The sequence below is a fragment of the Delphinapterus leucas genome, chromosome 2, assembly GCF_059928025.1.
Source record: "Delphinapterus leucas isolate spDelLeu-1000000601 "Yukka" chromosome 2, BTC_Dleu_Yukka2, whole genome shotgun sequence".
Taxonomy (NCBI): domain Eukaryota; kingdom Metazoa; phylum Chordata; class Mammalia; order Artiodactyla; family Monodontidae; genus Delphinapterus; species Delphinapterus leucas.
The window spans coordinates 25623077-25910175 of NC_143130.1; the positions used below are offsets into that span (position 1 = coordinate 25623077).

The window sequence follows — 287099 nt, forward strand, 5'->3', positions numbered from 1 at the left end:
CCAGGTGGAGAGGAGATTTTCCATGATGATTCTTCTCTTTGGTGTTGTTAAGGTGACCAGGATAAAGACCCTGGTCACCTGGGGGCTCCTGCGTAGTGAGCAGACCCGAAGAATATGTAAGTCCACAAACATTTCAATTAATGGGATGCTGGCGAGACTGCAAACAAAGCCTGAGGACGTAGAGACTCCAGTGGATCTGCTTGGCAGTCACATAGGTTATACCTGTTAAAAATCACCAGTCACTCACGGAGGAAATGATCAGTGAGCTCTCACCACTCTGCACCAGGCCCTGGGCCAGAGTACAGAGTACCAGAGTACGCGGGTACAGCAGGGAGCAGGCAGGCATGGTGCCTGCCCTCAGGATGTGAGCTTCCTCCCATGCCCACATCAGTACCCCAGCATTTCCCCAAAGCTTGTCCATTTTGAGTTTTCCCACAAATAATGTTTCTATGTCCCCAAACCAAAAGGCCCCAGGGAGGAGAGCAAGGGTGCTGCAGAGTAAATGTTTGTCCTCCACCAAATTCATACACTGAAGCACTAACCCAAGGGGATGGTGTCAGGAGGTGGGGATTTGGGAGGTGATGAGGTCATGAGGGTGGAGGCCCCCATGATGGGATTAGTGTCATGATGGGATTAGGGAGCCCAGAGAGCTCCTTCGCCCCTTCCTCCAGCTGAGGACACAGCTGTCTGTGAAACAGGAAACGGGTCCTCAGCAGACACAAACCCTGGCCACACCTTGATCTCGGACTTCCAGCCTCCAAAACTGTGAGAAATAAACGTTTGCTATTTATAAGCTGCCCAGTTTGTGGTGTTGTGTTACAGCAGCCGAGCTCACTAAGACAAAGGGGTGACATTAAAATTCCCCCAGCCCTGCTACCTACATTAGAGCCATTGGAGGCAGATGGCTTCTTGGAGGTCACAGGGAGATGCCTCTTTAGGTCTAAGAGGGTGTAGTGTCTGTACAGTGAACGGTGGAGCATCACTGCTGTTCCAAGTCCCTGCGTTCAAATCTTACCTCTGCCTCTGCCTAACTGTGTGACCTGGGCCAAAAGAACTAACATCTCTGGGCCTCCATTTCCTCAGCTGTACATTGGGAGTAAAATCAGAATTGATCAGTGGCTGGAACGGGGCCTGACACCCAGCTTTCATGGTAGCTTCTGATAACTCCCACGCATGTTAGCAGGAAGCACCGTCAGATTGTTGATTGTCCATTTTCTGTTAGACCCCTCAGTCTGCACTGGCTGGGGTCACAGGCACAGGGGTACGTGTGGAGAACTCAGGTTCCGAATGCAGACCCGGGCCCCATCCTGCTGTCGGGAGGCTGCCTGGGACGGCACATGGCATGGACGCCGAGATTAGTGTCATTCAGATGGTGAGAAGAGGGACAGACTGTAGCAAGGTCTTGCTGCCTCTTCAGAGACAGGCAGTGGAGGAGGTCCTGGTACAGAACGTCGAGCTTGACCTTCAGCTCTGGGCCTGATGGACCATTTGGGGAGGAATCGCTGGCTTTCTGCTCTTTGGAAAGGATGCACCTGCCTTGCTACATGCCCTTCTCTCACCAGTCCGCGGGGAAGTGAGGACAGGTGAGCAGACCGCACAGCGGCCCGGAAGAACAGCGAGGCCTCAACGGGACTCTGTCCCCTGTCTGTGGCCGCATCCCTGTGACTGTCAACCACACCAACCTTCTAGCGCCTCTTCCCTCCTCCTCGGCCATGCGTCCCGAGGCGCAGACAGCAGTGACCACGAGCAGACACCCCTGGCCCAGGCCAGTTCCCCGAAACTCTTGAGGACTCGGGAGATTGCGGCCGCTGAACTTGTGCTGTGAGAGCTCAGAACACAAACGAGCGGCGTGTGGACCGTGCAGAGGGACGCAGACACCCTCGGCGGGCCGTGGTCCCCGCAGCGACAGCGCCTCGGTGGCCAGATCGCTCAGAAGTGAACCAGGAGGTTGGCCGGAGGAGAGAGCTGGATGGGCAGGCATTCAGGCGACTCACCGACTACAGATTCAAAGAGAGAAGTTCGTACTGCACATCCCGAAGAGGAGGGACCCGTTTTCCAGCCCCCATGCAGAGCCCACCAGGCAGCAGGCAGAAAACTCAGGTTCTCAAACCCAGAGTCACCTCTACTCAATCCTAGTCTCCCTCCAGGCTCTCACGGCGACCAAGAAAAGGACTTGGTGACTCTGCATCCAGACTCTTCCACCCCATAGGTAGTGGACCAGATAATGGATGGTCCAAATTAGGCCCTTTTCAGAGTGAAAGGGGGAACGCGGTAATGATGCAGGACTTGGATGGACCCCAGACTCTTGTGCAGGGACCAGGAGGCCTGATTGCAGTCCAGCACCACCGCTCATCTGTCTGGGCTGTTTCCTCATTGTAAAATGTTGTTGTTTTCATGGGATACTTTCTGACTCGAGATACCCAGCAAACGTCCGCCGATTTACAGGAGTTTATCTCATTGTGTGTGTGTGAGGGAATCTACTCCACTTATTCTAAGATATCTCCTAGAAGGAAGGACCTTCTCAGCCGAACTTACCTTTTAAGGAACCAAGCAGAATTTCCTGCATGTCAGCCTTGGTGATGTTCGCCCCACAGCCAATGAGGCTTTAACAGTGAAATACAAGCATTGTTTCCCTTCATCCCTGTCTTTACTTCTCTTAGCAGAGCAGTGATTTCTCATGCTCTCTTTCCCATAAACCTCTCACTCACCACTCGAACTCCCACATACCCCGCCAAGCAAAACAGAAACAAAATTGTAAATGATCTAAGACCAGAATAGGTGCTTCCTGATACCACTCCTGCAGACATCGCAGTTCATGTCGCCAAATCGCTAAGCTCATCTTCCCAGACCCCACCCCCACCACATCCTCCTCTGCTGGGCACTGCACAGCTGCAGGTCCCTGCTGGTCCCTGGTCCCTCTGGTGCATCGGCCCTTCCTCCTTGGACGTGTCTCTCAAACTTCTCCCTTCCCCGCCCCCATCACTGCTGCTGCCTCCCGCTGGCTCTTCTGCTTCTCCACGTCACCAGACAATCCTCCTAGAATCTCTCGCTCATCACGTTGCCCGTTCTGCTCAAGGATCTATAACCTCAGCATGTTGTAGGGACAAGTCGGGATGTCACAGTGGGACGTCTGAGGGGTTCCTGCTCCATGGCTCCTGAATGCCTGGACAGCGGGACTTGGTGGGGCAACTGGCTGGAAGGGAGGGATTAGAATTTGCCTTGGAGTGACCTCTATAGCAAGCATGACGTGTTTACTTCCTGTGTAATAACAGATGCATGCAAATAGCAAAGGTTTCTAAAGATGGTTTTACCAGAGTGCTTCATGGGTCAAGAAAATCCACATCATGGGAATTCCCTGGCGGCCCAGTGGTTAGGACTCAGCGCTTTCACAGTGGTGGCCCGGGTTCAATCCCTGGCCGGGGAACTAAGATCCCACAAGCCATGCGGCGTGGCCAAAATAAATAAAGAAAATAAGTAAAGAAAATACATATCCACCTGATGTTAACAGCAGAGCACCTGTCAGCTTACATGACGAAAACGTCCAGAGGTAGGGCCAGATCCTGGGGGATTCGCTCTGGGAATTCTGTCTCATCAGGACTAGAGGTCGATTTGTCTGTGCTTCTCTGAGTCCCGCCTCCTCCGTGGGGCAGGTTTGTCCTCAGGCTGGCTTCCCTCACGGTGATGGCCTGGCTGCCACACCTCTCCGGGCATGTGCTCTCCTGTTCGCCTCCAGGAGGAGGGAGGGAGCGCCTCTTCCCCCAAAGAGAGAACAAACCCTGCATTTCACCCTGAATGCGCGGACTGAGTTTTTGCATCCTTCCCTGAACCACACCTGTGATGAGAAAAATCACCTGGAGCTTGGGCTGTGTCAGTTCTCTGCAAACAATGGATGTGGGGTGGGGGGGAGGGCGGCCCCTGGTGTCCACAGCAGCATAAGGCTGAGAAAACGCATCAAGAATAACGTCCAGTGAACACTGTGGTCCATGACTCTTTGTGAATTATGGTTTTCTCAGGGTATATGCCCAGTAGTGGGATTGCTGGGCCATATGGTAGTTCTCTTTGTAGTTTTATAAGGAACTTCCATACTGTTCCCCATTGTGGCTGTATCAATTTACATTCCCACCAACAGTGCGAGAGGGTTCCCTTTTCTCCACACCCTCTCCAGAATTTATTGTTTCTAGATTTTTTGATGATGGCCATTCTGACCGGTGTGAGATGATATCTCACTGTAGTTTTGATTTGCATTTCTCTAATGATTAATGATGTTGAGCATTCTTTCATGTGTTTGTTGGCAACCTGTATATCTCCTTTGGAGAATGTTCATTGCAGCTCTATTTACAATAGCCAGGACATGGAAGCAACCTAAGTGTCCATCAACAGATGAATGGATAAAGAAGATGTGGCACATATATACCATGGAATATTACTCAGCCGTAAAAAGAAATGAAATTGAGTTATCTGTAGTGAGGTGGATGGACCTAGAGTCTGTCATACAGAGTGAAGTAAGTCAGAAAGAGAAAAACAAATACCTTATGCTAACACATATATATGGAATCTAAGAAAAAAAAAAGGTCATGAAGAACCTAGGGGTAAGACGGGAATAAAGACACAGACCTACTAGAGAATGGACTTGAGGATATGGGGAAGGGGAAGGGTAAGCTGTGACAAAGTGAGAGAGTGGCATGGACATATATACACTACCAAACGTAAAATAGATAGCTAGTGGGAAGCAGCTGCATAGCACAGGGAGATCAGCTCGGTGGTCTGGGACCACCTAGAGGGGTGGGATAGGGAGGGTGGGAGGGAGGGAGACGCAAACAAGCGGGAAGAGATATGGGAACATATGTATATGTATAACTGATTCACTTTGTTATAAAGCAGAAACTAACACACCATTGTAAAGCAATTATACTCCAATAAAGATGTTAAAAAAAAAAAAAAGAAAGAAAAGAATAACGTCCAGGACTTCCCTGGTGGTGCAGTGGTTAAGAATCCGCCTGCCAATGCAGGGCACATGGGTTTGAAACCTGGTCCGGGAAGATCCCACATTGCCGTGGAGCACCTAAGCCCGTGTGCCACAACTACCGAGCCTTTGCACTAGAGTCTGCAAGTCACAGCTACTGAGCCCGCATGCCACAACTACTGAAGCCCACGCGCCTAGAGCCCATGCTCCACACCAAGAGAAGCCACTGCAATAAGAAGCCCGCGCACCGCAACGAGCCCACATGCAGCGATGAAGACTCAACACAGCCAAAAATAAATAAGTAAATAAATAAATTTATAAAAAAAAAAAAGAATAACGTCCAGGGGCAGCTTGGGTGAGGGCAGCTGATGGGATCTTGTGTGCGTGTGGGGCGTTAAAGCCCCGTCTCCTTCTGGGCATGAGACTGCTGCTCCTGGCAGGAGGGATGTGCCTGAGAACTAATTGGGGATGGGGAGGGGGCTTCTCTGAAAGAACCGCTTCTTCTTTGAAAAAGGAGAAACAGTGCTTCTAGAAGGCTCTCCTCTTGGACTCAGGCTTGCATCCACGCACGGTTGCTGAGAACACATCTAGTCTATGGAAGGGAAGGAGCGGGGTCCAGGGTGAGGGGCACCTCTGCACGTCGGTCCTGGGCCTGCTGGGCTGGAGCCATCAGCGAGTCTGCCCTTTGGGATGGAATCACTCACCCGGGCACACCTCTCTCTCTTGCTTTCTCACTTTGAAACCAGCATTTTGTGTGACACTGTAGCCCCACTTGGTGTGGTCACGGAAGAGGTGAAAACCACCTACAGGCCTCAGTCTCCCCAGGGAAGATGCGGAAATGAGTCAGCGGAAACCGTGAGCCGGGCTTCCAGGTACCAGCCTGAACCTCAATGGCCAAACCGGAATTGGGTATTGGTGTTTAAGTCCGGGAAGGGCCCTGCCTGCCTGTTTGTGGTGACCTGTGACCTCTCCACTGTGCTCCCTTTAGGCAGGAAATGGCCGGCGCACCTCACTTCGCTCGTGTCCAGGCAACAGCATTTCTAGGCTTGAGAGTGTGTGATGCTCTTGGTGAGGGAGCTGCCTTGGCTCCGGGGCACCTGTGTTCTATGTCCAGGCCACCCCGGCACCTGCCCATACTCTGTGCCTGTCCGTTTAGGTAGATGGCGGTGCATGCACAGCTGCTGAGTTGGGGTCACACAACAACCATTCGGGGGCATTCGGTTTGGTGGACCCCGGGTTTTAGAACAGTGAGACCCACTGGTTGGACCTGCTAGACCCCGTGGGCCTGACTGTTGGACACCAGGAGACGCCATGGCTGCGGGAGGCCCAACGCTGATGTGGGAAACCCAGGAGGAATTGAATCAGACCCTGGAGACCCAGAAGGGACTTAGTGACCATCTGATGCCCTCCTTTGAGCTTATATAGGGGATGGAGGCCCAGGGAGGGGGCAAGATCTACCCCCAAATTAAACCCTGGAAAGTGATGGAATAAGAACTCTTGGGCCTGTTGCCTCCTGATCTCCACTTCTGGGCTTGTTACTACAAATACATCATGTAACTGGATCCACTTAACCTTTTAAAGAATTTATGGCTTGAACAATGTGCGCTCTTAGCTCTTTTAAGAGGTAAAAGCAAAAGTAAAAGCCGCCTGGGCAGTCTTATCACTTCCAGTTCCTGGCCTTCCAATCACCTTGAGATGCACTCTCACCTGTCCATGGCCGAGGGGCAGGCAGGCAGGGGGAGGGTCTGTCCAGATTTCAGGATTCTGAGACCTGACTCATTGGACTCTCTGGTAAAGAGCTCAGAGCTCGAGTGCTGGTGGACAGGAGGTAATTGTCACAGGAGGGGACATCATGGTCCCTTTCCACTGTGGCCCTAGGGGAATCTGGCCTTAAGATGCTTTAAGGTGACAGAGTGTGAGAGAAGCAGCTAAGTGAAGGTTTTATCTAGAGTCAGTGAGGCGTGTTCTGATGAAGCCGTCAGGGCTGACGCTGGGGAAATCAGGGCACACGAGAAGACCTCTGCCCATAAGGTCTGCACCTGCTCGTGGGCACGATTTTTGTTTTCGTTTTTGAGAGTGAGAGCTCAGCCTCGCTGTTTCCCTGCTCCCCGCGCCTTATATAACCCTGTGGGCTGGATTTAAAGCCAGATTATATTTTTAGGTGGAGAGAGAGATTACTTATTAGGTCTTAGGAGGAGTGGAACTCAGCTTGGCCGATGCCTGTTCTATGAATTAATGTGCTGTTTTCACCTGGGCTCTGGGAATGAAGCTGCCTCAGGAACAGAGCGTGGATCCCACAGCAGCCCTGCCCCCCACCCCCAAGGCCTCAGTTTCCACCTCACCTTCAGGTCTTCCCCAGAGGAATCCTGGCTGAAGCAGGTGGAGACCACTGAAGACAGAGCCAGTGGGAGGGAGCCTAATTCTGAGACAGGTGGGGAGGGCGTCCCTGTGTCCATGCAGCCCCTGGGGCGGCTGCCTGCCCCCAGGTCCTGCATCAGTAATTACATCACATCTGCCTGATGTCCTGGAGCCCAAGCATCATGTTCTTCACGGGGCCATTTCCTGTAGGGAGCAGGAAAGTGGACCAACTTCTCCCTTCTGAGGCTGGAGAACAGGCTCTTTCTGATTTGGAACATTAGACAGTATCACTTTTAGGAGAGGGCGAGAAGGAGTTCATCCCATGTAGAAGAAGACAAGAGAGCTTGAAATCTGCAGAAACCCCAACATTTGGAGGGTACTTTGGCTGTGCTGGTGCCCTCTCTCCTCTCTGTCTCTCTTTGTGTCTCTCTGTCTCTGTCTCTCTGTCTGTCACTGTCTCTCTGTCTCTATGTCTCTCGGTCTCTTTGTCTCTCTCTGTCTCACTTTTCACTGAAGGTACTGACAGAAAAATGCACAAGCTGTATGCGTTCAGCTAGCTGACATTTTATAAACTGAGCCCACCTGTGAAGTCAGCCCCAGCTGGAGACACAAAGCAGAGTCGGCCGCCAGGGGCCCTGTCGCTGTCCCTTCCACTGATCCCCAAGCCCAGGGCAGGGGCACACGGATGCCAGCAGCTTGGCAGTTCTGCCTCTTCTGGGGCCCCACGTGGAGGGTCCTGCAACCTGCACTCTCTGTGTCTGGCTCCCTCTGATCCATGTTTTTGTTCCACGTCCCTCGAGGGGCCCCAGACGAAGTTGTGTCATCTGGACATTGGAGCCAGCTGGTAGCTTCCCAACAGGACCACGTGGGGAAGGCAGGGTGGGTCCAACGAGACCTCCGTGCAAAGTGCTGCCTCCCAACGGCCACCATGTCACACTGGGCGTGCTGACCAGCTGCCCCAGTGCCCAGGAGCCCCGACACCCAGGGAAGGATGCCCTGTCCTCGCCACCCAGAAAACCACTGAAGAGCAATGCTTTTCAGGGCCGAAACCATGCATCACACACATGCACGCTGTCCTAGGAAGCCCGCTGCTGCTGCTTTTTAATTTTAAAGTTTAACCAAAGTCTTGACCCAGTGATTTAGAGAAGAGACAAATGTCTCCTGAGGGGAACGACGTGGTCTCACTGTTTACCATTTCTAAAGCAACTTCTATATCACGAAAGCCTTGGACTAATTTCCCTTTGTCACTCCTCACGCCCCCAGTGCAGGAGGGGGTTTTCCATTGCACGAGGGAGAAACGGAACAGGAAACGAGGTCACGCTGGGCAGAAGACTCAGTCTCCCTTGGAGGTGAGAGCACGGGCCATACTGACGGGTGGCATCAGCCCCAGGGTGACCGAGCCAGATGTGGGTCACGTCTCTCCCACCGGCCCCAGACACCTCACCACACAGAGACACCCTGAGGAGCCCCTTCAGCCTCCAGCCACCCCACGAAGAGCTGTGACCTGTGTGTTGACGCAGGAAGTGTTTCTCCTCGACCAACCTGACGGCAGCCTCACCCCCCTGCAACCCCCAATCCTCTCCCTGAACAGGAGCTGGACCAGATTCCACCGCTCTCTGCACACTCTTGATATTAAAATTTAGTCTGTCCAGTTTGAAACCATGACTCATGAGCCAGTTCAAAGCTCTGCACCTCCTTTTCATACCCTCTCCTAGGCTGTGGAAGGACTGTGTTCGTTTTCTAGGGCCGTTGTTACGAAGCACCACACACTGGGCAGCAGAAACTACAGAAATGGGTCATCTCCCAGTCCCGGGGGCCGGAAGTCTAAGATCAAGGTGTCAGCAGGGTTGGTTCCTTCTGAGGCTCTGAGGGAGGATCCGTTCAGGCCTCTCTCCCCGCTTCTTGGTGGTTTGTTGGAAAACTTTGGTGTCCCCTGGCTTGTAGAAGCATCACCCTGATCTCTGCCTTCATGTTCAATGGTGTTTTCCCCTATTGGTAAGGACACCGTCATGTTGGATTAGGGCCCACCCAGCTCTAGGATGACCCCATTACATCTGCAATGACCCTATTTCTAAATAAGGTTACATTCTGAGGGACTGGGGGTGAGGACTTCAACATATGGATTTTGGGGAGACATATTTCAACCCATGATGCAACTCTAGGTGAAGGTGGGGAAGAGAAGGGAAAATTAAGAAATGGTTTCAGTTAAAGCCAGGCCAAGCTACAGGGCAGAGTTGGAAGTCAGGTAGCAGGGAGGGTTGGGAGAGGGGAAGGTGGAGATTGGGATGGACCTGCAGGAGGATTCTGGGGGCCTGGCCATGTTCTGCTTTCTGCCTGCTTGTGTTATAGACTAGATGCTTGTGTCCTCCCAAAACTCACATGTTGAAACCCTACCCCTCCACCCCATGTGATGGTGTTAGGAGGTGGAGCCTTGGGATGAGATGAGGCCATGAGGGTGGAGCCTCAGGGATGGGTTTGTGCCCCCGTAAGAGTCATGAGAGAGCCGGCGTCCTCTCTGCTCCCAGACATGTGGGGACACAACGGAAGGCAGTCTGCAGCGGGCTTTCCCCAGAACCCCGACCACGCTGGACCCCTGCTCGTGGACTCCCAGCCTCCGGCACTGTGAGGAATAAGTTTCTGTTGTTTAAGCCCCAGCCTGCTGTTCTGTTCCAGCAGCTGAACAGACACGTGCTTACACAGTTGTTTCATGATAATTCACAAACATTTCTGTTTTACACACTTTTCTCTATGTGTGTTATATGCCACAATTTTTTCAAGGTTAAAAAAAGGGGGGCATAGAAGTCAAAACTAGAATGAGGTATCACCTCACACTGGTCAGAATGGCCATCATTAAAAAGTCTACAAACAATAAATGCTGGAGAGGGTGTGGAGAAAAGGGAACCCTCCTACACTGTTGGTGGGAATGTAAACTGGTGCAGTCACTCTGGAGAACAGTATGGAGGTTCCTTAAAAACCTAAAAATAGAGCTACCATATGATCCAGCAATCCAACTCCTGGGTATATATCTGGAGAAAACCATAATTCAAAAAGATACATGCACCCCAATGTTCACTGCAGCACTATTTACAATAGCCAAGACATGGAAGCAACCTAAACGTCCAACAGCAGAGGAATGGATAAAGAAGATGTGGTACATATATACAATGGAGTATTACTCAGCCATAAAAAAGAATGAAATAATGCCATTTGCAGGAACATGGGTGGACCCAGAGATTATCATACTAAGTGAAGTAAGTCAGAAAGAGAAAGACAAATATTACACGATATCACTTATATGTGGAATCTAAAATATGATACAAATGAACTTATTTACAAAACAGAAACACTCACAGACATAGAAAGCAAATTTAGGGTTACAAAGGGGAAGGGGAGAGGGATACATTAGGAGTTTGGGATTAGCCGATATTCGCTACTATATATAAAATAATGGAAAAGAATATGAAAAAGAGTATATATATATAAAACTGAATCACTTTGCTGTACACCAGAAGCTAACACAACGTTGTAAATCAACTACACTTCAATTAAAACGGGGTGGGGGGGAGGTGTGGCATAGGAAGAAGTTTGCTTACCTGAGTGAGGCTGTGCTTGGTGGTGGAGGGTCCCGACGTCAGTCTGGTTCCGTGGGCACTGGGGCCTCTCATGACATGGCAGGTCCTGTGTAGATGGTGGGTCTGCTGTGTGCATGCGTGTGTGTGCACGTGTGTGCCTGTATGTGGGTGTGTGTGCACTGTGCGCGCCCACGTGTGTGTGTGTGTGTGGTGGTCCCAGGCTCCTTTTGCGACTGGAGGCTCCCCGAGGAAGGAGTTGCTGTGTCACCCAGCCCCACCTCAGGCAGACACTCCCCATCTGCTTCCTGAGCGGGGGGCCCCTGCTCCGGGTTCCCCTCTTTCCCCTCTGCTCAGGGGGAGCCGTGGGAGGTTCTGAGTGCCTTTCTGACCTTCCAGAGCCTTACTGAACTGGGAGGATGTCCTCTCCTTCCTTCCAGGGCCCTGGCCTCTTAAAGCCCCTGCTGATTTGGCTACCCCAGAGACCTTGGCCCTCACGCATACCCCACACCTGGGGGACCGTGTCATGTACTCCTAGGTACTTCCACATGCTCCACCCCTGCTCAGCAGGTACCGGCTGGGAGGGGAAGCCGGCGCCCTGCCTGGAGGAAGGACACCTGAATGAGCCTCACTTGAGCCTCACCTGGCCTCAGAGAGGAGCACACTCTCCCGTGGGCTGGGGAAGAAAAGCCCCTGGCCATAGCCCCCCAACACAGGGCCGTACCGTGACCTCCTTCTCCCCCGGGGTCGGGGTGGTCGTAGGCAAGTTGTGCCACCTCTGCCCTTTGGGGCGGCCCCCCTGCTGGGCCCTTCAGCCCCCTGACAACGTGAGGACACGGGCTCCTCTTGTTTCCAGCACCGCATCATAGTTGCCAAGTGCAGCGCTTGGCTGGGATCTGCTGTCGTGCTGGTGCCTCAGTGTCAGCGCCGTGCGGGGGCTGGAGCTGCAAGGCTGACCGCCACCTGGTCCCCTCCTCACGGGGTTCTCTGCCGCCCAGTGGGGACAGACGGGAAAGGCAGACGACTGAGGTGTGGCAGTGAGCGGACAAGCCGAGGGCTCCGTACACCAGCCAGACCACTGAGAACTCAGAGATGAGTCCACCTCTTTGAGCCATTACCTCATCTGTACACGAGAAAAGGCTTTTTGGTGATTAAATGAGACAACGCATGTCACATGACAGGTAGATCACAGGTGCTTAATAAATACTAGTTATTTTATATTACTTACATTCAAACTCCTTTTCTAATGCCTCAAGTCACCCCAGTCTTTATCGTGGCCTTTCTCTTTTTCCCAGATTTCTCTCTTTTCTTCTGATTCTTTTGGGATCTGGAAGCTGATAACATCCTTCTATGGCTCACCCGCCATCTTGGGTCTTTATCATTCATGTCTACCAGGGTGAAGGAAGCGTGAAAACCTAGACTATGTTGTTTTTCTGAATGTTATCAAAAGAGTTGGAAGAGAAGAGTAGAATCTTCCTTCCCACTTCTGTTTATTTCCTTCTCATTGTCTCCCTTTCTCTCCTTCTTCTCTCTTGCTGCAAGCTACAAAAAAGCATGGAAACAGAAACTTAAAATTAGCATATATGCACAATGCTGCTGCTTTGGGCAATGGAAAAATAAACCATGCCTACATTTCTATTTTTCCCAGAATCTGAAGAACAACATTGGTTATTTGGGCAGTTGGCTATTCCTGGGTACATTTCAGAAATGACTTGTGTTTATTTATTAGTGGGTATTTTTAACAGTGTTTCAGAGCATTTCTCCAATAACCCCGCAAAGGAGTGTGGGCTCCAGCCCTGGCGAGGGACGGGGTAGAAAGGAAAAGATGTCATGGCTGCTGGAATCACCACCCGCTCTCTCCTTAGCACTTCTGCTCACTGGGGCCCCAGCATGGGGGCAGTCATGGCCGTCTGAAAAGCAAGGCTCTGAGCTTTGTTCCTCCACCGGGGCTTCCGTGAAAGGACGTTGTTAGAGCCTGAATCGGATTACTTCACACACACACACACACACACACACACACACACACACACACACACACACACGGCTCAGGCGGAGATTCTGGAGACACAAAAGGATGGTGGATTCCTGAGCAGTCGCCCACAGACCTGAGCGGCCAGGAATGCTGCTGGCTCCTGGGCACTGACATCATCCCCCCTTCTGGCTCTGGGAGGAGCCCTCTGACCCCCAGGTCTTGGGGCAATTATTTTTAGCCTCGAACCCACCCTGTGGCATTTCCATGGTGCACTTGAGGGAGACAGAATTTTGGGGAGGGCCCCATTGGCTTTTTTGAGCTTCCATCTCTGCCTCTGCCTGTGAAATTAGAGACTGTTAAGGATGGAGCCTATGGGTCCAGCATCTTCATTTGGTGGATGAGCCTGGAGAGGTCGACAGTCAGCTGCAAATCTGCCTTCCTGTTCCCCAGCTCTGCCCCGACCTCATCCCTCCTGCTCTGTTCTGTTAAAGCAGTTCCCAAAGAACCTGCTCTTGGGACCACCCTCACTCTCAAAAATTAATGAGGGGCTTCTCTGGTGGCGCAGTGGTTAAGAATCTGCCTGCCAATGCAGGGGACACGGGTTCGAGCTCTGCTCTGGGAAGATCCCACATGCCGCGGAGCAACTAAGCCCGTGAGCCACAACTACTGAGCCTGCGCATCTAGAGTCCGTGTTCCACAACAAGAGAAGCCACGACAATGAGAAGCCTGTGCACCGCGATGAAGAGTAGCCCCCGCTCGACGCAACTAGAGAAAGCCTGCGCACAGAAACGAAGACCCAACACAGCCAAAAATAAATAAATTAATTAATTAAAAAAAAATTAATGAGGACCCCAAGAGCTTTTGCTTATTTGGGTTATAGCTATCGATGGATGTCTATGTTAAAAGTTAAAGCTGAGAAATTAAAAATATATATTATGTATTAATTCATTAAAATACATTAATAAACTCATTGCACATTAACACAACATATGAGTAATAGCTGTTTTCCAAAACAAAAAAAATCAGTGAAAAGAGTGGTATCATTCTCCATTTTGCAAATGGTTTTCATGCCTGGCTTCATAGAAGACCATGGAATTGTTATATCTGCTTCTACACTCAATTGTTTGCAATATCACATGTCATGTAGCCTGTGGAAACTCCACAGTGAGAGACTGAGAGGGAAACTAGCAACTAATGTCTTTGGATTGTTACAAAAAGAGCCTGGACACCCTCAGGGTTCCCTGTATCACACTTTGAGAACCATTGGTCTGTGATCTATCCATCTTTAACCCTCTTTTTAACTCTGGCTCATACAGTCATTTAATAAACATTCATTGAAGAATTGCTGAGTGTTGAGCTGGGAATTTAAAGACAAGGTAGCATATGTGACTCTGAGTGCAAAAAGAAACAGCCGACTTTATCTTTCTATTGACGATGTAATTATCTGATCTCACGCCCATCTTTCTCCAGGATGCTGGGAAAATTAACCTCTATCCTTCCCGGGCTTCCCCACCCAAAGATTGTGGCATATTCCAGGGTCTTGAGTAGAGCAAAAGCTCTGGGGGACGGTCCTGTGGCCTGACGCCCAGTCTACACGGGAGCCGTTGAAATATTCACTGCTTAGCAGTCGGCCCCGCACCTCCACGTCAGGCTTGAGGCTGGAGGAGGGTCTTGCTCTTGTTCCCACCTGCCCCTCTCCAGGAGTGTGGGTACAGGGCCCCACTGGCTCCCCCCTGGGAACCGCAGTCCTCTCTCTCATTCCTTCTTCCTCCCCCCTGGTTCCTTCCTTGCAGGCCAGATTCTTCTCCCTGTAAGTTTCTTCGAGACACTGACTCTCTCCCAACCACCACAAAAAGCCAGGGAAATGTGCAGGCTGTTTCTGCTTCCTGCCCGCCTCCTGCTTCCCTTGGGATTAAGAGAGTTAATAATAAATGTGCCTGGTCCACACGGAGCAGCCAATAGATGTTCCTATTCTCATTCTTGCTGCCTTTACTCAGGGGACATTGAGGCACAAAGTTTGAATTCGAAAGGGGAAAATTCACGAAGAGAAACCCTCCAGGGTTCACATTTCCACGTGTCCCGTGAGGGTGACACTGTGCCCTCCCCTTCGCCAGCTGCCCTTAATGCCCAGTAGAGGATGAGGGCTGTCCCCCAGCCCCCTTCGCCTCCATAGCCACTCTCCTGTCTCGGATCACACCATGTATTTTGTTCATGGAGAAGCCTGCTCCTGGATCATCCACAGATTGTGAGAATCAGCGGGGTCTGTGGAAGCTTCTGCAGAGCCCCTGCGTCACCCATCCTGCCTGTGCTCAGGCCCCCCAGGAACGGGCAAATCTGCAGAGACATCTGCTGCTCTCCAGCATGTCTGTCCTCCTTCAGGTGACCACCTGCCACCCCACCTGTTTTCAGTGGCGTCAGCTGTGAGCCTGGGAAGCCCCCCACCATGGTCTGACGGAGACGGTGGTCAGCCCCAGGCCGTTGCCATGGTGCAGGTCAACCATGTGGGTCCATCTTGTAGAGTCAGTGATTATTGGTGGAATGGCAGGTGTGAATGGGCAGAGGAAGGTCACCTCCGTGTAGGCTGAGAGCGTCCTCTACGGGATGCAGGTGGAGTTGCCACTTCCTCTCTCACCAGCTGGAGCCCATGGGGCAGCTCTATCTTGGCCAAAACCATTCTGGTCATTGATGCCTTTGCCCATCCTGATGGGGCTGCTAAGGCATGGTCCCTACTAGTTGTACATGTACATGTGTGTGTGTCCCCGGGCACACAACACTCAGAAAAATGGCACAGTATGGAGTCTTCTTGTTTTCTCCTAGGCTGTCAGCTGCAGGTCCCTCCACCAAGCCTTGGGAGTAAGTCTGGAAGAAATGTGGTTGGTGGACAATTAAGACTTTTTAAGTGGAAAATACCCTCTGCTTTTTTCTTAGGATGTGAACTCCGTGGATGTCAAGCCTGGTGAGAGCTGCTGTCGGACTCCTTTGTAAGACCAGGCTGGTGACTGCCAAGTGCCCCTGGTCTCCTGTGTGCTCAGGACAAGTGGGACCTGGTCCCGACTGTGGCTGGGCCCCAAGCCCCTGTGAATCTGGCAGCCTTATCCTGCTGTTCCCCTGGCCCAGAAGCTGGAGATGAGCAGGACGCCTTCTGAACCATACCAAGTTCAGAGCAGAGAAACAGGGTTAGGACTCAGCCCCACAGGCCCCAGCCCCCAGCTTCCTGCACAAGCGACATGACGTGGGGTGATGGGGGCCTCGAGTCAAGAACTACAACAGATCAGGGCTCAGGAAAATTGCCCGCGTTGTCTGGTTCTGAGCAGACTCACTCGAGGTGAATCAGAGGTGAGTCAAGCGCCTTTGAGAAGGAAATGACTTCCCCGGCGGCCCTTCCTGGCCAGGGCACCATCAGTCACTCTCAGGAAACAGAAGGAGCAAGAGAGGAGACAGTCTACAAACTCTTGGTTGCAAACGTCCCTTTTCTCCCAGGATTTGGTGGAATTGTCGTGGCTGATGATCCTCCTGTGGGGCTGGGTTGTTTTTTGGCCAAGTCAGGCCTGTTCAGTGAGGTGTGGGAGTTCCCTGAAGACTGTTCTCCATATACTTTCCAGGATACCTGTCCCAGGGCATAACCTTGGCTCTTCTCCTGGGGGAGGGGTGTTCCCTGGAAGGCAGGACATGGTTGCCAAGAGGCTGGAGAGCCTGCAGTCTCATAGCTCTTTAGTGGCCTCCAGGGTGGAGGGCTTTGTGGTGTGGACCCAAATTCCCGTGGCTGCGATCATGGCTGTTTTAGACTGTGGACTCTGGGAAGGCACTGGCCTTTCTGTCTAAGAGGCTCTGGTGTCTTTCAGCCCAGCAGCGCCCGCGGCTAAGGTACGATGATTTCTCAGGTCAGGCATGACTTTTTCTGCTGACAATTTATTTCCATACCTCCTAAAGGTGCTTAGAATCCAAGTCCTAGTTAGGGATGGAGGGAAATTTGGATCATCTAAACCCTTCATCTGACAGAAGAGGAAACTGAGGCTCCATGCCTGTGACATACTCAAGGTCACCGAGAAATTCATGGAAGACCCAGGACAAACCCCAGGTTTCTTCTCTGGCTGGTCCACTGTGTGCTTTATAGTTTCCATAAGGCTAGTTAATAACAACTCAATTTTCATATGCTGTAATTAATACTAATACAACTAATAATAATGGCAGGTTGTTTCTGTAACTCTGGAAGTTACTCCTTAAATTTGGGTCCTAAGTCTCTGTTGCCCGACCCTCATAAAGTTAGGTTTGAATGCAGCCTAAACTCCGCAATGCAATGATTTGCTGATCGTGAGTAGGCATCATATTTTGGGGGTTGATTTGCCTAGAATCTCGATTTTTTCCCCTCCTCTGTTCTCACCATGAACGCAGGATTCATCTCTGCACAATCTGTGAACTGTTCCCAATAAGACTGTCCTCATTTCATCTCACACCACCCCCACTGGCAACACCAAGGGCTGTAACTGATGTGGTTCGGAGACCTGAGTCCAAGACGTAAAAATGAATCCCCTGTGACGGTCTGGACGACGCAAACAGATCCAGCGTCTGGCTTTAATGGGAGCGAGAAATTGCTAACAGATGACGGTGGGGCTCACGGGCTCCGGTCTCTGGCCTCCAACGAGAACCCTTCCTGATGGCAGCTCCTCCCCCACACGTGCCCCAGACGTGGGTTATTTACAGGACGCCACCCAGACCCCGCGATGCTAAATGTATAGCAGCAGAGGCTGCATGTGTGATGGCTGAGGTCATGGCTATTCATTTTAGCTGTAAAGACATTTGGTTTATAAAACCCCAGTGACTCCACTGGGAGGGGCTTTCGGAGAAGAACAGCCCCCGAGTTCTCTTCCTGTCCCAGCACCGGTGGGATCAGCACTTACGTCACTGGCCCCCGTTCAACGCTCTGGGGCCAAGGAAGGCCCTGGACTTGCTCTGGGCTATTTTGCCTTTTGGAGGAAGATGGTGTGAGTCACAGTGATTTACTACAAACTCAGCAAAAATGTGTCTGATGTGTTTGTGTCCCAAACAGAAGGCACAGAAACTGCTAAGAAATTACATGAGGGCTCAGAAACAGACATTTTGGGGCTCTGCAAGAGGCATTTGGACAAGTCCATTTCTGGAACCAGTTTTCTCATCTGTAATGTCAAAGTTGGGGTGGGGGGACCAGGCTATTTCTCAGTCCCTCTCCAGCCCTTACAGTGTGCAAGCCTGTGAGCGTGTTCAATTGTGTATTACCAGGGTGTTTTTAATCCGCATGCCGCCTCTCCCAAGGTGGCTGCTTCCTGGAGGTCAGGGGCCATGTCTGGGTGTACATGGCTATTTCTCTACCTCTTCTTGCCCCTGTGGGTTCAATACTCTTGAACTAAAGAGGTTAAGTGAGAGGCAGAGACGTTATTTAGAAGAATTTGAAATAAACCGCACGCCCCACACCGTGTCACAGGCACGCACCATGGAAAACGAAGGTGAAATGGGCAGTAACAGGCCATCCTACCTGGCAAGTAGAGGGCTTGCCTTTATGTATCCAAAGACGTCCAGGTCGATGGGTGACAAATAACGGCCATTATTCCCAAAAGGGAACTCTTTTCAACCCTCTGCACACGAAAGAAGAATCACTGTCAGTGGGTGCCTTTTGAACACATCCAACAATAGCACAGACTAAGATAAACGTGCCCCAAATCTACGCTCTTTTTGGCAAGTTGCGATTTAGCAAAACTGTGCTCATGTAGAGAAAGATGCGTGGGACAAAGTGGTACCGTGGGTGAGGATACACGTGATTCATATTTTCTTCTGCTTGTTCATTTGTATTTTCTATATTTTTAACCACAAACACAGATAAAGCATTTCAAGAAAAAAATCTCAATCCCATTTAATCAGTAATTTAAGAATGATGGGGAGGTCCTGCCCCCCCACCCCCAGAGCAATGCGCTTCCTGCCGCCCCCAGGGACAGAACCACTTCACTCTTCCTCTTTCTTGGTTGGGGTTTGGGCAAGTCTACACACTCCCCTTATATCAGCAACTCACATAGGGTCACAGGACTCCATCCTCTGTAACAGCCAGTCTTGTGGGACACCCACGGCCTGGGTGGATTCTCTCTCCTTTCATAGCATTTCACTTCTGAATCAGTCTGTGGGCCCTGATGTCTTCTTTCTCATGCCGTCCTTGCAGTATTTCAGGTCCATTTGTGAGCTCACCTCTCCAAATCTTCGAGCAGGTCCCTTAAGAGTGGTAATTGTGTCACCTTCCTCTTAAGTTTTCTTTCTTCTTCCCTCCCTCCCTCTGTCCCTCCCTCCCTCCCTTCCTTCCTCTTTTATTCTTCCTTCCTTCCTTTCTCTTTATTTCCTCCCTCTCTCCTTTCCTTCCTTCCTTCCTTTTCTTTCTTTCGTGTTTACTTGCTTGCTTTCTTTTGTTTTCTGGCTTTGTTGAGCTAAAATGGACGTATAACATTTTGTAAGTTTATGGTGTACAAAGTAGTGATTTTTATGCATATATAACAAAATCACTACCACAATAAGGTCAGTTACATCCAAAAACATGGAATGCCTCACAAATTTGTGTGTCATCTTTGCTCAGGGGCCATGTTAATTGCCTCTGGATTGTTCCAATTTTAACACTTACATTATTTCTAGTGACCTAGCTTGGTGCTTCATATCTATTAAGCATCGAGAAATAAATGCAAAATGCAATTGTGTTTGAACCACACTGACAGCATCCTGTTTGAATTCTGAGAATCTGTAAGTCAAGGACTTCAAGGCCTCCCGATGAAGTTTGCCGAATGCAACAGAGAAAGAGGATGAGTTCTGAACATCAGGGCTTGACACCGTGAGCAGGCGAAACATGCAAGGAAAGGCCGTGAAACCTCCGTGGTCACGGGTCACTGCATTTGCCTTCTGGGTGGCTGAGGAGCAGTTGTGGCAGGTGTGGCCTGGAGGGGCTCCCAGAGCAGACCCTGGTGGAAAGCACAGCCATGGTCCTGCTGCCTCTGCCGTGTGTCTTTCTCGAGGTTCACCCAGCGGAAACTTGGCCCAAGATCCTGTGACAAGCTCAGCTTCGGGCCGTGGTGACATCGGGCCTTGGAGGCTGTGAGTCCTGCACTGAGAGGATGCAGTCTGAGTCTCGGGCTCATTCCAGAGGCTACGTTTGCAGTGCTCTGTGCGTGCACAGGGCGCACAGGGGCCGAACGGCCTCCCCATCGCCGCTGGCCCATCTCCGGCTCATTCATCTCCTGCAGCTGTCGGCTGGGAACAACAGGTGAAAGCAGGCCCGGCCTATTGTCCTGGGAAGACTTTAGCTACGCCTGTCACCCCCTCGCCTGGTGCAGACCTCCAGCTTAGAGTGGCTCAAGCTGGGAGGCCAGCTCTCTGCACGATTGTGACCCGGAAAGACCTCGTTCCAGACCCAGCCTCGAAAGTTCCCCACGTCTGGGCCTGGGAAGTTGTCCCGGGGCCTCTTGAGGGGTGGGGTGAAAGGCAGGGACAGGTGCAGGCCCTGATGGCTGCAGGTCCGAGAGTGCATTCCGCCTCCAGGCTGGGCCCCTGTCACCAGCGGGGTGGCCCAGGGCACCTGGTGTTTCAGGTCCCCTCTGTCTGCCCATCTCCCCAAATCTTCAAGCGGGCCACTTGCGGGTGGTCATTGTGTGTCTTCCTTTTAAGTTCTTCCTAATGGTATAGTTGGGTACTTTATTGTATATATTAAACCTCAAGACAGAAAAGCAAAATGCAATTGTATTTGAACCACACCGCTAGCATCCTGTCTGAATTCTGAGAGACTATAAGATGAAGACTTCAGGGCATCAGGATAACTTTGCCAAATATGACAGAGGACCAACAAGGAAGACTGAAGGTCAGGACCCTAATGAGGGAGGTGGAGGGGCGGTGACAGATGGGAGGGGCCCTCAAGCCTGGGGGCGGGGTGGGCTGGGAGGAGTTTGATCTGATCCCAGCCCCAGTTACAGTTCTGTCCTCCTGCAGCCATGGCTCCCACCCGCCTCCTTGAGAGGGAAGGCCTCCTTGCCCTGCTCTGATGGCTCAGACACGCGTCACCTCTTTGTTACCTCATTACTGTTTTTCCTTCTCTTTTTTTGTGGCGGGGAGCTGTGAGTATGAGGAGAAACAGAGTCACAGTAGGTGGGAGACTTGGGAACAAGTTCTGGGGAAGGGGGGGCCCCCAGATCATGAGCACAATGATGGAAAGCACAGAAGGGTGGTAAGTCTCCATATAGCGCCAGTCAAACTTGAAGTGAAACGTGTGCTTCCCAGCAAACTGGGGTTGTCTGCCTCAGAGGGTCAGCAGGCCCCTTCCATGGACGCACACGGTGGGGGGGCCCAAAAGCTGGGCATGGGAGGGTGGATTCGGGGCTGGGGTCTGCCCGCTGGGTGGGGGGCTTTCTCCTTCCATCCGGAGGGCTCCTTCTGGCTTCATCCTTGGTCTCTGCAGCCCAGCAGGCAGCGCCCCAGTCAGTCACAAATGAGGGTGGCGAGCTGGACAATTTCCCCGCAAACGCTACTCCTCCTGTGTTTGGAATTCTGGGCACCAGCCTCACTCCTCATGGAACCGCTTACAGAGATGCCACTTAATTAGGCTGCTAAGTCATCAAGAGGGCAGTTAGCAAGCGCCCCTTTATTGGATTTTCTAGTCTGGAGACTGTGGAGTCATCATTTTCCCCTCCTGCCTCTCTCTCCCACCTCCCCTGGTCCCTGCCTCTCTGCCTCATGGCCTGCACTCTGCTCAGGACCCTCGAGGCTGTTTCTTCCCTGCAGTCCAGCCAGACCACACCCAGACTGATCACCTGAGGACCCCACTTGGGCCCCCACCTTTTAAACCTTTGACGGTCGCCCACCGGCCATGGGACTAGGACTAAGCCCCTTACCCTCAGCTTTCAGACAGGTTCCTTCATCTGCCCGATCCTCCAAAGACCCCTGGGAGGAGACCTCGACCCCCCACAAGGTGTGTTCCTCCCTTCCCGCCTGGCCTGCTGCCCACACCCCCGTGCCGAGACGGGGGTCTGAGTTCAGTTCAACCTCAAATCCCCCTCAAGCCTGGCCAACCTTGGGCACTGTGGTGTCCCTGTCTGGAACTCTTATTGTAGAGAGGCTTTTTTGGTTCTTACCACTGGTTGTGTTGTAATGTCATTCACCTTTTTACTTACATATTCTATCCAACTAGATGATAACCCCATTTGGTCAAGGACTGTGTCTCATACGATTGAACTTCGGGACATCTGTGTAACCGTTTCTCAATCGAGTCAGTAGACTCTGGATTATTAGCACAAAGCATCTCAGGGTGGGGGACTGGGTGCTGGGGCAGCAGGAGTTGTCGCGGGTAGGGGGCTGCAGCACAAGACCCTCTACACCTGGACTGTTCTCTGTGGCTACTGTGTCTAGGGACCTCCATGAACCCAGAGCAGGGCTGCATGTGTGGTCGGCCACAGGCTTCAGCCAGTGGATGGGAACCACCCGCAGCTCTGGTGACGGCCCTCCAGGACAGACTTGTGGTGGCCACTCACTTGGGACATCTGGGACTTGCCTGCAGTCTGGAGTCCCGTGGATGCCCCCTTCCCTCCCAGTGCCCCTCCCCCTTCCTTCTGCTCCCATGCCAGCTGACCCAGCTTCCCTGAGCCATCATCGCCATCACTTCCCAGCACCAGTGCCGCTGGGTCAGCACGCCATCTTGGGGGAGCCCTCCCAGCAGCCCAATAAACCGGCTTCAAAATAGCTTCACTAAGCCCCCTGGGGACACCCAGTCTCCCTGGCTCCCAGTCCCCCAGTCCTCCATCACCCGGTCCCAGTTGTGCTCGTGGAGGGGCTGTCACTCAACATCCTGGAGTGCAGGTCTATTATTAGGCAGCTCCCAGTGCATGCTAGCACCCACACTCCCAGGTCCCTCAGGTCCACCATCTGGCTGCCAGTGGCTGCATGTCCCTGGGTTTTGTTTGTTTGTTTGTTTGCGGTACGCGGGCCTCTCACCGTTGTGGCCTCTCCCGTTGCGGAGCACAGGCTCCGGACACGCAGGCTCAGCGGCCATGGCTCACGGGCCCAGCCACTCCGCGGTATGTGGGATCTTCCCGGACCGGGGCACAAACCCGTGTCGCCTGCATCGGCAGGCGGACTCTCAACCACTGCACCACCAGGGAAGCCCATCCCTGGGTTTTCTTAAGGAAAGGCGGCTCTGGCCAGGGGCGTCCTGGGGGTGACCAGGTGACGGTGTCCGGAAAGAGGAAATGCTTGCTAAGTCTGGGTGGGCTCTCCTTGGAGAGGGTAAGGGGAAAATGGGGGCTGGTGATCACTGGGTCCTGGCCGCAACACCTGCCTTTACTTCCAGGACACAGGGTTCTTTCTGCAGGGCTGGGACTCGGGGGAGGCAGGCAGGGCATCCTGCCCCTAATTCAAGGAGGAGCTCAGTCTCAAGTCTGTGCAATCCCTCACCTCATTTCCCTCCCCCCTGCCTGGTACCATGCTCCACAGCAGAGGGGTAAAGGGAAGAGTACGGGCTGGGGGTGCCATTCCACGGATCACTTCTCTGGCCCTGAGTTTTCTCATGTGTAGAATGGACGTAATAAAGCCCCAGCCCATCTGCTTTGCGGGGTTGCTGGGATCACATATCCTCACGTGTGATGGGGTGATACTCGGAACGCCCTGCAGCCTGCTAGCCGATCGACTGGATGGCAAATGTCCCTTCCTGCCTTGCCCTTGGGTCACACATCTGTCCTCACCTGCCACCTTGCTGGCACATGGGAAGAGACCTCGCACCCACAGTAGGAGTGGGCTCCGATCTGTGTGCTCTTCAGTGCAGACCTCGTGCTGTAAACCCCAGGCTTCCCAGAGCAAAACTCCCCATGTGCTCAGAGACTCCCAGCAGTGGGGAGGGGAGTAAACCTCACCAGGGCTGGGGAGAGGCATGCCCCCTGCCCCATGTGACACGGGTGAGAGCCATCATTCTTCTACAGACCTGCGGGCAGGTACGGGTGTGGCGCCTGCTCACACCAGGTGGGTGCCACTCGTGAGAGTTCTCCCCCAGCATGGCAGCGGCAGCCGCCCAGCCCCAGGGCTCAGGCCATGCGAGCTGCTGGGGTTGTGGCTGGGAGCCAGCCTTGTCCCTCCCAGCTCAGCCTCCAGCTCCAAAGAGAGAGACCGGGCCCTCCCTGAGCTGCAGCTCCGGCGGGGACTCCAGGGGCATCTGGGGGCTCTTGCCCGGTGAGGCTCCAACAAGCCTGCCCGGGGGCCTGGAAGGAAGGCTGTCTGTGCCCGCTGCAAGACTTCCTCCAAGAACAATGGAAGAGAAGATGCCGTCTTCCGCTGGGGAAGCTGGACGGAGTGTGGTGGCTACAGGTCTCCGAGGGGTCAAGTGAGTGCTGCTGGGAAGCCGCCTCCCTTGGAGGAGCGGGCATCACGAGACTGCCCTCCCCGGGCCGGACCCTCGCCCCTTAGGGCATTTGGGCAGTGGCTCCCGCAGGGAGGAGCTGCTTCTCCTGCTTCCTGGGGCCGCGGTTGCTCAACGGTGGATGGGTGGCAGGGTGGGTAAATGGCACTTCTGGGTCAACAGCTTTCAGCATTATCACAAGTCATCTCTGACCACCTTCACTATAAGATCTTTTTATGAAGACACTGTCTCCGCCTTCTAGAAGATCCCAGGCTACTTACAGACAACGCAGAAAGCATGGCAGGACGGGAGGCAGCACAGGACCAGGGACCCTGGAGCTCGCTGCCCCAGTTTGAATCCTAACTCAGCTACTCACTGTCTGTACGCCTGAGGCACGTATGGAACTGCTCCAGGCCAAGGTTCCCCCCAGCCCTGCCCCCAGCACATGGGGATGAAGACAAAGCATCTACTTTACGGAGCTGTTATGAGGGTTAAAGGAGTCACTGCTTGCAAAGCCCTTAAAAGAGCACCCGCATCACACACTCACAGTGTTGGCAAAATAAATAACCTACAACTATGTAAAGGGCCATAGGTGGCCACGACGAACGGGTTTGTAGAACGGGTTTGTAGTGGGGGAGACGGTATTCCAGTTTTAAGACGCAGCTTAGTTTCAGTTGCTTCGCATCTGGTTTGGGTTTGGGGAAAGGCACATAGGCAGGAAGGCGGTTCCCAAACAGAGAATTTGACAAGCAGTTAAAGACACGGCCTGCTTGCCGGGGAGCCAGTCTCCGGGCCAGAGGCCTGCACTGTTGAAAGGCACTGTGTAAATAAATCACTTACTTCTCTCACCAGTGCGGGTGACAGCTCCCGAAATCAACATCGATGAGACAGGAGGGAAGGGGGCAGGGCACGACCTTCAAAAGAATGACACAGCCGGTGAGGTTATGACATAAACTGGTCAGAACCCATTAGGCCCAAGACGGCAGAAGATTTGACTTCCAGTGGACCTTGAACCTCGATATATGATTATTGTAATGGTATCAGGGCGACCAGGAGTTTGGAAGTTGAGTTGTCCAAACACGTTGAGGCTGGCCAGCCATTCAGAGTCTAGGGCCCTCCAGGCAAAAACAACTCATCAACCTTTTAAAAGCACACAGCTGAGTCACTAACACCAGTAGCAACCACTTAGAAACATTTACTAGGTGCTTTATCAGGAGTGATGGGCTCAAACCACCATGAAATCCTAGGAACGTTATCTCCATCCTATAGATGAGGCAACTGACACACAGAGAGATGAATAACTTTTTCAAGGACACACAGCTTATAAATACTAGAGTTAAGGTCCAAACCCAGTGAGTTTAACCACACCATTAAACAGCTCCTCGGTTACACAATTACTTACATTCTAAATGCAATACTGGAGCCTGCATTCAAACGGCATCGGTCACCTTAACTTGCAAGATCCACACACCTTCCCTGAGGGATTCCCAGCTTCTAGGCAGTGGAGGGGAGCAGGCGATGGGCCAGCACACAGGTGTGTTCCGGTCACATCTGCTTTCCAAGATGTCTTGTTCCTACCTGCTCACACGGGGTTTGTGAGTGACTAGAACCCTCCAGACAATTTCTGGGCAGTCAAACTTCCCCCATAAGGTATTGCTTAAAGTGATTGGTTTGGGCCCATGATTCTAATGTAATGAAGTCTCCTTTACCAGTTCAGTCGTCTGAAGCCCACTAGCTCTGCCTTGTAGCTTGGTGTCCTCTGTGGATCTGAACAGCATGATTTCATTCTGGTCTCTGATTAAACAGCAAAGGAACAGGCTAAGGACAAGACACTTTATTCAGCTGCTATTACTTCATCAACTACAGAGCGGCCCCTGTGGACCCTCCTGCTCACTGATCCAAAGGGTGCTCTCAGAAAGGTCCTCACCCCGCCACCCCACCCCGCGGTCTTCTCCCCCAGCTGCACTGCTTTGTGGCCCTCTCTTTACCTTTCCTCCCAGATCCTGTTCCTGCACTTGGGGGGTGTCCTCGGGGACAGGTTCTGAAACCAGAGCTGCTGCATTCCCTCCCGTATTGTCTTCAAAGCCAGGGGAGCAAACAAGCCTGCCTGAGATTCACATTACAGCTGGGGCTTTGGAAGGCCAGGGGCCAGCGGCAGCCGTTGCCAAAGCAACCAGGGGTGCAGAAAAGAGCAGAGGCTCTGGCCTGGCCTCCAGGGGTCAAGGAGGGGAGGGGAGGGCCAAGGGTCGGGCCCAGGTTCACTGTTTAGGAGCAAGTGTCCCAAATGTCAACCGAGGGTCCCTCTGCCTGCTAAGGACGGCCAGCGCCCCCCACAGCGAGCGCCCTGCTGCATCCCACCGACAGGTGTTCCTGAGTATCTGCCACATCAGGGGTCCACCTGGCCCTGCGGAGCCCTTCCTTTTGTACACATCCTCCCTCCCACCCGCCTGTCTTCAGTCCCATCCTCTCCTTCTCTCTTCCTCTGTTGGGACTCCTTTTTCCCTCCTTTCCCAGGTATGAGAACATGAGCATCGAAAGACTGAAACAGTAAGACATAAATTTAAATTCAGATGAAAACAAGGCCTGGGGAGGGATGGATGGCGGCCACCTGGGCAGGTTCACTCTGTAGCCTTAGCACCTCGACCTCCGAAGGGCCAGTTCCACCAACGTTGGAACCAGCGATCGGTGGGATCACCCCCATGAGGACCCCTCGATAGTGTCCTCCCTGGGGAATCAGAGGGGCTTTGCCCTTTGAAGACCTTGAGAGACGTGGCCCTCCTTTGCTCCCTGGGCCCCTCCGGCCCATCCCGAGCAGCCGTATCTCGGGAGGCAGCCTTCATGCGTGTCCAGCTCCAGCTCTTTTACCTTCTGGAAGAGGAAAACCCTGTAGGTCCAGGTCTTATGGAGCCCCTTCGCCTGAGCCCTGGTTTAAGCCAGGGCTCACTTCTTTAGATGCTCTCTGCTTCATTCCCACCACCCTGCAGGCTCGTTTCTAATCCCTTGATTTTGTAATAGTTCTTTGGGTTAACTTTGTCTTTCTCAAAATATCCTGATCAGAGGAATCACGCAGAAGTGGAAATGGAGGGTCAGAGAAGGCTTTTCAAGAGGCAGAGTCATCCCAGTGAGGCCGCGGTGGCAGGTGTCGTGCAGAAGGCAGGCGTGGGAAGGGGATGCCCGTGGTGTCTGTCTTGATGGCGGGCCGGACTCCTGCCGCCAGGGGAGTGTGGAGGGACGCCTGGCATCAGGAGGAAGTGTCTAAGCGTCCACCTGGTTGGCTGTGTGTCTGGACGTGCCTTGAGTGTCTACAAACCATTGTTTTTATGGTCACAGGACGTTTACGACCATCCACAGAACAGCAGGTGCTGGTGAGCTAGTGGCTGGGCACACTGCCCTTACACTTTGGACCTGAGACCATGTCGGTCATTAACCAGGCGGCCCTCCTAGTGGGAGGCACAGGGGATGTGACAGCAAGAGCCTAACCAGGCCGGTGTGACCTGGGGCCAGCCTCCCGTCCCTTGCCTCCGTTTCCTCGCGTGTGACGCGGACGGCAGCAGGCCTGGCCTTGCAGGGCCACTGAGGGGAGTGGGTGAGTGAACAGCTGGGCCCGCCAGCCCCTGGTTGTTCTTAGTTCCCTGGAACACTCTAAGTGCTGGGCACTCTTATCATTACAAAGGTCAGAATCCTGGACTCCAGCTTGTTTCTGACTCTCGCCCGGCTGGATGGCACCCCCGACAACCTCTGAGCACCCCAGTCTTCTCCAAAGTCCCCGTGGTCCTTTATGCTGAGCTGGGACTGCTCCAGAGCAGCCTTCCCTGGCGGCCTCAACCGGGCATCCGCTCAAGCGGGCGGGCCCAGCCTCCTGCCCGCTGCCCCCTCCTCTGCAGCAGGCGTGGGCAGCCAGGAGTTTTGCGCGTTAGTGTCAGATCATGAAGTCCCAGTACATTTGTCAGGCCCAGGAACGCTGTGTGCGGCCTGCTCCAGAAGGAGCAGCTGCGTTTTGTCCCCAGCCTCCTGCGGGCTGGCCTCGGCTCTGGGAGGAGGAGCCGCCTGGGCAGAGTGGGGCAGGTTGGGCGTTGCAGTAAGTCTGCAGGCAGGATGTTGTTCTGGAAGAGATGGGCACGGTGTTGGGGGCCTCTGAGGCCTGGCGGAGGCTGGATGTGCTGCTGGGAGCGATGGAATGGCCCAGATGTACCACCCAAAGCCAGTCACCAGGAGCCCGTAGTCCTCAACCACCCCCGTCTCCCAGGGCTCTTGTGAGCATTTTCTGCACAGAAAACCCTTAGCACAGGTCCTGACAGGTCGAATGAACACTCATTAATTTCCCATCTTTCCAACAGAAGACCCAACCACGCTGACTTAAACATATACCAACGTAGTCCACCGGCCTCCAAGCCCTTTCCCTCCCCGGCTGGCCTCTGTAAAGTACCCATCACGTGTTGAACCGTCTCAGATGGAGTGTGTTCCTCATCAGGGAGGGGCCCAGGGCAGTGCTGTGCATCTCAGCTTATTCTTTGGCTTTTAACCTAGCCACTTGCCCGGCGCAGGGTTTCTCTCTCCCTGCGTCTCATTTCTGTTGGGGGGTGCCTGGCCTCAGGCTCTGTCCTTGTTGAAACCATGTTTGTAAGGCCTCAGACGCCAGTCATCCGCTTGCCCTCGGCGATGTGTTTAATCTCCCTGAATTTTGGGTTTCTCATGCTGTAATGCAGGCAGTGTGGTCAAGGTGACCGGGTCCGGGGTTTGTGGGTGTGAAAGCCACGTGAATAAGGGCTCCGAGAGCATGTACCCAGGGGGAGGCCCGGGGAACCTGTGAGTGCCTGAGGAGAAGGAACCAACCCCGCAGGGAGGCCCAGAGCCACCCTCTTCAGTGTCAGGGCTGCAAAGAGCTTGTGGCTTTGGGATCCTGGTCCTTCTGAGGCCCAGCTCTCCCAGGGAGGTGTGATTATTGGTTCAGAGGCCTGCAAAGTGCAAAGGTGGCCGTGACAGGGCAGGGAGAGGGCTAACAAGGCCCCTCAAGCCTGGGAGCCCTGGAGGCAACGCACACACTCGGAGCTCCCGCCAGCTCAAGGCCAAGGCCACCAGGCAGCAATTCAGCAGGCGTGAGTCCTGCATCCAGGGAGGCCACCGCGAAGCTCTGTCCTTACTAAGTCCACGGCCCGAGGCCCGAGGCCCAAGGTCCGAGGCCCGAGGCAGGAGAAAGAGGACACACAGATGGGACTGCTTTCAGCTCTGTGGTCACTCCCCTGTCCCTGTCCGCCACCCAGAATCTACTGTCCAGGCTACGTTTCTCCAACTGCAGAGTTTCCAAACCCCACTCCTGGGCCCCAGGTGTGGAGGAGGTATGAGCAGGTGTGCCCACCTCCACGGGTGTGCAGGCAGGAGCAGCCCTTCTCCTTTGCTCCTGGATCCCACAGGGCTGGTGGAAACTTGGCCCCAATCATGGTCACGGCTAGATTTCCTCTTCCTCTGCTTTCAAAATCCCAGACACAGTAAGCATTCCATATGTTGTGTGAATAGATATCAAATTTATAAAAAAATAAACTTGTGTCAATAACTTTGGCTCCCTGACCTTGTCCCCATCCACCTAAAGAGGATTCTAACCCCCGTGCATGGTACACATTAGATGCTTACTAGATACTTGTTGAACAACTCCTGCTGCAAGAATTCTCCCCTCCAGCCCTGCCACTTGAGGAGTGGCAGCTACACGACCCACGTCCCCCGAGGTCCTGAGAACAGAGGCTGTGACTCAGGAGCACAGAGCCCTCACGACAAGGCCCTGGGCCGTTGTACTGGAGGGACCTGGGCCTGGCAGTGTCCACGTGGGAGGGTGCACATTCCCACCTGGCACGCACCCCACCCACAAGCACAAACACGTGTTTGCATAAACGTGTGAGGTGTGAGCCACGTCCTTATTGGTCAATAGAACTTTATCCACAGAGTGACGGGCTCCGTGCAAGCCCTTCACTTGCTGAACCTCTGCCCTACTGTCCAGACCACTGGTAGAACTGCGATGCCCCACGGCCCCTCCCCAGGTCAGACAGAGGCAAGAATGTCCAGGCTCTGCTCCCCTGTTCACATGGAGAGGAGGGGTTGCAGAACAGGGTTGTCCCCTAGTGATAACGGCAAATAATTCCACAGACACACGGAACCGATCTAACCCCAGACTAAAGGGGAGGGGCTTGCAGATACTCATTTCCACTCCAGAAGTCCAGCTCACACTGAGGACTTCCCATCTTTTGGGAAGATTTGTGATCGTGGTAACACATTAAAGATTGGATGTCCCTTTACAGCAGATAACCATCCTTTAAAGATGAATAAGCAAGCTCATTTGAGGGGCAGATGGCCTCACAACAGTTTTTCTAGAGCTAATTCGGAGGCTCTGCTCCAGACCTTTTCTGACTTCTTCCCTCTTTTCCATCAAAGCACACCCACCATGTGCCTGTGCTTGGTATGGGTGCCATGGATGAAAGGGAAGATGGACTGGAGAAATGAGTACTGGGTAACCATTAGCTTAACAGGTTCTATCTTCCCTGGCAAAATTATTTGTGATCCCATTAAAATACTTATTTTGCCATCAAGCTTCTGAACTGGTGATCTTCACGTTGGAAATGTCAGGTCTTAAGGCTGCTGGAGAAGGGACTTTGGGAAGGAGGGCTTCTGAGATTACAATATTCGTTATTTCATCCAACCAACCAACTGATCAACAGCAACCCAACATTGATTGAGTACCCACTGTGTGCACAGACATCTGCAAGGCAAAGCTCAACATCACACCTGGGCAGGTGAGACCCCAGGTGGGACTGGATAGGAATCAGGGCTATTGTTAGGGTGTGGAGCTCAGGATGGGGTGTCTGTGCTCAAGCACTACTTGAAGTCGGTTCAGATTGGTTGAGATTCTTTGAAGATTCCATTTTAAGGCACCTTAAGTGGGCCTTTCTAAAGGGGCCCCTGACAATGTAATTGTCACAGACTTGGAGTCCCACTGTCACGCCTGACTCTGGGGTCCACGTTTAGGTGCACAAGATGGTTGTTCACTTTCTGTGCCTCAGTTTCCTCACCTGTCAGTAGGATTGTTCTGTGGATTGAATGAGATAGTGAATACAAAATGCTTAGAAAAAGACCTGGTATATGATAACTGTTAGCTCTTATTACCACCAGATTGTTGCCAACTGAGTGTAGAACTTACAAGGAGGTGGGCACCGTCTGTGCCAGTGGTCAGGCTACAAAGCACATCTCTGGACGACAGGGCTCCGCAGAGAAAAGCACAGCTGCTCTTGGGGTCACATGCTGGGACTTGAGGACAGTTACCAGCTGTGTGACCTTGAGCAAATCACCTCCCCTCTTGGGGTTTTCATTTCTCGGCAGAAGGCAGAGTCAAAGGCCTTCCTTGCTTACCTCACGCTCAGTAGCAAAATGAAATGAGGGGCTACACAGCTGTGAATCGTCCTCAACACCCTGCTTTTTTTAAAAAAAATTAATTATTTATTTATTTTTGGCTGCGTTGGGTCTTCTTTGCTGCTCACGGGCTTTCTCTAGTTGTGGCGAGTGGGGGCTACTCTTCATTGTGGTGCACAGGCGTCTCATTGCGGTGGCTTCTCTTGTTGTGGAGCACGGGCTCGAGGTGTGCGGGCTTCAGTAGTTGCGGCTCACGGGCTCTAGAGCACAGGCTCCGTAGCTGTGGTGCACGGGCTTAGTTGCTCTGCGGTACGTGAGATCTTCCCGGACCAGGGCTTGAATCCGTGTCCCCTGCACTGGCAGGCGGATTCTTAACCACTGCGCCACCGGGGAAGTCCCGCTCATCACCCTGCTTCTAGGAGCCAGGAGCGACTCACCCAGGCAGGTGGGGGCCACGTTCTCTCCTGCTCAGGCCCCGAAACTTCCGCAGTGGGTGTCCTTCCTGGGCAAGCCGAGCTCTAAGCTGCTAGCTGGCAGGTGTTGATCTGACTCAGCCAGAGAAAAGGGAAAGAGAGGAGAGAAAGGCGGGAACAGTGCAGGCAGGTATCTCTCTCTCCCTCCTTCCTCTCCCTCCTTTCTTCCTGGCGTTCTCTCTTCATCTCTCTTTCTTTCTTCTTTCTTTCTCACTTTTCCTCTTTCCTTTTTAATCACTTCCTTTCTGATTAAAGGAATTGTATCAGACGCCACCTGGGCACATCTTCTCACTCTGGGTAACAAACACCTGACCTTCTGTTTTGGAGCTGAAAGGCATTCTGAGCTGTTCAGAAAGGGACACAGGCAGGGCTTTCGATGGGTCCCTGGGAAAGCGAGGCAGCGGCTGTGTCCCTTCTGGGGGAAACCCACGGGGCGGTGCAGCGTGCACCACAGGGACAATGCGTGTCCCTCTCGGTGGGGATCAAGCAGGCTCGCCAGCATGAACAGACTGGGACACGTGGGCATCAGCCTGGTGCCCTGATGAGGCTTCCTGGCCTCTGACCATCGCCTGGCGGAAACCGATGTGATTCTCCAGATCTGATGCCTTATCTCAGGTCCCTCGGATGTGCCCACCCCACTCCCCATCCTTCAGACCATGACTGTCATCCAGTCCTCCCGGGAGGTGAGTGGCCCCGGCTTTCCTCTAGAGTCTCCCCAGCCTGTCGTGAGGGGTGAGCTCTACCCACTTCCTCGTGTGCCACCCCCTCCGATCATCAAAGAGCCTCTTCTGGAGGCAAGCCTCCTCTTGGAATCCAACGTTCCGGCTCTCCTAGCTGAAGATTCCGGGATGGGCACTGGTGGCTTATCAGGAAGTGAGAGATGGATCCGGGGCCCTTCTTCCTTTTTGCTTTCTTGTATGAAACTTGAACACGCTTTGAGGCAAAGTGGGCAACTCTGACTCGGTGGAGAATCTTGTGCAAAGGGACTCAGGGGAAACAGAAGAAAGACAGACATTTCAGGACAGTATCTCATGATGGGGAGCAAAGTCGCCATCCTGGTGATGTCATCACACACACCCATAATCTTACTACAGCAGGAGAGAGGCGTGTATGTGTTCCCCCGTCATCTGCATAGGAAACGTGCTCACTTGGGCACCTGAGGGCTTTCAGGATTTGGTGGCCATGCCCCACTCTTTTGTGACTTCGTCTCGGCATTTCCCTGTGGACCCTTGGAAGTTCTCAGCAGTGGAGGGGTGGGGTGGGTGGCATTTCTCACAGGCTGAGGGCCTGACTGAGCAGACAGAGGCAGAGTAAATACATTTGGTTCTTACTTAGGATCCTACCTGAACCCAAAGACCCATGAGGAAGGTCAAAGTTAACATCAAAAGCCAAGCTCCTGGGCACCCCCTGCAGTCCTGACCCTCCCTCACACCGGTGTTTCCCATCCCAGTAACCGACAGCTCCAACTTTCAGTTGTTCTGGTCAGAAAACTTAGAGACCCTGATCCCTTGCTCTTCCTCTCCCTACGTTCAGTCCTCCAGCACATTCGGCCAGCTCTCCCTTCCAAATATGTCATGAATATGACCACCTATTGCAATCTCCACTGTCGATCATTAGTAGCCTCCCAGAGGGCCTCTCTGCTTCCAGAACAGAAGGTCAAGTCCTTGTTACCCAGAGTGAGATGTGCCCAGGTGTTTGATACAATTACTTTAATCAGGAAAGACGTAATTAAAAAGGAAAGAGGAAGGGACTTCCCTGGTGGTCCAGTGGCTAAGACTCCTTGCTCCCAATGCAGGGAATGCAATCCCGGGTTCGATCCCTGGTCAGGGAACTAGATCCCACATGCCGCAACAAGAGCTCGCATGCCGTAACTAAAGATCCTGCACGCTGCAACTAAGACCCGGCGCAGCCAAACAAATAAATAAACGGAAAGAGGAAGAGTGAGAAAGAAAAACGAAAGGGAGAGAGGAAGAGAGAATGCCAGGAAGAAAGGAGGGAGGAGGAAGGAGGGAGAAAGATACCTGCCCGCACTGTTGCCACCTTTCTGCCCTAACGATACCCACTAAGTAAGGTGTCTTTACACAGAAACGCACAAAACAAGGTTGCGTGTTAACCAGCAGCTGTAGGAGCCTAATTCTGTCTCTCCCCACCGCCCAGGAGCGATGGTTTAGTGTCTGCTAATTCAGTGTTCGTGGCTATTTTAACGAACATCACTACTGTGAATAACAATAAGCAACCGTACTTTGTCTAATACTAAGTGAGAAATAAAGGAAATAAATGGAGAGAATCCAAAACACATAAAACAAATTAGCTAACAAAGTCCGAGAGAAGAGAAACTAGCATATCGTACTGCTTCCTTAGATAGGCCTCTCCCAGCCCTCACAGGTTGCAACACTTTACAGGTGTGTTGCCTGGGCCCCATTCTCCTCCCTTCCAGCCTCTCTCTTCAGTTTGGGGGGTATTTTGACGCCTCTATAGTCAAAGCCAAGAGAACTGAGATGCTCTCTGAAGTTCGCCTTCGGCACGCCCTCTGATCACTTATTCCATTTTTCTACGGGATGTGAGGTGACACAGTTCCGTGTACACAGCTGCACAGGTTGATGAATTTTTACACGTGGATACACTTGTGAAATCAGCACTGGATCAAGGTTTAATGATCTCTGATCCTTCTATCATTTTCGATCTGAGCCACCTACCTCCTCTTACCTGGTGAGTGATATTATGAATGACCTCACCTGTCGGGAAGACCGCACCTACTACACCCATATCCAGGTGTGGCTTTTCTATTTAGGCTCAGTAACATGGCCATAAATTAATAAAATACATTTGATATCATTCCTATCACAAAACAAAACAAAATGCACACAGGTATCGGAAAAGGAGAGTTATTCCCTTCAACCACAATGAAAAATACTGGTATTATTTAATTAGCTGATTCTCTTAAAATGATTCCTTAAGGAATACAAGTTTTGAGCAAGGGAGTATTCCCCCTTCGCACTGGGCAAATATTTATAGATGGTTACTTTAACAAAATTTATTTAAATCTACACCTGAGTATTTTTGCCCCACAAATATCTTCATAATATCTTGAGAAGTCAAATGTGTGCAGTATGTTTGCTTCCCACAAGATACAGCAAGGTTTGTGAGATGACTTCCATTCATGCCCATCTTTTGTGCATTTACGGCTAGCTTAATTTTTGAGCCAAATCACCTGTCAGAGTAGTTTCTGATCATGTGTGTGAGAAAAATCTTCAAAAGTTATTGTTATATATATAGTGTGTATGTATATGTGTATATATATATATTTATATTTAAATATATTTAAAATATATATCTATTTGTTTAGACATATTTTTAAAATATGTATTTGTTTTAAATATATATATATTTTAAGATGCTTTATGATCTTGCATTGTGGGATTTGTGCTGTGCAGGGACCCAGAGCAGCCCCATTTTATCACTGGATGAGCCAACGCCAAAGGAAGATAACCTATTTCCTGCTCCCAGGGAAGGATTTTCTTGCCCTACCCAAAGCTCATCAGTGCTGGAGTCATCCTAGCTACGAGGAAACAAATGGGAGGTGCACTCAGCTCGGATCCTGGTGGAAGCTGAGCTGTGACTCACTTTGACTAACACAGGACAAGGACAAGCCCCTGCCTGTGGGCCCATTCCTAAGAGGAGGCTGGAGGGGTGGGAGGGTTGTCATGGTGATGGCCAGTCATCATGATTATGGAGAAAAGAGAAATCTGGCTTAAGATGAAATATGAGTCTTAAAAGGAGGGAGCGAGCGGATCTGGGAGACAGTGGGAAAGGAAGGCTGGGGGAGCATCTGAAGGCCTAGAGGAGGACCTATCACACGGTTATGGAAGGGACACGTAACAGCTGCTGTTGGGTGCTGCTGCAGCCAATAGCAACGGGATGTCCCAAACCAAGATGAGAAAGTACTGGGGCTCCTCCCGGAAGCCGGTAACCTGTGAATCTCACAGAAAGCTCCCTCAGCCTGGCAGGAAGACTCTCAGAGACAACGAACCATGGGCCACGGTGGGGATGGGCTCCCCCACAAGCTGTGTTGAGTTGCTTCTCTTCCTTTTCTGTGCAGCCGATTGTCTGCCGATACTGAGCTCCGTTTGCTCCCTGGAGGTGGTCTGAAGCCCTGTAGGCCACCCATCCTCACCAGCACCTTGTCTCTGCCCCCAAGACACCAGGTCCTTGGCCAACAGCCCCCTCCATCCCCTCCCCTACTACATCAACAAGCCTCAGGTGAGGGCAGGAAGGGATTAAAGGGGAGGTGAGGGAAGAGTCTGAGCCTCTGCCTCTCGCCTCCCCTGTGTCTCGTCCCACCAGCCTCCCAGCGTCGGCAGGGAACAGCTGACTCTACCCTGAGTCACACCTTCTCAGCCAGAGACAGCTCATTCCCTGGGCCCGTCCGCACAGACAGACTCCTCGAGCCTCTTTAATCTGCACTGAGGAAATTCGGAATCCAGTCACCTGAGCCTCCGTCTCCTTCCGGAGCAGGACAGACGTGTGTTTGTGGCTGACGGGGTGGATGGAGGTGTGGGAGCACATGTCATCGTGGTCCGCAGCGCACAGCTTTCCAAATGTTCCGGAAAATCAGGGTGACCCCCCGCCCCGGACACCCCTGGGCCTCTGATGAGTGGCTAGTGCAGCAAAAAGCCTCATTAGCAGGTCCTTAGAAAAAGAAAAAAGACCTAGGGCTCATCTACACACAGGCATCATTCTAGAAACCGTCCAGCCCCAATCAACCACCAAAGGCAAAGAAAGAAGGAAATGTATTATTTTGGCATCTACCATGGGCCAGGACCCTGTTCATCGCCTCTTTGTGTTGTTCTGATAAACACAGTTCTGTCAGGTAGACGAGACAGAAGCAGTCAGTGCAGGCGTTCTCCAAGTCATTTCGTTTTCCATGTTTCCTGCCCCTCCTCCCCCTACTTCCAGATGGGGGACGTGGCTGAAGCGACGTACGCCTCTTCCAGGCTGGCCCCAGGCCCCCTCCTCTCTAGCTTCCCCTCTCCCCCAGTCAGCTGGTTAAGGCAGCAGGTCTGGTGGAGGAGCATGTGCCGCAGGGCAGAGCAGAGCCACCTGGAGAACCGCACGATCGCTCTGCTTTGCCTGAGACAGAAGTTAGTCGCCAAGGCTTGCGGATACTTGTTACAGCAGCTGGTACTTCCTTGGACGAATACAGCAGGAATTATACACGCTTTATGTATGACACAAATGGCACAAAAAAATACGTAGTAAAAACACAGATCTCCCCAGCTTCAAAGCTCCTTCCCTTTGGGGAACTCTGGGCTATCGCCTTTAGTGTTCATTTCATTGAGATTTCAGTTGTGTTATTTGAAATGTCCATGTCCTCTCTTCCCAGGGGTCAGCCTTGGTCTGTGGGGTCATGAAGCCTCAGTGGCTGGGGTCACGAAGGTGGCCTTTCTGCTGCTGGGGGGCTGTCCCTTCAGGGCCTCCTCATTCCTTTATGGAGACATACCAGGTGGGGAGGAAGTGTGAGGACACGACTCTGGGGACAGAGGTACAGGAAGAGTAGAGGAATCTAGCTGCTGTCACTCGAGGGTTTCAAAGAAGAAAATGTCCACATCCCTGAGAAAGGGAAACCATTTTGGGGCTGGCACACTGCACTGGCACGGGCTCTATACGAGGACTCATCAGGGCCTGTGCTGAGCCCCGCTATGTCCAGGCTACACAATGTGAAGTAAACACAGCCCGGGGCCTCCGAGTTTACTCTGGGGGACCAAGGAGGCGGCAGGCGCTGCCGCTGACGGGAGCAGATGAATAGTTAAAGAGCATACAAGATGCCTCTAAGGGATGTTCCACCTTTTGTGACAGGGGTGGGGCTGTCAGACTGCTTTCCAGCCCTGAGAGCGGCTATGGGGAAGACGGGCTGGGTGTAGAGATAAACTTGGGTGGAGGGTTAGGACCAGAGCACGGGGCAGTGGTCGCGATCGGGAGCAAGGAGGGGGCCGAGGAGGTGATGTGAACGTGGGAGGGGAGTGTTAGGAGAGGCAGAGTCAGGAGCCTCGCTCTGCCACTCGGAGCTTTTGCCTCTGGGAAGCGTCATTAACCTTCCTGCACCTCGGTTTCCTCATCTGTAAAATGGAAGACTCTCCCCATAGAGTGTACTGAAGACTGAAGGATTAATTCATGCAAAATCTTCAAACAACTCCTCATGCTAAGCTTGCAGGCAATGCTAGGTATTGCTGTTGTTATTTGCATTACTATTATCACTGATGGGATGCTGACGGTGGTAAGAAGCCAGAAGGGACATTGTCCACCGAGTAAAGTCCAGCATCCTGGGCACCTGTTCGAGCCCCCATGTGCTCTGACTCACCTTTCCCATCATCTCCTAACAGAACTGGATGACCTGTCAGCAGATGCTCAACCAGCAGGTTGCACAAAGAAGGGAATGAATCCAACACAGACTCTCCCAGACCCTCCCCAAATGGCTGTGCACCACGACCCTCAGCCAGCCCTTCATCCGGGATTCATACGACATGCAGGGTCCACTTGGGTCCTTTCCCAGGCTGGTCAAAGGGTGGGGATGCATGGGTCAAATGGATTCTAACTGCAGGTGTGGAAGGATCTCCCCACTCTGCCCGCCCATCCTTCTGGGTCCTCCTCACGGGCGGGAAAGGAAGCTGGTGGTCATCTCACAGTAAGGCCACTGAAGACATTCTGCAGCCCCGCTCTGGGGGCAGCCTGAGGACCGCCCCCCTTCCATCTCGAGTCGCTCACTGGGATGTGGTGTCCAGGGTGGGAGGGGAGGCCAGCAGAACAGAAGCAGACGGGCCCAAATCCCACCCTTTACAAGACAGCCATCCCGTCTGGCCAAGAATAGAATAAACCAAGCCTAAGGAGGAGCGAGGGTCATGGTTGGGATGTTTAGTGACCAGATCTCTGAAATTGTAGTCACGGCTCAACGTTTTCTCTGTGGACACCTTCCTCCCTCTCTGTGCCACCCCGATCTCTCCACCACTGAGCTTCCATGAATTTAATGACGGTGCCACTTACTTGCTATGTCACCTGGTACCTCGGAGCATTATTTATGGGTGATAGTAATAACCCACCTTTATAGGGAACTGGTACGTGCCAGGCCCCTGGGTACCTCTGCGCTTAACCTTCCCAACAAAGCTCATCCCCATTTTACAGATGAGGAACCTGACCTTCAATAACGTGTCCAGCAAGGCACAAACTCTAGTACATAGCAGGGCTGGACCTTGACCTCTCCCCAGCCTCGGACCAGTAAACTCAGCTCTTCACCTCCGGAAACTGTATCACCGGCTCTTTGAGAGGCACTGTTGGGTGGTCATGTTCCTGCTAATCTCAACAACCAGCCATGGATGGATTGCTTGACTCGCAAGACTGTTTTAAATAAAATAGAATGTGTTTCTCTTAAGGTGTCCAAATCCTTAAGAAGATCATTTCCAACTTGTTTCCAAAGAATTTTTGGATGGAATCAGTCCATTACCCCCAGCTTTATGGTCAAGACCCGTCCCCCTGCACCCACGCCGCCCTTTTGCCATCTGTGCAAGCTGTCTGGAGACAAAGCCAAGAGCGAGAGGCAAAGACTCAAATCTATTTCGGGGAAGAATCTGAAGGGACTTGAGTAAAGATTCTGCAAACAACACTACATTTAATTTTAGATGAGAACCCGACTGGCCCTTGCCCGTTAGTTTTGGTGATGTGACATTGTTTAAAGTTTAAATATTCTTTGCATTTTCCTCCCAACGCTGCAGTTACATTAGAGGCTGGCTTGAAGGACCAGATATTTATGGATGTGCATGTCTACTGATTAGCCCTGGCTGCCTGTGAGTTTTCCGAGCCACCGGGGAAGGTGTGCTTTGTACAGAGCGAGAGAGTATGTGTGAAATATTCTTTGAATAATGAACGCGAGGTGCTCTGAGAAGACTTGACTTTATTTAGACATTCCGTTTCTTCGCAGTTTCCTCCCCGGAGGTCCCTTGGCTCTCTCTCCAGACAGTGTGTGTGTGGTAAGAAAAAGGCAGTGTGCGAGGGGTGGGGGCGGGTCTGCAGGGGTGGTGGGTTGTGACTGCAAATCAGGGGAACATAGATTTTCTTACGAGGGAGATTGCATCATTCATACTTGAAAATCCCACGTGGAACAACTTGGTTAAATATTTATATATATATGGTTCAGGTTACCCAGAGGTATTGTGGATCTTGGGGAAGAGTTTAAAAAAAAAAAAAGCCCACTTGATCAAAGATCAAAGGTTCACCCATGGCTATGGTCAGTGCAAAACTGCACCAAGGGTCTACACTCTAAAATATGTGCTGGCACGGTTCTCTCAATTTATTAAGCCCTTTGCTGAGGCATTCTCTGTGGAGGGGAAGACCCATAAAAAGGTTCGTGCACTTACCAAAAAAAGTGCATCTATGTAAAACTGAGTTATGGCTGTAGAATGAATCTCTCATATAAGGACGCTTGGGAGAGAATTTCAGATTGTATCAACTGTGATTTATCTGGGCCCCAATACACTGAAGTATGTAACGATCTTGACTTGGAACTACACTTCCTTCCTCCAAAGTCTCTCCCGCCTCCAAGACAGTGATTTCAGGCAGGATGCCCTCGTCACTTGTAAAGGGTGATAGAACCAGACCGCTGGCTGATTCTGTGATACTGAAAACAGCAGAGCTGTCCCCAGACACTGGGCTCCTTGTTAAACTCAATCCAGTAAATATCTTGGAAGCACTTTCTTTGTGCCAGACATTCCAGGGCATTTGGGAATCAAAGGTGAGATCAATACCACACACAGTGAGTTTCAAGTCCCCTGGGAGGAGCCCAGGGGAAACCTTCCCTAACAGGTGGTGTCCTTGATGGGTGGTTAGGATGGTGCCTCCTTCCTGCGTCCAGATGGAGACCATCACCTTGCCCCTTGTTTCTGCCCAGGACCCCGCTTCTGAAGTAGGCAGCTGGAGGGCACAGTGTCCTTCCCCACGCCAGGAGGGGGCCCGGGGCTCCTGTCAGCGTCGGGGCATGTGTGCCCAGAAGTGTAGGAGCGAGGTCCAGCCCTGTCCAGCGTTGGCCACTGCCCTCCCAGGTTCGGGCTGGAGCCTCCTGCCTCGGTTCCGGGCTCCTCGGGGTTGGGATGAAGAGGAGAGATGCAGGGGGCAGTGGTGCTGTGGTCCAGAGTGGTCTCTTCATGCCAGGCACCATTGCTGGCCTTCTCCAGGGGTGAGTCCCTAGCACAACAGCTTTCCCCGATGTGGGGGACACCCTCGGTAGCCGGGCTCCTGTCTCCTTCCCTTAGCTCTGCTCCGGCTGTGCACCCCTGCACCCCAGGAACTGCCTTCCTTCCGGGTTAGCCTGTCCCTTCTGCCGCGTCCGCTCAGCTAATGGGAAGGCTCGTGCCACCCTCCCACGCCACGATGCAGAAGTGCCATCCGAACGTGCTAGCTGGCTCCCCTTGTCCTGCGGGGAGACCCCCCACCCCAGGCAGGCGCTGAGTTCAGTCTTCTTCCAGGCCACACCCCCCAGCGCTGTGGTGCAGCAGTGGCACCACGAGGGTCTCTGGGGTGTGATCCCTCAGCCAGAAAACTCAGTGAGTTCTCTGCGGCCCCACACTTTGCTTGTGATCAGAATGTGGGGCTGGGGAAGGAGAAATGCTCTGTCTACTCAGACTCTCTCCAGGACAAAAGACGCCTGGAAAGAGCACGTGATGAACTGTCTGATGGACGGTGCGGGCAGTAAGTTAAGCTCCGGAGGACCTTGAGGAGGGAGAGGTCAGCTGGGATTTCCTCCTGGAATGCCAGGTGGAATTTGTCGCTGGATTGTAACAGGGCAGTCGCTACTTTCAAAAGGAGCTGCCTTTGATGTATTGTTTGCTCCCAGCTCTAAGATCAGATGTACCCACGACTTCCCCTGGTGCTCAAACAGGACACGCATGGAGATGAAACATTTGGCCTGGCTGAGCTCAGGGAAGGTCTGGTTATTAGGGGAGAAAATGTCCAGCCTGAAAGATGCCGGGTGACTCATAATGCAGAGAAGTTTCTTTGATGTGAGATGGGCATTTTTTATCTTGTGAGGTGTCAGCGTACTGCGTGGGGAGCTCCTATACGTGCGGGGCCCGGCAGATGCCCCAGGGGGTGTGCACAACCTGGGAAGAGGGTCTGGGCTCCCTGTGAGGGAGGGCTTCCTGATTATCAGGACCTTCTCCCAACGCAAGGTGGAGAGCTCCCCGTCACCAGAAGTGTTCAAGTAGAGTCTGCACAAGACAACGTGTCGTGCTGGACTCGATGCTTCTTGCCAGTCCTGATAAATTCAAAGCTCCTGGAAGCATAGGTCTGTAGAGACCTCAGACCCCTGGTGGTTTGGAAGCGCTGGTGATTATTCAGCCCCGATTGTCTGGGCTTCATGAGACTGATGCTTTTATGGTTTGGTTTTCTCCCTGCGGGGTCAGATAAAGGTTAACCCTTTATCTCAGGAAGGCAGCAGGAGCAAGTGACAGGCTCAGAGTTGCACTTGTTTAGGGAGTGAGGGCTGAAATTCATACAACCCTATGTTTTATGAGCCTCCAGGAAAGGCTGTCACGGCAGCACCTGTAAGACAGGCTGGGGTCTGGGACCCTTTCCTGCAGTGCTGCAATGCTTGCCTCTGGACACACCTCTCCTCGTCTCCTCGAGCAACAAAATACAAAGACGCTATAAGGGACTAAAAATAACTGCGTGCCTGCCTGCTCGCGAATTTGGGCAAATTCTGGACAAGATACAAAGAGACCAAAAAAACCCAACTGCCACCCCCGAAGAGCCAGGGAGCAAAACAGGGTGTCGGGAGCAAAAGCAGGGTCCTGTGCGTGCCGCCTGCACCCAACGCCACCAAAGGGGTGGGCAGAACACCTAAGCCCCCCCTCCAGCCGGACCCATGGACACACCCCTACCCTCACCTATATAAGGAACAGGTTCGCGCCCCACCTTGGGAAGCAAGCAAGGGAACTTGTTTGTTCTCGCTCCTCCCTGCTGCAGCAGGGGCCCCAATAAAGCCTTGCCTGAATGTCTTGTGTGGCCTCTGATCAATTTCTATTGATCAAGGGGACCAAGAACCCTGGTCAGCAGCACGTGCACAGGCCAGAGCCCCAGGAGGGTGGAGGTACCCAGCTCTCCTGGCATGAATCGCCAGGGCTGCCAAGATGCTCATCACTTAAGTACTGCTTTATCCCAGGCCTTGGATTTGGAGGGAGAGGAGAGGGCGAGTTTTCACCTCTCTTGCAATGTATTTCTATGGTATAGCAGTTGCTTATAACATTAAAAAAAATGCAAAAAATATATTTTAACATTTCTCACTTAGAGCAAAGTGATTCCCATTACTATGCAGCTCCCTTAGGGGCTGGACTGGGTCATTAACATAATAACACCCTCTGAACCCTGAAGCATGGCTAGTTCATCAGTTCACTACAATGGAATGATCTGGAAAGAAGGAATGCATAACTAGTCAAGCGAGTGTTGGTTTTATGGGTGACTGGTCGTGGGATGGTAGGGAGGGGGGTGTTTTAGATCCAGGGTCTCTGATCATAACATTCCTGGGCTGCAGGGCACTTAGGAATCTGCTAGTCCAGCATTTTCTAACTGTGCTTCCCAGAGACCTAGGAGTCAGTGGGGGGTCTTCTCCCACCCCCCTCTTCAACCGGAGCACCTCTGCTTTACAGGCCTGGTTCAAGAGAGGAAAAAGTTCACGGGCATCACTCCTTCCGTGCAGCCAGGCCTGGCAGGTCTTCATGGGGATGGGGCAGTGAGAAGCTCCGCTTTTTCTGAGAAAAGCCAGGGGTCCCAAGTGTAAAGGGTGGCTCAGGTTTGTGGGGACATGGCAATGGGAGGCTCCGGAGAGCTGAGCGCTTCCAGTCAGGGTCTTGGGGGGGCAGAAAGAGGACAAACCATTTCCCATTCAGGGACCAACCGCTCCGGCACTGGGATTCTGGACCTGCCATCAGTGGTTTGCTCTTGGCCGGCCTCAGGGTCCTGCACTTCCTGACCTTGTGCGGAAACGTGATGTGTGTGGACATTTCTCTGGGATGCAGGGGCTGTCAGGTGAGGGGAGGTGGGGGGTGACTGTGATAATTACACTCCCAGAGGGGTTCAAAACCCCTACTGACGTTGGCTACATGGAGACCTTGAACCTCATCTCCTAGTTTCTTTCTCCAAGTAACTTCTTGAGCTGCCCTCGCGCTTCCTTCAGGGGGGAAACAAAATGCCCTCAAGCCTCGGAATTTGGAATCATTATTGTGCCCTAGATTGTTTATTTGTGTGTGTGTGTGTGTGTGTGTGTGTGTGAATGAGCTGGGATTTGTAAGCTGGTTGTGGCTCAGGGCTGGAGCATCCGTGCTTCCTCCCTCGCCCTTCTTTCTGTTTGGACTCAGACTCCTCTGCTCTGAAGACACGTCTTTTCTGTTGCCCCCAGAGCTCTGGCTGTCCCCTGATCTGTGCCGTTCCTCAGGGCACAGGTCCAATGGCGTGCCAGCAACTGGGGCCAACGGCGGTAGCGGAAACCGAGACTGGTCTGGAAAAATATTTGTTTCATTAGCAGAAATGATCTGTGTGAGCCTCTGAGGGACCAGCATCCACTTTTAACTGGCTGGCCTGGAGCCGAGCCTGATGAGTTTTCCTGCAGGACTGTTTTTGGTTTTGAGCTGAGCGATGGGTGTTGGGCTCCAGCCTGAATGCCAGCCCAGAGAAGGCTGAAACGTGGCCCTGTGCTTGCCCTCAACTGGTAGTGCCGAGTGCACTTGAGGAGCCTTGAGGGACATGCAAAGGGGCGCTGGGTAATGTCGGCCCCGGGGGGCAGTGCCACACAGACTCATCCCTCCTGGGTGAGGGGTGCTGCTCTCTGGGTGTGGACTGCTAGCTGGGGAGGAAGGTGACTCCAGGAGAATGACCTGCGGGGAGCTGACCCCCATCAATTACGGGACCCGTGTTCCCTACGGCAGCTCTTGATGTGGGGGAGGGCAGGAGTCTCAGGTCCTCAGAGGGAAATCCATGGGGGTCACCGAGCCACACAGAGCGAGGTAGGTGGATGGTGCCACCAGGTCATCTCAGATTTGGCTTTAAATCAAAGCAGCCTATGGAAATCCCAACGTTCCACAGAGAATGTGCTGGAAAGAGAGGGGATAACGCCAGGGAAACCCACTCGTTCTCAAGCTCAAGGTCTGGATCGCTAGGGACCCACAGAATGGTCCACATCATTCTCAGACCCTAAAACCACCCTTGTCTCCCTAGGACTCCACTTGGGACTCTGGGCTGTCCTGTGTCCATCAGGGCTTTTTGGGTGAGAGCCCTTGGGGTCACCTTGGAGCAGCAACGCCATTTTCCAAGAGGTATAGTTTACAGAAAGGTAGATTTTCTCCAGGGACCTACCCTCTAACCCTTCATAACCAGTCCCTTTATCATGCCCTCCTCAAATTATCCTAATAGGAAAACCATCCTCTCTGGACTTTCCTATAAGTGAGGTTTGACAGTGTCTTGCTCTAAGAACAAAGCTCCTCAAACACATGTGCTGGAGAGCAAACAAGTGATGAAAAGTTAAAAAAAATCCTGGGGCTCAGGGCCACAGTATTATATGGAATTACGGCCCACACTCTGGACTGGTGCTGGGTAGGACACGTGGGCACATGACTGGGTTCACAGGGGCGTGGATGAGAACAGGATTGCCAGCCTATCTCCTGGGATCCCTCACCGAGTGCAGGCGACTAACTGGAAATCATTTGTCCTAGGGACCCAGCCCGGATAATTACACTGAAAACCTCCCATGGTCCTATGTGTACCCAGCCTCCCAGCCACAGGTAGGGGGATGCCAGACCAGAGAGACCCTGCTGCATGACACAATACTATATATAGAAAACCCCAAAGTCTCCAAAAAAACCCTATTAGAACTAGTAAATGAATTCAGTAAAGTTGTAGGACACAAGATTAATATACAGAAATCTGTTGCTTTTCTATACACTAATAATGAACTATAAGAAAGAAAAGCAAGAAAATAATCCCATTTACAATCACATTAAAAAAATACCTAGGAATAAACTTAACCAAGGAGGTGAAAGACCCACACTCTGAAAACTGTAAAACAATAATGAAGGAAATTGAAGATGATGCAAAGAAATAGAAAGATATCCTGTGTTTATGGGTTGGAAGAATTTAATATTGTTAAAATGCCCGTATTACCCAAAGAAATCTACGGACTTAATGCAATCCCTATCAAAATACCCATGACATTTTTCACAGAACTAGAACAAATCATCCTAAAATTTATATGGAACCAAAAAGACCCCAAATTGCCAAAACAACATTGATAAGAAAAACAGAGGTGGAGGCGTCACAGGCCCTGAATTCAGATTATACTACAAAGCTACAGTAAGCAAAACAGCATGGTACTGGCACAAAAACAGACACATAGATCAATGGAACAGAATAGAGAGCCCAGAAATAAACCCACACTTATATGGTCAATTAATCTATGACAAAGGAGGCAAGAATAATCAATGGAGGAAACACAGTCTCTTCAATAAGTGGTGCTGGCAAAACTGGACAGCTACATGTAAAAGAATGAAATTAGAACATTTCCTCACATCATATACAAAAATAAACTCAAAATGGATTACAGACCTAACTGTAAGACCTGAAACCATAAACTCCTAGAAGAAAACATAGGCAGAACACTCTTTGACATAAATCAAAGCAACATTTAAAAAAAATCTGTCATCTAAGGCAAAAGAAATGAAAGCAAAAATAAACAAAATGGGACCTAATTAAAATTAAAAGCTTTTGTACAGCAAAGGAAACCAAGCAAAGCAAAAAAGACAATCTACTGAATGGGAGAAAATATTTGCAAATGATATGACCGATAAGAGGTTAATACTCAAAGTACATAAACAGTTCATACAACTCAACACACACACACACACACACACACACACACACACAACCAAACAATCTGATTAAAAATGGGCAGAAGACCTAAATAGACATTTTCCCAAACAAGACATACAGATGGCCAACAGGCACATAAAAAAATGCTCAACATCATTAGTCATCAGAGAAATGCAAATCAAAACCACAATGATATACCACCTCACACCTTTCAAAATGGCTATCATCAAAAAGTCTACAAACAACAAATATTGGTGAGGATGTGGAGAAAAGGGAACCCTCTTACACTGTTGGTGGGAATGTAAATTGGTGCAGCCACTATGGAGAACAGTATGGAGGTTCCTCAAAAACCTAAAAATAGAACTACCATATGACCCAGCAATTCCACTCCTGGGTATATATCCAAAAATAAAAACCAAACCAAAACCACTAATTTGAAAAGAGACATGCACCCCAATGTTCATAGCAGCATTATTTACAATAGCCAAGAAATGGAAGCAACCCAAGTGTCCAACAGCAGATGAATGGATAAAGAAAGTGTGCTATATATACACAATGGAATACTACTCAGCCATAAAAAAGAATGAAGTGTTGCCATTTGCAACAACATGGATGGACCTAGAGGGTATTATGCTTAGTGAAATAAGTCAGAAAGACAAATACTCTGTTACCACTTATATGTGGAATGTAAAAAACAACGAATGTACATAACAAAACAGAAATAGACTCACTGATATAGAGAACACACTAGTGGTTACCATTGGGGAGAAGAAAGCAGGGAGGGGTGAGATGGGGTAGGTGGTTAAGAGATACAAACTATTAATGTCTAAAATAAATAAGCTACAAGGATATATTGCATAGCACAGGGAATATAGCCATTATTTTATGACTATAAATGGAGTATAATCTATAAACATATTGACTCACTGTGTTGTATACCTGAAACTAATATAATATTGTAAATCAACTCTACTTCAATAAAAAATAAAGTGAACGTCTTCAAGGCAAAGAGAGACACTGCTGGCGTATTAGCCAGGGTTCTCCAACAGGGTATATAGAAATATAGGAGATTCATGCTAGGAATTGACTCACGTGATTATGGAGGCTGAGAAGTCAGAAGTCCCACCATCTGAGAGGCCCAGGAGAGCTGGGGTGTGATTCAATCCAAGTCCAAAGGCCTGAAAACCACAAGCACCAACGTCTGAGGGCAGGAGAAGCTGGACGTCCCAGCTCAACAGAGAGAGTGGATCCCCCTTCCTCCACCTTTGGTTCCACGGTGGCCCTCAAAGAATTAAACGTGGTCCATCACCTTGGGGAGGGGGGTCAGCTTTCCTCACCCACCGATTCAAATGTGAATCTCTTCTAGAAACGCCCTCGTAGCCACAGGCAGAAATCATATTTTACCAGCTACCTGGGCATCAGTCAGCCCCATGAGGTTGACACCTAAAATCAACCATCACACAAGCCGAAGTAGCAAGAGAGAAAAAGGGTCAGGGTTGGGTTCAACGGTCACCCTATTAGATTCCAAGACTTTTCACCCTTGGCTGAGACAGGCCGGTGGTGATGCAGGAGGAAAGAGTTCGGGAAGGATGTGATTCTCTCCGTGTGGATGTGAGTTGTGTTTTTATGAAGAAGCTGTAGAAACACTCAGCGTCTCAGAGGCAGAGGGTCGGGGTGGGGAGCTGAATCCCTTTGTAGCTTTTCCAACGCTTGTAAAAACAACATCATGGCACCTCAGACACGCCAGCATCCCCCAGACCCCCTCCCTCCGAGGTTGGGGTCCCAGGCCCATGTTTCCGCGTTTTAATAATCCCAGCTGTTCCCTTTGCTGCCTCAGCCTCGGGGGTGATACTGTCAAGTTCTCTTTACCTTTTGAGTCACCAGCGTAGCAATTTTATACCTTATGTAACTATATGTATCGAATCTTCTCCATTCGCGTACCTGGCGTGGGCTGTCTTCTGTCTGAAACACGCCCTGCGCCTTTGCAGTTTGTGGGTGTGAGCGAGTCCATCCCGGCCTGGAGGAGGGGGGAGGGCAGCCCAGTGGTGGCTGGAGGATACAGGTCAGCGAGGAGGAAGTCTGGAAGGCAGTCTGCGTCACTCCTGCTGCCTGAGGCTCTGGGGCCACGTGTGGTCAGGGGCCTGGGTGGTGTCAGGAGAGGGAAGAATCAGGAGACCTCTCCTCTCTCAGTCCTGGGCTGCACTGGGGGCTGCGTGTTGCATGCTTCGCTGCCTCTTCTGGCCCTTCCGTGTCAATGTCCCTGCAAAGAGCCAAGTCACCAGAGCAGGTCTAACTCCCGACCCCGCTGCCTGCCACCCGCCACTGCCGCTTGTTCCCCAGTGCCTTCAGCAGCCCTTGTTAGGACTGGGAGAGTGGCTCTGGGGTCTGGCCTGGGAGAGACTGAGTTCCTCCATGCCCGGTGCCTGGGTCCTGTCCTGACCACCAGTCCTCAGGGAACTCCAGGTCCCTTCTGCAAACCCACCCCCTCCTGGACTGCCCCGACCTGTTCTCTTGGCAGCTCTAACTGGTACTACAGGCTGAGGCTGCCTGGGCTCAAGCTGGGCCCTAAGGAGGCCTGGAAGCTGCCAGAAAAGTGAGGGCCTTGTGGGAATGAGGCAGGCTTGGAGGCTCCCTGTTACGTGCCCCCGAATTCCCATGTTGAAGCCCTAACCCCTCCCCCAGCACCTCAGAACGTGACTATTTGGAAACAGGGTCTTTACGGAGGTGATTTGTTAAAATGAGGCCCAAAATCTGGCTGGTGTCCCTATAAGAAAAGATTAGGACACAGGGAGAAGCCAGGAGTGCGTGTGCCCAGAGGGATGGCCACGTGAAGAGGGTGGCCGCCTACACAGCAAGGAGAGAGGCCTCCGAGGAGACCAGCTGTGCTGACACCTTGATCTCGGACTCCCAGACTCCAGACTGAGACAGTGACTGTCTGTTGTTTAAGCCCCCGTGTGGTGCTCTGGTATGGCAGCCGGAGTGGACTAAACCGGTCCCCAGCATCTTCTCCAGCTGATTTGAATCCTCCTTGCGCTGGTTTCCCTCTGTATTAGTTTCCTGCGTGTGACAAATTACCACAAACTCAGTGGCTTCAAACAACATAGATGCATTCTCCGACGGTCCGGGAGGTCAGAAGTCTAGAACCAAGGTTTTGAGGGGCTGGTTCTTTCTGGAGGTGTCGAGGAGAATCCGTTTCCTTGGCTTTTTCTAGAGGCTGTGCAGTCCCTGGCTCGTGGCCCCTTCCTCACCTACTCCACCATCCGTGAGCTCCTGCTGCTGACCTGACCCTCCTGCCTGCCCCTTGGAAGGAAAAGCTGGTGGTGTAGTTTCAGTCCAAACCCGAAGCAGGGGAGCTGCTGTCCAAGGGCAGGGAGGACAGAGGCCCATGTGCGATGACCCTGTGGTCACACTGGCTATAATCCAACCGCATAACCCAGGGATTCTCCCAGCTCAAGACTTTTAGTTTCGTCATATCTGCAAAGTCCCTTTTGCCTTGTGAGTCCCAGGTCCTGGGGATTAGCATGACATCTTTGGGGAGGTATGGTGTGGTTCAGCCCCACTCCCCTCTCCATTCCGGCTCCCTAACTCATGCCTCCTTACAAATCATCAGAGGCTGCTGGGGAAGCAAAAGATAGCAGGAGTCCTGGCCCCCCACCCAGCCACTGCTTCCACATCGTCCCCACTAGGCCTCCACAGTGGGGGGCCAGTGAGAAGAAAGGCCTCGTCCTGCTCTGCAAGTCCATCCACTGTGACACAGAAATGCTGGGCTAAAAGCAGTGACTTAAAGTCAGGCTCTGGGCGCTGGGCATTGCCCTCTGAGTGCGGGTGCTCAGCCGGCAGGGGCTTTCACGGTGCCCGAGAGGCCCCGCAGGGGAGGGACGAGTGAGCTGGTTACCAGGTGGCTCTCTGGCCCCTTATTAGCGGTGGGAGCTTGGAGAAGTCACCAGAGCCCTAAGCCTCAGTGGCCTCATCTGGAAAATGGGGACAACGGTGCCTACCTTACTGGGTTGTCATGCAAATTAATTGGAAATTTCTTTTTTGCATGGAAAGAGCAGCAGAAAGCCGAGCACTTACTGAGGGTTCAGTGAATGCTGGTCATAATGAGGATATTCAGAAACTCTGCTCTTTTGTCTGTTCAGCCCTGCAGCATTCGGGGAGCTGACCAGGCCGTGCGGCTGCTGTGTGAGTGTGCATGTGTGTGTGAACATGTGTGCGTGTGTACAGGGATGGGCGCTATGAGGCCGCTGAATCTCCCAGTGCGGTCCTGATTTCCCGCAAGGGCCCCTCACAGACCTCTGCCCCAAATGTGGGCTCCTGACAGACCTTCCTTCCCTCCCCCTTAGTTCAGGCACTCCACTCCGATGAGAGGATACTGCGTGAAACTGACTTCATCCCTCCACCCCCAGGCCCCTGTGTATCCTCCAGGTTGACCCAGCATTAGTCACCCTGCGTGACTGCTGAGCTGTGCACCGGCCGCGACGCACCCCACGTGCAGACAGAGGCTCCGCGCTCCTGGAAGGTGCCTGGGTGTTAGCGCCCCGTGGTGCACTGGGAGGGGTGTCTGTGTGTGATTGTGGGTGAGCGGCTGTGTGCGAGTGCACATAAGTGTGAATATATGACTGTGAGTGAGCGTAAGAGTGTGAGCGTGCAACGGGCAGGCCGCGCGGGGCCAACCCCCCTCCGGCACCGAGTGGAAGCAGCCCCGGGGCGGGGGCGTGAGCAGAGTGCACCGGGCTCACAGCACCTGGAATCTGAGCGTGAACCTGCTCTCCTCCCCAATGCTGGGGAACTGACCCCAGTCTCAAGTCACTGAGACGTGATTTTAGGCTCTGCTATCCCGCTGCCTCCGTGAGGCCCCGGTTCTGGGTTTGCGAAGGATGAGGGAGGCCAGGACTTTCTGGGGAGCGGACGGCGCCCATGAAGGAGCAAAGGCCACGGGGTGAGGCTCACCTGGTCCGTGTGGCCTCCAGCAAAGACAGGCCGCCCTGCGAGCTTCAGTTCCTGATGTGGAACCAGGCCGTGGTTCCCGCCTCCCTGGGCGCAGGAGAGGATTCAGTGAGGGGATGTCGGTGGGTTCCCATCACACAAGAAAGGGCCCAGCGCCCTGCTTGCTCAGCACTCAGGTCCCTCGCCTGGCACAGCACCTGCAGCCCTGCTCTCCCCCACGCCCATCCCGTGCTCCCCTTCCCCTCCCCCTCTGCAATCTCTGCACGAGGAGGCCGGGAGAAAGTCCTGCCAAAAAGCTCCCTCACCAGGGCGGAGGCGGCCCGGCCAGGTTCCTGTTTGCCTGAACCAAAGCCGCAAGCCCTTCAAAGGAACCTAGCAAACCCGGATGGAACGGCTTGTTTTTTCCCACACAGAAGGAGAAGGAGACAGAAAAGTGTGCGAAGCCAGGCTCCACTAAGTTCACAAAAGGCTTTTTGTTCCAGCTGAGACGGGTGAAAAAAATCACAGAATTGGGAGAGGGTGTGTGCTTGTTTCTCTGCTTTTAGTGTTTAGGTAAAACCACCTGGCTTCCCTCCCCATCTCCCACCCCGAGTCCTCTACCAATTAACCCTCTTCGTCTGTGCGTAGAGAACTCTAGAGCCACCCAGCCAGCAGGGATTTCTGAGGTCTTTAGTCCAGCTGAATTTTAATTTTCCAAACAATGATACGTGATACTTATTAAATTATATAGCTCTGCAGTACTTGTGCATGTTTTGTATTGTTGGGAGTGATGCAACTGAGGCTCCTGCCTAAGGTTAACCAGCTGGTCCCTGGCTGAGCTGGGGCTGGAAGCAGGTCACTTGGGACTCAGCTCGGGCTTAGCCTGGGATCCTCCACTGTCATTTCTGAACTGATGTGGACAGTCTGCTTGTTCCCGACCCTTTTGTCTACAGTAAAGAGAGATCTATATTAAGGTTTGTTTGTTCCCATGAAGTCATAAACCCCTCTAGGCAGGTCACTGTATGCCCGGCACCCCTGAAGCTGTGCAGCGCACAACCTGTGAGAGGGAACAGGGCGGGCCTGCTTCCAGGGTTAATCCAATAGTGTCAAGTCATCCCTCTGGCATGCGTGGAACAATGCCCTTGGGGGGAAATTATGCCTTTGCTCCTGAGACTGGGGCTCCTAATGCACATAATCTAGTATAACTGGGCCCAGCCGTGTGGAAAGAAACGAGGAAGTAAGGGCTTCTCAGTCCCAGACACCCTGGCTGGGGAGGCCCTTGTGCTCTTAGCCAGGCTGGGCTTAGGGGGAGGTGGGTGTGTGGACAGGGGAACCATCCTTAGGGGGCAGACAGGAGAGTGTTTCTGGGGGGCTCTGATGGGGCAGAGCTCTCAGGCCCAAGGCAGCTAGAGAAGGAAGAATTCAGTAGTTTCTGTCTTGACTCAGAGGCAACCCTGTGAGTTTATGAGCTCTCCTCCCTCTCCATTATAAGCTCCATTTCTTCATCTGTTAAAATGAACAGAGCTCTCCTCGGGCTCATGTGCAGGCCCACTGTCTACTGGGCCACAGAGGAAGGCCCTGGCCTTGTGGGAAGAGTCTCAGAAAGGCAACCTTGCCATGGCCACAGGAGCGAGGGCAGAGTAAGGACTAATGGTGAGAATTTCTGGAGGGCACATTTTATCCCAATGGTGGGAAGAAGTTTCTATCAATAATAAGAAAACCCTACAATCGAGGTACGGACTCCCTGGCAGCTCGGCCCTCTCTGTCCCTCACTAACTGAGCTACTGCTGGGATGTGTGTGTGTGTGTATAGCTTAATGACACATCAAAAGTGTGCTGTGCAATCACATTCACGGTAAAAAAAAAAAAAAAGGAAGCTTTTTTTGTCCTCAGGCTCTGTTAAAGTAGATATATCTTGAGCCAACCAAACACTGACCCCTGACTACCAAGTTCCACCCCCAAATCAAGGCTCAGTGGACAACCCAGTTAAGCAGCGCTTCTCAAAAAGTGATCCCTTGGCCAGACTCACTCGTGTCTGGGTATGTCCACATTGGAAAAGCATTCCTACACCGAGTTGCTACGTTGATCTGCCGACATTGAGTGGGGTAGGCAGACGAGCGTTAACTTCCTTTTGCAAAAGAGGAAATAAATACCTTGCCGGAGGTTGCATGGCCAGCAAGCAGCAGGCCTGGGAGAGGAAGGCGGGTCTTCTGGTTCCTTCTACTAAGCCTTGTCCCGGAAAGGGGTGGGCTGCCTCGGCAGTTGTTGCAGCTCCAAGCAGATAACTGTGGGACCAATCCCGGAAGAACCTCTGGAGCCCAGATTTGTACTGTCGAAGTGTCCTCCTGCTGTGGTCGGGGCAGGATTTTTGGGAGCATGATTTGGCACTGTGCATCAGAAACTTTAAAGGTGCTATGATTTGACCAGTTATTTTCATGGCTAAGAATGTACCTTAAAGCAATAATCAGAAATGGACACTAGGTTAAAAAGTTAGACATAGGATTACCATATGACACAGCAATTCCCCTCCTAGGAAATAAAAACATACGTCCATAAAAAAAATGTTATATGGGAATGTTTATGGCAGCACTGTTTATATTTGCCACTCAAATGAAAACAAGCCAATGTTCGTCAGCTGTTGAGTGGATAAAATGTGACATATTCATACAAGGGAATATTATTCAGCAATAAAGGGAATGAAGCCCTGACACTGCCCACAACACGGATGACCCTTGAAAACATTAAATGAAAGAAGCCTCTCACAAAAGACCATATACTGTACGATTCCATCTATATGAAATGTCCAGAACTTGTCTCTATAGGGAAATTGATAGAGACAGAAAGTAGATTAGTGGTTGATTAGGGCTGGGGCAGGTGAGCGGGGAGGAACAGAGATTGGCTGCTATGGGTATAGGGCTTATTTTAGGGGGAACAAAAACATTCTAAAATTAGATTGTGGTGATGGTTGTACAACACTGAAAATACTAAAAAACATTAAACTGTACACTCTAAACAGGTGACTTGTATGGTATGTTATTTGTATCTCATTAGAGCCGTTTTTACAAAAATGGACACCAGGATGCTGTCCTCAGCATTTTAAAATAATAGCAAAATATTTAAAAATAATCCAGATCCCTAGGAAAAAGAAATAGTTAACAAAGTACAGTATATCCATAGATGAGATATGAGCAGTCAACAAACATAAGACTACTTTAGACCAAGAGAAAATGCTCATGATATATTATAAGAAATAAAATATAAAACATATGTAAAGCATGATCCCAGGTTTCTCTAATTTAAAATAATTAAATGTTTTATTTTGAGATAATTGTAGGTTCACACTCAGCTTTAAGAAATAATACAGAGAGGTCCTGTGTACCCTTCACCAATTTTCCCCAATGGTAATGTTTTGCAAAACTATAAATAGTACAACACCACAACGGATACTGATATTAATACATAAGGCACAGAACGTTCCCATCACTGCTAGGATCCCTCAGGATGCCCTCTAAGGGCTATGCCCGCTTTCTGTCCCCATTCCCATCTTAACTCCTGGCAATCACTAATCTGTTCTCCATATCTATAATTTTGTCATTTCAAAAATGTTATATAAATGGAATCGGACAGTATACAACCTTTAGGGATTCAATTTTTTTCACTCAGCATAATTCTCTGGAGATTCATCTAGGTTGTTACATGTATCAATCATTCATTCCTGTTTAGTGCCACGTAATAGCCCATGGTGTGAATGGACCACATTCACCCAGTGAAGGACATCAGGCTGTTTACAGTATTAGAGCATAACAAAGCTACTATAAACATTTGTGTACTTAAAATTTAAATATAAGTTTTTATTTCTCTGGGATAATGCCCAAGTGTGCAACTACTTGGGTTGTATGGTAGTTGCATGTTTAGGTTTTCAGTTTTTTTTTATTTTTTGCGGTACGCGGACCTCTCACTGTTGTGGCCTCTCCCATTGCGGAGCACAGGCTCCGGACGCGCAGGCTCAGCAGCCATGGCTCACGGGCCCAGCCGCTCCGCAGCATGCGGGATCTTCCCGGACCGGGGCACGAACCCGTGTCCCCTGCATCGGCAGGCGGACTCTCAACCACTGCGCCACCAGGGAAGCCCGGTTTTTAGTTTTTTTCTTAAGAAACTGCCAACCTGTTCTCCAGAGTGGCTGTACCATTTTACATCCCTGCCTACAATGCATATATGATCTAGTTTCTCTGCATCATTGCCAATGTGGTGTTGTCACTCTTTTTTATTTCAATCATGAAGATACATAATGATGTCTCATTGTGGTTTTAATTTGCATTTCCCTAATAAATAATATGAAGCATCTTTTCATGTGCTTATTTGCCACCTGTGCATCCTCTTTGATGAAATGTCTCCTCATGTTTTTTGCCCGTTATTTGCTGATTGGATTTTATTTACTGTTGACTTTTGAGGGTTCTTTACAAATTCTAGATACTCGTCCTCTGTCAAATATGTGGTTTGCAAATATTTTCTCCCAGTCTGGAGTGGACATTCCTGACCTTAGGGAAAAGCACTCAGTCTTTCACTGTTAGGTATGATGTTAGCTGTAGGCTTTTGTAGATGCTGTTTATCAAGTTGAAGAAGTTCCTCTCTACTCCTTTTTTTCTGATAGTTTTAAAATTATAAATGAGTGTTGAATTTTGTCAATTTTCTTTCTGTATCAATTAATATGATCATGTGAATTTTCTTCTTTTGCCTATTAATATGGTGAATTACACCAATGAATTTTTTTAAAAAATTAATTTAATTAATTAATTTTTTTATATGCACCAATGGATTTTGAACATTGAACCAGTCTTGTATTTCTGGAATAAACCCCACTTGGTAACAGTGTATAATTCTTTTTATATATTGTTGAATTCTATTTGCTACTATTTTAAAATGGATTTTGCATCTGTAGTCATTGAGGATATTGGTCTATAGTTTCCTCATTTTTTGTACACTGCTTTTGGTGTTAGGGTAATGTTGGTTCCATAAAATGAATTGGGAAATGTTCCTTCTCTTCTCTGTAAGAGATTGTATAGATCTTGTATAGTTCCTTCTCTTCTCTGTAAGAGATTGTATAGATCTGGAGATTTATTTTGGGGGGAGTTTCAAAATTACAAATTCAATTTCTTTGATAGTTACAGGGCTATTCAAATTATCTATTTCATTTTGGGTAAGTTGTTGTAGTTTGTGTTTTTCAAGGAATTGGTCCATTTCGTCCAGTTGTCAAATTTATGTGGGAGAATTGTTTGTAGCATTCCATCAATATCTTGTTGATGTCTCTAGGGTCTGTGGTGGTATTTTATTTTATTTTGTTCCTATTTGTAATTTGTGTCTTCTCTTTTTATCTTTGTTAGTCTTGCTAGAGGTTTGTCAATTTTATTGATCTTACCAAAAAACTAGCCCTTTGTTTTGTTGATTTTCTCTATTTTTCTGTTTTTAATTTAATTGATTTTGGCTTTTCTCTTTGTTATTTCCTTATTTCTGCTTTCCTTGGATTTATGTTGCTCTTCTCTTTCTAGGTTCTTGAGGTGGGAGCTTAGGTTATTAATTTGAGGTTTTTCCTCTTTTCTAATATATTCATTTAGTCCTATAAATTTTCCTTGCAGTGCTGCTTTAGCAGTGTCCCACAAGTTTCAAAGTATTGTGTTTTCATTTTCATCCAGTTCAATGCATTTCTTTAAAATTGACTTTGAGACTTCCTCTTTGACCCATGGATTGTTTAGATGTGTATTTAGTGATTTGAGGTTTTCCTATTATCTTTTTGTTATTGATTTCTTTTTGTTATTTGATTCCATATGGTTGGATAACATATTCTGTTAAGATTTTTCTGAATATGTTGAGATTTGTCTTCTGGCACAGAATATGATCTATCTTGGTATCTATATCTTGAAAGAAAATGCTCATGGATGTACTGTTACATAAAAAATATAAATTAGAAAATGTATGCACAGTGTGATCCCAGTTTTATTTTTTAAATATACACATATCTACATGAGAAAAATCCTGGAAGGCTATACACCAAATGTTGACTGCTCTTTATTTTCTTCCTTATGTTTTTCTGAATTAAAGTTTAAAAAAATCTCGCTTTTATGATCAGAAACTTATTATTTTTTTTTAATAAAAAGAGCAGTGGCTTATGTGTAGGATATAGGTTCAAAAAACTGGGCTATCATTTACTTAACACAGCAATCCAGCCATCTCAGTTATTCTTACTGAGCTTCATTTTCAGCATCTATAAAATGGGAATAATAATATCCAAGTTGTATTAAATAAGCCAGAGCCAGCATTTGTTAAAGCCCTTGGCAAATGCTAAGAACTGTGTACATGTTACAGTGATGTTCTCCTCATGAGGGAGCTGGGCTTTTTAATCTCTTGGGTCACTACAATGATTTGCTTTTAAGCGTCCATGATTCTCTCACTGAAGAGCAAATAGAAGGACAATGGCATTAAAAGGCGTTTGAAGTGTGCTGTGCCCATGGGTAAGGTTCTGCAAAAACTGCTCTTCTTCAGGTATTTCTGGAAGCCTTTGCATATAATTGGGATTATTAGGTAACTAATTTGGATTTTTTTGGAAAGTTCCAATTTGTTCTTTTAGTGTAAGAGTACTTACCGCACCATGTAATTTCATTTCCGGTGAGGAAAATATGGATATTAAATCCAAAGATTCACCCGAAAGGGGAAGACAAATCCCCGGATGTCTGCCATACACCTTCCTCCGGGCTCTTCCCCTCCCTTCTAGGTCCGTAATCCCCAAAGCAGGTGGTTGTAATCAAGAAGTTCCCAAGAATCAGGATATCAGTTGGATTTTATAACCCAATTTCCTAGTGGCCGGAAGGGAGTGGAACCTGCAGGTGTGTCAGGGAGGGACCGAGAGCTCTGGGGGTGAATGGGTTCCCTCCACTATCACTTAATTTAAAGGTCCTTCTCCTCGCCTCTCTGTGACTCCCAATCCCCCCCCCCCCACACACACACTGAGCTGGCTCCCAGGGGACCTGCTGCCCTGTCTCTCACTGTCTCCTTGGGAACCTCCAGTCCTGAGGCTCAGGCTGGGTTCTCCCCTCCCTGACCTGCACCCGTATGGCCAACATTGTACATTTTATTACTTAGGTGACTATTTATAGGTGATAGTTTCGTGTCCATAGACCCTGGACTGTACATTTCTTGAGGACAGGGACTTTGTTTTGCTCTTTATGGCTCATAGAGGGTGTTCTAGTAGAACCTGTTAGTGGAGTGATGAACATGTAGGTATAGGTTTCCGTAGAAAGTCAGACAAAAACAGAATTAGAGGGAATTAGAGAAAAAACAGAGTTAAGAGGGATTTCCAACTAACCGACATGTTCTTCTCCATCATGTCTGAGACAGAGGACATCCCAAGAAACCCCTCCCTCTAGGGCAGTGCCTGCAAACACAGGGGCGAGGGGCCCCAGACCAGCTCCTGCTGTTCCTGGCCTTGCTCCCCTCCTGCAGCCTGAAGGGAAAGGCTGCTCAGGGCTTTCAGTCCACAGGAAGGAAAAACAGACTGCAATAAGGCTGTGTCCCGAGAGCAAGTTCTTAAACAACTACTGAATAGAGGGGAAAAATATGTCAGGATGAAGTGGAGGTTGGTTGTATTTGGAAAGAAGTGGAAGCTCCAGGGAAAGATGGGGGCGGGCAGGAGAGTCCAGAGTGGGATGTGAAGACCAGAGACATAAGTAATTGAGGGAAAGCTTAGAGTAAAAGGAAGGAGGGATGGAGGGGGCAGATCTTAAAGTAGAGAGATGCTGGTGACAGCAGGGGAGAGGAGGAGAGAGAAAGAGACGGAGGAGAGAAGACGGGGCAATACAGGTCTAAACGAGGGAAGAATGGAAAGAAAACGATGAGAAGGCTTCGAAAGAGAGTTAAACACATCGAGAATCAGAAACAGAAAACCGACAGCACTAGAGGTCTGGCAGAGAGAAGCCCACACATCACGGGATGGGGGGGCATGGAGGGAGAGAGGAAGTTAGATCTAAAAACAGGGCACAGGATTGGCATCACCACATCTTTTCTTGGCATTTAGGAAGAGCCTGATTTAAATGTTTGCGACTCTTGGACACAGACCCGAGGTGACCTGCGGGGCCGAGAATCTCGACCACCGAGATGACGTCTCGGAACATGTAGACCTTCCCCCAGACCTGCACTGACCTTGGGGAAAAGTAGACTCAAGCTTCTGCTTCCGGACCCTCGTAGGGCGACTCCCTCCACAGCCCGGGAGTGTCCCTGCAAGGTGCTCCCGTGGTGTGTTTGCAGACAATTTGTAGGTGCGGTCGGTCACGGCTGCCCTCAATTTCCTCCCTGATTTAGGCAGGCTGCAGTGACTCCGTGTACAGTCACGTTACCCGCACACATTCTGGTAGAGAAACGGCCTCCGGGATGCTTCTCCCACCACCGCTCTGTGGTCTCAGTGCCACATGAAGACATCCGATGATTCCAGGGCACAGGAGGACGGGGTGGCGAAGAGAAATGAGACTCGACATTTATGGAGCTTGAGGCTGGGCTGGGGAAAAATCTTGCAACCATCAGATGTAACACAGTAAGGGATGGACTTGGTTCCTCTCAAAGCCTAATCAACACTGAGGTTTTCATGTGTTGGGAATACACACGATGATGTAGCTTGGGCAGTTGTGATGCACCCCACATCTCTTGGGTGACTCGGGATATCCGGTCCTGGAGATGTTTCAGTTCTGCAGCCCACCTGTTGGTGCTTTCACTGAACAGTAGCTACCTGAAGGCAGGTGTTTCTCATCTCCAGTAAACAGCCTAGTGCCTGGCAGGGAGCAGACAGTCAACAGATAATTGTAAGATTTATAAATGAATGAATGAAACTCACGTTGGAATCAGTATCTGATAGTTCCTTCTCCAAGCACCATGAATGGAGCTTTGTCCGCACAACAGTAGAGACCAGTCCTGATGAAGATGCCATCCCAGATGAAGGAAATGCCCTTTTCCTCACCTACCACCTCCCTTCCAGCAGGTCGACGAAGGTTAGAATTGAGAATGTTGGTGGGGCCGGATTCCAGCATCCAATTTCCTACGCCTTGTTGAAGTCCCCATGTTCTAGGTTAAAGAAATCTTGTTTTTAGCCAGTTCTTTGGAGTTTCCTGACGTCCCTGCATTTTTTTTAAACAGGGCGCTTGCCTGTTGCAAAACCTCTTTGCCTGTTTTTGTTCCCTTTCAGTGGAAACCTCTCTTTGGCGCCAGAACTAAGTTTCCTCACAGGTTTTGGGTTACAAAGAGTCCTCCTCCAGTCCCGGAGCGTCTCCGCTGGGAACACTGTATTATTTTTTGAAATTGTGACTGTGCAGAATCTGAGACTTAGATGAGGCCACAAAGCCTCCGGATCCAAGAACTGAAAATTTACTTTCAAAATTACGTAGAGGACTTTGGACCCAGATTTTTGTTTGGAGAGCCTGGTTCTTGGAAATGCAGCTGGTATCTCTTGGGATATCTTAAAAAAGCTTTCATGCATAACTTCAGGCGTTTACTTACCAACCACCTATGCACAGCCTGCGAAAGGGGCTTCGTGGAATACACAGACTCCCCCCATGTAGCTGATGCTCCTGCACAGGTCAATTTTCTCATTTGGTGTTCTCTGTAGGCCTCTCAAGGTCTGTGCTATTGTGAAACTCTTTTTCACCCCTGATCAAAATCTTCCCTGTGGATGTTTAAGACCATTTCCTGTGGCTCAGTTCTTCCTGGAAAGGAAGACTATCTTTTTTTTGGCCATGCTGCATGGCTTGTGGGATATTACTTCCCCTACCAGAGATCAAACCCAGGCCTGCAGTGGAAGTGCAGAGTCCTAACCACTGGACCACCAGGGAATTCCCAGAAGACCATCTCTTTACCAGCTTCTGCCTAATCCCCCTCTTTCTGAGCTGAAAGACCTTAATCCAGTCCCTCTGGAGTATTTTCTTTCCCTCCTTTGGTGGTGCCGATGGTGATGGGGGAGGGGTCCGTGGGGAGAAGTTACAATCTCAGCCCAGGCTGATGACACATTCTGGGCTGTTAGCACCTGTTTTCCAACCAGGTGTGTCGCCTTGGCTGCGATGGCTCAGGGAGAAGTTCTGGGGCTTCCAGCCCGCTACGGAAGGGGTACTCAGGATGGGGCCTGAGCTGGCCCGGCTGGAGACCTCCCCTGCAGGGGCGAGGAAGTCCACGGGGATTGATATCTTTAGGGTGGTCATTTCCCCCGGCCAGGGTGTAGTCAGTGCCAGCAGCGCTTTCTGGAGAAAGAAGCTCCCCAAAGAAAAATCCGAAGTTGTGTCAACGGGCTGGGTGGAAACAAACATCAGCCCCTCATCAGAGACCCTGCTTTGTCTTCAGTGTGGGAGGATGGAGGGGTCTGAGTGGAAAAAGAGTCTGAGAATAAGAGCCACTCCACTCGCTGGTGGGCATCGGCCTCAACTGGCAGGACCACACGCTTGGGGGCAAATGCTCTGCCATCCTCACTGTGGTCCAGGGCAAAGAACCCAGAGACGCACCTCCCCTCTGAAACCCTCTCCTCTGCTTCCGCCACTCTGCTGGCTCCTGGCGCCTCTTTCATCCGACCACATGCTTCCGTCTCCGTGGGCACCTGGTGCCCACCATGTTGCAGCCCTGCCCTAGGAGTGAAGGACAGCGTGGGGGGCAGGACTGGGCACGTGGTTCAGGGGGCCCAGTGCAAAATGAAAATGTGGCCCCTGATTCTTAATAATTGAAAAATCGGTAGGAATTTCTGAGAAGGGTGGCGACAGCATAGCATCAAACTAAGCTCTGGGCTCTTCTGAGCGTGGGCTCTGAGTGATGCCTTGAGACCTTGGATTCTGTCTCCAGCCTGTTTCTCCCCACACGACATCCTCTCCCAGCTGCCTCATTGATTCCTGCGGCTTCCTAGGGGCACCGATGACCCCCAGATCTTCCACCCAGCCTAGCCCCAAACTCATGCTTCTGGAATGAGTTTGGAAGGCCCATTACCTGAAAAATCAACAAGACCGAAAAAAAAAAAAAAAGAGTTTATTACCTTGTCCCTTCTCCCGTGTCCTCCAGCCATCAAAATAAAATGGAAATCCTTCTCTCTCTCAATTCTCACTTTCAGACAAGGATTATGCCATCAGCCCAGGTGTCCGAGTCCTTCTGGCCTCTTCCTTTCCTGAATCCCACCAAGCTCTGTCTAGTTATCTTCTTAACCCATTTCCCTCTTTCTGCCATTCACTCCCTGTGGCCACTGCCTTGTGTCACACCCTGTCCTCTCTCGCTTGGGCTGTCACCCAGGTTTCATGACTTGCTTCTGTTTACCCCACCTCTAATCTTCATCTTCGAATGGCCGCCAGCATGTTTTCTCCCCCAAATCAATCCCCTGCGTAAAAGTAACCCTTGCCTCCCCACTGCCTGCGGTGTGAAGACCAGACCTCTGAGAAGGGTGGGCAGGTCTTCATTGCCTCACCATCCTGCCTCCCCACAATGAGCTCCAGTGTCTCTGGTTGGGACACACTTGGTGTCCCCATCCATCCATCCATCCATCCATTCATCCATCCATCCTTCCTTCCTTCCATCCAACCTTGCATGCATCCATCCATCCATCCATCCTTGCATCCATCATTCCATCCATCCATCCATCCATCCATCCTTGCATCCATCCTTCCATCCATCCATCCATCCTTCCACCCATCCATCCATCCATCTATCCATCCATCCATCCTTGCATCCATCCATCCATCCTTCCATCCATCCTTCCATCCTTCCATCCTTCCATCCTTCCATCCATCCTTCCATCCATCCATCCTTCCACCCATCCATCCATCCATCTATCCATCCATTCATCCTTGCATCCATCCTTCTATCCATCCATCCATCCTTCCATCCATCCATCCATCCATCCTTCCATCCTTCCATCCATCCATCCATCTATCCTTCCTTCCATCCATCCATCCATCCACATACTTGCTTTGAACAATGACCCTCTGCCAGTTCTCTGTGAGGCATTCGGAGATGAAGTTGATGAACTCAAAGAGGTGACAGCCCCGTGGGGAGATCACAGATCATGACAATATCACAAGGTAAGTGCAGAGGTCACAGGTCTGCAGCAAGTGTCACAGAGGACAGAGCGAAGGGATCTGACCCAAACTGGAGAGATTGGAAAGTCAGCCTTCCTGGAGGATTGAACAGGATTAGAAGGAAGGACAGGAGGTGATCGCGCCTTTGTGCCTCTGTGCCTTCTCCCATGCTGTACACTCAGCCTGGGAAGAGCAAATCCAGGCCTGCTTACCCCCCCACCCCATCACACTGCCTGGCTGCTATCAGGACTCAGCTGGTGAGTCACCTGTGTGTAGTCCTTCCCTGCCCTCCCCTGCCCCTCCACTGGCTGGACACCCGAGGCGTTTCCTCCTCCACACATCCACTTCCTCCTCCACCCCCCGGCACTGTCTTGTAACCACTTCTTTACTGATCTTCCCTCCATTTGTGGTGAGGTCCTGAGTCTTAATCATCTTTGTGTCCCTTGAAGTCCAGCATGTACACACACGCACACACACGCTCAACAATATTTGTCAGATGAGCAGCATATCACTTGCGCGCAAGTCTGGTTTGACCACGAGCTTCATTCTTAGAGGTGCCGTATTCAGCATAGGGAGATGTGGCCCCACCGCCACTGGCGTTGATCACACCTGGCTAGGGCCCGGTGACACATCGACAAGAGAGACTTTGAAACGCTAAAGCATGTCAAGAGGTGAGGCGGCCTGAATGTGTGTCACATAAGAAACTCTGGAGGGAATTAGAGCTACTTTGCAGAGGAGAGAGTGTAGGGCAGGACCTGATGGTCTCTATAGCTGTTTGAAGAACTGACAGAGAGAAGGCGTTCGTCATATTTTCTGGGGCTGTGGAATCTACCCAGGATGTAGGTAGAAGGAAGAAAGACACATTTCAGACCCACATAAGGAAACACTTTCTAAGGATAAGAATTATCCAACTGTTGGCCAATTGACCTTGAACTCTCTAATGGACACTTTCAAGGAGATGAAAACCAGCCGTCTCTCCGGGGCGCTGTCATATTTAGGCCTTTCATCCTGGGTGGGAAATCAGGCCAGATAACTCCTAAGGCGGTGTACAGACCCAAGATTCTTCAAGTCTAAAATTTTATCTCTACCTCAGGCTCCGTGGTAAGAATGTCACGTTGCATTCAGTCGGGGGGATGGAGAGAACGCACCCTCAGGTTTTGAAGCACTGTGCATTGTCACGCCGACTCCAGTGACTGTTTTACTTCTCAGAGGCGCTGAAGTTGGGAGAGGTGAGTCTGCAGTACCAGAGTCTGGGAAGCGGCAACAGAGTGCATCAGAAGGTGTTTTTCCATGTGGCAAGATCTCCGTTCTCCTTGGATTCTCTCAGAGTCTAGTATGTATGACTCATGAAATCAGAGCTAGACCAGGAGAAAACCAGCTCGGGGACTCAGTCTAAGACAAGAATCTGTGATACCCCTAACCCTGCCTTATACAAGGAGTATTATGCACTTGCTGGGCAGCTATAACCAAGAGCCACAAGTTGTGGGGCTTAAACAACAGAAATTATTCTCTCCCAGTCCTGGAGGCTGGAGGTCCAACATCAAGGAGTCAGCAGGGCTGGCTCCTCCTGAGGCTGCTCTCCTGGGTACTAGACGGCCGTCTTCTCCCTGTGTCCTCACGTGATCGTCCAACTGTGTCCAAATTTACCCATCTTGGGAATTCCCTGGCAGTCCAGGGGTTAGGACTCTGCACTCTTGCTGCCCTGGTTCGGGTTCAGTCCCTGGTCAGGGAACTGAGATCCCACAAGCCATGTGGCATGGTTAAAAAAATAATAACGAGGGGCTTCCCTGGTGGCGCAGTGGTTGAGAGTCCGCCTGCTAATGCAGGGGACACAGGTTCGTGTCCTGGTCTGGGAGGACCCCACATGCCGCGGAGCGACTAGGCCCGTAAGCCACAACTACTGAGCCTGCGCGTCTGGAGCCTGTGCTCCGCAACAAGAGAGGCCGCCATAGTGAGAGGCCCGTGCACCGCGATGAAGAGTGGCCCCCGCTTGCCACAACTAGAGAAAGCCCTCACACAGAAATGAAGACCCAACACAGCCTTAAATAAATAAGTAAATAAATAAAATAATAACGAAATAAATAAAAACTGAAAAAACCCTCCACAAATTTCCCCTTCTTAGGAGGACGTCAGTGTTGGGGCCCAGCCTAACGGCCTCACTCTAACTTGACTGCCTCCATAATGGCTCTGTCCCCAAATAAGGTCACACCCTGAGGTTCTGGGGTCAAGACTCCAACATGTGAATTTTGGGGGACATAATTCAACCCACGGGGACATGAGTCTCTTATGATTGCCCTTCATCACCCCACGATGTGAGTCTGGGGGGAGGCAGCATTCTCCCACAACAGAAGCTTGGAGGCCCAGACATTCCCGAGCTCCTCTCTCCAGTGACAAAGGCCTGGGCCCAGCTTTGGCCAGAGGGATGCCTGCTCAGCACTGCGAACTGATTGGCATCTACTGTCACGAAGACGTGGGCCAGGGCAGAGCTCTCTCCTGGTGATGGCGGCCTCCTCCAGTTCCTCGGGGCAGCAGGTGCCCCACACTGCATTGCCCTCCAGTGCCCGGGCAAGGGTGGGGGGCCACGTGGTGAGGACCCCACGCAGGGCCCAGGGCTGTGGGAGGCTTGACAACACTCCCTCTGCAGCCATCCAGGCGCTGGCACAGCGGCTCTCATGGCTCCCTCAACACCAGCTGATGTCTGTCGTCTCTCTGCGTCCTGGCTGCCCACACCCTGCCCAGCAGCTGTTCCCACTTGCAGGCCTTTCCCATCGACGTGCCTTTTGCAGCTCTGCTGGAGCCTCAAGACTTCTGCAAGGTCAGGCTGCCGTCAGTCTCAGGCTGCTTGCTCCGAGAAGCTTCTCTGTGATGGTGGGAAGGATGCTGGCTCTGGAGCTGGTCAGACCCAGGTTCAAACTCTGATTTACTAGATGCGTGATTTGGGGGAAGCTATTTAGACTCTCGAGGCCTCAATCTTCTCTAAAATGGGCTCATTAAAGCAGCTGCCACACTTGCTTGTTTTGAGGATTTAAGGAGCTGAAAATGCAATGCCTGGTGAGCAGTTCACACGGTCCGGTCCCGGCATGGAAGCCTGCCCTCAGTGAGTCCTGAACATCTATCCTGGGCGCCCTCCAAACCAGCCTGCAGGGCACGTGATGGACGAGAGATGGGCCAGCTCGGTGTCCAGGGAGATGAGCTTTACCCATGGGCTGGCAGTGTTGAACGAGGTCCATTTCCCCGTGGCGGGTGGGGGAGGGTGGGGGAGGGTGGGGGAGGGTGGGGGAGGGTGGGGGAGGGTGGGGGAGGGCGGGGTTCCTCCACCAATGCTCAGCTATCCCAGGCCTGCAGGGCAGCACCAGGTGAAAAGCCAGGACATCCTGGGCCCACCTGATGCTAGACTCCAGATGCCACCCCTCCTTCTGTACTGAGGGCCTGGCTCCTTCCCCTCCCTGGAGATTCTGAGGCCATTAGAAAGGTGGGAAGAGTGGAGGAGGTGCTTAAGGGACAGTGTGAGATTCCTTCACTGACTGTCTCCACGGGTACTGTCTCGCCGGGCATGGAAACCCGCCATCCTTTCTAGGTCAATTCAAGCGCGTCTTCCAGGACTAGCCCCATGACGTTTCCGTTCCCCACGCTTGGCGGAAGGTGCCCCAGCCCCCCGGACCCTGGCACCTGATCAGAGGGCCAGGGGAGGCCTTTAACCGGTTGCTTCCCCTCTGGGTGGGGGGACGGGGTGTCCAGGCACCTGTCTGAGAACCCGGTTGCTATAGAAACAACCACCCAAAAGGCAGGATGGTGGGGAGGTTGGCAGGTGAGTTGGGCCCAGACCTTTTTCAGAGACAGGTTTTTTTTGCTTTGTTTTTTGGTGGAGAAACACATCTTGTATTTCTCATTCATATTCATCGTGGGCAGTCTCCACCCCACACGTGAGTTTTAATTTTAAATTTCTCCAGGGGAACAACGGAGTCATTTTTAGCTGGCTGGTTTGGGGAGACTTTGAGCGGCCCCTGGAATCCGCAGGAGCCTGCGGGGCTGAGCTGTGTTTGATTTAAAATTGGAAACAGGAGGCAGAAGAGTGGCTTTATATAGCCTGGGAGGTCCAGGAGCCCTGCACTGATTTATGACAGGCCTGCCGAAAGCACATGGAAGCCGAGGTAATATTTATAAATTCCTTCCCCAAGGATGGATGGAATGTTCTGAGCTGCAGTCAGAAAGCACCTTTTTGGGGGATGAAGGGAGGTTAAGTCCAGTTATTCGTGGACTGAAAGGAAAAGGGAACTTGAGCATGGAGGGGCTGCTCCAAGTCTGTTCCGGAAACGCGGGCTGCTCTGCAGGCCTGGACTCCTCGCTCAGGTCCTCAGGGCCCCACTCCCAACCTCCTCCCTCCCCCCACCCCCCGCCCCGTCCTACTCAACGAGGCCAAGCACCTACACCTGGCAATTGCAGTGACTGCACTTTACCAACAAAACGTCTATCTAGGTGTCTGGGGACAGCACAAGTCCTGGCACTGTGGGGAGGGAGAAGGAAAAGAAGATGGAGCGGCGGAGGGGGGGCGGGGGGGGGAGGAGGCTGAAGACAGACGCAGGTGTGGCCCAGGAGCCCGAGTCCCTGGCCGAGGCCCAGATGTGACAACGGGACACCCGGAGTGGGAGTGGCTGGTGCCCGGCATGGAGGTGGGCACTGTGAAGGGTTCGCCTGGCTGTCAGCAACCGTGAAGGACGTGCACCCACTGCAGTTTGGACACACCGACCAAGGCAGGGGACCCCCAGATTCAGAGAGCGCCACCCTCTGTGTGTCCCTTGGGCTGGCATCCCTGTCCCTAACCTAGCAGCTTGGGAGAGCGGCCAGCCATGTGGCCGAGCTGGCTGATGGCCTTGCTTGAATGAGAAAGGACAACAGAAAACATTAAAAAAAATTGTGTCAGGAAAGTAAAACCCAGGGGGGCACATTCAGCTCTGTGGTCCCCTCAGCCTTGATGCCTGATTCCCATCTGCACGCAGAAGGGAGGCCCGTGTATCACTAACCTGCGTGTGCCGGTCCCCCATGGGATGCACTCCCCCCAGTGCTCCGGGTCACGAGAGCCAAGCTGGAAACTGGAAACAGCAGGCGGTGGTCTGAGGGGCTCTGCTGTCTCTGGGGACGGGGGAGAAACTGTCATCTTGGTTCCAGTCTGCCCAGACCCCTCATCCGCAGCCTGGTTTCTGGGTGTCACCGGCACACCCACGGGAGGGACAGGAGGTCTTTCCAACACCAGCTGCGTTCCTGCCCTGGCCCCAGGGGTTCTCACGACAGGTTCTAAAGCCGGTTAAATGCAGGCAGGGTGTGATGCCAGGAGGCCGACAGAGATGCAGAAAGACACCTCACCCCTTCCAGCTTAAGTGCTGGCAGGCACACAGGTCCCCATACTTCAGGGCACCCACCAGGACAGAGGGGATTGAATGCCAGCTCCCCAGCCAGGCCCACACTGGCAACTGTAGACCCGTGGACACTGTGCAGGGAGACCTGGAACCTCCCCTTCCTTACCTCTGCTTCTTTCCCTCCCGCAGCACTGAGCACACGTTCCATGAAAGGTCCCTGGGGATGACGTCAGTGCTTCTTTTGGCAGATGGGACCATGATGCACATCTGAGCCTCTGAGGTGACAACGGGCTTGGCTCTCTGCTCATGGCGCCGGGGCAGCCACGTCCATGGCACCTAGATGTTCCGTCCACTCTTACGGGCTTGCTCCCAAGCCTGCACCTGCAGGAGTTCAGCCACCCCCGACTGTTGCGGCTGCGAGAGGATGAGCCCAAAGAGGCCGAGCCTGCAAGGCCCCGCGGTCAGAGCACTGGTTTCTTTTCCTGCACGAAGGGGGCTCTGCAGCTGCCCCGCCGGGGCCAGTTCCCAAACCAGACCCCGGCTTTTCCCTTGGACTGTTCCGACGGGTGGAAATACAGAGTGTTGGTGCTGGAAGGATGATAGCAAGGCTAGCTGTCATTTATTAAGCACCTACTGCATACCAGGCATGTTAAGATGATTTCTGATCCTCACAAGTGCTGGAGGAGGCGCGATTCCCATCGTCAGGTCACGGTGGAGGCCACGGAGCTCTAGGGAGGCTGTGGGTGAGATCAGGGGCACAGACCTGCATCCAACTCCAGCTCTGCCCCTTACCAGCTGTGGGACAGGCTGCTTTCTGAAGCTCTCGGTGTCTTGGCTTCCTCATCTGTAGACGGGGAAGCTGCAATGGGTGGCCCCCCATAGGGTGGTAGTGAGTCACTGCACAGGCAGTGTGCTCACAGCAGGGCCTGGCGCCCAGGAAGGGCTGCCAGAGTGTCAGCTGTCACCATGGGGAGGACGAGTGATTTGGGCCCAGTCGGCAGGGCAGCAATAACTACATTCCCAGTCTGTCCGGCCCCAGAGCCCATGCTCTTCCCTTTACATATGAGGAAACGTGCATGGTGGGGAGGGTGTCAGGAAAGAGGACTTGTCAAGATGGGCCAGCTGCTCTGTGACTGTCCCAGGGCTGGTAGCCCTCTCTGATGACCCCAGGTGTAGTGTCCACCCCACGAAAACACTGAAATAATCTCTGTCAAGCCCCTTCGGCCTTGGGGTTATCTGATGCCACCTCTGGGAGCCAGGGTTTAACGCGGGAAGCACTGTCTCTTGCTTTTGCACCACATGGGCCCTCTCCAGCCCTGACTTTCCTCAAACCGCACTTCCCAACAACTCGATCAAGAATGTAAGAAATCCATGAACACAGACCACTGTTCCTTCCCCACCATAATCGACTCAGATCTTAGAAGCTCTACATGGATTTTTAACCACCCTTTGCTGCCAAGTTCTCCATTTTATTTGAAATAAATATTCAAGATTTACCTTGCCTAGACTCCTCTCTGTTCGCTACGCCCATCAATACAAGATTTCACCGCACTTCCAAAAAGCACAAAAAGAGAGATTCCTGCCTCTTTTAAACCCTGGACTTAACAAGGATCATTTCCATTGGAACCAGAGAAAAACAGACGTTTTCTTTATTCCCCGGTGGCCTCTTTCTCCCTTTCAAATTTCCCTCCAAGAAGGTGAATACAAACGTGTTACAACCGACTCCCAGCTTTAAGAGATGAATCACCTCACCGCGGTTTGGCACAGAGACAGAAGGGAACAAGAGAGCGCAGCAGAGTGGGGGGGCTGGGGAAAGGAGGTGGTGTTTCTCAGGAGGCCAGACCCTGGTTGTCAGCCTCCAAGAGTGCCCCTCGCCCCAGGGCCCTGGTCCACAGCAGATGGAGGTGCCGGGTGCGCTTTAGGGATCCCACGTGGAGGGCTCCCAGAGGGCACACCGCACCCTCCCTGGGGCATGAGCGGCCAGTGAGGCTGTGACCGTCCTCCTGCCCTGGTCGGTGCACAGGGACGTCCCTGAGCTTCTGCTCCCGAGGGATGGAACATTTGGGGTTTGCTGGGCTTGGGAGCGGCCTGTGCCATCCTTCAAGGAGAAGGTGGAGAGGTAGGCAGGAACGAGGAGAGGAGATGAAAGGGGGACAGACAGCTGGATCAGGTCAACCAGCGGAGGAGCAGTGCCCGGAGGGGCCGGGGGAACGGAGGCAGGTCCTCCGGCGCCACGCGCGGAGCCCGGACACCCAGGGTGGGGGTGGAGGTGGGTCTGCAGCCGCCCTTGGAAACCAGCAAGCGCACGAACACCTCGTAGCGCACCAGCTCGTCCCCGTCCACGTCCGCCGCCCGGATCATCTCGTCCATTTCCTGGTCGCTCGGCTTCTTGCCCAGCCGGGTCATCACGTGCCGCAGCTCGGCCGTGCCCATCAGGCCGTAGCCGTCCTTGTCGAAGACGCAGAAGGCCTCCCGGATCTGGTCCTTGGCGTCCCTGCCCTTCACCTTCCGGGCCATTAGGCCCAGGAGCTCGGGGAAGCCCACGGTGCTGCTGCCGTCGCGGTCCAGCTTGCCCACCAGGTCCCGGAGTTCAGCCTCAGTGGGGTTCTGGCCCAGCGACCAAAGGACGGTGCCCAGCTCCCGCGTGCTGATGGCGCTGTCTCCGTCCTCATCGAACGGGGAGAGGGCCTCCTTGAACTCGGCCACCTGCACCTCGGTCAGCTGCTCGGCCCTGACCATTGCGGGGAGGCAGTCCAGCACACGGACGTGGCCAGGCGCCGGGAGGTGGCCAGGTGCGGGGCCGGCGGCTGGCGTTCTGGCCCCGGCTTGACTTGCTGGCGCTGAAGGAGGAGCCGGGGTGTCCCTCACCGTGCACGCTACCCGCCCTGCGGTTGCCTGAAGTCCGGGTCCTATTGAAACAGGAGTCCAGGCCCAGGCAATGGGCCGGCCGGCTAGCTGCACTGACGCCAGCAGCTCTGGGAAAGGCCGGGCTCTCCTCCCCACCGCCCAGAGCCCCCGGGACTAGTGGGGACACCTCCAGAGAGGCTGGTAGACAGCCTCTAGAGAGATGAGTTCTGGGTTTGCCTACCGGAATCCCACCCCTCCAGTCTTCACACCCTCCACTCAGTAAAACCACTGGCTCTGAGCTCTTTCCTGCCTGCAGCTGAGGGTTTTGGCAGGAGGAAGAACAGACGTTGTCTTTGCCTGAAAAGAACTCCCTTTCCTTTTCTTTGGTTTCCAAAGTCTGAAAACCTTAGGGTTCCCAAGAGGGTTTTCAGAGGAGGAGAAAAGAAAAATATTTTTTTTTCAGATAGAAGCAGGCTGTCCCCAGATCCTCCAGAGGCTCATATGTATTCCAACCACAACACAGCTAGTTAGCGAGGAAACTAACAGAAACAAGCAAGATAATGAGATACTTTCAATAAATGCTATCAAGAAAATAAAGGGTGGTGATGGACAGCAGGTGGGGAGGTTACTTCTGCAGCGATGGTTTTGGAAGTCTTCTCTGCAGAAGTGGCACACAAGGGTGACCTGAGGGGGAGAAGGGGCCTTCCAGGCGGAGGCCAACAGGTTCCAGGTCCAAAGGTGGGAGAGGCTCAGTGTGGCCAAGGGACAGAAAAGAGGCTGGTGCAGCTGCAGCCCAGGGTGAAGGGGAGAAAGCAGGAGATGAAGAAAGGAAGACAAGCGAGATTTGTCAGAGGCGAGAGGAATTCACGTTTATCCTCCAATGCATGGGAACCCCTGCACATTTTAGCAAGGCCATGTCTGAAAGTCTGAGCTTCTGGTTTCGGGAATGGGAATGGACAGAGCTGAAGAAAGGGGTGTTTTTAAGAGGAGGTTCTCGAGAAGGTGAAGTGGGATACCCATCAGGCACACACGCTCCAAGCTCGACTCCCAGGAAGCCCGGGGAAGGACCAGCCATGGAGTGAGAAGAGGTGCCTTTGCCTGTGGGAATCCATGCAGATCCAAAGTGGTGAGACCCAGAGGAGCCAACGAAGGACTGAAGGAGAGGAACGAGGCCGGATGCTGCCCGACTTCGAAACTTACTGTCAAGTGGCAGTGATCCAGACAGTGTGGTGCTGGCTGGAGAGCAGACAAGTAGATCAGTGTAACAGAATAGGGAACCTAGAGAGGGACCCCTATCAAAAGAGTCACCTGAGCTTTGACAATGGAGCAAAGACGGTCTCTTCAACAAATGGTGCTGGAACAACTGGACGTCCACCTGCAAAAAAAAAAAAAAAAAAAAAATCTGGGCACAGACTTTATACCCATCACAAGTAACTAAATGGACCATAGACCTAAATGTAAACACAAAACTAGAAAATTCCTAAAAGATAACGTAGGGGAAAATCTGGATGACCTTGAGTTTGGTGATGATACAAACCCATGGTCTGTAGTTTGAGTTTGGGTTGGGTTTAGATGATGATCTGTGAAAGAAAGAAATGAGAAACTGAATGCTTTAGTCTGAACGTGTCTCCCCTCAAATTCATATGCTGGGGGGACATATTCATGAAATGCTGCAAGGGCAGGAGCAGGAGAACCACTGGACAACGGCGTGTAGCTAACAGCACCCTGGGGAACCAAGGGCCAGCATCATGATGAAACTTGTGCCTGACACTGTCCTGCTGATGGACTGCATCCTGCCTCACCTACGAAGGGTAAGTGGACAACAGGTATCTGCAGGTTTCTGGGTCATGGCCTGTGTTCTTCAAAAAGACACGTTGAAAGGGAGCTCAGTAAGGGTTTTAAACAGAGTTGCTCATGACTCACAAGGCACAGGGCTGTGACAACTAAATTGTTGCAACTCGCTGGTTAGGAAACTATGACAGAGGGAATGTTTTTAATTTGCTAGGCTTCTGTATTCTCCCCCTGCGGCCTCTCAGTGCACTGATTCCTTTCCCTATAGCATATACTTGTGGTCTTAGGACCCATTTAAACATTTCAAAATTACTGGGGACTCTAAAGAACTTTTTAAAATGTCTGTCAATATTTACTGGGTTTGAAATTAAAACTAATAAAATTTTAAAATATTTAAATATATTTTTATGTATTTATAACTTAAAAAACAAATTTAAAAAACCCATTACATGTCAACACAAATAACATAGTTTTATAAAAGAATTAATTATACTGTATAAAAAATAAGAGTGGTACCTAAAAACATAATTTTGCAAATCTCTTTAATGCCTGGGTTTATGAAAGCATGTCTGCTTCTGCACTTGATCTGTGGGAAGATGTTTTGATGTGGAGTGCATGATAATCCAGCTTCACACAGCTATGCACAGCTGGCAAAGGAGAGAGCATTTAATGACCCTTTCAGGTAACTGTGGTTATTATTCTTTGATACCATATCAAAATTTGACAGGCGGTAGCGTCTTAATGGATCTTTTACTCATGCATGATTCTGTGATGCTATGCATTGGTCATTTGGAAAATCCTGATTTACTGAGTTCTGCAGATCTTCTGAATGTTGAATCATTGTATGTATAATTTTTAAAAATCACATTCATTAATATTACCACCAATCCCATTAGAAAAGTCTTTAAGTATTGGGAAGTCTCAAGCTCACAGTGGCAAATACAGAATCTAGAAAGTTCTAATTTTCATTTGGATGCTGAAATTTTATTATTGCAACAAATACTGTCAGTTATTTTCCTTGAAGTGCCAGGCTCACTTCATCACTTTTTGAGAAAATGTCAAATACCAAGCCTGAGTAACCACAGTTTGTCTATCAGCTGTTTTTTCCCAAAAACTGGTGTTCCATGAAAAAAGCTTACCTTGTGACTTATGTACGCACACAAGTGCTTTTCTTACAAGTCACTAGGCTACCCAGCAGAGTATTAAGGATGTGCATGCAAGGGTTGAAATAATAATTTTACTACTTCTGCAAGAGCGTTCTTAAAGGAAGCTGCCTTTTTAAAAACTTGAGACCATGTGGTGGTGAAGGCTATAAGGACTGCTGGTACAGGAGCCTTGATTCTTGCTAAGGGGCTGGTGATTTCACCCACCAGTGCTCTGAGCTCAGTGCGAAAAGCTGACACGGTGAAAGTGGCAAACCGTGTCTGGTATTACGAGAATAGTTGTGACCACCCAGGCTTCCTGAAAGGTTATTGGGGACACCCTCCCCTCAAATGGATCCATGGAACACACTTGGAGGACCACAGTGGTAGAGTTGAGAATCAGGAGTGAACCCGGTGTAGAATTGCCTGGGCTGGAGGTGAGAGGCACCGAGGATGCTGGGATCCAGGTGGGAACAGCGGGGTTGGCCTTACACGGTATAGTGTTAATAAGGACCTCAACAGACCCACAACAGGGGAGGGCCTGCTGCAGCTACTTCCTTAGAAGAGCAGATGACCCAAGGTGTTGCCTTCCCCCCTGAAATGGTGCTACTATAGCTTTTGTTAAACAGAATTTGTGCCTCTCCTGCTGGGCGCTATAGAGAAAGGTATAGATTGGGATGCTTAGTTTTTCCAACCAGCTCCATTCCTGTGCCCTCCTAGAATGCGTGTGGCCACGGGCCTCTCTCTCTCCTTCTCTCTCTCCCTCTTTTTCTCCCACCCCCCCATTTCCATACAGCCACTCACCAGCCCTAACATTTACTTATCTACTTCCTTTCCCCCCAGCAAAATGCAAACACCTTGTCTTAGTGTTATCATGTTGCTATAACAACATGCCACCCCCTGGGGGGCTTGTTAACAGCAGAAACTTATTGCTCACAGTCCTGGAGTGAGGAAGTCTGAGGCGCCGGGAGGCCTGGTGGGGGGAGGGCCCTCTTCCAGGTTGCAGACTTCTTGTGTCCTCCACCACTGGATGGAAAGGACCTGGGCTGTCTCTGGACTCTCTTTAAGGTCACTAATCCCATTGATGGAGGATCCTCCCTCCGGGACTCATCACCTCCCAAAAGCCCTGCGGACTAATACCATCAGCTGGGGGTTAGGATTTCCACATATGAATTTGGCAGGGGCACAAACACTCAGAGCATAATACACCTTTCCAGTGGAATATTTATGGGTCAACTGCCTGTTCATTGGGCAGTTACTCTGTGGCAAGCGTGTATCAGGCACTTTCATTCCTATTGTCTCGTGTCTCCACGTTACAGATGAAGGATGTGAGAACTAGCAAACGCATGAAGGTCAGATGACCAGCAGGCTGAAAACTCAGGACCTAGACCTTCCAATTCCTACAGCTCCCCGCCTGTGGCTGTTTTCTTTGCGGTTCCCCCCAACTCAGTCTTAGACCTTCTTACTCGGCACCTGGAAAACCCACTCGGGAGGCGGGGGACTCACACGCAGTAGGTATCCTCCATTGTGGGAAATGTTGGGACACACCTGCTGGTGCAGAGCCCTCCTGCCAAGCTCCTTGGGGATCCACCTGCCAACTGAGCCCCTGCATTTGATGTTTGGAAAGACCCTCAAAGTTAGCATGACAAAGTGTTGGTCCTCATCTGAACCTGCTTCCCCTCAATCTCCCCATCTCTTAAAAAAAAACCCGTCCGGTTGTTCAGAACCAAACCCAGAGCCACATCTAATTCCTCCCTTTCTCTCACACCTCATACCCCATCTTTCAGCTTCACCTCGACACATCCTCTGCGCCAGGCCGCGTCATCTCCAGGCAGGACCACGGCCCCAGCCTCGTAATGGGTCTCCCCTTTTGTGGTATTCTTCAGTGATGTCATTTTCTGCTGAAACGCTATAATGGGCTTTCTTTGGGTTTCAGTAGAATCCAAACTCCCTATGGTGGCCCTCTTGGCCACATCACCACAACACTCTGCTCCAAGCACACTGGCCTACTTTCTGCTCCTTGAACGCTCCCATCCTGATTTCCACCTTGGTATCTTTGCACGAGCTGCTCCATCTGCCTGGACTCTCTGTCCCCGACCTTCAAGCAGCTGCTCTCTCTTGTCACTTTAGTCAAAAGTCAAATATCGCTTCATTGCCAAGCCTTCCCCAACCGCCCACTTCTAATTAACCACCCTCCTCCACCTCATCCCTCTCCTGTCTTATTCTTCTCCTTTATTTTCTTCATAACTTTTACTTCTACATTGATCTTGCCTGTGGACCTGCTTCCTTTCTGTTTCTTCCCATGTAATTTTCACAAGAGGCAAGGCTGCTTCTGATTTCTTCCCCTGCCAAGCCCTCTGTGGTAGGATGGCCCCCGCGCCCAGGAGATATTTGCTGAATGAACAGAGTACAGGAGGGTCCGCCTTGCCTCCACCTGCAGGAGGATTGGACCCGTGTCTCTCTTCAAGCCCTTCCCTGTGGTTCAAACCCCATGGGGTGCCTCAGATGCTCTTGCCCGGGTGCCCACTTTGTCCACTGCGTGGTCTGTCATCTCCCCTTGCTGTTCGCAGGTTTGCCGAGTGGCTCTGTGGGGATGGGTGACCTCTGTGTTGACCCCTGGTAGCTGCTGCTGCTTTACCCTCTGTACCTCCACCTGTGGCTTCTCCCCAGTTTCACAGCCCTGCACTGATGCTAGAAAGGTGCACCCCACCCCCAAGCACACAGTCGTGCTGTCTGGGCCTCAGGAGGATGGACTTACCTCCCAACTCCCTGCAAGCCGTCTGCTACCTGGCACTTTTGTCCGACTTGCTCTTTATTATGGGATGCTGGCCCGGCTCCTTAGAGAGGCCCGAGCACAGTCAGGGTGATGAGGCCTGGCAGACCCAGCGGAGAGCGGACTTCTCCCCTCAAAGCCGAATGTCCGACTGGCGTGAATCTAGAGGGACCAGGCGGAGGAAGGGCTCAGGACGGAGGTGGGAGAGGGTCCTGGGAAGTGGAGCGTGGCCCAAGGACCTGGGGTAGGGCCTCCATCTTCTCCTCTGTGGCTTTAGGGACAATCTGGAAGCTCCCAATAGCTCCTTGAGGTCTCCCCGATTCCAACCCACTCTCCCCAGGGTGAGTGCAGGGCTATCCCTCGTCTCAGGCTGTCTTTGGAGTGTTTGGTCTCAGCAGCTAAAGTTCCTACCTCTGACTTTCCATCCCTAAATCTCCCAGAAATGATGAGACACGCCTGGGTTTGCGGGGGGCATGCAGCTTGCATTGCTGTTCCGGGATCTTTGCAGTTCACAGTCTAAGAAGCAACAAGACTGACAAAGACAAACACGGGACGTGGTGATGAGACACCGACAGTGGAGTTCAGGCTCACCTGGGGACAGCGGTGGCCTCTGTACCGCGCACGTATTCTTGACCAGCTCCTCTACTGCTTCTTACTTTTCAAGGCTGGGAGGGGATGGTGACGCTTTGCTCTACTTTCCGACTTACACTGACCACGGGAAAAGCAATACTTTCTTAGTCACACTTGTTGCCAGGAGAGGGTCTTCTCAGCTGGGGGGATGAGGGGGCTCCTTGTGTGGGAACCAGGGGTTCTGGCCCGTTCTCACCTCCCACCGAAGGCCGTTCCAGCCTCAGAGCCTGAGCCAGCTCTGAGAATGACGTTTGCTCAGTCTTGGTCTTGTGTGAATCATCAAGATTCCTCCAGGCCTGTCCCGGGCTGGGCTGCAGTTTCAGTTCAGGGAGGAGACCATTGATCTGGGATCGGAGCTGTGCATCGTTGAACTGAAGTCTGACAAATAACCAGATACGTCATCTTCCAGGACACAGGCACTGCCTTGTGCCTCCTACTCAGGAATCATACGCTGCTGGGTGGTTTGCGTTTATGATTCGAGGCCTCACCTGCGGAATGAAGTCCACCAAGTGCGGAGGCAGCCAAGGGCCTAGATGGTTCTGAGCGTTTCCTGGGTCTTCCTGGGTTGGTGGGTCCTCCTGGCAGGTCCTGCTGCTTTCTCCAGGCGTCTGGTCTTCAAGTCAGCCCCCAGGGTACACCCCGGGGCCCCCCCTGCCTTTAATCCTTCCACCTGCACCCTCAGTCTCTGGGGGCCTCATTGTGCTTTCATGCCCAAGGCGACACAGGGACATAAAGTGGCCTGTGTTTAACTGCTGAGAGCCACTTTGATTAATTCAGGATTAAACCATCACCCAAAACCAAAGCACATCGGTGCTAAATCTCACAATAAAAGTAGTTGAACAAGTCAAAATCTGCTTTCCTGGGAAAAGGATGATGTTTTGTGATTCCTGAGGGCTCAGTTATTTTTCCCAAGTAGCTCGTCCTGCATTCACTCACTGCCTGCCCTGTCCGTGGGCAGGGGAAGGGGTTCCGGGCTGACCTTGGGGCAGAGGCCAGAGGAGAGCAGGCTGGAGGGGCCAGGGCTCACGTGTATGACCCGCCCGCCTTTCAAACTTGTATCTGATGTTTTGCAAAAAACTGACAAACTGAAACTATTACAGGGACTGATATTGCGGAGAAGCTAGAACTCCGTGCTACAAATCTTTTGATATCAAGACGCACTTGGTAAGTGGTTAAGGAGGCCCGTCAGTTCCTCTAAGTCCCCATCGCCAGGGGGTGGGGGGCTGGGTGGTGGTGGTGCTAATTACATTGAGGAGAACAAGCTGCTCTTCCCCGAGGGGTCTGGGACTCACTAAGAGGCTGGAAAGGTGTTGGTTCCAAGTTCCAAGCCTTTGAAGTTTACGATGGTGATGAAAACCTTTGTGTTTAATACAGGAAGATGCGTGTGCATGCGCGCGTGTGCGCGAGGACACGCACGAGGCTCAAGCCTTCAGGTGTGAATGCGTGTACCTAATGGTGAGCCCGTGAGGTGTGGAGGAAGCAGGAGGCTTGGGGCGTGAGCTGGGCACCTGGACAAGCCATCAGAAGGAGCAAAAGTGGCTTGGAAAATCACAGTTCCAGCTCCCTTTGAGGTCATTCATCCAGTGGACTTGAACTTGGTCTCGGAGACCCTTGGACTCTGCAGAGGTCCTTCCAGAGACGCCAAGGAAGCAGGAGAAGGTGAAGCGGAGCAACTCGATTTCCTTCCTTTCCCCACCACCAAGCAGGAAAGTCTGCTTTTAACCGCTTCATCTGTGTTGGGCAAATTGCGGCTCTCTGGTTCATGGTTCTCACCTGTAAACTGGGCGCAGCGTGGCCCATGGCACTGTGCGTCAATGCATGGAAGGTTCAGGAGGGTAGCTGGAACAGTAAGAGCCCAATGAATATTAACGATTATCTGTCATACGAATAAGATTTCATTTGCAACGTGGCTCAACCGCTAATGAAATTCTGAAAGCTACCATCCAGTGCAACACCCTCATTTTCCAGACACGGTAACCCATCAAGTGTGAGCAGTTACCCAGGTCTGTACTACTGCTTAGAGAGGGACAAAAATGGGCCTCGCAGTAGGATCTCCTGGCTCCAAGGCAGGTCGTCTTGGTGCTGCCCAGGACGGCTGTCCTTGGGGAATGGACCCGAGGGCATTTGCAGCTGCAGAGGGAATCTCTCTCCAGCCCCGGTCTCCCTGGAGGAAGGGAGAGTGTCTGGTCACTGCAGGCTCTCGAGGTCCAGCTTGGCTCCGGCACATCTGTTGAATGGATGACAAAGGCTCTGACCAAGGTCACATGGCTGTGCTGGGATAGAACTCAGGTCTCCCGCGACGAGTGACCGACCGGAATTGGGTGAAGGCGGGGATGGGGGGTGGGCTTGGTGCCACACGTGGCCTGTGTGATGGGGAGGATGGGGCGAGAGGGCTTATGATGTTGTGTCATCAACTGTGTGGTCCCAGCATCCCAGGGAGAACCAAGGTCCAGTCCTGGCTCTGAGAGCCACCAACAGAAAGCCCTCCGTGTGCCCGCCTGGGGACGTTGAGACAGGAGGGGTGAGCTCAGTGCAGGGTCTGTCTGGGGACCTGGCATCCCACCTCCAATACCCCTTCCATCCTCCATTTCCTCACCCAGACCACAGGCTTCGTGTCTGATCTGAGTTCTTGGGAGAGAAGGGACTAAAAGCTCGAATCGCTATTTTCGCTAGTGGGGCGCTAGCAGTACCAACATTTGTGCGGTCTCTGTAACCAATTGGATGGAGGAGAGACGGGCCTCCTGGCACCTGGGAAATCTGGCTGCTCTGTGGTCAGCTCTGGAGAGCATCCCCGGGCCTGGGCAGCCCCTGACCCCTAGACATGAGGGTGTGAAGGCCAAGGCAACCTTTCGGAGGGAAGCCTCGGGAGAAAAGACCCTGGGCGGGCACTGTTTTCATTCCAGAAAGGACATGGATGATGCATGACACGTGAAGTGCTGGGGAAGGGGAGGGTGCTCTGGGTTGGGGGGGAGCTCTTCATGGTGGCCAGTAAGAGAAAGGGCCCTCCAGGCTGTGCCCCAATCCACCCAACACCTTACTAAAAATGAAACAGGGTATTCCAAAACTGTGGCTTCTAGATACAAATAAAGTCCACTTGGAGGAAGGAATTGCAAATGCATCTCAGGGGAAAGTGGTGTAGCTTGAGGAAACAAACAAAAAACTGTGAACCCAATATTTAGAACTGGTTTAGAGCACTTTTCACTGTAAATGATAACAGCTTAGAATATACTCCAAGGGAAATGCGCCAGTATAAATGACAGGCTCTACGAACAAGAAAAAAAGAGAGAATCACATAACAGCAAACACCTGCCTTTTCTGATCCTGCGCGCTGTGGAATCAAGCAGGAAAGTCAAGCCAGGATCTGGGGGAGGGCGTGGAGAGCAGGACAAGGAGAACTCCGGCCAGAACAGAACAGAAGGATGTTAAAATTATAATAAAATGGAGGACCAAGGAAGGAGAAAAAGCTCCACTCTCTTTTCAAGATGCCAGAAAGTGGTCAGGCATGCTTTTAAAAAGTGAAGAAAGCTATGAAAGGAGAGTTAAAGGCTAGAGATCTTCAAAACACCTGCATTGTTTCCACCTGTTCAGCAAGCACAGCCATTACTAACACGGGTGAAGAAATTGGAATAAAATTAGGGGAGAAACCTCAAGTTCAAAGGAATCTGCGGAGCCAGAGACGAGGGTCTCAAGATAGAGAGGAGGTCAAGCTAGAATCAGAGGGCAGCTTGTCACACAATGTTCCGGAAGATAGAAGAACGATGGTAGACTTAATGAATACTGACGGCTGCAGGTGATGCTGAAAGGATACTGCAAAATGATGGCGTTCTCGGTAAAATTGTTTCCAAGGGCTTCATAGAGAAGTCCTGAGAACCGCCTGTGTACCAAATCCACTGACCCAGTTAGCTAATTTAAAATGTAAAACTGACTCGAATCGGGTAACCAGGATCATCTGGGCTGTGCCGCCCAGCCAGGTACTTGGTGAGAGGCAGAGAGCGGGGATTGAAACACATCTCCTTCAGGCTCGTCTGTGGTCTTACCATCAATGCACAGCCCCCGCCCTTCTGCCACAGCAAAGCCAGGTCCCCGAGCAGAGCTGTGCCCGTGCTTTGCCACAGTTCATGCAGTCAGGTGTTGATGGAGTGGTCGAGCCTGGCTGCCAGCTCTCACCAGGGCTCCAAAGGCTGCAGGGGCAGGGCCTGGCTGTCCTCAGCGGCTGGCATGTGAAGGTCGGTTATCAGAAGCTGAGCTGTGCCGTGATGCGTGATGCGGGACAGAAGAGGTTGGGCTCTGCAGTCAGGCAAACCCAGATGCAAATTCCCGGCTCTTCCATGAACCTGTTTTGTGACTTCTCTGAGCCTCAGTTGCTTCATCTGGAACATAAGAATAAACAGTGAGGACAAGATGAGATCACCCTTTAGGGCCCTTTGCATGGCACCTAGCACACAGGAGCTCAGGTGTGAATATGAACGTCACCCTCTCCCCCAGATAAATGGGGCAGAGGCATAGGCGTGGCTCTACCAGGTTAGGCAATGAGGTGTTGACAGGCGGGGATGGATGTCCAAGGAAAGGGTAAAGCTAGTGACAACTGACATCACTGAACACAGATGCAAAAGGTCCTCATCAACCCATCACTGAGGGTGGCAGGAGTACCAGGGGCCGTGTTGTATCGTGTACAGAGCTCTTCCTCACTGTCGACCAGTTAAAGCTGCTACGAGGCTCCAGAGCAGGAAAGAGCAATTTCCCTAAAGAAAGAAGCAGTATGAGAAACACATTCTGTTTCTAGGAAACTTGGTTGGCTGGACAGGATTGTGGCAGAGAGACCACAGCTATGGTGGCATAGAAAGGGCTCCTAGGGTCTTATGAGGGGGGACAGAAAGGAGACACACCAGCTGTGTAGATAAGACAAAAGCCTCAGGGCCACTTCTTAGAATGTAAAAGAGTTAAAAGAGTTACGAGAGGAGGTGGGTGTAGAAGTGAATCCCATCAGAGGAAAGAGAAGGCTCAGATTCGAGTTAGGGGTGAGAGGTAAAGGGCGTCTGGATTGGTGAGACCGTGAACCACGGCAGCTGGGAAAATTGCAGTGATGGATAATCACTGCAAATATGTAGATGGTTTTAATAATTAAACGTCTGTCCAAGAAGAGACCTGGAAACGTATCTGTGGCTTATGTACAGGCTTTGGAAGCAAGATGCTCAAGGGACCCAGGGCGGTGGTGCTCAGACGCAGGATAACAATAAGTGTGGGTGAGCTTGGGAACCATGAGATGGCTGGTGGGAAACAGGACCCGACATCTACCACAGGGGAAGCGAAGTTACCTGCCCCAGGCTTGTGGGGAGCCAGCCCCGTACCCACAGCTTCCTGGGTCCAAAGGCAGTGATCAACCACCTGCTTTGTGGCCTCGGTGGGAGCCCTGTGTTCAGGGTGCGGGCCCAGCAGGGCTCCTGGGAGGGCAGCCCGATCACCCACCATCTCTACTGCCCCTGAAGAAGGGCGCAGAGCCACGGTTAGTCTCTCGGGATGACAGTGACTCCCACACAGTGTCCCCTCTCGCTTCCCGGGGTGGATCTCCCTGGGCAAGGGCAGGGCAGGGCCGTCCCCGGGGAGACTGGCACAGGGGGAGGGACGGGCAGGTCCCTGCAAGTCGGGGGAGGCAGAGGAGCCTCCAAGACCTGTCCTGCAGGTTCCTCGGTGTTTCACCCACAAAACCCAAACAGCAGTGGACGCGCTGGCGTGTATTCCCGGGTCAGGGCCCTGGAAAGCTGAAGCCACCTGCCCTTGCGCTGGCTCTGGAGGCCTACACACCTCCCACCAACACACACTCTTGCACACACATCACTCTCACACAGACACACGGCTACTACACGTGAAGGCTCTTCCGCCCCAAGGGCTCACCCAGCCACCCTGGAGGGGGTCACCCGTCCTGTCACAGCTGCAGGGGACTCAACATCCTCCAGGAAGGGGATGCCCCTCCTCCTGCAGGGTCCCCACGGCCCAAGCTCTTGATCTAAACTCTGCTACGCAGAGCAGTGGGCAGAGATGAAACAGGTAAGACCATGGGTCCAGGGAGTTTCCTAAATGGGTTTCTGTGCTTGGGGCTGACTTAGTAAACCCAGGAGCCAGGCCAAGTTCACAGCTTCAGCCACCCGATTCTACATCCTCCTACCCCCTTGCATCTTCAGGGGCTGCCTACTCCAGCCCAGTGCTTTCCAGTCTTCCCGCAGCTCCCAGGCAGGACCCCTCTGAGATCGTAAATGAAGGGTCCCCTCCTTCCTGGTGTCTCTGTAGAGAACCCTGGTCTTAATAGAACCGAATCAGAGAAACTGGGGAGCTAGAGGAGGAGTATTCTGCAGGGACAGGAAGCCTTCTCCTCAGCTCTGAAATCACACTTTGAACATTCAATTAATAAACAAGTCTCAGCACCACCTGTGCACCAGGCTCTGAGTGCAACTGGCTCCCCGCTTTCCCGAAGCAAAAAGGCAGGCAGCCGCATCCCCGCCTAAGGATCTGCCAGCCACGCTGGGCTGGAGAGTGATGACGCCCGCAGTGCCATTCTGGGAGAATCCCACTCAATTCTACCACCATCTGCCCTCCACCAGCCCCGCCCCATGGGATGAGAGCTGGCCAGCAGCCCCGAGAGAGCACAGGAATGCTGGACACAGCCCTTCCACTCCTCCAGTGTCTGCCATGTCCACTGAGGGAGGCTCCTCTCCCCTTCCCACCCATCTCTAAAATTGGGAAAGCCCTCTTGAGCCCCCCTCCCCAGCTTGGCCAAGGTCCCTGTGAGAGTCACATGGGCAAAAGCCTCTGGGGTGCCGTGGTTGGCCATCGGGAGTAGGTGAGGCCCGGGGTGCCTGCCACCTCTCCTGGGCAGACCGGCCGCTCCAGTTCCTGCATTTCTCAGCTGTCCCTCCCTAGGAGGAGGATTTCACCGTAGGACGTGGGGTGGGGAGGGAGTTTTCTTGTTCCCTTTGCTTGGATTTTCAGAAAAGGAGGGGTTCCCATCCTGTGGCAAGACTGCCGCTGGAGCTCTGTCCTCACGCCGACACAGCCTCGGTCCCGCCGCTTGTCCCAGCTCTGACGTGAGCCCCTTGGGCGTGTTGGCAGCAAGCTCCGTAGAAGGTGCGAGAGACATGGCTGAGCAGCTGTCCAAAGAGCAGGTGGCCGAGTTCATGGAGGCCTTCCATAGATTCGACAAGGACAAAGACAATGCCATCAACACCCAGGAGCTGGGCGCCGTGATGCAGGAGCTGGGCCTGAACCCGTCGGAGGCCGCGCTGAAGGGATTCATCGCCAGGGACGATGCGGACGGGGATGGCGTCATCAGCCCCCAGGAGTTCCTGGCAGTGATAGCCAAGGGGGTTCAGGCCCGGGCCAGAGCGGATGACCTGAGGACAGCCTTCCACGCCTTCGACCTGGATGGCGACGGCCACATCAGCGTGGATGAGCTCAAGCAGGCCATGGCCCAGCTGGAGGTGTCCCAGGAGGAGTTGGACATCATGATCCGGGAAGCTGACGTGGACCGGGACGGGCAGGTGAGCTACGAGGAGTTCGTGCACGTCCTCATGCTGAAGTGAAGCCTCCCGACCGCCGCCCCCTCCTGCCTGACGCCGGGCCTGCTACGGGGTCCGGCCCGGCTTCTGAGCCGGGGACCCCAAGGGACAGTCTAGGTGGTGGGTGGGAGGGGCCTCCCCGTGGGGACCCCTGGCCTCTCCTCGGCCCGGGGTCTGCTCTCTGTCCAGCGAGACCTCGTGTGCTCGTGCGATGGGGGTGCTCCCTACCTCGCAGGGCTGTTGTGAGGACCCCAAAGTGACGTGGTGATCGGAATAAAAGGGATCTGAGCTTCGAGGTGGTGACACTGCGCTTGAATGGGGGGGTGTCCAAGGGCCCCAGACGATGGGGTTCTGTTGAGCCTCTCCCTCTTTCACTTGGCCCTAGTGGGGGACACGGCCAGTAGACCCCCGTCTGATGCCCGTGGATGAGGAGGCTGGTGAGCGCCACGGGGTGGGAGGGGGATGGAGGGGGATGGAGGGGGATGGAGGGGGATGGAGGGGGATGGAGGGGACCCGAGGGTCTGCCTGAGCTTCTGGTCAGGACCTGAGGCCGGAGGAGCCTGGACCAAGGGCTGGGACATACCTGCACCACAAACGAAGTTTATCATCCTTTGCATGTAGCCAACTGTTCTTCAGGCTCGAGCTGAAAGAAAAAGATGCGTGTGTGCATGCGTGCATGTGTGAGTGCATGCACGCACGCGTGTGCTTGTCCTGCCTTTGAGACATGGGATCTTCTACAGTGAAGGTGGTGGCCCCGGAGGACCGGCCCTGCCCCACCTGAAGGAGGGCAGGACAGGTGGGAACGGGAAGGACGAGAGGTGCTGTGATGGGTAAAGGGCAGGGGGCTGCACTTGGGGGGGCGTTTCCCAATCAGATCTGAGGAGGACACGGCTCAGGGAGGAAGGGGCCCCCTCAGACCCCTTGGCTGCAGCCTCTCAGGGCCTTTCTGTGGTGGGGGGCTCTGAAGTGGCTCCCAGGCTGGGGAGCGCCCATGGAGGAGTGGGGGGAGTCCAGAACATGGAGATGGGAGACGAGGGTCTGCCTGCAGCACTGCCCCCCATGTCAAGCTGACGTGCCATTTGAACTTGGGTTTCTGTGCTGTTGCTGTGTGTTTTTAAAAAACTATCTTAGCCGGGGAATTCCCTGGCAGGCCAGTGGTTAGGACTCTGCGCTTTCATTGCCCAGGGTGTGGGTTTGATACTTGGTCGGGGAACTAAGATCCTTCAAGCCGTGCAGCACGGCTAAAAGAAAAAAAGAAAACAAAACACAAACCAAAAAAAAAAACAGCAACGAAAATTATCCTAGCCAGAGCCAAGGCAAAGGTTCTCAGCGCAGGGTGGGGAGAGGCAGAGCCCGCTTACCTGAGGAGTTATTGCAAAATACCTGCCCGGTCCTTTACCATCCCCCTCATTCCGGTACGTGGGCGGGTGAGTGACAGCTCTGTCCCAGTGCAGTGGGAGCGGTATCACGCTACCCAGGTGCAGCTATGGTATCGATGAAGTTGTTCCATTTGGGGACATTTTCAGTGGGTCACTCAGCCTCCCGTGCCCTCACAGAGGGCTGCCCCGTCCATCCTAGCCCTGACTCAGGGTCTGGTCGAAGTCCTTTCCTTGGGCCTGGGTTGGAGGGTGGGGAGACAGAGAAGAAAGGCAGGAGGCTCCTGTCCCTGAGGGTTCCGGGGGGAGAGGGGCTGGAGCATCTGGAGGAGATAAGACGGGAGACAAGAAGTGGGGCACAATCAGAGGAGGGGACGGTGGCAGCAGCAGGCACCCATCCTGGATGGGGGTGGTTTCCCCGGGTGGTCCCCCCGCCCCCAAGAAAGTCCCCATCCTCTTAGGGACGCAGGTCATAGAAGTTAGTTTCTAAATGAGAGGTTCCTAAATGCCAGGCCGGTCCAGGAGGAAGTGTTCCAGGCTCTGTGTGGAAACAAGAAAAATAAAGACGTTTTGACGAACCTAATGTATTCAGTTTCTTAAATTCTGAGAATATGCTTTTTCTATAGTTTGTGTTAAATGTCCTTTCTTTCATGAAGTGACTATGATGGTAAGTGATAGTTTTGTGAGTTTTTTTTTCTTTCACGTACTTCCTCTGAAGTGTGGGGAATTCCACAAGTGCCCAACATTAATTTTGACATCTTACTGTCCCGTGAGGCCCAAAGCTCTGAGGACAGTGGCTCAAGTCTATGGAATATAAAACTGGTTTTCTTTCCTTAAAAACACTATTCAGTAAACTCCAAGTTCAGGACTGGTGCTTCCTCTGGAGGAGGAGGAGGAGGGATCCGGGAGGCTCTTGATCAATGCCTCCAGGTTTTGCTTCTTAGGCTGCCTGGTTCTAGGATGCTAATACAGGGATGTTACTTTATTCTCCATATTCTCGTGTGTGTAAAATATGTTCTACTGAGAACAATGCAAGGAGTTCATGGATGGTTAGAACTTACAGAGGGAAGGAGAGAGGTAAAGCCACCAGCAGTCCAGGGAGGTGGGGGTCAGGCTGGGGTGAGAGGTGGGACCCCTGAGGCTCATCCCTGCCGAGCTGTTGCCGAAAAGTGTTCGATAGGGCCACAAGGCAGGAAGAAAGCAGAAATATCTCTTCATCTATTGCCTGGGGAACAGAACAGGAATCTGGGGGTCTGGGATAGGAAGTGACTTACTTCAGGCCTCGGATGAGAGAAGGACCTGGATGGACCGCCAGGGCTCCACCTGCATAGCTGCTTTCCAGGGGGCGTCCCGGTGGGCCCACCCTTGGAGGAAGGAGCCCTGGGGAGGGGTCTGGTGGGGACCAGGGCTTCACCATCTTCTTAAATCTGCCGGCCTGTGTTTTAGTGACTTTCTCTTTACACCGGACACTGCAGGGGACAGGAAAAGAGCTTCACATTGGCTCCAGGTGGCCTGGATGACCTTGGTGGTGGTGGTGGGTGTGGCCCAGGTTACCCAGCCCCTAGTCCTGAAGCTTCCCTGCCCCATCTAGACCCCGAGAGGATAAGGAGAGCGAGCTAGAAGCCTCCCAGGAGCCAAGGCGGCTCGAGGTCACATCAGGAAACCGGCGGCTCCGAAAGCCACCTCTGAAAATCCATTTGCTGAGACTAGTTCTGCAAGTGGTCTGCTTGCTGGTATTTCCCAATTTGCCAAAAAATTATTTCTAAAGACACTTCACAGGATTACAGGGATTCACATTGGATAAGATGTTCTTAGTCGTTGTTGAATATTTCTCTGAAGTTTTGTTTAGTTTGATATTTCAGTTTTTAGTTTGACTGTGGCTTGGAAATTGTTTGAGTTGCTGTCAGTTCACCTAAACATCGAACGATAACCTGACAGAGATGAACAGTCGCATTTCATCGCCAGGGTGGATGCAGAGCGGAGCTGACCTGTTCGCTGTTGTCCTGCAAACAGGAGCCGACACCCCGAGTGCCTGGAATGTGAATCACACACAAAACTGACATTTGGCTGAGCAGAACTGAACTGATACATTTACAGGAACTGGTTGGGGTGAAACCACTTTGGTGAAAACAAAACTAATCTCAACTAAAGCAAAAATTCCTCCAAATCCTTCCAGGCATTAATTTTAATGAATTATGCTACCTCTGGTCAAAACAGATGTTTCAAATTCCATATACTAAGTAATACATTTTCTTCACTGAATTGTCCCTGTATCTTTTAAATCTTAATTTATATCTATTCCTGACAGGCCTTCTAAGGTCCATATCAAATGCCTCCTCCTCCAGGAAGCCCTCCCAAACAGGACCTAGCATGTTGTGGATCCTTAACACATGCCCTTGGAGTGAATGACTAAACATCTCCCTCTTAGTATGAGTCTCTCAAAGTGCATCTTGTATTGTAATTCCTTGTGAAAAGGCCAAGTCTCCTTCCTCAGGACCCCACATAACAAAATAAAACTCATCAACATTTACCCTAGATTGTAAACCCATTGAGCTCAGGGCGTGTGGATTTCTGGATTGGGGTTGGTTTAGTACAAACCCTCCCACCATCTGCACTAGATGCCAGGAGACCTGGCAGGCTCCCTCCCACATGAGGCATGACCTCTGCAGGGAGGAGGTGGTTCCCGTGCTGCCGATGGGGTGAAAAGGAATCTCTACAACTTCACACTCGACGGGAAGATGTGTGACTGGAGAGAGAGGGCACCTTATGCTCCGGCTTCTAAGAACCATGAAGACAGTCCGCATATGATCATAACATCCCAGCTGTTCTGTATTCGGGTTCTCCAGAGAAACAGAGCCACAGAACCAGTAGGGTCTGTAGAGACACAAGGAGATTTGTTATAGGAATCAGCTCATGCATTACGGAGGAGGCAGAGAAGCCCCAGGACCTGCCTGCTGTGGGTGGAGACCCAGGAGACCTGGGGACGTAGTTCAGTCCAAACCAAAGCCTGAGCCTCGGGAGCTGACAGGGTAAGTCCTGATCTTAGTCTGAAGGCTCAAACCAGACCCATGTCCGAGGGCAGGAGAAGGTGGATGTCTCAGCTCAAACCAAGGAGTGAACTTGCCCTTCCTCTCCCTTTTTGTTCTGTTTGGGACCCTCAGTGGATTGGGTGATGCCTACCCACAATGGGGAGAGAAATCTGCTGAACCCGGTCACATGCTCATGGCTGCTGGACACACCCTCACACACGCACCCATTAACACTGTTTCCCCAGCTCCTTTTAGCCTAGCCAAGATGCCACATTAAAGTTAACCATTACAAAGTTCTTTCCCTCTCGGTGTAGGAGGGAAATAGATTCCAGGGCAGGTAACTGGTAGGACAGACAACAATTTAGATGTCAGGCCACTTGTACCAGTTGATAAGATTTCAGATCAATGCTTCTCTCTTCACAGTACCCGCCCCCCCCCCCAAAAAAAAAGTTGTTAAAAGTATGTTCTCAATAGATACAGGCTATGCCTTAGATTCTCAGGAACAATCTAGATAAATTATCCAGCCCCATTTTCTGTCAACCTGTTCGGGTTCTGAGTTTTGGGGTCATGAATATGGCTGCCCTACCCCTCCCCTTCACCAGGACTCTGCTGGGTGGTCACGCTCCAGAGGGAGCAGCCCACTCCTGGGAAACCAGGGCCCTCCTCCCCACCTCCCCTGGCACACTGGGAGGCTGCTGTCACCCAAGTCCAGTCTGAGTCACTTTGGGAACAGACGGTGCTCTGCTGGGTGACCCACGGCCCCCCACCTGCTCTGTCCCCCCGAGAGCCAACATGGAGCCCCCGCCTTTCTGATCTTTGGCCCAGATGGAAGTCAGTTCTCGGGGAGGGGATGCCAGTGCTCTCAAGGAGTCTAGTTTTCCTGCATCCAGACCCATGTGGTCACGACAGCGAGGTGGTGATGGCGGTGACATTCACTCACTCACTCATTCATTCCTCCCACAGTGTTTCCTTGAGCCCCACGCCTCCCCGTGGGCCTGTGAGGATGGGGGGAAGGTCACAGCAGGCTCAGGGGGAGATGGGAGCCGCCTGAGTGTGCAAACAGGAGCCGACACTCACCCCGAGAGCCGGGCTCCTGCTGGAGCTCAGGGACTCCTTTGTCCTTGCATCTTCCCCTCCTTCCCTCTTTTCTTCCTTCACCATTATTTCCTGACACAGTGTTAGGCGCTGGTGATGCAAGAAAGCCTCCACTTTGAAAGCTCCCTGTATGGGGGACCAACGTGGGCACAGACGATTGCTGTTGGAGAGGGGGTGCCCACTGGAGAGCTGGTACCCCCTGGGATGGGGACTCGCCCTGCCGGGGGCAGAGGCAGCTGGACATGACGTTTCAGCCGGGTCTCTCAGTGTCCAGGGCTTCAAAGATCAAGTGGGTAGTGGGCATTTCAGGCCCGGGGAGAGTTCGGGGTTCACTGGAGCCAGGGCTGCAGAGCCTGCCTTTTAGGCACCCTCTGTGCCCATCTTTGGGCTCGTGGTTCGTCCTGGTTAGAAGCAGCCTCATACCTTTGGGGAGGGCACCAAACACCCGGACCCCGTGCTTGTCCAGAGAAGTGTGGGCTGCCTAAACTGCTACATAATCCTCTCTCCTCAAAGCCACTGAAATTCTGGAATCTCTGTCTTTAAGGACGAGCCTCCTTCCCAGGGCGATGACCTTGGGTGGCCCTGCACTGGCTGAGCTGCCCCTGGGCTGGCCCTGCTTCAGAGGCACCTGAGGTCTGGAGAGAGAAAGGAGCCGGTGGGGCCTTTGGGAAGGGGGTGCGCAGGAGGGGGGCTCTGCTACCTTAGGGACCTTGCCTGAGCTGCTATCCTTGTCATTGGATCTCAGCCCAGTGTGTCTGCCTCACTATTGCTGGTCGTGCTTCCACTCCAGGGAGCATGGCTCTGCTCTGTCCCTTGCTTGTTCCTCTGCATCCACCATTCCTCCCCCCGCCCTGCCCCCGCCAGAACATGAGTGTCAGGACCGCTGGACTCCATGCGTCCTGTGCATTGCTGTTACCCCAGCGGCGGGGCTGATTTCATAGGATGGATGAACAGCATGGACACGGCCATTGCTTTCATTTCCGGGCGCCTCACTTCTTGGTGAAGGGTAGAGACGGACTGGAACCTGCCCAGAGAAGAGTGACCAGGAAGACACTGCAGGGGGGGCGTTCAGCCCGGAGCAGGAAGACCCGAACAGCGGCTGCTGCACAGCTGAAGAGCCGCCCCTGGAAAGGGATTCGGACCTGCTCCAAGCGGCCCCAGGGCCAGCATGTGTGCTGGGGGCAGGGGGTGAGGTGGGGTGGGGAGCCCGACGGCAGCTCAGCAGGATGACGCTCCCGGACCGCAGGGCCACCCGAGGGGTCTGGGGCTGCCTCGGGAGACGGGGGACAGAGGCGTTCCCTAAGATGCTCGGGAGACATTTGGGAAGGACCGTGGAGGAGTCTCACCCATCCCGCGGGTCCTGGGCTGGATGGACGTTGATGTTCCTCCCGTTTCTGAAGTTCAACGGTTCTGTAGTTTGGGAATCGTTTATGAAGGTGGGTCTAAAGATCTTCGTTTTATTGGAAATACTGAGCGTTACGGGCTGCATTTTGTGTCCCCCCAAATTTATGTGTGAAGTTTTCTCTGGGAAACAGATCCTGGACAGAGTGGGGAAGGCCAGGGATGGAAGGGTTGCTGCTACAAGCCAGGTGTGCCGAGGATGCAGACAGCCACCAGCACCCCAAGAGGCGAGGAGGAGACTCTCCCCGGAGCCTCCCGTTGGGAACCAGCCCCGCCTGCCCACAGACACCTGGCCTCCAGATCTGTGAGGACAGAGCCACCAGGTTTGCGGTCACTCATTCCAGCAGCCACAAGAGACAAGTATAAGTGGGTAAAAAGTGTCCAGCACTTGCTCACAAATGCATGTCGAGGAAGGAGCTCCCTGGCTCTCCAGGGCATCGCCCAGCAGAGCCAGCGAGTTTCTCCTGATGCTCAGGGACGTCTGAGCAGCTCCGCCCATCTTTGATCACATCTGGAAAACAAATGATGCAGCAACTGTGGTTTGTTGGGTGAAAACACAGTTTGGGGAATAACAGGGGTCCGGGGTGGGAGAAAAGTTGGGAGGCATCGGATGCGAGATTCTTGAAGACCCTCCACTGCGAGGCCAGAGCAGGCGGGGGGACAGAGGCCTCCTAGGCTGTGGGGCAGCCACACGCCAGGCCCTGAAAGTGAGAGCCAGGGGTTTGAGAAGGGCTGGGGGGGCACCCACTCCCCATCTCCCGAGGCCGAGCCCCGTTCACCCTGGGCAGAGGGGTTGGGTGGCAGGTGGTCTTTGACGTGAGGATGCAACCCTGTAACTGGGGCCCAGCTGTTCCCTGGGGCTATGGCCCAGGCAAGGATGGGCGTCATGGTCCCTGAGGGGAGAGAAGGCAGGACAGGGCGCCCTATCACCAGGAGAGGAGGCCCAGGGAAGTCTGTGGGCATGGCGGGGTGGGCTGGGGGCACCAGGGCAGAGGCCGACCCAGGCTCTCCCCCTACAGCTGCTCAGAACACACAAGTGGCCTCGGGGTTCGGGAAGGAAGGGCAATACATTTGGTGAGGACTTACTCATGCCCACTGTGGGTGCAGGAGCGAAGCTGACCTTGTTAGATCTTTTACCAGCTCAGATCTGGTAAAACACGGTGCAGAGGCAACCGCACGGGGCCTCGGTGGTGTGTGTGTCTTGTCGCAGGCTCCCGGGTCCCTGCAAGCGTGTGCAGAGCCCGTGGGCTTCCGAGCCCGAGAAGATGGGCTGGTTTCACTCCAACATCTTGGGGTGGAGCCTGAACAGTCCTCGCGACTCCACTTCCTCCTCTGGGTTTTCCATGAGGCAGAGGGGATTTCCTGGCAGGAACCACCACGGTATCTGTCAGGGCCAGTGGGCAGAGATAATGGAAACACAGCCTGTTATCGCTCCCCGGACAATGCTGGTGTCTTGCTCCGTGGCTGGTGCTAGCAAAAGAAGAACAAAAACAAAAATGCTGTTTTGGCTTATGCACTTCTAGACCAGAGGATTGTGTTTGCATGTATGTTATGATTATTACGGGGTGGGGGCAGAAGAGAGGGGAGAAAGAAACAGAAAAGTAACTTGTAGACTTTTTTTCTTTTAATTTTTTGGCCACGCTGCGTGGCACGTGGAATCTTACTTCCCTGACCAGGGATCGAACCCATGCCCCCTGCAGTGGAAGCGTGGAGTCTTAACCACGGGACTACCAGGGAAGTCCTAAACTGGTAGATCTGAAAGGGAGTTCATTGTTGACTAAAGTTTGGGGCCTGATGGTACCTGAGATGATTTTAGGACTTAACCTGGCAAAGGTAACAAAGGAGAGAGGTGACCTCCCTTTCAAGGCAAGAGTGTCTCGGGCAGGACTTACCGTGTTGCTTTCAGGATGGTGATTGTTATTGTTTCCTTCTGGTTATAGCGAGGGAAGCTGGTTTTCCACTTATAATCACCATCTTTTAAATACATTTACTAAACGCAGAATGTGTCGATTAAAGAATAGCAGGTAGAGAATGGTTAAAAAATGCAGAATTGTGACTGTGGCTCTAAATGACTGGGCCTGGATGTGCTCCAAACCTTCCATTATACTGAAGATGGGCTGAGGCCACGGAAGGGGTGGGCTTGAGCCGAGTCCCAAGAGGGAAAGATGGGTGGTGGGGATGGTGTGTGAGTGCCTTGGAGAATGAGAAAGACAGAGGATAAGTGACAGTGAGGGATGCAGGAGAGAACTTCACCTACATAGACTCTTCCAGGGGGAGCCGGGGGCAGGGCAGGCGCAGGTGGGGGCAGAGGAGCCCTGGGCCTCGAGCTCCTGCAGGTGCAGCCAGCCTGCCTACCTTGGCTCTCCCTCTGGGGAGGGGGCACAGCACAGGCACTTCCTGACCCTTTCTCAAGACCAGAGGGAGCTCAGGACTCAAGCCAGGGGCCAAAATCTGGCTGCAGCCACGGGGGGACCTTTTTAAAGATTCAGCTTTCAAAACTTCTGATTCATTTCCAAAGGTTTGCAAAAACTTCCCGAGGTCTCAGAACTTGTTTTTGCTCATCAAGAAGAGCACCAGGGACCACTTCCTGCCTCGTGACCTGTAGGTTTCCATCCAACCCAAAGGGAGGCGGAGAAACAGGGGGTGGGAGGGGGATGGGCACTGTTTGGCCTGAAGTGAGGAGAGAAGAGAGAGGGCTTGTTCTTCGGGTCCAGGGGAGACAGAGAACGAAGGGCCAGTTCAGTAACTCCAGGAGGGAGTTCGGAAGGCATCCAGAAAATATTCTCAATACAAATGAATAGGTGACAGTCGGCAGGTCATCTGGTAAACCTGCCTAAGCTCTGAAGCCAGGGGCTCAGCCAAGTCACTGCTGGAAGCTTCTAGTGTACACAGAAGTCTGGATGGAAGGGTAGTGAGGAGGTGCAGAGAGAAGAGAGCCTTCCTGAGACTGCCCTGCAGGCTCTCCTCTGCATCTCATTCTCCTGCTGGGCCTCCCAGCACATTGGGGACATGGCTGCAGAGGCTGGGAGACAGCCCTGCTTCTGAGGAAAGGGTCTCTCCGGAGACTGAAGAAAGGACGTCTCCAGGGACTGGGTGGCGAGAGTCCTGCCCGGGCCTGGGGGTGGGTGGGAAGCTGTGTAGCTGAATTTAAGGGGTCCCCTGGGGAACACCAGGTAGAACCTGGGGGAGATTGCAGACACCGCCCAGGCTGGATGTTGAGTTACCTCCGCAATTAGTGCAAGAGCCACCAGAAGCGTGAAGGACAAGCCGTTGGGGGAGTGACTACCGTCCTGGCCAGTAGGCGGGGGCAGGTGATGCGTGGGTGAGGGAGGCGATCAGCCTTGAAGCCAGTCCGTGGGGCAGTGCAGCCCGGAGCAGCTCGGCTGGAGTCAGAGGAACGGGGCGCAGCTCTCAACCCAGCGGACAAGTCAGTCCTCCGCTGTAAAGTCAAGAGATTGAGTAAGACCAGGGCTTTCAAGGTCAGCTTGTTTGCCTTGTCCAGTGGGATGCAGGATTCAGGGACAGAGGGCAGCAGGCCTTAGGCCACAGCTGCGTCTGGTTGATGTTTATGACCTACTCCCCTGTTTGGGGCCCCGGGAGACGAGCCTTGGTTTCTCTTCCTGAGGTTTGCACTAACTTGCTCTCTCTGGTTTGGTCCAAACCCCAGGGCCTATGAGCCCCCTCGGACCAGGCTCTCCCCAGGTCTCCCCACGACAGCTCCAACCCAGCTCACCTATCAGGGTCTGTACTTACCTATGACTACGATAGGAAATTCCGTAAAAACTGTTACTAAACCTGGCTCAGTTTGCGTAGCAGCCAGACACCGAGTCACTGAGGTTTGCAGCCGAGAAAGAGCAGAGGCAGCCGGACGACGAGACTGGAGAACAAACCGCAAATCTACAGCCCCGAAGGCGGGGGCCTGGGGTATTTATGGGGTAAGGAAGCAGCGTAGTCTGAGGCGTGGGGCGTGGCGGAAAGGTGATTGGAAATAAGAAAAAGGTGAGTTTCATTGTTGTTCTGAGCAGGTGTTAAGCTGTAGGCTTTTCCACGGGAGCTTGTTCAGAAGACGGAGGAGTTAGCAGTTCTGAAGGTGGCGTTTGGGGCTCCTGATGACAAAAGGTCACTAAGCAGATACTTGTGCATGCCCAGTTGGAGGGTCAGTGGTCCTAAGCAGCCTTAAGTGGCTGGGGCTTGAACTAGACACAGCTGACTCCAAGTTCCTGGAAAACAGCTAGGGCAAACATCTTATTGTTTGGGCTCTGTGACACGTGGAGGACGTTCAAGTCTTTCGTGGCAGCAATGAAAGCGAGCTTCATAGGTGAGGGCAGGTACAGGTGCAATGGACTTAACTGGACGTCACCCTCGGCTTCAAAACCTTCATCAACACACACAATCTCACAATTTCTCCAGGAGCAAATTAAAGAGTGGTTCTGGCCCAGCATCTTTGATGAGGTTGCATCATCCAAAGGCTTGGCTTGGGGCGTGAGGTCTGCCCCCCACCCCGTGTCTCCCTCACGCGGTGGGCAAGCTGGTATTGGCTGTGGGCACGAGGCGTCAGTTTCTCCGCCCGGGGGCCTCTCCACAGGCCAGCGTGAGTGTCCTCACAGCATAGTGTCTGGCTTCCTCCAGGACCGAGTAAGGCGGAAGTGGCTTCAAAGTCACATGCTGTCATGTCCATCTTATTCTGTTGGTCATGCAGACCAGCCCGGATGCATTGCGGGAAGGGGCTGGAGAAGGTCTGAATTCCAGGATGGGGGCTCATCGGAGGCCTGGCTGCCGCAGGGCCCTCGCGGGGCTGGAAGTCTTCAACCAGATCGTTTCCTGTAACACTGACTCTTGCTGAGGCAGAGTTGAGATAATTTAGCCTTCCTGGCTCATTTAGCAAACACGTCCGAGCACTTTCTCTACGTCAGGAGAACTGGTGGGTAGGACACAAAGACCAGTAATCTTACAGACGAGTAGAGAAGGTGATGCTCACACTGGAAAGTGTTAAATGTCACAGGGGTAGCCACAGACCCCCGGTGCGGTGGGGATGCAGCGGGGGGATGGGTCTACGGGGGTGTCAGAGGCCTGCAACAGGGGAGGCCTAGCTGGGTCTGAAGGATCAAAACCGAGGGTGATCATTAACTAACTCCATCGCACCTGCCTTTACTAATCAAGGTTTTAATTGTTGCTACAAAAAACTTGCTTCTTCTCCAGGCCGCATGGAGCCTAAACAATAAGATGTTTGCTCCAGTTTTTTTCCGGAAAGTTGGAGTCAGCTGCGTCTAGTTCAGCTGGGCGAGAGTCAGCTGTGTCCAGTTCGAACTGAGCTGGTTAAGACTGGGTGGGACCGCTGACCCTTCAACTGGGCAGGCGTGCATGTCCACGTGGTGGGTGACCTTTTGAACGTGCAGAGGCCTGTAGCTTAGTTACGCCTGCGCAGAACGACCATCACCACACCTTTTCCCAATCAGCTCTCCCCACACTCCCCATGTCTCAGATCACCCTGCTTCTTTAGTCCTCATCCCTTAAGTGCCCTGGCCGCTTGCCTTCGGGGAGCCGGATTGGAGATTTGTTTTCCTATCTCCTCGCCTTGCGAATAATCCCTCTCTTTGCTGCAAACCTTGGCGTCTCAGCATTTTGGGTTGCTGTACACGGGGCAAAACAAGCCTGATTCAGGATGAGTAGGAGGTCACTAGACAGAGGGAAGGAGAGAGAGGGGGAAAGAGGGGGGAACAGCTTCCCAGGTTGGGGAGCCAGCCTGGCTGCTGCAGGGGAGGGAGGCTCAAGGTGCCGGCATTGCCGGGTTAGGGTGTCACTTTTCACTGCTCTGATTTCGGCACCTTATTTCGCATCCCTTGGACCCATGCTGTTCAGCAGGCACATGCCAACAGCTGCACTTGTTACTGCAACAAAGAAACTCACTGCAAAGTTCTCAGAGACCCAGCCCCGGAGGACCTAGCTGTAAGTTAGAGCAGCGGAGAACGACTGCAGAAATAGTTTCCTCTTGTGGAAAAGATTCACGCCCCTGCCGTGCAGGCAAACATCGTTTTGTGCCACAGGGACTCTGCCCAGTTGCTCTCAGATGGGAGGTGCGGGAGTGTGTATTTACTTGCCTGTGTGTCATTTTCCTTTGTTTTGGGCAAGTGCGCTGCCCGCTGGGATCAGGCACGCGTAGGTCTGAGGGAACACACCTGACTCAGGCCTGCCGGTCCCCGGGCCGCGTGAAGGCGGTGCTGGGTTTCCAGCTACTTCTGCTGCCCTGTAAGAGGCATGTACCTTTGACGCTACGGAAACATCACCTGCTGGCTATTTGTCTGTCCCTGTGGTTTGTGACATTTGTCCCGTGTGGGTTTCACTGCTGGCTGTCTTGGGCCACATGTTCCTTTGGGGCAGAGACTCTGTGCGAAGGTGCCCCCCGCCCCCGTCCCTTGCCTGGAAGGCACTGAGTACAGGCCCTGGAAACGGGAGAAGAGCAGGAAGAAAGTGGGGGCGAGGGCTCCACCCTACACCTCATTCGCCTGTATCTGCAGCGTCGACCTCGGGGAACTGCCTGCCCTTCCCCCTCCCTCTCTTCCCCGTCATCACAGCTTCCACGTGTTTTCTCTGACAATTGGGTGAAGAGCCGAGCGCTGAGCATCACACTTGGAGATGGTCCGAGATGAACATCCAGGTGGGCCCGCGGGGGTGCCTGGTAGGGAGAAGGTGGACCAGCTTGAACTCGATGCTCGGCGGTTGGCGAAGGTGCGCGATGTCAGCTAACAGCCTTTTTCCAGTCCTGGGGCAGTTTCTAGGAGCGGAGGGGGGCCTGGTGTCAGCCTCTCAAGTCACGTTCAACGGGCAGCTATAGCCCGAGCCGCTGGAGGGGAGAGAATTACTTCAACCAGAGGGCTGCAGCCTGCTCCTTCCTCATCCCGTCCCCCAGCGCTGCCGGGGAGGGGTTATTGGCAGCCCTGGGCCTCTGCCCACGGGGCACGGAGGAGAGGCCCCGCTCGGACTCCAGGCAGAGACACAGAAGAGGCAAGGGCCTCTGCCCGGGGCTGGTCCACCCCTGCTCAGCTGGGACAGAGGCAGCTCCAGCCCAGACTCAACAGGGGTGGACAAACGGCAGTTCAGAGCCCCTCTCACCCAGACTGCGGGCACCTCGGGCACATGCCTGCCTTAGATCCTGAGCCTTCAGGAGCTGGAGGTGCGGCTGCCCTGGGTGGGCGGGGCCTGCGATTAGAGCCTGAGACCTGGCCTCTGGGTGCACAATGTCCCCGAGCAGCCGTGGGCTGAGAGCGAGGGCTCCTGGCCCGGTCGTTCAGGCAGACAGGCCTGAATCACTGCGCTAGGTGCTCGCCGGCAATGTGTGTAGAACGTGTGCTCTGTCACCCCAGTTTTGATCTCTGTAGACAGTCTTTGGAGGATGTGTGCTCCTAGTGGCACATTGGGACTGGGTAATTATTTTCTTTCTCTTAAAAAAAAAAAAAGACTTAATTTTCTTAGAGCAGCTTTAGGCTCACAGCCAAATGAGGTGGAAAGTGTAGAGTTCCTGCATCCCTCGCCCCTCATACCCACGGCCTCCCCCACCATCACCACCCCCACCAGACAGCACATTTGTTATAACTGATGAACCTGCATGGACACGTCATCCTCACCCAGAGTCTATTGTTGACATTAGGGTTCACTCTTGTGTTGTATATTCTGTGGGTTTGGACAAATGTATAATGACGTGTATCCATCGTTACAGTAGCATTCAGGGTAGTTTCACTGCCCTAAAAACCCTCTGTGCCTCACCTATTTATCCCTCCCTCACCACTAACCCCTCAAAATCAATGATCTTTTTACTGTTTACATAGTTTTGCCTTTCCCATAACATCAGTATATTTGGAATCATACAGCATGTAGCCTTTAAGTTTCCTCCATGTCTTTTTCATGGCTTGACAGCTCATTTATTTTTGGCGTTGAATAATATTCCACTGTCTGGATTCACTGTAGTTTATTTATCCATTCATCTACTGCAGCACATCTTGGTTGTTCCCAAGTTTTGGCAATCATGAATAAAGATGCTGTAAAAGCATCCATGTGCAAGTTTTTGTGTAGATGTAAGTTTTCAACTTCTTTGGGTGAATGCTGAAAAGCATGATTGCTAGATCACGTGGTAGGTTTTGTAGTTTGGTTAGACTGCCAAAACTGTCTTCCAAAGTGGCTGCACAGTTTTGCCTTCCTGCCAGCAATGAATGAAGGGTTCCTGTTGCTCCACAGCCTCGTCAGCATTTGGTGTTGTCAGTGTTTTGAATTTGGGCCATTATGATGTTGAATATCTTTTCATATGTTTGCCACCCGTGTATGTTCTTTGGTGAGCTGTCTACTCGTCTTTTTAAACTGGTTTGTTCATTTTCTTATTGCTGAGTTTTAAGAGGTTCTTTTTAAGAGGTTTTTTGTTTTTTTGGTATATTTTTGGGTAATAGTCCTTTATCAGATATGTCTTTTACAAATACTTTCTTCCAGTCTGTGGAGCCTGTGGGGTCTGAGATGAGGGTATTCTCATTCTCTAGAGGCAATTTCTTTTTTATACTTTCCTGAGTTATCGAAATTTTCCATGATGAAAATGTATGATTTTATTTATTTATTTATTTTAGTTTGGGCTATGCTGCTGCGCTCGGGCTTTCTCTAGTTGCGGCGAGCGGGGGCTGCTCTTCGTTGCAGTGTGCGGGCTTCTCATTGCGGTGGCTTCTTTTGTTGCGGAGCACGGGCTCTAGGCACATGGGCTTCAGTAGTTGTGGCTCATGGGCTCCAGAGTGCAGGGTCAGTAGTTGTGGCGCACAGGCTTAGTTGCTCCATGGCATGTGGTATCTTCCCGGACCAGGGCTCGAACCCGTGTCCCCTGCACTGGCAGGCGGATTCTTAACCACTGCACCACCAGGGAAGTCTGAAACTGTATGATTTTTAACAACAGAAAAAATTATTTTTAGAGCTCTTTTTGCTTTGATATATATATATATATCTTGAAGAGCAAATATCAATTCTCAGAGGAAATAGTTAAATCTTCTGGATTGAAATGAGGACTACGCCACTTGAAACTAAATGTGAAAACAAGAGCAAGGAGTTAAAAGAAAGAGGATGTTTGTGCCTTACAAATAAAAACCACCCAGAGGAAGACCAGGAACGAACAGGAGAGCAAATATAAGGACTAGGATATACAGCTGGCACAGACTATCACTGACCTACTTAAGGAAGACTATTATTGTTATCTAGGGTAGAAACATGACCTTTACATTATTATTATAAGACTTAGAAGAGAGCCTTATGTAGGAAATTTACAGTTCAGCCCATCTCCAATTTTCCTTTCTTCAGGTACCATGCTAGCAAGTTGCTAAGATGTTTTGAAGGTGCGTTTTAAAGGTTTCCCTTAAAGACTCAGTGTTTAGGATAATGGCCTTGTTGTTTTCATGAAGTGGAGTACACAAAACCAAGAGATTTGATAACTTATCATGATCTAATTCTTTAGAAAGATCATTCTGGTTGCTGTATGGAGGGTGGATTGAGAGTGGCGAGGAGTGGAATGTAGGGACCAGAGTTTACTGCAGCTCATCCTGGGTGGGATTCTGAATGTGAAGTCAAGGTGATGCGGCTCAGAGAGTGAGTGGTCATGGCATGTGAGTGAATTAGAGGAATCAAGGGTGGATGGACGGTGGTGTCATCTACTGAGATGGGGGAAGGTTCAGGGTGGCGGGGGAGAGGATTAGGGGTGGACAAGCAGTGGTCCTCTTGGGTCACATCGAATGTGAGATCTTAGATTTCCAAGTGGGCACATGGGAGAGGCTGCCATGCCAGGTGGTGAGTCTGGAGCTCACGGGAGGGGTGAGGGCTGGAGGTGTCCTTTGGGAATTGTCAGGCACTGGTGACAGTAAAGTCATGGGAATGGATCAGGTTTCCCAGGAGCATAGAAAAAGAGGTCTGGGGACCGAGCCATGTGGCTCTCTGCCATTTCAGGTCTGGAACAGAAGGGCCCAGAGGAGAGAAGATGTGAGGGAGGGAGGACTAGGGGAATGTGCTGGCATGGCAGCTGGAGGACGAGGGCCTTCAGGAAGGAAGGTGGTGTCTGCTCCCAGGGACCGAATCTGGAGAATTAACCCAGAGGGCGAGGCCTACCGGGGACGGGAGGGATGGTGGGTTTAAGTTGGCTCTTCTTAGAGGAAGCTGAGGGGTAAGGCACATGCTGCTCGGGGCCACATGGGCCGCAGTGCGAGCTCCAGGTGCTCAGGGCCAGCGTGAAGGGCGGACGAAGGCTGCCGGGAGGGGACCCCGGACAGCGGGAGCCGTGGGGACGGACGCATATGGTCCTCGAGCTGTGCCCGCTGGTCTGCCGGGGGCGTGGGGCTGATTTTGCAGAGTGCTCGGAGCACAGCAAGAACGAAGACTCTCAGGTCCCGTGTTTGGGATTTGGCAGAGTGGGGTTGGGGAGGCACTGGAGACACCCTCTACCGGGAGCGGCTTGTGTCCTGGAGGGAGCAGGCTGGGGGGAAGGCAGGCTGGGTGGGCACCAGGCAGCAAGTTGGGCCTGTATTCAGAGGGACGAGGGAGCCACCTGATCACATAGGTTGTGGGTAACACAGCGGATGACACCAGGCGCTGGTCAAACCTGAGGGTGCGGGTCTCTAAATGCGCAGAGAAGCCGGTGTTTAAGGGGAAAGAAAGGGAGACGGAATGTCCACTTAAGCCTCTGCTTCCTAGTTTAGGGGGGGCAGCACCCTGGTTGGAAGGCTGGGACCAACAGGCCTTGAGGCCTCGGCACAAACAGAGAGCTCAGAGGCCAGGGCCGTGGAGCCCAGGTCAACCCACCCATTTTCTAAACCAGGGAAACGGGGTCATGTCTTTTCTTCCCCTTCACTCCCAACACTTCTGCCAGCCCTGTACCACCCTCTTCCCTTTCAAACTGAAAGAGCACCTGTGGCCACCTGGGTGGGGGGACACCGACAGGCCACCCTCTGCCACCCCTTCCCTGCACCCCAGCTTTAATATCCTCCCACCCCCAGACCTTCTGGGACGGGAAGTTGTGAACACAGTGAGTGGAGTAAACAGCACCAGCAGCCCGAGCCCAGTTTCCAGCTCCATCTTTGTCACCTGCCAGCTATGAGGCCCTGGGTGATGCTTTGACTCTGAGCCTGCACCTGCATAACAAAGAAGATGGCACTCAGTCTGAGAAGTATGAGGCCTCAAGGCTGGAGAGAGCTCTGGTTTTTGGTTTCCGATTTGAGAACAGTGTCAGCTCCTGGGAACAGAATGAAACCAGTTTCTGCAGAGCTGTGTGAAGAGGTGAACTGACCAGGGTCGTACCTGCTGCCTATTCGAACCAGACACGAACCTCTGCTGTGGTCACTACTCATAACACACTCGTTTCCAAGGTCTGCGGGAGTCCTCCAAGGCGGGTCCTCTGAACCTCCGTGGGCTGTTAGCAGAGGCGGCATCTTCAGGGGACACACACAGGCCGGCACAGGCCTTTAACCTCAGCTCTGCTACACACCCGCCGGCTTATCCTGGGCGAGTCATGTGATGTTTCCAGATCTCAGATGCCTCAGCCGGTGAAGAGGGGATCAGACTAAACTCTGTGTGAGGTTCCAGGCCTGACTTTATTGATTTGTCTCTCCTGGCCCTGCCCAGAGAGGGAGGGAAACAAGACCCCCACCCCTGCCCCCAGCAGCAGCTACAGAGGAATCTGAATTCCTCGAAGGGAGCTGACTTTGTCTCAGCAGCTACTCAGCAGCACAAACATTACCAGAGACCGTAATGCTGTCTCCTCTCTTAAGGGGCAGAGATGTAGTTAACCAACCGGCCCTTGCTGGAAGTTCTCAGGGTCAGGCCGCATGGAGTCGCTTCACTGAGGACCTGGGAACATCTTTCTCACTGCCTCAGCTCAGGGTGGAAAACACGTTCGTGTGCCTGGGAAAGAGGGCAGGTGAAGGGAGCAGATGATGGTACAGGGGGACACACAGGGAAAGGAAAGTAGAGGGAGGAGAAGGCTGTGTGGGTTAAACCGGAATCCAGATTAGTCTGATCCTGTCGCCAAACTGTAACAGAGGACACAAATGTTGAATTTAGGCAAAAGGTTTGTGTATCTGTGAGAGGGTAGAGAGCAAATCATCTATATGTGATAAACATTCTGCCTTTATTTTGAAAAGTGAAGACTGGGGGTTCAGAGTGGGTTAAGAGATTGAGAAGTTGGAAACATTAGGATCCCGGAATTTCATTAAGTTCTTTTTTAACTTCTGCTTTTTTAGTGAAAAATTTCACTTATCTTCAAAAAGATACGCAAAGAATATAATGAATTTTCATGACATCTCATCCTGTTTAAGCAATCCTGAACTGCTGGCCAATCTGGTTTCATTTTTATCCCTAACCATGCTCCTGCCCTGCAATTTTGAAGGAAATCTCAGACCTCATACAATTTTATCGGCACAGTGGCTAAGAATCCTCCTGCCCATGCAGGAGACACGGGTTTGAGCCCTGGTCCAGAAGATCCCACATGCCGCAGAGCAACTAAGCCTGTGTGCCACAACTACTGAGCCTGCACTCTAGAGCCCACGAGCCACAACTACTGAGCCCACGCGCCTACAGCCTGTGCTCTGCGATAAGAGAAGCCCCCGCTTGCCGCAACTAGAGAAAGCCTGTGTGCAGCAATGAAGATCCAACACAGCCAAATATAAATAAATTTATATAAAAAAAACCCCCATTATCTAGGGGACTTTAAATATCCAGTCTATCCTGGATATTTCAGATTGTCTTATTTAAAAACAATTTGATTTAGGATCCAAGTAAGTCCATACATTGCAATGGTTTGACATGTCTCTTAAGTCATAGATACCTCCATCTTTCTCTTTCAATTTTATTTTGTTGAAGAAGCTGTCATTTGTCTTAATTTCCTGCAGATGCAACTCAGGCTGATTTTCTTGGGAAGACTGCTTAGGTGGTGGGGGGCACCACTGTCAGGAGGTACGCCGTGACTGGTGGTCTTTATTAATGGCTGAAATCTAGATCCATCAATCCACCAGGGCTTACAAAATGGTGATATTCTATCATGCCTTCTTCATTGATTAGCTGGGCTACTGCTATAAAGAAAATCTTCCCTTTCTCAGCTGTTCAGTTACCCTGAGATACAGTTTGTATAGGAAAAGGCAGAATAAATGCTTGATTTTTTTAAAATCAGTTCTCAAAGGAGTAAGTTGGTTTCATGAGATACTCCAAAGGCGATTTAAAAGGTTGTGCTTTTTCTTACAGAATCATTTTGAAGCTATGGATTTAAACATTTATTTGTTACCCTAGTGGATGCTCCCATTGTCTCAAAGCGCGCATGCTAAATAAGATTATGTACCACCAGACCTGAGGAAACCACCATATCTGGTAAGTTCCTCAGACTTGCAGTTGGTTCTGGAGTTGCTCAAATATGCAAGCAAAACCCCAAACTCCTCTGATCTAGGAAGTTCTAGACTCTAGGACTGAGGGAGATTTACTTTGCTAGGATATTCCTCTCATGGGTATTAGCTTCAATGGACAAAGGAATGTGATTCTTTCAAGGGTGTTCGCTAATGCTGATTAAGAAAAGCCCAAGTTTGCAGGTTGAGGTATCACCTACTTTGAATCCCAGGACTTCTAACCCTAACAGACAATACTACCCACCAGTTTCCCCTTTAGGGACAGGCAGGAGTTCTAATAAGGAAGAGAACTGGAGAGATGCCCCCTTTGGTCTGTATCTCAGTCATCAAGACTGACAGATGGGAGCCTTAGCCAGGCACTTGCAGATGGCTGTAAAATGAATTCAGTAACATTAGCGTTAGCCATACATATACTGTAGAAAACCAAGTACTGTGCTGGGTCTGCACATTTACTCAAGCACTAAACATAAAGTAGAGCTAAGCCAGCACAAGAGTGGCGAGTCGCCTCCCGGATCAGCTGAGGAAATGCCAGTCTTAATAGATTAAAGGGTGATTTAGTGACACTGGTGTCCCACTGGCTGACAGTTAATCCAGATACCTGAGTTTCCCCTCCCACCTGTGTGCACACATCCTAGGTTGAGCCCTCAGTTCAGAGAGACTACCCTTTGCTCAAAATATACAAACATGCTCATGGAAAGAAGTTAAAAGAAAAACTGTACTTACTTCAACTCAGACTCTGAAGAGTTTAAAGGCAAACTGAGAAGCTAATAGATATATGTCAGTACTTACTATATAGCATTTACATAATGGCTACTGGCTAGATCAGTGATTACTAAGTGCTGACCCAAGGAATGCACTGTATCAGAATCACTAGGGGGGAGTGTTTACAAATATAAATTATCAGCCCTCTACTCCCACCCCCCAGATACTGACTCAGTGAAACAGGTGTAGGAATTGGGGGAGGGGAGCTAGGGGGTGAGGCCCAGTTACCTTTATATTTTTCAAAGTACCCCTCGTGACTCTGATGCCCAAACAGGCTTGAGAACTACTAGGGTAAATCGTCAGATGTTCTCAAATATAGATGCAATTTATGAAGAGTGTCCATTCTACACAATTATTCAGTTTCTGGGTCTTATTTTTTCCCTTGAGTGAACCCAAGGAAGCTAGAGTTTTCAGTAAAACATCATTTCATTAACAATATTAGAACTACTATTGTTTCTACAACTTGAGGTTGATCAAGGTAATTCTGGAAGAGACTGTATCTTACAACATCTCTACAAATGATTAGAAATCTTGCTGATTTTTCAGATCACAACCACTGGTATAATCTACACTACTGACTTTGAATTTCCACAGTTAGAAACCTGAGATACCTAAGTTAAAATCTGAAATTAATCAAATTAATGAGGATGCTTTGCTAATAGCTCTACTATTGTATCCAGAAAGTGGCCAGATGTTCAGCTGTCTTCAATTCAACTGCTATTTCTGATTATAATGTGTTCTAAATGGTTTAATAAGATTCAAAAAACTTGACCTAATTGAATCTTTTTCTCGTACTTTTCAATGAATTTCAAAGGTGTAAGTATTTATGACTTTTTAAAAAACTTTGTGAGGCTTGCCATCACCCCCTTTGCTATACCAACGCATTCTGGCAAACGTCCCCCAAACATCCACCAGCCAAGAAACCTTTAAGGGTGATTATGTGTGTGACTTTCTTTTTTTAATTGTATAATTCATTTATACAGAGAAATCATTTGGATGTAACTATTTACAGTCTTTTTCAATTTTCATTTCCACTGGCCAAATATAGTTCACATAATAGTCAACATTTACTTGAGCTGATCACCATTACAAATCTGCCATGACATAGGGCTTTTAGCACCCCCGCCTTAAAGACTACGATCTCATTTGAACAGAAACATTTCATAGTAAAAGATTCACCGGTCTCTTATGAATACATCTGCCAAAACTGATCTCATATGGTCAAATTTTCAACACATTTTCTTTTCAAACCCATTATTTGCAAGTATTGTAAACCAAGGCAAATACAGTTCACTTCCCTCAAGCCTTCTACAACTTACTACACACTCTCAAGTTTAGCTTTTACTATCTTTCATAAATGTCTGACACAACCAGACATTTTTTACTTTAAGACAAAACTACACTCTTTTTCCCTCTTTTTTTTTTTTTAATACTTATTACCAGCCAACTTCCTTCCCTCTTGCTTTTCAGACAATATTAACTTTCCATGAAATCCTTAAGGTGGTTTTCTTTCAGTAGTCCAGAATATACTGAGTCATTTCATGTATGTTCTAACCCTGAAATACTACACTTTAAAAATTGCAATTTTCTTAACTGGCTCAAAAACAGTATGGCTTGATTTCACTTGGTAAAGTTAATATGATTTAAAAAAATACACACACACACACACACACACACACATTTTTAATCAAGGAAGAAAAACACTTTAAAGACATGCCAATTTGAAAAGGCATCAAAGTAAAAAAATAAAAGCAAATACTAAAAACTACTTTACGATGAAAAAATTAAATAATTGGCAGGTTAAATCAATGAAAAATGAGGAATGTGCAGTGAAAAACAAACTAATAAAAAGCATTCCAGTTGGTAAAATGGAAAACCTATTAAGTTTTGTTTTTCCAAGGAACTTATGTTTCAACATAAATTGTGAAATATTGCAAACATATATTCCAAGTAGATCTTAGATGCCGATGTTAAAATTTCAAATTCTGCATGCAAAGTTTATCAAATAAACACTGGTAAAATCCTTGTATTTGCAAAATTTTAAGCTTTGGCCAATATTATAAATATCACAATTGGTATTAAAAAGTCATGGGGCTTCCCTGGTGGCGCAGTGGTTGAGAGTCTGCCTGCCGATGCAGGGGACACGGGTTCGTGCCCAGGTCCGGGAAGATCCCACATGCCCCGGAGCGGCTGGGCCTGTGAGCCATGGCTGCTGAGCCTGTGCGTCCGGAGCCTGTGCTCCGCAACGGGAGAGGCCACAACAGTGAGAGGCCCGCATAACGCAAAAAAGAAAAAGAAAAAAAAAGTCACAATGAATGCAGAATGAAGAGAAAACCCATTTCATAAGTATTTCATTTGATTAAAAATACCAGACTTACATGTTCTAGATGATCTGAGGAAAAAAAAAAAGACTGCAGTTTAACAGTAATCTGCATATATATCTTTAGCTGCCATTAAAAAAAATTAAAAAATAAAAAACCACCACCAAAACCCAACCAAAAACACAGAAAATGTGAAGACTGGTATTAAGTAACCCTGCAACGCTCCCATACTCACATTACAAGAAAGAACAACTGTACACAGTTATAAATAAAGTCTCTCCCCCGGTTACCACAGAGCTTCCTTTACACCAGTGTCTCTTTCCGCTTGCCACCGACCTGGGCTTTGTCCCTGGCTTTTCGGAGGCCAGCCTGGGCTCGGGGCGCTTTTGTGCCCTTAGCATCGTCTGCTGTGTGCACCGGGGTGCCACTTTCGGAAGTGTCTCCATCAACTTCCACCTGAGTCACGCTGGATGCTGTGGACGCCCGTCTCTGGGCCCTGCCATTGCTGGCAGGGGGGCAGTTCTCTCCGTACTCCTCGTGGGGCTCTGGCAAGCCCTGCAGCTCGGAGAGGCTGGTGGCCTGTCGGGAAGGGGCCATGGCAGCTCGGATACAATTGAACCACTGCTGCTTGTGGAACACGTCATTGGCTTGTAGAGTGTGGGACTGGCCTGGAGAGGGGTCTTGGAAGCGAACTCGAAAGATATTTTTAGCTAGAAAAAGAAAAATTAAAAAATGGAAATCAGACTTAAAAAGTTTATTCTAGATAAAGTGAATATGGGTGCTGGTATTTATACAGCATGCACATGTTAGGCAGATACATTACATAGTGCCTAGATGTTACTTATTAGGTACATGTGCTGGTGTCAGAGCAGCACAGCACCTGCCAACTCAAGGAGTGTAATAGGTATAGGATGATGGAACCCATTTCATTTTTAGTTTTTTGTGTGGGGACAGAATTCTTATAGATTAAAACTGAGTTTATGATTATTGAAACTATTTTAAAGCGTGTATTTTTACCTTTATCTGAATTGCTGAAAGCCCCTCGAAAGGACCCTCCCATCCTCACATCTCCATCCTGCAGGTCTTCCAAGACCAGCTCCTGGATTGGGATTGGCTGCCGGTAAACCTGGTAGGAGTGACGCTCGTTTCGTGTAACAGGCCGAGTCAAAACCAAGATGTCTTGAAACAGGAAAATGTAGAGTTTCTGGAGAAATGAGAGAAAAAAAAATGGTTCCTAGATATGGAACTTTGTGACTTTAAGTGACTGAAATCCATTGTAAAAACAACTTGATTTGATCTTACTAATTTCATCAAATTGATTTACTAAGATCCCCCTTACAAATGACTTCATAACGATGGTGATTTTAAAGTTATGCATGTTCTCCTCGGAGAGCTTTTGTCATCACAGACTATATGCAACTTTTTTATCCGTGTGTAACATTAGATTCAGCAGCAGCTGAGCAAACGCTATGCACCACAAAGACCTGACTGTCGGTGGTAACGTGACTGGAAACACCAGGACTATACACCACAGTCTTCTAACAGGGTGAGAACGTAAAAATGTAAGCTGGTAAAAATGTTAATTGTTCTGTTTTGTCCCACATAAATTTAAGCTTTTATAGAACAATGAGGCCTCACGATAGAAATCAGAGATGAAAGATTAACTCTTTTCCAAAAAAGAACCTCAACTTACAAATCGGGCTTCTGAAAAGCACGTAATGAAATAAAAATACGATCCCATGCTTATACTTAGTTCTAGCAGGTACCTTTGTAATTAAGATTTAAAAAATAAGTTTGCTCTCATTCAATCTGCTGCAAAAATTTGTTTAGTAGTGCTAAAAACTACTTTTATTACTATAAACTCTTCAAAAAAATTTTTTGAAGGATATGCTTTTTTATTAAACATCATAAAACTAATAATTTATTTAGAAAGGAACCCCTAGCCAAACAAGTTGATTTATGCTTCAAAACTAAAAAATAAATGATTACTGATTCTCCACCAAGACATTTAACTTATTCGGTAATGACAGAAACCAAATGTTTGCTTTACCAAAGCTGGTAACATAAAATCCAGTTACCTTCTTTCAGTATGTGATGAGTTTATTTTATAAACCTGCTTCATAATCAATGTGGAAAAAAATTAAACAGTGAGAAAAGGGCAGTAACTGCTCACTTCATATGTTAGTGTCCAAATGCACTTACATGTCCATTTTTATTTTTCAGTTCCCCATGGCAAAGCAATACTTTGCTAGCTTCAATTCTAGGGTCCTTCTGCTTTTCATCCAGATACTCCAGCTTGTCAATATAATACTGGCATTCCGATTCACCTTTCTTCAAGTTGATATCAGAGAGAACTCCTTGTATTATCAATATCTAAAAATAATTTTAAAAAATCAATGTAGCATTTTCAGCATATTAGTTTATCCTGTTTCCCTACAGGACTAAAATGTCACATTAAAATGATAAAATGTTAAAGCTTGAAGGGACTCTAGAAATCGGGTAATTCAGCCGTCCCTTCATTTTACAGCCTCAGCCAAATGGGTGATTTGCCCAAAGTCACACAGCTAGCTGATGGAAGAGATCAGATTAGAATCCGGTCTTCTAACTGAAATATAAATATAAAATGTGTTATGTATTACACATCTCTTTATTAGTGCACAGTGCAGTAACATACGAGAACTTAAAACGACTACAGAAAACTTCACTGTGCTGATTCAACATGCAGACAGTGTGAGAGTATCATTGTATATCTTTCTCAGGCAAGCTAATATGTAAACTTGAAAAATGTGAGAATCATTTATTGGACTACTTACAGCTTCCTCCAGAAGCTGAACGTCAGAGTGGTCTTTTGGAGTGTGTCTAAGAATTTCTTTCAACAGTAAAGGGTATTTAACGAGGCGGCTTCGAGGAATATCTAGGAAGCTCCAAAGATCTAGTTTTCGACTGAAGGGAGACTCAAGACATCGCTGGAGGAAGTCTTGGACTCTTGGATCCTGTTTCTTTTGATCAAGAAGAGCTTTGGCTGCCAGCTGGTTACTGCAGTAGCCTTTGTAGGCATTCAAGCCTGGCAACTGAAGAGTAATAAGAGAAAACAAAGTATAATGAGTTCCTGTTACAATTTAGTCCATTAGTAAGACTGTGGACACAAAACAGAAAACTTATAGCTATTCTTTTTTTTAATCAAAAGCTTATTATATGATCCTTTGAGGTTTATCACAGTAGTTCAGAATCAGTTTAACATTTGAAAAACCAACATAATTTACCATAGAATACTTACAGCTATTCTTGAAAGTGTTAACAAGCTGTGAAAATTCTCCTGCAGGTGATAATGGGGGTTGGATAGTATTTCGGGCCAATCTGAGAATGCCCTTTTTCAATTTCCCTAATATGGCTAAATCCAAACAAAGACTCATGCCTCCTACTTCCCCAGCCTCAGTTACATGCTGGTCTCCTGTATTCCCAGGACACCTGAGCCCTCCTCTCTCACATTCTTCAACAGCCTTGAGACTGGTTATTTACTGCCTGTTCTCTCAGTTGACTATAAATGCAGAGACCATCTTTTATCACTGAATCTCTAGTCACCCCTCCTAGAACAGTGGCTGGCATCTGGCAGGCACTCAAATGTTAACTGAGAGAATAAAACAGATAACTGATGGTATATAATGTGGGAATTCTGTCTAAGGAGGAACATATTCTTAAAACAAATGAAACTGCATCATTCATGAAATATTTTTTAAACAGAGACTATAACTTCTACAGCTATGTAAATTTGTTCAGTTTTAACGCCTTATTTATCTGATTTTAGAATCCAGTAACTGGATCAATGTGATATTGATCATAAATGACAAGTTTGGCACATCTGTATAAACCTATCTGAAGGCAACAACTTGCTACATACCCAGTTCACAAGAATGTGACCAATCTGCTCTACTGTTCCACCAGGCTTGGTTGCTTCTCCTATTCTTGCCAACAAATCTGAAGTGTAAAGAAGCAGAAATGCCAATAATAGGTTTATTTAAAAAATAATTCAGGGAGGAGCAAGATAGGGGCAGGGGATTAAGAGGTACAAACTACTGTGTATAATATAAATAAGCTACAAGGATATATTGTACAGCACAGGGTATATAGTCAATATTTTATAGTAACTTTAAATGGAGTATAATCTATAAAAAATCTTAATCACTATGCTGTACACCTGAAACTAATATAATATTTAAATTAACTATACTTCAATAAAAATTTAAAAAATATTCAGCACTAAGTTAGAAGTTTAGACTTAAAATTACTTGTTACTGCTGTTCAGAATCCTATGAAAATTAGGTAGCATATCTTACCTTCATGCAGGGGTATGTAAGCGTCCAAATCACCAAATATCTGTGTGAGTTCCTCTTCTGACATAATAGACAATTTTAACATGGGGTCATGATAGGCCTGTCAGAGGGCAGAAATGTGTCACACAAAGCGATCAAGCAAATAAAACATGATGAGAGATCTGTACTTGAATGCAAGCATGACTAACTATGTAAAACTAGTGTGGATTCTATTTTATACATAAAAGAAATTAAAGTATATGTTAAGCCCAAAATAGACTTACTGATATTCATATTTGAAGAGATGCATCTAATAAACCTCATCTAAAAGAAGTATTCACCAGTAGATATTCTCTACTTTTCAACTTCTAAAGGTAAGAAAATCATCCTTTAGAATTTGTGAAATGTAATTTTTAAAAACTATGGCACATGATAGAAAGTTATTTACTGACCTTTCTTGCAAGCTTGAGATCCTCAATTAAATCCTGTTCACCTCGGGACATTTCATATATTGCCTAAAAAAAAAATCCAGCAAACATCATAGATCACTCCTCCCTTTGAGAAACAAAAATTATATACAACTGATATTTACCATTTAACTGACGTTTTGAACAGCGCTTTTTAAAGTGATTCCATCTGCAAACTAATTCAGAATGGAATCTCAAATTAGAGGATGCCGTAGGTTTCATAATTCTACCCCATCCGAGTTGTTAAACTGGATGACCATCCCCCATCTCAGGTGCTGCTCAGCATGTGTTATGAATGGCATTCAAGTATAAAAATGCAAGTTTATCTTGCCATAGGCATTAGTTTGCTATTCTTCTGGCAAAACATATGTTTAAGAATCAGGGTCGGGGCTTCCCTGGTGGCGCAGTGGTTGAGAGTCCACCTGCCGATGCAGGGGACACGGGTTCGTGCCCCGGTACGGGAGGATCCCACATGCCGCGGAGCGGCTGGGCCCGTGAGCCATGGCCGCTAAGCCTGTGCTCCGCAATGGGAGCAGCCACAACAGTGAGAGGCCCGCGTACCGAAAAAAAAAAAAAAAAAAAAAAAAACAGAATCAGGGTCTATGTTTTTTTAGTTTAAGCCAGTACACATGGCCTTGCTACTGAGCATGGCACACCTCCTGACGTTTGATCTCTCTGGAGGTTAAAGACTGCTTCATGTTGACGTCTAACATCTCCGACCACAGGGCACTGCTTCTCCTTTTGGCGGGCGCTGGGACTGTAGATCTGTTGGATAACTTCTGGGCAGAAGCGGGGGATCTGTTGTCACCACGAAGGGTAAATGACTGAAAAGAAAAGAGGTGAATGAGAAGAAGGTTTGGAGGATACAGGAATTATTACTTTTTTTCTTAAAAAAAAATAGAAAGACAAATTAAAAGCAAGGTTCTGAGAATTTCTCTATGCATAAAACAATCATTTATCCAAGCTTCTATCTAGCAGTATTCTAAATATTTATCAGTCAAAATTCTCTCTGGGAATAAAAACTATCAAAGATCTTGCTTTGATATAAGATACAAACTAATATAATGAGGTTATATAAATATTGTTCTGGCAACAATATGCCTTACCAGCACATTCCAAAAACGGAAAGTTATGTTTAAGTATAATAGTAAAAACATGTTAGTATGACTCAAAGAAAATGCAAATTTTAGGCTTCTATAAAAAGTCCCCTCACTACATTACTTGTCCCTACCTGTATGGTTTGACCAAATCGTCTGACGGCTCCATTTCTTACAGGAGAAATTAAATTTGCCAAGGATGTGACCCGAGCTAGAGGCCGAACTCTTTTATTGCTTGGCTCCTGTGAAAACAAAAACAAGTTATACTAAATGTGTGTTTAGGTGTAATGATTTCAAACAAGTTTGGAAAAGTTAAGCCCTCTCAAAAACCAGATATTTGTACAGTATAAAATGCAGAAACATGGAACTCTGAAAATGAATGTTGTTTTTCATTGTTGAAATACAAAGAACACTAATGAATAACAGTAATTTATTAAATAATAAATGGTATAAGAAAGGCCAGTCAAATATCTGAACATCACTCTGAGAATATAACATACTGTCATTAAACAGAAAAAAACCCAAAATTAAAACAAACAATTAGATTCTAAAAACCTTTAGAAGCTTTTAGCTTAATATAGAGAGTAACTTTTAAAAAACACCTCCTTATTTAGAAAAATTTCAAACGTACACAAAAGGGGAGAATAGCATAATGGACCTCATGTACTTATCACTCAGCTTCAGCGGTTTTTAGTATAACAATTTGTTTCATCTCTGCCTCTACTGAAATATTTTAAAGCAAATGCCAGACATTCTATCATTTTACTCCTGAATACTTCAGTTAGAGAATAGCTTTTAAATGAACACATCTGACATTGGAATGGCTCAGCTCTAAAGGCAGTGAGGTAGGTCCCTGTTGTGGAGGTATTCTAGCACAGTTAGGACAGTGGTTAAGAGGACACTCCGCCTCTGGAATCAGACTGACTGGGCCCAAATCCTGGTTTGGACACTTGATATGAAACATCCTCGGTCCCAGTTTTCTCATCTGTAAAATGGGGTTAATATTAGAACTTCTCTTATAAAGGTGTTATGAAGATTAAGGTATGTTTAAAGGGCTCAGAACAGTTCTTGGAGCACACTAAGTTTTACCCATTACTAACATTCTTTCTTAGGAATATTTCCACTTACTATGTAAATGTTGGTATTTATAAATAATTAGATCCTCTTTCATACATTTAATTAACTTCAAGGAAAAATATATACAAATTCAGAGGACATATTATTTTGCATGTATTGTTTTTAAAATAATAATAGTATAGCAAACATCATTTATCATTCAAAGACCTCAAAATTTTACAAATTTTTTTATTACTCTAATTTTACTGTTAGGAAAATGGAGGCATACCATTAGGTGACTCACACAGCTATTGAGATAAAGAAGGCCAGATCACAAAACAGGCCTATCCTTTATGATGTCTATGGAGCCTAATTATTTGTTTATATTTGGTGCCTTTGACAATTGTGGCATGCTTGACAAAATAATTTTAATGAGACTTCAGAAGGATATACGATAAAAAATTATATAAAAATTACCACTTAAAAATGACAGATAAAAAAATTTTTTTCCTAAGAATTATTTGATATGACCAATCAAAGAATTGATTGGTCATAAAAAAGAGATGAGGAAAGTGAGTAAAAATAATCCCCTAAGAATAATTTAAAAGTAAAGTGGCAGAAAGGGTTAAAATCCTCTGGAAAGAAACTTAAATGATTTGAATATTCAAAGAAGCAGTTAGACTTATTAAAGCTCCTAAAGGTATATACACATATGAGGAGGGAATATGACCCACTAAGGTAAGGAGACTTTGTGGACAACCAACAGAGTTCAGGCCCCTGAGTCCTTAAGAGGTGGGGCTGTAGACCAACCCTCCCCCGCCAAAATAATTAACTCCAAAGTAAAACTATGACTATAAAGCCACTAATGTGCCAATGTTAAATGAACCGAAAAAGAAGGCTCCAGGATATGTAGTAAAATGACACACTGTGTGGCCAAGGCCATGTGTGGATGCCTTTACCAGACCCATCTGTGCGAGACTGAAGCGACACATGCATGGGCAGAAGGCGGCAGAAGGCATTCCTTTCTCTTGAGTAAAGACAGGACAAAGACACTTCTGTTTGAATGGGGATATAATTACCTCACAAAGTAAGATATGCCAACGCCAACTAGAAACAAAGCAGTTGTCAGAAAGTTCTGTTCCATAGTTTGGAAAGAGGTTAATTCCTCTTCCTTGTTTAGATCATAACCCATTTGACTTCCTAGTAAATCATAAAATATTTAATTTCAATTTAAAAGTCTTTGGAAAGGTGCTCTTCCCAGTGAATTTGAAAGGAAATGTTAGTTTAGCTGGAAGGAAAAGAATTTTTGATATCTAATTTAATACATAAAATCAAAAAATTCTTATCTTTGGATCAGTACAAGTATTAATTTCCTGGTAATTTAAAACTGTGATATTTAAAATAAAAACTACAGAATTTAGATTTAGATAATTAAGTGTAAACATATCTAAAGCACCTTTCTGAAACTAAAACTCTGAAATGTGGATTTTGTCTCTTTAGTGTGTCAGGATATAATGCTAATAAGCAGTATTTTGTTATTAAATATGTTCCACAGTCCTTTAGAAACCCACCTATAATCTCACTTCTTCACAAAGAGATGTTAGTCTCAGGGCTGTATCTAATCTAAAACGTCTGGTAAGAGCGCCTGGCTAGCTCAGTCAGTACAGCATGATACTCTTAAATCTCTCTGTACCAAAGTAGTGCTGAATCAGGAAGTACATGGGGGAGGGGGTGGGGTGGGAGGACACCTTGTACTTTTCACACAGGCTTTTAAGATCCAAAAGTAACTTTCCTGCCTTACTAAAAGTTCATATGTGATGAATGTTTGGCAGACACAACACAAACTTTTAGCATATATATTTACTTCAAAAGTATGAAGAATTTTAATGAATAAAATAACTCAAAAAGTGTGACTGAAATGTAAAGGCATAATACTGAATATGGCTCACGAATTTCAGGATAAATACATTATTTGAAAAAAATCACACAGACAACTTTTGTGGAAAAGTGTTATGAACTACGCATTCACAGGTCACCTATAGGGTAGGGACAAAAAATTGTCTCTTTATAGATTAGAACTTGGTTCATGTGAGCTACAACCAAAAGCAGTTTTTCTTTAGAGGTCTAGACGAGCCACTTTATCTTGGTTTGGTGTTTTGAGAGCTGGGATTCCGCCCACCTTTGCAGACACAATGCAGGTACAGGGTTTGGAGGTAAAGAAGGAAGAGAGGAGTAGGACTCTACCTATCTTACCATCACCCAGAATAAGGTTTTCATAATGGTTTTGCTGCCGTGGTTGTTTATTTTTGTTTTGGAGCATTGTTAACAGCATTATGGTAAATACAAGAAGCTTAAAGAATGAGTACAGATACTGAAACTACACACCCTCCTCAAAAGACAATCTGAAAACTTATGGGAATAGATAAAGAACACCAACAAGTTTTACATACTCAAGGAACTTTTTCTACTGTAGGCAACCTTTCACCAGGGCTAGAGTTCACTTTACGAACTGTAATATTCATTTATGTTGTTTACTTAGGTTACCTTTTAACCACACTATCTAGTTTAGCCAGGCAATCACATGCGTTGTTATAGGGAATCTGACTTGAGACGAGTTTTTAATCAATCTATTTATTTTACTAATCCAGTTGTAGTCAGATTTTATGCCTTAAAATATTTTCTGGATATCTATAAACAGAAAATTGTTAACATCAATTTCAAGTCTTTTACTGGAAGGTACCTTGCACATAAAAGCAACAACATGGAAAAATTCTGTTGTGAACCCGGTTTTTTTGTAAAACTTTTTTTTCTCCTAATGATGTCACATAAGAGAATACATTCCAGGAGGGTCTCTTCTAGAGTCAACCAAATCAAGACACACAAAAAAACATGTGTCTGGGTTTACTCATTTGGGTTACTAGATAAATAATTTTCTCCTCTACCTGGCAAGAACTTTAAGAAGAATGAAAAGAAAAAGTTATTTATAAAAAGATAAAAATGAGTTATCTCACAGGATGTCTTCCCTTTCCTCTTAGTAATAGAAATAGTCAAATTTAGTTATTTATTTAAGGCTGTGTTGCTAAAAACCTGACAACATTCCTGGTGTTTTTAATCTTTGGAATAAAGGTATGCCAGAACATGGCCGGTGTCTGATACGAAACAAAAAGACTAGTTCAAAAGACTAGTTCAGTTTTAGTATTTACACTGATGACCACTTTTGAGAAAATAGAAACATATAAACAAAAGCCAAAACCAAACAAATAAACAAAGCCAAATCACACCAAATAAAAGCATACCTTTGAAAGACGGCAGCTATTCTAACTACCAAAAGGTGTGCGTACGTATGATACACAGCTATACTGAGATATACAACACATTGCACATATTTAAAATGTATAATTAGATAATTTTGATATATGTATACAACCACAAAACCATCACCCCAATGAAGATAAGAAGTATAATAATATAGTATAACCATGGAGTGTATATATATTGTGGTGTGCTATATAAATAGAATGCCCACACAGTATTAAGTCAACTATCAAAATTAAATAAAATGGCATAAAAATCACTTATTTTGATAAATGTTCATAAAGACTTTAAAAAAGTACGACTTAACGTAATTAAAGCAAGGAGGGCAGAAGCACCTAAATAATGGTTTGTTGGCTTAAGTATTTTAACGCATTTTGCTTTCTTAAGAACAAAAGTCACACACAATGAACTTATTAGACGTGGAAAGAAAAATGAACACTAGGTCAGATGGCATTTTGTTCACTAGCACTAACTTGCAAGGAAGGGATTCTTATTTTCCTCTTACTCCACAAAGCAGTTCTTAAGACTTACTAGGTAATATAAATAAATGCAGGTCAAAACCCCCCCAAAACCAAAAAACCCCAACCAAACAGAAAACTGTATTAAGCATCAGAAACGTGACCAATTTAACCAAACTGAACAGCACATACATTTAAAATGTTTTTCTTTTGTATAAAAGTTTGTGTACACTCCAGCTACGCTATGCATAAATGTTCCTAAACACATTTCAAATCTGCATGTAAATCAAAGTCATACATTTTAATACTCAGTGAGATCAAAAGTTAAGTTTAACAATATACTGTTAATAAACTGTTAAACATCGTAAAAGTTCCGTGGAGTTAGAAACCTTCCTTTGGCTTTTCAAGTCTCACCTCCTGCTCTCTGAAGGACTGGTTGTTCACATCGAGGACTCGTATAGTCCTTTTAATAGGTAGGAGACCTCCGACCTCATCGTGCGCCACCATGCTTTCCGAGTACCCTCACGCCCCCAGCCCGAGTCCTCCCGGAGTCGGCAGCCTGCAGGGAAGTTCCCGGCTCGGCCCGGCTCGGCTCAGCTCGGCTGGGCGCTCAGCTGCCCCGCGCAGCCATCCCCCAGCGTCTCCGGCGTAGCGGCTTCTGCGGGCGCTCGAGACGCCAGCAGCACTCCAGGCTCTGTGGGCGGGGCCGGCTGGGCCGGGTCTAGTGGGCGGGCACCCGAGGGACACGTGACAGCCCTTAACTGACAGCGGGGCACACCTAGGCCTCTCCGCTTTCTCTGCCAGAGAAAGCTCTTTATCAAGAGGTTTGGAATTTCTATAGTGAGACCAGAGGGGAAAAGGAAACTGGGTTACTGTAAGGCTTTTCCTGATTTAAAAAGCATTCCCAAAGACAAATGAATTGCGTATCTAGGTTACCTTTCTTAGTACTTAGCTGCACACAGGGATACTTTTTCTATAAAACCCTATTTCCTAGAAAATAATTTAGAACGGACAACTTGACAACTTTAAGAAAACTGTAATTCAGAGTTAAAAAATGTATATACTAAAGAAAAGCCTAATTATCCAGGGGCCTTGCTTTTATATTACGTAAGTGCAATTTCTAGTCCAAAGCCTTGCATCTATGAAGCAACCCTACTTCTGTTGGTTTGGTAGGCCTGCAACAAAGCAGAGTTTCTTCTTTAACAGTAAGTACTGTATTCTATTTCGAAAAGTAGGATTTCCTCTTAACCATATGCTACTATGAATGATATGATGCTGATAATTTGCAAAAACATTTCTATTAGGATTTATTAGGGTCAGAGAAATCTGAGAAATCTATGTAAAAGGCACTATTCTAGACGCTATGGGTGATAGAAAAAAATAGGTTTCATATATGCTCCTAAAGCGCTAACAGACCATTGTGTAAAGCTAGGCCACACGAAGAGATAAGTAATGCAAGACAGCTTTTGACAAGTCCAAAATAAGCTGTACAGCTAGCAAGGAGTTCAGGAGAAGAAACCAATTCTGGCAGATGAGATGAGGGTGGCAAAGACACTAGGGGAGAGGCTGTAACATGTTGTTTCAGTACCTTGAAGGCCATGTTATTTTTTTCAAAGGTCTGAGCAAGGGAAAAGTGCAAGGCTTTCCCAAAGGAGCATGAAAAGCAAACTCACAGCCTGACGTCTCAGGCTGTGGGTAAAGACAGACGAGCAGAGGGTTTTACTGAGCACGTGAGAGAGATAATGAGAGGTATGTTGTAAGGTGGTGTTTAAGATGGCTTGAAAGATGGCTGGAACCATAATGCAAAAATCACAGTCAGGGACCAAGAACTTTGCCTAAGGTAGGACCAGTGGGAAAGGAAAAGGATATATGCAAGAAGTCAAAGATGCCAACAACTGTAAAGTTAGGAAGGGTAACTGTTAATGCAAATAAAGAAATACGGAGGAATAAGCTTTGAAAGAAAATTCTGGGTTTCATTTTAGATATACTGAGTCTTGGGTGGTGGCAAAACATGCAAATAAAACTATTGAGCTAGAACCTGGAAATGTTGGACAAGGACTTGAAGAGGTCAGAGGGTGGATTTAGACTGGGGAGTCGGAGACACAGGGATCAGAGTTGAAGCTCTGAAGTGAACGAGATGCCTGGGGGAGAAAATCTGGACAAAAAGAAAAGAGGCCCAAGGATCTAACTTTGGAGAGATGCCAAGGGAAGAAAAGGTGTTAGTTACGGCAAAAAGATTAAGATGGGTAAGAAAAGATTCATGGATTTAGTGATTACAAGTTTAATGAAGACCTCAAGTGTGCTAGTTCAGCAGAATAAAGACAAAAGACAAACCACAAAGGTTTGAAGAGTGAATAGAGCAGAGTAATAGTGGACATAGACTATAATGACAAATAATCTATGAAAAACAATTTACTAAGGTTCGCAGGACAGTGTTACTTCTTGCAGGGAGAAAGAACGCTGCCCTTACATAAACACCAATGTGTTTTGCATTTGGGATGATGTTCTTGTCTTTCTGCTTTTAGACTTTTGAAAAAAGTAATGGTGATTGGTTATATTTCGTCAACTATTCTTTATTACCAGGTCACACCTGGGCAACATGTGTGATGCAGTTGGCCTTGAGAGGCTGTTTGTGGTAGGTAGTTCTATGCTATACAGCATTAAAGTGGAAGCACCTTAGAGATCATGGAATCCAGTTCCGTAATTTTACAGGTAAGAACACTGATCTGCTTAAGCCCTCAGAGTTAATAAGAACCCAGTAGTCTGGTTCAGTTAGTTTCATCAGTTAAAAGATGGTTGCAAGTAAGGCCAATACTTTATGGCTACTTAGTTTCATAAGGGAATAAAGGACTTAATGCAGAGTGGGAGTGAGGAAAGAAGTTGCTAGGGCATTCTCATGGTCTCTTACCTGATGTCTTTCTCCAAACTATGTTTTTCTATTTAGTTCTGATAGAGGTAAGGCCAAGGTAACGAGGGGAAAGGACATCTCTCATTTCTCTCCTTCAGTAAGGATCCGAAGGGTAAAGGTAGAAGTCTTAAATGCAGAAATAGCCTGCAAAAACCAAGTAGGGTCTAATAGTGAATAGTCCCAGTAGAAAAATCCCAGCTCACCAAACCTAAAATCTTAGTTTCATTTTGGATGTTCAGGTTTGTGGTCTAAATATAATTCAGACAACTGTAGACAGCATCTATAAAAGCAACAATGGACAAGGGATGTTCAGTTAGCACTCTGAGCCATGAGCCTGAGAGAATCTTGACTCTAACAATGCTCTATAAAATACGAGGGCTGAAAAGGTCCTTTGTGATCATTAATTCATCCTCCTCAGTTTTCTTAGGAGGAAACTGGATAGTGAGGAAAAAGAAAAAGGAAATGTGAGTCCTTACTCTGTGCCAGGAGCTTTATGCATATTATCTTATTCAACCAACTTTATGAAGTATGTATTATTACCTTCATTTTACAGATGGAGGAAACTCAGAAAGTTTAAGAAACTTGTCCCAAGTTGCATAGGTCATCAGTGGCTAGACAGGTTTGAATCTGGTCTGCTCAACTGTGGCTGCAACGTCTCTTCCCCGTGAGACAATCCGTGTACCACCTTCAGCACCGGTCTGTACAGCTCAGTGCTCAGGCACTGCTAGTTGTCATTCTACGAGTTAGGAGCAGAGCTGGGTTTAAAACCCAATCTCCTAGTCCCAGGCTAGTTTTGCTAAATAACTGCCAACATTTTATAGAGAAGGAAAGCATAAAACCACAGTAGAGAGGTTACTTGTATTATAGGCAGGTAAATAAAAAAATAGTAACAAAATAGTTCCAGCTGCTTAAGTTTTAGAAGAGATCCTATTTCAATCAATGGTTTACTTTACTGATCATGTTATTAATAGCAATTATTTATGTGACTTTCTACAACTGAAACACAGATTGGTTGAGTGTCTTTTCTTTGTGTAGAAAATCTAGAGTTTATAAACTTAAAAACATAACTGTGTTATCTAAAAATAATAATGCAGCTTTGTTTAAGAAATCAAGTTTTTGATAAAATTACTGTTTTCCAAAAACCAGGTTTAGTTATAGCCTCTGTTCTTCTGTTTGTATGGAGCCTTCAGTGCTTCCTTTCCTAAAATTTGAATAAGGTAAACAGAAAGATGTTTCCCTTCTCTACAGAAAAAGGACTATTACCCTACTTACCGTTTTTCTCCTTTTAATGTGAAATTAGAATTCTGGAATTTAGAAATAAATTAAAGCTGAAGAATAATCATTACTTTTTTTGGTATAGATATTTGTTTTTATTTACTTTTGTCTGGAACAATAACAAGCAATTGGAACTTAGGCTAGGAAAGCCTTATTATGGGTAAGGAAAAAACAAAAATCTAAGCTCTCTGCTGCCCTCTACAAGGGATATTGTGAAATGCAATTTCCAACCTACTTTTTTCCACTTTATGTTTGTAAGGGCTTATATTGATAGTAAAATTTTTATCTTTAGCCCTGTGTAGCTCTCATGTTTTATATTGATAAATTAAACATATATTTTAAAATTGTACAAGTGTATAAAAAGATTCCACAGTTCACAAGAAATATTTTAAGGACTTTTTCTAAATATAAAAAAACGATGTTCCACTTTAAAACTCTAGAGTTCAAGATTACAAATAACTACTATGTATCTCACTAAAAATAGGTTAGTTAAAAACAGAGTTTCAAATCTTACTAAAAAAGGAAACACTGATTGAAATATTAACAAGATGGAACTTCTGAGGAATCAGAGTTCTAAAATATCTAGTAATGAGTTTAAAAACAACACCAAAACAGGCAGTTACATTTGGATGAGATGAGTATAAAAGAAGTTAGTAATGAAGTTGTACGTGGATTTGAGTTCTTAAAAGTCATTTGGATTAAAATTTCAGTATGTCCAAGCTTTACTAAGAATTTACTTTGGGAAAAGATCAACTCAGATCAGTTAATACTATTAGAAAGACTAAGAAGCTTGATGTTATCAAAACCATGGTTCTTTTTGCAATGATAATACAAGCAGCAAATAAAATTGGGTATTGGTGCTGTTAGTGGTGACTTTTTATTTCAAGTACACAGGGATCTTCCAGTATCATGTAAAGATCGCTTATACTTATATAACAAAATGTTGAGTGGGATTTTCTGCCTTTTTTCCCTGAAACTCAGCTAAGGTCAAAACCTGACGACCAACAACACTGTCTCGCGCCGGCCTCCTGTTTTCTCAGCTCATTTCTTACTCCAGTTGTTGCTGCAGCAACCAGCCCCGCCTCCAACAGGTCCTGGCCTCAGCTGCGCCCCTGTTGCTTTCCACCCTCGGCTTCTCGGATGCCGAGTGTGGCATTTACACGTGTAGCCTGGAAGTGTGAGGGATTAACACCCCATAGGACAGCCATTGACTAATGGAGCACAGGAGCTAATGGATAAAAGCCCCTCTTCAGACCCTTGAGAAGACAACTGTGTGGTGTACTTTACATGGCTCTTTAGAAGGTCCCATAATTAGATGCGTGCATGAGCTGCCCCCTTGTTCCCTGGCACCACACCTGAAAAGAGACTACCTGTCAATTATCTCGCGTCTCAGGCTCTGATTTCTGGAGGGAACACCTGCTAAGACACTGACACTGAGACTGGCCCTAGAGATTAGACACACTGGATGGGATTCTGGAACTGGTCACTCATTGATAAAATGGTGATAAGGACCAAGATATGAACTGGGTACAGATGGAGCAGTGAAGCAATAACATATGTATAGCAGTGGTGACAAATGAACAACATGGGGGCAATAGTAATTGTAAGGATTGCAGAGTTGATTGGCTTTTATTAATTGCTTTAAAAGCCTGAAAAAGCAGGTGGTAACCTTCAAGTTCTCAGAGTCATTACAGAGGGAAAGGCCAAGTGGGAGCCCCTGAAATTTCACCCCCTACACCTGGGCCAAGGTAATAAACCGAAGCAATATTGCACACCGAGAGATAACGCAGAGACGGCCATCAGAATTACAGCAGGTAGGAGTGGTAGTCTCTACAGTATCTCCATTCAGTTGATCTGTGTGCCTCCTGCAGTGAGATGGCCTGTGATGGCTAACAGTGGACCACTGAAAACTTAAGTGGTAGCTTTAATCTCAACTGTTGTGCAAGATGTAGAACCTTTACTGGGACAGATCAACACATCTCTAGTATTTGGTATACAGCTATTAATCTAGCCTGTGTGTTCTTTTCAATAACCATTAGTAAGGAGCAAACGTAGTTATCTTTTATGTGGTAAAGACAGCACTCTACATTTCATGTCCTGAGGCTGTTAACATTTATGTTCTCTGTCACAGAGTCCACAAGGACCTTGACATCCCATAGAGCATCATGTTAGTCTAGAATACTGATGACACCATACTAACAGGATGTGGTGAATGGGAAATGACAAGTATTCTGGACAGTCTAGGAAGTCAAATGCATGCCAAGAAAATTCAAGGGCTGCCATATTAGAAAATTTTTAATAGGTCCAATGGCCTGAGGCTTTCTGGGATCTCCCCTCCTAGGTAAAGGTCAAATTGTTGCACCTTGCATCCCAGCACTAAGAAAGAGGCATGGCACTAGGTTGAAGAGAGCAGATACTGCACTTGGAAATTCTGCTCTGACCCATTAATGAGGTAATCTGAAACGCTCACAGTTTTGAGTAGGATCCAGAGCAAGAGAGGCCACTGTAGCAGGTCCAGGCTGGGTGTCAGGTGCCCTGCAGGCCATGTGAGCCAGTGTATCTGATCAAGCTTGAGATGTCTATGGTAGACAAAGATGCTGTGTGACGTCTTTGGCAAGGCCAGGAAGAGAAATTCAATGCAGATTCCTAGGGTTCTGAAGCTAGGTATGCTTTCCATGGCAGGAAACCACTTGCTGTTTGAACAGCAGCTCCTGGTGTGCTAGCAGCCATAGTAAAGACCGAGGACCTGCCCACATTACATCATGTGACTAATGCAATTAGAGCCGCCCCAAATGAACAAGGCCAAGTATACCAACTGAGTCACAGGATTGGCCAGGTACCATAGAAATGGTCTATTTGGAATCAGGCCTGAGCCAGTCCAAAGGGCATAAGTAAATTACTGAACAGATTGCCATGTTACCCGGTACATTACACTGAAATTTCCCCTTCAACTCCTCATCTGTTGGTGGGGGTGGGGTGGGGTTCTCAATAATCAACTAACATAGGAGAAAAACTTGGCCCTAGTTCACGGGTGGATTAGCTTCATCTGTTGTTTTGAGCACGATTACGGACCCATTTAGGGATGGTAAAGGGAAATACCTCCAGTGGGTAGAGCTGTAGGCAGCACATGTGGCTGTTCACTTTATACAGAGGGAGAAAGGGCATGAAGTACTGATCCATACAGGCCCCTGAGAAGTGGTGAATGGTCTGGCTGATTGGTCAGGGACTTGGAAGGAGCAAAATCAGAAAGATTGAGACAAAATATTTTGGAGAAGAGGCATGCAGATGGACCTTCGGAGTGTGCACAAAGTGGGAGAATCCCTGTCTCATGTTAATGCTTATCAAGAGTACAGAGGTGCTAGTATCCTGGAGGCATTAGTTAAACAGGATGATTTATCTCGTGCATATCAGCAGGTCTCTCCCTGGGACTATCCCAGCAAAATAAGAAAAGGCCTGAGAAATAAAGCTGTTGGTCTTTGGGGGCCTGCACTTTTCATGGAAAGAGATTATTCTCTCTTCTCCTCAAGCCCCCCATCCTTTAGGGACTCTCAATAGCAGAGAGGGCCAATATGGCACTGACTCCACATGAGTTTCCGGTTCTACCAGTATGAGGAACAGAGAAGAGACTGGGGAGATGGTCTTACTGGCATGGTTGCATCACGGTAGGCAGACCCTACCCTGGGATGGTAGCATGCACTGGAAGGGCTGTTGGTATAATGCTTGCTAAGGTCATCAAAAAGATGTGGCTAAATCTTGCAAGAGACTACCAATACCTAGGGGAGTTTCACAGAATGGATTCCTTATTAGCCGTCACTCATTCTCATTGATCCCATAGAGGGAAATTTAGAACAGAAGTTACAGCCAACAATGAAAAGGATTGTAATCTCATCCAGTAAGGTGACTATCTTATTTCCAGTCCTTTCTCCCTGCCTAACATCCTGGAGGAGACTGGGTCTTAAGGAGGTGAAGAGAGGTATTCAAAGACTAGAATACATGTCTCCCCCACAAATTTCTAGAGTCACAGACAGCTATAATCTATGCCCCCAATAGGATGTAAGCTTCATGAGGGCAAAGACTGTTTTTTGCTCTCTGTGTCTGGCACATAGTAGGAGCTCCAAAATATATTGATAGAAATGAGTGAGTGAATGAATGAATGAAGACCGAATATGCTGGGGAGTGGAGAAGAGCTACGAATGAAGTTTGAGATTAAAATTTTATCTTTAAGTACAGGTAACAGAGGCTTAGAACGGCTATTTAAGTTATACAGTCAAACAACTAGTAACACACAACTGGTAAGTCCAAAAGTTAGAGTTCATAACTTCTAAACAAGCTTCACTGGCCGTAGCATAATTTCATTTGATTTATGGCTTATTTTATATTAGTTAGTAGAGCAAATAGATGTTAAAAGAAATATAATTAATATCCCCAGAAACCTAATAGAGAAAATATATTAATAAAAAAAGACTATTATGAGAAAACAAAACAAAGAACTAGAGATTGTGGAAATTAAAAAGAAATTGTCAAAATAAAAATGTCAATAGTTAGGCTAAATAGCAGAACAGACACTAATGAGAAATTAGCACATTAAGGAATTCTCCCAGAAAATAGTGCAAAAGACTAAGAGATGGAAGAATTTAAAAAAAAAAAAAGAAAGAAAAAATGGAAGAATAAAAGAGAGTAATAAACATATAAAGTAATTCAAGATGTTCCAGATATTCCAAAATCTTCTGAATAGGAGTTTTAGAAGCAGAGACCAGAGAATAAAAGGATGAAAATAAACTAAAAAACAAGAAAATTTCACAATGCTGAATTAAATATTAATCTTTAGATTAGGTAGGTTGGTAGGTTGTGTGTTTCTAGAAATTTGTCCACTTCATCTAGGTTATCCATTCTATTAGTGTACAATTGTTCACAGTACTCTTGTAATCCTTTTTAATCCTGTAAATTGGTAGTAATATCTCCATTTTCATTTCTAGATTTTAGTAATTTGAGCCTTGTCTTTTTTTTCCTTAGTCATTTTACCTAAAGGTTTGTCAATTCTGATCTTTTCAAAGAAACACATTTTAGTTTCATCGATTTTTCTCAATTTCTCTCTTGACTGTTCTATTCCCTATTTTATTTAAGTCTACTCTAATCTTTATTATTTCCTTCCTTCTGCTAGCTTTGAGTCTAGCTTGTTTGTCTTTTTCTGGTTCCTTAAAGTGTGAGGTTAGGTTGTTGATTTGAGATCTTTCTTTTTTTTTTTTGCGATACACGGGCCTCTCACTGTTGTGGCCTCTCCCGTTGCGAAGCACAGGCTCCGGATGCGCAGGCTCAGCAGCCATGGCTCACGGGCCCAGCCACTCCGCGGCATGTGGTATCTTCCCGGACTGGGGCACAAACCCGTGTCCCCTGCATCGGCAGGCGGGCTCCCAACCACTGCGCCACCAGAGAAGCCCCTCTTTCTTTCTTTTTAACGTGAGCATTCATAGCTATATATTTCTCTCTTAGCACTGCTTTTGCTACATCCCATTAGTTTTGGTATATTTTGCTTTCATTTTCATTTGTCTCAAGGTCTTTTCTAATTTCCCCTGTGATTTCATCTCTGACCCATCAGCTGTTTACTAGTATGTTGTTTAATTTTTACTTACTTGTGATTTTTCCAGTTTTCCTTCTGTTACTGATTTCTAGTTTCATTCCACTGTGATTGGAATAGTACTTTGTATAATTTCTATCTTTTCAAATTTATTAAGACTTGTTTTGTGGCCTAAAATATGGTCTATCCTGGAGAATGCTCTATGTGCACCTGAGAAAAATATATATTCCGCTGTTTTGAGGTAAGATGTTCTGTATTTGTCTGTTAGGTCCAATTGGTTTATGGTGGTGTTCAAGTTCTCTATTTCCTTATTAATTTTCTGTCTGGTTGTCTATCACAACAATTGGAAAAAGGTTTTAAATATTAATAAAATCCAGGGCTAACAAGAGTATAGGGATATGTTTATTATCATAGACTGATGGAGAAGTGAAAATCTATCAAATTTTTCTGGAAGGCAAATGAACAGTATTATCAAAACTGAAATTTGCAACCTAGCAATTCCACTTCTGGGTAACTGTATTAGAGACATAAGCATGGTCCCTCCTTTGTGCACAAGGAAGAGGTACATTAAGCATTATTTTTAATGTGGAAAGAAAAGAAAAATATACTAAAGGGCCATTCTTAAAGGACTGGTTAAGTAGACTATGGTACTTTAATACTATGGAATACTATTAAAAAAAAAAAAGCACAAGGTAGCCCTATATGTATTGATAAGATATAAATAGCAAAAGCAAGCTATAGCATAAGTACAGGATAATCATATATATGTCACCATTATACACACTGTGTGAAAGTAGGTAAATAAACAGAAGAGGACCTGGAACACATAAAATAATAACTGGTTGCCTCAGAGGATGGAGGTGATAAGAGGGGACTTGAAAAAGTTGTTTTACTTTTGTACAAGGACAATGCATTTGTGTGTTACTTTTACAATTAAAAAGCACACAAAAGTATTTAGATGCATATAGTAGTCTAGGAATGATTCATAGCTATCTAGGAATGATTAAGTTTAAGGATAAATAGCTCTGGATTAATGGATTTTTAGAGCATTATCAGGAATAATTGTTTTATATTTAATTTTTATATTTTAAGTTAAGAGGAACCATTTTGATATACCTTTGGTTTCTCTTAACTTTTATCACCTGTACCAGCAGTTGGCTTTATTTTCTGGACTTCTGTCACAGAGAAACAATGTTTTATTATTTTACAGGGCAACCAGTAGAGATCACAAGTTATATCAAAATGCAAAATGAAGGGCGGTAAGGTAGCCTTGTTCAACAAGTTATATCAAAATGCAAAGTGAAGGGTGGTAAGGTAGCCTTATTCATAAGTTAAGTCACCAGCTTTTGTGTGTCAGCTAGCTTCAAACTTTTCAAATCTGTGCCCCAGGAAAATAACCAATTACCTGTCATAGTTATTAAGGAATAAAATACATAATTTAGTATTAGGCTTAATCTAAAATTGCACAGTACAGCAATACTCAAAATATAACACTTCAATAGGCTATTTAACTTTTAAGAAAATGAGATCCCCAAATCTGAACGTTGAGAAAAAGAACGAACCGTTCATATATTTTAAAAGATTTCTTCTGAAGTGTTTTGGTTTGTTTTTTGATCACTGACTATCAGAGTTAAAGAACTTCAGTCATAAAAATGACTCAGTATTACTCATCCCAGTATTATTTCACATTAACAAAGTAAACAGTCACTTTTGACTCTTCCTATCAGAAGAAAAAGGCAAGGTTATGGCTGCTAAGAAACAGAGCTGAGAAACACCTTTGGAAAACAAATACTGTGTTCTTTTTAAAATGAATAAACTTATACATACCACAGTAGTAAGACAACCTGATAAAAGATAGTGCTGAAATTTTACTTAGAGACAAATCTGATAAGCAATCACAGCTTCATAGCCAATGATGCATCACATGATAATTCAATTAATACTAAATTCTTCATATAAGATATCCTAAGTCAAAATACATAACACAATGCTCATGTTACATCCTTACCCAAATCCAAGGTCTTATTTCATTTATTTGACCAATATTACTTATCTGTTTACTCATCAAACAGATGGCTATGAAATATAGAGGTAAATAAAGTGAATGATTTTCAGCAACAGGCATTAAATGATCATACGAACTGATTACATTTAGCTTATTACATACTATTGTACTTAGATGAAAGCCCACGCAAAAAACAGGGGTTGGGGAGTCGACACAGTATCTATTTTGGGGGGAAGGATAAGTTTAAGAATGCCATACTCTAACTCAGTAGTTTTCAACCCTGGCTATAAGCAAGAATCACCTGGACATCTTAAAAACAAACAAAAAAACCAAACAAATTCCCTCCTCCCCAGATGTTCCTAGGTCCCAATGTCATCCACCCTCATTCCTTACACCATCACCCCACTTTCACATAGTCTGGGATAAGGCCTAGCAGCACATTTCTTCCCCTAAAAGCTCCCAGGTGACTCTGACCTGACGCCAGGGTCGAGCACCTCTGTTTTGGCCGGTCATTATTTTCAAGGTATAAATACAGCTTAATGCTACTGTGAACTTCATTGCTAACTTCTTTCCTCCTCATGGAATCCTAACTTGCTCCTTCCCCATTCAATTCTCCCTACCAAGGGGCATATAGGAGAAGTAGCCACCCTAGGCGGGTGGGGGCATGAAATACACAAAGAGAGGTAAGACTCTGGGAAGGGCTCCTGGAGATAATGCCTGAATAGTGGATAAAGAGGCATAAGCCAGGTAAAGAAAGGGAATGAGGATGTGCAAAGGAAAGGGAATAGGAAGTATGATACGAAAAATTCTGGAGCAATGGAGTAGGGAAACTCATCATAAAGGGGTTTATATGTTAAGTGAAAGATTTGATTTTTATCTTTAAAGCAATAAACTGCTTCTGAAAGAACTCAAGCAAGGTACTAAAAAGACCAAGTTGTGGAGAAAGATCAATATGGCACCATAAAGAGGCTATAGGCAGGGAGGCCAGTTACAAACCCCTAGAAGCAATTGGATAAAAAGTTCTGAACATTAGGACTGTGATCTGGCTTAAGGATTCAGACTAGGAGTCATCAGTTTTAGACAGCAGCATCTATTGACTGAATGAGTTCTCCGACAAGGATTAACTAAGAAGAAAAGATTGATAAAGATGGAACCTTAGGAATGCTGTTTTCATTTCCACAGCCATTACTCCAATTCAAGGCCTCTAGACTATACCAGACCATTACTAACCTATACCAGACCATTACTAACCCATACTTTCTATACAGATGGAAAGACTATACTTCAGAAAATCATTTCAAGAATCCAGAATGTTGTTTCTGTTGATTTTCATGTGAGATCAATAAATTCTTCAGCCTATCATTTATAGCCTTCAACTAAGTGGCCAATTAACCTTCTGTACTTCATTTCTTCGTTCTCCTATATTTCTTTGACTCTTTCCAAATCATTTGTTCATCATTATATTAATATAACTGATTTTAATTCCTGGTATTTGTAGATGCCCCTTCTCTATCTGGGTTGGTCTTCCTAAGTTCACATTTGCTTTCATAAAAACCCAACTCCAAACCAAGACCTCCAAAATATCTTCTATTACTCTCATTCCTCCTTCTAATACCAACTGGTACTTCTGCACAGTCTATTGTAATCTATGCAGGCATGATTTTTGTCAGAGGTTCTTGTTTCCTGTTTGTATATAATCTTCTCTCTAAGGTCCAGTATGGTGCTTGGAACATTGTGGGTGCTCCATGAATGTTTGTGGAATATAAAAAAAAGAAAAAGAGGGCTTCCCTGGAGGTGCAGTGGTTAAGAATCCGCCTGCCAATGCAGGGGACACGGGTTCGAGCCCTGGTCTGGGAAGATCCCACATGCTGCAGAGCAACTAAGCCAGTGCGCCACAACTACTGAGCCTGTGCTCTAGAGCCCGTGAGCCACAACTACTGAAGCCTGTGCGCCTAGAGCCTGTGCTCCGCAACAAGAGAAGCCACCGCAGTGAGAAGCCTATGTGTTGCAACGAGCAGTGGCCCCTGCTCACTGCAACTAGAGAAAGCCCACGCACAGCAACGAAGACACAACGCAGCCAAAAAAAAAATAAATAAATAAATAAAAAATAAAGGCATGGTAGAAAAACATACTCACAAAAACTATAATATTCCAAAATTAGCTATGAAGGAACATAAATCAGAATTAGAAAGGCAATAAAATTAAGGAAAGAATGAGGCAGAAAATACCAAAACTTGAAACCAGACAAAAAGGATGCCCAAATGCTTTTTCATTAGATTATCTCATTTTCTAGGGCTGTGTACCTTTTGCTTGATTCACTATTTGCTATTAAGGTTTTTTTGTTACAACTCTGTAAGGGTAGATGTTAACTCTGTAGGGACTGATAGCAATGTAAATATATTTGGTAGGCAGACATGCAGATGAGGCTATTAATCTATTTTGTATCAAATTTAGCAATTGTACTCCACCATTCCTTCTTTCAGTGATTAGAATACTTCAGTGTTTCCTATAGCTCTTTGACCAGCTTTACCATTCTGTTGGCTTACTCATCAATACATTAATACACTAATCTTTGACAGGTCTTCACTCTTTAAAGAAAAAGAAAAGGCAGATAGAGCGACTACCATAGCAAAACAGAAAACCCAATAAACACCAAAAATGAGAGTGCTTCCCCCCACACCTTTTGTTGGTCAGGTGGAGGCAAACTGAACAGCTATGAGACCCACATGGTTTCAGCATTTGTGCACAGAGAAGCAAAGGGAAGGCAACTGGGCTTGTCTGATGGCCCCAAGAATAGGGGAACCCCAACAGTGGTGCACTGCGAACAGTGGTCTAAACTGGGAAGGATTCCAAGGACCAAAGCCTCACGCCATGGGCAAGAGCACTTCCAAGTAACAAGGTTTATTGGTGCTGGAGCAGTCTGGGCCACAGAAACTCTTGAAACTAACACTGCACTGAGAAAAATTTCTAGGAGTAGGATCCAAATTGAGCAGAACAGGGTAACAGAAGCAAAGACAAGAAACAGTCCAGAGAAAAGAGAAAGGGAGCAGAAACGAAAGATTTCAGAAAACATGAGGCCATACTTTTTTTTTTTGTTGTTACGCGGGCCTCTCACTGTTGTGGCCTCTCCTGTTGCAGAGCATAGGCTTCGGACGCGCTGGCTCAGCAGCCATGGCTCACGGGCCTAGCCGCTCCGCGGCATGTGGGATCTTCCCGGACTGAGGCACGAACCTGTGTCCCCTGCATCGGCAGGTGGACTCTCAACCACTGCACCACCAGGGAAAAGCCCCATACTTTTTTTTTTAATAGATCTTTATGGGAGTATAGTTGCTTCACAATACTGTGTTAGTTTCTGTTGCACAACAAAGCAAATCAGCCATATGCATATACATGTCCCCATATCCCCTCCCTCTTGAGCCTCCCTCCCATCCTCCCTATCCCACCCCTCTACGTCATCGCAAAGCACGGAGCCGATCTCCCTGTGCTAATGCTGCTGCTTCCCACCAGCCAACTATTTTACATCCGGTAGTGTATATATGTCCATGCTACCCTCATTTCATCCCAGCTTTGCCCCCGCCCACCCCATGTCCTCAAGTCCATTCTCTATGTCTACCTCTTTATTCCTGCCCTGCAACTAGGTTCATCAGTACCATTTTTTTTTTTTTTAGATTCCATATATATGCGATAGCATACGGTATTTGTTTTTCTCTTTCTGACTTACTTCACTCTGTATGACAGACTCTAGTCCATCCACCTCACTACAAATAACTCAATTTCGTTTCTTTTTATGGCCGAGTAATATTCCACTGTATATATGTGCCACATCTTCTTTATCCATTTATCTGTCGATGGACATTTAAGTTGGTTCCATGTCCTGGCTATTGTAAACAGTGCTGCAATGAACATTGTGGTACATGTCTCTTTTTGAATTATGGTTTTCTCAGGGTATATGCTCAGTAGTGGGATTGCTGGTCATATGGTAGTTCTATTTTTAGTCTTCTAAGGACAAAGGAGGCAAGAACATACAATGGAGAAAAGACAGCCTCTTCAATAAGTGGTGCTGGGAAAACTGGACAGCTACACGTACAAGAATGAAATTAGAACACTACCTAACACCATACTCAAAAATAAACTCCAAATGGATTAAAGACTTAACTGTAAGACCAGAAACTGTAAAACTCTTAGAGGAAAAACAGTCTTTGACATAAACCACAGCAAGATCTTTTTTGACCCACCTCCTACAGTAACAGAAATAAAAACAAACAAATGGGACTTAATTAAACTTAAAAGCTTTTGCACAGCAAAGGAAACCATAAACAAGACAAAGAGGCCATACTTTTAAAAATCACTTTGTGAAAACAACACAAGAGGGGCTCTAGAGTCATGAAGCTGAAAACAGGCTACCATGGCCCACTCCTCTCACCTAAAAATACAGGAAAGGAAAACTTAATGTACTTCATAAAAGAATCATGAAACCCATTTAAAACTACTATAAGAAAACAAAATGTGGAGTAGAATAATGTCTTTATAGCCTAAAATAAATGAAAATTATAGAAGCTATGAAAGAACATAAAGTTCAGAAATTAGGTAAGTGGAGAAAGGAGGATTTGAAATGATAGAAGGAAAGAATTAAAAATAAAATTATTTCAGAATGAAAAAAACAATGACTAATGCATTGAGAGAAAAAGAAGGTAAAAAAGGAAGATGAACTTAAAAATAAAAAAGACAAAAAAATGTTTTGAAAGAAAGTGATAAAAAGAAGACCCAACCTAAGTATAAAGGGCAGGGAGGAGAGGCAAAAACAATAGAAAAAATACCAAAAACTATAATTCAAGAAAAAATGCTCCTAAAACAAAAGATGACTTGAAACTATACACTTATTGTAACTTTTCAACAGTGGCACTTTATACCAGAAAACAATGGAGTAAAATATTTAATATATTCAAGGAAAGAAAATATGAGCCTTAGATTTCATATTCATCCAAACTAACCTTCAAGTATAAAGGCTGCAAACAAACTGATATGAACATTCAATAACTCAGGGAATACTGCTCCCATGAACACTTCCTCTGAATTTACTCAACTCTAGAGCAGGGGTCAGCAAACTTTTTCTGTAAAAAAAAAAACAGTAAATATTTTAGCCTTTGCAGGTCACATGGTCTCTGTCACAACTATTCAACCTCTGCCACTGTAGTGTTTTTAAAAGCAGCCATAAACAATATGTAAATAAATGGGCAGGTCAGATATGGCTTGTGGGCCACAGTTTGCTGACCCTTGTGCTAAAGAATGAGCTTCAGAAAACCAAAAACCTAAAAAGGTATAGATATAAGGACTGGTGCTGATCATTAAATATATACTTACCTGTAGAACTAAGTCTAAATGGTGGTTATCAGGGTACACAGCATAGTTTATAATGGCTGAATGTGCTGACCCTGGAGATACAGCAAAACTATTTTTTAAAAAATGGAGAATGATGAGTATACATGAAAAGTAAAATAAGCACTTATTACTTTAAATATATTAACTTAGAATAAAGAGAGATTACTTCAGTCAGAGGAGAGGAGAGGAGAGGAGGGAGAAGAGGTGCTAGTTAATTAAAACAATGCTCACAGGAATGAACAAATCTACAATAGACAAAAAGAGAGAAGTGAAGGCATCATAGAAAGATAACCAACAGAACAAATACATGAATCTTCCTAAACACTGAAAGATATAACAAAGCTAAAACATACAAGTAAAACAAAAAGGAGAGAATAAAACAGAACACATAAGGAAAGATAACATGCTATTGTTTATCCAAGAAAGTGGGATATACAAACATATGCAATTACTTATAATTTTAAAAAGTGGAAGGATAAACCATGAAATTAATAAAAGGAAAAAAAGAAACATTTTGTATAGAAGAAAGAAGTAGGGTAGAAGAGCCAGGGATAGAAACAAGAATCTTGTAGAACTGACTTTGAAATTCTACACAATTTTGTTACATGGTTATAAGAAAAATTAAATTTAAAAAGCAGTAATTCTTAAAAATTGCAAATAAAGTGAGTTGGCATAATTACACATAGAAGAGAACTAGTTCAATAATTTTAAAACATAAAATTTATATATCCTCACTATAACCTATATATAAAAAACAAAAAATGTGAAACATAAAATTTTTTCAGTAATTTTATCATTTGTAGTAATGTGGTAGTAATTTGTAATAATGTAGATTTGTCTTTGAACCAAGGGTAAATCAAGTGAGTAATTATGTCAGTGTCCCACAGAAACCAGATTTTCGGTACAGGTGAAAGAGATCTAGACAGTAAGATTAATGAGATTAAGTAAAAGATCCTTTAGCGTTGAATTTAAAATATCAGTATAAACTCATAATTTATTTTATCTTAAAAATTATATATATATTTTTAGCTCTGTCCATTAAAAAGGCCTAAAAACAATGATCAACTGGTAGCAACAAGTGTTCAAAATGCCCAGATTTTAGCCTCTAAAATCAGGGCTTTTAGAAATGACCGATTCCAGGTATGGAGCAGGAAAAAAAGAAGTGTACCAGTTGGCTTGGAATAACCTGTCATCCAGGAAGAAAAGGAGGCCATTTAGCCTCTAGATATAAGGTGAGGGTCATGTCAAAAGGACACAGGGAATCAAAACGTTGTACACCTTAAATTTATACAATGTTATATGTCAATTATATCTTAATAAAGCTGGGGGAAAAGGACATAGGAGCCCTCCTGAGGCAGCACCCAGAGACCGAAGATGGGAAAATTTGAGCATAGTAAGAGTAATAACTAAAATGGATCAAAACACAAAAAATGTGTTCATATCCATGAGTTCATAATAATATTAAAAAGAAAAATCATTCGTTACTTTTAGAGCATTTTAATGAATAAAACTCATTATTTTTGAAAACTGATAAAGGAAAGGAATCAAACACTTCTCCTACCTTTATTATAAATCAGTACCTTTGAGTAACCAAGGCTGATGAGGGGAATTTTCTCTTTACAGAAGTATTCCAGTTAATAAACAAAGGACTGATAAAGGCACAATATAACCACTTTGCAACCTCCAATGAATAAATGGATCTAGGCAATGATAATTAATGTTGGGAACATCACAAAAAGACATTACATACCTTCTGAGGGAAGTACATAATAGCCCCAAACACTCTCTAGATCTAACTACCAATTTATCAGAAATACAGAGAAAAGAGGAACACAGGAAATGATAACCATGGGGATGCAGTCACAACTTTTCAGGCTGTGGAAAGCTCCCCAGGAAAAAAGACATGGTTCCCTCAACAACAACAAAAACTTGCAAGAAAACAAAGAGCTAGAGAGGAAACCTATATATTAAAAGATACTAAAGAGATGTAATCAATCTCACTGTATGGACCTTGTATGAATTACAATTCAAACAGATAAAATGAACAAAAACAAAACAAAACATGTTTAAGACAATCAAGGAAAGTGAGAACACTGAATCTGATGATACAGATGAAATGATACAATGTCTAGGATTTGCTTCAAAATAATCCAGGGGAGGCAGGGTAGGTGAATGGATAGATGATATGAGACTGATCTGATGGTATATTAATTATTGCTGAAGCTGGGGTGAAAAAAAGGAGGATTGTCTTTAAGTAGATCTGACCATGGATTTTATTGTGGCAAACTCTTATTTCTGCATATGATTTCATTTGAAGCATACCTAAGAATACTCAGGGTTGCCATTCACACCTTTTTCTTTCTTTGAAAACAAGATTTAAAAAATGTAACTAAAACTGTTTTGCAAAAAGCCTAACACTTAAAACACATAATTCTTCTATAAAGACATGTACACATACCCACAAAATCTGGATTGCCAGATTTGCTAAAATGTTGATGGGCAGACCTATAAAAATTTAATTTTTAGAAAATACCCTGTCTTTAAAAAGAAGCAGGGACTTCCCTGGTGGTGCAGTGGATAAGAATCTGCCTGCCAATGCAGGGGACCCAGGTTCGATCCGTGGTATGGGAAGATCCCACATGCCATGGAGCAACTAAGCCTGTGCGCCACAACTACTGAGCCTGTGTGCCATGACTACTGAAGCCTGTTCGCCTAGAACCTGTGCTCTGCAACAAGAGAAGCCACCGCAAGGAGAAGCCTGTGCACCACAATGAAGAGTAGCCCCCCGCTCACCGCAACTAGAGAAAGCCCATGTGCAGCAATGAAAACCCAACACAGCCAAAAATAAATAAAAAATTAAATCTTAAAAATAAAAATTTTTTTCCAACCCTTTAAAAAAGAAAATAAAAAGCAGCAGCTGCCATCATTAAACGTGATGTCAAACATTTTTTAAAAATCTTACTTAAAAAATGTATAACTTTTCCATAACAATCTTTTTAAAAAGGTTCCTTAAAACCAAGATGGTTCTGTAAAACTTGCCAACTGACAAAAATGAAATAAGTAATTTCAAAGATGCCAGAGTTTTGGACTTAACTACAATTTTACAGAAGAGGATTATTTGAGGGGGGCAGTTTTTTAAAATTATTATTACATTTTTCTTATTCTTTTTAAAAATTTTTATTTGAGTATAACTGATTTACAATACATTATTAAATATAATTATTTACATAATTAAATAATTAAAAATAATTATTAAAAATAATTATTTTTAAGTTTGCACTGGGTTTTAGTTTATCATAGATCACACATTGGAAACCCCTGGGCTACATCTGGCTTGTAGACAAGTTGTTTGGCTTGCATGGCTTTTTAGATTTGGGGGCTAGAGCAAAGGAGCAGCTACCTCTCTTGAGGAGAGGCATGGTGCCCTTCTAGTTCACCACAGTCCCCCACCTACTCCTTTCTCTGCATAGACTACAGGCCTGGTCTCCTTAGGCATGTGAGTTTGTGTTCACCATTATTCTGAGGGAGGTTTTCTACTTGTTCTTAACAAAGAAGTAGAACAGAAAACGGAGGAGATCTGTGACAGCCAATATATTTCAGTTTTGCACTTAAAAAATGCAAAATGCAAAAACCCCAGCATTCATTATTTTTACAGCACAGAAGTAAAATGCTATCTGCATACTCTTAAATGCTTTTCCTTGCCAGAGCAGTAAGGCTTACCTTCAGATCAAGGCTGCTAAGGCTTATGACATCATCATCTTTTGCTCTTCGTTTTCTTTTCTATAAAAAAGAAAAAATTTTATTCTTATATAGAAGGCATGCATGTTAGTCCATTAAACAAAGACCACATACAACTAGAAAAATCAGTTTTAAAAAGTGAAGTCTTAGGCTGTATTCGTAAGAAAATTATTTTTGTGAGGGATGCCCATAAATTATCGCCAGCACATACTATATACTTTCTAAAAAGTCCCCTCTGACTAAATCATCCCTTGTTGTGAAGTGATTCCACCCTATTAAAAAACTTACTTATCTAAAGTTTTTCAGAACAGAACTCTTATGTAAGTCAAGTCTATACTTGTTAGAGAAAAAGTAAAATATGTTTTATATATAAAGATAATAAATTTCTTAAAAAAGGAACACATATTATTTATCCTATGGGGGGGGTTGATTTCACTAGGAAAAAAATATCCTTTCCTCACGGCCCAAGTAATTAAGATTTGTTGCCTGAAGCAGGATTTATCAGGTGGAAAATGAACATGCATGTACCGGGAGTACCTTCCAGTTATCATTCATCACCTTCATTCAGCCCTACTGGTGCCAGTAGTGACAAAACTGTGTATATATAGCTTTAAGTTCTGGTCCTTAATACTGAAAAAGAATCCTTAAGTAACGTTTCTTCCCTTAAACCTCAAAATAACTTTTCAGGTTACTTGTGATACAGCTTAGCTCTTGTGAACTCTCAAAACTGACAAGCCAGGGCTCCCTTCCAGGACCTGGCCCCACCCTGAGGAGAAACTGTTGAGAGCAGAATCAACATAGAGCAGGATGGGGGCAACTGAGAAAAGGAAAGATAAAGTCCAGATAGAAGTGGGGGAAATATACGGAGCCTGGAAGTCTCAGAAGCAAGCCCCATGAAAACAACAAAAGAGGGAACTCTATGAAGTTAGAAGAACTATCTGCACCAAGCCTCTTGGTAAAAGTTCAGGAAAACTAAATTCATATTAAAATGAACAGAAAATCCCCCAAGTCAAATTCTACACAAAATAACTGTAAGAAAAAAGAGAGAGAATAAGGGGCAGAATAACATCCCTACAGGGAATGAAGTCACCTCAAAAGGAAATGCTCACAGATGCAGAGCAAACCTATAAAATACTATTTCGAACTTAGCTAAAAAGACATTAAGAAAATGATACAAGACACGAAAGAACAATATAAATCAGAACTGGGAAAAGCTAAAAAATGAGGTGACAGAACTCAAGAAATCTCTATTGATTCTAAGGTTATATCCAGAAGATGCAGCAAAGTATGAATAATATGATCCTAATTTTGAAAAGCAAACTAAACAAAAATCCTGCTTATGTGTATCTTATCTGTGAGGCTGTGTATTTGTAAATAATTATATGAGCAAAATATAGAGGGATACATACAGTGTTGGTGACATGGGTTAGCGTGGAACTGGGGGAATGGAAGGACTTACATGGGGAGAAGAGAGGAAAGGGGGAGGAAACTGCCAAGCAAAAAGAAGATTGTACTGAGGGAAAAAAAGCATGTACAGGATCATACTTATGTATTTATATAAAATCTATACATGTGTGGGCATATGTATAAAGAAATTTAACAGATTTTAAAACATTCTACTGTATTTTCTTTTAACTATTTTAAAGTTTCATCTTTCATATTTGTATATTCAACCCATCTAGAATTTATTTTTGTATGTATGTGGTATAAGGTAATTTGGCCAACTGTCCCCACCCCTAACATCATTTGCTGAGAGCACCATTCTTTCATAACGCCTATGATACAATAAGTTCTCATAAGTCGGTTTCTGGGTTCTCTATTTCATTCCAACAGTCTATTTATCTACACTTGCATCCATATAATGCTGTGTAATTTCTGTAGCTTTGGAGTGAGTCTTAATAGCTTATACGCTCAGTCATAATGCTCCCTGATGGGTACACTACTTTCCCTGTCCTGGGCCTTCTATTTCTCTGCATGAATTGGGATCTATTACATTCTAATGAGATTTCTATCAGAACAGCATTGGCTTTATGAATTAATTTGGGAAGAATGGACATTTTTATGCTATTGAGCCTTTCCTTGCATGAAATGGTGTATCTGTCCATTTCATTAGGTGTCCTATGTTCTTTACTAATGCTTTCCAGTTTTTCCCATAAAAGTCTCACCCATCTTTTCATAGATTTATTCCTAGTTTAAAATTTTTTTATTTCAATAAAAGCATCTTTAAAAATACATTTGTTGGGCTTCCCTGGTGGTGCAGTGGTTGAGAATCTGCCTGCCAATGCAGGGGACACGGGTTTGAGCCCTGGTATGGGAAGATCCCACATGTCGTGGAGCAACTAGGCCCGTGAGCCACAACTATTGAGCCTGCGCGTCTGGAGCCTGTACTCCGCAACAAGAGAGGCCGCGATAGTGAGAGGCCCACGCACCGTGATGAAGAGTGGCCCCCGCTTGCCGCAACTAGAGAAAGCCCTCGCACAGAAACGAAGACCCAACACAGCCAAAAATAAATAAATAAATAAATTTTTAAAAATTACATTTGTTTGTTACTAATATACATACATGCTATTGATTTCTTTTTATAACTTTTATGGCCTTGCTCAAACTCTTATTAGTCCTAATAGTTGCTATTAATATTCTCTTGGATATTCTATGTAGACAATCATATTGTCTCTAAGTAATGAAATCAGACTGTCTCTTCCTTTCTAATTTGTGTACCACTTGTTTTCCTGTCCTACTGTGTTGGCTAAGAGCGCTAGTACAATGCTGAATAAATATGATGACAGCATGCTTTTTTCTAAATTTAAAGGGACTGTCACTATCATTTTATCATTATGTATGTTGTTTGTGGTAGGTGTCAGGCTAAGGAAGTTCTATTCTATCCCTGGTTTGCCAAGAATTTTATCATGATTGGGTGTTGATTTTATTTTTTCCACTCTTACTTCTCCTCCTCTTTTCTTTGATTTACTCTATTGTTCTTTTTTTCACCTCTTGAGTGCTTAATTTTTGTTCTTTTCCCTTCTTAAACTATGTATTTAAAAAGTTATAAATCTCCCTCTTAGTATTCCTTAATCAATCACATTCCAAAAGTTTTAATACATGAACCATTAGATATTTCTTTTGTCACAGAGACCTCTACACAAGTGTTTTCCCAAGTGAGATGCATCTATCCCAGACGATATGCAAGGTAACTTTCCTGGAATACAGGAGGAAAATGTTAGAACTTCATTTTTATGTATTTCTTAATCCTTAAAAAATAAGCTTTACTAAAATTTAATACACAGATGATGAGCTCATCATCAACCACATTTTAAAATGTGAGTTAAAGATAACGGCAATCTTATCAAATCCATTTTAGAAGTCAGCCCCAAACTGAAATTATCCCGACTATTTGAAATATACATTTATGTCCACTATCATTAATCTCACCCTAAGTGAGTACTGAGCTTTGAAATATTAGCTAATAAAGTTGCTACATACCTAAAAATTATAAATAAATATATCAGGGGTAATGCTCCAAATATTTTTGCTGATAGTCTTGCAAAATCAAATTTGGAGACACTTCTCTACTAGTTTTTCTGTTTAAGTTTAGGTTCTTCAACTAGTAAGGGAAAGGGACCAAGATGAAAAAAGTTTGAAAGGAAAATGTGGAACTGCATTAAAATCAGGAGACTCTTACCATGAATGCTTTACTGACCACTTAATGTATGTAAATGCTATTATTCACAGAAATCTCGAACAGGAGTCCCCAACAGAAAAACAAATTAAATACAATAGAACAGAATACAAATGAAATGGCACATCCTCAATACATGCACATATGTAAAGTTTGGCAAACTAGAGGCAGAATCGTTTTTGCTATTTCCCCCAAATACGAAGAGCATAAGAATCATGTTCTATTTGTACATACTTTATTTATATGAGTATTGTGAAGTAATGAGTATTTAATTATAAAATCCCCCAATTTTCTGGTGTCACTTTGCACAAGATTAGATGCCTCTGTAAAGTCTCATTCTAAAAATAATGGAGTCCCTCTATACTAAGATGACTAATAAAAGATTCATTCATTATATATATTATCTACAAGCATTTTTATATTTTTCAACCAAGAAAAAAGCTGTTAGGGTGTGTGCATAAAAATAGCCTCACGTTTCATTAATATAGTCTCTTAATTTTAACACGGGTAGGGATGAGAGAAAGAATTGCATAGAGTTAAAGATGAATAGATCTGATACTTTTCAAAATATATTTTATATTTAATTGAAATAAAAATTTCTTTCAGTTTGTTAGCAGAAAAGAATGAAATTAGGCTGCCAAAGATGGTGATAGAAACTCTGTACTTCAAGGTTTTCAGAGAGGTACAGACAACTGAGCTGTACACCAGACTGAAACACAACCCAGGAATTAACTAATGTCTTGAAATAAAAAACCTAGGTGTCTACTCACCAAAGTGAAGTCCCAGTGGGGGCCAGGTGTTAAAAATGTGAAGGAGCTACCTCTCTGAAGGGAATATCTGTTAACAGAAAATTCAAACAATAAATACACTGAGAGTAACTTCAGTAAAATAAAGCACTAGACAGATAAAAAGCTATCTTTTTCATAGTTTCAAAACTGTTCAAAGTAGCCTTATTAGTCATTCAATTGTAGAAATAAGAGGAAGGGTATGTAAAAAAGAAACCACAAAAAGTAAAAAATCAGGGTATAGGTTCTGGTCATTTTCAGAAACTTTACAAAAATGAAAGGAGCTTTATAAAATTAGTGAACAGATTAAGAGTATTTAAAGAAAATAATTCAAAACAAGCAGAGTTTATTCTAGGAACATACACATGGCTCAATAATATGAAATATATTTATACAATATACTGCACTAATAGGTTAAATAAAAACCAGTAAATGATGCAAAAATTACTTGATAAAATTCAGCATTCATACTTAATATTTTAAAAATAAGAATAAAAGAATACTCTTAACATAATAAAACCTAAATGCATTTATTTTGTATTTCATGTTTAAATCTCTTCCATGTACTGATTTTTTAAAAAAAATTATGATTTAATAAACCAAATAAAAAGCTTTGAATAACTATATAGGAGACAAAGGTCTCAAGTAAGATTAAAATTTGACTAGGATTTTGTTCTTTACTGCTAAGTGACACATTTTTATTCTGTGTCATCTTGTCATTCAATGTAAAGAAACAAAATAATCCTTATAACAAAAATCTGTCTTCACCTTTATAAAATATAAACCTCTATGTTTATAAAACATGTAGAAAATCACAAAGCATAGCTAGCACATGAAATAAATTTTATAAACTATACTTATGAGAAAAGCAAAGGCCATTTATTCAGAGCTTGCTACGGCAAGGGAGATGGCCACCATCACTTGCGTTTAGGCAGACTCAAAGGCAGGCTGAGTAATGAGAAAGCTTTACAGTGGAAAAAAGGGAAGGCTTCAGGTGTACCCTGACTGGCAGGGGGAAGCTGTAGGCAGGCTAACTAGGACTAGGGCATCCTATGTGATTTACTGGGTGCAGATTTGATTTGCTCTAGTTGGTTTTAAGTTGGAAGCAAGGACAAAAATTAGGGAAGCTGGCAGCTACTGATCAACTCCTGGCCATCTGGGGCTGATTATTACAGAAATTACTGCGCTTAGCTTCCTGCACTGTCAGGCCATTGTCCACTTGTATATTCTCTCACCCTTGACCCTCATAAGGGGTCTATAAGTTACAGAAAACCAAAGACGGCCGTTATTTCTACAAATATTTAGAAGCTTAAATCAAACACAAAAACTTTTATAGTTTTCTAAGCTAAATATAAAGCAGAAGTTTATTTGACAAGGAACACAAGTGAAAATGGCTACAAGGAGAAAGAGGATAGCAAAATGGCTTCACAGAACAATTAATACTTAAGTAATACTAAAGCTGAATCAAAGAGAAATAGCAATTAGCAAAGCATACAAGAGCCAGGAAGGCTCTGTGGGGAAAGGGAATAGTACATGTTAAGGGGGAGTGAACTGAATTATATTCAGGAAACTGCAAGTAGTTCCTTATGTTTGAGTATCAAAAGAAATAAAAAAGGGCTAGATCATGATAAAAGGCCTCACATACAATCCTTAAAGAGTATGGACTCGATCTTGAATATGTACGGCAACTGTCAGCAATTGAGTTCTAAGAAACAAGAAGGCTGGATTGGAAGAAGGCCACACTGGTCAGGAAGACAAGTTAAGAGGCAGTTCCAATATTGCTTACAACAGATGGTAAGGGGCAGAGGGACAGCAGCAAGGTTAGAGAGGAAAAGCAGACCAGAGAGGGCTCAATGGCATAACTGGATGGAGAATTCTTTTCCTCCCTAGGCCTGTTCAGTTACTATTAAGGTTCCTGACATAGCGAAGTAGGATGACACTAATAATAATTAGAAACAGTTGCACAAAGATCTTAAGTTTTTTTTTTTTTTTGCGGTACGCGGGCCTCTCACTGTTGTGACCTCTCCCGTTGCGGAGCACAGGCTCCGGACACGCAGGCTCAGCAGCCATGGCTCACGGGCCCAGCCGCTCCGCGGCATGTGGGATCTTCCCAGACCGGGGCACGAACCCGTGTCCCCTGCATCGGCAGGTGGACTCTCAACCCCTGCACCACCAGGGAAGCCCCCAGATCTTAAGATATTTAAAGCAAACATTTCCTAAATAATTATTTGGAGCTCAAAAAAATTTTTGAGGGCCTCTTTAGTGGAGCAGAATAACCTAAGGAACTGATGATTTCTTGCCACTGCAGAAAAGTCAAGCAACAATGAAGAAAATAGCATGATTTTTGATAAAATACTAAGACATCAGCAATAAATTATAATTCACATGACTAAAGAATACATGGGGGGCTTCCCTGGTGGCGCAGTGGTTGAGAATCTGCCTGCCAATGCAGAGGACACGGATTCGAGCCCTGGTCTGGGAAGATACCACATGCCGCGGAGCAACTAAGCCTATGTGCCACAACTACTGAGCCTGCGCTCTAGAGCCCGCGTGCCACAACTACTGAAGCCTGCGTGCCTAGAGCCCGTGCTCCGCAACGAAAAGCCACCGCAATGAGAAGCCCGCGCACTACAATGAAGAGTAGCCCCCGCCCGCTGCAACTAGAGAAGAGCCCGCAAACAGCAACGAAGACCCAACGCAGCCAAAAATAAAAATAAATCAAAAAAAATAAAGAATACATGGATATAGTATTATAGTATACATAGATAATATCAATAATATTATAAGCAAATGCCAAAAGATTACAGGGAAAACAGGACCTTCATACCTTATGAGTCCACAGAGCACACTTTTTAAAAACACTCCTCTAGGTAAGTGCTTTCATATACCACACAGTTAAAAAGAGCCCCAGTAGGGACTGGGTTGAGAAGCAACAATTATGATTTCTCAGATTATCTTTAATGTAATACAAATATTCATTACAAAGTAGTAATCATAGTGGCACTTAAAACAGTCAATAAACACTTCCTTTTGGGTATAAGACAAGTATTAAGGAGAACACAAAACCAAAGCTATTCATTTCTTTATTCCCTAGAATTGTCCATACTGACCTCAGAATGAATCTGATGTTTGAAAGCTGGAAAGAATTAGCTGTTCGGAATTTTAAACAGGTCAACAAACTGGAAAAATATTTCCAATTGGATGGCAAGATTCTTTCCAGCACCAGTTGTAATCAGCTTTACAGTAATGCTATTTTTTCCTATTTCAATAACAAGTACCTATTTATTTTGAAAACTCATGTAAAACAGGAACCCAAAAAACAAATTGTGCCCTGAAAGCATGTGAGTCAGTGCCGGCTTTCAAAAATCTTGGAAAGATATATAATCATTTTTTCACAGGGGTCAGACTCAAAATGTAATACAGCTATTTTAAATCCTTGTGGGAAAAATTTTTGATTTCATAAAACATTAAAAATGGCCTTTCTAGAAGATACCCAGTACAGTCCATTTAAAACGGAGCTCAAAGGCTGAAATAAGAAGTGACAGTTCTTCATCTTTTCAAGAATTTTTGTCCAATCCCCTTTTCTCATATATCCAAATAATTATAACATTTAAAGCATAAAATAAACTAATACCTAAAGGAACTAGCTTGGTATATTAATTGTGTTTCCTACTAACCCCATTGTGATTATTCCTTGGCCTCTAACACGTTTCCTTTTGTATCACTTGGTGTGTTTTCAAACTATTATTTTTACACTAAACTAAATTTAGTCTAAACAAAGCGTAATTAAAATGGCAAAGTTGATGTTCAAAAGAAAATCATCCTGTTATTTCATTCTTAAACCGAATTGTATTTTCAGAGATTATGACTTGTATCACTGTCCTCCTCTATCATGGCAGGTAATTAAGAGCTGAATTGGATTTATAATGGCAGATTTATAAATGGCAACATTTTCATAAAGTGTACCAGACAATATAAGTGACTATTCTAATTAAAAAGGAAAATAAACCACAAAAATATAAAGATACTGGCTTATAATAAGATAGGTATTTAAGGTTTTACAATGAAAATATCCAAAATGAGTTAGCAAAGTAATGTCTTTTAAAAAGCAAGCTAAATAGAAGGGCTAATGATAGGAGTATAGCAGAGTAGGTCATTGAAATTAGCAAAAAAGAAGACTTGAGGCATAGGGGCATTTGAAATATGACAAAGTATAATTGAAAAGTTTTTGGGATGCCTCCAGATCTGTTAAGAAAAATTACTTCCTATGTGAAAACAAGAACACAGTATTACTGATATGCAGCTGTTGGGTGCCACTCAAACACATTTCTCAGCCTGATTACAAACAACTATACGTAACTCACAGATAGCTAAATTAAAAATGTAATCTGTAAATGCCAAAGGTACCATGAATGTATCAATCTTATAGAATGAATGGTGTAAACTATTCTTTATAGATAACATTTGTTGGTATTTGGGGTGTTGAACTACTCAGTGTCTCAAGTGCTTTGCAAATTAGACAAACAATGACAAAATTCACTTATTTGGGTTTAATATCTGAGGAAGCAGACATCTCCTACTGCTTTGACTGCTTAGCATCTTAAGGGATTGTCTTCTCTCCACTTCGGAAAGAGCCTGGTGGAGCTGATAATCACGTAGACTATCTCCTCTACCACACTGGGGTTTTCTCACCTGTATCTGAAAGTCCCAAGTAACAGATACATCTTGGAACATCTCTAGTCCAGAACACAGCTGAGCATCTAGAAACCAGCATGCACACACACATTCCAGACATCACAACATCCTACACTAATACTCAAGACTATCATTCAATGCCTTTGCGTTACAAATTTCTAATATACTTATCAGGTTGCCTTGCCCACAGCATCAGATTCAGGAGACAGGGTACAGGGGATAATGCCAGCAGCAAGTAATAGTGAGGGAAGAGAAAAATATCTAAAAGCTACTTCGTTAAAAATCTAGTAGCCTTTGGAAAACAGTTTGGCAATTCCTTGAAAGGTTAAACATAAGCTTACCATAGGACTCAGCAATTCCAGTTCTAGGAATTTACCCAAGAGAAATGAAAACATATGTCCACACAAAGACCTGTATGTAAATGTTCACAGCAGCATTATCCATAATAGCGAAAACTGGAAACAATTCAAATCTCCAGCAACTGGTAAATGGAGTAACAAAATGTGGAATATTCATTTCATATAATGGAATACTATTTAGCAGTAAAATGGAATGAAATACTGATACATGTCATAATATGGACAAACTGCAAAACATGCAAATGCAAAAGATTATATATTGTATAATTCTATTTATATGAGATGTCCAGAAATAGACATTTATAGACATGGAAAGCAGATTAGTGGCTGCCTAGGTCTGGGGGTAGGAGAAAGGACAAACTGCAAACAAACTTGAGGGAGTATTTGGGATGATGAATGTTCTAACAGCGAACTGTGTCTATAAATTTACTAATAATCACTGAATTGCACACTTACAATGGGTGAATGTTATGACATGCAAATTATATCTCAATAAAACTGTTAAAAAGTACAGTCATTTCAATGTGGGAGGAAACAGCCTTAGGAGCTAGGTGGGGGCATCCTTTTATTTTCAGCAACTATTAATATAAATAGTAATAATAATGACAATTCGGGATTATCAAGGATTGGCTCAATTTGTGTTTATATGCCCTAATTTAGTTTTTTAAATGTTTTGAAAAATAGTCCATCCAAGAAGTTAAATTCCCTTAAAGGCAACAGGAATCCTCAGCTCTAAGTTAACAGAACAGCTAGCTTGGCTTAAGAATATACCTTTAACCCTGGATGTCCATTCTACAAATTCATCAGTTTCACTAGGAAAACAAAAGTCAAAGATCTAGCATTGTGCTGTTACCAACTATACTGTACCACCTCCACAAAAACTGACAACAGGGGTAATTGCTAAACATTCCTTGACAGAGGGTAAGTAAGTTATAGCTCTAGTGCTTCCTGCAGAAAACAAAAATAATGACACTTAAGATTTCTGGAGTATTTGCTGTGTCTAGGTACTATTCTAATGTTTTACTTGAATTACCTACCATAATTTTCACAACCTTATGAGACAGATACTATATGAAGTGAGATTTAAAGAGATTAATCACAGCCTTATGAGATAGATACTAATAATGAGCTAGACACTATGAAGTGAGACTTAAAAGAGATTAAGTCCTCAAGAGCAAGAGTTTGAACCCAAGGAGCCTGACTGTAAAGCCTAAACTCTTTAAACACTAATGTTTTATTTGGCTGTGGGTCACAGTCTCAAAGAGTGTACATTCCCAGAGAAAATAATTAGCTGAGTCAAAGCTGGGGCTAGAACAAACAGTGTTAGGAAAACTGGGCCATAAAAGCAAGCCGCCTCCTGAGCTATGGGCTGCGTGGTGGGGCCCAGGGCTGCCTGAGGACAAGACCCTGGCCTATTACTACCCAGAACAAAAAGAGAGGGACGGTGGCGCAGGGGTTAAGACTCCACGCTCCCAATGCAGGGGGCCTGGGTTAGATCCCTGGTCAGGGAACTAGATCCCACATGAATGCCACAACCAAGGAGCCCACCTGCCGCAACAAAGACCCTGTGCTAATTAATTAATTAAATGAAATAAAATAATAAATAAATAAAATTTTTAAAAAACAAAAAAAATCAAAAAGAGAGGGACGGAAGAGGAAAAAGGAGCGAGAGGCCTGCCACATAAGAGGCAGCTGCACAGAAGGCTTACACCCCAGTGGATTCCAGATGTCTCCACTCTTTTCTCCCTAATTATCTTGCCCCTGCCATATCTTATAGTAGTCATCACACACATTATGTTCAAAAAAATTTACTTACACGCAAATGTGTGTACACATGTACGTGTATACACACACACACACACGGTGCCTAGTTTCACTATGAATTCCTGACCACAAATTTCAAGTGATCCTCAGTTCTGCTCAGCAACGCTATTAGATTTCCCTTGTCATTTCCTCGCCTACCCTCTGAAATAACTATTTCAAACCTTTCTCTTTACTCTTCCAATACTCCTTCCCCACTCCCACCTCACTAACAGCTTTGACTCTGCACCTTATTATATCCCACATATTTACACTGTCCAGTCTAACAACCATAGACCTTTTCTTCTCTCTTGTTACAGTGGATAAGCTCTATTATTTAAGGCCAAGCCTTCCACTTGTACACTGGGTCATATCCTTGGTTCTCTACTCTTAAAAGCAGTCAGAGACAAAGAATAAGAATTAGATATTAAATATAAATGAATCAAGTGTAACGATACAAATTCCAGGAGAATATCCCTTCTGAATAAGGGAAAATGGCCAGTGTAATAAGGTTGTCTTGAGGAAAAGCAATTGTGTGATCAATCAGGTTGTGAACCAAATTAGCTTTGCAGAGAACAATATTTTTACTTGAGAGAATGACTAACAGATAAACTGTCATTTGGACTTGAGTATTTTGCGGACATTTATCTATAATGAAGTATTGCTGCTGCCAATGATAAAAATTTGAGCTTTCAAATGAAAATTAGAATTTTTTGAAAACTGTACCCATCACTATGAGCATGGCATCCTCCCAATACTTAAAAGCTTTCACATGAGATTGGTGGTACTATTAATAACTGTGGTTTTCTGATAGCATGTAACAGTATGTATCAACCTTTAGAAGCTATGCTTAACTCCCTGTGCCAATATTTTCCAAATGACAAATGCATAATGTCACAAAATCAAGGATGGGTAAAATAGATCTATTCAAAGTTTTAACAGACCAATGGATTTTAATGTAACAGAGAATGAAAAGTTCATTGCTATGGTTTCAGATTCTAAATTCCAGCCACCTGTTAAGAAACTACCACTTGTCAAGCTCTGGTATATTATCAAAGAATATCCTCAATTATCTGAAAAGCCTATTAAAGTACCCATGCCTTACTGAACTGAAAATCTATGTCAGGGCAGATTTTCTTTATCTACTAATATACTTCATTCTTTATATACTTCAACTTTATACATTGCAACACATTATATACAAGGCGATATAAGAATCCAGCCCTCCTCTGTTAAGCTAGATTATCAGTGATGTCAAACTTATAGAACTGCTGCCCTAGAGAAAACCTGCACAGATACACAGAGGAAATGTACCAAAAACAACAACAAAAAAGAAACTAAAAACCAAATATACTGTATACAATATACCAAATAAACTCCATCTGAATTATGAAAAGAGATTTTAAAAACTATTATAGCTAATGATATTTCATTGTATAAAAGTATAATGTATTTAATTTTCTCGTTTTTTCTAAACTTATTATAAAAATGTGCTGTGATATACTTCCTTATACATACATCTACATATGCTATGCAACTGCTTTCTTAAGATAAATCCCTCTAATTGCTTGGTTTAAATATACACCTTATTAAAATGTTGTTTTATCTACCAGATTTCACACCAATATACATGCAGTGAGAGTACCAGAAGGAAAGGAGAGAAAGGAGCAGAAAAAAATATTTGAAGAAATAATGGAGCAGCAGAGCGGTGACAGGAGGAGGCAGAGGAGGTAGACCTCTAGGGAGGGTCTGCCCGGCACCGTCCCCCTCGCCACAATGCCCGAGCTGCCGCCATGGCTGCCGCTGGAGGAGGAGCAGAACATGGCTCTACATTCAATATTTTGCAATAAACAATAATGGAAAAGAATCTGAAAAAGAATATATATGTATAACTGAATCACTTTGCTGTACACCAGAAACTAACACAACTTGTAAATCAACTATACTTCAATTAAAAAAAAAAAGACAACCCACAGAATAGGAGAACATATCTACCTGCAAACAATGTATCTGGTAAGGGACGTGTATCCAGAATAAAGAGTTCTTATATCTTAATAATAAAAAATATAAATAACCCAATTTTAAAAATGGGCAAAGGATGGCTCACTAAAATTGGCCACATGATTCTATTCATGTGAAATGTCCAGAAGAGGGAAATTCATAGAGACAGAAAGTAGATTAGAGGTTGGGGTAAAGCAAGAAAGGAGTGTTGGGGAGGGGGATGAATAACTAAAGGGTATGGGTTTTCATTCTGAGGTGAAGAAAATGTTCTAAGATTGCCTGGTGATGGTTGCACAAGTCTGTGAATCTATAGGACAACAATGAATTATACACCTCAAATGGGTGAAACTATAGTATGTGAACAATGTTTTTTAAAAAGGTGATATTTTCCTTTACCTGTATGTTTTTTTTTTTTGCGGTACGCGGGCCTCTCACTGTTGTGGCCTCTCCCCTTGCGGAGCACAGGCTCCAGACGCTCAGCGGCCATGGCTCACGGGCCCGGCCGCTCCACAGCATGTGGGATCTTCCCGGACTGGGGCACGAACCTGTGTCCCCTGCATGGGCAGGCAGACTCTCAACCACTGCGTCACCAGGGAAGCCCATCCTGTATGTTTTTTGTCTTTCAAATCAGTGTATAGTGAGTTTGTCTAGAAAAAGTTATATTTACATTGTCATATACATCAATCTTTTTCATTATGATTTCTGGATCTGATGTTATGCTTAAACAGTTGTCTTGCCCCACTATTAATTGACACTATCTTGTCAAACTTCACATGTTCTTGTAGATGATCTTACATCCTCTCCTTCCAAGGTTCTTCTAACTTCATTACTCTCCTCATGCTGCCTTTGCCTCCACCCTTTTCTCAGCTGACACCATTTCCAACCTCACACAAAAAATAGAACCCTGGTGGGAAAGCCCTCAAATTCCTGCTTACAACATACCCCATCCCCCAAACTTACCTAGCTCTTAGCCAGGCTAGATTCTCTACCCTTAATTTGGATTCCATCCTTTTCTGCCTTGCTGGTCACTTATTTCATCATCTTTTCTCTCTTGTCTCTTCAACCTCTCCCTGTACTTGCTTATTCCCCACCGCCCCCACCCCATATCAAGTTTACCCCTTCTTAAGATTCTACCCCACAAGCTTGTGTTGCCTCCATTATTCTTTCTTGCTCTCCAGTTGCAGCGAGAGTTCTTCAAAGTGGAACCCACACTTAGCGTGTCAAGTCCTCCTATCTCACTGCCAGCCATCAGATTCAAACACTCATCTAGGCTACTGCAGATAGAGTTCCCACCAATTCATCATCTTCACTTGGGGACTTTTAACTTGGTATCCATAGTTAGGCTGCAAGGGTCCACAAATCTGAAATTTTATGTATACGAGCACTTTTTAGGGAATAGTTTTCCTAAGATTTACTGTCATGGCATACAAGGTCCCTTCATGATGCGACTCTTACTTCTTCAGTATAATCCCTCATCACTACCTCCTCTGGGTCTGAGTCCTCTCTCCTACACAACTAGCGTCAAGCCACAGTGAACTAGTTATGATACCTAGAACTCATCATGCTCATTTGCTTAAGGGCTTTTTAACATTTAACATCCTTCCCCCATATGATGTCACCCATTTACACCTATGGTCTAAACTGGTCCTCCAAGACTCAGGGATTACTACAAGGAATCATTTCCTGTCCTCTCCAGTCAGGGTAAGTTCTCCTTTTATTTGCATCTATGGCATCATATATACACAGCTATAGTAACTGTTGTCATACACTATTATAATTATTAACTTTCTTCCCTATATCATTATAAGTTCTTCCAGAATAAGGACAGTTTTTTCCATCTCCATACTCCTAGTGTCTAACGCTCACATATTTCCGGAACAAATCACACCGCATTCTCTTCTCAACCCACTACAAACATTCTAAATTCAATATTTTAACTGTTTCATGGAAACTATCCGAGGTCAATATGCTCTTCTCATTAGCAGATTTAATGGTGTTTTCATTCCTTATCTAACTAAACTTTCCAGTCCTTCTTTATAAGTCACATTTGACATAGTTTCCCATGTCCTTTCTCAAAATCCTTTCTTACATTTGGTGTCCTGGATCCTGAGCTCACTTGGCTCTTTCTTACCTCACCAGCTGTTCCTCTGAGCATCCTCATTACCCCGACCTTTAAATGTGGGGAGTGCCTCAGGGTTAAGTCCCCAATCTCTTCATTTTTAAAAAATAAATTTATTTATTTATTTTTGGCTGTGTTGGGTCTTTGTTGCTGCGCACAGGCTTTCTCTAGTTGCGGTGAGCGGGGGCTGCTCTTCGTTGTGGTGCACGGGCTTCTCATTGCGGTGGCTTCTCTTGTTGCAGAGCATGGGCTCTAGGCGCACGGGCTTCAGTAGTTGTGGCACGCTGGCTCTAGAGCGCAGGCTTAGTAATTGTGGTGCACGGACTTAGTTGCTCCGCGGCATGCGGGATCTTCCCGGACCAGGGCTCGAACCCGTGTCCCCTGCACTGGCAGGTGGATTCTTAACCACTGTGCCACCAGGGAAGCCCCCCAATCTCTTCTTTATTCAGACTCACTATCTAGATGACTTCGCAATGCTGTGATTTCAAGTCTGCTTGCTGACAACTCCCCGATTTATACCTGGTTACACAGATGCATTCACTTTATGAAATTTCACTGAGCCAAAAACACTTATGATTCATGCCCTCTTTCATTCAACTGTTACACTTCAATAAAGCATTTTTTTTAAAAAGAGAAAAAAGCAGAAAAAGAGAAAAGAAAAAGGAAAAAAGAAACTGGTGTGATGAACTCCTTAATAAGAGTCTTATAACATATCCCAAGGCAAACTCCCCAGGTCTTTCCTTTGTAGGAACATGGAAACCCATTCTTCTGGTGCTCAGACCAAAAACCTTGGAATCATTCTTCATTCCTCTATTTCTCTTAACTCCACATTTAATCCATCTGCAAATCCCGTCAGCTCTACTTTCAAAACACATCCCAAATATGAATATTTTCCACCACATCTACCACTCGGATGTTTCAACTGCAATGGCCTCTTAGTTGGTCTCTCGGATTCTATCCTTGCCACGTAACAAAGTGATCCTTTTAAAAGACAGATCACATAATTTCCTACTGCTTCCCAACCACGGATTCAAATTTAAAGTCCTTTTGGCAGTCAACCATATACTACCGATCTGGCCCCAGCCATCTCTCTGACCTCATCATCTACCTTTCTGCCCTTTGTTTCACTCCACTCTAATGGCCCTGGCTTCTCTGCAGTCCTTGAACATACCATATAGATTCTACTTGCACTTACTGCCTTTCTCCCCAAATATTCACATGGCTTTGCTCCTTAATTTCTTCAGATCTCTGCTTAAACATCATCGCTATCATCAGAGAGGCTTTTCCTTGTGATGTTTTAAAAACAGCAACATGACCCTCTCCTTATCTCTATCCCCCTTAGTATGCCTCTTCACAGCAATGACCACCTGATATTTTATTATTTATTTCATTATTGTCTTTCCTCCCCAAGCAGACTTTAAGCTTCAGGAGAGCAGGGAGTTCATCTGTTCACCAGAATTCCCAGTATCTACAACAATGTCTGGCACTAGGCAGGTGCAATGAATTTAACACTGCCCCACTTGATGTTTTTGAAATTCTATGTTCATTTTCCCTTAACTAGGTTTTCCTGATTCTTTCCCGATTCTCCTATTTCTCAGTCTCAGAGATGATATCTCTCTCTCTGCTCTTTCACTTCTTCTTAAACTAGGCTGTGATCAGTATAAAAGTTTCAGGCAAGGGTTATCGTAAACTTCAAAATAAAAATCAGTATCTAATGAAAGATACTTTTCTCTCTGCATGATAACTTACAATGAGTTTATAAATGCCTTATCCATGAAAGTAAGGTGTTTTCCTTTCTCTCAAAAAGGGATTGGCGGACCTCCTTGGTGGTGCAGTGGCTAGGAATCTGCCTGGACACAGGTTCGATCCCTGGTCCGGGAAGATCCCACATGCCGCGGAGCAACTAAGCCTGTGTGCCACAACTACTGAGCCTGTGCTCTAGAGCCTCTGAGCCACAACTACTGAGCCCATGCACCGCAACTAGTGAAGGCTACGCGCTCTAGGGCCCATGCTCCGCAAGAAGAGAAGCCACCGCAGTGAGAGGTCCGTGCACCTCAATGAAGAGTAACCCCTGCTCGCTGCAACTAGAGAAAGCCTGCATGCAGCAACCAAGACCCAATGCAGCCAAAAATAAATTAATTAAATAAAATTTTTAAAAAAAGGGATTGGCACATGCAGGCATGACTGGAATGTAAATTATGTAAGGAACTGTAGTTTATCTCAAGTAATAATGTGAAGTGGACCACAGTGCTTCTGAAAAGATGGAGCAGAGGTGGAATTATAGATAAAAATCAACAAATAACAGTTAACATTTGTTGAGAGCTCTCTGTGTACAGGGTTACACACATGACCTCACTGAATTTCACAACTTACAGGAAGTGGGTACTATTATAATCCCAGTTGACAGATAAGGACACAACTTCAGGGATGTAAGGTCCAACCACCAGTCACTGGAAACCCACCCCCTGCAAAACCGTGAGGGGAAAGCCACGCCTTTAGCACTTTTTCACCCTCTCCTCTTGCAGACACAGCCTCTGAAACCCTCGGCTAGTGTCCTTCCTTTGTAGACACATGGGACAGAATGTGAAATGTGTCAACAGTTAAAAATTCGTCGACCATCCTCTTTGCTCTCTTTACCCAGGAGGCTGGGGCCGTGAGCTGCGCTGAGCACCGACTTGGCCAAGGCTCCAAAGGAGGGACTCTGACCTCGGCAAAACTTTTCATATTAATGCTCGTTTTTAGGCTAAAAGTTTGCTGTCTGGTAGAAGTCCTCTGGCTCCAGGGACGAATCCCGTCCCCCGACCCAGCAGTCTCCCGTGGGCATTTAGGAACCTTCCCAATTCCGGCCCGAAACCTGATGGATGTTTAGAGGATCTCCAAGGCCCCCTGAGGGAGGTGGGGGAGGAGACTGGAGGGAAGGGAAAGGGGAGAGGTAGGAAGGAGTGGGAAAAGGAAATAAAGGACGAGGGAGAAGATGATAGGAGGGTGAGAGGAGGGGGAAGAGGAGGAGGAAGGAAAAGAAGGGGGAGGAGAAAAAAAGGGGGGGAGAAGGGGGAGGAGAGTAGGCAGCCCGGCCCTCCCCTGCCCCTCCCCTCCTCCCACCCCCTCCCCAACCTCGGACCCAACGCTAGGGGTCCCCAGGCGCCGCCGCCCCCAGCGCTCACCTGCCATCTGGCCCCGGCCCGGGGGTGTCGGCCGAAAGCTCTGCGGCGCCGCCCGCGCTGAGTCCCGAGGCCCGGCGGCTTCGCCTCCGCGGCCGGCTCTGCTCCTGGGCCGCCAGCTCGGGCTCCATGGCGTGAAGGGGGCGGCGCGGTGGCCGGGTGCCCGGGAGGCCCGCTGGGAGCCGCACGGCGCCCGGCCGCTTCGGCCCGGAGAAGGGTTCCTGTCAGGAGGGCGCCGCCACCGCCGCCGCCGCCGCCATCGCCATCTTCCGGGGTTTGAAAATGGCGGCCGCGCGGGGACCAGCCAATCAGGGGACGGCGTGCGGTTGCAAGGAAACGTGGAGTCCCGCCCCTCTCCTCCTACCTCCAGACGCTTAACTTCATAGAAGCTAGAAGGGGAGGGTAGCCGAGGGGGTCACCCTGCTGAAAACGTGTAACCTGGGATTTAGTTCTGACTCCATTCCTAAATCCCCAAGATCCGATTAGTAGTTCACAGTTCATTAGGACTTTCACCACAAGCCAAGGCAAATTGGAAGCATTTTAGATCTTTCTTAGCATGTGGGGAGAGGTTGAAAGTAAAATGAGGTTTGCACACGCTGAATTATTCATGTGAGATAAATCCCCGGTCACCAAAGGTATTGGAAAAATGTGTTCTCAGGGCTCTCTCTAGGAAACCAGTAAATCTGATTATGAGACCTCTTGTCTCCAGAGCAGAAGAGTCCAAGTGCCTTCATCCTCTAATTATAAGAAGGCACTACAGCACGTAAAGGACCTTCTCAAATAAAAAAGAAAATTGTTAAATAGCACATTCTTTGGTTTAAAATACTGCTTTCTTTATGTCAAAGGCTTTAAAAATCACCTCCCCTTTCACACTCTGATTCCCTTTCTGGGAATCTATCCTAAGAAATAAAATTGTATATACATTGAAGGGTAGCAATATATGCCACCTTAAACATGCCGCTTTGGAAGGAGGATTATTTTTAGCTGCAGGCACTTGAAGAACACCAGGTGCAAGAAGGGCCTTCTGACCTCCCCCTTTCTTCATGAAAGCAGGAGATAAATCTCCCCTGTGATAGCGGCCCTCCCCATATCAGGAGGATGGGGGGAGTCAGGGACAGAGAATTCTCTACAAACAGAAATTGTTTAAATAACTCTTATCTTCCTTTGGTCTCCCCGTGTATTTTACTTACTCTTCCACAATTCCCTCTCATTGTCCAACCTCGTACATAAGCACTAAGGTTTTGCTCCTTCTTTGGGTTTTTATTTTCCTATGGAGGCTCCCCTGTACATGTAAAAATCTGTTTGCTTTTCTCCTGTTAATTCAAATTCAAATTCTGTCTTTTTTTTTCTTTTTTTTTTTTTTTTGCAGTACGAGGGCCTCTCACTGTTGTGGCCTCTCCCGTTGCGGAGCACAGGCTCCGGACGCGCAGGCTCAGCGGCCATGTCTCACGGACCCAGCCGCTCGGCGGCATGTGGGATCTTCCCGGACCGGGGCACGAACCCGTGTCCCCTGAATCGGCAGGCGGACTCTCAACCACTGCGCCACCAGGGAAGCCCCTCATACATTCTTAATACAAGAGGAGGATTCTTTCTTAAAGACATTTGTTATTTTCAACCTAGGTATACGTCGCAAGCAGATTTGGCTAAGCTTTAGAGAATTCATCGGTAGTTGTGCACAGACTTTATCACAGGGTGTTCAGGTAGGCCCATCACAGCTCCTCTGACACCAGAGAAGTGAAAAACTGAAAAGAGGCTGTGCTGCTTTAAGTGTCTCAGCCCTCAGGTACAGTCACTTCCTGCCCTTTGATAAAGCTTACCTGGGCGGCTCCTCCTGTCAGTACCACTGGGCAGTGGGGCACCTGCAGATCAGCATGGTAAGTGGCTTCTATGTTGCTGACAGTGTTGCTGTCAACAGTTGTAGCAAATTTTTTTCATCATGTGTGTCTCTCTTTTCCCCCACCAAACAATTCTTCATAGATTCCTGACACAAGAGAAGAAATTTTTAAAGAGGCATTTGTTTCTTTAAATATCTGTGTTTGGATCAGATTTGAATCTGCTCTGAATCTCATCTATTCATCTATAATTCTGCTGCTTTTAGGACAAGCTTTGTTGATTTGTAGTGGTTCACTGCCTTTAACGGAAGCACTGAGGCAAGATCCTCTCCTTCCTTTAGTTTTTACATTTGCTTTAGACTGAGTGTGCTGGTTTTTCTGTAGAAACCAGTGGCTTTGTTTTTAGTAATGCATTCAGAGTTTCTGGGAACTTCAGAGCCAGGTCACCGTTGCTGAGCTCATAAGTGTGAGGCTGGGTGAAGGGCAGGGACCTCTATGTTGTCCTCTCTTGAGTCTAGTTCTTTGAGGACAATAATTAATACAGTTACTTACAATAATTCTGTTTGGGGACCACCTCTTATGATCCACTTTCCTTTCACTCTCTTGGTTTTTTATTTCTTTTTTTAATTGATGTAGAGTCGCTATACAATATTATATGTTACAGGTGTGCTATATAGTGATTCACAATTTTCAAAGGTCATACTCCATTTGTAATTACTATAAAATATTGGCTCTATTCCCCATGTTGTACAATGTATCCTTGTCACTTATTCTATACCTAATAGTTTGTACCATTTAGTCCCCTACCCCTAAATTGCCCTCCCCCCTTCACTCTCCCCTCCGCTAACCACTAGTTTTTCTCTATATCTGTGAGTCTGCTTCTTTTTGTTATATTCACTAGTTTCTTGTATTTTTTAGATTCCACATATAAGTGATATCATACATGTTTGTCTCTGTCTGACTTATTTCAATTTTTCAAGTCCATCCATGTTGCTGCAAATGGCAAAAATTTGTTCTGTTTTAATGGCTGAGTAATATTCCATTGTGTGTGTGTGTATATATGTGTGTGTGTGTGTGTGTGTGTATATATATATATATATATATATATATATATATATATACCACTTCTTTATCCATTCATCTGTTGATGGACACTCAGGTGGCTTCCATGTCTTGACAATTGTAAATAATGCTGTTATGAACACTGGGGTTCATGTATCTTTTCGAATTAGTGTTTTTGTTTTTCTCAAATATATACCCAGGAGTGGAATTGCTGTTTCATATGACAGTTCTCTTTTTAGTTTTTTGAGAAACCTTCAAACTGTTTTCCACAGTTGCTGCACCAATTTATGTTTCCACCAACAGTGTTATTATCTCTTATGTTCCAGTCACAGTAATTTTTAGTCTTAGAATTTTTAATTCTTAAATGGAAGCAAGAATTCGAATTGCTTTTCATCTTTGATCTTCTCACCCCATTGGACTCTGTCTCCAACATTTTAAGGATGTTTATTTTATATTGTTTTGCTCTTAAAAATTATGCCTTCCTACATCAGGGATCCTTGCAGTAATGGAAATGCTCTGTCTTGAGTGTATCAGTTTTGATATTCTGGGTGTGATCTTGCAAGATATTTCCACTGGAGGAAAACAGGTAAGGGATCCATGAGCTCTTTCTGCATTATTTCTTATAACCACACATGAATCTACAATTCATATTTATCTCAAAATAAAAAGGTAATTTAAAAACTGTGCTGTCCTAGTAATTCCCAATAAGCTTTAAAGCAGCATTTATTAATGTGCTGTGACATCACTACTGATATTCAGTGGGCATTTTACAGTCTTTATTTTATATAGTGTGACTAATATTTTAACAGATAGTTTGGAAAGGAGGAAAAGGCTAAGAATAAGGTGGAGATAGCCTTCTGTCCCTGGGACACAGTTATGAGATAAACTCAGCTGCTTCTCAAACCAGGATGGGCAAGATTGGTGCTTCCTGGGCCAAGTATTCCTGCCAAGTTCAAAAAGCTCAGTTTCCCTCCTATGTCTGTATCACTTGGGAGAACAGTCCCCATGAAGATCAGCAATTGTTTTTCATGTTGGCGATTATTTTTACCGTGAATATTAAGAGCAAGTACCCTGTGTGCATGACCTGTTGGACTGGGTGGAAAACAGCCATGGAAGGATGTTGTGAGAGAAATCTACATGCAATTGGTTTTAATGACACAGAAACAAGGAATTCGCCGCCCCCCTTCACCCCCTCCACCCCCACCCCTCCGCCACTTTTAAGTTTGTACCTAAATCTAGGAATTGGGGTAAGTTTTGATCTGATTACAGTAGCTAATGTACTGAGATCCTCTTAAGTCCTTTGGGAGGAGAGAGGATTGAAGCTGTGCTTTACAGACTCGGGTGTTAGAAGGCTGTTGATGATGGAATATGTTGTTTTGATTTTTCTGTGCCAGATAGAGGTTGGAAAAATTGGTTGGTATTAAGTGAAGTGCTTTGTAAATTGAGTTCACTTCCTTTGTCATGAGAGACATGGTTGCATACAAAAGAAATCAAAGGGAAGTTCTACTCAGGTAATGAACTTGAATTCCTCATAAAGCACAGAGCTCTGTGTTATGCCCGTGACTCAAGGAGACAAAGTACAGGGTTTTTATGGCTGAGCACAAGCAGAGTGAGCAGAGTCTGGGTCAGATGGCAGGGCTGTGACTGGCCACAGAGACCTCCCTCCCCTCCTCCAATCGGTGGTCTTTTTGTGGTTGAATCTCAGACCTTGGGAAAGTGCAGCCACGGACAGACAGAGGAGGGCAGGGTTGCCTATCAGCATATCAGGCAGACAGCCTGAAGGGTCCTGATGATGCAGTAAACAGACTTCTCACCCTGTAAGACCCTCTGCACAGACTTGTTCCATGACCATTGGCAATCAAAACACAACGATATTAAAGCCAGCAATTGCTGTCCCTTTAGATTTTTAGGATTTAACTTTTTCTCCCCTCTCTTAGATGAGTAGATATTTAAATTACAAAAAAAAAGTTGTTTGCCTTAAAAAAAAATAAAAGTGAATGGTAATTTAAAAGTGGGAGAGGAGGGCTTCCCTGGTGGCGCAGTGGTTGAGAGTCCGCCTGCCGATGCAGGGGACGCGGGTTCGTGCCCCGGTCCGGGAGGATCCCGCATGCCGCGGAGCGGCGGGGCCTGTGAGCCATGGCCGCTGAGTCTGTGCGTCCGGAGCCTGTGCTCCGCAACGGGAGAGGCCACAACAGTGAGAGGCCTGCGTACCGCAAAAAAAAAAAAAAAAAAAAGAAAAAAGAAAAAAAAGTGAGAGAGGAGAGGGGAGGCGAATGAGGGTGAAGAAAATAGGTAAGTTTAAACAGGTAAAAAAATTCTACCCAGATGTAACTAGAGTTAATATTTTGATGCATTTTAAAGACTTTTTTTCTGTGCTTATTTTTACTTTTATTTTATTTTATTTGTTTATTTTTATTGATGTATAGTTGATTTACAAAGTTGAGTTAGTTTCTTGTGTACAGCAAAGTGATTCAGTTATACATATATATATTCTTTTTCATATTCTTTTCTATTATGGTTTATTACAGAATGTTGAATACAATTCCCTGTGTCATTCAGTAGGACCTCGTTGTTTATCTATGTTATATGTATTTATATTTATTTCTCCCCTCTTCCCCTTTGGTAACTATAAGTTTGTTTTTTATGTCTGTGGGTCTGTTTCTGTTTTGTAAAGAAGTTCGTTTGTATCATTTTTTAGATTCCACATATAAGTGATATCATATGATATTTGTCCTTCTCTGATTTACTTCACTTAGTATGATAATCTCTAGGCCCATCCATGTTGCTGCAAATGGCATTACTTCATTCTTTTTTATGGCTGAGTAAGCTTATTTTTAAATGTATTTGACATCATACTTTATATACAATTATATAACATACACTTTCACGTAACATTTTAACATAAGTATTTCCCATGTCATACAATTTTTTGGTAACTGTTGAAGGTTTGCATAGCATGCCATTGTATCGATGTACTTTCCTTTAAATGCCCAACAATAGGTAAATGGCTAAGTAGATTGGTTCTTGGTTTTTACTCTTATAAATAATGATACTGTGAATGCCATTGTGCCTAAATCTTTGCATTTTAGATCATTTCTTTCTTTTGTAATTCATTTGTTTATGTCATTTTCCTATTTATCTAATAGATGTCTCAAGTATTTTTTAATTGATGTATATAAAATTGCCTTATGTATAGCTCATATATGAAGGGCTGTACATAAATCCTTTTTTATATACATCAGTATTTTTGTTTGTTTATTATAGTATGGAGTTTTTACATTTTGGGGTTATTAAATCTATAGCATGTTTCCTTGGTAAATTTTGCACTACTTTTAAGCTTAGAACATCCTTCCTTATTTAGAGCACATATGAACAGTAAATGTAAAATCTCAAGATATGAGATTTACTGCAGTGGGTTTTAACATATATCAGGCTGTACATTGATTTTGGTTTTATTCCTTTCCAATAACTAATTTTTTTTCTGGGTGAGAAAGCTTGATTTTATTCATATATGATATGTCTTAACTCATCCTTAGCCCATTACACAATAGATGCTTAATTTATGTTGTGTGAACTGGAGTCCTTGGTTTAATTGTTCCTGAAGCTTACCTGTACCTTGGTTTTTGGTTTCCATGAAACAGTTTTCATTAGCTTTATCACAAAGTTCTCTTGCTGGCATACGCTAGCCTGCTTTCTCTCAGCCCTGAGCGGAACTGCTGAGTGATGTAGCTCGTATTATCATGTTAGGAAGATGCACAGCTGTAACTTAAATACTACGGCTCATTTCAGAGGGAGTGCCTGTCTGTCCACATTGGCCAAGCTGGCGTCCAGATTGGGGATGCCTGTTGGGAGCTCTACTGGCTGGAACACGGAATCCAGCCAGATGGCGTTGTTCTCGACGGCAGGCAGGATCCGCAGGCACGTGCCAGAACGGAGCCTATGGGTGCATCTTTTGATTCCTTCTTTTGTGAGACCAGAGCTGGGAAGCACGTGCCCAGAGCACTCTTCATGGACCTGGAGCCAACTGTTGTAGGTAATGTACATTTTACGTTCTAGTGTGCTTAACCGGGTCCACAACCCAAACAAGCAAGTATCAGTGGGTGGGATCATCAGATTACATGAATCTATCTGAATAGGATCATATGGCCCTTTTCCAAATTTAGAGCATCTCTCAGTGGACACTTAGGGTGATCAGCATGACAAACAAACCCAAAGGGAAGACTAACTTAGCCTTCTTTTTCTGTGTGACGAAAAGAACGAAAACCTTGTTAGTTTCTCCACACAATCTACTGTAACAGAACACTAAATCTTTTCCTGGGTTTGAAAGCCAGTTGCTAGAAGCTTCTGACAAAGAATCTGAAATTTGGCATTACCTGCTTTTAGAGAATAGACTAGTTGAACATGATTCCGAAGAAGGAAGGAGCTAAATAACTCTTCTAATTGTGGGGAAATGATGATTAATGATTATAAAATGATTACTTACAATTATTAACAGCAGACGTTGTAGTATCTCGTGCAAAAACACTTGAAGTGGAGCTGGCGAAATGCTGGGGAGAGAAAGGGTCTTGCTGACTTCAGAGAAAACTACAGAGGAGGGTGGGTTTGGGTTTGGTACTCTGTATCAATTATTTCCCGCTGTGTAATAAATCGCCTCCAAACGTAGCAGTTTAAAACACCAACAAACATTACTTTCTCCATGAATCTGCAGTTTGGACAGGGCTCAGAGGACAGCTCCTCTGGTCCATATGGTGTCAGGAAGGTAGACTCAAGTGGGAGCCGGAAGATTCACTTTGAAATTGGCTCACTCGCTTGGCTGGCGAGTTGGTGCTGGCTGTTGGCTGAGAGCTAAGCAAGGGCTGTGGGGTCTCTGTGGGCTGCTCGTGCATCCTTGTGGCATGGTAGCTGGGTTCCAAGAACAAGCATCGCACGAGAACAAGGCAGAAGTCCATGGCATTTTTATAACCTGGCCTCAGAAGTCACATTGTGTCACTTCAGCTGTCCTCCATGGGTTGAAGCGGTTACAAAGATCCATCCTGGGAAGGGATATAGACCTCACCTCTTGATACAGAAATAGTGAGGTTCTAGAAGCACAAGTGAGATAGGAAATATCATTACAGTCTTCTTTGGAAAATACAATCTGGATTGGAGTTCATTTCCTCATCAGAACGAAGTCTGAATCAAGTAACAAACTGATGGAGAAAGTACGGTGATGTCAACGTGAGGGAAATGATAGAAAGGTTTTTTAAATTAATAGGTGGAAGTTAAGAAATGTCAAGGCCAAGATTTATATTGATTCAGTATTACTCTGCTAAATGTTGTGAAAGAATTAAAAATAAGGAGCTGCTGATGGCTTCAAGAACAGGCAAGACTAGTATGGAACCTGAGAGAGGCAATCACGTCATATTCTGACTTGAGTTATAAGTGCCCTAAGAGAATATCTGAATTTTCGTTTCAAGCAAATGGGAGTTTGCAACTGTGAGCTTTAGCTGGAGTCTGGTGTGCCATGATCCTGGGCAGGGTAGAATACGTCCCCAGAGGACCTTGGTAAATGTGGCTGAAGGAGCAATGTGAGAGGCCACACCCCAGCATTATGAATATTGTAGCAGATATTTTAACCTGTGCTAATCCAAAGAGCTAGGCAAATAGGAGGACCCAGGATCAGAAGCTAAGCAAGCTGGAGGAGAGACAGTCGGCAGGCAAAGACCAGAAGAAATTCCCCAATCCTCTAGAACTCAGCCTGGAGGGAGGGCAATTTTGAGGATCTTGAGCTGGTCCAAACAAAACAACATAAGCTCCAGGGTTTAGAGAGGAGGCACTGATTTTCCTTGTTTTATTCAACAAATAAAAATGCCTCATATGGCCAGACACTATCTTGACATTGGAGAGATATATAGTATCAGTCTTCCTGGAGCTTACATTCTAGTGGGGTGCAGACCTATAAAAGCCAAATAGTGTGTCTGGTGGCGATCGGAGCATGGGGAAAAACAAAGCAGGGCCATAGGGGAAGGGAATATTGCGTGTGGGCTGAGGGGGCTGTTTTTCAAAAGGAACATCAAGGAAAGCTTTACTGAGGAGGTGGTGCGTAGGAATCTGAAGGAAGTGAGGCCTGAGCTTTACCTCTATGGAAATGATCAGAAAAGACCTTATGGACCAAGTGATAGTTCCTCTGAGTCTGGGCAGGGGGATTTTAATAGTTCACAGGTGAGAGAGATGGAAACCATGAGCAAAGACACATCCAGACACCTGTGAGTGTTGTTTCAGCTTGAAAATGAGGAGGACATTGATATAGGGGAGTCCTAGAAGGCTTAACCTGGAATGGAGGTAAGGAAGCCAAGGAACCATCAAATAATAATCATGTTTAAAAACCACCAAAGTCCCTGTGGATGCTGGTTAAGGATGCTGGGCCAGGTACATGGTCTCTGAGCAGGGTGGAAACATGGCAGAAATTTGTATACTTGTGTATGGTGGTGCTATATCACTGATCTCCCAGAAAGTGGATTTTACTGAAGGAATTTATGGAACTAACCACCCTCAAGAACTCAATTGGACATTGTCTTGAAGAAGCAGGCTTCCATAGATTCCCTACTTAAACTGAACTCAGCCTTATAGCTTCAGGTGAGAAGCAGGTAGTCTACCTGGAATTATATGCCCACTTGTTTGTAAATATATCTTTAAAACATCCCAACTTTGGTGTTTGTTTTTTGGTGTGCATATGTTAGTTAAAAGTAATTTCAACTCAGTTTTATTAAATTTAAACATTTAGGGGTGTACCAAATTGTGGTCATATACATGGTCATACACAGGAGAGCAAGGTGTACTGAGGGGACCACCTTGCTCTTAGAAAATGAATGCTTTTCCTCTTAGGCAGGAGCTTCTAGGTATCTGATGCCAAGGCCATTGAGGTACATCTGCATAAATGCATGACATGAAGCCATTATCATTATTATTTATAATTGTTATATGGGCCATGCATCATGCTCTGTGGTCTTTAATCCTCATGATAACTCACTGGGGTAGGTCTTGCTATCATCCTTATTTGTGAGAGGATATAACTGGGGCTTAGAGACACTAAGTAACTGCTCTATAGCTAAATGAGGAAGGCCAGCCATGCACCCAGGAAATTGATTCTTGAGCACATGCTCTGAACTGCTATGCAATGCGTATCCTACCCGCTATAACCAGGACAACATTCCCAGAACCTCCCTAGCCCTCAAATGCTGCTGCGTCGATCTTCAGGAATCACGCTGTTTGGATAATTCTAAGGTAGGTGAGTGTGATCCGGCCCTTGGGCATGCTGTGTCTTGATGTTTTCTTGTTTTAAAAGGGAATGAAACCAGCAAGGGTTATGCTTGGTTGTATGGAATACTGACATCTTCACGCTATTTCCCTGCTTCAGGCATTTGTGTTAACTGCACCAAGTGGTGTGGGCATTTGAGTTTGCATGCTTCTCTCTTTTTTTTTTTTAACATCTTTATTGGAGTATAATTGCTTTACAACGGTGTGTTAGTTTCTGCTTTATAAAAAAGTGAATCAGCTATACATATATCCCCATATCTCCTCCCTCTTGCATCTCCCTCCTACCCTCCCTATCCCACCCCTCTAGGTGGTCACAAAGCACCGAGCTGATCTCCCTGTACTATGAGTCTGCTTCTCACTAGCTATCTATTTTACATTTGGTAGTGTATATGTGTCCATGCCACTCTCTCACTTTGTCCCAGCTTACACTTCCCCCTCCCCATGTCAAGTCCATTCTCTACATCTGCATCTTTATTCCTATCCTGCTCCTAGGTTCTTCAGAACCATGGTTTTTTTCTGTTTTTTGTTTTGTTTTTTTTAGATTCCATGTATATGTGTTAGTGTATGGTATTTGTTTTTCTCTTACTGACTTACTTCACTCTGTATGACAGACTCTAGGTCCATCCACCTCACTACAAATAACTCAGTTTTGTTCCTTTTTATGGCTGAGTAATATTCCGTTGTATATATGTGCCACATCTTCTTTATCTATTCATCTGTCGATGCACACTTAGGTTGTTTCCATGTCCTGGCTATTGTAAATAGAGCTGCAATGAACATTGTGGTACATGACTCTTTTTGAATTATGGTTTCCTCAGGGTATATGACCAGCAGTGGGATTGCTGGGTCGTATGGTAGTTCTATTTTAGTTTTTTAAGGAACCTCCATACCGTTCTCCATAGTGGCTGTATCAATTTACATTCCCACCAACAGTGCAAGAGTGTTCCCTTTTCTCCACACCCTCTCCACCATTTATTGTTTGTAGATTTTTTGATGATGGCCATTCTGACTGGTGTGAGGTGATACTTCATTGTAGTTTTGATTTGCATTTCTCTAATGATTAGTGATGTTGAGCATCCTTTCATGTGTTTGTTGGCAATCTGTATATCTTCTTTGGAGAAATGTCTATTTAGGTCTTCTGCCCATTTTTGGATTGGGTTGTTTGTTTTTTGATATTGAGCTGCATGAGCTGCTTGTAAATTTTGGAGATTAATCCTTTGTCAGTTTCTTCATTTGTAAATATTTTCTCCCATTCTGAGGGTTGTCTTTTCATCTTGTTTATGTTTTCCTTTGCTGTGCAAAAGCTTTCAAGTTCCATTAGGTCCCATTTGTTTATTGTTGTTTTTATTTCCATTTCTCTAGGAGGTGGGTCAGAAAGGATCTTGCTGTGATTTATGTTGTAGAGTGTTCTTCCTGTTTTCCTCTAAGAGTTTTATAGTGTATGACCTTACATTTAGGTCTTTAATCCATTTTGAGTTTATTTTTGTGTATGGTGTTAGGGAGTGTTCTAATTTCATTCTTTTACATGTAGCAGTCCAGTTTTCCCAGCACCACTTATTGAAGAGGCTGTCTTTTCTCCATTGTATATTCTTGCCTCCTTTATCAAAAATAAGGTGACCATATGTGTGTGGGTTTACCTCGGGCTTTCTATCCTGTTCCATTGATCTATATTTCTGTTTTTGTGCCAGTACCATACCATCTTGATTACTGTAGCTTTGTAGTATAGTCTGAAGCCCAGGAACCTGATTCCTCCAGCTCCATTTTTCTTGTGAAAGCCTCTTTTTAAGCATATAACTAATCATTTAGATTGGTATGCTTTTCCAGCACACAGCTGGCTCTTTATCTTAAAATGCAAAAGTACCACGCATGTGTGGTGGGTTGAATGTTGTCCCCCCAAAACTCTGCACCCACCTAGCACCCTAGAATATGAGTTTATTTGGAACTGGGGTCTTTGCAGATGTACATAGTTAAGATGAGGTCATACCAGATTAGGGAGGCCCTATGTCCAATGATCTGGTTGGATATATGGATGATATATGGCCCATATAACAATTATAAATAATAATGATAAAATTGGCTTGATGACATGTATTTATGCAGATGTACCCCAATGGACTTGGCATCAGATACCTAGAAGCTCCTGCCTAAGAGGAAAGACACTCATTTTCTAAGAGCAGGGTGGTCCCCTCAGTACACCTTATGAGAAGAGAGAACACACGGACAGGAAAAGGGGGCATTGTGATGGGAGCAGAGATGATGTGATGTAGCTGCCGGCCAAGAACTCCAAGAAATGTATGCAGTCACCAGAAGCTGGGAGAGAGGCATGCGGCCATTTCTCCACCAGAGCCTCCAGAAGGAACCAACCCTGCCGACATCTGGACATTGAACTTACAGCCTCCTGAACTATGAGGCAATAAATCTCCCTTGTTTTAAGCCACCAAGTTTGTTGTACTTTGTTACAGTAGCCCTGAGAAACTAATAAAGGGTGTATGACGGAAAAATGTGCTTTCAATTTATATGGGGATAATTATACCTTTTCCTCGATTAAGAAGGGCCAGTTGGGCAGTTTAAATCCATTTCTTTATAGGACATTAGAAGAGAGAAAGCGAGTCAGGGTACAGGGCTGTGCAAGAGTTAGGGCTGGGATGGAGTGGACTGCACTGACCTCCTTTCCTCTTGGCAGATGAGATCCGTGCAGGCAGGTACCGCTCACTCTTCCACCCGGAGCAGCTCGTCAGCGGAAAGGAGGATGCTGCAAATAACTATGCCCGTGGTCGCTACTCTGTGGGGCCAGAGATCCTTGATCTGGTGCTGGAGAGGCTCCGAAAGCTGGCAAGTTGCTCCTCTCTCCTTCCACAGGCAGTGCCTGTGTGCCTGTGATCTTGCGGGACCCGCCCAAGCAGCACTTTCTACCTACGCCTCCATCACCACCCAACCTCTCCCCTGGGAGCCTCCTGCGCATGCTCAAAGCTGGGCTGGTCCTGATGTGGGCACTGACTACCTTCCTTACTAGGCAGGGGAAAGAAGCCTTTGCACTTACTGTACAGCCCCCATCGACTATTTTGTTTTTCCTTTTATATTTATGAGGAAATATTTTATTTTATCTCCCCCCGTTTTATTGAGGTATAATTGACCTATAACATTGTGTAAAGTTAAGGTGTACATCATGGTGATGTGACACAGGAATATATTGCCAAATGATCACCACAATCAGGCTAGTTAATACATCCATCCCTCACATAATTACATTTTTGTGTGTGTGGAGACGACAACATTTAAGATCTGTTCTCTTAGCAGCTTTCAAGTTTACAACACAGTGCTGTTAACTACAGTCACCATGCTGTACATTAGATCCCAATAACTTAATCATCTTATAACTGGAAGTTTATACGCTTTGAGCAGCATCTCCCACCCCCCGACCCCAGCTCCTCACAACTACTATTCTACTCTGTTTCTATGAGTTTGGCTTTTTCGATTCCACATATAAGTGAGATGATGCAGTACTTTTCTTTCTCTGTCTGACTTATTTCACTTTGCTTAACTGCCCACAAGGTCCATCCACGTTGTCACAAACAGCAGGGTTTCCTTCTTTTTAGTGACTAGCCCCCATCTACTCCTGCTTCTGCTGACTCATGGCATATCTTTTTATCAGAGACTTCCAAAGAACTCTAAAACTTGTCATTTTCCAATAGTTACTAAGATCTGTAAAGTTAACAGGAGGCACATCCTACCTGGAGATCAGTTACTCTTTACTGACAGTTAATTCTTCCCTAAGGACCTGTGTCTGGAGAATCCTTTGTCTAGTAAAAATTTTGATGTTTGGCATAATCGTTAGGGAATACAGTATCTTTTACACCAGCACAGTAGATTGGGTGTGAAAATGAAAGGTACTTCATCTACTGGGGGGGGGGGATTATATTACTTCAATATTTTGCTTGTCATTTTCTTTGTTATTGATAAAGACCTTACTTTAGATCACATACAGATAAATTCATCAGGGGTAGCAAAAGACAGTTGAATATTTATGCTTTGCTTACAGTAAAACTCGAAGCACTTCCCCCACTCCAGAAGTAACTTCTCAAGTATGTTTCAAAGTAAATATGTTTGTGATGAGTTAGTGATGGTAAACCAGTTCTTTCTGAAAGTTTCTGTTTGTTTTGGGGTACTAGTTGTGTCCCACGGTTACCACTGCTTCTGGGTTTATTTGGCTGAATTCTTACGTCCCTTTTACTTTCCCTAGGCGGAACAGTGCAGTGGTCTTCAGGGATTTTTGATTTTCCGAAGCTTTGGAGGAGGCACTGGATCAGGATTTACGTCTCTCTTAATGGAGCAGCTCTCCATAGACTACAGCACGAAGGCTAAACTGGAGTTCTCTGTCTACCCAGCCCCTCGGATCTCCACGGCTATAGTGGAGCCTTACAACACCATCCTCACCACCCATCCCACCATAGAACATGCGGACTGTACCTTCCTGGTGGATAACGAGGCCATCTATGACATATGCCATCGCAAACTTGACGTTGAACACCCGTCTTATGCCAGCATCAACAGACTGCTGAGTCAGGCAGTATCTTCCATCACCACTTCCCTTCGGTTTGAGGGGGCCCTGAACGTGGACCTGATTGAATTCCAGACCAACCTCGTACCTTACCCTAGAATACACTTCCTCATGACCAGCTTCGCCCCCATCATCTCTGCGGACAACGCCCACCACGAGGAGCCCTCTGTGTCAGACATCACAGCTGCTTGCTTCGAGTCCTCCAACCAGCTGGTCAAGTGTGACTCTCGCCTGGGGAAGTACGTGGCCTGCTGCCTGCTCTACAGAGGGGATGTGGTCCCCAAGGATGTGAACACGGCAATTGCAGCCATGAAGACAAGGAACTCTGTCCAGTTTGTAGATTGGTGTCCAACTGGATTCAAGGTGGGCATCAATGGTCATCCCCCCCGGGCAGTGCCGGGAGGGGACCTGGCCGAGGTCCAGCGGGCTGTCTGTATGCTGAGCAACAGCACGGCGGTCGTGGAGGCCTGGGCCCGCCTGGGACACAAGTTCGACCTCATGTACGCCAAGAAGGCGTTTCTGCACTGGTATATTAGGGAAGGCATGGAGGAAGGCGAGTTTGTAGAAGCCAGGGAAGACTTGGCAGTCTTGGAGAAGGATTACGAGGAAGTGGGGCGAAGTTTCTGATGCAGATCTGACTGGTGACAATGAATGCTAAGCTTAAGTGTCATGCTTTACACTTAAAGGCTAGAGTTCCCTTGATGAGGAAATTAAGGAAATTAAGTCAAGCGAGATCCCGAGTTCCAATCAAATGGGTCCATATTAACAATGAGCCCACATTTCCTTGTCTGTTAGTGTCACTCAGCACTGCACCCTGTGAACCTTCTAAGATTTGGAGTCCTTTGAATTTCTGGGGCTCATCTTTTTTTTTTTTTGTCAGAATGGAAACCTGGTTTTATTCTTTGCTTTTTCAACCAAGTGACTGTGAAACCCTAAAGTGAATGCTCTTCCTTTCCTGTTCCTGAGGTGGAAAATAGCATGTAATGATTATTAATGTTATTTTCCCATATATATATATTTTGTACATTGATTAAATAATGAATATTTTCAATATGAGTCTTTTCCTTCTTCCAAGGCCTTAAGGTCTCAGTTTGCTTTTTATACAGACAAACAAATAAACAAACAACAAGAATATTCTTGGGCTTTTCAGAAGTTTGAATCTGTGTGTCCTGCGGGTCAGAAGGTGAAAGTGATTTCTTTCCGCTCCTCTGTCCTTGAGTACGTGTTCTGGAAGCATGGCCAGCAGAACCCTGCATGGGAGCCATTTAAGATGTTGAGAAAAATTGCAGATTCTTGAGCTTCGTTATGGACTTGCTAAATGAGAAGCCCCGGGAATTGGAGGGAGGGTCATCTGAGGATTTAAGTTCAAAAACCACTTCACGGAATTAACTTTGGGTATTAAACTGACTCATGTTCAAACAGGTGATAATTTAAAATGGACAAAACAGCTATAAATGCATTAAAACGACTAGCTGGATTTTAAAGATCCACGATGTTTAGTCTACTAGTTGGAAGTAAGATAAGACACCGCAAAGGTGCTCGCTTGGGCTGAGGTGTTGCTCTCGAGCTGATTGTAGGTAGGTTTCAGGTGCCTCATTCATCTACAGGGCTGACCTTTCAGCCTGGGCCCTCCAGTTACGCTCTCTTGGTCTCCACGCGGTCAGTGCTTTTGGTCCGGCTGGACAACTGAAGGTAACAGGCTCTAAAGCCTTGGCTGGAGGCCTAACGTTGTGGTTCTTGGTGTGAGATTTATCAAAGTGCAATGCTACCACCTTCTTTTTGCGTGTGCCACCTGGACCTGAGAACTGCCGCTCCATCTTTAACACTTTCCTGGTAGATGCTTTTACGAACCAAAATCACTGCACTGAGATGTGGCCTTTAAGAGCTTCATTCCAACAATGTACCACTTTGCTTATTTTCAGCTCACACTGCTGTCACCACGGAGGCTAATGACTGCAGTTTGGTGGAAGTATTGCTTAGACACTCTTCACCGTGTTTGCACGCATTCCGTTCAAGCTAGACGGCTCACCCCTTCCCAGCACGTTGTTTTTCTTTTCTTCCTCTCTCCTCTGCCTCTGCTCCTTCTCACTACTTTCTCTCTTCTTTCCTTCTGTGACCGTGGGGTGAATTCCGACTTCAAACCCAGATCAGACGTCACCTGTTGCCTGTGGCCTCTTGGGAATATAGAGAGAGTGGAGATACACTATGAGGTTTCTCACTATATTGAAAATACTGTAGTAAATTCTCATTGATGAAATATATTTTTTCATGTGAATATCCTACATAGTTGTCTGAACGTTTAGTAGGCTTTTACTAAGAAAAAATGTTTTTATGTACATGTGTTATTCCCCGCTTTGGACACTGGAGGGCGCTAGTGAAATGCTTAAATAATTGCTGTTAGCTTTTTTTTAGTGTTACATTTGAATGTGTGTGTGTGTGTGTGTGTGTGGGCGTGCGCACATGTGTGAAAAGACATTTAGAAAACTCAGAAAAGAACATCTAGAAGTTTCCTTTTGTTTTTAACAACTAATAAACTACTAAAATTAAGATTATAATCCTAAACATTTCTTAAATTTTTAAGTTCAGCTTGTAAATCTTATTATTTCTAAGTTTAGCAAAGTTAAATAATCACTTTTAAAGGAATATGTTTGAATTTTTGGTGCCCTTTGCAATCTTAGATAAATCCTCAAATATTTTAGGTTGTATTTATAAATTTATTTTATTTTAAGAATTTTAATTGTCTGACAAACTTTCCCAAGTACTCTAATTCTTTTAGAATTTGAAAAAGATTAGATACATGTATATGTATAACTGAATCACTTTGCGGTACACCTGAAACTATCATAATATTGTTAATCAACTATACTCCAGTATAAAATAAAAAGTTAAAAAAAAATCTAATTCTTTTAAAATTGAACGAAGTAAACTATAAATATGGTGATTAGTGTTCCTATATGTTCCAGACTGTCTATAAACTAGTAAGATTTTTAAGATCACAGGTGTAAATTATTTACTCAATTTACATATTTAAAATCGGAATTATAAGGCTGACTATGATTCTTTTAGGCCAAATACTCTTAAATATTATACATACTGCACTTTAAATGCTAATTATGCACAGATTCCTTGTCACAAGAAGTTTAATAATCCTTACTTAATTAACTCATTCACCAGTTATTTACTGAGTGCCTGTCATGTGTTCCTCATTATTCTGACCACCGGGGATAAACATTAAGCCCTCCCGCCCCACCCCCCCAAAAACCCCTGCCCTCATGGTTTATATGGTAGTGAAGGTGGGGTGAAAGACAATAAACATGTTAAATAAGTAAGTTATATTGCATGTTAAAGGTGATGGGTACAATAGTGCACAAAGGAAATAATAGAGCCTGGTAAGGGGAAAGGAGGTTGCAATTTGAAATAGGGTGGTTACTAAAGGCCTCAGTGAGAAAGAGGCATTTGACAAGGAGTTGGAGGAAGTGACACAGGGAGAATGCAGATGCCTGGAGGAAGAACATACCTGGCAAACGGAACCTGCAAAGGAGACTCAGAAGGAGGGGCTATTGAGGAACGAGGGAAACAGAGTATGATGTCCTGAAAGCCAGACTGGAAAAAAAAGTGTGTGCGGGGGACAGGTGGTGGTTCACTGGGTCGAGTGATTCTTACAGATCAAGAGGCGTGAGGGCGGAGGCTTGACCACTGAATTCAGCAACGTAGGGGTTCTGGCTGACCTTCGTGAGCAGTTTCAGTGGAAGGGTAGGGATGGACATCTGACTTCGAGAATGAGAGGTAAGTAGAGGGAACTTCCAAGGGAGCTCTGTCAAAGGGAGCAGAGGGATGGCCACCGCCCAGAAGGGGTCAAGGGCTTGTAGGCTGTCGTGTAGGTTTCTGTGCCAATGTGAACCAGGCAGCGGGTGGGGTGACACTGACTACGTGGGAGGAAGAAGGGCCAGTTGTTGGCTCAATGTTGTAAGCAGTCGAGAGGGGATGGGAAGCTGATGCAGAGCACAGTGTGGCCCTCCACCAGGCGCGGCTGGGCGTGTGGGTTTCTAGCGTAGAAACGAGGGCAGAGTGCATGAGTCCACTGGATAGGGAGGATCTATGAGAGGTTTGAGGAAAGAAGAGGAGGGAGAGTCTAGGACAGTAGGCATGTGAATGGTGTAGAGAGATGTGGCCTAATTGCTGAACAGCTTTAAGAGCCCATTTGAGGCGTCTTGTCAGGATTTTAAAGTGAGATCAATCAGTGTGTGTGTGTGTGTGTGTGTGTGTGTGTGTGTGTGTGTGTGTGTGTGTTAAGCTGTGTTCAGCTTCAAGGTACAGGGGCGGTATGGTGGAGTGTTTGAATTTCTCAGGGTTTAATGAATTAGGCAAAGCAAAAGTGGAACAAGAGAATGACAGGTGTCTACAAAAAACAATGATAATGATTGACCACGGCGTTTAAACTGGTAAAGAGTGAAGAGATGTTATGAGCAGAGGGTGAGGGACAGTGAAAAGGTAGCAGGATCAACGGATTACTGGTCTCAGTGGGGCTGAAAGACCATTGGAGTTGGTGTCCTACAGAAAGCGAGCTGGAGAGATGGGAGGGGCCGGTCCGACTGTGTATGATCTGTGAGGATGAAGTCTGGGGTGTGGCCATGGGATCGCGTGGCCGAGAGATGGTGTTGGACGGGGTCAGGAAGTAGACCTGAGACCCGGGATGTGGGGCAGGTCATCTTATGCATGTCAAAATCACCAATCGTCAGGGCAGGAGGGGTGTCAGAGAGGTTGGTGAGCTAAAATGATCAGGAACTGAGGCAGGCTGACCCAGGTTCTGGTAAAGAACAGTGCCAACAGGGTGGTTAGGCTGATTCGATCCTAAGACATGAGGTTCAAGCTGGGGGATGATGATTTAGGGAGGAAGGAGACAGGACTATCTCCTGGGGTTAAAGATGCTCGCCCCTTAAGAAAACACCATGTCATCCCATAGGCTTGGGGTTACCTTCCCAAGATAACTTTTTTGTCTTTTGCCTTCCCAGCTTGCTGAGGCTTCTAAGTGATGCTGACTAGGCTGTGACAGGATCTTGGCAGCTCTCATGGACGTGCTGAACCCTAGGCAACAGTCCATAACAGAAACTTCAATAATTAAAGGACGAGGTGGGATCGCTGTGTCCTATGCCTGAAACTAATATGACGGTGTATGTTGATTACACCTCAATAAAAATACATTTAAAAAAGAACGAAGTGTCCCATAGCGCACCCTTAGATTTGAGTCTAACTAACTAACCTAACTAAGGTTAGTTTTCAAGTCTGATTCCATCTGTGGTTCTTACTAAGGTAGCTAGCTACACCATTTGATTAGGTTTTGTCTTTCTCTGGCTCTTAATATATAATCAATGTCTTTTAGTTTAATACTACATACGTTTGAGCTCATGTACCTCCCATTTCTTGGAATTACATAAAATATCTGATTGAATTCTGGGTATCACTCGGCTTTCCCTAATTATTTGGTTACAGCTTCCAAAATTATTCCACTGCCATGCAGCAGGCACCGTTGTCAGCTGTTGGTATTTGTTTGCGGGGTTTCTTGTTGGGTAGAACATTTGGAGATCCTGTTATCCATGCACTTGTCTCCTTGGAGAAGGTTCACTTGGCGTTTGAGCCTCACTTTATTTTAAAAAGAGAGCTTAAACCCGTTTTTTCAAGAGAGCTCAACACAGCTCTCCCCCTTCCCCCCGCCCTCCGCAAATGATTTTACAAAGTGAAATCGAGAGTGAATCTTGGTTTTACAAGGTGAACTCAAAGGTGGCAGATGGCAGCGGTGGCGATCTCTGCATGTGGCCTTCTCCCTTCTCACATGTTGATGTGACTGTGACGGGGTCCATTCTGGGGACTGGAGCTGGGACAGCAGAATGCTGGGCTCAGCAGGAGCCCCCGGCAGGAAACCTGTGCTTTCCCACTGTTCTTGGTGGGTCCAGCTTTGGCAAATACTCCTTAGTTTATTAAGCAGATGCTTCTGTTCACCTGTAAATCACCTGTAAGGCTCCGAGGGCATTCTAAACACCAGACCACCTGCTGAAGACATAATAAGTCCTAGTATCTGTGTGGGGCTTTCCCAGCTGCTTCCACGTTTGTGGTTCACTGGGGCTCGTGCTAGCCCTGGAAGGCAACAACATGGTTCATGTTTTTATGCCCTTTGTACACGTGAAGGGCCAGCTCTGCATGGAGGAATGAGCAGAGGCTTTGTGGCCAGAGAGATCTGACTGTCACTTACCAGCCGGGAGACCTTGGACAGTTCCCTCACTTCTCTGGGCTCCAATCTCTTGCTTCAGGTGCAAAGCTGAATCCTCTAGGATTCTGTTACATATGCCATTCCCCTTCCCCTGCCAGTAAACCTCACCACCGTAGATACATTTTAGCTTATACGTGATGGTGTATTTGCAAAAAGAGCAAGAGAAAATCTGGCATTTGCAATGATCTGTGCCTTCTTTTTTTTTAAATCACCCTTTTGATTGGAGCTTTTGTGATATAGGTACCATCATTCAAAACAAAGCAAAACAAAACCTTTTAAAGCTGCTTATCAAAGTCCGCTAGAGGCTGCTGTTATCAAGGCTTTGCTCACCTAGCCAAAGGTCCTGAGGAGACAGCTGTGAACTTGGGCGTGCTTGGGGGCACCAGCTGCAACTTTTAAGTTCTCCTAGTTTTCGGTTGTTCATGGAAATGTCACACCTGCTTGATTTTTTCCTTAGCCAAGCTAATCTCCTGCTTCGTGTCCTTTGCACCTTTGGCGTGAACAGAATATGCACTATTAAAGCAAAAATAAATATTAAATGCAAATTTTAAGAAATCTTCAAAATGGAAAAAAAATAGTTACTTTAAAATATACTCATGAGAACTCCATGAGGTCACATTCATAAAGAGATTTCATGGCACATCAGCACTGAGGCAAGTTAAAGGATTTGCTCAGAGGCACATAAGAAGAGGAACCCAGACTTAAGGTAGGTATTCTGAGTCTCGGGCAGGATTCTTTCTGCTCTATCATGAGGGTTTTTTTCCCAGGATGGAAACAACGGTTGCATTTCGGGTTTTTGAACATTGGTTCTGTTAAGAGATGGGGTATTTTTCATTTCAAGTTTAGCTTAACATTTCAAAAAATGCACAGTTTCGCTTTTGCCAATAATGTCCACCAGAAGCAGGATTGTTGAGTTAAAGGTAAAGTGAACTTGCGATTTTAATAAGTATTTCCAAACTGCCTCTCAGAGTTTATATTCCCACCAGCCAGCAGTGGAGGAGGGTGGCTTTTCACCTCATCAATCACCGTGTGGGCCAATTGTCAAGCAGGGACATTTGCCTATTTGATGGGTGACAAATTCTATATGAGTACAGGTTTAATTTGTTTTCTTAGCAATGAAGTTTAGCATCTTTTCATACATTTAAGGATCATTTGTATTTGTGTGTGTGTGTGTGTGTGTGTGTATGATCTATTCATGTCCTTGCTTATTTTTTGGGGGGGATTGTTCTTTTCAGTTTTTAGTAGATCTTTATATATTTGATCAGTAAGCCATCTGTGTTTCACATGAGTGGCAAACATTTTTCAAATCTGTCATTCATTTGTCTCTTTCTGTCTGGTGGTGATGGGGTTAGTTGCTGGTGTGTGTGTGTATGTGGTTTATTTTACCATGCGGAAGTTCCTTTTATGTATTCATGACTTGTCACCATGCAGAAGGCTTTGCTGCTAGAGGCCATCAGAGTTCTTGCCGATGTCCATGTCTAGTGAACTTATACTCATATTAAACCTTCTCATCTTGCTCTGAGTTCCTCACTTTTTTTTACACTAATTGCTATCACATTGCCGTTCATCACTTATATACTCCCCAGTGGTATCTGCTTCTTTTCAAATTTTGCTTTTGTCTGTTCACTTAGACTGTTGAGGCATGGGGAGCAGAGGCCTTGCCTCCCACATCAATATCCCCCGCTGGGTCCAGCACTGGGCTGGACAGTGACCATGGGTTCAAGAAGCACCTATTAAAGATTGGTGGCCCAATCCCTAGCAAGTATGGAGGAGCTGAGGATGTCTCCCATTAAACCCAGGGGCCCACTCGGTAGCAGATCCCAGGCTGTGTCCCTGGGTGGGACCAGGCCATGTAGATGGCTCTTGATCGAACGACAACCGGCACAGTCCTGCATCTTGGCCTTTCCCAAGCTCTTCTTCAGCCCCCCTAAAACCTCCAGGAACCATTCCTGTCCTGGGAGAGCTGGAAATGGACTCACATGTAACCTCCCTCACTAGCTGTCCCCTTTCCAAGCCCGGAGGCCTGAAAGCAGCCGGCTGAAGGAAGAGGAATTGAAACCAGCCAGGGGTTCAAGTAGTCATCGGTTTTAATGGGGGTGAGAGGGGAGGGGAGGGAATGCTGAGTGCCCTCATCTTCTGGCCTTGTCTGGGGAAGGTGGGTGTGTGGAGGGGAGAGGGGCTCTGCACGCCCTCTTCTCGGGCATTGGGTCATGAGGGAGCAGCATGGAGGGCAGGAGTGCATGACCTTTGCCTCTCATCGTGGCGAAGAGAGAGGAGATGCAGAATGTAGGTGGAGACATCAATGGCCTGGTATCTGTGAAGCGGGGACTATACTGCATTGGTGTGTGCATGTACAGAGGAGCAGGGAGCTGGGCCAGAGGCAGGAAGAAGCAGAGGGGTTGAGCAGTGAAGCAGCCTGGAAAACAGGGCAGATTCTTCCAATACGAGCCAACCCTCCCCTCCACCCTGACCTTTGTCCCAGATGGGCCGCCCTCCTTCTGGCCTCTGCTTCTACTTCTTCCGCCCAATCTGGGCCATCAGGTGGGCGTTGGCAGCTGCCTTGGCTCGTAGGTTCTTGGCCTTGGCAATGTTGAAGAGGATGTTCATGATGTTAGTGGGGACATCGAGGGAGAGCGTGAACTTGGTGCGTTGGTCACTCTTGGCCTTGTCCTGGTACAGCCTCCGCCGGAGCTGCGCCTGGGACAGGTATTTGTGCCGAGTGCTTCTAGCCCCACCGCCACCCCCAGAGCCAGGGAAGGTCCTTTTCTCCTTGTCTTTCTCCTCCTCCTTCTCCCGGTCTTCTCCTGAGAGTGAGTCTTGGCTGGGCAGGGAGGGGAAGCTTCTCTTGCTCAGCAGGGGCGCATCCTCCAGCTGGCTCTTCTTGTTGAGGCAGCTGAAGATGGGCTTGGCTTTGTACAACTTTTGGGAGAGGCCTGTGCTGGGGGCCCCTAGGAGCAGCAGCAGTAGCAGCAGGAAGTGGGCTGGTATCAGCATCTCTCCCTGTAGCAGAGAAGAGCAATGTGGGAAGAGGGTTTTGAGAGGGGGCTTAGGGCGCAGGAGGAAATGGATCAAATCCAGTAGGGCTTTGTTCATGTTCAACTTCACTGGCTGTCAAAGTGTGGTCTCTGGACCAGCAGCACCATGTGGAAATTTGTTAGAAATGCGAAGAATTCTCAGGTCTTGCTCCAGAGCTAGTCAATCAAAAACTCTGGGGCCAGCAATCTGCACTTTCACAAGCCTGATGATGACTGATCCTTGCTTTAAATAATCCAAATGTATGAACTAGCTGCGTAGGGAAAGCAACACAGACTCTGCAATTAGTCAGGCGTAGGCTCAAATTCCAACTTGGTCCTTATTTGCCTGAGGGCGGTGGGCAGATTGGTTAACCTCTGAGAATGTCAATTTCCTCATCTGATAATTGGGGATAATAATAACTACCTCATAAAGGTTAAGTGAAAGATTAAATTAAAATGGAAAACTCCTGGTCTAACCAAATACTTAATGAAGACGGTTGGTTCATAACTGTTTATATATAAATCATCTCCAGGTCCTATTAGGATAAGATTCAGTACACACACAGCCATCTCAGAAGTGATCTGTCTATATCTATATATCTATAAATATACTATAAATTATATAAATAATATATAAATATAAATTATATCAATATAATATAAATATAGATTATACAAATATGCCAGGTAATTGGATCCTGTAGACCAGTATCTTTGTTGTGTTGTGTTTTTGGCTTTTCCGTTTTTTCTATACACCATTTGCTCCATCCTAACCCAGACAGGCTCTCCTTGCTTTGAGCTCATTCTAAGTCAGCGGTTCTCAAGCTTCAGAGTGTTTAGAATCATGTGAATGGATTGTTCGAACACTGGCTGCTGGGCCCCGTTCTAAGCATTTCTGAATCAGTGGGTTTGGGGTGAGGTCTGAGAGTCTGCATTTCTAACACATCCCTAGACGATGCTGATGCTGTGGGTTCATGGACCACGCTTTGAGAACCACTTTCTCAGTGTTCCAATCCATCTCTGAGCTCCTTAGAATTGTGTGTCCAATTCCCTGAGAACATTTTACAGGGGTGTGTGTTGACTGTGGAAAAGTGGACTTTTTTTCCCTGTCAATAACCAGACTTCCTGCTTTATCATTTACCGAGGAGCTCCTTAGTTGTTTTGCATAATAGTAGCATGAATTGTGGCTTAGCTTAGAATTAGTTGCCTCACACCTTGGAGGCATCGTAAAGCCTGGAAGAACTTTCAAACGGCTTGTTAAGGCTGAAAAGATTTAAAAAACCAAAAACTAATTGACAAAGAAAGGGTTAACACAGGGTGGGGAAGTTGTTTTCTCTGTCATTCTATCCCTTTGTACCCCCGCTCCTTTCATGGACCAGACTCAGCCCTGGCCTCCCACTAACTTGCTCAGCAATTAAATGCTCTGGGTGCCAGTATTTCCATCTTTGAGATCAGGGGATTGAGTTTCAGGCTCTTCCCTCTCTCTCTATCTCCTTGTTTAGTTTTGTTTAGCATTTGCAGCATAAAAGAACAGAAATGTCCTTTTCTCCTCACTAAAGTCTGATTCCTAAGCAAGTTTCTCCTCTTATGTTCTTTGGATTCTTTTGCCGTTACCCTAGTGCAACATCACAAGGGTTTAAGATTTCCCTCTTACCTGCTCTGAAAACAAGTGGTCCCCGCCTAGTTAGATTTAAGAGGTAAAGTTCTACATCTTTATTTTTCTCATTTGGATACCTGAAACTGAGCCATTCTTTGGGGTTATTATAAGCAGTGCTTCTCTGAAGATACACACTTACTTCTGAGAGCTGTGACAGCCACGTCACGCCCTAGGATGAGAGGCACTGAGGAACCTGGGCTGGCCTGAAATTCAGAGCACCTGCAAGGGAGAGAGTGCTCGAAGGAAAAAAGTGAAGCGAGAAGGCAAATGTACAACTCTGTGGCTTCGCCCAGTGCCAGCCCCCTTTTCTAGCAGCGAGGAAGGCGGAGATAGTCCCCACGTTACCCAGCTCATCTGCAAACACTGATAAGATGTTGAATTAGAAAACACTTTATAAAACGTAACTGCTGAACCTAGGGGGCATTAAAGCATTTCAAAAGGTATTATAGTAATGAGCTGTGGACTCGTGGAAGTGCTTATGTGTCACATATACACACACAGACTTCCAAGCAATTCACCCTCAAGTGAGCAGAGAGGGTTCACTCATGAAAGACCCTTCCCCCCAAGAGGGAAGAGCGGCCAGGGGAAAGTTGACATGTTACAGATAACATTTGTCATTGGCAGCATTCGCATTCACGTTCTTACATCATTCATTCTCAGAAGAGGGGTGTGTGTGTGTGTGGGCGTGTATGGGTGTGTGTTTGCTGGATTGCTATGTTAGAGGAGAACATTGCAGACAGGATTTCTCAGAAGACTTGGACATCAGATGGAGACAGCAAACATCCATCCATCTTTATGGTCTCCCCCTTCACAGGTGGCACCTAATCATTACACACATCTGTCCCCTCCCTCCACTGTCCCCAGTATAGCCAGGGGAAAAGGGCTCTAGGCTTTGAAGGCAGAGGACCTGGGCTGGGAAGCTCCCCTACCCTCAAATGCCTTCCATCAACCACTTAACCTCTCAGTTGTCGCATCCTAAAAAGGAGACGTTACCTGCCTCACAGGTTCATCAAGAGAACGAAAGGAGATGCCCTTGGTAACCAATAAATGCAAGCATCCTCCGGCTCGGGCAGGCAGCGGGGCATTGTACCCTGAAGTTTCTACCCCACGCCTTCCCCCATCCACTCCATTTGTAAACACGATTTTCATATTCACAACTAGACTCTGTTCAGAAAAATACATTTGTAAGAACACATTCTGCCTCCAGTCTATTACCTTTTGCAAAGCAGGTCTCTCTACCAACAAAGGGAGGATCATTTTGCCCCCCCCTGAGAAACTTCCCCATGGTCCCTTTAGAGCCAACTTCTTATTTAAAACACAGACCTTGGCGTTCAGCACGGTGCCCCCAGGGGCGTTTGCAACTCTCATCTCTTATCCCATCCAGTCCCCAGCACCTCCTGCCTAATTTAGGGCAAATCAATTTATCCTTCATAAAGAAGTCCCCAACCAAAACCTTACCCGTGAGTGGACTTCCCTCCGGAGTGGAAAAGCGCAGTGAGACGTGCAGCAGCTTCAGGACCGGGGGATCTGCCCCAGGACCATCCCCCCGAACTTCTGTCTATGCTGGGGTCGCTGACTCCTTTTCTTGTATTGTTCGAAAGTGGGCCGTGATATTTCCTCTCTATGGAAACCACTCCACTCCTTCGTGTGTGTGTGTATATAAAAGTGACAGATCACGGGGTGGATCGTAAATCCAGACGCAGTGTCTACACTGGGATGCGATTCCGTTTAAAATACAACCAAAGCAGCTGTCCGCGTCATGGAGATGACAGGCTGCCGGCATCCTCGACCCCTCCTATCCACCTTCCCTCCCAGCCCTCCCATCACTTCCCCCTGCCCTTCCTGCCCTAGCAACTTGATTCACTGATAAAAAGGAAAAACACTCTGTTGAACTGAGAAGCAGCTTCTTTGAAGAGTTTTATTACTCACCTTAGTTCTCATTAACTTCAGCTTTCCCGCATCCCTGTCTCTCTACCCCTCCTTTTGGAAACCTGGCACCAAGACCTGCTTGAAAGTAGAGAAGAAAGGTCCTCTGCTGTCCTGTGATTCTTGTGGGTTCTGACTTGCAGTGTTCTCTCTGGTTGCTTACCAAGGCTCTAGATGTTTGCGTTCATCAAAGGGCACGCAGAGGGGGTAGACACCTACCTAGAGCTTCCGGTGGGAAATCACTGGAACTTTACCCATTTTTATTTATCTATTCATCCAATATCTTTAGAGCACCTGCTGTGTGCCAGGTCTTGCAGGACCCTCAGGAATTCAAAGTGAATTAAGACCTCCGTTCTTATAAGGCATCAGCAGTTTAGAAAGATATGTAAAAGCAGGATAATTTCTGTGTGGCAAATGCCATAGCACGGAAGGGAGCATCCCTGTCCTGGAGACTCGAGACAGGTAATGTACCAGAGCAGAGCAGAGGGACTGCAGACAGAAAAGAGGCCTGGGATGGAGAACGCAATGCAGAGAGGGACCTGCAGGAGGCAGGTGGGCAGGAGGTAGGGGCACTGCATGCGACGCTGGGAGGTACTATGAGTTGAATTTTACTCTAAATGTAATGGTGTAGGTGTGAGGGGATTTAGGCAGGTGACCCCCTTATTTCACAGCTGAGACTGTGAGAGAAGTGACTTGTGGGGATTACACAGGCGTTTGGTGACTGAGAATCCAGGTCTCAGGTGGGCCCAGATCTCTTTTCACATCCACCTTGAACCTCGGGCTTAGCCATCATGAAGGGCCGTGCAAGACCACGTTCTCTCCAGGTCTCCAGGCCAGACCACAGCTCCCATCCTGGATGGGCACATTTAGATCTTGAAATTCCTCTGTGATGATGAAGAGGTGAGTGGACTTCTGGAATTATCAAAACTCTTCAATGCTCACAGGTATCTGTGTGAAACACACGGGAAGCCCTTATCCAGAAGGACCCCAAGCTCTGGCAGCTTCAGCCTTCATTGTGGCTGCGTGGGGATTGGACCTCACTCCTGCTCCTTCTTTTGGAGCTGCCTGTCTCTCTGGCTGGCCTCCTCCTGAGATTAGTGGCAGCATGGAACTAGGAGATCTAAATTCATTCTTTCATATATTCTGGTCTTCGGGAGAAGGTTGTTGTTTTTGTTTGTTTGTTTTTTCCACTTCAGATCCTGAGGCAGTCATGGAATTTGTGTAGGTTGAGGGGTAGAGAGATGGAAATCTGAGTTTCACTCCCTCTTCCGCCTTTCTGAGCTCTGACATGCCAGGAGGGCAGTCTTGTGAGGATACCAGACGCTGCTCCCCTCGAGCGGGGATCCTCAGCCTTGGCCCTCCTGACGTTTGGGGCCAGGTGATGTGGAGGGGCTGTCCTGATGTTCGGCAGCTTCCCTCTAGCTACTTGATGAAGTATCAGCCCTCCCCTGCCCAGCTGTGATGACCAGAAATGTCTCCAGATATGTCCCCTGGGGGCAAAATTGCTCCCTGCCCCTCTCCCATGCCATGAGAACCACGGCCCTAAGGTATGGGGTTTAGGAGGAGAGACAATGGACGTTGCCTTCTCTTTTTGTGATCTGCTCTGACTCCTCTCAACTTCCTAGAAAACCTCCCCACTTGACGCTGGAGCCCCATGGCACCAAACCATCTTTGTGTCAGGGGCTGGTGGCTGTCTGCTGAGCCTGCCGGCCCATGTCCAGACACAGATGGGCTCTTGTGTTCCCACTGGCCCATCCCAGGTCATCTTTGGGATTGGCTGATGGCTCCCAGGAGCTCTGAGGGTGTGAGTAGGCAGGCTCCGGATGGGATGCTCACAGACCTGGGCAGTGGGGGAGGGTCCTAAAGGTACTTTTCTTAAAGAAGAAAACTTCAAGAAGCAGTCTGTTTGCTTTATAGCTTGAAAAGTGCTTCCGGCTGCATCTGAGGGAGGATTGGGGACAGTCTAGGAAAGAAAGAGGACGATTAGTGAGCAAAAGTCCCCAGCGTTTTGGTTCCTATAAATGATGATTTCCCTTCCCACCCTTCTCTGAAGTGCACATGAAGCATTCTCTATGCTGGCCCATTTCTCTGGCCTTGGTGAGCCATTGGTATTGAAGCCGAATCCAGCCTCTGTACCCTGACACCAAATTAATTCTCAGAGCAGAGTTTTGTGTGAAGTAGAAAAGAATAGCTTTATTGTTTTGCCAGGCAAAGGGGGCCACAGCGGGCTGATGCCCTCAAAACTGTGTGTCCCAACCTGGAGGGGGTAGTGAGGAGTTTTATAGTAATGGTTCAAAGAGGGCGTGACCAGGTTGTGGACATTCTTCTGATTGGTTCGTGGTGAGGTAAGTGGGAGCCAGCATCATCGACCTTCTGGTTCCAACCGGTCTGGGGTCTACGTGCTTGTGGGCAGCACACAGTTAACTTCTCCCACCTGGTGGGGGCTTCAGTGTCTGCAAAACAGCTCAAAGGTATTGTTATGTGTATCCCTTGAGGGGGAACCAGGACCCTGCCCCAAGGCTGCACTATTGTTTCTTGACTGCTCCTCCCCTGTCTCCCGGTCCTCTCCCTTCCCAGATTAGCATCTGTTTGAACCTGCCCGTTGGAACTCAGGGAAGGTCGTGGAGGCTGAATGAAGCCTATTTCCTGTTATCAAGAAATGGGGGACACAGAAAGGCTTTTGTGCCTAGGAGCCCCACAGGGCCCTGCTCAGTATCGGTATCTTCCATGAATTCATCTCTATGAATGAGGGATGTAAATACTCGGTAGAGAGTATGTGGAGGGCCCAGGTGGGGAGAAAATCTGATCGGCTTCATATATAGATAGAAATGGCTCTTACTTATAAAGCTCATTTCACCAAAGTGCCCAAAGCACTTACACATAATAACATAATTATTTTCTTAACATCTGAGCTAGGCAGTAAAAGAAAAAGATAAGAAAAAGGAATTAGGGAATTGGAAGGATGCTTGATTTATAGGAGAGAGGCTTTACCTTGGTGTCAGGAGAAAGGGTTTTCACTTCTGCCTCAGTTTCTAGCTTGGTGACTGGATTGGGACGGTCACTTACATTCTCTGCTCCTGTTTCATAAAATGTAGATTAGTGTATCTTCCTATTTTTCTAAGGTCAGTGTCAACATAGTATTTGTAAGAACTTGATAAAGTTTTACGTGGACACAGAGTATTATTCATCCTTATTTTTCAATTCTCCCCTTATTTCCCTTTTACTGATTTTTAGTTTACTTGACTCCTCAGTTTTCGGAGGGTGTGTGTTAATCTCCCATTGTATTTGTGGGTTTGTCGATTTCTTTTGGTAAGTCTGTCCATTTTTGCTTTATATATTTGGAGTGTTGGGTACGTACAGATAGCCCCTTTTATCACTTTACTATAAACACTTTCATGCCAAATAAGGGTTGCCTTAGAGTCTGCTTTGTCTGATATCAAAATTGCTGTTCCAGTTTTCTGTTGGTTAACATTTGCTTGGTGCATTTTTTCCAGTTTTTTTCTGTGTCAAAATTCTTTTGTAGATGGCATATACTGAAATTTTAAAAATCCAATCTAGCAATCTCTGTATTAACAAGGCATTTGACACATTTGTACTAATAGCGATCACTGATGTGACACATTTGTACTAATAGTGATCACTGATGTGACACATTTGTACTAATGATGATTACTGATGTATTTGGATTATTTTCTATTTTACAGTGTGCTTTCTATTTGCACTGTTCTTTTTTCCTTTGCTTTATTCCTGTTTTTCCTTTCCTGTATTCTTCTAGATTGATTAATTCTTCATTTCATCTTTCCCTCTATTATTTTATAATACAAGCATTTAAAGCTACAATTTTTCCTCTAAGCACTGTTTCACAATATCCCACAACAAATGAACAGGGCTCCCTTTAACCTGCTGGAATTATTCTGGTCTGTTGGGTAGGAGAGACCCTTGCCTTGACTCACATTTTTCCCAACAGGCAGGACTGATTTAATTACTAATATTAGTACTTCTGCAATAATAGCGCACCCATTACACTGCATTCACGTTCAGTCCTTTCTGATATGGGTTTGCCAATGCTCTCTCCCATGGGCCTATCAGAAATCGGTTTCATTGGACTTTGCATCCACCTTGCAACAAGCAGCAGTGGAAACAGGTGGGGAAAGTTCCAGCCTGTCTCCATGTCCAGGTGTCCTGGCGAATCACAGACATTTTATGATCCTCTCTGATGGACTTTTGGTGGCTGATTGATTCCTAGAGTGAAGCTCCTGGGGGCCGCTGGTAAGGGGCAGCTGCCTCCCCAGGGCCACGTGAAACAGAGCGTCAAAGCTCTCTGTCTCCCTCCAGGGAAGGGGGGACGTTGCCTTCTTGGGTAGCCTTGCAGGGCTGTCCCATTGTCGCCTTCCCAAACGTGGGCCCAATCAAAGCGTTCTGATTACCTGACGTGTGGACAAGGTGATCAATACCAGCAGATCCACTTAGGGGATATGTTTTCTCTAGTGACAAGGTTACTTCTCCACAAAGCAGCAGACTGGGCAGCGTGCTCCCAGGCAGGGGGGCCAGGATGGCGAGCTCACCCGTGGTTCTGCACAGGGGCCGAGTCAGTAGTCATGGTGGCCAAGCAGCCCATATTCTTCCAAGGGCAATAAACTCTCCTCTGCCACCCCCAACCCTAAACGTGTTTTGGAACCTCTGTCTACATGCCTGCAGGTTAATCAGGTACTGCGCTCAATCAATCGATCAGAAATAAAGCCAGTATGTTCCTATCTGCTGTGAATTTTAATCCATTTCCCTTGTCAAGCCTAGGCTTTGAAGTTAGCTGTGGTCCATTCCTGCCTGTCTCTGTTTGTCTGTAAGCAGCTTGAGACTAAGATTTATGCCAGGAAAGTTACAACTAACACAACATCTGAAGTTTAGTAGAGACTCAACAAGGAAAGCTGTAGCTGCATATATATATATATATATATATATATATATACACACACACACACACAATTGCAATCAATTACATATACCTGAACAGATATTCTTTAGGTATTTTAAATGCCTTTGTTTCCATGAACGTTTCTAGAATCATAGAGTGTTTGGCCTAAAAGAGAGGTCATGCTCTAGTTCAATCACTTAGCTCAGGTCACACAGAGGTTACCCTCATAGCTCAGGCCCCCGACACGAACATTCTCGAGGGTCACCTTCTTTTGCAAAGCTGGATGAGGCTGCATTTCTGACCATGAGAAGGGAACAGGACTTAGCCTTGAGAGTGAGGGATTGTTTCAGACATGGAGCCCCTAATTGAAGATCATATTATTGTAATGAAATTAAAATTAGAGATTATTAGAGATTTATTCAAAAAGACAAGTTGTAGGGAGTCACACTGCATTGAGATTCCATTTTATCTCTAATAATCAAGGAAGGCTGAAGAATGTATGCGTGGGTCTCCACAGCTCGAGGCTGGGTTAGCAGGGAGTGGTACCTCTATAGTCAGCTTTCGAGAGTGTGAAATCATACAATTAATTTCCATTATAGAAGCTGAAGGAGTAATTCAAATTTCAAGGAGTACGCTTGTGTGTATATATATGTGTACAAGACAGGGAAAGTAGGGGGAGAATAAACAATGGATAAATCTGCAATTTTGGCCAGTAATTGTTAGGAGGTTAGGGAGAGAAGCTGCTATAAGCAGGTTCATCCCATGATGCCAGATCACTGGCCAAATGGGCAGGGTCCTCCACTATTGATGCTCTCTCTCGTTTTGTTCTACAAGTCAAAAAATAAACACCACTTTGCCACTTCTGCCTCCACCCAACAATGCCCCAGATTCCTTACTCCAAGTAAAAGGAGGATCATGAGTAGGATGAAAGGCAGCTGTCTTGATAAAGCTTTCCCCCTTTATTCTACTACTGTAGAAACATTCAATAAATTCACTCATCCCTCCAAATCAGGTTTATTGGAAACCTACTAAGGACAAGGAACATAAGTGCTAAGTACTTAGTACTAAGTATTATAGTAAGTGCTAAGTACTACAGGAGTCTCCTGCTCAAAGTGTGGTCCTTGGACCCCCAGGCTCAGCATCCCTGGGAGCTTGTTAGAGATGCAGAATTTCCGATCTCATCCCAGACCTAATGAATCAAACTTTTCCTTTTAATAAGAGCCTCCGGGGAGAAGAGCAGCTATGGGAAGCACTAACAAATGGCTTTATTTTTATTAATTAATTAATTAGACCTTGCCGGGCTGCTTGCAGGACCACCAGGGGATTCCCATAAATGGTTTTATTACAGGAATATTTTTGTAGACATGTTTGAGGAATCAGGTGATTGAATGAGAAGAGAGCCTTGCAAGAAGACTAGAAATGATCAGCTTTTTAATCCTTTGTGGGACACAGCTTGACTTTACCCCAGGGAAAGCCGAGGGGAATAGTGTCACGTTGCTCCCATTAGGGTCTGTAGCTTTGGGAAGGACACCATGTTACCGTGGTGGGGGGCTGGAAGTAGATGAAATTAAAAGTACTGTTCAGTAAGACACCCCAGAAATAGCTCGTTGGGCCTTGGGGGCAGTGTGGACAGTAGGTTCCATATTATCAGACCAGGGCATGAGAAATTGGACTTGTAACCTGAGAAAATGTGGGTACATGTATTTGTAGCCATAGCATAGATGTTATTTTATATTCTGCCCTTTCTCCCCCTCCCACTGCATTTTTGAACATTTAAAAATCTGCTTCTCTTTCTGCTCATCTGAGACTTACTTTCCCACCCACTCTGTGTCACAGGGACAATAACATCCCTACCCTCAATCTCACACTCTGTGTACCAGGTGGATGGCTCCCGGGGTTGCTCCAGTTCCCCTGTGGGAAAGGGAGGTCTGAACAGTCATCTTGGTGAGCAGCAGGCACCTTCTCAGGTCCCAGGGTTTGCAGAAACTATCGCTAATGTTGTACCGTACAGAAGGCAGAGAAGCCTGGGTTGAACTTGAGCTGCTAACGAGAACATCACTGCTCTGTGGAGTCTCCCTGCGGCAGCTCAGAGGTGAAAATGAGATCGTCCCAAACAATAATCTGTTGTTCATTCCAGCTGGCTAGTCCTTCTCTCCTAGGCTTATTTTCAAACATCCAAACTTTGTTATTGAAGAGATGGCTGGCTTCTCAGTGCTCTGCCGTGATGGTAACTCCACTATCCCCATTGTAAAACAAGGGAGTTGCCCAAATAACCCTCTGTGCACTCTTTTTTGACCCCAACTTTTTTCCAAAAATTTTCTAGAAACGTAGAAATAACAGTGTGATGAACACAGGTATACCCTTTATCTAAATCAGCCAATTGTCAACATTGTGATTGCGCGCGTGTGTGTGTGTGTCTGTGTGTGTCTTGTGTATGAAGAATCCAGGCCAGGTATCTTGTGGAATGCCCCACATTCTGGATTTGTCTGTTTCCTCATATTTAGATTCAGGTTAAACACTTTGGGCAAGAATATCACATTGACGATGTTATATACTTTTTATTGCATCATATCAAGAGTGTGTGTTACTGGTAGTGTTAATTTTGATCATGTAGTTAAGATGGTTTTCCTAGAGCTCTCCTTTGTAGTCAATAAATAATCTGTGTTGATGTTTTGAGAGCATGTGAATATCCTTTTTCCCCCATACCCTTTCACCCAATGGTTTTTAGCATTTATTGACATTTGATTGAATAAATTATAACATTGGGGGTTGCAAACATTAACTTTCTAATTCCATAATCTTTCACGTTTCTTGGCTAACATTCTTCTGCAGAGAAGAATTTCTCACCCCCAACTTTCACCTTTCTTTCTCTCCCTCTCTTTTTCTGTTTTGTTTCTGAATAACACCACAGACACAGATTCTTTGTTTAAAAAACTTCCATGTGTTAAAATCCATCACTATAATTTTTTTAAATTCTCAAATTAGTCAAAATTTGTCCCATGGTGGGCCTTCAAGCTCCTATGTCCTTTGACATGTCCCTATTAGTTTTTTAAAAAATATATCCTTACTTTCTGGTAAAGCAAAATGTTCTAGGCTTACCTTGTAATCTCACTATCCAGCTGTCTGGGATCAAACATTGTTCCAAAGAACCCTGGTTCTTTTTAGTGGGAAGGGTATATAGAAACGGTATTTAGTGGGGATGCTTCTTGCTACTAGGGTATCATTGTTTCTAGGCCCTTTCTATAGGCAGAGCTAGGAAATGTATTTTAAGAAATAATGAGGCCTTCCCAAGTTGATCTATGGATTCAGTGCCATCCCAATCAAAATCCCAACAAAGCATTTTATAGACATTAGAAAGCTGATAATAGAAATTTTGATAAACGATGTGTACCAAGAATACATAAACAGCACCTATGACTCAATAATAAAGACAACACCCAATAAAAATTGGCAAAAGCTTGAACAGACATTTCACAAAACAAGATATCAAAATGGTAATGTGCAGATGGCAACATTGTTAGCAATATCAATCATCAGAAAAATGCAAATTAACATTGAATTGAGAATCTTCCAGTTTCTGCTTAGGATATAGGAATTTAATCTAAGAAAAAACAAGTACCCCTATCTTACTTTGGGCTGCTATAACAGGATACCACAGGTTGGATGGCTTATAAACAACTAACATTTATTTTTCACAGTTCTGGAGTCTGGGAAATTCAAGATCAAGGTGCCAGCACGGTCATGCTCTCATGAGGGTCCTCCTTCTGGTTCATAGCTGGCACCTTTGTCTTCTCACAGTGGAAGGGGCCAAGGAGCTCTATGGGGTCTCTTTGATAAGGGCACTAATCCCATCATGGGGCTCCACCCTCATGACTGACGCACTTACCAAAGGCCCCACCTGCTAGTGCCATGAACTTTGGGGGTTAGGATTTCAACATATGAATTTTCGGGGGACACAAACATTCAGACCATAGCAGCCTCCAAGGAGAGATGATTGTAAGTTCCTCAAACCTCACTGGGTGGTCATGAGAAAGATTAGACAGAGTGAGACATGGAGAAAGCCTGTCTCATGGTGTAGACTTAGAAGAAGCCACCTTGGGAAAGATACAAAGTGCTGTCCAGATGCTTTGGTCCATCTCACCCACAGAACAAAAGCTCTCTACTCACAGGAGAGGGGAATATATGCTGGACCCAGATCATTGGAAGCCCCCTACCAGTACGGGGGAGGCAGGATTGTTGAGCAATCCCATCCCTGACATCCAGGCAAAATTCTATTTGAAGGTAGAATATAATTAACTAAACCGTATATTGTAAAATCTAGGGTAACCACCAAAAACATTTTTTAAAAGGATAAATAATAAGGTAAGAGTGGAGATAAAATAAAATCATAAAAAATAGTCAATTCAAAAGAAGGCAGAAAAATAGTTTAAAAGAAATGAGGAACAAATGGAAAAAATAGAAAATGGCTAGCAAAAATTAGATTTTAGTCTGACAATATCAATAATTATGTTACATATGATCAGTATAAACACATCATTTGAAGAGTTTGTCAGGTATGATAAAAAAGCAAGACTCAACTACATTCTGTCTGAAAAGTACCTAGCTTAAATGTAAAGTCATGGATAAAAGAAAAGGATGAAAGAGAACAACTATGCAAACACTAATGAAAAGAAAGTGGGAGTAGATAGATTAATATCAGAGAAAGCAGACTTAGAAGAAGAAATATTACCACAGATAAAGACGGAGGTTACATAATGGTAAAGGAGTCAAATCACCAGGAAGCTAGAATAATCCTAAATGTGTGTGTGTCTAACGACAGAGCTTCAAAATACATGTAGCAAAACCGATAGGACTGAAAAGCAAAATACATAAATCTACAATTACAGTTGGAGATTTTAACCCTTAGGTCAGTAATTGATAGAATAAGTAAAGAGGAAACTCAGTACGAATTGGTGACTTGAACAATGGTCTCAACCCATTTGACCTAATTCACACTTAAAAAACATTCCACTTAACAGCAGAATATACATTCATTAAAACTGTACATGACTGAATCACCAAATTCACCATATTCTGGGTCATAAAATAAGCCCTAATAAATTAAAAAAAGGAAATATTATGAAGTATGTTATTAGACTATAAAATAATTAAACTGGAAATTAATGACACAGAGATATCTGGAAAAATCCCCCAACTTTTGGAAATTGAACAAAAACAATTCTAAATAGTCCATTGATCAAAGAGGAAGCCCCAAGGAAAATAAAAAATATTTATAATTAAATGAAAACAAAAAAACCAATGTATTAAGAATTGTGGCATGTATTTAAAGCAGTGCATAGAGGAATTAAATGCTTATATTGGAAAAAGAGAAAGGTCTCAAATCAAAGATCTAAACTTTGTCCTAGAAAACAAAAAGCAAATTAGGTCCAAGGCAAGGAACTTAAGCAGTAAAGATAAGAGTATCTATCAATGAAATTGAGACTAGAAAAAGAGAGAAACAATGAAAATAAAAGCTGGTATTTTAGGCATAGCCAAATAAATAAATAAATAAATATTTTTTTAAAAAGCTGGAGTTTTAAAATATTTATTTATTTATTTATTTTTGGCTGCGTTGGGTCCTGGTTGCTCTGCGTAGGCTTTCTCTAGTTGCGGTGAACGGGCTTCTCATCATTGTGGTTTCTCTTGTTTCGGAGCATGGGCTCTAGGCGCGCAGGCTTCAGTAGTTGTGGCACGCGGGCTCAGTAGTCGTGGCTCACAGGCTCTAGAGCACAGGCTCAGTCGTTGTGGCGCATGGGCTTAGTTGTTCCGCAGCATGAGGGATCTTCCTGGACCAGGGCTCGAACCCATGTCCCCTGCACTGGCAGGCGGATTCTTAACCACTGCACCACCAGAGGAGTCCCCAAAGCTGGTATTTTTAAAGATCAACACAACTGATAAACCTCTAGCTAGACTGACCATGAAAAAAGAGAAGACCCAAATTACTGATATCAGGCATCCAAGAGGGACATCATTACTGACCCTTCAGGATAGTAATGAATATTACAAATAGCTCCATGCCCATAAATTCAATGACTTAGAGAAAATGGAAAAAGGTCTTCTGTGTTCTTTGCATCTCTCAGTCACAATGCATAGTTCTTCGCTGAGTGCTAGGACAGGCATCTGGTTCCTTTGTCTCTTTCTTCATTCTGACTAATTGTCAATTAAAGCTTTGCATTCACTTGATTCTTTGGCTGTCACATGTCTCTGATGCCCTAACCTTTGCTAACACCCCTCCACTGAGTGTAATCTGAAGAGAATTAGATGTAAATGAGGAGAAATCTGTCCAGAAATGAATTTTCTTCAGAAATATTTGCAAAGGGGGAGTAGGTGGGAGCAACACTTAAATATCAGTAATAAATATGTTTCAGTTTTCAACAAAGGAAGTGCTTCAGAGATGCCCTGCTTTGCCATTTCAAAATTATAGGACTAGTTAATTGTTCCATTTGGAAGAGGAACATGTTGGGTTTGTAAAAATAGATTTTACATGATGAAGGAAATCTGAATTTTTGGTAAAGTCATTTGTTCACTTAAATATTTATTGAATGCCTATGGCTGTGAGGGACAGTCTGGACTTCGGGAGATTAAAGATGCAGCAGGACAGTCATGATTCTTGCCTTCAAAGCAGCATCTCTCAGATCAAATGATGAACTCATTTCCTGTTGAGAAGGGATAATTCCTATTCATCCTTCACTTCAAAGATTAAGTTTTAGGTTAGATGTCTAAGAACTGCCAGATCAAAGAATCTGTACTTTTATAATTTTAAAGATACGATAATATTTGAAAAATATTGCCAATTGTCCTCTATAATGACTGTAGCAATTTGCAGTCTTAATAGCAACATATGAGAATGCGAGTTAAGGTCTGTTGAATCTGAACCACCTGCCAGGTGGGCTGAAGTGGGCTGAGGGTGGGTAAAGAGGCAGTGGCAGGACGGTGGGAAAACCCACTACTACAAGAGAGGAAGACCAGGGTGCTGTGAGGACATCCCGAGAGGCCCCTCATCCAGTCTTGGGGTCCACCAAAAGATTCTTAGATGTCAAAGCTCACATTTAGTATGAGAGTTGAAGAATGAATAGGAATCACCCATTTCCAACAGGAAATAAGTTCCCCGTTTACTCTGAGAGAAGTTGCTGTCTTGTTCAATCTCTAATGTATCTTTCTCCAAATCCCAGATGAAGATAAGATTTCCTGTCTGTCTGCATACTTGGGGGGATTGTTTTCTACCCCCCTTCCTTGATCATGCACCTAAACAGGAAGCACTTTTTTTTTTTTTTTTTTTTTTTGCAGTACACGGGCCTCTCACTGTTGTGGCCTCTCCCGTTGCGGAGCACAGGCTCCGGACGCGCAGGCTCAGCGGCCATGGCTCACGGGCGCAGCCGCTCCGCGGCATGTGGGACCCTCCCCGACCGGGGCACGAACCCGTGTCCCCTGCTTCGGCAGGCGGACTCTCAACCACTGCGCCACCAGGGAAGCCCAGAAAGCACTTTTAACAAATACATTGTTTATGATTGAGTTTCCTTCAAGCAAGACCTTTGATGGATTGTTTAATACCCTCCCCTAGCATCAGCTTCCGACAGACTGATGGAGAGCAGAAGAACTTTGTGAATACCAACGTAAAAGGACTGCTTCTAAATATGCTCCTTCAAGCCTTAACTCCAAAGCATATTACAGCCCTGACATCCTTAGAACGTTCAAGAACCTTTGCCCCTGTTTGGCCTGTCCAGGAAGAAACATGAGCAAGCTGCCCTGAGGGTAATGAAGTAAGGACAAGATTGAGGGGAGAGAGAATTGCTGAGGCTCAGCTGGGCACAGACTGATCTATTGCTTCCTTAGTAGCTTCACTAAGAAATGTGAGTGAGAATTTGGTTCAACAATATTCAGAATGCATTTTCTGGAACACAGTTTTGTACCAGGTTCTGTTTATGGGTCCACAGATACCAAAACAGAGGTGACAGAGCCACTCCACTGTCCTCCGTGACCCACACACAAATGGAGAAAATACAAATAACACAATTTAGTCTATGAGACATACCATTATTTTTTTTAAATGTTATAAAAATTGAGCAATTATGATATGAGTTGGGTGTATGTCAGTGTCCTTATTAGGAAAGACAATACCTATTCCGTCTCCAACTAACCACTCAAGAAGGAGAAAGAAATATACTTACAAAGCCTAGGTTTATTGACAAAGTGGGTGAGTTATTCCTCTTCTCAAAGTTTCTCCCTCTCTGGACATTAAGAATTGCTGTTTCAGCAAGTGGTGCTGGGAAAGTTGGACAGTTGCATGTAAATCAATTAAGTTAGAACACACCCTCACATCATGCACAAATACACTCAGAATGGCTTAAAGATTTATACATAAGACATGACACCATAAAACTCCTAGAAGAGAGCATAGGCAAAACATTCTCTGACACAAATTGTACCAGTGTCTTAAGTCAGTCTCCCAAGGCAATAGAAATAAAAACAAAAATAAACAAATGGGACCTAATCAAACTTACAAGCTTTTGCACAGCAAAGGAAACCATAAAAAAACCCTGAAAAGACAATCTATGGAATGGGAGAAAAGATTTGCAAATGATGCGACAGACAAGGGCTTAATCTCCAAAATATACAAAGAGCTCATACAACTCAACAACAAAAATCTCCATGAACAACCCAGTTGAAAAGTGGGCAGAAGACCTTAACAGACGTTTCTCCAAAGAAGACATACAGATGGGCAATAAGCTTATGAAAAGATGCTCAACATCACTAGTTATTAGAGAAAGGCAAATCAAGACTACAATGAGGTACCACTTCACACCAGTCAGAATGGCCATTATTAAAAAGTCTATAAATAGCAAATGCTGGAGAGGGTGTGGAGAAAAGGGGAGCCTCTTGCACTGTTGGTGGGAATGTAAACTGATACAGCCACTATGGAGAACAGTATGGAGGTTCCTCAGAAAACTAAAAATAGAATTATCATCTGGTCCAGCAATCCCACTCCTGGGAATATACCCAGACAAAACTATAATTCAAAAACTACATGCAACCCTATGGTCATAGCAGCACTGTTCACAATAGCTAAAACATGGAAACAACCTAAAGATCCATCAACAGATGAATGGATAGAGAAGATGTGGTACATATATACAATGGAATACTACTCAGCCATAAAAAAGAACAAAATAATGCCATTTGCAGCAACATGGATGCAACTAGAGATTATCATACTGAGTGAAGTAAGTCAGAAAGAGAAAGACAAATACCATATAATATCACTTATATGTGCAATCTAAAACATGGCACAAATGAACCTATCTTCAAAACAGAAACAGACTCATAGACATAAAGAACAGACTTGTGGTTGCCACGTGGGAGGCGGGGAGGAAGAAGGATGGACTGGGAGTTTGAGATTAGCAGATGCAAACTATTTCATTTAGAATGGATAAACAACAAGGTCCTAATGTATAGCACAGGGAACAATTTTCAATATCCTGTGATAAAATATAATGGAAAAGAATATAAAAAAAAGAATGTATATAGGTGTATAACTGAGTCACTTTGCTGTACAGCAGAGATTGGCACTACTTTGTAAATCAACTATACTTCAATAAAAAAATAGAATTGCTGTTTCAATTGGGATGCTGGCATTTCCAATTCAATCAATGTTTTTTGAGGACATACCATGTGAGAGGTTCTGCAAGGGACACAAAGATGAAAAGGGTTGGCACCTGTCCTCCAGGGCTTACAGCGTGTGTGTGTGTGTGTGTGTGTGTGTGTGTGTGTGTGTGTGAGAGAGATTACAGATAAAAAATAGCTACCAGAAAAGCTATTGTAAATTGAGTACTTCCTATATGCCACCCACTACTCCAAGTTATTTTTAACCTCATTTAATCGTCTCAACAACGTGTAAGGTAGGTATTATTCTCAACTTACAGTTAAGTGACTTTCCCGGGGTCATGAAGCTAATAAGAGAAGGATCACAAGAGAATTCCAAACAAAGTGATGTGAGGGCTCAGAGGACGAAATATCACATTTGAATAAGAGGATATCCAAAGCTTTATCGTAGAGGGGGTTTAGGCAAGGCCTGGACATTGGGGAAGAATTTTGAAAGACAAAGACTGTGGGTGTGGGGTGTGGGATGTATTCTCGGTGGAGGGAATATATGAGCAAAAGCCGAGGGTGTTCATGGAGCAGCGTGGCTGGTGGGTTGGGAGGTGTTGGGGTGCAGTGAGAGATGAGGCTGGAAAGTTGGGACCTTTTTTGGGAATGGCGGCTGCAATGTAGGGAACATTAATGGCTGAGCAGCAGACTTTGTGATGCAGTCTTAGCTGTGCTTTGAGGAGGACCCTGCTAGGATTAATACTGGAGACCAGGAATGTAGGAAGCAGTGAGACCCATGAGGAGCGCGCCCCAAGAATTTCATTAAAGGTAATAAGAGTCTTAACTAGGGCAGGGACTTTGGGAGTGGACGGCATTATGATTTTTAAGACGAGCATCATGTGGGTTATTTGGTTTTAGGACTCCCAAGGAAGAAACTGTGACTATTTCCAGCAAGTAAACCCTGAGTATAAATACTTTGATGGATAATATGGTTCTACTGATTCATCTAGAAATTATATATGCTAATACTTTCCGAGGAACGTTGCTTCCAAATAGCTCCAGTAGCCACCTGCTGATGCTTAAGGCAAAGCACAGGTGGTAACATCAGCCCACAGCCCTTAGTCCCATGTGACAGGCCAGTAGCTCAGCCCCTTGCTCACAGGCTACAGCGGGCAGACCAGGGCCGATGCTGTACCTCCAGGTGCCGACGTCACTCAAGGAATTAATCACAGGGGGGACCATGCCAGGTCATACAGGGGTCCTTCTTTTGAGAGGTCAACTAAACGTGGTGGAAAAGTAACTTCCTCTACAAAAGTTTTCTGGAGGCTGGTCTTTTCTATCTCGATGCTCCCATATCACGTTGTACATACTCTCATGAGACCACTTATCACGTTTCACTGTTATTGTCTCTTTACCCAGCTCACTCCTCTATTATCTTGTGAGTTTCCCAAGGGCAGGGACTGTGCCCTATTTACCCCAGGACATTTATCCCAAAGCCCAGCAGTAAGGAGGTGAAGCGCTCAATGAGTGTTAACTGGATGAGGATGAGTGAATGTTAGAAGGAGCACAACATCTTTGGGAACCAACTTTGATCACAGAGACCAGGATCAGAGCGAGAGAAGCCTTGTGGAGGAGGGCAGACAGCGGGGGGGAAAGTGTCAAGACCCCACGCGCGTTGAGCCCATCCTCTCCTTCCTGTCGCCTAGAGCTTCTCCTATCCACCAGTCTTCTGTTCAAAGCTTGGAGGGTTTTCAGTTTGGTTTTTATCACAGAGATCATTTCCCTTTCAAAACTGGAGGGGTTTGGCAGGTTGAACATGAAAACTATGCTTTTCACTGTGTTACAGCCAAACTCCTCCAGCCATAGTGGAAGGAAGCTTTTGACCTTCTTGGTGTGAAAATGAGGAAGGAGGTGAATATTGGAGCGAGGACAGCAACAGGTAAAATCTGTGGGGTGCCCACCTTTCAATCTGGGAGGAGATATTGGGCAGAATTCATCTGACCAAATTTTGTTCTTGGGAGCAGGTAAAGTTTTGTTATCCTTATTTTACTGAAGATGTAATTGGACCCAAGGTTAAGAGGGTCCAACAGCTAGTAAGAACGCAGATCTTATGACTTCTAAGGCAAGACTCTTTTCTCAAACTCTCTGAAGCTACTTGAGCAATAAAGTAAAGAGATCACTTGAGCTTCCTCCAAGGAGTGAGTCAACTTCCCAGCTCTTTCACATTGACATAAGTGCCTTTCTTTTCTGGGCTCTGGAATAATCAGAAGTCATCTTAGATGTAGACACATCAGGTAGTTTGGGTTAAGGGAAGGGGGTATGGAACCCCCCACCCCCAGGGTAAAGCAACTTCCTGCTATCCCATCACCCTTCCATATGAAGGCATTATATAGAACAGTGCTCTAGAGAAATGACATCCTTTTCTGAAAGTTCAATATCTTTTAACTTTGCTAAATACTCACTAATTCTATTTCTTTTTGTTACAAACTCCATGGCAAACTCATTAGTAGCTTATTAGCCAGGACTGTTGGAGCTGAACTGATGCTAGTTAAGGAAAATTTGTTTGTGGAAGTTCAATCAGTGCTGGAAGTGACCCTTGTCTGGGCTAACGAGAGCTTGATAAATGTCACAGCAACAGTGACAAATGTCGGCAATCAGGCAATAAAACCTTTAATGAATTTCAATAATTCTGTCAAAAAGGTCACATATTAGTCGGGGCTGGGATGAGCAGAAGGAGAATGTAGGAGTCAGAGAGTAATCTCATCAGGAATTCAAAAAATTGGCCAGGTTTTGGAAAGGAAACAAACAGATCTTTTTTTTTTAAGTTTTTAATTTCATTTAATTTATTCTTTTATACAGCAGGGTCTTATTGGTTATCCATTTTATACATACTAGTGTATATATGTCAACCCCAATCTCCCAATTCATCACACCACCACCCCCGCGGCCATTTTCCCCCCTTGGTGTCCATACGTTTGTTCTCTACATCTGTCTCCATTTCTGCCCTGCAAACCGGTTCATCTGTACCATTTTTCTAAGTTCCACATATACGCGTTAATATACGATATTTGTTTTTCTCTTTCTCACTTCACTCTGTATGACAGTCTCTAGATCCATCCACGTCTCTACAAATGACCCAATTTCGTTCCTTTTTATGGCGGAAACAAACTGATCTTGAAGCCCAAACTTCAGGGCAAGTAAATATATTAAAGGAATCTTGCTGTTAAATGTTAAAGAAGTATTGATATGTTAATTCTTGATAACGTTATAGTCTTGGGTTCCTTATAGAAATGATTGGTAAGTTTGGATTCACAGTGAAAGGGAAGAAAAAGAATGCTTTCCACTTGTAAAGCTCTTAATTCTGTTCTTAACCACTGGCCCTCTTATGTGATTCCTAGGCATTTCAGTCTAGCGTGGTTTGGTGTGTTACTTAGAGGCACAATGGATGGATGACTAGGTGACTGGACTGTGCCATCTTTGAGGGTCCCCATCTAGCCTCCAGTTTGGATGCTATAAAATTAGATCCAAGAATCTATAGAATGAGTGGACTTTGTCTTTGGCTCAATGAGACTCCAAATAATTTAATACGAGTAATAAGAAGAAGCCCGCAGTCACAGCCACCCTACTTTATAAATACCTGCCCTTCCATCTTACCTGAAGAGGTCATACCTTCTCTTTAGGCTGACTGGTACCTCTGGAAAACTTCAAAGGCAGAATTTGTGAGACTCAGGCATTAAAATATATATATTTTATATAAATTTACATACGGTAGAACTGACATGTGTGTGTGTGTGTGTGAGAGAGAGATGTTTCAGCTCTGCTCTCCAAATAGAAAAACTTCCATCATATTTTACAGAACAGACACTTGAAGGCAACCTATAGGACAAAATAACTACTGCCAGAAAAAACTTGCATGCCTGGTGAGGAGTATCCCCCAAGCCCAGAGCAAAGCCCCTGCTGGATAATAAACATGATAGATAATCTGTCTCTATGTGCTCTTTGTCCTATATGGGAGAAGGGACAAGCATTTTGCATGTAATTTTCAGATCTATTTACTCTTGTATACGTACGTTCTTAAGAATGCTTTGTCAGCTCAATTTCCTCCAGTGCTCATGACTCCCACACTTATATATTCATATCTTCGGGTGCTACCTGTCTTCTAATTCAATTGTATACAGTCCTTTTCAGTGTCTTTTCTGCATCTCACATTTCACATGTACAAAACTGAGCTCTGATTTGTAAACCGCCCCCCTCCCCCCGCCCCAAATCAAACCTTCTCCCTGCAGCCTTCCCTGTCTGGATTAACGGCAATTTTATTTACTCGCTTGCTTAGGACAAAACTTTTGGCATCATACCTGACTATTCTATTTCTCTCAGAGTTTGTTGCAGCAAAAATAGAAATGAAGTTTTCCCTCTCCTGAGAACAAGGAAAATAAAGGGAACAGTGAACAGGCTAGAGAAGAAACATAAATTGGCCTGAGTTAATCAATCCTAGTTTTATTTGATCTGTTACTAATCTGTAGTGTCTGTAACTAGATTTGCCTTTCACGAAGCTAACCTGTCATCCCTAATTCTGTGTAATTTAGGTAATTTACTTCCTGCACCTGGTATTTGCTCTTTACTCTCCCTATAATTTCTTGTAGCAAATCTCTCTTTGTAGCTGTATTTCAGAAAGGAGGTCGCAGACCGATAACCCAGAGACACTAACGGACCCAATTACCGGGCTGCCAGACCCAATTACCGGGTTGCTGGACTCCAGTGGTGACTGTTTTGAAATAATGCAAGAAGAAAAATGCAAGACCTTCACCATTTTGATCCTTACCATTCACTTTGGACTGCGAGCTTCCCTATAAGAATCCCTGTAATTCCCCAGGAAGGGGGTGCACAGTTCTTGAGGCGCTAGCTTACTGTGTCTTCCCTTTGCCTGGCAAAGAAAATAAAAAGCCTCCCTATTTCTTATCTTCCAAATCTCTGTCTCCGCCTTATGCACAGGGAGCCAAGATTTGGCAACAGTATCACATCTGAGCTGTCAGCAAATCTTGTAGACTTGGTCTTTAAAATACATTTGGAATTTAAAAAAAAACTATCAACATAATTCATCACATGCACAGATTAAAGAATAAAATGATATGATTATCTCAATAGCTACAGGAAAAGCACTTAATAATACTTAACATATTTTTTGATTTAAAAAAACCTCTTCATTAAATTAAAAATAGAAAGGAATTTCTTTAACTGGATAAAGGGTATTAAAATCTATAAGTATCATCAACCTAAATGGAGAAATATTAGAAATGTTCTCTTTAAAATCAGGGGCACGGCCGTGGGATTTGTATGACCTCCCCAGAGCCTAGCCCCAGGGTGGACACAAACACAGCAGGTCTTCAATGAATAGCTGGCAAATAAATGAACAAATGAATTAATGAAGGAGATTAGTATAGAGATGTATCAAAGTCACCTTAGGTGAAGGGATAGAAGCTTCGTGAGTTCATTGAACAGATGGGGGGCCGTTTCACGTAAGTGTGGGAAAGAAATTCCAGTCTGTTCCAAGAAGGTAAGTCAAGTGTGCTGAGCCTGCCCCCGCCAAGACTGACCCCTCCCCCAGTTCAGGTGCCAATCCCAAGTCCAGGTTGTCACCTGTGCTTCTGACCAACTGACTACAAATCTGGGTTCCCACAACCCCCTCCGAAGGTTTGATGATTTGCTATAAAACTTCACAGATCTGAGAGAAAAACAGTTTACTCACTAGATTAGCAGATCATTATAAAAGGATACAACTCAGGAACAGCCAGATGGAAGAGATGCACAGGGTACGGCACAGGGGGAAGAGGCAGGTCCTCTCTGATGCTCCACCCCACCAGCACCTCCACATGTTCACCAACCTGGAAGCTCTCTGAACCCCTTCAGTTTAGGTTTTTTATGGAGGCAGCATTACATAGGCACGATTGATTGAATCATTGGTCATTGGTGGTCAACTCAACCTCCAGCTCCTCTCTCCTCCCCAGAGGTTGGGGGGTTGGGCTGAAAGTTCCAGCCCTCTAATCAGTGGCTGGTTCCCCTGGCAACCAGCCCCCAGCTTCGGGGGTTCTCCAAAAGTCACCTTATTAGCATAAACTCAGTTGTGGTCTTTGGCTCAATGAGGGCTTATTACGAATAACCAAAGGCACGCCTTTCACCTTTATGGCTCTTATCACTTAAGACATTCCATGGGTTCTAAGAGCTCTGTGCCAAGAACTGGAGGAGGACCAAATATATATTTCTTCTTATAAATCACATATCATAATGACCAAAAAATAAAAATAAAAATAAACCCTTCAGCTTTAATGGGATTGTCTCAGGAGGACTCCTGTTCTGAGTACTTTGTGACATTTGGTTCCCTCTACTGCTCTCACCCACTGACATGAGACCTCAGGATTCCCTGAAGTAACATGCAAAGGCTGATCAGAGGGACAAATGATAGCAGTTATTATCATCTTAAACATCAAAGATGAATTAGATAGAACACAGAGATATCAGTTTGCATGTAACTGGCAAACACCTCTACTCAGGTATATGGTGAGGCAGGAAGACTTGAGCGTGAACAACCAGAACATGGTCCCTGCAGCAGGGTTCTAAGCCAGTGGAAAGGATGGGTTAAGTAGGTGGGCTGTAAGATACATGGATCAAAGCCTTGTTAAGAGAGAAATAGAGGGTTAGGGTCTAGTTCACGGTGCCTGCTATTTAATATATATTTGTTGGGTGAATTTGCTATTGTTAGCCATTTCATTTATAGGTTTACATTGTAGGCACAAAATTGTAGATTTACACAAGTCCATTTAATGGCAAGGAGAATCCTAATGGTCTAAATTGAGGACAGGCCCTAAATCAAATCCTATAAACTTACAAGAAGATAAAAGAAGCAGTAGAAGTTTGGGATCAGTGCCTCCGAACTCGTCAGCAGGCATGGCAGCCCCGGGGTACAGTTCTGGGGTGCCCTGTGTAATCAGCATGTTTTAAGGGTGTGTGGGGGCGATTAGAGGTGACAGAGGCAATTAGGAGGTAAGGCACAGAGGTGGGAAGGTTGAGTCACAATCTAGTATGATTATATAGTGTTCAAAAATATGAACACACAGCTGTCCAGACCAGTTTGGCTAAAATTTTCCATAAAAAAATGCTATTATTATATCACCTTTAAACCACGATAATATTTGAAAAGATTAAATATTTGTCTCAAACTCACGTAGAGCTACTGTCAGTTAGGTATCCTTTTAACATATTCCCACGTGAGTGAACACTTCTGCTCTAATTTTAGAACACATATAGCTTAGTTTGCTTCTGATTAATAGTACATAGTAAGCACCTTGCTGTGTATCTATTGTCCTCACGGATTTTTTTTTTTTTTTAAATGGCTGTAGAATATCCCCTGAAGTTGCTATACTTTGTCTCTCCTCAGTTTGTGGGCCTTTTGTATTTAAAGATTTTTTCTCTCCTGTGACTGCCTTGGCACAAAGTAACTTTATGTTGATAGCTTTATTATTTTTTTTTTCTTTCTGCTTTTGAAGTATGGGCTTGGGAGTAAATCCCCAACATTGGTTTTAGTGGTTCAAAGCATAACATGTTTAAAAAAAATTTATTTATTTTATTTATTTATTTTTGGCTGTGTTGGATCTTCGTTGCTGCGTGTGGGCTTTGCATGTGGGCTTTCTCTAGTTGCGGTGAGCGGGGCTACTCTTTGTTGTGGTGCACGGGCATCTCATTGCCGTGGCTTCTCTTGTTGCCGAGCACGAGCTCTAGGCACGCAGGCTTCAGTGGTTGTGGTGCACAGACTTAGTTGCTCTGCGGCATGTGGTATCTTCCTGGACCAGGGCTCGAACCCATGTCGCCTGCATTGGTAGGCGGATCATTAACCACTGCGCCACCAGGGAAGCCCCTTATTTTTTTATTTTTATTTTTGGCTGCGTTGGGTCTTTGTTTCTGCATTCAGGCTTTCTCTAGTTCTGTCGAGCGGGGCCTACTCTTTGTTGCAGTGTGTGGGCTTCTCATTGCAGCGGCTTCTCTTGTTGCAGAACACGGGCTCTAGGCTCGCGGGCTTCAGTACTCGTGGCACGCGGGCTCAGTAGTGGCACACAAGCTCTAGAGCGCAGGCTCAGTAGTTGTGGCGTATGGGCTTAGTTGCTCCACGGCTTGTGGAATCTTCCCGGCCCAGGGCTTGAACCCGTGTTCCCTGCATTGGCAGGCGGATTCTTAACCACTGCGCCACCAGGGAAGCCCCTCAAAGCATAACATTTTGATGCTTGCAGTGGCATGTACGTTCTGCATGTACCACTAACTACCCAAGGAAATCTGACCTTTACGACTGAGGTTTTTTCCTCATATTCACCAACATGCGCTTTGTACTTTAGTGGGACAGTCTCCCCATTGATCCCAACTCCTGCCACATTCACTGTCCTGAAACGTATTCCTGCTTCTAAGGCTTTGATCACCCCGTTCTGCCCACACTTCCCAAACAATGGACTTGCTGCTCATCTCTGCTCAAAGAATCTGAAAAAGAACAGATATATGTATATGTATAACTGAATCACTTTGCTGTACGTCTGAAACTAACACAACATTGTAAATCAATTACACTCCAATATAAAATAAACATTAAAAAATGAACAGCCTTCCTCCTTATTCTAACACACTAGTGTTCTCTATTGTGTATCTAGCCTTTGTCATGCAAATCATCCCATCATTCTTTTCTAATGATCTTATATGTATCAGTTTTTTTTCTTTTTTTTTTTAATAAATAAATTTATTTATTTATTTTTGGCTGCCTTGGGTCTTCGTTGCTGTGCGTGGGCTTTCTCTAGTTGCATCGAGCGGGGGCTACTCTTCGTTGTGGTGCGTGGGCTTCTCATTGCGGTGGCTTCTCTTGTTGTGGAGCACGGGCTCTAGGCCACAGGCTTCAGTAGTTGTGGCTCACGGGATCTAGAGCGCAGGCTCAGTAGTTGTGGTGCACGGGCTTAGTTGCTCCAAGGCATGTGGGATCTTCCCAGACCAGGGATCAAACCTGCGTCCCCTGCATTGGCAGGTAGATTCTTAACCACTGCGCCACACAGGGAAGCCCTGTACTAGTTTTATTCTCCTCAATTTTAAGACTTTTAGCTCCTCCAATTTCAGCCACTTTGAGAGAAAATGTTGTGAGTTATATATTTCTATACACTGATTGTTTCTCTCAGTAGTACTGGGCCCACTTTTGAAAGTAAATACTTTCTGATCCTCAGTAAGTAGTTTTTACTTATAAGCTATTTCTTCCAATAGTCCTTTGAGTTATTCTTTGGAAACCTTGTAATAGGCTCCTTTACTATTATTATTAGCAGATAGTAGGGAAGGGAGTGTGACTTTGGGGGGTGTGGCTTAACTGCTCCCAAGGGGATGAAATGCACAGAAGATGGCAATAAAAACAGAACAATGTCAAGGAACATATAAATAGGAGGAAATTTATTCAAACATTGGACATATGTTGTTGAATATTAGCAGTTACTGACTGCACAGTGTTATGTAACACCCAAAAAACTCAGTTGGCTTAAAATCGTAACCATATTCAGCTCACAATGCTGTGGATCAGCCCTTTAGGCTGGTGGTTCTTCTGGTCCCGACTGGGCTCAGGTACAGGTCTGGAGGTCAGCTGACTGTTGGCCGGGCCACTTAGCTCACAGCTACACATCTCTCCTAACTTTCCAGTATATCCTCACGTGAGATCCTATCTGAGCCGTGGAGTTTGGCCAAAATGTGGACGGAAGTGGCCAGAGGGAGGTGGAGAGAGCACCTGAGGTGTAAAGGAAAGACCTCGGAGGGTCCCATGGCCATCAGAGTGTTCAGAATCTCACGGGTTAGCTACAGTTGGAGTTGGAGGAATTGGGAGGTGGGAAAAACTGGGATTCAAAAGTCAAACTGTAACAGGGAAGAGCCAACTCTGACTACATGTTGGATCTGTTCCTTTTACTTTAACCTTTGCTTGCTGTTGCTTTTGTTCACTAAAAGGATACTGTCTATACACAATGGCCTGTCTCAGGGAAGCCTGCCCCTCTGCCTGAATATTAAACCAAAGTGCCTTTGTTCAGGGAAGCATCCCGCCCCTGTCCACCTGTGGATGGCTGCAAGAAAGAAGAAATAAACACATCCCCTCCCCGGGGCTGCCCATTCCAGGGGACTTTTGCAAAACTCATGGCCTTTTACTTTACTTCCTCATCTCCTCCCCCTCTCTGTTCTATAAAAGAAACTGGCATCCAAACCCCCATAAGATGGCTTTCTGGAGACATTGGTCTGCCATCTTCTCGGTCTGCCGGCTTTCCGAATAAAGTCGTATTCTTTGCCTCAACACCTCGTCTCCGATTCATTGGCCTGTAGTGCGGCGAACAGAGCAAGCTTGGACTCGGTAACAAAACTGGGAAGATATCAGCGTCAGGGAGAGGAGAGAGATGGGGAGGGGGTTGGGGGCTGAAACCTCAGCCAAAGGAGCTGGGAGATGTGCTGGAGCTGATGGGGCTGGGGGAGAAGTGGGGCCACTGCACACAGGGAGCTGAGAGGCTGTGCTCACTGAAAATCCATCCATCTCAGCGTTGTCATGGGTCTGGGGAAGGCAGGCATCAAGCTCCCGGTGGGACTGTGGTGCCGAAGCAAGGCAGGAAGGAAGGCAGGTCCTGACACAGGTCTCGTTCTCCATCTGGGATGACTGGACAGACTTACATTTCAGGTTTTCTCTACTCCCTACCTTCTCTCCTGTCAGACAAAGGCCTCAACTGTATTAAGCCCAGCACCATGACTGATCTGTGTTCTCCACATTTGGAAATCAAATCAGAGTTAAATCTAATCACTGAGGAATCAGTCATGGTCTGTGCTGGGCAGTTCCATCACCTTCAGTGGGGGGAAGGAGCTGGTACTGATTTCATGCACCCGGAAGAGGGACAACACCTCCGTTGGAAGGATTTATAAGAGATTAAAAGAGAGTGAGGACGCAGTCCTGGGACGACGTCTTCCCACCCACACGAGGTCACAAGCAATGCTGTGTTCAGTCCCGGTGAGGACCCGTGTCTCTGTTCTGTGCCCTCATCATAGGAGACCCAAGAGCAGTCAGGGCACGCTGCTGGCATAACTTCAGGAGCAGAGCTCAAAATTATCCCTCCCATGGGACGATCGTGGTGTCCGGAATCAAACCATTACAGATTTCCTGCTCTGAGGCTTGAAGATACCGTGAAAAGAGTACTTCCTCCAAATGTCACCGGTGCGGTGGGGGGGGGGGGCTGGGGGGCGGGGAGCGGGATGGGGGACGCTTTGCGATGGGACAAAGCCTTTTTGGGAGAAGGAAGAGGAGCTAAAAGTCAACTCAAGACGAAACAGATCAGCTTCACAACATTGTCCAGGGGTAGCTCTAATTCCGAACACTGCCGGGATTATTTTCTTCTAAGGTTGGTGTTTTGGGCAATAAGAAGAGTAAGCTGCTAGGCTGTTGGAGTCTCTGGTCTATGGAAGCTCACACGCTAAGACTTAGAAGAAATTCCCTTCTTTGCTAATTTTGAACGTCTCTCTCTTCATGGTTTTCTTTCAACTCTATTAAAAATATGTAAGCTTCATGCAGTAGGAGTCATGGCTGTCTTATTGGCACTGTAACCCTGGCACAGACACCCAATAAATATGTGAGCAAGATGTGTGAACCGTCGTGTTTTTCAGCCTGTAACACCTCCAAGGGAAGCAAGTTCCAAAGATTGGCTTCCCACCATGGAAAGTAACACTTCCTTTGCTTTGTTCTTAAAAACGAAATTGGTATTTCAGGTTCAGAAGAATAGGTGATCAGGTTGTAAGTGGTTTTCAATTTCTCCCTTTCCTGTTTTTTAAAAAAATGTTTTTTGTTTAAAGCAGTGAGACTATTTTAACAAGTGCTAGTTTACTTAGAACTTTAATACGTAAAACATATATAGGACCAGGCCTCCCCTTCATTAACTCCACAAGGCAGCTTAGATAGTGTCAGAATCCCGACACCTCTGGGAATATGAAAACCGCGGGACCTTCCAACTCCAGCATTCTCTGTATAAGTATATGTCACAAACACCCCATACATGTCTAAAGAAGTTGAATTCATATTCTCCTTCTTTCATCCATTTTAGAATTTTATACTCATCAATGTTAGGAAATTCTCTTTAAGAAAAAAAAAACTAAGCCCATTTTTTTTTTTTAATGCTTCATCTCTATTTAGAAGAGAGAGTTATATAGTGACTTGAAATTCAGTTACCTCCTTTCAAAATCTGGCCATAGTCTTTTTTGTTTACAGTCAAATAAAAAAGTGAAGAGGGCTTCCCTGATGGTGCAGTGGTTGAGAGTCTGCCTGCTGATGTGGGGGACACGGGTTCGCGCCCTGGTCCGGGAGGATCCCACATGCAGCAGAGCGGCTGGGCCCATGAGCGATGGCCGCTGGGCCTGCGCATCCGGAGCCTGTGTGTCCAGAGCCTGTGCTCCGCAACGGGAGAGGCCACAGAGCGAGAGACCCGCGTACCGCAAAAAAAAAAAAAAAAAAAAAGTGAAGAGACATAAAGTTCTTGGTTATTTTATCTGATCATTTACCTAACTTGATATGACCAGGTTTTCGGAATGGTTAGAAATAAAAAAATTTTTAAGAATCAGTGGTTTTTCCTCCTGAAAACAAAAAAAATACACTTTTTAAGAGCAGCTTTAGGCTCACAGAAAAATTAGGGGAAAGTACAGAGATTTCCCATTCACCCCCTGCCCACCATGTGAACAGACTCCCCCAGTATCAACATCCTCCACCAGAGGGTACATTGCTACAATCAATGAACCTAGGTTGACACACCATCATCACCTAAAATCCATAGTTTACATTAGGGGTCACTCGTATTCTGTGCGTATGGACAAATATATAATGACATCTATCCATCCTTATAATAGCAAACGTTCTTGTCTCAATGCTCTCACATTCTTCTCCTCCACCTGTTCATCCCTCCCTTTCTCTAACCCCTGTCACTCACCAATCGTTTTACTGTCTCCATAGTGTTACCTTTTCCAGGATGTTATATAATTGGAATCACACAGTCTGTAGCCTTTTCAGATGGACCTCTTTTACTTAGGAACATGCATTTAAGCTTCCTCTATGTCTTTCATGGCTTGATAGCTTATTTCTTTTTAGTCATGAATAACGTTCTGTTGTCTGGATGAACCACAGTTTATTTGTCCATTCACCCTCTGAAGGACATCATGGTTGCTTCCAGTTTTGACAGCTGTGAATAAAGCCGCTATAAATATCAGTGTAGGTTTTTGTGTGGACATAAGTTTTCAGTTCATTTGGGCCAACGCCAAGGAGTGTGACTGCATAAGAGTATGTTTAGTTTTGTAAGAAACTGCTAGACAGTCTTCCAAAGTGAAGCTTTCAGGAGGTTACTATTTGTTGTTGCCTCTGAATCTCACTGCTTCACCCAATAAGCAAACATTTCGGAAGCAAACAGACCTGAGCTCAAATCCCATTTCTCTCATTTATTAGCTTGCCTTGGGCATGTTACCTTCTCTAAGCTTCTGTTTCTTCATTTCTATGATGGAGAAAACGGTATCAGTCGTATTTGGCAGGATTTCGGTGATGATTAAATGCGGTTGTGTATACATAGAGTGACTTACGCATGGTAGGTAAGCGGGATCTATCCTTCCTTCCGCTCCTCAGAATAACCAAGAGACATGGTGCTTCCCTCCAGGGCTCAATCTCTAAGCTTGCTACAGAGCCTGCCCTCTAGAGCCTGTGAGCCACAACTACTGAGCCCGCGTGCCTAGAGCCTGTGCTCTGCAACAAGAGAAGCCACCGCAGTGAGAAGCCCGTGCACCGCGATGGAGAGTAGCCCCTGCTCGTCGCAACTAGAGAAAGCCCATGCACAGCAACGAAGACCCAACGCAGCCAAAAAAATAAATAAATAAATAAATAAAATAAATTAATTAAAAAAATAAATACAGGGCTAGTCCTATTAACTATTTTTTTCTTGAGGGAGTTCATAGTGGCTGATACATGTTTTCTCAAACTATAATTTTCTCTTGAAAGCTCAATTTTTATTCTTGGCAACAAAAACTGTTAGCTGTTTTCCTTGCAAGGAGAAAATGTCTGCTATTTACCTGTGCTTGAGTAACCAGCTGGAGTTTGTCTGTCTGGCAGTTGTTCTTTTTTTTTTTTTTTTTGCGGTACGCGGGCCTCTAACCGTTGTGGCCTCTCCCGTTGTGGAGCACAGGCTCCGGATGCGCAGGCTCAGCGGCCATGGCTCAAGGGCCCAGCCGCTCCGCAGCATGTGGGATCTTCCCGGACCGGGGCACTAACCCGTGTCCCCTGCATCAGCAGGCGGACTCTCACCCACTGCGCCACCAGGGAAGCCCTGGCAGTTGTTCTTTCAAAGTAAAAATAACACTCTATGGAAAAAGTGACTTGTTCAGCCTGAAATTCAAACAATTGCCCAAGTGTTTCTCCTTGAAACAACCATTGTGCTGTGGATGTGACTGTGTTCTTCCCATTTTGTCACACAGAATAGTAAAAAGATGCCCAGTCTAGTGTTGAGAGGGCTGAGACTTATCTGTAATCTTGTGAAGGACAATCTCATGTGAAGCTGGCAGTCCTGCACTGTCTGTCATCCAATGTTAGAAACACCTTTCGTGCATTTTGGTTTCAGTCGCCTACGGCAGGAGGGCAGAGGTGGTCCCTGTTATTTCCTCATAATCTGTTTCTTTTTCTGGAAATGCTATTCATCAAAAATCAGCTCTCCTGGAGCTATCCTTTCTGTATCTTCTCTTTCCCTCTGATTTCATCTCTTATTATTATTTTTTTTGGTACTTTGACACATTTCTTAACACTTGGTCTCAATAGTGACCGACCATCCTCTTCTTTAATTCATCTACTAAATTTTAAAACTCAAAGCATGTTTTGGGGGGAAGCCCCTGGAAGTCTTTTTGTGCTTTTCTTCAGTTTCCTTGACTGCTCTTAGTACCTTTTACTGCAGGTATTCATTTTTCTCCCTCCTGCAGGTTTCGTTGGGTTTGTGTTCTGAATGTTTCACCAGCTCTTCCTCTCTGGCTGGTGGGTCCTTCAGACGTGCTGTGATTTTTGTTCTGTCAGCTCCCTGGGAGTCACATCTTGTTGCTAGAAGTAACATAAAGGCAGGAATGCTGATACCTTTTCATTCTAGGTCAATATCTTTTTTAAAAAATTGAGGTATAACTGGCAAATAAAATTGGATCTACTTAAGGTGTACAATTGATGATGTGATATATACGTACATTGTGAAATAATCACCACAATCAAGCTAATTAACATATCTATTACCTCACAGTTACCATTTCCTTTGTGTGTGTGTGCCTGCGTGTGTGTGTGTGTGTGTGTGTGTGTGTGTGTGTGTCTGTGTGTGTATGGAGGGAACACAAGATCAAGACCTACCCTCTCAGGAAAATTTAAGTACGCAATACAGTTTTTACTTATAGTCACCATGCTGCACATTAGATCTCCAGTATTCATCTTGTACCATGAACTTTGTAGCCCTTGACCACCATCCCTCCACAGTCCCTGCCCCCCTGGCAACCACCCTTCTGCTCTCGGCTTCTATGAGTTCACCTATTTTAGATTCCACATACATGTGAGATCATGCAGTATTTGTCTTTGGCTTATCTCACTTAGCATAATGTCCTCCAGATTCATTCATGTTGTCTCAAGGGGCAGGAGCTCCTCCTTTTTAAGGCTGAAGATCAATAATATCTTTTTCCTGGGTCTTGCCCTACATGTCTTAATTCTTTGGGAAACTAAAGACTCAAGTAGGATTGGGCTCAGAGGTAATTACTCCCTTTGTGCGTGTGTGTGCGTGTGTGTGTGTGTGCGCGTGGGGAAAACAAGGCTCTGAGTCATGAAGTCCTTGCCTAGACTTCATCAGGGATCAGAAGCGGAAATCCAGGGGCAACATCTATGTCGTCATAGCGATTATCAGCCATCTGTTGAACACTTACTCAGCGCTGGGCACTGAGATAAATGTTTTACACTATATATTTGTTTATTTTTATTGACATAAGGTTGATTTACAATATTGTGTTAGTTTCAGGTGTACAGCAAGGCAATTCACTTATACATATATTTTTTTTTCAGATTATTTTCTATTACAGGTTATTACAAGATATTGAATATAGTTCCCTGTTACACATATTATTTTAATCAAAGTTTCTTCTGAAGCTAAGTTGTCTGGTTATTAACGTACAACATTTGTCCTGTGATGTAGGTACAGGGATCCTTCCCACCTAGGGATGGGATGACGAAACTGTGTCTTTCCCAGGTAGGAAGTGGAGAGATTGGGACCTGAGTTCAGGCCTGTCTGTCTCTGAATCCTCACTTGCTCTTGACCTCTCTGCTCTACCATCCCAGCTTTGGCCTCCATCTGCCTTGGACAAGGGTGGGACCTGCATCCCTCCTCTGCCGCCCCTCTACACTTTGCTCAGGGGGCGGCTTCCCCATTTAGAAACATCCTTCATATTCTCCTGGTGCATAGGGTCAAGGGCACTGCCTCCTCATTTTCCCTGCATTCTTCCCAGCACAATAGCCCAGATGTGATTACTATTTTTAATTACTTTCCTATCTAATGCATAAAGAGGCTGGTGGGTTGGGAGGTATTATCAGGTGATAGATCCTGGTCTCCTTTTTGCTTCAAACATCCCAGCCCTCTGCCCTTTAGAGTAGCTGATTCACAGGCTTCTCCTTATTACCGTGAAAGCCGGGGGCAGAGCTATTCTATTTCTGGTTGCCATCAGCAATTTTATTTTGAAGACCTTTTGAGTGACAGGTGTCGCATACTCAAAAGTTCTCTTAGGGATCCGTTGGTCTCTGCCAAAGGAGTTTCTAGGCACAGTCTAAGAAAGAGATGTAGATGATCTGAACGAATGCTTAACCCCCAGTGATGTTTATAAAAAAACTTTGGAATGTAGCCTGTGGGAGAAGGTCGTAGGAGGAAGCCAGATACACCAGGTGCCCTGATGGGGGCTCCTGCAGGGGTCTAATGGCAGAAGAAGGAGTTTGGCTTCTTCCTGGTGTAGTGGGATCAGTCAAACCAGGATGTGTCCAGGCCAGCAGCTCTGAACCAGCAGTCACCCTTCCGGCCATCCAGGGATCTCCTAGGCTCCACCCCTACAGGTTCCATTTCAGAAGATTTTGTGGGGTCCTGGCATATATGTTTGGACAAAGGTCCTTGGGGTGATGGAGCACCAGCCACCACTGCCCAGAGGACGCAGGCCCTGGGGTCTGTGGTCATTTACCACCTACGTGAGAGAGCCAGAGCTGATAGATAACTCCCGTAAAGTGCTTGCATTGTGCCTCGTCCTGACTGAACGACAATTATGACTGTTACTGGACCAGGAGCAGGGTGGGTACTCCTAGGACAGAAATGGGAAGTGGGCTCGGGAACACTGAAGATCATCAAGCCAAGGACAGCAAGAGGCAGAGCCAGGCATGACCAGGAGACCCGGGATTTGGGTTTTAAAGTTGGAACAATCTAGAAAGGTAGAGACAGGTTCTCAAGGGACACAGGTAATCCAGAGCCTTGAACACCTGACTTTATGGAGTGCCCCACCTGCCCTCGACCACGCCTTGCTTTGCTCTCAACTCCTGCTTGTTCAGCCTTTCTGGTTCCCCACCTGGTTCTGACGTGATTCCCCAGAGACTTTGGGGTCCATACGCTACAGGAAATCAATTCACCCTCTGTGTCCTAGTACCATCGTGGTAGATTTTCAATTTCCTGGGTGACCAACGCTTAAATGACTTACCTTCCCATCTGGGCCCCCAGTGGACCATCTCTGGACGCTCTGCACAGAGAAAGGAGATGGAGAATGAGGCAGTCCAAGGAAGGGAGGGGATGCGGAGCTCAGCCGTGGACGTGTGGGGACAGGCCATGATTAATGACGTGCATCTCTCTTGCCTGGCAGAGTCAAGTTTTTCACTTAGCCCTAAGTGACCCCTGCCACTCAGAAATGTAATTGCTTCCCTTGCCAAACTGAAACAGATTCACTACTGAGTTTGGAAAATGAGACAACCTGATGGCGAAGCTGCCTCCTTCACCTGGGACAGCCGGGGAGTCAGCAGCATTGAAGGCCACGGAGGAGGGAGGAGATGTTGATCCCCAGGTTGCCCTTCCTACTTTCCTGCTCAGGTACTGGCTCTGATGGGCCCCGACCCCACCCGGGGGCTGAGATGCAAAATGCTGCAGACATCCTTCCTTGACTGGGATCCCTGCCTGACATTTGGTCTCTAATTTATGGTCAAAGTGACTCTCTTTACTGCAAGAGTGACAAGTAATGTATTCATTTGTTGAAACACGAAAGTGAAAATTGGGGGATTTAGCTTCAACAGGTTTGACTAATTTACCCTTCAACGTGGTTACATCCAGTTTTCATTCCGCCGGCTGGGTATGAGTGTACAAGTTCCATATGCCCTGTGTCATCAAACACACACATTTTCTTTAGGCTGATGAGCAGGAAGGAAAATCTCACTTTGCTTTCATCGGCATTTCCCTGATCACGAGCTGATCAGCTTCTCATATGTTGATTGGACATTTTTGTTTCCTCTTCTTTGAGTTGCTTGCTTATATCCTTTGCCCATGGTTTCTATTTTTATAGTCCTTTTATATTGATTTTAAAAATTCTTTATACTTTATGGCTTTAAGTCCTTTGCTGGATATTTATGATATTTCTCCTGGTTTGTCGCTTGATTTTAATTTTCCTTGTGGTCTCTATTAGGAAACTGGAGTTTTAAACTCTGATGTAGTCAAATTGATCAGTCTTTTCCCTTTTGATTTTGCTTTCTTGTGCCTTAATTATGAAGGTCTCCCATCCTCCTAGAGAGATTCCCCTATATTTTCTTGTAATATTTTTCAGATATTGCCTAATATTGCCATTTTAACTGAGGTTATCCATCTCTCATTTTTTTAGGAAATGTTGTGAAATGGGGATTTAACTTAATTCCCCCTCAACTATACAGCCACTAGTGCTAATACCCATCAGTGACTGCTTCTCCACCCTCCCCCTTCCTATGGCCACTGCCTGAAATGATGTCTATACACATGTACTAAATTCCACATCTACTTTGTTTTGTGTCTGGGCTGCATGTTCTGTTCCATTGACGTATTTGCTGATTACTGTTTTGTTAACACGCTGAATCACAATAGCTCCAGAATATTTGCAGTCTGAGGGCTGGCTCCACATCTTGTTCTTTTTCAACACTTTCTTGGCTCTTCCTGTGCACAGGAATTTTAGCATCAGCATCGTTTTGATGATTGCTCTTTGCTTGTTTCCTTTCCTTTCCCCGTTGAATCTTTCACCCTTTCCCCCCCCCCCCGCCCCACTAGCTTTGTCACTTTGCTTACTTTGTCACCCACATTTCTCGTTTTCCTCTGTTTTCTTTGGGGAGGTGAATAGAGCCCTGGAGGGGAAATCAGGGAATCTGAGTTTTAACGCGAGTTCTGTCACCAGCGAGCTGTGTAACCTTGGGCAAGTGGTGCCTCCTCTCTGGGTTTTAGTGTCTTTTTCTATAAAACGAGGGAGTGGACAAGTTCTGCTCTTCTGTCACAGGGCAGCCCATTCTTCCAAGTGACTCAACTCTACTCATCAACGTAGGACGTAGCAAAGCCCTCCTTTCTCTCTCTGCAGCCTCCCACCCCAACCTTCCCCTCCGAGCCCCCTGCCCCCCTCATTCAGGTGTGTGATGACCAGGTGCTGCTGACCAAGATGCTTGGACTCAATATTTCCAGGCTGCTCCTCAGCAGAACAAAGAAAGGGAGCATCTGGGGCTGCCACGGGGAGGCTGAACTGGCTTCCCCTTTCCCGGAGTCCCACTTGAAGACACAGAGGGCCTCGCTGCCCTGCTCACCCGGGGAGGATTAGCTGACAACTCGCTGCCCACGTGGCTGCCCTCGGCCACGAGGCCTCCATCTTCAACCTTGCAAATGGCTGGGTTGTATTTGCCTTGTCCGGCTGCTGTGTTTGCGTTTCTAACTGTAATGGTCACAGTTAGAGAGTTAATGAGGCAATAGATGCTCTTCTTGGTAATTAAACGCTCAGTGAAGGTGAAGCATTAGCTCAGGCTGTCTGCATCCTCATTTGTCTGGAGGGAATGCTAGTGGGCCACTCTACTCCTGTGAATTTTCTAAGGTCACGGGGGAAGGTCTGTTCCATTCACCTGGGACACGATGTACCCTCTTCAGACATTTAAAAGAGGGTGTGTGTGGCCACTGTGGCTTGATGATTTGGTCTAATGTTCTAGAAATTCTTGGAGGGCAGGATGGTTCACATCTGTACCCCCCCATTGGAACATTTTTAATTTTTATATTTTTTATACAATTTTAAAGGTTACACTCCATTTACAGTTATAACAGAATATTGACTATATTCCCCGTGCTGTACAATACATCCTTGTAGCCTGTCTTACACCCAGTAGTTTGTGCCTCCCCTCCCCCACCACTATGTTGCCCCTCCCCCACTCTCCCCACTGGTAACCACTAGTTTGTTCTCTATATCTGTGAGTCTGCTTCTTTTTTGTTATATCCACTACTTTGTTGTATTTTTTAGATACCACATATAAGTGATATCATACAGTATTTGTCTTTCTCTGTCTGACGTACTTCACTGAACATAATACCCTCCAAGTCCATCCATGGTGCTGTAAATGGCAAAATTTCGTTCTTCTTTTTTTTTTAAGTTTTTTTTTTAAACATCTTTATTGGAGTATAATTGCTTTACAATGGTGTGTTAGTTTCTTCTTTATAAAAAAGTGAATCAGCTATACATATACATATATCCCCATATCTCTTCCCTCTTGCATCTCCCTCTCACCCTCCCTATCCCACCCCTCTAGGTGGTCACAAAGCACCAAGCTGATCTCCCTGTGCTATGCGGCTGCTTCCCACTAGCTATCTATTTTACATTTTGTAGTGTATATATGTCCATGGCACTCTCTCACTTCGTCCCAGCTTACCCTTCCCCCTCCCCATGTCCTCAAGTCCATCCTCTAGTAGGTCTGCGTCTTTATTCCCGTCCTGCCCCTAGGTTCTTCATGACCTTATTTTTTTAAGATTCCATATGTATGTGTTAGCATATGGTATTTGTTTTTCTCTTTCCAACTTACTTCACTCTGTATGACAGACTCTAGATCCATCCACCTCACTATAAAAACTCAATTTCGTTTCTTTTTACGGCTGAGTAATATTGCATTGTATATATGTGCCACATTTTCTTTATCCATTCATCTGTCGATGGACATTGTTCTTCTTCATGGCTGAGTAATATTCCATTGTGTGTGTGTGTGTATATATATGTATATATATATATATATATATATATATATATATATGTATATCTTGTCTTCTTTATCCATTCTGTCAGTGGACTTGGAAATTGACCTCGGAAGCAAGAAACTGCCTCACCCAAGGTTGTATGTCCTACTGGGGTGATTCACTGCCGCTGACTGCTGGTGCCCGTACACAAAGCCCCGGCCCCCGCCTAAACTTAAGACAACTCGCAAAGCTCCCCAGCCCAGCAAAGCCTCAGCTGCCACTGCTTTGCCAGCTGGCTCCTCCCTTGGCCCAGTCTCGCCATCCTCATCTCCTCACAGGTGTGTCTCCAAGAACAGTCACCCAAACCTGCACATAGCTCTCTGTCTCAGAGTCTGTCTGGGGACCCTGACTTCAGACACACAGAGGACACACACACCACATCGTCAGCCTGGGTACCAGCACCTTCTTTGGGGTCAGGGGCTCCCATGTCTCCACCTCCTTCACGTGGGTTCTGACCCAGAGCACTCACGCAGTGTTCATTGAATGAATGAATGAATGAAAACAAAGTGTGGTGGATGAGATGGGAGAAGTTTGGGATTATGTTCAGGCATATCAAAGTGAAAAACAGGAAAAATTCACATAAAGTCACTTTTAAGGCAATTTCTGAGAGAGCATGGAAAATGACCCTGGGGAGCGTATGTTGAGATGGTACAACTTTTACTATATTGCCCAGTGGACGTTTTTGTTATCTTTTCAGCAAAACGCCTTCAGATTTGGCAGGTGGGTGGTAGGACTTGAAGTGGCCGGCAGCCTATGACCTGAAGGGGTGCGGATGCTCTCAGCTCCTTGCTGACTCTCTCCCAGGGACCCACAGGCAGGTCACGGCTGTTCTCAGCTGAGCCATGTCTTTATCCATTCCCCCTCCCGCCCCAGCCCTGAGCTCTGCTGACACCGGCCTTGAATTTCTGGCTAAGGTCTGTGGGCTCCTCTGTACCTCTCCCACCAGGCGGGTCTGCTGGCTGCCAGGCTTCCATCCAGGGACTTTGCACTTGGCTTTTCTTCTCTCAACCTTGAGGCCACCCTAAGAGGCTGTTCGTATCCTTCAAGAATCCATTCTGCGGTGAGCTCACGACAGTCCCAAGGGCAGGAATCTGGCCTAGCTGTTCTTCTTTGCCCTGTAGCAAAGAGTAATTATTACTGGGATTTTTCCACTTTTGTTGACCTTTTCCATGGTCACAAGGAGTTCGATTTTTTTTTTTTTTTGCGGTACGCGGGCCTCTCACTGCCGTGGCCTCTCCCGTTGCGGAGCACAGGCTCCGGACGCGCAGGCTCAGCGGCCATGGCTCACGGGCCCAGCTGCTCTGCGGCACGTGGGATCTTCCCGGACCGGGGCACGAACCCGTGTCCCCTGCATCGGCAGGTGGACTCTCAACCACTGCGCCACCAGGGAAGCCCAGGAGTTCGATCTTTTACTAGACTTTTTGTTCTTCCTTCACTCAGGCTCTTTCCAGATACAATCGTTGTCCAACACTTGGACTGGAAGGTCCCGGAGAGGCAATAGTAATAAATTAACACTTATTGAGTGCTGCTGATATGATGAGCTAAGGCTTAGGCTATACACACATCCCAACACTCCTAGGAGATGCAGTCCAGGGAGGGTAAGTAGCTTGTCCAGTTTACTGCAGATGAAGTAAAGTTTCGGGAAGCTGCCCAAGGTAACACAACGAGTCAGGGCTGGGATTTGAGCCCGGCAGTCTGGCTCTGCAGGCCACCCACTGGGGTACCCCTAGACGGGACTGCTCTGCTGAATACTGTGGCAGTTTTCAAAGAGCCCTAGGTCACATGGGTTATAATCTCAGCTCTGTTTTGGACTTCCTGGGTGAGCTCCGGAGAATCACCCAGCTCTTCTGGGCCTTAGTGAAACAAGACTGTTTTTCTGGGTTACCTTGAAGATTCACACTGGCTGGGTGATTCTAGAAACCCTCTTTCTTCTTCCCTCCATCAGTTAAAATCTTCCTCTCCTAGCCCATCTTCCCATTCTTTTTTTTTTTTTTTGCGGTACGCGGGCCTCTCACTGTTGTGGTCTCTCCCGTTGTGGAGCACAGGCTCCGGATGCGCAGGCTCAGCAGCCATGGCTCACGGGCCCAGCCGCTCCGCGGCATGTGGGATCTTCCCGGACCGGGACACGAACCTGTGTCCCCTGCATCGGCAGGCAGACTCTCAACCACTGCACCACCAGGGAAGCCCATCTTCCCATTCTTGACATAGAACACCGGTGGCATTTGGGGAGAAAGGATAGTTTCCTGGTACAAAGAAAACTTCAATGCCTACTCCCTTTCAGGGAAGAGGTGAACAGCTGGTTTGCTACTGGTGCCAACTCTTGCAATATGCTTAAGTATGGGTGCCCCGATCAGCAAAGAAACTCTATGGTTCCAGCCAGCATCAGAAGGTGGTTCAGAAGTGTTATTCTCTCATGAGCTACGGGAATTAATAGGGAACTTGATATCGTTTAACTGCCTCTCGGAGGGCAAGACAGTTTATTGTTGCTATTTTAGTTTCTTCCTGGTGTCGGATAATATTAACTAGTTAACATCTGACATCCTAAGTCTTTGTACTGTGCTTAAAATTTCCTTTAAGGGACAATCAAACAAAGAGAGTCACAGTGTTTCAGCTTGTTGGCCGTGGAATGTGATTTAGCCACCAGAGTGGCCAGATGACGGCAGCGTGACATCTGTCTCAGCTGGCCTGTGGCCCAAACAGAAAGGAGCGATAGTTTTGGCCTAAGAACCTGTTTTCCCTTGTAAAAGGTAAATATCTTATGGGTAACATATCAAGGTAGTATTCATGAGTTGTTCCCACCAGTATGGAGTTATACAATTCTTAATAGAGAAACTGTAATTTAAGAGCAGCTTTTCTTAGAGGGAGCAAGTGAATTTCTCATTTTCTCATTTCTCTTTCTGGCAAAAGTGCTTGAAAATATCCAGTATCCAATATCTCCCCTCCCTTTCTGTCCTCTTTTAAGTCCACTCCCATGGAGCTTTCTCCTCCTCAACCCCGTGAAATCCTTCTTCTCAAGGACACTAGCAACCTCTGTGCTGTCAAATCTCACTGTCCATTCTCTCTCCTGCTTTGCCTGACCTGTCAGCACCACTGACCTTCTGGGGGCCTGGATGGATTCCCCACATGCTGGGTTGGGGGTGTGCTGTACAGAGAGGAACACTGAGCCTGGAGGATTCACCACTTTGGCAGCAAGCGGAAGGAGCCTGCTGTTTGGGGAGAGACGTTACTCCACACTGAAAACTGCATGCTGTGAACACGACCCTGAGAAACAGCCTTGGTAAAGAGCGGTGAGGCCACACAGTCTCAGTATACCTGGCAAGAGTATGCAGGGACACCCAGGGCCCAGGGCCGTTCGCCTCTCCCAGCAGCGTGTCCCAAAGGCCATCATTCTCCAGTTCTCAAACGTCAGGTCTCCAGCCTAGCCCTGACTACTGATCATTGGCAAATATCCCATCATTAACCTACACCTCATCACGTGATGTATGTAACCGTAACCAACGCGCTGATCATCTACCATGGCGTGAGCCTGGAAGTGGCCTCCTTTAATCTCCACAGCCTCCCAGAAAGGGCAATATTTCCCGGCTCATACAGGCTACTAATTCAATCAGTGAAGTCAGTGGTGGAACTGAGATTCCCAGCTGGGTCTGCCTGGTTCCAAAGCCTCTTGTCTCGATGCCTCTCACACTTCCCGACTCAGTCTGCCGCGTTGCATGAAGTGCACACATGGGAGGGGATGAGGGAAGAGGCATGGACCAAGGATCACACGTTGAGGGACCTTGAAGAAGCCAAGAGGTGAACTTTTTACAAGAGGGACGTGAGCATCAGGACACGAGAGCTTAGGTAGATAAAGTCTGAGATGGGGCCAGCGCCTGACTCCTGGAGTAGAAAAGGCATTAGTGGTGGAAGCTCCTCGTCTTCTCTGACTACTAGACTGTCAGTCAGAGCCGGGTTTTCAGATTAGCTGATTGATAGCTTGTCTACGTCATAAGATACGGAGAACTTGAGGCGATGTCCTTCCAGAGGTGGAGGGGAGGTAAGGGAACGTAGGGCTGCAGGACCGGCCTGCTGGGAGTGGAGGTGACCCAGGGAAGGAGGCTGCTGGTCTCTGGAGTCAGGCAGACCCGGTTCAAACCCCCAGGCCATCACCTCTTAGCTCTTTGGAGAACCCTTTCACATCCCAGACTCTACATCTTTCTCATTTATGAAATAGGCATTGTGATACCCGTGTCTCAGGTTTTTGTGGGAATTGAATGCGCTAAAGCACTGTCTCAGGTGTACAGATTTGAATGTGGTTGAAAAAGAGATCATTACACTTTCAACTCCAAAGTAGTGTTATGTAGAGCAACTAAGCCCATGCGCCACAACTACTGAGCCTGCGCTCTAGAGCCCATGAGCCACAATTACTGAGCCCACGCACCTGGAGCCTGTGCTCCCAACAAGAGAAGCCACCGCAATGAGAAGCCCGCGCACACTGCACACAGCGGAGGCTTGTTTTACCCTGTCCTCACCAGCATGATGCTCATTTGCTCATTTGTGTCACGTGTTCATCATTTAACACGGGACACCAAGATCTTCTTTCCCAAACACGTCACCCCACCCCCAAATCTGAGAGCCAGGTTGTGATTCAGACCCTGTTGTTAATCTGAATTTCCACTTAGGGCACTGGAACCTCTAATATTTCATATGATGAAAAATTACTTTTTCCCTCCGTGAAGAATGTGACAGTGACCACAAGGACATAGGATGATCCTATCATATCGGGATACCATCCTATCTTCCTTCTTCCTCTCTTCATGTCTTGGCCTCCCTCTCTTCTCTGAGCAACTTGTGTTGTTCTAAGATCGTTGATGGCTTTCACCAGTAGCCCCTTGATGTATTGTGGACAGTCTGGAGTTACTTTTGGGGGGTTAGCATTCGACAGTATTTACAACATGTCTTGGACCTGCTTTCCTCTCTTCTGTGATGTGAGGCCCTGCTGTTATCCTGACAGCTCGGACTTTACTCTGTGACCCCTGTGGATTTTTCCAAACCTATAAGGTGGTGCTCTTCCATCATGATCCCCCGGGCAGTCCCACTTGTCCCCAAGGCTCAGCTATGATCTTGGTGCAAAATCTGTAACTAAATCTACATTTTGCCACTGAGCTCCAGGCCTGCTTCTTTATTAACCTAGTAGATACTTCCACCTGGATATGCTAAAGGGCCTTTAAACTCAGTATGTCCAAAATGGAAATGGTTATTCCTTGACCTCACAAACCTTCTTGCTCCTCTCCTCTGTCCTCCATATCGCTTGATAGTACTGTTGACCCTTTAGTTCTTTAAGCTAGAAAATGAGGGTCTTTAAATCCTCACCATGCATACCCCGTATTGCACAAACAAAGGCTTTCTGGCCTTTTTGTCTCCAAGCATCCTTCATCTTAGCCAGAATGGCCTTCCTAAATTGGACAAGAGTTCATAATTCTCCTCAGCTGAAGATCCTTCAATAGCCACCCATCTTGCCAGGATGAAGTTAGAAATCCTTAGTTTACTTGGTGGTAACTTGGTCTCTGCTAACTCTCCAGTTTTGCTGGTTTAATAGGCAAATCCTCTCGCACAAGGACTTGCATGGATTCGGATTGTTTTTTATTTGAGATTTGTCATCACCCTCTCCTCTGTTTCTGATGACAAATTCCTAGGGGGCGAGCACTGTGCTTTACGGTTTGTGGAATTTCCAAAAGCTTCACAGGGAGCCGGGTCGCCTGCATGGAGCCCTTTGTTTGCACGGTTTGCCCTGACGAGGCAGCAAAGTTGGGAGACAGGCACCTTGCAGGCCCGTCACCTCTGCCAGCCATGGCTGAGGGACCTGCCGTGAAACCTAGGTCTTTTGGGTTTCCTTGTCTGTGAAATAAGCTTGTTGATGGGAGTTTCATCTCTAGGTTTTCCTCAAACTCTTGTCTGTCTGTGGTCACAATCCTGGGCTCATGCAATGTCACAGCCACACACGAGAGGGAAGCATTGGCTAAGCTGTGTTGAGAAGCCCACGTCAGCTTGACTCTACCTTGGAAGTTGATTTTGCTTTGTTTCAGCAAATAATGGTGACGAAGATCACGGTAGAGTGAATGCAGTTTATCTCTCAGAGCATGAGGGTTGCATAATGTCATTATTTGTCTGGACAGGAGGATCCCTTAACCTACCCAGAGGGGCACATGAGTCAGAGGGGGTGGTGTCCACCAACCCTTCAACCCTATGAGGGATGACACCAAAGTTCTCTTTGCAAAGTGGGCCAGGATCACTTTCCTGGAGTCCAACTGAAATCCTTCTGACTGAAATAAGCTCTTCTGATCCTGTCCCAAGTGGGGATGAATAACAGATTGGGGGACTGTATAAGAAAACTTCAAATATTTAAAATGATTCATTGCCAATATTACATCTCGGTTTATTTCAGGATGAAAAATTTCAATTTGTTCAAACTCTTTTTTCCTCACAGGATGCTTTGAGTTCTGCCTTTGGCTGTGGCATAAGAATTTGCTAATAAGGATTCTGACCATGAATCCAAGGCAGAGCACAGATAGATCAGTGTCTCACTGAGGAATACTTAGAGCCACTCACATCCTTAGAGGAGCTCAACGTTTTGGAAATACCTGTTGTCTTTACCTGTGGAGAACGAAGGGCACGTTCCCTCTGCAGGCTCCAGGGGAGACTCCTTCCTGCCTCTTCCAGCTTCTGCTGGTTCCAGGGGTTCCTGGGCTTGGGGCTGCATCCCTCCCGTCTCTGCCCCCCATCTTCACCCTGCCTCCTCTTCTATGTCTTCCCCTTTTCTGTCTCTTATAAGGACACTTATCCTTGGATTTGGGGCCCACCTGGATAATGAAGGATGATCTCATCTCAAGATCCTTAACGTAATTACACCCGCAGAGAACCTTTACCCAAATATCTCATTTATAGGGTGAACATATCTTTTGGGAGCCACCATTCAATCCATCCTAAGACCTCTTCACTTTTCAGCAGGGAGCGCTTGTCTTATGTCTTCTCTGAAGACTTTTATATGTGTTTTTATGTATGAGGATGGATTTATAGTCACGACCGATAATACTTCCATATGTGCCCTGCAAACCTGGATGTTGCAGACTTTAGTGGTTCTCAGCCTCAAGTACCATCATTATTCAAATCTAACATGTTGACAGTTGTAAGATGCACTATTACTTTATGTGCTACCTAAGAAAGAAAAAACTGCCAGTTAAGTGATGACCTACTGTCAAGTTTAAGATGCACCTTGATTTCACTTTATGTGAGAGAATGTGCAACTGATGAAATGCAGCATAACCTATAAAAAGTCAACGTGAATCATGAAAGTTTTAAACATTAGGATAAAGAATGTCTAAAGTAACAGTGGCTGTTTTGCCAGGAGAAGAAACTTCTCAGAGTAGGTATATTCAAATATCTTAGTAGATTTCCTGTAAAAGCCTGGTTAGATGGTGGTTTTGTCAAGCTTTGGGGTCTGTACCAGTTACCTGGAGGTGCTTATTAAGTATATGGATTCCTGGTCTCACCTCCACTGATACATTGAATATAATACAGTTACCCCAGTAATACACTATACATCACTGCATAATGCTGATGTAGGAAGTTTGGGATAGAACCCCCAAATCTGCATTTTTAACAGGCAACCCTGAGATTCTGAAAGGGGTTATCTAGGAACCACTCTTGGAGGAATATGGGATCAGACTGATGCGTTTTAGTTCCAAATATTCAAACTTTGTACTAAGACTTTTCAACAATAAAAAGGAACATATTGGTACATGCAGCAACATGGATGAGTCTCAAAAATAGTTTGGTAAATGAAAAAAGAAGATAAAAGACTACACATTGTATGATTCCATTTATATGAAATTTGTGGAAGAGGCAAAACTCTTTAGACAGAAAGGAGGTTAGAGGTTGCTTAGAACTGGGGTTTGGGAGCAATAAGTGCCTTCCAACGGGCACAGGGGAACTTTTTGGGGGTGTTGGAAATGTTCTGAAATGAGATTGTGGCAGTGATTGCAAAACTGTATAAATTTACTAAAAATCATTGGACTGCACATTTAGAATGAGTGAATTTCATGATATGTAAAGTATACCTCAATAAAATTGATGAAAAATATCAATAAATATAGCTATCGCTATTACTATTTCTCTCATTCCACGATTGGTCTAACCTTCCTGAGCCTGAAAACCAGGAACAGTGATGGCCATAGGTGCAAGCAGCTGCCCTGCAGGCTCTGCTCTTAGTCTGGATAGGTGCTCTTGGGGTGGAGCAAAGACCAGGGTCTCCTCAAGACTGGAGTGTGTCTCCTGATAACGCTTTTTGGACTCTGGACGCCTCTGCTCTTTCCACAGTTCATGGATTGTATAAGGTCTGGGGGCGGAGCAAACTCAGGATGCTGAAATCAGCTAGATTTTTGGTGTCAAAGGGGCAGTTCCATTGTCTGAAGTTGGAGTGTCTTTATTTGGGACTGATCTCCCAGCAACTAGTACAAATTCCCTGATGTGGATTCTTAGGAAGATCTGGGTTAAGAAGGTGGGCTCCTAGACCAGCCCAAAGTCTGCACATTAGAAAAGCCAGATTTTCAATCTGTTGGGCTCCCTTGGCCAAGTGTGTTATAACCAACAGATAACAGAGTCAACTGCACTCAAATCCTTGATATTTTTCCATGGCATAATCCATGTGTAATCCTTGGTCTTCTAGGTCATGATTTGGGAGGTTTACCTCTGGACAAGGGGCTTCAAGATCCAGCAATAATTACTCCTGTGTCCCTGTTTCAAAGAAGGTTGTCATTTTAGAACCAAGGCAAGATTTGAGGATATAGTCCTGCAAAAGCAAATTTCAAAACTCTTAAACTTGTTCTTACAGGCATGAGCTAAAAAAAAAAAAAAAAAAAATCGGGAACAGTGTTTTTCACGTAGGAGAGACTCTGTAAATATTTGCTGAACTGAATTCTAGTTACAACACTTCCTGCAGCCCCACCTTTGCCAATCCCAACGTTTAGTAAAAGTGGCCCAAATTGTGTTAGTGCTACAGAATTTTTGCATTTCCCCAGGAGCAAGTTTTAACATCTCTAGTTACACATTCAGTGGACATTCTTACACTTACATAATCCAGTGTTCTGTCCCATTTGCATGGAGTACACAAGAAGACTGTATCCGACCAACAGGTAATGTTTACATAAAATGTTAAAATTGCTTAGAGAGGCTCCTATGAACACAGTCCCCGAGGACGTTTCTCTTCTACACTAATTCTCATTAGAGCATTCATGTTCGCCAAGCGTGATCATCCAAAAATGTTTCTATACCATTAACTCCAGCCTCCCTCTTTCAAAAATGTTGCTGACTCACAGTGAACAAAGCTGTTTGATATAGCACAATAGGACTGCTAAGAATACATCCCCTGCTTTGCCTGCACACGTACTGAGCCTCGCAGTTTCTCTCTTTTGGTACCACTGGATGGAAGGAAGCTCACGAAACGAGGGCTTTTATTTTTAAAAATCATTCTATTTCTTACAGCTCTCTTCCAGTGTTTCCATGGCTGGTGTCCAGCTTCACAGGAGGCGGAGGTGAGGCCACAGACCAAGGGTCTCTTGGTGCACTTATGTTTTTAAGGCTTATCGTAAGGTGTGTCTGCATTTGGCATGGAAACCAGATGAGATAAAGGCAAATAATAAGTGGCAGTCCTAGAAGTAGCAAACATTACCCCGAAAATGGCATGGGGAAGGGGTGCACCGCCTATAAAGATGTATTTAGATAACTGAGGGTCCGAAAGGGTAGACCTTTGGTGAGCAAATATTTGCTGTTCTCTCTACAGGGGCACGTCTCTTTTACAAATGAGTGAGGAGAAAGAAGAGCAATTATTTACTTGTGGCACAAGAGAATGCTGGTTTATAACTCAAGATGTCCTCTTCTCTCCCTCCCTTCCTCTTGTCCCCTTCTTCATTCTGGAAAGCATTTCTTGTTAAGATAAATAATACGAAAATTTACCTGCTTTTGCCACTCTTAGTCAACATAGAATTGGCAGTTCCAGCTAAAATAAGAAAACAAACAAAAAAGAAATACTCTACATCAAAATAAGTAAAATTACCTCTGTTCTGAGATGACATGATCGTGTGTGTAGAAATCCGTAGAGATAAAACAAAAAACGTTAGACTAATAATTTCAGCAAAGGTGTAGGATACAATATCAACACAGAAAACTCAGTTACATTTCTATACCTTAACGGTGAACCATCTGAGAAGAAAATTTAAAAAGCAATTCCATTTAAAATATTATGAAAAAAATACTTAGAAATAACCAAAAAGGCAAAAGAAATGTGATAAATGGAATGTTTCCTGCCATATCAGTAAACAAAGGAAGTCACAGTCATCAGCGATTGCAGCCACAGCCTATGGTGAGCTGGTGAGCCCTGAGGGAACTCAGGGAGGAAACAGAATACCTGCCATCTAGCAGCCATCAGACTGCAGCCACTCCATAAGGTGAGCCCTGAGGAAACTCAGGATGTGAAAACACAGGATACTGGTCCCAGAAGCTGAGGTGTATAGCAAAGGAGTGATTTCAGTGAGCCCAGACTCTTGCATCTTCCCATACATAGAAAAGTGCTAAATTCCTTAACTTGAGATAATCTGGTTTATGTTAATTAACAATTATCTTTGATATTCAGACTACCTGCCCTTTGTTGCAAAACTTCTATATAACCTGGCTTCCCCCTGCTTCCTTGGAACAGTTCTCTCAGGGTTACTTGAGATGCTGTCTCCCGGGCTTGAAGTCCTAAAAATTTCTGCCGAATAAAACATAACTCTCAACTTTTAGGTTGTGAATAATTTTTTAGTTGACAAATGTATAACTAAAAAATTTGTTTGAAGAAAGTAAAGACACAGATATGGAAAGACAACCATGTTTGTGAATGAAAGACCATATTAGGATGACAATATGAACCAAAGTGATCTACACATTCCACTGAACTTTATATATATCCCAACATCATTTTTTTGCAGAAGTAGAAAATCTCACCCTAAAATTCATACGGAATCTCGAGGGACCCTGAATAGACAAAGCAATCTTGAAAAGAAAGAAACAAGTCTTGGAAAAGAAAAAGTAAAGTAAAAAGAGAGAACAGATTTGGGTTTCTCACAATTCCAGATTTCATAACTTACTACAAAGCCACTATCATCAAAATAGTGTGGGTAATGGCGTAAAGACAGATATAAAGACCAGTGAAATAGAGCAGAATACAAAAATAAACTCAAATATAGCTAATGTTGTTTGACAAGGTTGCCAAGATCATTTACGGGAAAAGTGCAGTCCTTTCAACAAACAATGCTGAGGAAACTACATATCAACGTGCAAAAGAAGGAAGTTAGACCTCTGCCTTACACACACGCACACACACAGGCACACACACGCACAAATCTCAAAATGCGTCAAAGACCTAAACATACAAGTACATGTATGAAACGCTTAGAAGAAAAGCTGATGATGACGACATTGGATTTGGATATGTCACCAGAGGTACAGGCAACAAAAGAAAAAATACATGAATTAGTATTCATCAAAATTCAAAATGTTTTTTTGCGTCAAGGTAAACTACCAAAAGAGTGAAAAGTCAATCCACAGAATGGGAAAAAAGATCTTTGCAAATCATGTGTCTGATAAAGTTGAATAGAATGGAACTTCTTGGAAATACCATAAAACTTTATCTCAAATCGCCTTTTCTCAACCATCCCAGACATTACTTGGTGACCTTTACTCTTTCATGCTTAATATTTCCATAATTAATCTTTTGATTATCCCTTCCTACTGATGCAAAATTTAAGGTTTTTATATCCTTTTCCTTCAGAGTTTGTCTTGACTACCACTGTTTCTCTTCCCTACTGAATTCAAAGAGTTTTCTAAGAGCATTTGGACCTACACCTTGAAGTAGTCCTAGTGTCTTCCAACTGGTTGACTTGGACATGGTTGAATTTTTCACAATCTGTATGTGAACAGCCTACACATAGGAATGGAAATACATTGTTTCACAAACATCACATCGAGCAGTTTGATGTATTCTCTCCACACCCTTCAGAAGTGATCTCTGTTACTCTTCTGTTTTTTTCTTTGACTCCAATTTTCTATACAGTGCATCCAAAACCAAAGTAAATGTACGGACAGGGTGACGCTTAGTTCCATCTGAAGGTGGCCAAGGTGTTTTGGTCTCTTCCCCCAGTTCCTTCTTCTGTTCCCTCCCCTCTATATTTCAGAGGCACTACCTATTCTTCTTCATCTTTGTATTTTTGCACTTACAGAATCTCAGAGTTTGAGGGAACTTGAAGGCCAATCACAGTCACAGAGTAAGTGAAAGCATCAGATCACAACAGGAACAAAGTGTTACATCAATAAACATCTTTATTATAGAAGGAGTTGATACTCTTGTATAAGAAAATGCTCAGATTCTCAAAAAAGCATTCAAAGAACTCTTCTTAGGTAACATGCATTTCAGCATCTGCTAGGTGTTCATCCAATCTGTCCTCAATGAGAACAATTTCTTCATGTCCTGGAGCAAGTACATCTATTGTTCTTGATCTGATAACTAGAAAAGTCTTGCATAATCGTGTTCATGATTTCTGGCCACAAATTCAGATGAGTAAGAAGAAAACACAGTTCTTTGTTTTTCTTGGAAGTGATCTTTCTTGGAAAATGGAAGCTGAAAAACATACTGTATTTTAGATACAGAACCAAGTCTTGGGGGTCCCCCTGATCATCAGGGACTGGATCCACAAAGACACTTATTGTCCCAGGTCCTTTGGTCCATTTAGGTCTGGCTGCTCTGCATGATGGTCAATCCAGCTCCAGAGAGAAAAGAGATGGTTACTGCTTTGAGGTCTCAATGTCTAAATGTTGATATAAAAGAGAAAGAAGGGAAGATTTCCCTGGTGGCACAGTGATTAAGAATCTGCCTGCCAATGCAGGGGACACAGGTTTGAGCCCTGGTCTGGGAAGATCCCACATGCCGTGGAGCAACTAAGCCCATGCTCCACAACTACTGAGCCCACGTGCCTAGAGTTCATGCTCTGCAACAAAAGAAGCCACTACAGTGAGAAGCCCACACACCGCAACAAAGAGTAGCCCCCACTCGCCCGAACAAAGACCCAACGCAACCAAAAAACAAAACAAAACAAAAACCACTTATTAAAAAAAAAAAAAGAGAGAGAGAAAGAAGTGAAAAAGTCTTAACATAATTGCCTATACGAGTGTGTGGGTGAACTTGCTTGGAACTGTGCTGGGAGAAAAGACGCTACATCAGAAGACTCTTTTCTTATTTTCCAGACCACAGAGATTTTCACATGACACATGACACAATATTCTGGCATTCACAACAGAAACAGATAGATATCAAGGACTATTGCTCAAAAATACAGAAATTCAATGTCATTTATCCTATTATTTGATCACAAAGTCTTGAAGTTGCTTCCAATCAAGTCTGTGTTCCTCATCATTAAAACACCTTTTGTTCTCCCTCATGGGGAAAAATCCTGACCTCATGGATATGGTCTAATGTACACAACAATGCTAGTGGGATCCAAGTGAGACAGCTCTTTCGTTACTCACTGTCTAGCAAACACCAGATTTACTGTCACATGTATGCAACATAATAAAAAAGAGATGCCATTTTTATGTACCCCAGAATTTATTTGCCACAGAAACTGTATGTTCTACAGAAAATAAGGAGAAAAAGAAATTTTCATTTCCTATCTTTTCAGAAATTAATTAAAATAACAACCAAATAATAACCCAAAGCATGGAAAAATGATCATGGCTTAGTTCTGTGAAGTAGAGAAAAAAATAGAAATAAAAATAATTTTAATCGCTGACATACTCGAGGGGAAAATGTAGCATTGATAGGAGCAACAGCATCAATTATACTACCCAACATTTTGAGTGATTACTATTTACCAGGAAGCACTCTCAATGAATCAAACATCCTATGAAGTAAGCTCAACTACTGACTCATTTTACAGATAAAGAATCCACAGAGGTTATTGATTTGTCCAAGGCCACATTGAAGGTGATTATTTTTGTCATTTTTGTAAACCTCAAGAGTCTTATATAGATGTTTGCACATTTATCCCTCCTTTCCTACTTCCTGCTTCCACCCTTAATCTGACAATAGGGTGGGTAAGGTGGGTAATTTTTTTGAGGGGGAAGGGGAACATTGGCAGAAATCTTCTTGCATTACATTTGTACTTTATGGAAAATGGGTAATTAATTGCAAGAAGGGAGACTGCTAGAGCTGATTTTCCAACTTTTCCCAAGGGCACCCCAAGGTTAAGGTATGCCCACCTGCTCCAGTAGCACACCTGGATTCACACTGCAGGTGAGCAAGATATGTTTGGTATTTCACACATATCCTGCCATGCCAGGTGTAGTTCCATTCTTCTCCCAACGGGTCACCTGCACCATCCTTTAATGATGCCATTGAGAGACACCAGGTTAGATGTTCTAAGGATCATTCCATGTCTGGTGAGGAAGTTATCCAAAATTGGGTGGTCCCAGTGACTACCTCACATTGAGGACAGTCAGAATTTGCCCCATGAGCTCAATTATAGAGATCACAAATAGTTGTGGGCCCAAGAATACACTAGTTGGCATTCCACAGCCTGACCTTCCCTTGTGTGCTCTCTGAGTGTGGATGTTACTTGGATTTCAGCTGACGATTTTTCTTCCTTGGTCAGCCCTCTGAGTATTCAGCTCCCCTGCCTTCTGCACCACTGAAGACACTCATTCAAATGGCAAGGTGTCCGGTCAGAATGTTGTGGAATTTTAATATCCAGGCACACTCAACAGCAATTACAGTGTTGCTGATAGCAATTTAATAGCAATACCAATTCCCTCTTTATAAGGAGGTTAACATCCTTGATGTAGTGAGCTATTTTCTAACCTTTGCCCTGTTCTAATCTTTGGCTCATTCATATTACATTCTGTCAAGAGTCATGAAGAATATAAGGTATCAACCTAATTTGTGAGCTAACAAATCAGTTTGCCCTGGTTTCACGACGCTGGTAGAGGGAAGACTGTTTATTACTCACAGCAATTGCTGTAACCAAAATAAGAGTATCGTTTTCCAGCTTTGTTGAGACATATAACATTGTATAGTCTTAAGGTTTAGGATGTGATGATTTGGTGTACGTATATATTGCGGAAATGTTCACTACGACAAAGTTTGTTGTGCTAGTTCCTTGAGCCCCTATTTCTAAAGGTTGAAGTGAAGGGGCCAGGTGATACCTGAACATGCAGTGAGTTGAGTTATAGGAGAAAAGGCTTGAGTCTAGGGCCCCTGGATCAATTATATTGGGCACTCAGCATCCCTGCCCTTTCTCTGGAGGGAGATATTTTCTTTATATTACTGGACAGTAAACACACCTTCCATTTCTCTGGATGGAGCCACGATCTCTATATTGCAAGACTGTTCACTGTACAAATGTCTTGAAAAAATTAATGTGGGATGAAGGGTAGTCAGTGCCTCTGCTTACTGGGTGTACAGAAATGCGAAAAACTGTGCAACGTTATCTCCCAAGGGGCACTTACCCACTTATAACAGCTGACTCCTGATTTCATTAGTAGCCTTCATCCTCCACTAGACTATAAACTCAAGGCATTTAACAATAATTTATTTCTGTCTACATTATTTATTGATAAAACAATGTGTGGCACATAAAAATTTCAATAAAATTTTGCTGAATGAATCAATGAAAGAATGGCAAGATATGCAAGAACTAATCAAAATGCTAAAGAATAGACAAATGATGAAGAAATTAAAATAATGAATATGATACACTACTTAAAACAAGTAAAATATAATACTGGATTTTTAAAATAATATTTGATAGCTTCAGAAAATACTTCTGTTAGGTCAAAGGAAAGTATACAATTTGTATGTTGAAGATTATTTTGATGTTTAAATAAAATAGAAACTCACACATTTGTAAAGGAAAATCATGAAGGAAAATGTACCAAACGTTAAATGTAATGGGCTAGTTACAAGTTATCTTTATTCTCTATCCTTTCCTTTTTTTCCCCCAAATTTCTGTAATTTGCATGTATGACTTTAATGATCAGGAGAAACAAACATCCTTATCTTTTTCATTGAAATATAGTTGACTTATTATATTATATTATTTCAGATGTACAACAGAGTGATTTGTTATTTTTATAGATTATACTCCATATAAAGTTATTATAAAATATTGGGTTTATTCCCCATTATTCTAGGTTGTAGGGTTTTCCCTTTCAGCACTTTAAATACATCATGCCATACACTTCTGCCTACATAGTTTCTACAGAAAAATTAGTTGATTGCCCGATGGGGTTTTCCTTGTATGTGACTCGTTTTTCTCTTGCTGTCTTTAGAATTCTCTCTTTAAGTTTTGCCGTTTTAATTATGATATGTCTTGGTGTGGACCTCATTGGTTTTATCTTGTTTGGGACTCTCTGTGCTTCCTGCACCTGGGTAGCTTTTCCCGTTTTCAGGTTCAGGAAATTTTTTGCCATAATTTCAACAATACACTTTCTGCCACTTTCTCTCTCCTACTTTTGGGACCCCTACAATGTGAATGTTAGTATACCTGATGTTGTCCCAGAGGTCCTTTAAACTGATCTCTTTTTTAAAATTTGTTTTTCTTTTTGCTGTTTTTATTGCACGATTTCCATAATTCTATCTTCCAGATCACTTATGAATTCTTCCATATCACGTAATCTGCTATTAATTCCTTCTAGTGTGTTTTTCACCTTAGTTATTGTATTCTTCAGTTCTGACTGGTTATTTTTAAAAATATTTTCTAGTTACTTGTTAACATTCTCACTGTGTTAATCTACTCTTTTCCCTAGTTCAGTTAGCATTCTTATTACTAATGCTTTGAACTGTGGTAAATTATTTTTGTAAGTTATTTATCTGTTTCATTAGCTATTTTTTTCAGGTGTTTTTTTCTTATTCTTTCATTTGAAACAAATTCCTTTGTCGTCTCATTTTGCTTAACTTTCTCCATCTCTATGAAATTAGGTGAAACAGTTACCTATCCCTGTCTTGAAAGGGTATGCTTGTGTGGAAGCAACCCTAGAGGCTTTTTTTTCAAAATAAATAAATTAATTTATTTATTTATTTTTGGCTGCATTGGGTCTTCTTTGCTGCACGTGGGCTTTCTCTAGTTGCGGCGAGAGGGAGCTACTTTTCCTTGCATGCACGTGCTTCTCATTGTGATGGCTTTTCTTGCTGTGGAGCAGGGGCTCTAGGTGCATGGGCTTCAGTAGTTGTGGCATGTAGGCTCAGTAGTTATGGCTCGTGGGCTCTAGAGCACAGGCTCAGTAGTTGTTGTGCACGGGCTTAGTTGCTCCATGGTGTGTGAGATCTTCCTGGACCAGGGCTCGAACCCGTGTCCCCTGCATTGGCAGGAGGGTTCTTAACCACTGAGACACCAGGGAAGTCCCAACCCTCGAGGCTTTGGTGGGAGAGCTGGAGCTGAAGTGAGCACGGGTCACGCCTTTCCCCAGGTTGTTCTGGCAGCTATCACCTGGGTGGGAGGTGGGACGGGGGAGGCTAAAGCCAGAGACAAGTCTGAGTCGGGGTTTTTCCTATGCTCAGTGGCTGGCACCATCGTATTGGGCCAGGCTAGGTCCCAAGGTGCTGGAGCAGAAGCCCTGAGGGTTGGGCCCAAACTGGTTACATTCCCTTTAAGTGTGCACCCTCTCCCTGCCCGCCCCACCAGCACTGGTCCCTTTGCCCAAGAGGGGAGCAGTGCTGGAGGAAGACAGGTTGGAGCAGGCACCTGGTGTAGGCTGCCGTGCATGCTGGTGCAATCCTGGAACACCCTTCAGAGCTCCAGAACACTTCTGATCTGCCACCTTTACCAATGGCAGTAATGGCCACCCTTGCCCTGTTCAGATGTCATGCTGGCCTGAGCCAGCTCTGTCCTCCACAACTGCACACTGTCCCCAGCACTGGCAGCCCTTGCCTTAGTAGGAGCTGACCTGGAGCCAGAGGTGCTGAAGTGGGCGTTGGCGTGGGCATTGGCCTGGGCCAGGGTGCACGCTGGGGCTGTCACAGTAAACTGGCTAGAGTCCTGGGCTGTTTCAATCTGCTTCCTCTGCTTAGTTCCCAGGAGCAAGCAAGTGTGTGCACCTTTTTCAAGAGGAGAGTCTAGGTTTCTTACAGCCCTCCTGTTAGTCCCACTGGTTTTCATACCAGCTACAGGGACTCCACTTCCTGGTGGTGGGTCCCAGGGCTGTGGTGCCCAGTATGTGGTTTCAACAGCTCACTCTCCAGGGAGGATCTCCGAGACCGAATCCCTGTAATCTCCCTCCTCTTCTGTGTCTCTCCTCGGGGCACAAGTCCTGATCTGATTGCTTCTCTTCCCTTCGCACCCAGCTCTATGTGGATGTTTCTTTACAGCCTTGGCTGTGTGAGAACCTTCCTGCTGGTCCCCAGTGTGTTTTCAGTGATAATCGCTCCATATGTAGATGTAATCTTGATGTGCTCATGGGGGAGGTGAGTTCAGCATCCTCTTGCTCTGCCATCTGGATCTCCTCCCCAAGACAGTGGTTTTAAAACTCATTGTGTACTAAGTTTAATACCTGTGATTGTTCAGGAGCAGTTTCTGCCAATTTATTTTCTTCCTTTCATGGACCATGTTTCCCCCTTTCTATCTTTCTTTCTTTCTTTTTCTTTCTTTCTTTCTTTCTTTTTCTTTCTTTCTTTCTTTCTTTCTTTCTTTCTTTCTTTCTTTCTTTCTTTCTTTCTTTCCTTTCTTTCCTTCTTTCTTTCTTTCTTTCTTTCTTTCTTTCCTTCTTTCCTTCCTTCCTTCCTTCCTTCCTTCCTTCCTTCCTTCCTTCTATCCTTCCTTCCTTTCTCTCTCGTATGCCGTGTGTGTGTGTGTGTGTGTGTGTATGTGTCTCTGTGTGTGTGTTTACAATTGGGCACCTGAAACAACAAGCAAATACCCACTCATTGCAGATTTGTCCCATGCCATGACTGTCCTTCACTAATTAGCTTGGCATGCTCCTAGTCTTGGGATCAGCCCAACAGGAAAGCTAAAGGGCTACTCAGTTCTTTTCTGACTCTGCATCTTGCCTGGTATCTGTGAGGCTTTTTGATTCTCCTGAATACATGAATGCCTTACTGTCCCCCAAATCCACACCCCAGTTCTACTCAGAGTTTTATGTGGTCTATGCTATGTCTCCTCCCTTAATCCCTTTTCCCTGGCATCTGTGCATATATAATCCCCCTGCAGCTGTAATGAGCCATTCCAGCTGCCCTTCAGTTTAAGCTTAGGGTTAGGTGAAACAGACACCAGTCTTTAGACAGCCCCCAAATAGGTTGTGACATTGCAAATAAGGTTTTCTGTGATCATTCTGGTCTGAGGGATGTGACTGGGAGCTGAGCTGCTGTTCTTTACAGATCAAGACTGCAACGCACCAGGCAGGAGGAGGGTACAGGTGAATATAAACACCATGAAATGTCCTACCACTCTGTTCTGGATTTTTCCTAATTGGGTGTTCACTGTGTTGCTCTAGGTTTTTGTTTGACTGTTTTCCAGAACGCCTATGAGGTTTTATAGCAAGATTCTGTTTTTTTCCTTATGTTTCCATGAGAGAATTCAGCACTTCCTACCTCACCGTTTAGCTGACATTAATCTACATGTTAAATTTTAATTGGCTTCACAACATTCCCTTGTATCAATGTTTCACGATTTCCCTAACTCCTCCCAATTTTATTATAATTTAACTTGTTTACAGATTTTTCTTTTATGAATAATGTTGAGCAAGATAATAAATTATATAAAGTATCATTTACATCATGACAATTTTCAGAAGTTCTCTAACTAGGTAAAAGGTATGAACAAAGATTCTGCTTGCATACAGCACACAGTAAAAACTATTAATAATTAACCTCCCATAAGCACTTTGCTAGAATGTCTGATTTTGGTATCATTTTCAGGATTTCACCCCCATCTGTAAGTAAAATAATTTTGCTGGTGGGAAATGTCAAAAGGCAAATTTATTTTCATTTGATGTTTTCATTCTTTATTAAGTGCTGACATTTTGAAAAATGCTTATTAGTCACTCCTTTAAGTTGTGTGATTGTGTGTGTGTGTGTGTGTGTGTGTGTGTGCTGTAATATAGTTAATTGTTTCAACTGACGTTTGGTCAAGATTGGGCTTCATAATTAGAAAAACCAAAAAGATTGGTATGTGGAGGTTTCTAGTCTTAACATATGGTCAATAATTGTTCAGCAAATCCCATGCAATAATTTACAGTAATGTAAGTGGATCCAGAATTGTAAATTTACTTATTAAAAATATGAGGTAAAATATTTCCAAGCAATTAGTGATTTATTAATCATTATACAATACTTAATATTATTCTGATAAAAAACCCAAACAAGTTAATTGCCTTCAAATATTCCTTACTCCATGGCTACTGATTTAATCATGCTCCTCCTGCAGTATTTCTGCTAACATTGGTCAGTACAGTTGGGGTGTTACCTTCCTGTTATTCACAGCCTGTGAGGGCAGAAGAAAAAATCAGAGCCTGCTTAGTCAGAGGAGCAACAGGCAATGGACCCCAAATGCCAGTGTCTGGAACTTAATGATGGCCACTTCATTCCCATTCTGGGATTTGGAACCTATGCCCCTGAGGAGGTAATATTTGTGGGTTGGGGTTAGGGTTAGAAAAGAAAATGGATGTAACGTGAGTGGAAGTGGACTTAGATTGTCAAGTTATTGAGTTCCTGTGCGACTCTGGGAGGGTCACTTGGTTCTACTAACCAGGCTAGAACCAACCCCTGTGAAAGGGGAGGAAGCATTCAGTCTTCCCTCGGCATCAGGGTTTGAAGCTGTGGTCACCTACCGATTACTCTGGGTTTCCCTCCAGTGTCTGTCTCTTTCCCAGCTTGGCAGAAGAGGTGAAACTCAGCCATCAAGAACACTGACTGTCAGCTGCTTTGCTTTGAGGGTGATTGCAATTGTGTGGTTTCTCTGTATGTTTCATTCATTCAAGAACTCTTTCCTCTTTCTGAAAAGAAGTATTTGAGGTAAAAGGTCCTGAAGATGAGGTGAATGAAAAATAATGGGAGAGAATTGCTTTTCTACTGTGTTGTGCCTGCTAGGTGCCAGACGAGAAACGCTCCGCCTGTGTTTTGTCTTGTTTTTCTGTTTCTGCTTGGAAAGTTATTCTAATGGAATATATAATATCACTTGAGGGGATTAGCTACAGTCTTATAGGGCAAGGTTTCAATTCTTGTTTTTTTGTAATATATTTTTTATTAAACTATAATCTTCAGTGCTTGGGTGTAAGAGGGGCAAAATGGACAATTTGCTAGACTGGAAGCCAGAAAGTTTGCTGTCCATCTTGTCTTTGGAGTACATAGTTGTATGACAAAGAACTGGTCCTTAAACTTTGAGTCTCACCTTTTTCATCTATAAAACAGAAGGAAGTATTCAGAGACACTTTGGAGATTGAAGACAGGACATGTTTACTTATTTATTTATTTTTATTTAATTAATTAATTTTTGGCTGCATTGGGTCTTCTTTGCTTCACGTGGGCTTTCTCTAGTTGTGGCGAGTGGTGGCTTCTCTTGCTGCAGAGCACGGGCTCTAGGTGCGCCGGCTGCAGCAGTTGTGGCATGTCGGCTTCAGTAGTTGTGGCATGCCGGCTTCAGTAGTTGTGGCATGTGGGCTTCAGTAGTTGTGGCCCACGGGCTCTAGAGTGCAGGCTCAGTAGTTGTGGTACATAGGCTTAGTTGCTCCGCGGCATGTGGGAGCTGCCCAGATCCGGGCTCCAACCCGTGTCCCCTGCGTTGGCAGGCAGATTCTTAACCACTGCGCCATGAGGGAAGCCCCAGGGCATGTTTAATTTGCAGCATAAAGTAGGATGAGGGGAGGGAAGGGTCCAGGCTATTCCTGAAGCTCGCTGGTTAATTCCTGGGTACATCTCCGAATGCCCGTACATTTAAGGAAAACCAGGACTAGACCCAACAAAGGACAGTTAAACCAAGTATCTACCTCCTTGAAAAAGAAAAGATTCTGAATCACATAAAAAGAAATGGAATATTATTCAGCCTTATAAAAGAAGTTATCCCGCCATTTGCAACAACATGGATGAACCCAGAGAACATTAAGCTAAGTGAGATAAGCCAGACATAGAAAGACAAATACTGCATGATCTCTTTATGGGTAGAATCTTAAAAAATCAAACTCATAGAAGCATAGAGGCATGGTGACCAGAAGCTGGGGCCGTGGCTGGGAAAAATATAAAGATATTGGTCAAAGGGTACAAACCTTCAGTTATAAGATGAATAAGTTCTTGAGACCTAATGTACAACATGGTGACTATAGTTAATAATGGGTTATATTCTTGAGATTTGCTAAGAGAGTAGATCTTAAGTATTCTCACCACACCCAAAAGTTAGCTATGTGAGGTGATGGATCTGTTAACTAGCTTGATTTTGGTAAATCATTTCACAATAGATACTTATATGAAAACATCACTTTGTACAACTTGAATAGATACGGTTTTTATTTGGTGTGTTCTGTGTGGCTACACTGGTAGACAGAGGACTCTCAGAAGCATTCATCTTGTTTCTTGATGCTTTGTACCATGAACATTATACCTTTGTTTACTTTGCTTAAAATATCTCACTGTATAAATCATATCCATGACTACAACTTTATGCTCAGTCTTATGAGTTCCTCCAGAAAATCACTGAAACTGGAGGTGGTCTTGGGGACCTCTAATGTCAGCGATGAACCAGCGATTGCCTGGGATTGAAGGACTTCCTGGATGTCCAACTTTAATTACTTACCAGGAACACTGAGAGAAACTGTTATGCGTTCATCACCACACATGCAGAACTAACCAAAGGCATGAAGAAAAGTTGATTTTTGGGAAGATCAAAGCTTGTGTCTTAGCAATCTCTTAATCCTGTGGATATCCAACTACTACCTTTGTTGCTTATGTAGGTTCCTAAGAGTGAAGCTCTGGAGGTCACCAAATTTGCTATTGATGTTGGGTTCCGCCATATTGACTGTGCTCATTTGTACCAAAATGAAGAGCAGGTTGGACAGGCCATTCGCAGCAAGATTGCAGATGGCACTGTGAAGAGGGAAGACATATTCTACACTTCAAAGGTGCTGTGTGTGTTGTGTGAGTGTGCACATGTGTGCAACGTGATTGTGCACAGGTGACAATTACATAATAGGACCAGTAGTTGTTTGGTGAACTGTGCTTATTGGTATAACTTTTTTCACACATATTTGTATATTAAATCTGGTATGTGATGGTGGCATTCCCATCATTGCTGTGTTCAAATTTTAATTTTAAAGTAAAGTCACTTTACTTCTCTGAGCCTAGACCAGAGCTGTGTTATTTCATATGGGCTAATGAATCAGACAGAACTGTGATCAGATTATAGCTTTCCTTATCATCTAGGGGACTTTCTAAAATTTCTTCAAGTTCTAAATCTCAGTTCTTACGTCCATCAGTGAGAGAGAGCAATAGGAGAGGCAGTTTGTATATTACACAAGTTCTAGCAAAAGTGTCTTGAATTATGTTCTGCTCATATTAATATGTTCAAAGCACTTTTCCTACAGTTATGTAAACAAACAGATACTAATTCCTGAGAGGATTGATTCTTTGATAGAATTAGATTAAGTCTGTAAACTGCTTTTAAACTCTATCAAACATAATTCAGATAATGAGTATGGTAATTATTTGATAATACTTTTTATTTCTTGGATCATTTCTTTTTATTGTGAGTGACGTACTGATGATAAAATCAATCAAATAATAAAATTTACTTGAGTTGGTTAGATCAAAAATGGAACTGAAAAAGAAACAGAGTGGTTTTCCTCTGTGGTCATCTGTTTCTAATCAGGAAAAATGTCTAATTTTTAGGTGAAAGAAGAAAAACAAAATTACCTAAGGCATTAATTTAACATAGCTCCCATTCTTTAACCTCTGCAGCTTTGGTCCACTTTCCTTCGACCAGAGTTGGTTCAACCAGCCTTGGAAAAGTCACTGAAAAATCTTCAACTGGATTATGTTGATCTCTATATTATTCATTTTCCAGCGGCTCTGAAGGTTTGCGATTTGTGTGATCACGTCTATTTTATTTCTTGTGTGAGAATATCTATCAACTTGCATGGATGGTTGAATTCAGATTTTTCTTAGTAAGATGTAGGGATGATAACACTAGAGTAGAATTCCCAAAATCATAATTTCTGATTATCTTTTTATTGGATTTCTTTGAATCCTTAATTTTCTTTCCATGCCTCCAAGAGAAAAGAGTTCAACAATCTCACATCCTCTGCCTCAAAAACTTGAGGAAATAAAAATAGACGCATTCAACACAGGGTCCTGGGCCTCTTGGGGATTTCATGAACACACAGTTTGGTGCAGCAGTGGTGAGCAATGAAGCTGCCTTACACTTGAACATGATAAGTTTATCTCCTCTTTCACCCTTTCAAATTGACTGGAGTTGGTGGTGCTCTCTCTGGGTGGGTCTAAACCTAGCAGCCTTTATAGGGACTTGGGAGACCTTGCCTACACAATTGGCTGTCTTCACAATGAGTTTTGTAGACTGCACTTAGCCATTAAGAACTGCATTATGTAGAACTCTTGATCTGAAGTTACAGGAATCTGCTCAAACTACCCTATACAAAAGAGTTTATTGGGCTATGTAGATGGGAAGTCCCAGCCATGGATAGATTTAAGGATTTGCAGTACTCTTCAGAAGTGTCTCCTTTTCTTCTGTCCCTTAACTTTGTAGTACTCTTGGTTTGCTTTATTTTTACCTCAACATTTTCCTTCGGTGGCAAATTAACCTTGATCAGTTCAAGGCCCATGGTCATTAACATTTGAGAGCACGTCTGGATCTTCCACATTCCATATTAACCTAAAAAGAGCCTTGCTGATTCATGTGCCTGCCCTAGGGCTATCAGATGTTCAGAGGGAAAAGGAAATCGGATTGTCAGGCTTAAGTCAAGATTGCACTTTTTTTCTGGAAATAAAGCCATGTAACTTATTGCCATTCTTTACATAAGTCACTCTTTGGGACCTAGGAAAATTCTATTTATTAAAAATATAGTAAGTGTAAGAGATCTAGAATGTTGCTACACCTACCTCATGGATGTTTAGTGTCCTGGTCCTAGATGTGCCTGGCAGCCTGGTTAAGTGTGGGGAAATTATTTAGTGACATCTTTAAAATGACTGCTTCTATTCTATTCCAGCCAGGGGAGGAACTTTTTCCCAAAGATGAAAATGGAAAAATGATATTTGACACAGTGGATCTCTGTCGCACGTGGGAGGTGAGTCTGTGGAGGAGAGAGCCCAGGGGAGGAAGCCAGGAGAGGGGGAACCCCCTTCATTTCTTCCACCTGTGAGAATGGGTTGTGGACCATCAGATTCAGCAGTTCATGAACTTTAAAGGGCTGTTATGCTGGGGTGGTGTGGACGAAATCATTGCTGAAATGTTCACAGAGAGGAACGGAGAAGAATTTGGGGCAGTGAAGGTAAGCATCTCTTTCCTTCAGTGTGATATATCTTCTTCTGGGATTTTCTAAGGAAGAGACAGTAATTCTTATTTTATTTTATTTTTATAAATTTATTTATTTATGGCTGCGTTTGGTCTTCACTGTGGTGTGCAGGCTTCTCATTGTGGTGGCTTCTCTTGTTGTGGAGCATGGGCTGTAGGCATGTGGGCTTCAGTAGTTGTGGCTCGCAGGCTCTGTGCCTCTCGCAGTAGAGCGCAGGCTCAGTAGTTGTGGCGCATGGGCTTAGTTGCTCCGCGGCATGTGGGATCTTCCTGGACCAGGGCTTAAACCCGTGTCCCCTGCATTGGCAGGTGGATTCTTAACCACTGTGCCACCAGGGAAGCCCCGTAATTCTTATTCTTGTGTCACAACCTTCTTCCCCTTTTTTCTTCTTGATAATCCATGCTAATTCTTGACAGGTGACCCTGTTAGCATTTTTTCAGCATTTATTCTTGCTCTATAGCCCATTGCAAATCATGTTCACCACCCCGTTCCCCCCCAGGTCCTGGAGAAGTGTAAGGACGCAGGACTGGCCAAGTCCATCGGGGTCTCCAACTTTAACCGCAAACAGCTGGAGAAGATCCTGAACAAGCCGGGGCTCAAGTACAAGCCTGTCTGCAACCAGGTGAGCAGCCTCCGTCTCCTCTCCTTTCTGCTCTTCATAACCTCCTTCCTGTAGTAGAGCCAGATGTCTATTTGTCTTCCCCTCCTATTCATCCTACCTTTGTGGGACAGAAGATTCTAGAGAGCAGAGCCTCTGTCTGGAAGGGCATGGATAGAACCCAGAATGGTATCTCTGTGTGATAAAGTCTTGGTGGAAAAGATGGGGAGGGCTTCCTGCTAAATTGTGGGTAGGAATTTAGGGAAGGTAAAGGAGATGAAGGAGGGTTAGAATAGTTACCCAGACCTTAGAGGAAGGTGGCATTTCCCTGAGCTGTAAAGGATGACCAGAAATTGGATGGTGAAAGTGCCTTGGAGGGAACTGTGTACAGGTAGGAAGGCCATGAAAACACGGAATGAAAAGCAAATAAAGAGCGAAAATGAGATCTCATTGAGGTTTTAAGAGTTTGTGTGGGGTTCAGGTGCCTGAGTCCTTAGCGTTAGTGTCTCTGCTTTTAGAGATCTTCAACAGGAAGCATAGTACAGAAAAACTTGCTGGAGACTATGAAATTCATCCAGGTTAGAGGGTGAAGTTAACGTCTTATGGTGATACTAACAGTAGATGAAATAGTCACTCAGGAATTAGAGCAGACCTTGTGATTTACTCGGTCTTGGTATGGTTCTCCCATTGATTTCCACCGTAAAATTAAATGTTTAAACACATTTTTTCTCTGTTTGATCTTTTGCTCGTATATTTTTTGTTGTATTTTTACTTTTTTATGGTGAGAAAACTTAATAAGAGATTCATCCTCTTAAATTTTAAGTATACAATACTATACAATACAATGTAATACAATATTGTTAACTGCAGGGACAACGCCGTACAGCATATCTCTAGAATTTATTCATCTTGAGTAATAGACTTCACACCCATGTTTAGAAACTTCCGATTTCTCCTTGATCCCAGACCCTGACAACCATCACTCTACTCTTTAATTCTATGAGTTTGACCAGTTTAGATATTAATATTTGTTTTTCTGTGACTGTTGTATTTCATATAATGTAATGTCCACAAGTACAACCTGAAGTCAAGGAGTAAGAGTCTTCTACAGAAAAAGTAGCTTGTAAAATTCAAGATTTATATATATCTATATACAGCATCAACATTTTCAATTATAAAAGTTTAAAAATTAATGTGATTTTAGCATTAATTTTGCCTCCAAGTTTTCATTGTGAAAATTTTCAGATATTAGCAAAGTTAAGGGTATGATAGAGAATATCCATGTAATATTTTGTTGACTTGAATCTCATTGTAATTCACATATCACTTTGAGACATGTTTCTCAAGCTCTTTTAACCTAGCATGGTGGTCACTCAATCATTTTTTTTAACCATGATATCCAGACAGGTTTTTGACAAATATAATAGATTTATCAGACTATCATCTTGTGATGTTAATTTGTTTCTCTATTCTCAATTCCTGTAAATGAGTAGATAGATCTGAACTCCTTACTACCTTAAGGTTAAACAATTTGACAAGAACACGTCCTTTGCATGTTGTGCCCTTCAAATGCACCCCAGTAGGAAGCACGTGATGACAGCTTGTCCCATTGTGAATGATGGCACTTTTGTTCTCCTGGTAAAGCTAGTGGTAGCTAGATTTTTTGTTTGGAAATGTGTATTTTCCCTGTTGAAATTACCTAGTCATCTGGGGAAGTTAGATTCTCCCCAAATTTTCACATAATGGTTGAGAATCCATCAATGACTTTCACCTGAATTAGTTATTTCATTGGGATGTTTTTCAATATTTTCAACTTAAATACTCTTTTTGATCTTCTTACCTGACATTTTATTGCAAAAGTAAAATTCTGCCATTAAGTCAGCATAAAATACCTTATTCCTATAAGACAGGGTAAAAACTTAACTCCTTCCCCTTAATTCTCAGTTTCTGAGAAAGGGTTTATTGTAATAATCACCATCAGTGGAGGCAAATATTTTTGTTCTTTCTCTCTTTCATCACTTGGGACTCAGGGATTTTTATTTATTCTCAGTGTTACATTTATTCATTATTCCTTTTGATGCTCAAATCTACCCAAATGTCTCCAGTGGGATCCCCATCGAACTGGTTCTTTTAGTGCTTCAGACATTTCTTCATGAGTCTTGGAGCAAATTCTTTGCAAAATTTGATGTCCAAGACTCAAACAGGTGTTTTTCTGTCTCAGATCTGGAATTAGGTGTGTCTCTTGGTAGTGTGTTTAGTAATTGAGATCTGGTCCCTAGAGTTACTTGTTCTCAGGAATGCCATTATTTTTTACCTTTTCAGGGACAGAGATATAAAATGTATTTTTCTTAAAAAATCATTATTTGATGTTGATACTTCCAGTTTAAATTTAATGTTACACAGTTTTTTTCTTTAGATTTTTTTAACTTCTAACATTTCTCTGTCATATTTACATTACCATTTCATATAATCTGAAACTCTTCTATGTTGGCCTTCTACAGGTGGAATGTCATCCTTATCTCAATCAGAGCAAACTGTTGGACTTCTGCAAGTCAAACGATATTGTTCTTGTTGCCTATGGTGCTCTGGGATCCCAACGATTAAAAGATTGGTAATGAACCCTAATGAAGACAATGGAGAGTTTACCTAAAATTCAGTTTTTGATGAAATATTTTTAGTCATACCGTACTCAATGCTCTGGAGATAACTCTCAACTTGCTTGGGGGAGAAAGGGGAGGGATGGAAGGAATCCTTCTCTTTTGTCTTCCCATCACCCAGCCAATTTTCTTATATTATATGTGTCCTGTTGTAGATCGATCAATAACACGTGTCTGTATTAAAATCTATATATAATCCCCCAGCTGAGACCTAAGACATAAGCTTAAGTCATGATTTACTTATCTATTACCTAAGGAACACATTACTAGTAATAGACTCTCCAGGCTTCACTTACCTTATGTATAAAATCAGGATAATAACATATAACTCCCAGGTCTATCATGATCCAAAAAATTACAATTTGAACCATTTTTGTAAACATCTGTAGAAGTACTGCACACTGTAAGTAATGATGAAATGAATAGTTCTCATTTTGAGACTACTCAATTTTTATCAATACCTGAGAAAATTAAACTAAAAAGTATCCTGGTCTTTTCCTTCTCTTTCTTCTTTCATGCTCTGGTACTTACTTTGGGGCTGTGATTGGAGAATAAAAACAGCCACTGAGATGTAAAACAGAAAAAAACCATGATTGTGGAAGCATTGATCTCAACTCAATCATGCATCCATATGACCTGGAGAGCTTTGTAAACATAGATTGCCAGGTGCCACAATTGAGTTTCTGACTCAGTTTGTCTGCAGTTAAGCCATGGAATTTGCATTTCTAACAAGGTCCCAGGTGATACTGATGCTGTTGGTCCATGAACCACATTTTGAGACGCAGTTGTCTAGAGTGGACCTACTTGGTCTGTTTGGGAAGCCTCCTAACAAGCTGAATACTCAGTCTCAGATCTTCAGCATTTCTGAATTTCCTTCCAGGGTGAACTCAAGCTACCCAGTTCTCTTGGAGGACCCAGTTCTTTGTGCCATTGCAAAAAAGCACAAGCAAACCCCAGCACTGATTGCCCTTCGCTACCAGATGCAACGTGGGGTTGTGGTCCTGGCCAAGAGTTACAATAAGAAGCGGATCAAAGAGAACATGCAGGTGATGAGTGGGGCTGTGGGCACAGGGGGTCTAAATAATATCCTTCATGAGGGTCATTCTTTGTCCAGCTCTCAAGACTATCTTTGGGCCAAGATGATTTATCTGTTATTTATCGTGCATGTATGCCTTATGTATATTCCTAATGGTTTTCTCCTCCTACTGTGGCAACAGGAGAGGTGGCATGGCTGGATAGGATTAAGATTGGACAGAAAATGGAGATTTTAGTTCCAGCATTACATCTGCAATTTATTCTGTCACCCTGCAAGTGATATCTTATTTTCTTTATTCTCAGTTGATGAAATTGAATTGTGATTTTCTTAGACAGTTGGGCTGCTATAACAAAATACCACAGATTGGGTGGTTTAGAAACAACTGAAATTTGTTCCTCACTGTTCTGAAAGCTGGAGGTCTGAGATCAGGGTGCCTGTGTGGTCACGTGAGGGCCCTCTTCCAGGTCACAGTCTTCTCCTTGTATCTTAATGTAGTGGGGGCAACGGAGCTCTCAGAGTCTCTTATATGATATATGATATTATTTAAATCTCATTCATGAAGCCTTCACCATCATGACCTAACCGCTACTCCAAGGTCCCACTTTCTAATATCATTACATTAGAAGTGAGTTTTCCAACATATGAATTTGGGGAGCACACAGATTACAGCAGTGATCTTCAACCTCCATGTCATCATGGTTTTATTTTGCATTCCTCTGAATAGTAACGTAGTTTCATCTTCATACTTCTAATCTCCCTGAGTTTCTGCCTTTGTGAAGTTCCTGTTCAAGACTTTGTCCATTTTTATTAGGTTGTCTGTCTTTTGATTTATATGTGTGAGACGATTATTATACTGTTAACTATAGCTGTACAGCAAACTCGCCCCCATTAAGGGGTTTAATGCAGAAATCATTTACGCATCTCATGATTCTGTGGTATGACAATTAGCCTTCATTCAGCTAAGCTGTTCTCTCCTTGGCTGGGCCCTCTCATGTCTTTGCAGTCAAATGCAGAGCAGCTAGGCAGTGCTGCTTTAGCAGGTGGATTTGGATGTTGTCAGAGGAGCCAGCCCTCTTCTCCATACGGTTTTTCATGTATAGTCGGCTAGACTGTGGCCACTAACCTGGTCTTCATCTCAGCACAGTAGTATGATACCAAGGCAATGAGTGGGAAAAAAAATCCTTGTCATGTCTAGGCTCAGAACTGACTCGCCACTTCTTCTGGCAAATTTCATTGTCCAGTGCAAGTTACAGGTCAGGCCAATTCAAGGGACAGGGAAATATTACCCTGAAATTTTGTTTTTGTCTTTCCATTCAAATTTAGCCCTGTAATACACCTGGAACTGATTTTCTAATATGACATGAAAATGGAGATATATATATATATATATACATATACTTAAATAGAAACCTAAATGTCCATATTTTCCCACAGATTTTCATTGTCAACTCGGCCATGTATCAAGTGTCCATAAGTACATTTCTGGCCTCTTTCTTCTAGTTAGCTATTTACTTTGCTGCACTGTCTTATTGTAGTGGAAAATAAGTCTTGCTTTGAAGAACGGTACATTTTTCTTCTTTAAGGCTGTCTTGGCTGCTCTTGACTAGCTGTTCTTTTATATGAAATTTAGTATCACTTTACCAACTTCTACAAAAGAAAAAATCTTTAAGTCTTTGGTTCATGTTGCATTGAAACACTAGATCACTTTAGAGAAAACTGATTTCTTTTTAAGATTGAGATTTCCATTCCATGACTATGATATGAATTTCTAATTATTTAGGTGTTCTTTAATATTTTAAATACATTTCATAACTTTCTCTACAAAGGCATTTACATAATCTTTTTTGTTCAATTTATTCATAGAGAATGAGTAAGTTTGATAACGGCTTCTCGGATAGGTTTTCACGGCAGGGGGTTCTCCTTCCAATACTTGCTTAAGCTCAAAGCTGTGTCATACTTAGGGGTGCTGGGAATGAAAAATCAGTGTAATGTTTGGTCAAGTATGAGTATTTTCTCCAGGTTGTCCAACTGTCCCTTTGTCTGGAAAAAGATTTTTGTTTGTTTGTTTTTTGTCACAAGTAATTCACTTAGAAAGATTTGGGATTGATGCCTTGCAAGCTGTGTATGTGTATGTGTGTGTGTGTGTGTGTGTGTGTGTGTGTGTGTGTGTGAAATGGAGCAGAAAAGGAGAGGGAGTGGGAAGGAGAGGTGGAGAACCCCGCAGAAGTGTTCCCAGGCTGGTTCACTTGGAAGCTGAGGACAGGCGAGTCTTCCCTGTACTCTCTTCTTGCCTCCATCCAGCTGGAAAGTCCTCCAGTTCCCAGGGGGAGGCCAACTCCTTGGGGAAGAGGTTAATGTGATTCTTCCCTTCCTTCCAGGTTCTCGATTTTGAATTAACTCCAGAAGACATGAAAGCAATTGATGGTCTCAACAGTAATGTACGATATTATGATTTACTCTTGTAAGTGACTTGTATATATTTCACACACATTGTTTTCTTTTTTCTTTTTTCTTGGAGTATAATTGCTTCACAACGTTGCGTTAGTTTCTGCTGTACAAAGAAGTGAATCAGGTATATGTATACATATATCCCCTTACAGATGAACCTATTTGCAGGGTAGGAATAGAGACGCGGATGTAGAGAACGGACTTGTGGACACGGGGGTTGGAGGTGGAGGGGTGGGGTGAATTGGGAGATTTCGATTGACATATATACACTACCATGTGTAAAATAGACAGCTAGTGGGAACCTGCTGTATAGCACAGGGAGCTCAGTTCGGTACTCTGTGATGACCTAGATGGGTGAGATGGCGGGGTGGGGTGGGAGGGAGGTCCACACACATTGTTTTCTGTAGCATGTAGGTCAGCAGAGAAACTGAGCTTCCCTAACCAGGAAGGCAGGCCTGATTTCCAGTGTAGGAGTAAACCAGGGCTTCCTGTAGACCTCAGACCAGAGGTTTCTTCCAGGGCTCAGTCTCTGACCTAACAGAAATGTGAGCAGGGCCCAGGACAACTCATAAGTAAAATCACCAAAGTTCACATTGTGGTGAATTCACTACCTTATGCCCCTCATCTCTGTGCCTGGTGTACTTCCTCTCAGGGGTGACGTACCCATTAGATACAGAAGGCACTGTGCCTACAGCCCACTATTCTTTTAGGGACGTAGGAAAATGTTTCACCTTTATTTTTTTTTAAATCAGGGGAAAATGATTTGTATTAGTAATGACTATGTAACAGTGAATCCAGCCTGGATACATTCATTTTTATCCTAACACAATTGTAAAATATCGTGTTAATATTTGTATGGAGGAGGAGCCCACAAAGGCCAATGTGCGTCAGTGCTGTGAAGGCACAGTGGGGCATGCTTCCACCCCCTCCCCTAAATGTCTGGTGGCTTTTCTCCCTAACGTGCATTTCTTTCCCAAGACATCATCCATTTCTTCCAAATTTATCTCTTCATTGGACCTTTTTCCCTATTATAACTCCATTTCCTCATCCTTGTAATCTCACCAAACTGAATTACAATTAGGTCATGAACTTAACTGGCCCTCCAGTGAGTGACTGCTGTGTGCTTTGCAGGATACATCCAGATAAGATCGTGTGGGAGTCTCTGGTTTCTTGATTTAAGACTTACCTCAGTGTTGCCCTTGTCCATCAGGAGTCCACCCCCTGGGGAGCCCCTACCTCTTCAACTTTGACTTAATTCACAAACATAGAATTCCATGTTCAATGACTGCAGGAGGATATCAGGACTGAAGAGAAAGAAGACTAATCAAACAGAGAAATTTGGAAGGGAGTTTAGAGAGAAGGGAATACAAATTATTGATAAAGATATAGTTTCAAATGAAAGATGTCAAAACGCTTTCTCTTGTTTGTAAAGCTATATCATGATTCAGAGAAAGGATATTATACATGAAAAAACAGGTGCAAAGTTACTTTTCTGTACTCAAATCTTTGAAGTATTCTTCTGTGTTCTCCTTATTAGGCTGTGAATGCCTAGACTTACTCATATTTGTGGACTCAGGTCAACGGAATGGCTCCTGGCACACAGAATTGCTCAGAATGCACTCTTTAATGAATTGAATGGAAAAAGACAAACTTAGAAAGAAAAGTAAAAACATGGAAAAAAAGGAAAACAGCAGTAATACTAATTCCTTGATAACCCGTGTTTTAATACATTATAAATTAAGAAAGCAGTAATCCCTTTTTATTGGTATAGTTACTTATGTGTACATGATATCTCAAGAGATTAGAAGTTTTTTTAACAGAGCACCCTCTATTTTGGGGGGTGCTCCATGTTTATGTGTTGGATGGATGTGTGAAAACGATCAGCAAGATTTTTACTGTGATTATTGTCATCATCCAGGGCCAAATGTTCCACCTGGGGCTGAAGTGACCTTAGCATTTCATCTATAGTTCTTAGACCTTCTTAGAAATTGTAATTCCAACCAAGGTAGATATCACTGTGGCTTTTATGTTGCGTGTGAATGTGGGAACTGGATATGAAGACGCAGTTGACATATGGACCGGGAGCCTGCGTATATGTATGTTGTAAATGAGTTGGCTGTAAATTTAGAGTTTTAGAGCATCCTAACTGCATCCACAGAGGAACATTCTCCTTGACAAGTGTGAGACAGAGTTAATAAAATTAATCTCCCTCCTTCTCTTTCAGCATTTCTGATCACCCTGACTATCCATATTCTGAAGAATATTGATTATGAGTGATCCGCCATGGTTGTATCAGAATTTATTGATTCTAGGGGTGTGGAGAGAATTGCTATAATCGTTGGAGCTAATTAAAATCTGTGTCTCTAGTTTAAGGCTTCTTGCATGTTTTGGTGTGTGTGAAATAATAAAGATTTCAAAGTAAGGATACTCGGGAGGGGGATCAAAAGGCAGAGTCGGAGGACCTTGAACTCACCTTCCTCCATGAAGACATCAAAACTACCATTACATATAGAGTAACTCTCACTGCAGACAACTTGGAGAGTAGCAGAATGGCTCTCTACAACCCAAGCTATCAAGAAAGAACCTCACAGAGCCTGGTATGTGGGCAGGAGAAGCAATCCATTCAGGACCCACACCCCTAGCAGGTGACCCAAAGGAGTATAAACAGGCTCAGTGATCCTCCTTAAAGAGCGAGGGGTACAAGACCCATATTAGGCACCCCAGGTCTGAGGACTGGCGCTGGGAAGACGAGCCCCCTTGGCTGGTTTGAAAACCAGTGGGGCTTACCATAGGGCTGTAAGAAACCAAGACTCCATTCTTCAAGAGCGTGTACACAGACTTGATTGCTTTCAGTCCCAACAGAGACAGCAGATTGGATTCTGCTTGACGCTCTGACCGGTCTGCCAGGACTACCTCAGTGCATGCCAAAAGCCTCCTGCTCCATCCCCTCCTGCTCTGGCACTGGTCACTGCTAAGGCAGAGACAGCCATCACATGCACAGGGAGAAAGTGGTGGCAACTCAGAAGTGTGTCTCCAGCCCCTTGGGCCCTAGCCCTACCCCCAACAGGTCACCAGTTGCCATTGAGCCTAGAAGAAGCCTCAGCTCACACCTAACTCTGGCTCTAGTCCCTCTGACTCCAGCCCTATCTCCCAACAAAACAGCAGCTGCCAGCTCACCTAGGGAGAAGACATGGGCTGTGCTCACTTTAGATCCAGCTCTCCCACCAGTGCCACTGGTCACAGGCAGACCACATAGAGATGCTCCCACACAAGGACACACGTTTAGACTCTGGAATAGGTAACTGTTTGCCTAATCTCATAGAGACAAACAGAAAAGACCAAACAAATTAGAAGAAAAACACACATGTTCCAAATGAAATAACAAGATAAAACCTCAGGGAAAAAAGCCTATCGAAAGTGAGATAAATAATTTACCTGATAGAAAACTCAAAGCAATAGTAATAAAAATGCTCACTGAATGTGGGAAGATAGTAGAGGAACACAATGAGAACCTCAAAGAACTAGAAAATATTAAAAAGATCCAATCAGAGCTGAAGGATACAGTAACTGAAATACAAAATACACCAGAAGGAATTAACAACAGGTTAGGTGACACAGAGAATGCTTTCACAACCTGGAAGACAGAATAATGGAAATCACTCAATCAGAGCAGCAATAAAGAATAAATTATTTTTCATAAGAACAGTTTAAGGGACCTCTAGGGTAGCATCAAGTGCACTAACACTAACACTTGCATTATAGGGGTCCTAGAAAGAGAAGAAAAGAGAGAAAGAGGCAGAAAATATATTGGATGAAATTATGGCAGAAAAGTTCCCAAATCTGAGAAGGCAAAAGATATCCAGGTGCAGGAATCACAGAGAGTCTCAAACAAGATGAAACCAAAGAGGCCCACACCCAGACATATCATAATTAAAATGGCAAAAGTTAAAAATAGAGAATTCTAAAGGCAGCAAGAGAAAAACGATGAGTCACATACCAGGAAAACCACATCAGGCTATCAGCTGATTTCTCAGTAGAAATATTGCAGGCCAGAAGGGAGTGGCATGATATATTTAAAGTGCTGAAAGGAAAAAAAAAAAAAAACCTATGATCAAGGACACTCCACTCAGCAAAATTATCATTCAGAATTGAAGGAGAGCTAAACAGTTTCCCAGACAAGCAAAAACTGAGTTTATCACCACTAAACTGACCCTACAAGAAATATTAGTGTCTCCCTTAAGTGAAAAAGAAAAGGCTATAACAAGAAATAAGAAAATATAAAAAGGGAAAAATCCCACTCGTAAAGCCAAATGCATAGTAAAGATGGTGCATCAACCACTTCAATAAACTAGTACAAATGTAAAAGACTAAATTAAATAGTTAAGGGATAGACAAGAAGATGTAAAACATGACATCAAAAACACAAAATGTCAGGATGGAGGGGTAAAATGTAGATCTTTTAGAATGTGTTAGAGCTTAAATGATATCAGTATAAAGCAAGTAGATATAGCTATAGGTTGACATATATAAACTTCATGGTAATAATACATCCAAAACCTACAGTAGAGGGCTTCCCTGGTGGCGCAGTGGTTGAGAGTCCGCCTGCCGATGCAGGGGACATGGGTTTGTGCCCCGGTCTGGGAGGATCCCACATGCTGCGGAGCGACTGGGCCCGTGAGCCATGGCCACTGAGCCTGCGCATCCGGAGCCTGCGCTCCGCAATGGGAGAGGCCACAACAGTGAGAGGCCCGCGTACTGCAAAAAAAAATCCAAAACAACAACAAAAAAAACCCTACAGTAGATACACAAAAATTAAAGAGAAAGTAACCCAAATACAACACAAATAAAGTTATCAAATCAAAAGATAACAGACTAAAAGAAGAATAAAAAGACAAGAAAAACTACAAAAACAACCAGAAAACAAGTAACAAAATGGCAATAAGTACAGTACTATCAGTCACTTTAAATGTCAATGGACTCAATCCTCCAATCAAAAGACATAGAGTGGCTGATTGGATAAAGAAATAAGAACAGTATACATGCTGCCTTCAAGAGCCTCACTCCAGAGCTAAAGACATGCGCAGAATGAAAGTCAGGGGATGGAAAATATCCTCCATGCAAATGGAGGCAAAAACAAAACAAAAACCAGTTCTAGCAATACCTATATCAGACAAAGTAGACTTTAAAACAAAGTCCATAATAAAAAACAAATAAGGGCATTATATAATGATAAAGGCATCAATCGAAGAAGAGTCTATAACATTTGTGAACAAATATGCATTTAATTTAGAAGTACCTACATATATAAAGCAAATATTGACAGACCTAAATAGAGAAATTGACAGGAATACAATAATAGTAGGGGACTTTAACACTCGACTTACATCAAAGCTTAGAGGATCTATACAGAAAATCAATATGGAAAAACTGGACTTAAACGATACATTAGACCAGTTGGACTTAACAGATATTTAAAGGACATTCCATCCAAAAACAGCAGGAAACAAATTCTTTGCAAGTGCACATGGAACATTCTCCAAGATAGATCACATTCTAGGCCACAGAAGAAGTCTCAGTAAATGTAAGATGATGGAAATTGTATCAAGAGGCTTTTCTGATTGCAACGTGAAATTAGAAATCAATTATAGAAAGTAAAATTAAACAAACAAACAATAAGTGGAGACTAAGCAATATGCTACTAGAAAACCAATGGTCATTGAAGAAATCAAAGAGGAAATAAAGAAATCCCTTGAGACAAATGAAAATGGACACACAATTTCCAAAATCACAGCTTAGCATTTTGCTGACATCACTGTACATGTTAAATTTTATTTGGCTTCATAACATTCCATTGTATCAATGTTTCATGATTTCCCTAACTCCTCCCAAATTTATTATAATTTAACTTGTTTACAGGTTTTTCCTTTATGGATAATGTTGAGCAAGATAATAAGTTATACAAAATATTTATCTTTTGGGGGGAGTTACATTGTGATAGTTCTTTAAAAGTTATACACTGGGTGAAAGATATAACCCCTCCAACAGTCTGTTTGCATACTGCAAAAACTATCAATAATTAACCTCCACTAAGCACCTTGCCAGCATGTCTTTTTTTTTGTTACCCTTTTCAGGATTGCACCCTTGTCAGGACTGGATATTCTTATTATAAAGCAAAGAAGAAGAAATGAAATAATTTTTTTCTGATTGAAAAGGTAAAAAAGCAAATTTTCTTTCATTGTGAAGTTTTATTTCTTTACTAAAGGTTAACATTGTGAGAAACGCTCATTAATCATTCCTTTAAATTGTGTGTGTATGTGTGTGTGTGTGGTGTAGCGTAGTGTAAGATAGCTAAGTGTTTCAAACGATGTTTGGTCAACAAGGGGCTTTGGGCTTCCCTGGTGGTGCAGTGGTTGAGAGTCCATCTGCCGATGCAGGGGACACGGGTTCGTGCCCTGGTCCGGGAAGATCCCACATGCCGCGGAGCGGCTGGGCCCGTGAGCCATGGCCGCTGAGCCTGTGCGTCCGGAGCCTGTGCTCTGCAACAGGAGAGGCCACAACAGTGAGAGGCCCGTGTACAGCTAAAAAAAAAAAGAAGGGGCTTCATCATTGGAAAAACAAGAAAGATATTGGTATGTGGAGGTTTCTAGTCCAGCATATGGTTAATAATTGTTCAACATTCTCTTATAATACTTTACAATAATGTAAGTGTATCTGGAATTTAAAATTTACTCATTAAAAATGAGTTAAAATTTTGCAAAACATTAATGATGTCTTTATTATTTTATGACACTTTACTTAAGACCACACTGATAGAAGTACAACCAAGTTAACTGGCTTCAATTCTCTTCTTACTCCATGGGTACTGCTTTAACCTTGCTTCTCCTCCAATATATTTCCTAATAGCTGGTCAGTACAGTTCGGGTGTTACCTTCCTGTTATTCATAACCTGTGAGGGCAGAAGAAAAAATCAGTGTCTGCTTAGTCAGAGGAGCAACAGGTAATGGATCCAAATGCCAGTGTTTGGAACTTAATGATGGTCATGTCATTCCTGTATGGAATTTGACACCTATGCACCTGAGGAGGTAACAATAGTAGTTTGGGGTTGAGGATTCAAAAGAAAATAGACTTAATATCAGTGGAAACCAATGTGGGTTATCAAGTCATTGAGTTCCTGTGTGGCTCTGGGAGGCCCATTTTGTTCTACTAACCAGGCTAGAACCATCCCCTATGAAAGGGGAGAAAGTATTCAGTCTTCACTCCACATCAGGGCCTGATCATACAGCCACCTACCAATTATTCTGGGTTTCCCTCCAGTTTGCATCTCTTTCCCAGCTTGGCAGAAGAGGTGAAACTCAGCTGTCAAGGACACTGTCAGTTGCTTTGCTTAGAGATTGATTGTAATGGGAGTGGTTTCTCTGTATATTTCATCAATTCAAGATTCCTTTCCTCCTTCCAGGAAGACATAACCCAGAGAAATAGTTGATGTAAAAGGTCCTGAAGATGAGGTGCTGGGAAAATGATAGGAGAGAATTGCTGGGCATCTATGGGGTAGCCTGCTGAGTGCCAGGTGAGAAATACTCCACCTGTGTTTTGCCTTGTACTATTGTTACTGCTTGGAAACTTATCTTGAATAGAACATATAATATCATTTGTATGAATAAGCCACAATCTTATAGGGCAAGGTCTCAGTTCTTGGTCCTTGTTACTGTATTTTGATTGAAACATAATTTAAGTGCTTGGACATAAGAGAGGCTAGTGGACAAGTCTCTAGACTGGAAGTCAGAAAGTTTGCTGTCCATCTTGTCTTTAGAGTATGTAGTTGTATGACAAAGGACTGGTCCTTAAACTTTGAGTCTCACTTTTCTCCTCTGGAAATACAGAAAGAAATATTCAGAGACTCTTTACAAAAGAAGATATTCAGATGGCAAATATGCATATGAAAATTTGCCCAACGTCATTTGTCATTTGGAATAGGAAACTAAAAAAAAATAATAAATAAATAAGATTCTCCTACACACCTATTACAATGACCAAATTCAAAACAGTGACAGCACCAAATGCTGACAAGGATGTGGAGCAACAGGACCTTTCATTCATTGCTGCTGGGAATGCAAAGTGGTACCACTACTTTGGAGGAAAGTTTGGGGTTTCTTACAAAACTAAACATACTCTTACTATGTGATCCAGCAACTGTGTTTTTGGGTATTTACCTAAATAAGTTGAAAGCTTATATCCACAAAAATCCTTGCACATGGATGATTATACTAGCTTTTAATAATTGCCAAGTTATAGAGGTTCATTGGGTATGGATACATAATTTTATCCATCAGTAGAATATTATTCAGTGATAAGAAATAAACTATCAAGACATAAAAAGACACGGAGGAAACTTAAATGCATATTGCTATGTGAAAAAAGAGTGCCTTAAAAGGCTACATACTCTATGCTTCCAACCGTATGACATTCTGGAAAATGCAAAATATAGAGACAGTAAAAAGATCAATGTTGCCAGGGGTTTGGAGGAAGAGAGAAAGGGAAGGATGGGTAGTGGAGCATGTAGGATTTTTAGGGTGGTGAGACTATTCTGTATTATGTATACAGTAATGGTGGATACATGTCAATACACATTCTTCAGCATGCATAGAGCTGTTGTACAACAAAAATTGTGAACCATAATGTAATCTATGCGCCCTAGTTAATAGTAATGTATCAATATTGGCTCATCTGTTGTAACAAATGTCCCACAGTAATGCAAAATGCTAATAACAGGGCAAAGTGGGGGGCGGGGAGAGGGGGTATGAGAACTTGCAGTACTTTGTATACAATTTCCCTGTCACTCTAAAACTACTCTAAAAATAGTCTCTTATTAAAAATAAACAATGTATTGTCCAATTTTTATTCTTTCTAACAGTTTGTTACCTTTAATTAAAAAAAAAAAACTTTTTTGAGAGTCTAAGAGTCAGATTTTGTGCTTATCTCATGACAACACTGTTAAAGGATTTGATACACCTGTAGTCAAATTGTCAGTGTTTCTAATAGTTCTCAGGTCTATGGAGGTGAACTGGAATGGGAAATAGGCCATTCTTTGGTCATCATCTACGTCTTAGCAAAGTAGGTTAGAAGGTTTCCAGGCTTATTCACATGAGACTGTGTGGAATAGTTTTGGAGAAACTCATTTTCAAAGGGGCATTTCCCTCCTAAGGAAAGTGGAATCAGACCTCAAGGAACTTTCCATTTCTGTGAATTTACTTGCTTATCTCTGCTCTTTTGTGGCAGCTCTCTTTGTCCAGACATTTCCTGCCTGCACAGCATTTAGAGATGTCAAAATTCTTTCATAACCTGCACAGCAAAGTAACTATTTCATTCCATGCTGACTTGCAGTACCACAAAGATAAAGAACAGATATTCCCTGGACCTATAGGAAGTTTCAAGATAAAGCCTGAGATGGCATGGCTTATGAATGGCACCCATGCCCAAGGCAGACTGAAAGAATAGCTTTGTGGTTGTAGAACTGAGCCAACTGGGACAAAATTCCTAGTTTGGTGATAATTTCTGTATTTTATTCTTTGGAATCAAAGCTGTCAAAAACAGTCTTTGCCAACAAGAGCCCATGGAAATTGCAATTCCAAACACTATGGGCTTGAGATATCATGGAATTCATTCAAGAGATTCAGCTAGGATACTCCCAGTAAAATACTAAAAGGTCATACCGATATTGGCCTATTTGGAATTGATGTTAGGAAACCTGACATTTGGACTGCAATAATCCTGAATCTTAACATAAGACCTGGAACCACAAGAGTTACCACAAAACCCCAAGACATGCAGGCACAAGATTGTTTCTCAAATGAAAAATAACGTTGCAAATGAGGGAATCTACCACCATAGAACAGAACCAAAAGATGTAACAAATAGGAAAAAATATCACACAAGAAGACATAAAAATAATAATGTAATATGAGCATGATGTAAAAATAATGTGGTTTGGCATTCTCAAAGGAAATTAAGAAGGGACAAACATTTATGAAAAGAGAAGAAAACTAAGTAAGTAAAAAACAAAAAGACAGTTGGGAGAAACAACTAATTGGAAGTCTTACGAAAAATAAATTATCTGAATGAAAAAAGGAAAACTTCAATAGATGCAAGAAGCAGGAGATTAGACACAACAGCTGTTAATTTTTATTTAAATGAGTGATTGGTTCTTTTTTTTTTTTTTTTTTTTTTTTTTTTGCGGTACGCGGGCCTCTCACTGTTGTAGCCTCTGCCGTTGCAGAGCACAGGCTCCGGACGCGCAGGCTCAGCAGCCATGGCTCACGGGCCCAGCCACTCCATGGCATGTGGGATCTTCCCGGACCGGGGCACGAACCCGTGTCCCCTGCATTGGCAGGCGGACCCTCAACCACTGCGCCAGCAGGGAAGCCCGAGTGATTGTTTTTAACACCTATTTGATGCCTCTTTATCTGGAAGAGACAAATTCTAAACCTGAAATGAGTGAATCAATGAATTTGTCTGTTTGAATCTTCTTTTCCAGTTTAGATGCCTTTTATTTTTTTTTCTTGTCTCACTGATCTGGGTTAAGACTTCCAATACTATGTTGAGTAAGAGTGGTGAGAGTGAGCATCCTTGCATTGTTCCTGATCTTAGAGGGATAGTCTTCATTTTTTCACCATTTAGTATAATGTTTGCTGTGGGTTTGTCATATATGGCCTTTATTATGTTCAGGTGCATTCCTTTTATACCCATTTTTTTGACAGTTTTTACTATAAATGAGTATTGAATCTTAGATGCATTTTCTGCATCTATTGAGATGAACATATGGTTTCCATCCTTCATTTTGTTAACATGGTGAATCATTGTTTTATTTGTGAATATTGAATCATCCTTGCATCCCTGGAATAAATCCCACTTGATCATGATGTATGATCCTCTTAATGTATTGTTGTATTCAGTTTGCTAATATTTTTCTGAGGATTTTTGCATCTATGTTTATCAGAGATATTGGCCTGTAATTTTCTTTTTCTTTATGTTGTCTTTGTCTGGTCTGATATCAGGGTAATGTTGGCCTCATAAAATGAGTTAGGAAGTGTTCCCTCTTCAATTTTTTCTAAGATTGTGAGAAGGATGAGGAGTTAAATATTCGTTGAATGTTTGGTAGAATTCACCTATGAAACTGTATGGTCCTGGATTTTTGTTTCTTGGGAGGTTTTTGATTACCGTTTCGATCTCTTTGCTAGTGATCAGTTTATTCAAATTTTCTATTTCATCATAATTCAGTCTGGGAAGGTTGCGTGATTCTAAGAATTTGTGCATTTCTTCTAGGTTGTCCAATATGTTGTCATATAACTGCTCATAATATTCTCTTATAATCCATTGAATTTCTGTGATATCTGTTGTTATTTCTCTTTTTTTCTGATTTTATTTATCAGAGACTTCTCTTTTTTTCTTAGTCTAGTTAAAAGCTTGTCAATTTTGTTTATCTTTCCAAAGAACTAGCTCTTAGTCACTGATATTTCTATTGTCTTTTTAGTCTGTCTGTATTTCACTTAGCTCTGATTTTTATTTTCTTCCTTCTACTGACTTTGGGCTTCATTTGTTCTAGGTTTTTAGTTCCTTTAGGTATAAGTTTAGTTTGTCTATTTGAGATTTTTCTTGTTTCTTGAGGTGGATCTGTATTGCCATAAACTTCCCTCCCATTACCACTTTTGCTGCATCCCATAGATTTTGGTACACTGTATTCTCATTTTCATTTGTCTTCAGGTAATTTTTGATTTCTCTTTTGACTTCTTCATTGAAAAGAAGAAATCAAAACTTGTTTACTAGCATGTTGTTCAGTCTCCACATATTTGTGATTTTTCTAGCTTTCTTGTTGTAGCTGATTTCTAGCTTCAGACCATAGTTATCAGAAAAGATGCTTGATATGATTTCAATCTTCTTAAATTTATTGAGACTTATTTTGTGTCCCAACATATGGTCTGTCTTTGAGAAAGTCCCATGTGCACTTGAGAAGAATGTGTATTCTGCTGCATTTGGATGGAATGTTCTGTACAAATCTATCAAATCCATCTGGTCTTATGTTTAATTTAAGGCCTCTGTTTCCTTGTTGACTTTATGTCTGCATGACCTATTCATTGACATAAGTGAGGTGTTAGCTATTATTGTGCTGCCATCAATTCCTCCCTTTAGGTCTGTTAATAATTTATGTGTTTGGTGCTCCTATGTTGGGTGCATATATATTAATCACTGTTATGTCTTTGTGATGAATTGTTCCCTTTATCATTATATAATATCCGTCTTTGTCTCTTGTTACCTTTTTAAGCTTGAGGTCTATTTCCTCTGATATGAGTATGGCTACACCTGCTTTCTTTTGGCTGCTATTTGCTTGGAGTATCATTTTCCAACCCTTCACTTTTAGCCTGTGTTTGTTTTTAGAGCTGAGGTGAGTCTCCGGGAGGTAGCATATAGATGGGTCTGGTTTTTAATCCAGCCAGCCACTCTGTGTCTTTTGATTGGTGAATTCAATCCATTTACATTTAGGGTGATTATTGGTAGATGAGGACTTAGTAATGCCATGTTATCTTTTGTTTTCTTGTAGCTCTTTATCTCCATTATTTCTTTTTTCTTGTGTTCTGTCTCCCATTTTGGTTTGGTGGTTTTCTATGGTGTTTTTCAGTTTCTTTCTTTTTTTTTAAATGTTTCATGTCTCTGCTCTGGGTTTATGTTTTGTGGTTACCACGAGGTTTGCATACATCTCATAGATAAAATAGTCCTTTTCCTGCTGATAGCATCTATTTTCATTTGCCTATACAAGTTCTGTTCTTTTCCACTTCCCTTTTATGTTTTTCTTGCCTCAAATTATCCCTTTTATGTTGTGAGTTTGTTACCAAATTGAAGTAGCTATAGTTATTTTTTCTGCTTTTTCTCCCTTTTAACCTTTATGCTATAATAAAGCATTTTTAAAAAATCTATTCTGATATAGAGTTTCAACTTTCTGATTAACTCTGTCTATTTATCACCTTGCTCAAAGTTTTGCCTTTTTGTTTCTGGTACAAGAGCTCCTTTTGACATTTCTTGTAAAGCAGGAAAATTTGATGAACGTCCTCAACTTTTGTTTGTCTGGGAAAATCTTTATTTTGCCTTCATATCTGAATGATAACTTTGCTGGGTATTCTTGGCTGACAGTTTTTATCTTTCAGTATTTTGAAAATGTCATTCCACCCTTCTCCCTTCCCCTCAGCCTATTAAGTTTCTGTTGAGAAATCTGCTGATAGCCTAATGGAGGTTCCTTTGTAGGTTACCATCCTTTGTTCCCTGGCTGCCATTTTCTTTGTTGTTGACTTTTGACAGGCTTTTTCGTGTTTTTTTTTTTTTGCGGTACCTGGGCCTCTCACTGCTGCGGCCTCTCCCGTTGCAGAGCACAGGCTCCGGACGCCCAGGCTCAGCGGCCATGGCTCACGGGCCCAGCTGCTCTGCGGCATGTGAGATCTTCCCGGACCGGGGCACGAACCCGTGTCCCCTGCATCGGCAGGCGAACTCTCAACCACTGCGCCACCAGGGAAGCCCTGACAGTTTTAATATAACCTTGGAGAAGGTCTTTTTTCAAATATAATATGGGCTGATTAACTGAGTCCCCTACTTATTTTCCCAGAGTCTTGGTGAATCCAAGAGCCCTGTAACCCCACCTACCACAATGGATTGTCGTAAATGCAGAGGGAAGAAAGAGAAAAGAAGGTGTGAAGGATTTTCAGAGGACTTCCTCCCCTTAGTGGTCAGGGGTGAAAAGTTAACCAATGAAGTAACATTTTTCTCATTGCTCACATGATTCATATCATGGTATCAGTAGTTTTAGCTCTATAAATGACAGCCTAATTGTACCCATATTAGGACAGCCAATACTCTCCAATGGAATATACTGTCTGGGTAAATTCTGCATTTCCAAATCAGACTCAGAGCTGTTCCTGAAAGACAGATTCATGGCTGTTTTCACATTTCGAGAAGGGTTAGTGTTTGCCATGTGGAACATCAGAGATGATTTTGTTCCCTTTCTCTAATATTTAAAACTGTGCTTGACTGTTTCCTCTTTGATTGTAATACATAATTTTGTGTATGACTTTAATTGTGGCATAGAGAGGTTCAAAAACAGTGTGGTGCCAATCAGCACCTATGTGTAAGTTTTGCAAAGAAAAATCAAGGGCAGATGAGCATGTAAATACCTTCCCAGTGTCCTCTGGGAAACTGTCTCAGTGTTTACGTCTGCTTTTTCAGGTTCAAGGTTGGATATATACTAGATATCCACTTAGAGGTAAGTACCAAAATCTTTACATAGAGGAAATAATTCTCTGAAGTCAGGGATTCTCCCTTTCTTGGTGTGGAACCATGTCCAGTAACTCAACAGTGAATTATAGTACATACCTCTTGGTCTTCTTTTTTTTTTTTACAACATTTCACAACATTTACAATATTGTGTTAGTTTCAGGTGTACAGCTAAGTGAATCTGTTATACATACACATATATCCACTCTTTTTTAGATTATTTTCCCATATAGGTTATAACAGAGTATTGAGTAGAGTTCTCTGTGCTATACAGTAGGTCCTTGCTAGTTATCTATCTTATATATAGTAGGGTGTACATGTCACCTCTTGGTCTTTTAAGTGATTATATTGACTGGTTTATCCTTTGCTGTCTCTGTAATTTGATATTGCTTACTGAATTATTTTATTTATACATAAAGAAAAAAGATAAGTATATAATTTTAAATATATACTTAAATGATCATATATTTGCTTTTTCGTTGAATTTTTTCTTTTTGCCCTTTTTGTCCCCCATGCCCTCTTTTTCCCCCTTCACTCGTTTCAGCAACACTTCACAATAATGAATGTTAACAGCTTAATATGCACTTCCTATATTTTCTCCAGGCTTATATAATATATACCTATATATACATTTAAATACACAAACATATATGTATGTATATATGTACACATATACAACATATGGAAATTATTTGTCATGTTTTAACAAAACCAGATCCTGTGTTCAGCACATGGAAATTCCTCCAAGTGCATTAGCAGAGCAAATATTACATGGAGTGAAGTCACTGTAATTATTTACTGATTTTCTTATGGGTGAGTGTTCACTTGGTTCTGGGTGTGGCACTAAATATGGTTATGTAAAATATCCTTATACATGTGCCATTACACAGGCACTTTCATTTCTGGGGATCAGGATTTATGAGTTAAAGTGTATATGAAATTTTAATTTCAATAGTTGTTGGCAGATTGCTTTTCACATTTAATCTCACATACCTAGCTACAATATACGAAATTACATTCTTATACACACTGCTACCCAATAGATACTATGACTCATTTAAATTTTGCCAGTCAGGTGGCTATAAACTGAAATCTCTTTTGTTACTTTAACTTGCTTTTCTCTAACGACTAGTGAATCTTTTACTATGCTCGCGGACATTTGGGTTTGTATTATTATTTGCAATTTATCTTTATAGCCTCAGTCAAATTTTTATAAATTACTTGTCTTTTGCTCTATCAGCTCCCTGTTATCTAGTTTATAAATATTTTCCAAATTTATCATTTTCCTATTAACTCTGTTAAAAGTTTGGATTTTTATATAGCCAAATATGTTTATTTCTCCTTTCATAGCATTTGATTTTCTGGTCTATTTAACAAGCTCTTCTCTCAGACAAGATTATGTCTTAAAGTTTCTTGTATTTTTCTCCTCATTTTTCACACTTTATGTCACTTACGTATTTGGAATTTATTTACAGTTGACCTTTGAACAACACAGTTTTGAACCATGTGAGGCCAAGTGGCTTTTTTTCAGTAAATCTGTACCACACTAGTAATCCATGGTTGGTCGAATCTACAGAGGCAGAGCTGCGGATATAAAAGGGAGACTGCAAAGTTATGTGTGGATTTTCAACAGTGCTTGGGTTGGTGCCCCTAACCCCTGCATTGTTGGAGGGTTAACTGCATATATACGGTGTATTTGTCTTCTGTTCCATCAATGACAAAAGTCTTTAGTATATTCTAGTAAATTTTTTTTACTAGAATCTCTGTATTTGTTAATATATTTGCATCCTCCAAGATGTTTTTACTATAGTCAATTCTAGACTATGTATATTTTCACAGTAACATTTTTCAAATTAGCAGGGTTTTTCTTATTAATTAATTAATTTTTGCTGTGTTGGGTCTTCGTTTCTGTGCGAGGGCTTTCTCTAGTTGTGGCAAGCGGGGGCCACTCGTCATCGCGGTGCGTGGGCCTCTCACTATCGCGGCCTCTCTTGTTGCAGAGCACAGGCTCCAGACGCGCAGGCTCAGCAGCTGTGGCTCACGGGCCTAGTTACTCCACAGCACATGGGATCCTCCCAGACCAGGGCTCGAACCCGTGTTCCCTGCATTAACAGGCAGATTCTCAACCGCTGCGCCACCAGGGAAGCCCCGCAGTAACATCTTTTTTATTATCAGATTTTAATGAAATGATATTAGTATTTTGCAACACAAAAATTAGTGGGGTTTTTTTGAAAATTAACTTTATTTCTATTACCAGATCTTACAGTAAAACAATACTTTCAAAGATCAACCCAAAGAATTTACAGAGTGTCTTCAGGAAAAACGGCAGAATTGGAAGCACCAGGAATCCATCTCTCTACCTTGACAAAAATTATATTGGTAGAATCTGTCTGAAGTAAATATTTTGGAACTCTAGAATCTATTTGAAGGCTTGCTGCATCCAGAGCAAAGCTTGGCTGGTAAATTGCAGTTAGTACCAGTCAGTTACAGCCCTCAGGGTGGTGTTTACCCACCGCCCACCGTCCAGACCTGGGACAGGCAGCTGTGAGGAAGGAAACCGAGGTTCTGGTGTGATTTGCTGGATCCAGGGTGGGAAATAAGGAGCTTGTCTTCCACATATCAGTGTTCTGTGTTCTGATGGTAGGTTGCTGCTCTGATTGATGAGGTACAAACAAGGCTGCTGCCATTATTTTATATCTCACAAGCTGAAGTGGCTTCCCGGGGAACTAAATAAGCCATTTCTGCTTTGGGGGGCATTCAGAAAACACTTGTTTAAGGCATTAGCTTTCTGAAGGGGGTAGTGTCGATTTATGGCCCCTGTAGGCTACTTAGCTGTACAAAACAGATGCCAACGCAGTGATATTACAGAGTAGTTTAGCCAAATTCTCAAGAAAGCCATATATGAAAAAAGTCAAGGTAACATCATACTCAATGGTATGATGAAAGACTGAAAGCTTTCCTCCTAAGATCGAGAATGAAATAGGATGCCTATTTTTACCTCAGCTATTCAGCATCATACTGGACAGTCTAGCCAGAGCCATTAGACAAGAAAAAGAAATAAAAGCCATCCAAATTGGAAAGAAAGGGGTAAACTATCTCTGATCACAGATGACATGATTCAACATACAGAAAACCCCAAAGAGTTCACAAGAAAACTACTAGAGCTAATAAATTCAGCAGAGTTGTAGGGTACAAGATAAACACAGATAAACACACAATCAGTTGTGGTTCTATACACCAACCCTGAACAATCCAAAAGGAAAATTTGTAACAGGTACATTGTTTTTGTTGGTTTTGGGTATAGAGAGTGGTGGTGGTTCTACATCATTGTGAATATATTTAATGCCAGTGGATTGTACACTTAAGGGTGGTTAAAATGAAAAATATTATGTTATGTATATTTCATCACAATTACAAGATAATAATCTACGGAAAGATAATTATAGATATTATAATAATGTCAGCTAATTGTGTAGAGCAGAGATCCACAAACCATGGCCTGCAGGCACAACTCACTGCCTGGTTTTGAATAGTCCATGAGGTAAAAATGGTTTATACATTTTTCTAACGGCTGAAAAATCCAAAAGAAAAATAATATTTCATGACATATAAAATTATGTGAATTTCGGGCTTCCCTGGTGGCACAGTGGTTGAGAATCCGCCTGCCAATGCAGGGGACACGGATTCGTGCCCTGGTCTGGGAACATCCCACATGCCGCGGAGCAGCTGGGCCCGTGAGCCATGGCCGCTGAGCCTGTGCGTCCGGAGCCTGTGCTCCGCAACGGGAGAGGCCACAACAGTGAGAGGCCCGCGTACTGCAAAAAAAAAAAAAATTATGTGAATTTCAACTTTAAGTATTCATAAAGGGTTTTTTTGAGCAAAAAATTAGCCCAAATTGCTGAATTTGGATGATTGATTTATGCTTAGTAGGGCCCTAGTATGGTTGACTCTCTGAGAATGATTCAAATCCAAGCCACTGATTATCAAACCAACTTCTCTTTTTATGGTAAAGCTTCACTTTCTACATGCTTTTTAAAATGTCCATGCATTTTGTCTTTCTCACAGGTTTTAGTATTGTTGCAATACTGGTATCTCCTGAATTGACATGACTTTTAGAGGTTCCATTTATCAATGTTTATATATATATATATTTTTTATATTTATATTTAATTACCTCTTTATATTTATTTAATTTTATATTTAATTTTATATTTATTTTTATATTTAATTACCTCTTTATATTTAATTTAATTTTTTATATTTAATTACCTTTATATTTATTTAATTACCTCTCTTTATATTTAATTACCTCTCTTCCATGCTGTTGAACTCTTCTGGTACTTGGAGAATGTGACTGGCCATTAAAGTGTTTAACTTTCATTTTGTGTGAATAATTACAGATGGGATTGATTGTTCCTGTACTCAGCACACTTTTAGTACTGATTGGATTGCTTTCAATTTCCTGCTTACAAAAACAAAGTACACAACTCTACTTTATAATCTGACATTAGTATAGAAGAGAAATTACTCATTTAGATGAAGAGAAATTACTACACTTCCCTTCCCTAACATTAAAATCAGTGATAAATTAAATGTATTTTTTTGTTCATCCTTCTTTTGTATTTCAACTGTCTTTTCCTGAGCTTCATCTTAATTTTCTTTTCAGTATAATTATGAATTCATGGCTTTCCATAGACTCAACTTTTTCCAAATAACAATATTAATAACATTGCTTTCATTTTCGAATTGTCATAATTTCCAGCAGAATTCCCTCAGCAGATGCCATTTGTTACTAGTTGTTGCTGGCGCCAACGTAACCACCCCCGATTTTTGGCAACAACATAATATTCAGCCCTGTCCTAAATTTTCCTGATGCAAGATAAAAATAACCACTCTCTAAGAAGACAGATTTCTTTTAGAGGGAAATAGACTCTGGTCATTAGTATTGTACATGTGCTACTGGATATTATTTGCATCTTTTAGGAGAAATGGAGCTGGAAACATTATTTCAAAGGCATGAATTCATATAATTTTTCTAATTTAATATGTTATGTTTCTTACAGTGTGAAGGAGCTGTTTAAAGGAAATTAAAATAAAATGGAGGAATAAGCAGGCAAATAGGAACTCAGGTTTAAAGAATGTTGAGAATAAGTACTGAGGGGAGAACTGCAGAGAGGCTGAATCAAGGAGGTCTGTATCAAAGTCCACAAAATTAGGGTATTCCCTAATTGTACATTCCTTGGTGTGACCTGTGGAACAAAGGGAAGGTACCAGTAGCTGAGCTGGCTTTGTGAAAGCTTAAAGGTTGCTGAAGAATTTCTAAACTCAGAAAGACAGGGGGACTTCCCTGGTGGTACAGTGGTAAAGACTCAGCACTTCCACTGCAGGGAGTGCAGGTTCAATCCCTGGTCAGGGAACTAGGATCCCGCCTGCCATGCCACGAGGCCAAAAATAAATAAATAAATAATAAATAAATACTCAGCAAGACCGAGATAGAAGCAGTTGTAGGCAATGGGGCCAATGTCAGAGGTCAGAGTAAAAGGACAAGGAGGTTGGGCTTCCCTGGTGACGCAGTGGTTGAGAGTCCGCCTGCCGATGCAGGGGATGCGGGTTCGTGCCCCGGTCCGGGAAGATCCCACATGCCGCGGAGCGGCTGGGCCCGTGAGCCATGGCCGCTGAGCCTGCGCGTCCGGAGCCTGTGCTCCGCAACGGGGGAGGCCACAGCAGTGAGAGGCACGCATACCACAAAAAAAAAAAAAAAAGAATTACTCATAATAGCCAAAAGGTAGAAAAAGCAAAATGTTTATCAACTGATGAATATATAAATAAAATGTGGCATATCCATACAGTGGGATGTTATTTAGCCATAAAATGGACTGAAGTACTGATACAAGTTTCAACATGGACAAGCCTTGAAAACATTATGCTAAGTGAAAGAAGGCAGTCAGAAAATGCCACATATTGTATGAGAGCATTAATATCAGATGTCTAGAAAAGGCAAATCTATAGAGGCAGAAAGCAATTGCCAGGAGTTGAAGGGAAGGAGGGGTGGGGACTTGTTTCTAATGATTGTGGGTTTCTTTGGGGATGATGAAAATGTTCTAAAGTTGTGTAGTGGTAACAACTCTATGAATATACTAAAAACCACTGAATTGTATACTTTAAAGGGGGTGATTTTTTTAAGCTTTTTATTTTACATTGCAGTATAGTTGATTAACAATCTTGTGTTAGTTTTAGGTGTCCAGCAAAGTGATTCAGTTATACATATACATGTATCTATTCTTTTTCAAGTTCTTTACCCATCTAAGCTGTTACATAATATTGAGCAGAGTTCCTTAAAGGGGGGGATTTTATGATATATGAATATTATCTCATTAAAGCTGTTAAAAAAATAACAATTGTATTGAATACTATTTTCTTCCCTCTGCAGATTTCTCTTAATAAAGAGGAAAATTAATGTTTTTTTAGCCAGAAGAGTGAGAGAAGATGAGTCAAACGAGACTTTTTTCTTTAAAGATGAATGATGGATTCTTCATGCCTATGCTGGGATTGGGCACTTCTGCCCCTCCTCAGGTAATCAGAATGGTATTGGAGATGGGGGAGTAGCAGACTTGGGTCCTGATCAGGACCAGTCACTGTGTGAATTTGGGAAATTCAGATGGACCACACTTTCTTAGTGTGTAGTACGCTTCTCTCCAGGTTAGGTTATTTTGTGCATTGTCAGTGCTTTTCAAATTTTAATAGGCATGAAAATACCTGAGGATCTTGTTTAAAATGCAGACTTTGGGGTTCTGCCCACAAAGGTTCTGATTCATTCGATCTGCGATAAAGCTCAAAAATCCACATTTCTAACGAGCTGGCAAGTGATTCTGATGCTATAGCAAGAGATACAGAAGTTCTTCATCTTTCAGCAATTCAGGGGTGGGTCCATCTTTTCCCTTTATTCTCATTTGCTGTCCAGTTGTAGCCATTCCACAGTAGATTAGAATCAGTGAAACCCAGTTGTCTTGATTACCACGTATCAGAGATGTTGCCACAAATTTCTTGTGATGAAGTTTCTCTGTAATTTCTAATGTCCAAGTTGTTCCCATCTACCTCCAATCGTAGAGCATCCAGAGAAATCTCGGGGGCAAAAGGACCTGGAGAAAGAGAGACAAGATTCATCTTAGAGGGAGTTTTGGTGGTCTGAGGTGAAAATAGTCTCTTACAGGTCAGGCTGTGAATACTGTGCTGTGGGGAGAGGCATGTGGCACTTGGAAGTTCTGTCTCTGTTTGGAAGACTGAACTTCATGCTTGATTGCCAGCAGGAGAGCCACGTGGAGTGTGATGTTGAGGTCTGTAGCAAGGACACTAGCACGGACTGTTGCTTTTACTTTGACTTGGCTCTTTCATCTGTGGACAGTCAGTTCATCCCCATGGGACTGGTCAATTCATCAGGAGTTGCAAATTAAAAAAACATACCCAAAAGACCTTTTAATTACTGAGTGAAGTAGAGGGGATAATGGAGCTGTGAAAATGATAGGTAACTTCAGAAGTCCAGCCTGGTGGTCCAGCAGAACAGTAGGCAGCTAAGAAGAATAACAAAATTGTGAAGGAGAATATTAGCTAAGGATGAACTTAGTAACCAAAGAAGGAATTAATTATAAGATATTTTTAAGTGAAAAAAAAGAGGGTTTTTTTTTTGTTTTGGTTTTTTACATTTTAGTTCTTCCTCAAATGTTGTTTGAAGTGTTTCTCCAAGTTTACAAAGGTAAATCACAAATTTATTCTCTCTGAAGTTACATCTTCATCGCATTGATCATTTTTTGGCATTGGATTTCCGGGTTGAAACCAGTTTAATGATCTCTTACAGAGTGAGTTAATTTAGAAAGGTAAATCTATATATTGTGTAAATCTATACATGTATATAGTGTAAGTCCAGAAATAGAGAGTTCATGATGTGATGTGCTGGGACCAGCTCATGAGCTCAAAGATCCAACTGTAAGAGTCTTTTCCCAGCATCGGTTGTGTGAAATTAGCAATGGTGGGAATAGTTCCACCATAGAAACTGGCTAATACTACAAATCAGGACTCCTTCAGAGTCAGTTGTTAAATATTTACTGCCGGTCATAGGTCAACATTAAGCTTTGTCACCACTAGAAAAACAATGGGTTCTGCTGACTAGCTCTGCTTATGGAATTGGTCATCTGTTCCTGAATCAAGTAGGTCTTTATCTTTTCATGCTCTTCTAGGTTGCTAAGAGTGAGGTAGAAAAGGCCATCAAGAGAGCAATCGACGTAGGCTACCGCCATATTGATTCAGCTTATATGTACCAAAATGAAGAAGAAATTGGGAGAGCCATCCAGATGAAGATTGCAGATGGCACTGTGAAGAGGGGTGACTTATTCTACACTACAAAGGTATTGTGTATAGTCGTATATGTATCTGTGGAAGCTCACTCTTAGCTGAATCATTTCTTGGCATATGTCTTTTCTCATTGGTTTAATTCTCATTCACTCTCAGACCTTGAACTATGAGAAGGCTGGTTTGGAACAGCTGGATAGGAATGTGGGTTCTGTGGTCAGACTTCCTATATTTGAATCCAGGTTCTGCCACTTACTTACCTTGGACAAACTAAAGTCTGTCCCTTAGTTTCCCAAGCTGTAAATGAAGATAACAATATTTGTCTCACAGGATTTTTATGAGTATTACTTCAAAAAAATACATGTAAATCTTTTAAAATATTTAATGTATTTTAAATGTTCAAAAATACTAGCTGTTATTATTATCATATGTTTTCAAACTCAGGGATGGATTTGGCTTTTCCAACTCTGTTATACTCAAGTTTTGATGAAGCGGCAATCTTTCTTAGCTGTAGTGTGAGGTAAAGCAATTTAGTCAGAAAGTGTAGGCTTTTGGAAACTACAATCAAATTTTAGTTTTTTAATATTCTATATATTTGACTTTGTGAAATTTCTTAACCAAAAAAAGTCTTTTAACCTCTTTAAGTCTTAGTCTTTATATCTCAGTCTATTGCGCTGTCAATAGACATTTATTTCTCTTTCCTATGAGGCAGGAAAAATAATATAATACCACGGAACTGATATGAGGATCACATTCATGTTTATAAAAGTATTTCTAATGCATTTTTTAAACTTTCAAGCCATTTTTACTAATATAATTTATATCCACTGATATCACATCTGAAACAAATAAAAGAACTTAATATTTAAGTTGGATTGGAAATGGAACACAAGAGGAATTTTCCCCATCGTGTTCATTGAACTGACTACTGCTAGAAAAAAACCATTTGAATTTGAGGTAAAGTAGCCCAAGAGGAGGGAGTTGGTGTCCATGATAGTGAACCCTATACTGGTCTATGAATGGATATTTCTTCCTTCTAGCTCCAGAATGTGAATCTCTCCACACGGCTTTGTTTAGATGAGGTATTGCTAGAGCACTACCCTCTGAACTCTCAGCTTTAACCTTCTTTACATGGGATCCGTTTGTTTCCTTACCTGTAGTTATTTTGATGGATTTTCCTTAGATTATTACTTCTTAAAATGAAGTAACTAAAATGCCCTCCCCCCCAAATTCCTAAAGGACCTAGCTTTCTTTGGCAAACCTAACAACTGAATGCAGCCAAGATAGAATTTCCTGAATCACAATCACTTGATGTGCTTGTTTCAAATGCAGTTTCCCAGGGACCTCCCTGGTGGTCAGGTAATTAAGACTTCCCCTTCCAATGCAGGGGGTGTGGGTTCAATCCCTGGTCAGGGAGCTAAGATCCCACATGCCTTGGGGCCAAAAAATCAAAACATAAAACAGAAGCAATATTGTAACAAAATTGATAAAGACTTTAAATATGGTCCATATCAAAAATTCTTAAAAAAATGAAAAATAAAATGCAGTTTCCCAGCCCAGTCTCCAGATATTATAATTTATGATGTTTGAGGGAGAACCCAGGGATATATCTTGCACAAACAAACCAAATAATTCTTTTTTGTATTTTCAGTTTTGAGAGCATCTGTGTAAAACCATATTTTAACTTTCTACCATGTTTTCTTAATTCAATGTGAAGATGAGCTATGATGATAAAGAATCCTGAGCTTCACGGGATGACTTGTCACTTCCCAACGACCACGAGCGGGTTTTTGGTTGTTGTTGTTTATTTGCCATTGTACTAATCTCTCCTAAATATTCTTAAATAATCCCACCCCACTTCTCTTTCCACCACTGCAGTTGTGGAGCACCTTTTTCCGTCCAGAATTGGTCCAAACTTGCCTGGAAAGCTCACTGAGGAAACTTCAACTGAGCTATGTGGATCTTTATCTTATTCATTTCCCAATAGCTATGAAGGTTAGCAAAAGTAATTTTACTTTGGTTATCAACATCATTAGTAGCTAAATAAAAAGAGGATATAGTTTGTGAAAATGAGAAGAATCATATATAATACTTTAATATTCTCTCTTTTTGTTTTTTCTTTTTTCTGCAACTATCCCTATCCCAGTTCACTATTCCAGCCCTAGACTGATGGGTTTACTGGTTTCAATGTATTTGCCTTGATCTTGTGGACAACTATGTATATTTTCAAGTCCCTGTACTCTTGAATTTCAACCTCATGCCCACTGGTGCCTGGGGAACGTGCCAGTGTAGAGACCTGTGAAGGCGCAGAAAATTTAAGGAGGATGAGACTCAGCCCTTGAGATGGTGACAAGTCCCTCTCTCAAAAGACCACCTCCAGGTGGAAAGCAGGGATGGAAGAGCTTTATCCCACAAGGATCTGGGACAAAGGAGCCCATTCAGCTATGGCACCACTCTGGGCTCTCACTAGGATGGGGTCTTGGGTATCTCAAGTTGTCCTTGACACAAACAATATTTATTAAACCTTTAGGGGTTAAAAACATTTCTAGGAACTGTACTTTCTCAATGTACTACCATTCCTTTCAAGAATAAGGATAGATGGTTCCATTAGCCTAAAGGTCTAAAGGCTCCAAACATATTGGCTGAGGCCAGACATAGCTTGATCCAACCTCTTCTTCTTTCCTATGTTCCAGCCTGGGGAGGACTTTTTCCCAAAGGACACACATGGAAACATCATTTTTGACACAGTGGATCTCTGTACCACATGGGAGGTGAGTGCAGCTCCAAAGAGGCCATGTCTCTGCACCTTGGGGCGGAGAGGACAGAAAAGGAATTGAGGAGAGGAGGATGTAGTCCAATTCTGCCCCCTGTGTAGACTTGGGCAAGTCCCTGAATGTCCTTCTGCCTCAGTTTCACATTTCTTCTATTTAGTAATTCAATAAGTGGTTATTGAGTGCTTATGATTACTGAGTACTTCTAAGTACTCAAGCTACATCCATGAAAAAAACCAAGGTCTCTGACCCCATAGAGTGGTAGGTGCTACTGGTGGGGGGGAAGGATGCAGTGGTATAAGAAAGAGTAAGGGAACTGAGTGTGCCAGGCTGGGTTTGGGGCATAGATAGGCAATTCAAAACAGAATGGACAGGGCAGGCCTCTTTGAGAAGGTGGCATTTGACCAAAGACTTGCAGGAAATTGATTAAATGGATGATGAAATTGATTAATTGATTAATGGATTAAGTAGAGTAAGTGGGTATCTGGAGGAAGAGTGATGCAGGCATAAGGAAAATCAAGGCAAAGATTTTAAGATAGAAGAGAGATTACCATGTTCAAAAACCAGCAAAGGGGCATGTGTGGCTGGAACAGAGTGAATTTGGTGGTCAATAATAGGAAATGAGGTCAAAGAGAAAACAAGGAGCTGGTGGTCTGGGAGATGGCATGGCCACTTCCTGTTTCCCAGGCTGCACCTGACTCAACCTCCATTCTCCTGGCGCTTGTTCTGATATTGTTCTATCATATTATTTTAGGTGCTAGCTAAAGATCGCACTGGATCTCTTAGCCCTGCCTTGGCTGCTTGCATTCTTACTCTATCTCCTTACCCATTTCAAAAACTATTTTATTTCTCATTCTCCTCCTATTGGCCAATTCTTGTCTTATTTACTGACATCTGCATCACGTATTGTCTCTCATCCACAGCATGCTACCATTTGTTATGCTTCTCTAGCCAGTTACTCCTCACCACCTCTTCCTCCCCAGGCCCTGGAGAAGTGTAAGGACGCAGGACTGGCCAAGTCCATTGGGGTGTCCAACTTTAACTGCAAGCAGCTGGAGATGATCCTGAACAAGCCAGGGCTCAAGTACAAGCCCGTCTGCAACCAGGTGAACGCCACCAGTTGGCCCCCCAACCTCTTATCCCTCCTCATCAGCTTACTCTTTTCTCACTTCAACAAAGTCACCAATGGCGCTCCCCTCTCATGTACTGTACCTTTGGACACTAGCTGCCGATGTTACTATTGTAACTGTTTTGGCACTTTTTAGCAATTGAGTCGTTTTAAATTAAGGTATGTAGTTTTTAGACATATGCTATTGCACACTTAATAGACCACAGTGTAGTGTAAACATCACTTTTTATGTTTACTGGGAAACTGAAAAATATGTGGCTCCTTTATTGCAATATTTGCTTTATTGTGATGGCTTGGAACTGAACCTGCAGTATCTCCAAGGTTTGCCTGAACAGGTAGCAAATAAGCATATGAAAAATTGTTAAACATCACATATCATTAGAGATTTGCAAATTAAGACAAAAGTGAGATACAATAGTTCTCTCTAATCTATGGGATAAGACACCTCCCCCCACCTACCACCACCACAGTGGATGCCCCAAACCATACCATGGATATTACTGAACACTATATAGACTATGTTTTTTCCTATATGTACATGCCTATGATAAAGTTTAATTTTAATTAAGTACAGTAATGGGACTTCCCTGGAAGTCCAGTGGTTGACTCTGTGCTTCCAATGCAGGGGGTGCAGGTTCGATCCCTGGTCAGGGAACTAAGCACAGTAAGAGAATATTTGATTTGTTAATTATGGTGTATCACAGTGATTGATTTGCATATATTGAAGAATCCTTGAATCCTTGGGATAAATCCCACTTGATAATGGTGTATGATCTTTTTAATGTGTTGTTGGATTCCATTTGTTAGAATTTTGTTGAGGATTTTTGCATTTATGTTCATCAGTGATATTGGTCTGTAATTTTCTTTTTTTGTGATATCTTTGTCTGGTTTTGGTATTAGGGTGATTGTGGCCTCATAGAACTAGTCTGGGAGTGTTCTTTCCTCTGCAGTTTTTTGGAAGAGTTTGAGAAGGATAGGTGTTAGCTCTTCTCTAAATGTTTGATATAATTCTCCTGTGAAGCCATCTGGTCCTGGACTTTTGTTTGCTGGAAGATTTCTAATTACAGTTTCAATTTCATTACTTGTGATTGGTCTGATTATATTCTCTAATTCTTCTTGGTTCAGTCTTGGAAATTTGTACAAACCATATGGTCATCTCAGTAGATGCAGAAAAAGCTTTTGACAAAATTCAACAAACTCTCCAGAAAGTGGGCATAGAGGGAACCTACCTCAACATAATAAAGGCCATATGCAACAAACCCACAGAAAACATTATTCTCAATGGTGAAAAACTGAAAGTATTTCCTCTAAGATCAGGAACAAGTCAAGGATGTCCATTCTTGCCACTATTATTCAGCATAGTTTTGGAAGTCCTAGCCAAGGCAACCAGAGAAGAAAAAGAAATACAAATTGGAAAAGAAGAAGTAAAACTGTCACTGTTTGCAGATGACAATATACTGTACATAGAAAGTCTAAAAGATGCTACCAGAAAATTACTAGAGCTAATCAATGAATTTGGTAAAGTAGCAGGATACAAAATTAATGCACAGAAATCTCTTGCATTCCTATACATTAACAATGAGAGATTAGAAAGAGAAATTAAGGAAACAATCCCATTTACCATCACAACAAAAAGAATAAAATACCTAGGAATAAACTTACCTAAGGGGCAAAAGACCTGTACTCAGAAAAGTGTAAAACACTGATGAAAGAAATCAAAGATGACACAAACAGATGGAGAGATATACAATGTTCTTGGAACATTGTAAGAATCAATATTGTGAAAATAACTATACTACCCAAAGCAATCTACAGATTCAATGCAATCCCTATCAGATTACCAATGGTGTTATTCACAGAATTAGAACAAAAAATTTTACAATTTGTATGGAAACACAGAAGACCCTGAATAGCCAAAGTAATATTGAGAAAGAAAAATGGAGCTGGAGAAATCAGGCTCCCTGGCTTCAGACTATACTACAAAGCTACAGTAATCAAGACAGTATGGTACTGGCACAAAAACAGAAATATAGATCAATGGAACAGGATAGAAAGCCCAGAGATAAACTCACACACCTCTGGTCACTTAATCTATGACAAAGGAGGCAAGAGTATACAATGGAGAAATTAGTATGTACCATACTAATGTAAGTCTCTTTAATAAGTGGTGCTGGAGAAACTGGACAGCTACATGTAAAAGAATGAAATTAGAACACTCCCTAACACCATACACAAAAAATAAACTCAAAATGGTTTAAAGACCTAAATATAAGACCAGACACTATGAAACTCTTAGAGGAAAACAAAGGGAAAACACTGTTTGATATAAATCACAGCAAGATCTTTTTTGATCCACTTCCTAGAGTAATGACAATAAAAACAAAGATAAACAAATGGGATCTAGTGAAACTTAAAAGCTTTTGCACAGCAAAGGAAACCATAAACAAGACGAAAACACATCCCTCAGAATGGGAGAAAATATTTGCAAACAAAGCAACTGACAAAGGATTAATCTCCAAAATATACAAACAGCTCATGCAGCTCAATATCAAAAAAACAAACAACCCAATCAAAAAATGGGCAGGAAAAAAAAAAAGGGCTGGAGACCTAAATAGACATTTCTCCAGAGAAGACATACAGATGGTCAAGAGGCATGTGAAAAATGCTCAACATCACTAGTTATTAGAGAAATGCAAATCAAAACTACAATGAGGTATCATCTCACACCCGTCAGAATGCCCATCCTCAAAAAATCTACAAACAATAAATGCTGGAGAGGGTGTGGAGAAAAGGGAACCCTCTTGCACTGTTGGTGGGAATGTAAATTGATACAGCCACTATGGAGAACAGTATGGAGGTTTCTTAAAAAACTAAAAATAGAACTACCATATGACCAGTAATCCCACTACTGGGCATATACCCTGATAAAACCATAATTCAAAAAGACACATGCACCCCAATTTTCATTGCAGCACTATTTACAATAGCCAGGACATGGAAACAACCTAAATGTCCATCGACAGATGAATGAATAAAGAAGATGTGGTACATATATACAATGGAATATTACTCAGTCATAAAAAGGAACATGATTGGGTCATTTGTAGAGATGTGGATGGACCTAGAGTTTATCATACAGAGTGAAGTAAGTCAGAAAGAGAAAAACAAACATTGTATGTTAATGCATATATGTGGAATCTAGAAAAATGGTACAGATGAACCTCTTTGCAGGGCAAGAATAGAGACACAGACGTAGAGTACAGACATGTGGACATGTCGGGTGGGGAAGGGGATGGTGGGATGAACTGGGAGATTAGGACTGACATAGATACACTACCATGTGTAAAATAGGTAGCTAGTGGGAACCTGCTATATAGTACAGGGAGCTCAGCTCGCTCTCTGATGACCTAGATAGGTTGGATGGGGGGTGGGGAGGTCCAAGAGGGAGGAGATATATGTGTACATATAGCTGATTCACTTTGTTTTACAGCAGAAACTAACACAACATTGTAAAGCAACTATACTCCAATAAAAGAGAGAGAGAGAGAGAGAGAGAATATTTGAATTGCCAGCATCACTAATTTTGTGTTTTGGGGACATTACTAAGTAAAATAAGGGTCACTTGAACACCAGCACTGCGATACCACAAAAGATGATCTGATGGCTACTAAGTGACCAACAGGCTGGTAGCATATAGAGTGTGGGTACATTGAACAAAGGCATGATTCCTGTCTTGCGTGGGATGGGGCAGGACAGCACAAGACTTCATCACACCATTTAGAACAGTGTGAAATGTAAAACTTATGAATTGTGTATTTCTGGAATTTTCCATTTAATATTTTCAGACCATGGTTGACTGTGGGTAGCTGAGACCACAGAGAGAAAAACCACAGATGGGGTGGGGCCACCCTCCTGCTATGCACCTGTTAAAAGTGTCCAAATCCAGAACACTGACAACACCAAATGCTGGTGAGGATGTGGAGCAACAGGAACTCTCATTCATGGCTGATGGGAGTGCAACATGGTGCAGCCACTCTGCAAGACAGCTTGGCAGTTTCTTGCAAAACTAAACATACTCTTACCATATGATCCAGCATTGTAGTCCTTGGTATTTACCCAAAGGAGCTGAAAACACACAAACCTGAACACAGAGTTTTATAGCAGTTTTATTCATAATTGCCCAAACTTGGAAGCAACAAAGATGTCCTTCCATCCCTCCAGAGGTGAAAGGATAAACAAACTCTGGAACAGCCTTACAATGTAATATTATTTAGCAATTTAAAAGTGAGCTGTCAAGCGAGAAAAAGACATGGAGGAAACTTAAATGCATATTGTTAAGTGAAAGAAGCCAATCTGAAAATTCTACCTACTGTATGATTCCACCTCTATGACTTTCTGGAAGAGGCAAAACTATGGAGACAGTAAAATGATCAATGCTTGCCAGGGGTACAAAGGGACAGAAGGGTGGATGAATAGGTGGTACACAGGGGAAATCTTAGGACAGTATAACTATTATTCTGTTGGATATTGTAATGAAAGATACACATCATCCATTTGTCAAAACCCATAGAATTTACATCACAAAGAATGCACTCTATTGTAAACTATGGGCTTTACTTAATAATAATCTGCCAATATTGACTCATCAATTTTAATAAATGTACCATACTAATGTAAGAGGCTAATAATAGGGGAAATTGGAGAGGGAATGAAGGGAAATATGGAAACTGTATTTTTTGTTCGATTTTTTCTGTAAAACCAAAAGTGCTCCAAAAAAAAAAAGAAAGAGAAAGGAAGGAAGGAAGGAAGGAAGAAGGAAAGGAAGGAAGGAAGGAAGAAAAGGGAAGAAAGAAAGAAAGAAAAGATCAGTGGTTGTAAAGGGTTCATGGGGAGGGAAGGAGGGATGAACAGGTAAAGCACAAGACATTTTTAGGCACTAAAACTATTGTGTTTGGTGCACCATGGGTACAGCTGTGGATGACGGTCACTTGCTGGCCCACGTTGCTGGTGTTTCTAAGTATTTCTGGTGCCGTGAATCTGTATTCACTGTATGTTCCTTGTAAATTTGGTGCTGGCAAGCCTGCTGGTCCTACACTC

At 44.8% G+C, this 287099-nt stretch overlaps 8 protein-coding genes, 1 long non-coding RNA gene and 1 other non-coding gene across 27 annotated transcripts in view; 5 read left to right on the top strand and 5 right to left on the bottom strand.

The window, feature by feature from the left end:
* Positions 1-12439: 12439 nt before the first annotated feature.
* LOC149749970 (uncharacterized) lies at positions 12440-70104 on the bottom strand. Of its 5 annotated transcripts, XM_089906584.1 has the most exons (7): positions 69522-70104; positions 69023-69131; positions 54078-54375; positions 51950-52033; positions 48092-48177; positions 25946-26030; positions 12440-25150 (listed from the first exon to the last, which is right to left on the bottom strand). In XM_089906584.1, the coding sequence occupies exons 1-7, from the start codon at positions 69661-69663 to the stop codon at positions 25082-25084; spliced, it is 873 nt and encodes a 290-aa protein (XP_089762710.1). In that variant the 5' UTR covers positions 69664-70104; the 3' UTR covers positions 12440-25081. The 5 variants fall into 5 exon arrangements, 4 of the variants coding, with proteins under 4 accessions (XP_089762710.1, XP_089762713.1, XP_089762711.1 ...); XM_089906587.1 differs by lacking the exons at positions 12440-25150; positions 25946-26030 and adding an exon at positions 26037-42534; XM_089906585.1 differs by lacking the exons at positions 12440-25150; positions 25946-26030 and adding an exon at positions 44372-46661.
* On the bottom strand, positions 19407-19510 carry LOC115802284 (U6 spliceosomal RNA). The gene has a single exon (XR_004022715.1). It is a non-coding gene; the product is annotated as a U6 spliceosomal RNA (small nuclear RNA).
* Positions 64362-69634, top strand: LOC149749971 (uncharacterized). The gene is made up of 3 exons (XR_016391934.1): positions 64362-64672; positions 65095-67098; positions 69545-69634. It is a non-coding gene; the product is annotated as an uncharacterized LOC149749971 (long non-coding RNA).
* Positions 70105-70910: 806 nt separating the features above from the next.
* CALML3 (calmodulin like 3) lies at positions 70911-85478 on the bottom strand. 7 transcript variants are annotated; one of them, XM_089906573.1, is made up of 5 exons: positions 83854-85478; positions 83057-83280; positions 82576-82908; positions 73403-80901; positions 70911-72264 (listed from the first exon to the last, which is right to left on the bottom strand). In XM_089906573.1, the coding sequence occupies exons 4-5, from the start codon at positions 73647-73649 to the stop codon at positions 71522-71524; spliced, it is 990 nt and encodes a 329-aa protein (XP_089762699.1). In that variant the 5' UTR covers positions 73650-80901; positions 82576-82908; positions 83057-83280; positions 83854-85478; the 3' UTR covers positions 70911-71521. The 7 variants fall into 7 exon arrangements, with proteins under 7 accessions (XP_089762699.1, XP_089762704.1, XP_089762701.1 ...); XM_089906578.1 differs by lacking the exons at positions 82576-82908; positions 83057-83280; positions 83854-85478 and having other exon boundaries at positions 73511-73577; positions 73740-73782; positions 78500-78539; XM_089906575.1 differs by lacking the exons at positions 82576-82908; positions 83057-83280; positions 83854-85478 and having other exon boundaries at positions 73403-73577; positions 73740-73782; positions 78500-78539.
* On the top strand, positions 85020-86381 carry LOC111170127 (calmodulin). The gene has a single exon (XM_030760658.2). It carries the CDS (start codon positions 85669-85671, stop codon positions 86110-86112), a length of 444 nt encoding a protein of 147 aa, XP_030616518.1. The 5' UTR covers positions 85020-85668; the 3' UTR covers positions 86113-86381.
* Positions 86205-159880, bottom strand: NET1 (neuroepithelial cell transforming 1). 7 transcript variants are annotated; one of them, XM_089906570.1, is made up of 22 exons: positions 159652-159880; positions 145499-145565; positions 141035-141094; positions 115478-115585; positions 114903-115070; positions 114232-114294; positions 113804-113900; positions 113368-113444; positions 112283-112540; positions 111672-111842; positions 110487-110673; positions 96743-110179; positions 96214-96428; positions 94076-94459; positions 93386-93500; positions 92935-92998; positions 91571-92712; positions 90228-90338; positions 88739-89496; positions 88526-88620; positions 86672-88004; positions 86205-86469 (listed from the first exon to the last, which is right to left on the bottom strand). In XM_089906570.1, the coding sequence occupies exons 1-12, from the start codon at positions 159777-159779 to the stop codon at positions 109773-109775; spliced, it is 1791 nt and encodes a 596-aa protein (XP_089762696.1). In that variant the 5' UTR covers positions 159780-159880; the 3' UTR covers positions 86205-86469; positions 86672-88004; positions 88526-88620; positions 88739-89496; positions 90228-90338; positions 91571-92712; positions 92935-92998; positions 93386-93500; positions 94076-94459; positions 96214-96428; positions 96743-109772. The 7 variants fall into 7 exon arrangements, with proteins under 7 accessions (XP_089762696.1, XP_089762694.1, XP_089762695.1 ...); XM_089906568.1 differs by having other exon boundaries at positions 92935-93500; XM_089906569.1 differs by having other exon boundaries at positions 88739-88933; positions 89260-89496; positions 91571-93500.
* Positions 159881-166319: 6439 nt separating this feature from the next.
* TUBAL3 (tubulin alpha like 3) lies at positions 166320-175599 on the top strand. 2 transcript variants are annotated; one of them, XM_089906590.1, is made up of 3 exons: positions 166320-166575; positions 172522-172670; positions 174079-175599. In XM_089906590.1, exons 1-3 carry the CDS (start codon positions 166482-166484, stop codon positions 175021-175023), a joined length of 1188 nt encoding a protein of 395 aa, XP_089762716.1. In that variant the 5' UTR covers positions 166320-166481; the 3' UTR covers positions 175024-175599. The 2 variants fall into 2 exon arrangements, 1 of the variants encoding a protein (XP_089762716.1); XR_016391933.1 differs by lacking the exon at positions 174079-175599 and having other exon boundaries at positions 166472-166575; positions 171939-172610.
* A 7212-nt stretch (positions 175600-182811) lies between these two features.
* Positions 182812-183797, bottom strand: UCN3 (urocortin 3). Its single transcript, XM_022564953.2, has one exon. It carries the CDS (start codon positions 183752-183754, stop codon positions 183173-183175), a length of 582 nt encoding a protein of 193 aa, XP_022420661.2. The 5' UTR covers positions 183755-183797; the 3' UTR covers positions 182812-183172.
* Positions 183798-243633: 59836 nt separating this feature from the next.
* LOC111170128 (aldo-keto reductase family 1 member C3) lies at positions 243634-255822 on the top strand. Its single transcript, XM_022564949.2, has 8 exons — positions 243634-243816; positions 246137-246304; positions 247140-247256; positions 248405-248482; positions 249210-249332; positions 251810-251919; positions 252846-253011; positions 255380-255822. The coding sequence occupies exons 1-8, from the start codon at positions 243733-243735 to the stop codon at positions 255464-255466; spliced, it is 933 nt and encodes a 310-aa protein (XP_022420657.2). The 5' UTR covers positions 243634-243732; the 3' UTR covers positions 255467-255822.
* An 18856-nt stretch (positions 255823-274678) lies between these two features.
* Positions 274679-287099, top strand: part of LOC111170129 (aldo-keto reductase family 1 member C15-like) — a 15065-nt gene continuing 2644 nt past the window's right edge. Inside the window, exons 1-5 of the mRNA XM_089906591.1 lie at positions 274679-276332; positions 277991-278158; positions 279981-280097; positions 280796-280873; positions 281857-281979. Coding sequence (XP_089762717.1) covers positions 276246-276332; positions 277991-278158; positions 279981-280097; positions 280796-280873; positions 281857-281979 — 573 coding nt within the window. The 5' untranslated portion in view covers positions 274679-276245. The remainder of the gene's footprint in view (positions 276333-277990; positions 278159-279980; positions 280098-280795; positions 280874-281856; positions 281980-287099) is intronic.

Bases quoted from the DNA above. Each gene is read 5' to 3' on its own strand.
- LOC149749970 (XM_089906584.1), bottom strand. From the start codon at position 69,663: ATGAGCAGAGAGCCAAGCCCGTTGTCACCTCAGAGGCTCAGATGTGCA. The intron at 54,376-69,022 runs GTTAGTGATACA...TATTGCTTTAAG, and splicing joins TGGGGGACCGGCACACGCAG to GTACATTCTTAGCCATGAAA. The intron at 48,178-51,949 runs GTGAGCCTCACC...TGTGGTTTTCAG, and splicing joins CTGGAGGCCACACGGACCAG to GCCTTTGGACTTGGATTGAA.
- CALML3 (XM_089906573.1), bottom strand. From the start codon at position 73,649: ATGGTCCATTTAGTTACTTGTGATGGGTATAAAGTCTGTGCCCAGATT. The intron at 72,265-73,402 runs GTAAGTTTCGAA...CTGTTTCAATAG, and splicing joins TGGATCACTGCCACTTGACA to GACCCGGACTTCAGGCAACC.
- LOC111170127 (XM_030760658.2), top strand. From the start codon at position 85,669: ATGGCTGAGCAGCTGTCCAAAGAGCAGGTGGCCGAGTTCATGGAGGCC.
- NET1 (XM_089906570.1), bottom strand. From the start codon at position 159,779: ATGGAGCCCGAGCTGGCGGCCCAGGAGCAGAGCCGGCCGCGGAGGCGA. The intron at 145,566-159,651 runs GTGAGCGCTGGG...TTCTGTTAACAG, and splicing joins GGGCCGGGGCCAGATGGCAG to ATATTCCCTTCAGAGAGGTA. The intron at 111,843-112,282 runs GTAAGTAGTCCA...AATTATTTTTAG, and splicing joins TTCAGCTTCTGGAGGAAGCT to ATATTGATAATACAAGGAGT.
- TUBAL3 (XM_089906590.1), top strand. From the start codon at position 166,482: ATGGGTGCATCTTTTGATTCCTTCTTTTGTGAGACCAGAGCTGGGAAG. The intron at 166,576-172,521 runs GTAATGTACATT...TCCTCTTGGCAG, and splicing joins CCTGGAGCCAACTGTTGTAG to ATGAGATCCGTGCAGGCAGG. The intron at 172,671-174,078 runs GCAAGTTGCTCC...TACTTTCCCTAG, and splicing joins TGGAGAGGCTCCGAAAGCTG to GCGGAACAGTGCAGTGGTCT.
- UCN3 (XM_022564953.2), bottom strand. From the start codon at position 183,754: ATGAACAAAGCCCTACTGGATTTGATCCATTTCCTCCTGCGCCCTAAG.
- LOC111170128 (XM_022564949.2), top strand. From the start codon at position 243,733: ATGGACCCCAAATGCCAGTGTCTGGAACTTAATGATGGCCACTTCATT. The intron at 247,257-248,404 runs GTTTGCGATTTG...ATTCTATTCCAG, and splicing joins ATTTTCCAGCGGCTCTGAAG to CCAGGGGAGGAACTTTTTCC. The intron at 253,012-255,379 runs GTGATGAGTGGG...CCTTCCTTCCAG, and splicing joins GGATCAAAGAGAACATGCAG to GTTCTCGATTTTGAATTAAC.